The sequence below is a fragment of the Bos grunniens genome, chromosome 18 (assembly GCF_055505025.1).
Source record: "Bos grunniens cultivar Pamir isolate PY7600 chromosome 18, Bosgru_T2T1.0, whole genome shotgun sequence".
NCBI lineage: Eukaryota > Metazoa > Chordata > Mammalia > Artiodactyla > Bovidae > Bos > Bos grunniens.
The window spans coordinates 12696016-12984373 of NC_141182.1; the positions used below are offsets into that span (position 1 = coordinate 12696016).

General features: G+C 50.2%; 1 long non-coding RNA gene across 1 annotated transcript; it reads right to left on the reverse strand.

Annotated features, from left to right (window-relative positions):
- Positions 1-17510: 17510 nt before the first annotated feature.
- Positions 17511-216538, reverse strand: LOC147353061 (uncharacterized). The gene is made up of 8 exons (XR_015145341.1): positions 215769-216538; positions 165442-165578; positions 164762-164867; positions 162411-162520; positions 157236-157383; positions 156000-156155; positions 18049-18225; positions 17511-17733 (listed from the first exon to the last, which is right to left on the reverse strand). It is a non-coding gene; the product is annotated as an uncharacterized LOC147353061 (long non-coding RNA).
- Positions 216539-288358: the final 71820 nt, after the last annotated feature.

Sequence of the window (288358 nt, forward strand, 5' to 3'; positions counted from 1 at the left end):
GGAAAGAAGGAGCTGCATTTACAGAGACTTGGCAACCCTTTCGCGAGGAAGGGCTTTTGCCCTTTGCGCTGCACTGGGCAGGATGGACAGGCCGGCTCGCCTTGGTGACCACGGTGGTGACAAGTGCTCGGCCTCGCAGGTCAGTTCCTGGGAGCGAGGCATTCCCAGGTGCTTCAGGGATGGGGTGAGGGCTCAGCAAGGGGGCAGGGGTACAGTGGGGGAGAGCTCGGGGCTGCAGGCCCAGCTATCACAGATACCACAGCTGGCATGACGCTCAAGAATGATCTACTCCAAATACTTCTCAAATGCCCAGGGGGAAGCACCAAAGCCCAGGAGCTTAAGCATCTTGCCCGATATCACTATGGAATCTGGGGGCAACAAGCTGATTAGAAACCTGCTTTTCCACAGGAGCCTTGAGAATCTGATTCATCAGATGGACACATAGCTGGCATTCAGATTTTCCCATCTGAACTCATAGCCGGGGTACCTGAAGGCTGTCTGGAGATGTCCCCAGTCACCATTACATTCATGTTTTAAGGAGCCACTTTGGGGGCACTTTTACCATCATTAACGATGGCAACGACATTAGTAATACCAATGGGTCCTTCCATCCATGCCTTGCAGCTTGGGAATGCCTTTCCTGGGCATCCTTTCACACAGTTCTCACAAGAACACCCTCAGGTAGGCGAGGACAGGGCTACCACCCAGCGGTCTTACCTGGGGACATCGAGCCACACTGATGTCACCTCCTTGAGCATTACTGTTCTGCTTCACACTGGGCAAGGGCAGTCACAGGTGGTGGTTTGGAGTCTACTTTCTGTCTTTTCTGGCTGCAGAAGCTGGGACAAGAGATGAGACATCACGGAGCCTCAGCTCCCCAGTCTGTAAATCGGGTCCCCTAGCTGTGCCCCACCCCCTGGGTGCTCTGGATACTACATGCGAACCTGAAGATACAACCCAGGGCCGGCCCCAGAGAAAGTGCTCGGGAAATGAAGCTAAGGGACAGATCAGATGCCAAGTGCTACAGAGCCCTTAGATGCCCCGGGGTCCCACCCCCTGGGCTGGCTGCTTCTATGTGGGCTCAGGCGTGCCCAGGGGGCTATAACACATTGTGTCAGGACGTGTCTGGGAGGAGAGTCCAGGTGAGACCAGCACTTGACTCATGGACTGAATGAAGAGGCCAGCTTCGCCAAGGCGGGGGTGCCTTTCACCTGGTGAGGCCGGAGCAGGACACAAACAAGGAGGAGCGCAAATTCCATCTCTCTGTTCAACCTGCGATGTCCACTTCTCCTGCCCTCAGAGGTCTGACACTCCCTGTCCCCGGGCTTTTGGACTCTGGTGGTGTAATACACCATCAGCCTCCACCCTACAAACCCCCAATTCTCAGGCCTTCAGGCTCAGACTGAATCACACCCCTGGATTTCCTGGGTCCCCAGCTGGCAGGCAGCAGTAGACCAGAGGACCTCTCAGCCTCCATAACCAATTCTTAGGATTAACATACATAGGTGTACACATATATATTTTACATAAACTCTCCTACCAGTTCTGTTTCTCTGGAGAATGTACCACTCCACTGCAACTGTTACCTGATCCACGAGGTGAGCAAGCGTGGCCCCACCACTGCCTGTTGAATGAGTGAGTGTGTGGATGGGTGGGTGTGGGGCCGGCAATCCAGGGAGCCTGGCTTGGTTGTTCCTGCTCTTCCTACAAGCACTTTCAAGGGTGGTGATTTGGCAGGTTGTCAGCACGAATGCCTTTGGAATCAGGCAGGGGGCCCAGAGGAAAGAAACAGGAGGGACTCAGATGTCACTTTGTTCCCCACCAAGGACACAGGGAAGACTGGATGTTTGAAGTCACTGAGTAAAATACACCAGCAGGTCTTCCCAGAGGCCACCGGCCTGTGGCCTCCTGGGGACACCAGCCTGTTGGTGACAATTCTAAATGAGATCACTTCAGGTCCCCAGCCCCTGATTTGGAACCCTGGGGAAGATGCATGTAGAACTCAGCACCCTTATGGGTCTTAGGAAGGTTAATAGGGTGACTGTGCTCTACACCCTGTTATCTTCCCACAGGTTTGGGGCTGCCCTGTATCTTCAAACGGTTCTGCAGTGACTGACTAAGCTTTCACTTAAGGGCAGATTTTGTTGCCAGTGGAGGTTTTTCAAATTCAGGCTGTTGGGTTTTGGCATTGAATTGCAGGGGAGGCGTCCACGCAGAGGATCTGTGTGGCAGGGTTTTCAGTTTCTCAGGGGGTCCCAGGAAGCGTGCTACCACAAGTCGGTCTCCCTTGCCCAGCTGTGGCAGAGCCCCCGGCATCTCTCCAGGACCAGGCGCCTCCTCCGGTCTCCTCTCATCTCTGACCTTTCCCTCCAGGCTTCTGAGAGCTGTGGACAGCTTTTCCTGTCTGCATATCTCACAGCATCCAGAGCGCGAAGGCCATGCGGTTTTTGACTCGGAGTACCAGCGTCAGCTGAGCAAACTGGCTGCTGCTGCTGCTGCTGCTAAGTCGCTTCAGTCGTGTCTGACTCTGTGCATCCCCATAGATGGCAGCCCATCAGGCTCCCCCGTCCCTGGGATTCTCTAGGCAAGAACACTGGAGTGGGTTGCCATTTCCTTCTACAATGCATGAAAGTGAAAAGTGAAAGTGAAGTTGCTCAGTCGTGTCCGACTCTTAATGACCTCATGGACTGCAGCCTACCAGGCTCCTCCGTCCATGGGATTTTCCAGGCAAGAGTACTGGAGTGGGTTGCCATTGCCAGGTGGGCAAAGGCGGCCCATGGGCTCACCCAGCCAGCTGGGGAGAGCTGCGGCTAGAATCCCACCCTCCACCTCCTGCCTCTCTGTGCTCCCGTCCAAGGAAGGGAACAGCCCTGGGTGTCAGGCCGATGATAGGACAGGAGGCCGGTGGCCCTGGGCCACATCCATCTAAAAGCCTCTTGCCCTTGGCAATCGTTCCTCCTGAAAGTGAAAATCCCTTTTGTCTGTGGGAAAAAACCTCATAAAAAAAAAAGAAAGAAAGAAAAGCCCAACTGAAAGCACGTTGGTTTCTATTTATAATTGTGGGGAAGGAATTTCACACAGATTCAGCTCATATATGAAAAAAGAACCAATTACTCAGAGGCGGATGTGTTTCCCATTTCCTATGAGTGCTAATTTTTTAGGTCACCGCTCAGCTATTTGGAGATTGCTTCATTGGAAGATGATTTCCTTATCAAGGACGTTGGAAGGAGCTCTGCCTGCTAGACTTGGAGCATGCCTGTTCTCGGGGCCCCCTCTGCTCACATGTACAAGAACAGGCGCACACTCACCACCCACAGCCAAACAGCCACCTGCCAAGTCCACTCCCAGGAAACCTGTGTCCCCTCACAGGCAGCGCCCAACCTCAGAGTGGAGGGGACGGCTGGAAGCAGTGACTGTTTTCATCTCTTGCTCACAGATAGGAGGAGAGGAGAGAAAGAAGACGAGGGACCCATTTCCAGAGAGGCAGGAGTGGGAGGGCGGAGCTGGAATTTCCAGCCACTCTTTCTGCCTTGCCTCTCTGCAGCTGGCAAGTTATATGGAAAATGAAGATGCCTTTGAATGGATTTCACTCTGTGGTAAAATCCAATCTCAAGGCTGGAGGAATTCAGAGAGATTTGAAACTTTTGGCCCCTTGGCTAGGTCTCCTATCTGTCCAGCTATGTCTCCTATCTGTCCATGAGGAGGTCAGCCCAGGCTCCCAGTCTGCCAGTTGAAATCCAAGGATGGCCTGAGCACATCAATGGGGCTTGCATCCATCATCCATTGAGACCCCCAGAGCCGAATTAGCAGGATGGGTCAGCCTTTCTGCTCTAGTCTCTGTAGACCAGGGGGACCTGGTCTGTGCTTCATGAAACAGAAAGACAGTTTCTTTCTACAAAACCCAACCCAGCAACAGTGAGCATGCAAATGGTGAGCCTTTGCAGAGGCTGCAGGAAAGGACTTTTCTTTACATGAATTTTCTCAGTCAACTCATGGTTGAACTGAGTCTGTAAATATGTTGGGAGTCTTTGCCCTTTGCACCGATGACTGTGACCTTATTTGGAAAGGCATTTTTGCATATGATCAAGTTCAGATGGGGTTGCTAGGTGGGCCCCAGTTCAACCTGGCAGGGGTCCTTGTAAAAAGGAGAAATTTGGACTCATAGACAGGCATGGAGGAGATGCTGTATAGACAGGTTGAATACCACCACAAGACAGGACAGAGGCCTGGAACACACTCTCCCTCTCGAACCCAAAAGGACCTGCCCTGCTGACACCTGGGTCTCAGACTGTGGTCTCCAGAGCTGGGTGGGTGCCAGGGCTGGGCACCTCCACTATTTCTGTTTTACAAATGCTGGGCTGGAGAGAAGCTTTGGCGGTTGCAGAAACTAAAGAAGTTAAGTGGCTTCCCCATGTTCAAATAACAAGTGAATGACACAGTCACGATGTGACCTCAACTTTCTCTGACTGTGAAGCCTCAAGGGTGACAAGGAGGCCCAAAGAGGTCCCAAAACAGGTGCAAGGTCACTTGGTCCAATAGCAGCCAAGGGCATGTGAGGACCAGGTCGCTGCCAGGGCTTAGTCTCCAAGCCAGGCTGAATGCCACTCTGAACAAGGTGACAGGCACATTGGGGTCTGGAGTTGGAGTCATGCCAACAGAAGGTAGAGCGGGGTGTGGGGGCTTCACAGAGGACGTGTGTGCCCATGTGCCTGCCACACCCACCACTCTCACTTTGGCCCACATGGACAGATGGGGGGCAGGAGCTGTTGCAGATATTATTTTTATACTAAGGTAATAGTCATAAATGATCTTCTCAGTTAGAATTGTGTGCAGCTGCTGGTAATAAAGCCCTGAAATGAAAGTGACTTAAGTAGACAGAGGTTCTTCTTTCTTCACAAGAAGGAAGCCCAGGAGGTGTCCGGTGGCTCTGTGATACCGACATCCAGGCTTCTGAGCAGAAAGGAAAAGCTGGAAAGTGTGCACGCTTGTGCTGGTGGAGGAGGGTGGGGATGGAAGGAGGGCACTGGGGTGTGGGAACCTGTGGGCAAGTGTGGGGACTTGGGAGTGTCCTGCTGGGCTGGAGACAAGAGACCAAGGGGGTCACACAGGATGTTAGACTGAAGGGCGGGTTGAGGGTCCACCCTGGATGATGGCTGCCTAGAGGGGTGTCCCTGGGGAATGGAGCACAGGCAGGTGCTCTGCATACCCACACCCTCTTTTACAACTGGTGACAGAGAATCCAGGGTGGTCATTGCCCTCACCTGAGAGCTGCCCCCCAACACCCATCCCAAGAAGAGGGCTTCTGCACTCAGCTGGCCTCACCCCCAAAGAGGACCCTGACTTCCCAGACTGCCTCTTCAGTAATAAGAGCAAAGAGTGGCTGGCGGTTCTTGTCTCTGTTTTAGGAGAGAATCAGGGAGCGGTAGTGACATAGAGGGGACAGGAGGGAACAGCAAAAGGAGGTATAGGAATTGATTGAATAGGTCCAGGGATGCCCTTCTTGTGGTTGATAAGTGAGAGTTAGAACTTTGGGTTACTTGTGAATTTGTTCTAGTTGCTGGACTCAGCTTCTCTGATGACCGCCTGGCCTGAGACTGGACCATGTAGGTGACGGCTTTGTAGACAGCGTGCCCATGGGTCAACACGTAGCACGGGCTCACGTCTAAATCCAGTGATTTAGGTGAAACCGCAGTGGTCAGCAGGGCCCTCCAGGGTCATTTACCTCCCACTGGAATGGCAGGACCCAAGCCTTTGGGAGCTCAAAAATCTCAGCAGTAACTTCGTTGGTTTGTCTGGGTTTTGGCCACTGACTCCCTCTCCCTGGGGCTCATCTAGTTAAAACAGGAGGGAAGGAATTTAAAACAGGATTTCTTTTCAAGCACATCTAATCAAATTCTGGTCCGAAACCTGTCTGCCCGTGTGTGCACATGTGACTTCCCTGGACGTCCTTCATGGAGGAGGGTCACTCCTCCCTGCAGGGGGCGGCCCCCTCCCTATTCCAGACCCTCCGTCCAGGAGCCAAGGGCGACTTTTTCTTGTCTGCTCCATCAGACAGATGCACTGTTAAGAAGCCAGACCCTCTAAGCATTCCAGCCTTGGGGCCTGGCGACTACTCCACGCCATTCGTCTTTCTAAAGCGGGAACATCAAGGAGGCAAGAAAAGGAAAAGCCAGCGAGCAGCCAGCCAGGAGCGGGCTGCCAGAGGAGGCTGGGCCCCGATGGCAGGACTGCTGCTTGGAGGCTGGGCGGGGACCAGGCGGCAGGCACCCTCCGAGGGGTGGACGCGAACCTCACAAACGGCCCTTTGTCGCCCCGCCGGGATATGGGGCGTCCCGTGAGCTGCAGTGCACACACGCCCACTGGATTAAGAGCCGTCAGACTGGTTCCCAAAGCAAACACTGAGTTAATTTTTCCAGCATATTCCTTTCATGTCTGGGCTGCTTCAGGCTTCGCTGGGTCACTGGGCTCTTTGTTGCTGGCTTTGCTGAAGCCCCCCGGCCCCTCCGCCTCGCTGGCTCCTGGAGTCCTTGCCCCTCTACGCCCAAGCCCTCATACAGTATTCCATTTCACTTGGGCAAGAGGAGCCCCCGAAGAGATCAGCCTTTGAAATGTGCGGGCAGGGAGCAGCAGCTCCTGGAAGTCCCAGATCGCATTTCTCTGGGCCCCTGGCACGTGCTGGCCTGCAGAAGCCATGTCCTCATTTCAGGATGTGGCCTAGAGTCCACAGGGGCGTGCGAGTCCCATGCCTCCCCTCCTGGAGATGGTCTCCGCACACCACACCACCCTAATCCTTCCTATAGAGCACCAGAGGCCCCTGCTGCCCCGGTCACAGCCACGCCCCTCCATGTGGTTCTTGGGGCCCTGTGGATCCAGCCCAGCCTCACCCCTCACCCCCGGTAGCTCTGAACTTATTCCAGTTCCTTGGGTGTCCCCATCCTCTCTACTGCCAGGACACAAGAGGAAATAGATCTGCCATCAGCGTCACTTAGGGTCCAAGCAGGAGAGAAGCAGCAGCTCTGAATACCAAAGACAGAGAGAATTTAATACAGGGGATTGTCTGCACAAGTGAAGGGACTGGTACGAAGTCAACCAGGGAACGCTGAGGCCACCACAGATGAACAAGAGCAGGAGCCTCCAGTGTCACAAGGCTAGGGACGGAGGGATGGGGTGCCCAGCAGAAGCGGGGACAGTGAAGGAGGGACAGGAGCTGCTACCAGAGGCAGGGAGGGAGGAGGCAACACCCCCTGGCTTCCGCCTCCCTGTCTCTGATTGTCCCCCAGGGCCGTTGTTGGCTGAGCCAGCTGGGAGTCAGCCGGCAGATGCCGGCCAGCCCATAAGACAAGGCAGCAGAGACAGAGGTGGGCAGGGCATGAGCCCAAGGGCCACCAGACGGAAGATGGATGACGCATTCTACTCAGGAACCCTTCCCTCTGTTTCTGTACGTCTCTGCTTCTCATCAGCTGCATCTAGTTTTCAAAGTCCTATCGATCGCAAGTGGCAGAAACTTACCTAAAAAGGAAAGGAGCGTCGGTTTGCCTAACGGCAAACTCCAGATCTGAGATTCAGGTAGGGCTGGATCCAGGGACACAAACACAGGAAGTAGGCTCCCACTCAGAGCTTATCAGCTCTCAGCTCTGCTTTCCTCTGCGTGGGTTCCATTTTCAGGGTGAGCTGGGTGGTGGCTGCAGGCCCTAGACCCTTCTCAGACACTGTGGTGGACGAGGGACCTCTGTCAACAGCTCTAACTGCAGCCCTGGAACTGGGTCTCACTGGTCTGCTTGGACCTCTGGCCAGTATTTGCACCAATAACTACACCCCAAGTGGCAGAATGTTTTGATCGACCAGGCCTGGAGCCAGGAGGTGGGGATCAACCCACCCAAAGTCACAGACTGAAAGGGGAAGCAGAGTCAACGCCAGGACGGGAGGTAATCATTGCTGGGGGCACAGAGGGTCCTTTGCTTGCTTATGGCATGGCCACCCGACCAAAAGAATGGGGCAACTGGTTGTTTATCTCTCTGGTTACATCATCTGCATCTCCCTTCAGAGGTGAAGTTTATCTTCGAGAGGCCACACGTCCTAGGAGCATTTTATTCTGGTTCCCTTCTCGTGGGTCTGCTCCTCACACAGTTTTCCAAGCCTTCCACATCAGTTATCCCATTTGTTCATCCCAGTTACCCTGAGGACTAACCAGGAGGGAAGTTTACATCACCCCGCAGCAGGGGAGACTGAGGACTAGTGGGGTTGGGAGAGGTGCCCAGGGCCACTGCCTACTGAGCACCAAGCCTACGAGCAGCGCAGAAACACCAGGCTTCTTGCATCCTAACTCCCCTGGCCAGCAGCCCAGAGGGGCAGGCACCATTACCCACTGTCCTAGTGAAGAAATCAAGGCTCAGAGAAGTTATGGCACTTGTCTGAGGTCACATAGGTGGTTAGTGATGGTGCCAGGATTTCATATCAGGAACTCAGGCTCCGTAAAATGCAGGCTTTATGCCTCCCCCAGTTCATCTTTTCTTTGCCTAAGCATCCCCAGTTCCTTCAGCTCCGTCTGGTGGGTCCTGCTCGCCCTGGACAGCTCTGGTTCACACCCACGTCCCAGTGGAGTCATCACAAGCTCCTCTTCAGTCTGGACAATACATCACAGGGTCATTCCAGCCACAGTCAAAACCACAACTCCCTTCATTGTGCCGGTCCCCGCCCACTCCTGTACCTCCGCCCAGAGGATGGGGGCGCTGCCCTGGGCACCACCCAGCACCCCAGCTCCAGGATTCAGGGTCCAGGAGCGGAGGAGACCGGCAAGGCTCGGCTCAGCTGTTCCATCCCCAGCCACTCCTGAGAGCTCCACACCCAAGATGCTCCCGTTCTTTCTTTCATGTCTGACTTTTCCCATTAGACGTGCCAAACACAAGAGTGAGGCCCCAGTTTTAATTTCCGAAACACGGTTGAATAAACCATTTCTCTTCAGGGACTGGTGACCTGGGGTGCTCTCTCTCTTGGCTGGAGGCTGGGGAGGTGACTGATGGAATGCGCCCTGGTGGGCAGGGCCAGCACCTTGCTCTGCAGACATGCGGGGACTGGGCTCGGCGAGAGCGCAATGCAGGCAGGGGGGCCAGGCATCAGAGGGAGCCAAGGGGGTCCGCAGGCGTCCTTCCTGTCCTTCTCCGCGGGCTCACTGGCTCAGCAGGAGACAACTTTCTAAAGTCAGGGCGAGACTGGTCTTCGGATTTTCTGCCCAACTTCACTTTGTAGGCGCAGCAGGGCTGACCAGCAGAGGCTGGTCCAGGGGCCCCTCTCCCAGCAAGCAGCCCATCTCCCACCCTGCCTTCCTGCTCCTGGAAGAAGATGGATGCTGGGGCTCTGGCAGGAATCCTGGCACCAACAGCACATGGGAAGCAGTGAGAATCCATGCTTTTTTAAAGGAGCGTAGACTCAGAGGGCTGTGCTTCCCACTGGGATGCGAGAGAACACCTCCCACCGCGTGGCAGCACGGGGCTGATGGCCAACCTCCTTCTCTCACTGGGGGACAAAGAATTACAGCCCGATGCTCCAAAGGCAGCTCACTTCTAATTTCCGCGCTCCTCAGCTGACCTCGTTTCTTGTTCTCTGTCCTCCCTCCACTCGGCTCTGCTCAGGCTTCCCTGACGGCTCCGTGCGGCCTCAGGAGCTGACATTGAAGCCTGTTCCGTCCGCCAGAGCGAGCATGCTGGCCTTCTCCCTCACCATGTATCAGGACCCAGCTTAGAGTCTACCCTCTTTGGAAGTTTCCATGCCTGGCTCCAACTCCAGCGAGAAGGATCCTCTGCCTTCTGGTCTGTAGTGCCTGCATGTCCTCCGTTGTAGTCCCTGCCTGTGACCCACGCCTGTGACGCACGTCTGTCCACTCCAGTGGACTGCAAGTTGCTTGAGACCAGACAGATACACCTTTTTCTTTCGTTCCCACTGCCTCTGACACAGCATTTGGAAGAGAACAGGCACTTGGTAATTGTTGACTTAAAGCACGCTATGGACGCTCAGCAGACACTAATGTGGAGATGGAAACTGGTTGCCTGCTCTGTGCTAAGGAGCAGGGGCGAGGGTCCTAAGCCCTGGCTGCACCCGGAGGAGGGCAGCTTGCCAGGACCCCACCCAAGATTGCAGTATGGTCAGGGTTCCTCCAAAAACTAAAAATAGAACTACCACGTGACCCAGCAATTCCACTCCTAGGTAATTTATCTGAAGAAAAAAAAAACTAACTCAAAAAGATATGTGCACCCCAATGCATGTATTCACAGCATTGCTGTTTACAATAAAAATAAAAGGAAACTTCAGTGTGGCCCTATGGACAGATGAATGGATAAATAAGATGTGCTACATACACACAACCAAGTAGCACTCAGCCACAAAACAGAAGGAAAAGATGCCATTTGCAGCAACATGGATGCAACTAGCGATGATCACAGCAAGTCAGAAAGAGAACAACACATACCATTTGCTACCACTTGTATGTGAAATCTCAAAAAATAAAACAAACTAGTGAATATAACAAAAAAGAAACAAACTTGCATGTGGAGTCCGGCCCCAAGCCACAGTCGCGGAGCCCAGAACCAAGGTCACCAAAGCTGACTGAGCCCCTTCGTAACCATTGCCAACGCCCCCTTGATCATCACCAGCAGATTTCTTGAACCTAAATTAGGCAAAAAAAGCTCATTCCAGTAATCACCCTATAGTGCCCGAACCAATCACCTAATGCCAGCCTTGCAGCAGGACTTTTCTTTGTCTTGAGGCTATGAAAACTGGCTGCTAACCCACAAAAAGCACTGACTCTCCCTGGTCTGTCAGGAGGTCGGCCCACTGCTCTTAATAAACTCACTCCTCTCTGAAACGCACTGTGTCTGGAAATTCTTTCCCATCTCAGACTTGGATGGCCACGACATCGTGGATATAGAGAACAAACAAGGGATCACAAGCGGGGAGAGGTAAAGCAGAGGGGCAAGCTAGGGGGTGTGGACCAAGAGATAGACATGCCTACGTACAAAATAAATAAGCTAGAAGGACATGTTGTACAGGGAATACCATCAAGTTTTATAACTGTAAGTGGAGTATATTCGTAAGTATGGTGAATCACTATGTTGTACAATCTGAAACTCTAATATGGTATATCAAACGCATCTCAGTAAAGAGAAAAAGAACATCACTGGAATTTTCTAAAAGATCTCCAGGTGCATTTAATTAGCCAAGCGCGAGCCTGCTGTGCTGGGGAATAAAAGATGAGCAAGGCTTGGTTTCCTCTCCTTGGACCACTGACGTGACCAAGCTGAGTTTTTTTTCCCCCAAGACAGGAAAAGACTAGTTTTCAAAGTGGAGTCCCAGGAGCAGCAGCAGGGCCTCGCCAGGGAACTTGTTAGAGGAGGGGATTCTGGCGCTCCAGCCATGAACCGCACATCAGAAGCTGCAGGGAGGGTCTGGCAGCCTGGGCTCTAACACGACCTCCCTCAGGGATCCTGAGGGACGGGGGTCTGAGAACTACTGCTCTGGAACTTGTCTCCCACACGGTGACTCACTCACGGTCACATCAGAAAGGCCAGGTGTTGTGAATGGACTCCCGATCCCTTTCAGCGCAAATGACTCAGAGTCTTGGTGGGAGGTGCTCGTCTGTATAGAGAGCTGGGAGATGGGCACGCGCTCTATAAACTGTTTCCCAGGCGCTTCTCAAGCTCATGGAGGTGTGGTCACTGGTGCCTTGATACGACGGCAATTCAGATAAATGCCATCTGTCCCACCACACTGCCCTCTCAAAGCACGGGCTTGAGGAGTCAGGGGACATCAGTTCAGATAAATGCCATCTGTCCTACCTCCCTCCCCTCTCAAAGCTTGGGCTTGGAGAGTCAGGAAGTTGGGTCTGGCTGCTTTCTGTGTGTGCATCTTCCCATCTTCTCCTGGAACTCCAGGACTTAGGGCGACCCGGACCTAAGGGCGACCTTAGGACCTACACTTGGGTGTAGGGGGAGCTCAAGTGCCATCCCCACTGGCTCCTGGCCAATGTCTCCTCTGCACCCTCCTGCCTTGGGAGGGGCCTCTTCCTCCAGGCAGACGGGCAACACCACTGACAGACGAGGACAAGCGTGGAGCCACCACTTGGGACTCTGAGTCAACTTCTAGCTCCACGCCTGAGACCAAAGAGCTGCCAAACCTTCCGCCAACGCACATTTAATAATCATAAAACCCCTGCTCGTGAGCCGAGATTTCATTTTGTGCACATGTAAGCAAACCCATGAGCTTCTCAGCTGCTAGCGTGGCCAGTGTAATTATATCCCGCGTTCCATTTTGATTCCACTGGTGAAGCCCAGCCAGACCTGGAGGGAAGCGGGGACCTGTCCCACCCAGGACAGCAGGGGCTCCGGCTCCGTTTCCTGTTGATGCTCTCACGGTGAACACCGAGCCAAGCTGCCCTTCTGGACGCACCAGCAGAAAGCGCTCATCAGGCTCCGAGCAGCTGCCCACTCCGCTGTGCACAGCGCCTGCAGGGGCTTGTTAATAGGGAGAATTTTAGGCCTCAGCCTTCGTGGGTGGGCAAGAATGTGCCTGTTGGGGAGACCAGCCATTTCCAGATTTAAGAAAGAAAACATCTTGCTGTCAAAGCACCTGGTGAGCCCCACTGGGTACAGCGCATGCTGAATTCCATCCACTTCTCACCACCTCAGGACCACAAAGGATGACCAAAGTTGTATAAATAACCACACGGCTCACTGGAAGGACCCACAAGAGAGTGGCCAGGAAAACGGTTTTCAAACTGGGATCCAGGGAACCCTGAGGTGTCTCCAGGAGCCCATGAGAAGAAGCTGCAGTGTCTACCAATGGTTGGTTGGACACTCTTGAGCAAAGAATCCCCTTCTCTGACCTTTATTTTCCTCATCTATAAAACGGAGGTAACAGTGCCCACTTTGCTGCTTTGTAGAGTTATTTTGAGGATTGAATAAAGCACTGTCTAGGCATGATGACAGCTAGATGCCCTTGTTCTTCCTTTAACCCTGGAGTGTGATTCAGCAGAGAGGGTAAAGGACATTTCAGGAGAAAGGACGGCCAGGTGGCAGGTGTGTGCACGTTATGTGCTGGGAAAGATGCATCAACCTGATTGGATGGGGGGGCCCCACAGCTTCCAAGCCCTGGCATCTCCCATAGTTCCTGGGGCCCCAACTCCTTTCTGAAACAACCAGACTACTCTTTTCATTTGCTTCCTGGACTGCACTGATCGGGGTCAGGCAATAGGTTTCTCTTTAGCATCTTCCTCGATTTAAGGTGAGGACATACTCTTATCTGACTTGTAGAAACATTCAGACAGCAGATGAAGTTGCTTTGTTATCCATAATAGTGATAATAAGTCATGGTGATAAAAAGATATCATCACCACCGTCACCATCCGATCGTTGGATCTGCCCAGCACACCTGTGCTAGGAACTTCTACTCGGCAGACAGGAATCTCTGAAGCCCTGAGAGTAACCTGTCCTGAGTTCTGCCTCCTGGCTGCACTGAGATTGGAAGCAGACTTCACAGCCGACACCCTCAGCTGTGGGTGTGTCTACACTGGTTTCAGAGCCACATTAGCACCACCCACACTCCAGCCCTGAAGACTCAATGTTAGTGGAGGGGGTGGTGAAGGGAAGCTGGTCTTTTAGCTGGGCATCTTAAGTCCTCTTAAGAAGAAAGCAGGGAGGTAGTTGGGAGTTAGAACTCCTTGGATATTCAGAACATGACTTTGGTTTGCACTATCGTCATTATGACCCTACCTTCCCCACGGAAGGCCTTCATGAGCTGGGACACAGCCCCACAGTCCCTCTGGGGACCATGATATTAAAGCATGTATCTGGAGGGAAGCACAGGCATAAGGGAAGAGAGGTTGGGCCTTTTATGAAGGCAAGAAAAATCTCAGTCTTGTAATTCATTCCAAAACTGTGGCCTGAGTTCTTTTTCATGATTCACGTGATGCCTCCTGAAGCTCAGGTAGGGCTAGGGGTGTGGGAAAGACAGTTTCCATTCATTAGAACTCCTGGGGGGACCCATTCTCTCTCTAAACTCCCCCAGTGACATGGGTCCTCTAAGATATTTCCTCCAAGGAAATTCTCCAGCATGTCCTTGCCGAGGGAATACAGTCCACGTCACTTGAAAGATTTAACGAGCCAAGTTCAGTTTTGGAACCCACCAGACACACCAAGGAGACTGTTCTCAGGCCCCCTGGAGAGTCTTTCCGAGTAGATTGTAGAGCAGGGCCAGTGTGGTTCATCAGCTGGAGATGTGGCTGCAGCCAACTGTGTTCTTCCCTCCGCGCATCCCAGACCCCAAGTTCCTGTCATGTCACCTCCAGGACACACAGCACTCCATGCCTACCTTTCCAGGTTGCCATGGAGTCGGGTCCAGAGACTGCGCCAAAGGTGGAGCCCGAAAAGACAGGAGTTCCAGCCTAGTCATCGCTGAGCCCGGCAGGGAGGAAAATGCCACGAGAGCAACTCAGACCCCAGGCACATGTTCATCACCCCCTTCCCGCCCCTGGTCTCCTCAACATGGATGCAGACTGCAAACGCGACAGGAAAGGCTTCCCATGGTCCCTCGGAGCCCTGGTGTCCGTGGCTGTGCCTCCATTAGCAGGCAGCTCATCAGAAGGGGCTCCCACGGTCACAAGAGTGAATGCGAGAAAAACCACTCATCTCTTCCTAGAAATACAGGCTGGCTTCTCCACCTGGCTGTTCTCTCCACATGCAGGCCGGGGGAAGCTGCAGGTGGACCATTCCCTGAGGGAATACCACCCTTTGGCTGAGGTCATTCATCCACTGATTCTATAAATATACTGAGCATCTTCTACATACCACGCACTATCCAGGCAAGGCAGTGTGGCAGGGAACCAGGCAGACTAAGGCCCTGCCCTCACGAAGCTCACATCCAACAGCAAAGTGGAGTGTCGCCCATGACAAGGAGGGGCAGTGCTCTGGGGAGGGCATTCCCTCAGCTAGGCGCTGTGAGCAGGGCACACATAGGGACTTCAAGGCCTGTCCGTGCATACAACGTCACCGTCTTTACCACCAGAGAGAAGTGAGTCTGTTGTATGATTCCAAACAGTAGTTCTCCTAGACAGATTTAATGAGCAGGGTTCAGAGTGCTGACCACCAAAACGGTTAAATCCTCCTATGTTCATGATGCAGAAATGTGGTGCGTTCTAATCAGCCCCTGACTTTCACTACGGGGCCAGTGGGAGCCAAGGGATTAAGTATGAAATGAAAAGACCTGGTGTTATTTTTATTACAACATCTCTAGGGATGACAGATCAATTTCATCTCACCAGCTTCCAGCAATTGGTACTGAATCCCAGACATCCTGTGTCAAGAAGAAATGAGCTGCAGATTTTTTGTGAGAGTGTCACTGAGGCCTGCCCTTGGCCCAGGAGGAAGGGTAGCCCTGTGTATGGTGTGTGCCCTGGCCCAGGTCTAGACGGACAGTCCCAACCCTGACGCTGCAGATCTGACCTGCAGATCTCAAAGTATTAGCAGACTTGTCAAAAAAAAGTCTGTCTGTACAATTAACTAAAGTGTGTTGATTAAACAGCACACATCACACAGGCCTGCAGGGAGAGGAAGAGATAGGCTGGTGTCAGGTGCTAAAAATATCCGACAGACCCTCCTAATGCATCACCATTTTCCAAAGGGTGGAGCCCTGAGCTGATTAGCAACAGGAAGCGGAGTTGGGGTCGCACGTGTGCATGCTCCATTTGTAGAATCCAGAAGTCAGTTTCCTTGTTTGGGGGAAAGAGTGTTTAAAATAGATAAATCACAAGGAAAAAAGGAAAGAGTTCGATTAATGCTATCAAGGTTACGAGGCCCATGGAATTAACACTGTAGCGCTTTGATGTGGACACGTTCCACATGCTTTGGGCAGCCTATCTGCTGTTTCTGACTGGTGCCACCATCACCACCACCACCACCATCATCGCCATCATCACCATTAACAGCATCATCCCACCCTAGTCACCACCACCATGGTCATCCACCACCGCCATCATCATTATCATCACCACCATCATGAGCACCATCGTTACCACTATGGTGACCACTGTCAACAAGCAGCCCAGAGTAACTGTGAGACACCAGAGCTGCCTGAGCCAGGTCAGTGGGGTCAGACACGAGCGGGGAGCGGGGAGCCTCCTAAGCGGCGCCATCCTCTCTGGCTCCTCTATACACAGTTACAGGTAACCAGGAGTCCAGCATTTTATGCACCAGCTGTAGCATCACCTCTGTCCCCGAGTTCTACCCAGGGCCTGACCCCAAGAGTCAATTACAGCTGTTTTCATTGTGCTCATCGGCTTCCAGCATCCACCCGGCCCTGCTTTCAACAAAGGGTGGATTCCCATGAACTCGCGTCTTTATTGCCAGCTGGTTCCGATTAGAGATGAACCAGTAAGACGAGGGGTAATACAGTCGCAGCGTGTTCCTAAATGTAGCACTTTTCCATGTGTTTTGATTTACCGGGTGACCAATAAAACCCAGCCCTTCAACAAGGTGGATTCCATACCTCACATGTTTTGCTTATTTTGGTAAATGCAGCTTTTCAGAGATTGAAAAAAGATGGGGGGGTGACTTAGGCTGATAATATCTCTTGGAGTGTGTGTGTATAACAGCTTGGATAAGTGTGGGAGTGTGGGAGTGTGCATGATGGAGTAGTCAGAAGCTGGGTCTGTCTGGCAGGGTATTAGGCGTTGATTTCAGAACATCTAATATTTCTATGCAATATTGTCAGCACCCTTGGTGAAATGGACTACGAATCTAAGAAATCAATAACAGGGATGTTTCCTCCCTCGTTTTGTGAACAGGGCTCTTTCTTCCAAAACGTCTATCTTTTGTCTGCTTGTCGGCCCCCTCTGAAGGCAGTTGTGACTTAGCAATTTTCCTCCCCCTCGTGCTGGATGGAATTGTGGACGGTAGAGGCAGCGTGATTTTATCTGAAGCAGAGAAAGCCCCACCTAGTAGTTTCTGGCCTGGGAGATATTCTGTAGGGCTCCCGTTGAAGTGAAGGACAGTGTCTTAAACACAGAGATGGCCTGGGGAGATGAGTACCAGGATGGTTTGGGTCCCACTCACAAGACAGTCCCTCGGTCTAGAATAGGAGCCGGTGACGGGAGGGCAGTCCTAACCCACACTGCTCCGAGGGGCCCTCCCTCCCTGCACCTGGGCTCTGTCCCACAGGGGCGGCCTGTGTGTCGAGAGGACGCTGTTCACGCAGATCCTGCAGCCCAGCGTGGCACGCAGTGGCACTCCATGTATGTTGAGCATCACATGCAGGATCAGAGAGGGTGAGGGAGAGGTTATCTGAGGGAGGTGGATTTGAGTCTAGTACTATGGATTCTGTTCAGAAGGAGGGAAAAAAGAGGTTTTAAATGAGACACCTTAAATGGGACCTGAATGTTGGGATCACAAAACCAGAAGGGGACTTAGAGACTACCCAGCCTGGTCTCCTGTGATGCATGGAGCACTGTGCCTTTAAGAACGGGAGCATTTTACACTGTAACCTACCATGTCATTTATTCAGAAACAAAACTACAATGACAAATCCCTGCCCTCATGGGGTCTACACTCCAGGTGGGAAAACAGAAAATCAACAGGCAAACAAGCAGGAACAGCAGGTGACAAAACAGAGCGCCACACGGGCGATCAGGGAAGGTGTCTCCAGCAGTTCCTGACGAAGTCAAACCTCAGGGAAGAGACAGCACGAGCGTTCCTGCAACAGCGAGGGGAGTCGTGATGCACATGCACCCAGGCGGGTGCCACTACCCAGGGAATGGGGGGCATTCAGCGTGTCAGCCCCAAGAGTCGGCGTATCTGAGACCTGTACCCCAAAGTGTGCTCAGGCCTCTAGGTGTGAAGACAGTCGTGGCCATGGCAGACGTGGGTCTTTGGTTGGTTTGACCAAAGACCCACCATTATCCATTAAAACTTAATAATACAGTTTTTTTCCCCCTCTATTTCCCTTAAACTTAGCAAGTTTTTCTGGCATTCAAAGAAGGAAAAACAATCCAGGACAGATATTCCTTACTTGTATCTTTGCAAAAGACAATGTGCAGAGGAAATGTCCAGTTGCTTCCTCTTCCGGGGGTCACCGCAGAGGCTGAAGTCCATCTCTCATTTGATCACAGTGTCCCTGGCTTGTGGGGCCGCATCATCACTCTCAGGAGGAGAGTGGAAATAAGGTCAGTCTTCCCATTGGGCCAACCTGTGTGAAGAGGGCACTTTATTGTTTTCAAGTAGTTCAAAGGTGGTGGAAAAAAATCCCTATAAAAACAGGCAGGAGTTTATTAAAACTCTAATGAGCGTAAAGTTGCAGACACAGCGATTCACTAATGGGCATGGGTTCCTGAGTTAATATTTTTCTGTTCCCACATGGAGAGATGTTGCTGGGTGGAAGCACCAAGCTGACGGAGCCAGCCCAAGTTCTCCTGTGCCAGCCCTGCCTTACGCTCCCCACCAAAGGGGACCACACTCTGGAGGAGGTCTCTGTGTTATGTCTACCGTAGGCGTGGTTCAGTTTCCACCATCACTAGTAGGATCAGCTTTACACAAAGAGCTGGGGGTGGGGCTGATCAGCTTCCTGCTTGGTAGCCAATATTTAACACCAGCCTGCTATGGACAGGCTGGAGAAGATTCTGCCTGGAGAGATTCATGCTAGGGGAGCAGGAAACCATATCTGGGGAATGTGGCACCTGAGTTGGTGCCTTGTCACTGGTACTGTTCTACTTTTCATTACAAAAGTTGAGCTATTTCAAATCCTAAAAGATGATGCTGTGAAAGTGCTACACTCAATATATCAGCAAATTTGGAAAACTCAGCAGTGGTCACAGGACTAGAAAAGGTCAGTTTTTATTCCAACCCCAAAGAAAGGCAATACCAAAGAATGCTAAGACTACCCTACAATTGCACTCATCTCACATGTTAGCAAAGTAATGTTCAAGATTCTCCAAGCTAGGCTTCAACAGTATGTGAACTAAGAACTTCCAGATGTTCAAGCTGGATTTAGAAAAGGCAGAGGAACCAGAGACCAAATTGCCAACATCCACTGGATCACAGAAAAAGCAAGAAAATTCCAGAAAAAAAACATTTTCTTCTGCTTCACTGACTACACTAAAGCCTTTGACGGTGTGGATTACAACAAACTGTGGAAAATTCTTAAAGAGATGGGAATACCAGACCACCTTACCTGCCTCCTGAGAAACCTCTATGCAAGTCAAGAAGCAAGTTAGAAACAGACATGGAACAATGGACTGGTTCTAAATTGGGAAAGGAGTATGTCAAGGCTGTATATTTCCACCCTGTTTATTTAACTTATAAGAAAAGTACATCATATGAAATACCAGGCTGGATGAAGCACAAGCTGGAATCAAGATTGCTGGAAGAAAACAAAAGCCCAGGTCCAGACGGCTTCACAGCTGAATTCTACCAAAAATTTAGAGAAGAGCTAACACCTATCCTGCTCAAACTCTTCCAGAAAATTGCAGAGGAAGGTAAACTTCCAAACTCATTCTATGAGGCCACCATCACCCTAATACCAAAACCTGACAAAGACCCCACAAAAAAAGAAAACTACAGGCCAATATCACTGATGAACATAGATGCAAAAATCCTAAACAAAATTCTAGCAATCAGAATCCAACAACACATTAAAAAGATCATACACCATGACCAAGTGGGCTTTATCCCAGGGATGCAAGGATTCTTCAATATCTGCAAATCAATCAATGTAATACACCACATTAACAAATTGAAAAATAAAAACCATATGATTATCTCAATAGATGCAGAGAAAGCCTTTGACAAAATTCAACACCCATTTATGATAAAAACTCTCCAGAAAGCAGGAACAGAAGGAACATACCTCAACATAATAAAAGCTATATATGACAAACCCACAGCAAACATTATCCTCAATGGTGAAAAATTGAAAGCATTTCCTCTAAAGTCAGGAACAAGACAAGGGTGCCCACTTTCACCATTACTATTCAACATAGTTTTGGAAGTTTTGGCCACAGCAATCAGAGCAGAAAAAGAAATAAAAGGAATCCAAATTGGAAAAGAAGAAGTAAAACTCTCACTATTTGCAGATGACATGATCCTCTACATAGAAAACCCTAAAGACTACACCAGAAAATCACTAGAACTAATCAATGACTATAGTAAAGTTGCAGGATATAAAATCAACACACAGAAATCCCTTGCATTCCTATACACTAATAATGAGAAAACAGAAAGAGAAATTAAGGAAACAATTCCATTCACCATTGCAACGGAAAGAATAAAATACTTAGGAATATATCTACCTAAAGAAACTAAAGACCTATATATAGAAAACTATAAAACACTGGTGAAAGAAATCAAAGAGGACACTAATAGATGGAGAAATATACCACGTTCATGGATTGGAAGAATCAATATAGTGAAAATGAGTATACTACCCAAAGCAATTTATAGATTCAATGCAATCCCTATCAAGCTACCAACAGTATTCTTCACAGAGCTAGAATAAATAATTTCACAATTTGTATGGAAATACAAAAAACCTCGAATAGCCAAAGCGATCTTGAGAAAGAAGAATGGAACTGGAAGAATCAACCTACCTGACTTCAGGCTCTACTACAAAGCCACAGTTATCAAGACAGTATGGTACTGGCACAAAGACAGAAATATAGATCAATGGAACAAAATAGAAAGCCCAGAGATAAATCCACGCACATATGGACACCTTATCTTTGACAAAGGAGGCAAGAATATACAATGGATTAAAGACAATCTCTTTAACAAGTGGTGCTGGGAAATCTGGTCAACCACTTGTAAAAGAATGAAACTAGAACACTTTCTAACACCATACACAAAAATAAACTCAAAATGGATTAAAGATCTAAACGTAAGACCAGAAACTATAAAACTCCTAGAGGAGAACATAGGCAAAACACTCTCTGACATTCATCAGCAGGATCCTCTATGACCCACCTCCCAGAATATTGGAAATAAAAGCAAAAATAAACAAATGGGACCTAATTAACCTTAAAAGCTTCTGCACATCAAAGGAAACTATCAGCAAGGTGAAAAGACAGCCTTCAGAATGGGAGAAAATAATATCAAATGAAGCAACAGACAAACAACTAATCTCAAAAATATACAAGCAACTCCTACAGCTCAACTCCAGAAAAATAAATGACCCAATCAAAAAATGGGCCAGAGAACTAAATAGACATTTCTCCAAAGAAGACATACAGATGGCTAACAAACACATGAAAAGATGCTCAACATCACTCATTATCAGAGAAATGCAAATCAAAACCACTATGAGGTACCATTTTACACCAGTCAGAATGGCTGTGATCCAAAAGTCTACAAATAATAAATGCTGGAGAGGGTGTGGAGAAAAGGGAACCCTCTTACACTGTTGGTGGGAATGCAAACTAGTACAGCCACTATGGAGAACAGTGTGGAGATTCCTTAAAAAACTGGAAATAGAACTGCCTTATGATCCAGCAATCCCACTGCTGGGCATACACACTGAGGAAACCAGAAGGGAAAGAGACACGTGTACCCCAATGTTCATCACAGCACTGTTGATAATAGCCAGGACATGGAAGCAACCTGGATGTCCATCAGCAGATGAATGGATAAGAAAGCTATGGTACATATACACAATGGAGTATTACTCAGCCATTAAAAAGAATACATTTGAATCAGTTCTAATGAGGTGGATGAAACTGGAGCCTATTATACAGAGTGAAGTAAGCCAGAAGGAAAAACACCAATACAGTATACTAACGCATATATATGGAATTTAGAAAGATGGTAACAATAACCCTGTGTACGAGACAGCAAAAGAGACACTGATGTATAGAACAGTCTTATGGACTCTGTGGGAGAGGGAGAGGGTGGGAAGATTTGGGAGAAAGGCATTGAAACATGTAAAATATCATGTATGAAACGAGTTGCCAGTCCAGGTTCGATGCACGATACTGGATGCTTGGGGCTGGTGCGCTGGGACGACCCAGAGGGATGGTATGGGGAGGAAGGAGGGAGGAGGGTTCAGGATGGGGAACACATATATACCTGTGGTGGATTCATTTTGATATTTGGCAAAACTAATACAATTATGTAAAGTTTAAAAATAAAATAAAATTAATTAAAAAAAAAAAGATTGCTGGAAGACACATCAATAATCTCACCTATGCAGATGATACCACCCTTATGGAAGAAAGCAAAGAACAACTAAAGAGTCTCTTGATGAAAGTGAAAGAGGAGAGTGAAAAAGCTGGCTTAAAACTAAACATTCAAAAAATGAACACAAGGGCATCTGGTCCCATCACTTCATGGCAAATAGGGAAACAATGGAAACAGTGACAGACTTTATTTTCTTGGGCTCCAAAATCACTGCAGATGGTGACTGTAGCCATGAAATTAAAAGATGCTTGCTTCTTGGAAGAAAAGCTATGACAAACCTAGTTAGTATATTAAAAAGCAGAGACATTACTTTGCTAACAAAGGTCCATCTAGTCAAAGCTATGGTTTTTCCAGTGGTCATGTACGAATGTGAGAGTTGGACCATAAAGAAAGCTGAGTGCCAAAGGATTGATGCTTTTGAACTGTGGTGCTGGAGAAGACTCTTGAGAGTACCTTAGACTGCAAGGAGATTAAACCAGTTAATCCTTAAGGAACTCAATCCTGAACTGGAAGGACTGATGCTGAAACTGAAGTTCCTATATTTTGGCCACCTGATGCAAAGAGCTGACTCGTTAGAAAAGCTCCTGATGCTGGGAAAGACTGAAGGCAGGAGGAGAAGGGGCCAACAGAAGATGAGATCTTTGAGTGGTATCACTGATTCAACAGACATGAGTTTGAGCAAGCTTCAGGAGATAGTGAAGGACAGGGAAGTCTGGCGTGCTGCAGTCCATGGGGTTGCAAAGAGTTGTACATGACAGAGCGACTGAACAATGACAACAAAAGTTTCCTTTTGAAAGCTTAGAAAATAAAGATGAGCAAGAAGAAGATCAGAAACCACTAAAATGACAAAGATCATATACTTCATAACTGGGGCATCATGAATAATGACACTGGGGGGAAACCAGGCACAAGCTAGGGACCTGCAGGCAGCCTACTTCTAACGCTGCTCCCAAGGGTGACCCTGCCAACATTCTGGAGTATGTGCTTCTGCAGCCCTGGCAATGGTGGGTCAAGAAGACACATTCTGCCAATTCGTGAATTCTTGAGAACTACACAGTCAAGCAACTGCCTTTATGTCGCCTTCCTCACAGTAGTACTAGTACGGAGAATATTCAGAAAGGAGTCAAGCGCAGGGGTGTATGAAGTGTGTGGACATGTATGCCTGTGCCTCACTGGGGTGATAGAGAAACCGCAATATACTCATATTTCGGGTCTATGCTCAGCAGTCGAGCTGGCATCTCACTGGATGACCACTGTCTAACACCAATCAGAGGATGCTTTCCTGACACTTGTTTTCATTGCTTTCATCATATGAGGTTTGTAAGTGCCAATAACGATGATGGTGATGGTGGTGATGGTGATAATGTTTTGCTGGTGATGATGGTGATGTTTTGATGGTGATGATGGTGAAGATGGTGATAGTGATGAGGATTATGGTGTGATGATGGTTACGCTGATAGTGAATGCTGATTGTGGTGATGATGGTAACGACCTGATAGTGAGGGTGATGATAATAATATGGTGGTGGTGGTGGTGATGACTAACACTTATATGGATGTCACAGGTGCCACGCCCTGGTCTAAGCCCTCTGCATACATTAACCTCCTTAGTTCTCATAATTGTGCTGTGAATGAGGACTTATAATTTCCTCCATTCCACAGACGAGGAAACTAAGACCTAAGAGTAAAGTCCCTTGTTCAATCTCAAGAGTGACATTTTGGAAAAACTCACTGAGAGCAGTGGTACAGAGGAGTTAAAAGAGTTTTGTTTCTTTGGATGCAGTAACTATAACTATAAAAGCTTGTTTTTTAGCTCATTTGGAAACTGAAGGTTAGCAGGGTCTCTTTGCTCTTTCTTTTCTTTCTTCCCTTTTTAGGTATTTATTTTTAAACATATGAGCCTCTGTTTCACTGACAGTCTGTGAAAAATATTTGTCCCTTTTGAGGTGTTTATTCACCCTGGAAAACTGGCTGCCATCCAAACACTTTGTTTTCCAGCTATCAGTGTAAACTGAGGATTCGCATTCTCAGGACAGTTAGGTATTGTTCACTTGTTGAAAACACTTTAAACCTCACGCTGTTTACTTCATTGCTTTTACCTTGTTTATTGTATTAAAACACAGCACAAACACAAAATGGAAAACAGACAGGACAGACGGAGTGTGTTTAGGGTATTTCATGGGTCCTGACAGCTTCCCCTGATGTGGAAGCAAAGGGGAGATGGTGAAGAAAAGAGCCATTGCAGTCAGCGCACAGCACAGGGCACCTGAGAAACCGGGGTGTCCCCGGGGGAAGCAGGCGTCCACTTGGAGCAGCGGCCATCAGTCTTGACTAGGTCCTTCTCAAACTTTCACGCTCCTTCTGGGTCGGTGGGGGCGGGGGGCATGCTAGGTGTCCAAGGTAAAACTAGGGGAAAGCTGAAAGCCAGGGACCAGACGAACTTCAGTCTCGGGCAGGGAATGAGCAGACAATAACTCAGCAGTTACACATCGTGGGGAACATTCTATGATGGGCAACGGCAGAGGCCATTCTGTTGTATTAATATTTTCCTTTTCCTGAGCAACAAGAGGGGTTTGGATGATTCTCTCCGCCCCCACCCCCCCCGCCAGGTAGGCTGAGCCCAGGTGGTTAGTTCTGGCCAGTGGACCATGAGCAGTGATCTCTGGCACTCTGGGTCAGGACTGAGTTCCTGACACTCTCCTGGCTGAGCCCAGGGTGCAGCCACCATCCTCCCGGGGCCCTAACTGGCTATCTAGACAGGGCCCCAAGGAAACAGAGGTAAACCTTTATTGTGTGACATCACCAAGGTTCTTGGGTTAAGCTGTCACTGACCCATCTTGCTGATACAGAGGGGAGACCCCGCAGTGCCCTGGGGCATTGGGGAGGGTGGTGGGCAGAGACGGGGGTCAGTAGGCCATCCTCAGGCGCCTGAGGGGTAAACTGAGCCCAGAAGGAGCTGGGTGGCAAATGGAGGGAGAGCGTCCTGGCAGAGGGAGCAGCCTGCGGAAACGCCGACAGGAGAGAACTTGGTGCATCCAGGGAAACGCGCACGGTCCAGCAGGAAGGGAGAGGAGGCGCAGGTGTGGCTCATGGCGGGGGCCCTGAGGCCTGCAGACCATCCTGAGGTCATGGTCTTAGCTCAGGCTGCCATGACCAAAGACTGCAGACTGAGGGCTGCTCACGGTCTGGAGGTCGGGTCCTGGGGAGGTCTCTCGTCCTGGTTGACAGACAGTGGCCTCCCCTCTGTGTCCTCTTCCTCTTCTCCTGGGTCACTGATCCCATCGTGAGGGCCTCACCTGCTTACCTTGGAATTACTGGCAAATCCCACCACCGTGGGGGCAAGGCTTCAGCAGATGGAGGTGCGTGGGGTAGGGTGGGGGACACAATCTTAGGGCGCTGTGAAGACGGCAAGGATTACGAGGACGCTCTGGGCAGGGGGTACACGGCCACCCCACACAGCAGCCTGTGTGGCCTGGGCCCTAGGGAGGGAAAGGCTGGAGGGAAGGGAGGCCCTGTGAGCGCCTTCTCTCACCCACTCACACATCGCTCCGCAAATACACACTGAGGACCCACTGCATGCCAGGCACCATTCAGGCATGGAGGACACTGCAGGGAGCACACAGACCCAGAGCCCTGTCCTCATGGAGCTCTCATGCAGAGACACACGCGGGGCAGGGACACGGTGGGGAGTCTGGGTTCTCTTCTGCGCGAGTGTTGTGTGTCCACAAAGTGCTCAGCACACTCAAGCAGTCTGTATTCCAGACGAAGGTCTGGCAGTGCCCCCAGGGTGGATGGGGGGCGGAAGAGGACCACCTCCCTTGCCACCAGCCCTCTGACGGATTAACTGGTTTGTCCTTGTAATAATGCATTTTAAGAAAAAAATTACATAACCAACACAATTGTATTGTTTACGATGAAGGCGAGTAAAAAGGTAATGAGGAAGGTGTCAATTCAAAGTCGATTCCAAGAAATGTTCATCAAAAGAGTGATGGAAGGGACTTCCCTGGTGGTCAAGTGGTTAAGAATCCACCTGCCAATGCAGGGGATACACGGGTTTGAACCCTGGTCTGGCAAGATCCCACATGCCGTGGAATGGCTGAGCCCGCACACCCCAGAGCCCGTGCTTCGTAACAAGAGAAGCCACCACAAGAAGCCCACACACCACAGCAGCCCCCGCTCACCGCAACTGGAGAAAAGCCCGTGCAGCAGAAAAGAGCCAGCATGGCCAAAAAATAAATAAATGAAATTATTAAAAATAGAGATAAATTAGCTGATTTCTGCTCTGCATTTCCAGCCATCAGTTTCATGAATATAAAGCACGATTTAATTTTTTTTTTTTTTAAAGAAAGGAATCCTGGAAGACGTGACAGGAGGGTTAGTCCCTATGCAGTCGGGAGGGAGGTGGCGCCCGGCGTGCAGGAGGGAAGGGCCACTGCCGGCTCCCTGGTGCCAACCTTCCTAGGTCCCTTGAAGTGAAGTCACTCAGTTGTGTCTGACTCTTTGCGACCCAATGGACTTTAGCTTACCAGGCTCCTCAGTCCATGGGATTTTCCAGGCAAGAGTACTGGAGTAGGTTGCCATTTCCTTCTCCAGGGGATCTTCCTGACCCAGGGATCGAACCCGGGTCTCCCACATTGTAGGCAGACGCTTTACCGTCTGAGCTACCAGGTCCCTTGAAACTAGGACAAAGCTTCTCAACCACCAGGTGACCCTATGCATTCAGTGGCGCGGTGACTGCTTATCATCCAGACCGAAGTCAATTTCAAAACTCATCCTGCAGAGCGTCTGGGTGAGGAAAAAAGAAAAGAAAAAGAAAATGGGGAGATGCAGGCTGCCCCATGGGCTGGTTCTCAGACAAACAGACAGAAGCAGGTAATGGGCATCCCCCGGGAACTTGGAAGCCTTGGTGACAGGCGTGTAGTCTGCCCTGGGCCCAAGATCCAAGGTGCCCAGGGAGGGCAGTTTCTGGAAGCCACTTCTCGCTGCTGCAGGGACCCGCCAGTGCCCTGTTTGTGGGGTGTGGACACGGACCCTTCCCCCGATCGCACCCCATCCGGGCACCATGCCTGCAGATGGCATGGAGGTCATCAACTCTCAGCATTTGTTTTTGGCTTTTTCCACTGCACATGCAGTCAGCTATCGGGCCAGACATGTTTTGCTTTGTTAATTTGTCCTGGTCTGTGACTGCAGCCTTGAGATGGGATCTAAGGGCGGGCTCTATCTGCATTGACACAGGAGTGCCAACTGTGTCTCTTTGATGACAAGATAAAAGCAGTTTGCAAAAAAGGGGGAGAGCAAAGTGCATGCAAAGCAGAAGGCCCCGGGGAGGCGGCCACTGAGCCACATCTGCAGGAGATGGATGGACATCTCGTCTTCCCTCTCTCCATGAGACGCGTGGTGGGTGGCGGATGGCCGAGTCTCCGCTGTGTGAGCTGAAGAAGCGCAGCTCCCTGGAGGCCCACAGCACACTCGGCAGCCCACAGTCCTGGAGGGCTCCTGCCTCATCAGCCACGTCGGCCCAGTGAAACTACTCAGCAGAAACTGCTGCCACCTTGCATGTCCTCGTGTGTTCTGGGGACATAACGGAGGACAAGGTGAACCCACCCTGTCCCCACAGGGCGGCCCACAGATGGGAGCTCTCAGAACAAGAGTGGTCTTTTCTGTCCCCAGTGCTATCCTGGTTCCCTTCCTGCCCTCCAGCTTCCCTCCTGGGCTGCCGTGTCCACGCCTGACCCTGAAATAGCAGGGGCCCCCAGGGCCCGGCTGGCCCACTTCCTGCTCCATGGCTGGACCAGACTTCCTCATCCATCCCAGGATCCCCGAAAGCATCTGTCTGAGCCCAGCAGGGATCAGCCCTCTCCCGGACCACCCTCCAGCCGTGTCCCCTGGGATCCACCCTGCTCACCTGTCCACCACTGGGCAGCCTTGCATGGGGTGGGGGACACGGTCTCCACCTGAAAATCCAAGCTGACCCTCAGCCCAGGCCATGGTCACTGCAGGGCTGGACCCACCTGGCCCACTGGGCCCCCTGTGCCCCCTCCCTCTATCTGAGTCCAGTAACAGGAGTGGTCCTAAAAAACCCAAGGAGATCTGGACGCAAGAATTCCAGCCTTCTTGACCTATGAGCTTCCAGAGGCGCTGCCTCCCCTGCACGCCTGGCCTGCACTCGCACTTTCCTGGGCTCCTAAATCACTGTAGACGGTGACTGCACCATGAAATGAAAAGACGCTCGCTCCTTGGAAGGAAAGCTGTGACCAACCTAGACGGCATATTCAAAAGCAGAGACATCACTTTGCCAACAAAGGTCCGTCTGGTCAAGGCTATGGTTTTTCCAATAGTCATGTATGGATGTGAGAGTTGGACTGTGAAGAAAGCTGAGTGCCGAAGAATTGATGCTTTTGACCTGTGGTGCTGGAGAAGACTCTTGAGAGTCCCTTGGACTGCAAGGAGATCCAATCAGTCCATCCTAAAGGAGATCAGTCCTGGGTGTTCATTGGAAGGACTGATGTTGAAGCTGAAACTCCAATACTTTGGCCACCTGATGCAAAGAACAGACTCATTTGAAAAGACCCTGATGCTGGGAAAGATTAAGGTGGAAGGAGAAGGGGACAACAGAGGATGAGATGGTTGGATGGCATCACCAACTCAATGGACATGAGTTTGAGTAAACTCCAGGAGTTGGTGATGGACAGGGAAGCCTGGTGTGCTGCAGTCCATGGGGGCAAAGATTTGGACACGACTGAGCGACTGAACTGAACTGAAAGAGAACAAGGCTCTGCTCATGTCAGGCAGCGTGAACTCCAGGAGAGATGGCTGAGCGACAGAAGAAGAATGTGGGACTTGGGGAGAGCAGACCACCATCTGTATGAGAGGAAAGCAGGACGCCCCCCACCCCATCACGTCCCGTGTCCCTTGGATCTGGGGGCCATGCTGCCTCCTGAAGGGACTGCCGAGCTGGGAGTGGGCTCCATCCTAACAGCGAGGTGGACTTGCAATCCTGTTTTACTCAGAGGCCTCTCTGCTCTGAAACTGCTTCCGTCTCCCAGTTGCAGGTCTCATGGCTTCTCCTTACGGTAATGAATAAGTGGCTGGCCGTGAGCAACTGGACACAAGGCCTCCCATTCCCAGAGGGTATGCTCTGGTTTTCAAGATGCTCTGAAGCAGAGAGAAGCCATTTCACACGGAGGCCCAGCTAGGGTCCACGTTAGCCTCCGAGCCTTTCTTCCCACCCCTCCTCAAAGATTTGCAAATCGTATGGAAGAAATGAGGGAGGGTACTCATGACGCACGGTCATCTGTTTGTTCCTCACGTCCTCATGGTTTAACCGGCATTTACACTTGCTTGCTATGCTCTGCTTACTCCCCCATCTAAATGCCTGATGAGAGGTAAACTGTTTATTCAAAGCTGAGAACTTCAAAGAATGAATTGTTGTCATGAGTGAGGTTCTGAACACCCCCGAAGAGACTAACCTTCTCAAAATGGCATGGCCTCAAGGCCCAGCACACGAATCCTGGAGGTGAGGCCTTGCTCTTACACACACACACCCTTACACACACTAACCCCCTTGCACACGCTCACCCCCTTACAGCCAGACTCTCACACACTCACACTCTTACACTTGCATGCTCACAAACGCAGACAACAAAGGCTACTGTCTCTCCCTGTGATGGGTTTTCCCCTAATTCCCTAGAACATTCCCATTTATTTCCTGTCCTTGGGAAAGGGAAATTTCTAAATCCTTTTGGGGTTTCTCGTTAAGTCCTGACAAATGAGGGCGCGAGAAGAACTTGAAGCCCACCATATCACCAAATATGGGATAAAAATGTGCCCCTTCCCCTCCCTAGGCTCCCCAAGGCATGACCACAGGCTACCTTCACCCGGGAGGGCTGTTCCTCCCTCCTGTCTTCCCCAGCTCCCAGCAAATGCTAAACTGGCCGGGTGGCCACACAGCCGGTGAAACCCAGGATGCAAAAGGTTGCCCTTCAAAAACAATGTGGGGCTTTCTCTAAAGCCGCCTGACCCGTCCCTGTGCCCCGGCCTCTGTCCTGATTGACGGGGCCCCTGGGACCCGTGGGGTGAGGCCCCTGTTGGGCTGCGGCCTTTTCTGGGGGTTAGAGGCCCCCAGCAGATTGTCAGCATGGTCCCATGGGGACTCATCTTTCAGGTTCTCCTGTCAAAGTTTCCTGCCTCCTACTTGGATGCAGCAGAGGGGCCGACGGACGAAGGGGCTTGTCCATCGTGTGGCCCCCTCTGTCCTTCCGTCGAGCACGTGGACCACCCCCAGGAGTGCCCTTGTCTTCATCCCCAGGTTCCCAGTGGTGGAGACAGGTTGCGAGCCGTGGGTGGGACGTTGGCTGTGGCGCCCGACACTGAGCCATGACTGTCATCACAGATCTCCGTGAAAAATGAGCCCACAATTGTAGCCTCAAATTTCCCCGCAGCTGCTCCCCTTTCTGGACGGGTGCCCCCTGAGTGGCCTGAAGGCACGGGCCCAGCGCACGGCAGGGGAGTCGCTGTGGAGCTCCCTCCGGGCACCACAGTCAGGCTGGGAGGGGCGCCTAGCGCCATCCTACACGTGGGGACACCGAGGCCCCTGAGGAGCCCCGTTTCCCATAGAGACACTTAATCACGGCTACAGAGGAACTAAAGAGCCTCTGGATGAGGGTGAAAGAGGAGTGAAAAAGCTGGCTTAAAACTCAGCTTTAAAAAAACTAAGATCATGGCATCCGGTCCCATCACTTCATGGCAAAGAGATGGGGAAACAATGGAAATAGTGACAGACTTTATTCTCTTGGGCTCCAAAATCACTGCAGACAGTGACTGCAGCCATGAAATTAAAAGATGCCCGTTCCTTGGAAGAAAAGCTATGACAAACCTAGGCAACATATTTAAAAGCAGAGACATCACTTTGCCGACAAAGATCCATATACTCAGAGCTATAGTTTTTCCAGTAGTCATATACAGATGTGAGAGTTAGACCATAAAGAAGGCTGAGCATTGAAGAATTGATGCCTTTGACCTGTGGTGCTTGAGAAGACTCTTGAGAGTCCCCTGGACAGCAAGCAGATCAAGCCAGTCAATCCTAAAGGAAACCAACTCTGAATATTCTTTGGAATGACTGATGCTGTTGAAGCTCCAATACTTTGTCCACCTGGTGTGAAGAGCTGACTCCTTGGAAAAGATCCCGATACTGGGAAAGATTGAGGGCAGAAGGAGAAGGAGGCGAACAGGATGAGATGGTGGGATGGTATCACCAACTCAATGGACATGAGTTTGAGCAAACTCCGGGAGTTGGTGATGGACAGGGAAGCCTGGTATGCTGCAATCCATGGGGTCACAGAGTCGGACGCGACTGAACAACTGAACAGCAACAATAACAGAGTTGGACACACCCATGAAAAGGTCGGAAAGCTGCAAATTCAGAGGCACTCACTCTTCCGGCCCCACTCCAGGCCCACTGGCCTTCTTCTTGTCCTCAGACACATGAGGCCTGCCTGCCACAGCGCCTCTGCACGTGCTGGGCCACCTCTTAAGAGTGTGGGTGGCACATCCCATTCGCCCAGGTCTCTGCCAAGTGTCACTGCTCAGAGAGGCCTTCCCTGTCCACCCTGCCCACTGCCCTGCCCTGTCTCCTCACTCGCTGGATCTCCCTAGAGTGCTTGCCCCACCAACATTAATGAAAAGGCCTGTTAACGGGTCTATGGAGCCTTCCCTGTGCTAGGTTGCAGGCTTATGGGAGGTAGGAATGTCCGTATATTTTGTCCAGGCCCTAGAGCAGTGCCCTGCACATGGCAGGAACTCAGTAAGAATCGGACCAAAGAGTGGACCAAGGAAGGGGACGAGTGACCTGAGGGTGAGCTTCTCCCACTCATGGGCTGCTCCCTGTGACTGCCCTGTCACCCCGGTGCCCCCACCCCTGCCTCTGAAACATCTATACAGCGTGCCAACCCCCAAGTCAATGGGCCTGAATTTGAGCAAACTGGGAGATAGTGGAGGACAGGGAAGCCTGGCGTGCTGCAGGCCATGGGGTCGCAGAGTCCACAAATTAGCAACTGAACAACAGTATGTACACTGTCGTGAAAATGTCCCCAAGAAGCAGGGGAGATGGTCACTGAAGCAAACACACAGGAGAAGCGGGGGCCTCTGTGTTGGGTGTGCTTTACCACAACAGGAGCAGCATCCAGGCCTGCCCAGGCTCCGGGGAGGCTTCCTGGGGGTGACTGCGCCTTCTCCTGAAGCTCCTTTGTTCTGTCTTTTGGCAAACCTTTTATGAGCCAGCCTGAACCCTGAGCAATGCTTTCAGGACTTTACCTAAAGGAAAATGTCTAAGGAAGGCCCCCAGGGGCTTCCCTCATGTGTCCCGGTCAGCTGTCAAGGCCAAAGGGGACACTCTGCCAAGCGACTGTAGGCTTCGGGCTAAACCAGATCCCGAGGTGCCTGGGAAGCACCCCTCAGGTCACCCCAATGTGACCGGAACCCCTAGATCCGTGCCCAAAGCGGAAGCTTGAAGTACAAGAACTAGCTAACAACAAACAGCTATTTGGTTACTCTCTACGGACATTTGGACTGCGTTTTAGGCAGTTTTATGGGCAAATGCTACTCCGAGCGATCCCAAATTCCCAAACTGCTCAGGAAACATCTGCAGGGCGGACACCTGGAGTTTTACATGCAGCCCTTTGGCCTGTTCTCAGACATAAACCTGAACCTGAACAGAATCTGGATCTGAACCTGACAGTCCACAAGATGGGGCCTATGGAAGGGGTGGCCGGTGGCACAGAGGTGGAGGTCGTGGGTCTCCTGTGCTCATCGGAGACTCCAGCCTTCTGTGGGGCAGGCGAAGACCATGCCCGGCTCTCTCCTCCTTAATTTGGACCCGTTTGTCCCAGGTGGGCCCAGGTGGACAGACCACCATCACCTCCCTCCATGTCTGCGGCCTCTGCAAGGCACAGCAGGAAGGTTGTTATCAGACCCGCCTATGGCTTCTCAGGGACTGCAGCTGTGGAGTGGGGTGATCGGGCTCGTCAGCAGGACTCCCCAGGCTGACCTCTGCCCACCTACGCTCATCACATGTTCCCGGGTCAGAAACTCTCAATAGTAGACAGTTCACTGTTGGTGAGTAGACGGTTTTACATAAATTCACAAACAGCTGAGTGAATGAATGATGGTATCTGTCTGAGGCAGTAGATGAATGTGCGAAAGCCGGCTGGCCATAGGCCAGCACCCTGGCCTTCTGTCCTGGTAGCTCAGGACACGTCTGCAGACACCGACTGAGACAGGTCCCCATCACCCCCATCTATACTCCCTTTTCATTGACGCATCTCCTTTCAGCCTTCTCCCTTCTGTACACACACTATTTATGATTGCAGCTGAACATGTGTTTTCTGCCTTTTTACATTAATATTCCATCATTTACATGTTCCCAAGTTTCTACAGGCTCTTCATTTAGCTGTTAAATAGCCTATTGTATTCTATTGTTTCAGAATCGGATAACCATGATCTTTACCACAGAAGCTGCTACCTGATTTTGTAAATCAAGTTTCCTTGGAACGCAGTCAGGCTCGCTTGTCTATGTGTGGCCTGTGGCCACTTTTGTGCCACCCTGGCAGAATCGAGGAGCCGTGACAGACACCATAAGCGTGTGGCCTGGAGAGCCAAAAATATTCACTATCTGGCCTTTAAGAAAAAGCCCCTCCCCCCCGAACCCCTGTTCTAGGACATTCAGATATTTTCCAGATATTGGTACTTAGATAACCATGCAGACAACATCCTTGAACATTTGAGTTTAAAATTCTGATGCTACTTCCCTGTGGTATACAATCTTACTGATGGAATTAGTAGACTAGAGGAAACAAACAATCCTTGCAACGCTTGGTATTTCCCTGCATTTACCGTCATGTTGTGCAAAAGTCAGTGAATGCCCTAGTTTCAGGGCAATCAAATGAGCACTGAATGTCAGTGTGTAGAATGTCAGGGGTTAATGTGGGAAGCACAGAGCTGATACTTGAGGGCTTCTTTAATTTCGTTACGGTGAATATTTAGTGACCAGATTTATATTTTGGTGATGTTTTTACTTTCCCACAAGTCCAATGATGAAGTTATGCTTTAACGAGATCCCTGAACACCTTGGCTTATTGTGAAAATCTTCTTTTAGGGAAAAGGGATTCCTGGGAAGAGGAAAGGGGTTATTGTTCTAAGGGAACTGAATTTCCGTGGGGATCTCAATGTCAGAGGGGAGCTTCTCCCTGGCGTGGGTTAGCTTGTGGGGGGAAACTGCCGAGATTAGCATCTAGGAGCCAGCTGCTTTGGAAGTGTGGGGTTTCCCCCTCGCCTGTTTATTGTAACCCCCAGGGAAACTCATAAAGAAATTAACACAGCTCTGACCAAACCCCACCCCTGCCCCGCTGCAGCCTTCAGGTTGGGGCCCAAGGTTCCCAGAGAGCCCCGCTGGTCGACCAGGTGGCCGAGGGGTGGGCTGCTCTGTGCTGCTGGCTCCGGTGGGAGAAGGCTCTGGGCTGGAGCTCTGTGTGCCTTCTGTGTTCCCATGGCCTCTGAGAGCAGATAGACACTTTCTAAGAGGCTGACAATTCCGTGGCAGCCGACCAAGAGTCCTGAGGCGGAGGAGAAGCTAAGTTTCATGGTTTGTTTATGCTGCTTCTCAAGTTGACCAGGAGGACATTGTCGGATGTCACTCAGCCCTCAGCCCTCCACTCTGCCTGGACCCTGTGTGGCAGCCCCCTGCTTCCAGCCTGGATATGGGACAAAGGAAATTCCCTGGGAGTAGAGTTGTAAACAAAAGTGTATCTCAGGACAGACTAAGTCAGGAACCCTCATAACCATGGCCAGTGCAGCCCTTCATGATCTATCCTGGTGGATCTTCCCCTAGCCACACGTTAGAACCCCCTTGGGGACTTTTGAAAAAACACCGACATTTATTTGGGAGTCCTACCCCCACATGTTATAAGTTAATTGATCTGGGGTGGGACTGCATTACCTATTTTTCTCAAGGCTCCCCACAGACTTGATGAGCAGAGTAGAGACCATGGCCTCTGTGTAATTTTCCACCTCCTCCCCTCGGCCCCTCCACACCCACTGTATCCCCTCTTCCAGCCACATTGGTGTTCTCACCACCCCTTCCCACCTGACCCCCTCTTACTCACTCATGAGGACACACATCCAGTCAGATAACAGAAGTGAGTGTGGATTGAATGTGGCCTGGATTTCAGAGCCTGACATACCTGCATTCAGATCCTGACCCTAGCATTCAATGATCACCTGATTTGGGGCAAACTTCTGCATGCTTTCAACCTGTTTCCTTATCTGTATGCTGTTGTGAGCACTGTGGGTGATCTGTATAAGTCATGTTGGACTAAATATGAAGAATGTACTCTCAATAAATCATGGTTTTAAAAATATCTTTGATTATTATTACTAAAGTGTTGGGCCTTAAGAGGGAATCTAACCATTCGGACGGCTCTTTGAGTCCTCAGTGTACTTCTACAAAGAGTCTTTGAGCACTGCCAGCTTGTTGCCTCTTTAAAAATATTTATATGTGAACTCTATCCTTGATCATCTTTAGGGATATCAAATCTTTATTTTTAGAAGTTGGTTTGAATGTTAGAATAGCCAAAAATCTTTCAGAATCAGTTCTAAAAGAACTGAATCAGTGATTCACTGATTTAACAAGCATGAGTTGCATTCCAAGTGAAGAAACAAAACCAATTTCACAATTGGATTCTGCAATACCTGGGTGGATCTGAGTCTCAGATGTCAAGGACTAATCTAATGTTGATGGCGCCTTTGCAGACTGGGGATGTGCACCTATTGATTTGTTTAGTTAACAAGTGTCTCCCAATTTTTTGCAGAAGAAGGCTGGGGAGAGAGGGAAAGAGAGAGGGAGGAGGTGGGGATAGACACATACATAACAGAAAAAAACCTGATCTTATAAGGAACACATAGGACAATCAAAGGCATCACGAGAAGACTAACGACAATTAGCCTTAGGAATCAAAATGTGTTACGAGCCACTGTTTGGGACAGCAACCCTCAGTTAAATAAGCAAAGCTTTGAGCAGAGACTAGAGGTGATAGCTGACAACTGGCCCTCTCAGGTAAACCAAATAGTGACTCATCAGTGGGTGGACAGACTTAAGTTAGGACACAAACATGTAGATAGACCTGGTCAGCCCAGAGCCAATGTTAACCACCAGCATCTAACAATCATAGGTCATAAGACCATTTTATGTGTATTTCCTGGACTTTCTGCCTCAAGCCATGGGTCTCCTTCAAAGTTAGAGCATTAACCTTGCCATCAGATGAGCCTGTGATGAGTCTGACTCATCACAGTCTGGCTGTGTGGTCTGGGGCAAGACCCTTGAGCTCAGTATGTGACCTGATGGAAGAATCCCTGGCTTCAGTCCCAGCTCCCCATCCAGCATTCTTTTTTTTACACAGTAACTGCCCCTCTGTTTCTGCTATAGTCTGGTCTCTGCCCCATTTCAAACAACTGCTAACTATGCTTGCATAAAGGCCACGCAAGTGGGCCAGTTGTCCAGCTGTCATCTTAACTCAGCCAGGCGTGGCAGCCATTCCAGCTCTGTATGCCTGGGTCATTGTGATTGTCCTGCTGAGCAGGGCTTGTGCAGCTCCCCCAGGTCGGGGGAGGAAGAAACATGGCTCCATGGACAGCATTAGCCAGAACATCAAAGTCGGGAGGCCCTCTCAGGTCCAGTTGTGTGACCTTGAATGATCCACATAACCTCTCTGAGTATCAATTTATCCTTAACCATACGGATGTGACAATGTCTGCCCCAACCAGGGGACAGGTGCCTCTGAGGGTCAGATGACACCTGCTGTTCTCCGATGTCAGTGCTAGAACAGTGTACTCTTCTGCCTGTCAGATGCTTAGTAGGAGGGATGGGCCCCTTGAGGCAGAAAACATGTCCTGTCCATCTTCACAACCCCATTCATTTGGGACACCTGGGTCCAGAGTCTCTCCTGTTTCTTAACTTTCCTAAACCTCTTCTATTTTCATCAGAAAAGAGGGACAATAATGGTTCTAGGAGAATTAACCAAATATGTATGTATTATACTAGTATGGCACTCAGAGGTGTCAAGTATTCAGTGTACATTAATGGAATCATCACCACCATTATAACCATCATAATCACCATCATCATTACCCTTATCATCACCACCATCATCACCATCATCATCACCATTATCACTACCGTCATCACGATCAGCATCACCACTATCAGCATCATCTTCACTTTCACCACCATCACCATGATCATCACCATTATCAACATCACCACCATCACCACCATCAGCACCATTGTCTTCACCATCATCTTCACCACCATCATCATCTCCATTATCATCACCACCATCACCATGATCATCACCATTATCAGCATCACCACCATCGCCACCGTCACCTTCCCTAACTTCCACTATATATTCCCCATGTGCCAAGAACTGAACTAAGATTTTGTAAATAAGTGTAAAAACCACTTAGCCTCCCAACCCATACTGTGGGTACTGTGATCATTATTCCCTTTGTTCAGGGGAGCAAACTAGGGCACAGACAGAGTAACACTTGAGGCTGATCCAGGCAGAAAGTGGCAGAGGCAAGATTTGAACCAAGCATCTGGCCCCAGAGTCTGCATTCCAAACTCTCTTAACTAGGTTGAAAAGCTATTTAAAGCTAGTTGAAAACATGCCGTTGAATGCACTTAGGCATAAAAACTTTATTTACATGCCTGAATAAAATTAGAAGATTTCACACTTAATTTAGCACATTGGACCATTATGTTGGATAATCCAAATCAGCTCTTCTATTTGATCTTGCTTAAAACTCGTTGATGCTGTTATTACTATGACTAAAAATGAAGAGGAAACACTTCCTGTGTTGTCTTGTAGCCAGATCAGCTGACAGTTTTCTAATACCTATAATTATTAACTGGAAAATTAGTCCTAATCTCTGCAAAAGAAAGTTTCCAAGTAAGATCTTTATCAGCAAACACATTGTGGATAGGGTGATAAACAGCCTGGCTCACCCCAAATGCCTTTTGTGTTGTTTGCTTCTTAGGAACACTCACGATTTCCTCTGAAGTTGGGCATATTTGGTGGCTGGCACTCTTGGTTTTGTTTTCCCTTTCCACGGGTCAGCATTGCTTCCCTGGGCGAGAACGTGGGATTCAGAGCCACCGGGACATCTGGGGCCATGCCCTACCTATGAGGAGGCTGGTTTCTTCAGGCCCCGTGACCAGGCTCCCAGTGAAGATTCCAGAACAGTGACCACCATGCTGACTCATCTGCGGCCAGGTGCTTCCCCAGTAGGGTGTCCATCCTAAAGCCTTAAGTTGGAGATGGTCTGGGGAGAGGTGTCTTTTGCCCCCCTGTTGGGGGGTGGCAACCACAAATGCCAATGGCAGCGATATAGAATAGAAAGGATCTCTCCATCTTGCAATATTAAAAAATTATGAGTGGAAAGTTATTTACACAGAACTTGAAAATGCAGAGTGAGAAGACACTTTAGGCCCATGGAGTTTCAGATGGGATTGTGATCATTAATGAGAACACAGTCTCACAGGCCTCTGGGGGAGTGGGAACAGGAATCAGCCCATGAGTGGGGCATGTTTCTCCAAAGGTGACAGTCATCTAAGAAGGTGGAGAAACACTGCTGTGGGGACAAAGTCAGAGAGTTAGCGGAGAAGAAGAAAAACAGTTACTTTGCATTTATTCAATAAGTTATGTATTTTTGCCAAGTATACGAACATCACACCATGATGGTGTGATCACTCACCTAGAGTCAGACATCCTGGAGTGTGAAGTCAAGTAGGCTTTAGGAAGCAACAGGAAGAACAAAGCTAGTGGAAGTGATGGAATTCCAGCGGAGCTATTTCAAATCCTGAAAGATGATGCTATTAAAGTGCTGCACTCAATATGCCAGCAAATTTAGAAAACTCAGTAATAGCCACAGGACTAGAAAAGGTCAGCTTTCATTCCAATCCCAAAGAAGGGCAACGCCAAAGAATATTCAAACTACTGCACGATTGCACTCATTTCACATGCTAGCAAGGTAATGCTCAAAATCCTTCACACCAGGCTTCAAGAGTATGTGAACCGAGAACTTCCAGATATACAAGCCAGATTTAGAAAAGGCAGAGAGGAACCAGAGACCAAATTGCCAACATCTGCTGGATCATAGAAAAATCAAGAAAATTCCAAAAGAACATCTGCCTCATTGACTATGCTAAAGCCTTTGATTGTGTGGATCACAACAAATTGTGGAAAATTCTGAAAGAGACGGAAATACCAGACCACTTTACCTGCCTCCTGCGAAACCTGTATGCAGGTCAAGAAGCAACTGTTAGAACCAGACATGGAACAAAGGACTGGTTCAAAATTGGGAAAGAAGTATGTCAAGGCTGTATATTGTCACCCTGTTTATTTAACTTATATGCAGAATATATCACACAAAATGCCAGACTGAATGAAGCACAAGCTGGAATCAAGATTTCTGGGAGAAAAATCAATAACCTCAGCTATGCAGATGATACCAACCTTATGGCAGAAGGTGAAGAGGAACTAAAGATCTTCTTGCTGAAGGTGAAAGAGAAGAGTGAAAAAGCTGGCTTTAAACTCATTTCAAAAAACTAAGGTCATAGCATCTGGTCCCATCACTTCATGGCAAATAGATGGGGAAACAATGGAAACAGTGACAGACTTTGTTCTCTTGGGCTCCAAAATCACAGCAGATGGTGACTGCAGCCATGAAATTAAAAGATGCTTACCCCTTGGAAGGAAAGCTATGACAAACCTAGATAGCATATTAAAAAGCAGAGACATTGCTGACAAAGGTCCATATAGTCAAAGCTATGGTTTTCCCAGTAGTCATGCATGGATGTGAGAGCTAGACAATAAAAACTGCTGAGTGCCAAAGAATTGATGCTTTCAAACTGTGATGCTGGAGAAGACTCTTGAGAGTCCCTTGGACAGCAAGGAGATTAAACTAGTCCATCCTAAAGGAAAATTAACCCTGAATATTCACTGGAAGGACTGATGCTGAAGCTGAAGCTCCAGTACTTTGCCACCTGATGCGAAGATCTGACTCATTGGCAAGGACCTTGATGCTGGGAAAGAATGAAGGCAGGAGGAGAAGGGGACAACAGAGAACGAGATGGTTGACTGGCATCACCAACTTAACGGACACAAGTTTGAGCAAAGTCCGGGAAACAGTGAAGGACAGGGAAGCCTGGCATGCTGCAGTCCATGGGGTCGCAAAGAGTCAGACACGACTGAGAGAACAGCAATAACAAATACAAACATTGCACCCGCTGGTTGCTCAGCGCTGAGCATGAACTCGTCTGAACTCAGGGAACAACAGCTCTGATTTAGGAGGTGAGTTAGGATACTAGAAAGACATGGCTGGGGTGGGGGCCCATCTTAGCCAAGACCCACAGCTGCCCACGGAGGCCTGATCTTCCTTGAGACCGATGGTCCCATCACAAAGAGCTGTCAGCATCTGATTTCCTGAGAAAGATCATAGCTGCTGATGAACCCCTGATGGACAAGATACTTCTCAGAAGCAGCATTGCATCGCCTATCTCCTCTGCTGTTGCGCACATTCCCGCAGCATGCCAGCCACCCTTGCTTTTGGTGTGTCCTCTGCAAGGCTTTCCCCTCCAGCGATGGTGCATCTATTTATAGCTTTCCGTGGAGTAAGAGGGAAAGGAGCAATCTCCCGGGTTCTACCACTTGGGAGACATTTCCTCCGTTACTGTTCTCTGAGGTACATGGCAGTGAGGGGCACACCCACACGGTAGGGTCACACACACACAGCTTCTGCAACTAGACACTGTGGATGGACACCATGCCCTAGCATGCCATGTGGAATTTGGGCCCGGGGTTGCCAAATGTACTCATTTTTTAAAAGGTGAAGTATTTTTTGATAATGGAAAACTCTCCCATTTCTAAAACCCTTGTGTGTGCTTAGTCACTCAGCTGTGTCCATTGCCTTGTGGCTCCATGGGTTTGACTGTAGCCCGCCAGGCTCCTCTGTCCATGGGATTTTCCAGGCGAGAGCACTGGAGTGGGTTGTCATGCCCTCCTCCAGGGGATCTTCTCAACCCAGGGATCAAACCCAGGTCTCCCGCATTGCAGGCAGATTCTTTACCATCTGAGCCACCAGGGAAGCCCTCCTAAAACCCTTCAGTTTCCCAAAATGCATAAGCTCGGTTGAATTCTGTCTAAAAAAACGTGAGTAGAGGAGTAGCATACCAAAGGGCAGGTCTGCACAATGGTGAAGAAATGAAAGGCAAAGGCCGAGGCACACGCCAGATGAAAGGAGACTCAGGAGACCTCACCCTGAACGCACTGCGTGGTCCCAGGAGATCTGAACATGAAAGTTTCCTAAGGCTCTGTGACCACGTGGGTGTGTAGGATAATGTCCCTGTTCCTAAAGGACCAGTGTTGTGGCACTCAGGGGCAAAAAGGGACACAGCCACCACAAGTTACTTCCAAAGAGTTCAGCAAAAATAAACGAGTAACGATCATGATGTTGACCGTAAGAGAAGCGGTGAAACACCAAATTTGCTAAATATTGACAATGGGTGACAGGCATATGGAAGTTCACTGTAATATCTGGCAATTTTTCTATGGCTGGCCCCAACAATTTTTTTCAAAATAAAGACTTCAGTGGAAATAAACAGAAGAGGAAACACAAGGCTGAGTGAGCCACACCAAGCTCTCTCATGGTCTGCTTTTCATCATGGACCCCCAGACAGAGGCTCCCCCCCAGCAATAAAACACCCACTGTGATGAGGGGCTCAGGTCATTCAAGGCTGCGGAGGGCCAGCTGCACCATGGGAGGAGCAAGGTCCCTGCCCTCATGGGGTTTGTCCTGGATGCATTCAGGTAGCAACCTGCATAAAATGACAGACTGCGCTAACGCTGTGAAGAAAGCAAAGTGGCAGCCACATGATGAGAGGCTGTGCCTGAGCTTGACCCCCGAGGGCATGCCAGCTTTGGATGGGGAGGTCAGGGAGCTGGGGAGAAGCCCAGCCCTGAGGGAGCTTGGGAAGGGTGTTTCAGGCAGCAGGATGGACGATGGATGCGAGACAGTCCCGAGGTGGTGGCCAGCACAACATGGGGAGGAAGCCACGGCCCACACGCCCGGGCCAGTGAGCAGGATGAGGCCTGGGGGCCATGGGGACTGTATTCTGAGAGTGACTCCAGACCACTGAAGCGTGCGACGTGCCTGACTCTGACCCTCTCTCCTTCCACGGTGGTTTTGGGAGTCCATGGCTGATGATCAGAGTAGGAACAGGATGCTTTACATCTCATTGCTGTGTCAACACCGCGCTTGGCACTCTGCATCTCTCTGTCTCATCAACTGAATCCTCACATGGGCCCAATTAAGAAGGTGGGACTATTATCCCCATTTTACAGATGAGAAAACTGAGACATCAAAGCAAAAAGGGCCCCTGTGGAGACAAGCTCTGTTCTGCGTTGAACTGTGTCCCCTGGAAAGGTACATTCATGTCCTGACCCCCAGAAGCTGTGAGCGTGACTTTATCTGGAAATTGGACCAATGGCTGGTGTCCTGAAAAACGGGGCCATTTGGACGCAGACTTACGCATGGGGAAGATGCACACGTGAAGCAGAGGCAGAGAGAGACTGGAGCGATACAGTCACGAGCTGAGGAGTCCGAGGGTGCCAGTTGCACAGGAAGGCAGAGAGAGGGTCCACCTCTGGAGCCCTCAGAGGGGTTGCAGCCTGCCGACACCTTGACCCTGGGCTTCTGGCCTCCAGACTGAGAGACTAAACCTCTGTGAAGCCGGAGGTGTGGGGCACTTATTTAGGACAGCAACCTTACACCAGCTCGTAGGAAGAGTTAGACTCTGCATGGATGCACACCAGACAGGAGGCTGGTGGCATTGAAGGGGCGCCTGACCTCATTTCGGAAGCGATTGCACATTATCTGTGAGGCTTCCCAGTAGTCATCATCCCCCCCAGCCCCCAGAGCTGTCAGACGGATGTCCTCCGGACCCTCCTGTCCCACAGTGAGAAGGAACAGAGGCCTTGCGGTCACCAGGCCCTCCCTTCCTTCCTCTCCTTGGAGGCACAACTGCATGAATTCCAAGCTGGGGGCCACATCTGAGTTCCTCCAGCTGGACCTGTTCTGATAGACAGTCAGCCACAGCAGGGCTGCTTTGCAGACCCTGTGCCTGTGGGTTGGGGGTCGGGGGCAGCACCAGCCTCCCTAAGGTGAGGGCTGCAGCCCTGCCCCCATGCCAGAACAGATCAGCACTTCAGCGGTCCAAATCTTGGTCCTGAAACCCGATAACCCACCGGGGCAGCCAGAGGCCAGGAGAACTCCCGGCCTCATGAAATATGCATGGGAGAAACAAAGGAGACTCTCTGTGAAGGCCCGGCGCCTCCCTGGAGGAAGGGGCAAAGGGACAGAGGAGAAGGGCGGCCTCTGAGGCTGCATGGGAGACTGCGGACCCATGCCTTCGTTCCTGTCCCCTGATGGAGGACCCCGCTTCCAGAATCTGGGACTTCCAATGGGGAGCGTGTCTCTGTAAACAGGCCTGTGAACCCTCGAGCTTCTCTGCACGACCAGCCGGCCCCATGGGACCCTGAGCTTGGTGGTTTCTACTTGGGAGTAAATGAGCCCTTTGATTTCCCTCACGAGGTGTGCCAGGAGGAGAGATTTCAGTCCAACATCCAAGCCAGGGGATGGCCTGCTTTTTGTATAACAGTAGTGGCTGTTTAGAGAACGGAGCGGTAGTTCAACTTTCAAGTCTCAGCCAGAAATTACACATAAACAAACTGTCGTGACAGCACCAATGAGTCCCAGATGCAGCCAGGTAGAGGGTGGGGGTTCCTCCAGGCTGCCTGGGAACGGGGAACGGTGGACCAAGCCGTGGAGCAAGCAGTGGGCGCTCTGTCAACACAGGCCTGTGCGTGGACATCGCAGTCTTGGGACCTGAACCCAGGCCAGAACCCCGCTCTGGTGGGCATGTGGGGTCGCGGAGGGCCTCTGCAGCGAGTACGGAAGTCTTGTTGCTCGTGGACTAAGCATTAGACTAAATACGCTGTGGTCTGAGGTCTGCGGCCATCACCGGTGTGAAGGATGCATCCAGCCTGGATTCCGAGTCAGACAGAGACACAGAGAGCAACGCCGGTTACGATCAGAGGACAAGACAGTGCGGATCTGGCAGAAGGACGCGTCCCTTGCCCCTCAGCCCAGCGTCAGCCTATGGAGTGGTTGTAACACCCGTCAGCATCGGCAGCATGTCCCACGTGCCAGGAGCTAACCAATCTGCATCCAGTTTTCTAGTTACTTCTCCCAGCATCTCACCAGGTGGCCCTGTTGTTCCCGTTCTACCTCTGTGCTAGCTAAGGCGGATCGAGGTTCAGTAACTGGCAGAGTCCCACGGACGGAAGCAGAGGGACAGGGAGCAGGCCGCCCGGTGGCCTGACTCTCAGGCAGCTTGTCCTCTGTGCTGAACACTGATCTCTCTTAGTGGCCCTGTGCTTCCAATAACCAGTCTGCTCAGAGATTTCACTAAACATCGCAAAGTTATGCCTTGATCCGGTGGAGCACTTATTGAGTAGCTACTATCTGTAGGGTCTTCCCTTGTAGCTCAGTGATTAAGAACCTGCCTGCCAATGCAGAGGACACAGGTTTGGTCCTTCGTGCTGTGGGGCAACTAAACCCATGAGCCACAGCAAGAGAAGCCCCTGCAGTGAGAAGCCCGTGCACTGCAAGGAAGAGCAGACCCTGCCCCCGACAACTAGAGGAAGCCCACAGAAGGAAGACTCGGCACAGACAAAAATAAATAAATTTTAAAAAATAAATCTTAGCACGCTAGGAAAATAGCAACAGGATGGGGGTTCAGAGGGCTGGGGAGGGCATGCCTGTGGATCTATCCTGTGCCTGCTCTTTGCCTGAAGTTGAGGGCTAACGTGAACAGTGTGAGGGTCGTGCAGATAAGAAGTCACGGCTCTGCACAGGACCAGCATGGCACGCACAGCCATGGGGAGAGCTGCGAGGGAGGTGAGAACAGGGATGTGGCAGCAGGGGGTGTCCAGTCAGCTCCCAGGCAGTCTCGGGGGCTCAGCGTGGGACAGCCAGGCACACAGCTCCTGCTGCCATTGCCACGCCTCTGCTGTCTCCATGGCTTACCCTGGGTCAGCCCCTGCTCAAGGCCTCATGGGCTTAGTTCCTTGGATCATCAGGGCACCTCCAAGCTGAAGAAACAGAGGCTCAGAGAGGTCCAACCCCCTGCCTCGGGTCCCACGGGGAGTAAACGCCTGATGCCAGGTTCCTGCCCCATCCAATCCCCTGTTCTGAGACACTCCTGAGGGAAGAAACCACTGCTTTTCTGCTATCTGCTGTAGACCTAGCGTAGCTCTGTACACAGATCAGATGCTCACGAAACATGTGATGAGTGACTGGATGGGTTAGTGCATTTTACAGCTGTACGCTCTGTGCTTGTGTTCCACATCCATTTTCTCTCTGTGTTTTCTCTGCCCTGTGTCTCCCCCTGCTCTATCTACATGCTGGGAGACTGAGACGTTCAGAGACGCGCCCAGGTGGCAGATGTATGGCCAGCTCGACTTCCGCTGAAGGACAAGCTGCCTTTCCTCCCAGCTGCGTCCCTCGCCCTGCCTGACACGAGGGTGTTTGCAGCAACATGGCACCTGGGCTTCCTTCTTCTCTAGCCCCAAGCCACCCGCCCTCGGGACGCAAGCAGCTGGATCACCCACAGGCCCAAAGCCTTGGCTAGGCGGACGGTCAGGTCTCTTGCCAGCCCCAGGCTAGGTGGCCTCACCGTGCAATTCTTAGAGGCCGCAGAAAGACACCCAAACTCAAATCCAACTAGCGGCAGATTGCAAGTCCCTTCAGACTGGGAAGGCATGGAAAGGTGCGACCTTCACCAGAGGCTCTGAGGCCTGAGGCCTCGCCTGCCCTGGGGGCAGTCCTCCAGGCTGAGCCAGCTCTGAGTCCAGGGTGTCAGCGGGCTATCTGACACTTCTCCAGACCCCTCAAAGGGGAGGAGGCGCACTCCCTCCCCCAGTTTTCCAGAGAGACTCTGGCACCCTTCCCTCCATCCTGCCCAGAACCGCCGGAGCCAGCATCTTCACCTCCACAGCCTGGGCCTTCTCAGCTACACGCAGAGCTCCATTGACTTCAAGGCCAGAGCAGAGAGGACATGGCGCCCACTGACGTGGAAGCTGTCTGGGTGTGAGGCCGGCACTTGCAGCCCAACCCTGACAACAGGGCCAAGCATCCATCTCAGCTGGAGGTGGGGGAGGTGGAGTGGAGGGGACCCCTTGAAAATGAAAACCTGGTCGGGCTACCCTCGTGTGAAGGTGGGCTCCCAAAGTTCAGGGGAGCCCCAAGCAGGACCTCTTGGGTTCAGGAATTGTCTTCAGAGCGAGGATGCCCTGAGGGCTGAGGGTAGCAGGACCACCCAGGCCCGTCGAAGTCTAAGGAAACTGGGAGGACATCGCACGCCCCTGTGAGGACGAGTTCCTCTGCGGCAGCTGCTGCGGGGCCGGAAGTGCAGCTGGAGTGGACCGGACCCCAGAACTTGGGCCAGGGCTGCAAAGGGCTGGTTCCCTGCCTGGTGGCCTGAATATGGCGGAACCAGGGCTAGAAGGGGCAGCTTCTCTCCTTCTCCTTTTGTGAGCCACTTCCCCGGTAGGACCTAGCCATAGAGTCTCTCACTCACTCACACACTCAGCAAACGTGCCACGGCCTCCTTGTGGGCCAGCCCCGAGTCCACCCACAAGACAGAGGATTTACAGGATTTAGTCTGATGGGGGATACGGACCCGCAAACCAACAATCACGACATAAGGACAGCGAGTACTAACAACCCAAGGCACACGCCTGCGTTTAAAAAGCTCCTCAGACGATCTAAAGTAAAGGCAGGTGTGAGACCACATGACCCTGGCGAATCGTACTCCCACTCTGGCTCCCCAGTAAATGTCATCTCTGTGAATGCAGAAGATGTCACCTCTCTTCTGACCCTCATCTCCACTTAAAGTCCCCACACTTGGGATGGCTTTATCGAGACATGCTTCTGGAACCTGAATCTGCCTTCTGCCCTTGCACCCAGCACTACGGTTGTGGCCACGCCTATGCTAGTTCTCCAGTCCCCACCCCCTGCACCCCACCGCACTGAGGGGCTGATGCGCTGACGTCACCACTCTGGCCCGGCCGTGGGTCAGCGTGCTCCACCAGGTCCATCTTGACTCACCACAGAGCAGATCCTTGAGAGCGCCCACTTTGAATTAAGCGGTGACCGCACGCCACCCGAAGAGGGTGAGGTCTTTTTGTGTAAATTCAACTGAGGTTTCCAAAGGAAGCCCGATGGGGTGCTCAAGCTGGATCTTGGCCAGCACCCCGAGCTTCTCACACCCCTCACCCCTCTCCAGCCAGAGCTCACTGCCACCTGCGCTGCTTAATGTGAGCACCAGGATTCCCCTCCTGCACAGAAGCTCTGAGCGTCACTTAGGACTCCTTAGCCTGCCTTTCCAAACCAACACAGCTCAGCAAACGGTCGCAGCCTCTAGACGGCTTCCTTTCAGCCCCACGGTACATGTACTTCACATCCATCTCCACATGCCCTTTCTCTCGGCAGACTGGCTAGTCTCCTCCTTCACGGAGGAGATCCCAGGGAGCTAACCTGCCCACTTGGCCACCTCTTCTCCCTCCCTCCCGCCCTCTCGCCTCCTTCCTTCCCTTTCCTTTCTCTTTAGTCTTCTTTCTCCCTTTATTCTCAGCACAAGAAGCCAGATGGCTCCCCAGAATAAGGGTTCATTTTTGGAAGACTGTGGTCCTTGCAGGCTCCTCTGAGCACTCAGTGCCGGCTCACACTGGGCTGCACGCAACGCCTGGGGACTGGACGTGAAATGCCAGGTGGTTGAGTCCAAGGCTGGGGTGTGTGTGAGCAAGGGTTCTTTCCCATCAGCCACCTGTAACTCATAGGGTCTGTGTGGGGGTTTCCTGGTCAGGCTATTTATCATACAACCACCCAGCACACTCCAGTCTCAGGGATGGGACTGGAATTTTGCCACATCAAGGAACCTCCTATTTACTGTGGTGCTGACTGCTATTTTATCCGGGTCAATGCTGGGCCATGAGTCCTTTACATCCTTCAGCAAGAAGTCTTCCAGGATTAGTGCCATCATCCCCACTTGACAGATAGAGACTGGACACCAGAGAAGGCTGCTCAGGGACCACCTGCCCCCAACGCTCTTGCTTTGCAAACTGAGACCAGAAAGGCGTGGTGACTTGTCCTGAGTCCTAGGCGCCAGCAGACCTGGAAGCCGTTGAGTCAGACCTCCTTCCATCATCTTGCATCAGTTTCAACCTCCCCATCCTGGGATGGAGGCAGGGGACATGAAACTCCAAACTCCGGGGTTCAGAGGAGGGACTGAGTACCAGATGGACCAAGTACTGGTAGGGCTCCCGCGGTGGCTCTGCCAGCCCTCCCACAGCACGAGCATCAGATAGACCTGCAACCCCGAGCTGGGCCAGCAGAGCCCAGGCACAAACCACAATGCCTGACTGCCGGTCAGGAGTCCTTTCTTCATTTCTTGTACCCTCACAACCCATCTCTTTTCGCCTTTCAAGGATGCGTAAAGGATAAAATGAGAGACCCTGACACAGGATCACAGGTTCAAATGCCTACAGCAGCCAGGCATGTGCTTTAAATGACCAGAGTTTGGGCTGGGCACAAGACACCAGGGGGTGGTGGGGGCTGGGGCACGTAGACAAGCACAGACTCGTCCACAGGGCACGCATAGTCCCCCCAAACCCAGGCAATCGCTGCCACATCCAACTAGAGCTGGGTTTTCCAAATTGTCAAGAAAAGCCAGAGAGTTAGGTTTTCAAAAAAGATATTCTGTTTCTAAGCATTTATGAAGCAGTTTTCAAAGATTTAAATATGTCTACTAACAGATTCAGCCCTCAAGCTACTGCTTACACCCTCTGCTTCAGAGTATTAAAATCCCTCTGCACAGGTGTCACTGTGTCCCTGAGCCGTGTGCCAGGCCCAAGAGGCCTGCTCTATCATGGCCAAGAACAGCAGAAGGAGCCTCTGACCGAAACGACAACCAACATCAACTGCTAGAAACGAGGCATGTCTGTGCAACCTGCCGCCCGCCTTCACGTCTGCGCTCTGCAGGGCTATTAGCAGCTGGGCTTCAAAGCGTGATGAGGGCAGCAGGCAGAGGCCTGCACAGTGTCGCCGTTTTCATCCTGTCATTAATGAGAGTCGGTTTACATGAGCACCAAGTGCTGATAAGGGTGTCTGAGGCCCATCACTGTAACTGCTCCATAGAGCAGACAATTTATTGGACAGCCCAGGCCAGCCCATTAGTCATGGACTATTAGAAGATGTTTCAGATGTTTTCAAACCATCTTCTGAGCCCCGTCAGACATGAACTTCACACAGGTAATATCAGGGCGAGTGGGACCCGAGGGTCGCCCGGCAGCCACTGCAACCATTTCCATCCACCCACCTGCATGGGTTTTTCGAAGCTTGGTGCCTGGGGTCCGGAGACCTGTGGGTGCGTTCAGGACAATGTCTAACCAGCTGTGGAAGCGTGAGGAATTCCAGGGCCCCTCCAGGCTTCAGCACGTTTCTCTGTAGACAGGCGCATCATACAGGGGACTGTGGCAGCGAGGCTGAGGTGACCTGCATCTGGGCATGCTTGGGACTCTCCTGGTCTCATCACTGAAAGGCCCACGTCTCCGGAAACGTCGAGGTCCCAGGCACACCCACCTGGGTGTGAGGCTCAGCCGCCTCACCTGCAGCTCTGACTGTTAAACGCCCACCAGACCAAGGAACATGAGGGTCCCTCTCATTCTCACAGCTCAGCAGTAAACACACTTCAGGAGCAGCCTGGTCCTAACAGGTTAATGATGCTGGGTGTGGGGCCAGTATTTTGTCTTCCAATCTGTCCTTCGGCAACATGGTCAACTGAACGCAGATTTCTGGGTTCAAATCCCAGCTCCACCGCCAACTAGTTCTATGGCCCTGAGGAAGGGCTGAGCCCCACCCCCACCCCCCGCACCCCGGGCCTGTTTCCCCTCTGTGATATGGGGGCGGCACCACCCACCCTAGGGTTGGAGGGAGGGTCTGGGGAAGGGCTGCAGGACCTAAGGGGCCTAGGAACTAGAGGGGGAGCTGCAAGGACCCATGGCCAGAACAAACGTGGGGGGCTCAGACCCGTCCTTAACACCTGCTCAGGTACAGCAGGCACCCCCCCAACAACACACACACTATAACAAGCTCAACTGGGCCCCAGTCCTGTCTGAGAGGTGGGTGCCATCGCAGGGCTTTGCCCCCTCCTTGCTTCTGTCTGTCCCTCCACCACCTCCCCAGCCAGAGGGAGCAGGTGGTGCAGGAGCTGTAAAAGAAGGGGTGGTAGGGGGAAGCAACTTCTTGGTGAGCCCAAGCTCCAGCTACCAGCCTCCTCCTATGCAGGTCAGCCCCAGGCTCGGGCTCCATGGCAGCGTCCCTGGACCCAGACGGGCAGGGCGGGCCGCAGGTGAGCCCGAGGGGTCACCCCCACGACTGAGTGGTTTCTTACGACACCCCTGTGGGCCCCTCCCTGTAACATCACAGCGAGCCTTTGTGCAGAAGGAAAAACAAAACCAGGGGCTTGATTCAGCTCTGGGTATGCACACAGGTTGAGATTTTCTAAATGACAGCACCTGTTAATTGTCTGGTTAGGTATGACCTATTAAACATTTACCGCCCATTTCCTGTACACGTCTGGTGAGGCCGGCAGGAAATTTAGAACAAATTAAACAGCAGCTGCGATCCCTCATGCTTTAATGATCCGTCCATGACTCTGTGCGGTATTGTAAAATATTAGGGGCAGGTCTATTAGGGACAGGAGGGTTTCATCAAGGAAGCCTCCACCTCCTCATCCTCCTGCCAGCCAGGCCCCATAAAGTTAAATTGGCCAGGGCGCATCTCCACCTCCGCCCCCCCGCACCGCCAAACACGTTTCAGGGGAGGCTTTTTCATCTGCACGCCCCACTCGCCCGCCTCTCGGTCCCCCACCCCCTCCCAACCGTTCCCACACGGTTTCACATGTGGTCCGAGAGGGGCACTTCCTGCCGTTATAAAAAGCAAAACCAAGACCCCAGCAAAACAGGCTGTGCACAGAACACCCAAGTTGACAGTGTGAGAGAGAAGGCCTAATCCATTCCATATGACAAACAGCAGTGGCCCGCAGGGGAGGCCCAGCCCTGCGGAGAATTCACAACAGCCCCTCCTCCGCCCCTGCCTGCCTTCCCAACCCCAGTCCCCGACTCCTTCCTCAAGTGGACCCTTCAAACAGGAGAAAAATATTCGTCGGAGCACGCCCCTAACTTTAAACTGATCGTGTTTGGGTTTAATAGCCTACTATGCATTGTTCTTTCTTCACTTTGAAAATAAACTTTAGGAAGCATTAATGCAAATACAATATAAACACGCTCATTCCTAAATTTTCGCATCTCCCCAGTGTGTTTGGGCTTGCGCTTTAAGATCAAGGCTTAGCCTGATGTAAGAACCAGATGGATCTTTAAAGTGGAAGCTTTGCAACTCTCTCCATGTAAATAGACAGCTGTCCAGAGGATGTGAGGGGTGAAAGTGTCCCCAAGAATACGGGCATTAGCGACCACTTCCATTGTCCTTCTGGGAACAGTGGAACGGAAAGGGTCTGTCCAAGTTCTCTCTGGTCATTCTGCTGAAAAAGGACAGACATGGCTTCAGTTGTGGGAGAAGGTGTCGTTACAGAGGTTTGGGTTTTAAGCCTTAATTTAAAGAACAGGTTTCTGTGCCAGCTGAACTTTTCTCGATGCCTTCACATTTCTGCAGACAACCTTTGATGCTGGGTGGCGGACAAACTCGCTCAGTCCCACACCAGCAGCTCACCCAGTGTACCAAGCCTTAACCTGCTTATCAGCAGCCAAATAGAACATGTCTACTTCCTGTTTCCTACTTCCTGCTTCCTGCCCCTCAGTTCCATAAACGACTCTCCTTCAGAGGCGGTAAAAATGGAAAGGATGAGATGAAAGGGTCCGTCAAAAGATTTACGCCAGCCCATAAAAGTCTCCTCCGTGTTCCGTAGACTAAACTGTCAGTCCCGCTTTCACGGAAACTTTTATTGAGTAGTCAATCTGAATTTTGTCTATAATTCCATTAAAACCTACAAGGCCGTTTGTGGCTTGGTTGTTCTGGATGACTTGACAAATTAGTCTAGTAAATTTTGGGTGTCTTAAGTACTAAATTAGGTCATTTGTTTAATGAGCCAATCCACTGCCCAGAGTTTGACCCCGGCCCACGAGGGGGAGTTCACGTGGAGTTCCAAGGCGGGAGCGCAGGTCCCTCATTTGTCTTCTGCTTCTAGAGAAAGTGCTCCCAAGTCAGGGCTGGACAAGGAATTCCAATGATTAGTGAAGAAAACTCCTTTGCCCTGGCCCTTCTCCCTCCCACCCTCCTCCTCCAGGATTGCTGTCACCGCTGCCGTCACCACCTGCATCATCTCACCTGGCCCTCCCGATGACCCCACAATGGAGAGGGGGTGCCATTGCTGTCTCCTCTTTCAAATGAGAAAGGAAATCTCGGAAATGCTCCTTTCCCCAAGGGCGCATTCAATGTCTCACCCTCGATCAGCCCTTGAGTCTTTCAATAAGCACTAAGCACCCACGAGGTGGGGCTTCCCCACCGGCTCAGCAATGAAGAACCCACTTGCAATACAGGAGTTGCAGGAGATGCAGGTTCGACCCCTGGGTTGGGAAGATTCCCCTGCAGAAGGGCATGGCAACCCACTCCAGTATTTTTGTGGAGAATCCCATGGACAGAGGAGCCTGGTGGGCTATAGTCCTTGGGGTCGCAAAGAATTGGACACGACTAAAGTGACTTAGCGCACACACACATCTACCAGGTGACAAGCCTGGGCTTCCAGAACTGATTAAGTGATGGTCATGGCTTTCAAGAGCTTCATCATTTGGTTGAATAGTATGCATATCAATAAATGTAATATAATTCTAGAACTTATGGTTACCAGGGGAGAAGGACGGCAGGAAGGGATAGATTGGGAGTTTGGTACTGACGTGTACACACTGTTATATTCTAAATGGATAGCCAAAAAGGACTTACGGGATAGCATGGGAAACTCTGCTCAATGTTATGTGGCAGCCTGGGTAGGAAGGGAGTTCGGGGGAGAATGGATGCATGTACACGTATGGCTGAGTCCCTTTGCTGTGTCCACCTGAAACTATGACAACATTGTCAACAGCTATATTCCAATATAAAATAAAAAGTTTAAAAAATAAAATACATAAGTGCAATATAATTCTATAGTTTCCACAATTCAGGTGGACCGAAGGTGCCCATGGGGCACAAAGATGTTAGCCACTGCCTTTGTCTCTAAGACGTTTCCTGAATTATGCACACGGATTCCAGCCTCTTCAGTGGCATCCACCCACCAGCATGGCATCTGCTCACGAGTTCACGTGTGTGAACTTGTCACCTTCCAGCCACCAGGAGCTCCCTTAGCTGGTTCTGTGTGTATACCGTATGAAGAGACTAGTGTCCACAGTCATGACTCAGAAGGACATCCAAGCCCCAACTGCTGCGTCAGCTGGCCACCACGTCTTGCTGGGTAGGGGGACTGCGTCGCTGAGACATTTTAATACAACCGAGAGCTCCTTCAGGGCACAACTGGGACATTTTCATTCCTGACCAACAATGCTAAACATAGGACACAGAATGTAGCAGGTTCTCACTAAATGTGGATTTGAAAAGCTTTGATTTATCCGAGTTATCTCAACATTAGTTATCAATGTGGGTTCTATGCAGTAACTCTGACAACCAAACCATTTGATTTAGTGGAGTCATTTTTTCTTGTAGCCCAAATGGGATGACACAAGCTTGCTGTAGAGTTCTCCAGTGATGACCATCTTCCCTCAAGAATCAACCTTAGGTTTAGACACACATAGAACTTTCATTTAGCAAGACAAGAGTGTGGAGGCCACCTTCTGTTTTATTTTATCCAATATTCTCCCACACTTGACAGCTTTCCATTTCTTGTCTGCCTTGCTCTGAGCAGTTAAGGACTGGTCATCATGGGTCTGCCAAGTAATCAACCCACCACCCACACTTCTCTGTGGCAATATTTTATTATTTTGCAAAGGGCTTTTGAGATAGCTAACTGGGAAGAGGGGCTTCTGGGGGGGGAGTGGCATGCTCAGGACCCTTAGGAAGGGTTGTCACGTGTGTGTGACAACTGCAGTGTGACTGTCAAAGTGACAGCACCCAGTGTCTGCCTTCACAAACCCTCACCCCAGGACAGGTGGGAGTTCCCTCTTCTGCCCTCTGCCTAAATATACATGGACAGGGTCAGAGGCCAAACTGGAGGTTTAGGTGTTTAGGAGAAACAAGAACTGATGAATAATTGCCTCTCATCCTTAGATCATGGGTGGTAACAATGCCAATGAAATTGTTGGCTTCAACTTTTTGCATTTGGTGCAAGTATATAAAAGTTCAAATCAGACACACACATAAAGAGATGTTCACATGTGTGTGCATACACATGGACATGTACCTTGAAAATAACACCCGAAGGAGAGACAACCCTCAACCAGGGTCTAAAAGAGACTCTGAAGTTGTCTAACTCTGTCTTCGATGTCACCATTCTGCCCCAGCCCCGTCTCTACAGAGGCATCTCTTCTCTGCACTCCCTGGGGAGAACCGTCGCCCAAACCGGGCTGTAAGTGGGCTGAGGAAAAGGCCTGTGCTTTTTCCTGAATTTTAACTCAAGTGTTAAAAATATACAGTAAAGTGTGCAAACGCTGAATGAATTTTTAAGTAGGTAAACCCTCGTGTAGCTACCATCCAGATCAAGATACGGAGTATTGCCACAGCAGAAGGCTCTCCTGTGCTGCTTCCCCACCAACATCTCCAAAGGCGCCCCATGCACCATGGAGACTGTCAGTGCTGCCTGATCTGCAGGCTCAGGGGAGCGGAGCCCCACAGGGCGTATTCTTGTGTACTTCCTTCCCTGGTTGCTGGCTTGTGAGACCGCTCACATGTGTGCAGACTTCTGTTCTTTCCTACTGCTGTGGAATCATTTCTGTGGATGAGCTTTAGTTTATTAATCCGCAACTGAGGCACACTTGGTTTTTTCTCACTCACAGTTTTTCTGAATAAAGCTGCTGTAAGCATTCTTGTCCTGCGTGTGTCTTTGGTGGGTGCACAGATTCATTTCTCCTGGGAGTACGTGTCAGGTCATAGAATAGGCGGATGCTTAGTTTTAAAGGTACTGCCACCCAGTTTTCCAAGGTATCTGATGACAATGCATCCACAGCTGGTTTTAACCCTTTAGTCCCTTGGGTTTAAAGCCGCATCTTTCTTTTCAAAGGCTCCTTGATGCCTATTTGTAAACATCTGCTGAACATCCCAGGTGACCTCCATATGAGCCTCCCTCATCTCTGCCAGCCGCCCACTGAAATGAGCAGAACACAACGCTCTGGGAAAGTGGCTCCCTTCACAGCAGGGTGATATTTCAGATGCTCTGCTTCCCCTCAACCCTGCCTCTGCAGAGGGCAGCAGCCATCATGTCCTCTGCCCTCCAAGGTTGTCTTGGGATAAAACGTGGTGATGTCTGTACGGCAAGCAGCACAGTAAATGCCCCATACAAGCCAGTGTTGGTGTTGGCATGAAAACACCAGTAAAGCAGGTATTGCCAGCTTGATCGCTATCTGGCATGGCAAGTGCTCCGTAATGCTTACTACCCACCCCCTGAATTCTGGGCTCCATGTCGCTGCCCGGAGTCTCTTATTCTTGTCCAGCTCCGTGGATGCCGAGAGTTAGTGAGAACACTGCTCCTGTCCACGGCTGGGAGGAGCCATCGTGGGCCCCGTCACTCTTCTCCAAAGCCCAAGAGGAGCCCTGGGGAGCAGCCCAGGCCCAGAGCCCCCCACCCCCACCCCGATGCTGCCGGCTCAAATCTCAAGCCTGATTCTGAGGGCCAAGTTGAGTGCATAGAGGAGGATGTTTTCCTTCGGCAGGGGAAGGCCCCTCGCCATCACCTCTTCCCACCCCCTGAACAAAAGCACCGTTCTCCACACTGCACTCTGCCCCTGTGCAGGGGGGGCCTGGCTTCCTTTGCCACGAAGCCTGTCAGGTTTCCATTAGGCCAGGGAAACACCACAGGAAATGAGTCAAAGAAAGGAAGGCTGTGATTTTTTTTTTTTTAATTTCAAATACCAGATTTTTTTTTTTTTTTAAATGACGGTGTCCTGGCTGTGCCAGGTCGAGGAGGAATGTGGAAAATGTGCAGCTTGAAGTGTCTGAAGGGCAGCTGGATCCTCCAATTGTTTCTAATAAAAACCCATGGGAAGCTTTCCGCGGCCCCTGGGAAGACAGTGCACCCGCTGGAGGCCTTGGGCGCCAGGGGCCTGGGCAAGGTTTGGGCTTCTCCAACCTCCATCTCCTGGCCAGACCACGAGGTGCCAGCCACCCTCCCTGCCTCTGAAGGGCTGTCGTGGCTACTTAAATGCACTGACTTTTGCGAGCCTGTTTCCTCTTTCTGCAGAAAGCGCAGAATATACAGGTCGTTCAGACCCTTCCATGCACAACTGCCATCAGAACCACCTGCAAGTGGAGGCCGTGTGCACAGGGCTGGGGCCACAGATGCCGCGTCCCACACTGGCCCGGCCTTTCTGCGCTGCGGTGCCCCGGGTGGGTAATAGAACTTTTCCAGGCTCCATTTCTTCCTCGGCACAGCACGCGTTGCCAGTTACACCTGCTCTGTGCCAGCCAGTGTCACTGCCACCCATCAGGTGACTTAGCGCCTGTCTGAGGAGGCGGGCGCTCTTATCAGCCCCATGTTACAGATAAGGAAACTGAGGCAGAGAGCTTAGACAACATGCCCTAGACATCGCAGCCTTGCTGGGACTATATCTGTCTGCACTACACCAGAGGGAGACAGAGAAGAAGACACTTAGCTCAAGAACTGGCACAGCGATGGTTGGGCTGGCTGGACAAGTCCAGAAGCCCAGGGATGATCCCCAGGAAGGGCATCCGGAAGCTGGAATCATACAGGACGTATCCTTTTCAGATGGGCTCCTGTCCCTTAGCAGTATGCTAAGCGCTGTTCTATGCCTCAGCCCTTACAGCCCCTCCATGTCATTTCAGGCCCGGACAGCTCATTTCCATTCAGTGCTGAGTAACATTCCATCGTCTGGACGTGCCACTGTTTTACCCACTCACCTACGTGAGGGCATCTTGGCTGCTTCCAAGCTTTTTGGCGATTATCAAGAAAGCTGCTGCCAACATCTACGTGCAGGTTTTTGTGTGAACACAAGTTTTCGATCCTTTGGAGAAATACCAAGGAGAATGATTGCTGGATCACGTGGTAAGAGTATACTCAGCCTTGGAAGGAACTGCCAGGCTGTCCTCTGAACATCTCCACCATTTGCCTCCCCTCCCCACCGTCATTACTGTCAGTAATACCTCCTTCCAGGAAGGGCACAGCATGGGGTGGGTATACAGGTGGCACTCCACGCAGGTGAGCTACGATCATCCCCGCCCTACACAGGGGCCCCTCTGTGGGCATCTGTCTGCACGTCATTCCTGCCTGGGCATGGGCGTAGGGGGAGAAGTCAACCCCACCCCGATCTCTGCTCTCTCCGGCTGCACAGGCTGGCTGAGACACTCCTGGGGTAGATGGCGCTCTATGCCTCTGGGCAGCCGCCCCAGCAGACCCTCTTGCGACTGCAGCCCAGGTCACGGCCAATTCAGTGATTTGAGCCACTTCAGGCATCCGTGTCCTGCCGGCCTCCCAACGGGGGCAGGGGGTGGGGGTAGGGGCGGGAGGAGGCACTGAGGAAGAAATCATGCTGCTCTGGCTTGGGCGAGTGTTTCTTATTTTTCATTTGCAAATGAAAACAATCGGGCCATCCGAGGCCAGCAGACGGGGCCGCCTCCGGGCTGCTTGGATGGGCTGGCCCCTCCTGCACTGTACACTGTGACCCCTAGTGTAAGCAGGCCCCCTGGGGCCCAGGACACAGGGGCACCTGCCAATCCCAGGGTTCAGGCAGCCAGGTCCAGGGGAGGCCTGCCCCTGAGGGCTCAGGAGGTACTCTCCCGGTGGGGACAGACCTACAGAAGAGCAGCAGTGACAGCGGTCCTCACCCCCACTGGGCAAGCGTGTACTGAGTGTTCACGGCGTGCCTCACCTGGCCTGACCTGGCCTCACCTGGCCTCCGAGCTGCCGTGTGACGCGTGTGCTGTCACAGACGCGCAGCCTGAGGCTGGGAGGGCTCCTGTGACCGGCCTGGGATCATGGGCTGCGAAGGCCGGTTTAGACCTAGGTTTCTTTGACACTAGGGCTCACAACACACTGAAGCCCATGAACAACTGTTGAGTTCCTACTGCATACAGTACATTTATTCACCTTCTCGCATTTAGACTTAAAATCTTATAAGGCAGATGTCATTAACCCGACGTAAGTAGGTGGCAAATGAAGCCAGGGCACTTGAATTGTTGTTTAGTCACTCAGTTGTGTCCAACTCTTTTGCGACCCCATGGACTGTAGCCCACAAGGCTCCTCTGTCCGTGGGATTCTCCAGGCAAGAATACTGGAGTGGGTTGCCATTTCTTCCTCCAGGGGATCTTCCTGACGCAGGGATCGAACCTGTGTATCCTGCATTGACAGGTGGATTCTTTATGGCTGAGTCACCTGGGAAGTGGGGCACTTGAATAAGACCTGGTTATTAGCAGCCAGAATTGTTTCTACCTAGGAACGTGCATTTGGCACCAGTCAAGCTCCTACTCCAGGACCCCCTCGCCCGCCCCCATCTTCATTTTGCTGGTGAGTTAGTGACTTAGTGGTCTCATCAGTAGGCCAGCCCCAGGCCCGGGCACAAAGAGCCCAGAATATTAGAGTGGACAGAGGCCAGTTCCTCTGGCGGGACCCTCCTCAGTGGGAAGTGAGCTTTGTGAAGGCTGCCCTTTGCATTCCCCCCATGAGAAGCCCTTTTGCCCTCCCCTGCTGAACATCAAACACCTGTCAGCTGCCCAGTCCCAGAGCCAGGAGCCAGCTACCAGCCGAGGAAGAGTGAGCAGCACCAGAAGAATCCACGCTTATCCTCTGTCTGGACGGAACCCGTGGGACGTGCTGGGCAAGGAAGATGCTCAGCACATCGCAAGCTTCCGGCTCCCTGGGGGGTTCCATTTCTCATGAACATGGCTTAACTTTTAACCAGGTCATTAAAAGCGCTGGCCCAGTGTCTTGGGCCCGGACTCCCTCCCACCTCGCTGGACGACAATTTGCCCGTGTCCCCAGGAGGTGCTGAGCTCCTTTTTAAAGAGGTTCCAAACGGTCCCCTCATTGCGTCTTTCTTCCCTGAGACTTGGGCAATTTGGGTGTCATGGGGGCCTTTGTAGAGACGTCAATGGATTACTTCACGGGAAGAACACACCCCCCCTTTACACGAAAAGAACACACCCCCCCCCACCTTTACACCCCAACGTGGCTTCTGCTGTGGAGATGAAAGAGCCAGGGAGGCAGGTTGGAAAACAGATAATTCATGGGACTGTCAGAACACGATTTGAATTTCATTCACACCAGGCCTGGGGCGGGGTGGGGGCGCGGATCCTGCCCGCCTGGGGGGTTCTCGCTCCAGGGGGAAGCAGGCTGAGCTCTCAAGTGCTGAAGTGATAATCCAGCCCGCGGGGCCTGGACAAAGCTGGACATTTTGTCCTCACTGTCAGAACGCCACAAGCTCAGGAGCAGATGGAGTGGTGTCGGCAGTCGTAAAACGCCCCCGCCCCAACCGGGGACAGGCAGGTTAACAGAAGGGATTGGCGCCATGCGCGTCATAAAAGCCCTGCAGGCCTGTCATGTTCCGATAAATCTTGACTGTGTAGCGGAATAGCTCTGCGGTTCCCAGCCTTGGGTTTCACAGGTGAGCCGTGGGCTGATGGATGGTTTGGGAGCCAGTGGGGGAAGGGGGCAGAGGGAGCCTTACCCGCCCACCCCTTCTCGGCTCCCCAGCGCCAGGCAGGAAATCCAGCCCAGGAGGGGCCAGGGCGGCGTTTGTTCCCCCTCTCCACGCTGGAATGCTGGAAGGCAACCAGCTCCATCCTCATCCCCTGGCCCTCGTGCTGGTATCACACTGTAGGAGCTTAATAAGTGCTGTTGTCTTTTCTCAGCTAGGCTCCTGGGCTCGCCTACCCATTAGAGAGGAGCTGCTGGGGTGGGGGGTGCTACTCCGCACACACAAGCTCTGCTTGCCCTGCCCTGCACCCTGCGTCTGGCCCCCAGGGAGGGCGCACTTTTTCAGAATCCATCTACCCAGAGGGGACACCTTGGAACCATCTGTCCATTTATCACAAAGGTACTATCGGGCTGGCAGGTTCTCTAACACGTTTCAGTGTTGTAAAAGTGTTAGTTACTCAGTTGTATCTGACTCTTTGCAACCCCATGGATTGTCCACCCACCAGGCTCCTCTGTCCATGGGATTCTTCAGACAAGACTACTGGAGCGGGTAGCCATTCCCTTCTCCAGGGGATCTTCCCAACTCAGGGATCAAACCCAGGTCTCCTCCACTGGAGGCAGATTCTTTACCATCTGAGCCACCAGGGAAGCCCTAACACATTTAACCAGGTGTTAAATGTCTGCTCTAAACACTTTCAAATGAAGGACAGAGCTCTGGAGTTCTGAGCTCTCTGAGCCCAGAGTGACACAGCTGAGTGGGGCAGGCCAGGGGGAGAAAAGGCACCCTTGGCCTGGAGTCAGGGGCAAAAGGGAGTGTTGTGGGGACATGCCCACCAAGGGCACACACTCCAGTGGTTGCCAGGAGGGACTCAGCTCATTGAGAAGGAAGACAAATCTGGACTTCTCCTGATTTAGTAAGTATCAAGAAGTCATTGGAATGGATAAAAACTCATAGGATTTATCGAGAGGAGCAGGCAGGCCGCTCTGCCCTGACAGCTCTTCAGTAGGACCTAAGAGCACAGAGAAGCATGTTCTGTAACTGAGGGGCTCACAGGAAGCCCCTTCCCCTCTGAGCCCCAGGCCTCCCATTTCTGGTCCTGCCTCCAGGCCGCCTGCCTGCTTTCCTGACCTCCTCCCACCCTATCCCCAGTCCTGCTGGGCTTCACGCTGAGTTCCCTGCAGTTACCAAAGGGACTCTGTTCTCTGACCTCAGCCACTCCCCCTCCTGACCCTCTGCCCCCTCCACCGCTCTTGTGGACCCCAACTCCCACTTAACCTCAGGTTCCAGCTCAAACGTATGGTGTGTGCCTGTGGTCTGCCTGCTTCCTCACTGCCCACGGGCCCACGTCGCTCCTGTCCTCCCCACCTGCACTGGGCCGTAAGCCCCTGAGGGCCTCGGCCCCTTCCATCAGTTATCCCAGGGTCCCATCTGCCCTGCCACTAGTACCAGCCAGAATGCCAGCAAGAGTGGCCCCCAGGGCTCAGACACACACTCCACCTGGGCTAGCCAAGCACCCCAAGGGACTTTGGAAAGAGTGGTGACTCAGAACCAGGACCCGGAGGGCACACGAGGGTGGCAGCTGGGGTCTAGTCCACGGCTGTCTATTAACTGGAAGGAAACAAGGAGCAACTTGAGGGTTGTAGGTCTCAGGAAGGAGGGGCCTGGGGTTAAGGGTAGAGGGATGATTTTAGGTGATGAAATTGTCCTGAAATTTACTGGGGGAGGCTGCACACATCTGCAGATATTTGAAAAACCACTGAATTATACACTTCACACAGGTGACTTGTAATGCTGTGAATTATACCCCCATGAAGCTGTTTTTTAAAAAAAAGTCTTGAAAACAGAAACCCATGACCTGTCAGGATGGACGGCAGAAAAGAGCAGGACAGTCAGGTGCCCTGCTCGCTGATGGGGACCTGTTCCTCTCACCTCCCTGGACCCCCATTTCCTCGTGCAGGAAGGGTGATGAGCTGTACACTCCTTAGAGCATGCTGAGACAATCAAAACGCGAGGGAATGGAGGGAAGTACTTGACACAGGACCCTGGGGAATTCTCAAGCTTGAATAAGAAAACCAACAAGAAGAGAGTGACTGTCGTTGTCCCGGCATGCATCTGGACCAGCTGCCCCGCACATCAGCACTTGCTCCTGCGCCGATCGAGCGTGCTGAGCCACTCCATCAGCACCTGGCTCCCGGGGAGGGGTGGGCTTCCTTCCTGGAGGGGTGGTGATGGGGGAGCCGAGGGCACAGGCACTGCCCTTCCGTCGAGGCAGCTCTGGGCTCTCTCCCAGAGATAAGCGCCGCCTGCCCGGCAGCGTCCTAATCGGCAGGACTCGGGGCTCACAGGCTGCTGCTCCTGGCTGTCAGGAGGACTGAGGGCCGGGGGATGATTAATGAAAGAGAAGGAAGTGTAATAATGCACGGCTGGCCCGCCAGGAGCATAAATCTCTCTGGGGACTACAGAAAGCATGGATTCCTCCCTTTCTGGGCCTTGAGAAAGGGCATCCTCCAGGTTCACCAGAGTCTGAGAAACCACCGCAGGCGTTAAATCAAAGCTTACCTGCACTCGAACCACACAGGAACCCGCTGGCTCAAACGTGGGCCTGAAACAAGGGCAAAAGGGCCCTGGGTTAGGGACATGCTGGGCGAGAGGCCTGGCTGCAGTCGGCGATGGGTGAAGACCAGCCAGCGTGGGCTTGGGCTTGGGCTTGGGCTGGAATCCAGCTCTGAGACATTGGGTGAGGCCCTCAGTTTCTCTGCTTCAGTTGCTTTATCTGGACTGCCCCGCCCCCTGCAACCCCATCCCCAGCATGGTATTCTTGTGGGGATTGCCTGGGCCACCTGGACAAAGTGCTTTGTGGGGAGCCGGCTGCTACAAATGCATGTGGCCATGCATTTGACCAGCAGCATCTCAGATGGTCACTGTATACTCTCAAGAAAGAGGAATTATTATACGCCCATTTTACAGATGTGAAAACAGAGGCCCAGAGCACAGCCTCACTCCTCCAATGCTCCCCAGTGGGGATCACCCGCCCCTCACCACACTGCCTTCTGGTAGCCTGAACAGGAAATTAGAAATCCCGTGGCCTGTCTCTGCCTTCTCGAGGGCGGGTCCTAGGACCTCCCCCTCGGACTTCATGCTACCATTTGTTAGGAATGACTCCAGCCCTCAGTGGCAGGAACAAAGGTCCCCTCACACTCCCATGGCCCCCACAGCCTCACGTTCCAGGGGCCTCGCGTTTATCTCCGCAGGGGACTGTCCTCCCTTGTTCCTCTCCCCATCTGTCCCTCTGGACCACTGTCCCTCTTCATTTTACTCTTGAAAAGTCCATTTCGCCCCACTGAGGTCTGCACAGTGTATGGGCTGCTCCGAGGTCAGAAACCCGAGCCAGGCATAAGAAGGGACGGACCCCTTGATGGTTCTAGCAGCTGCTGAGGGAGGGAGGGGGCCCCAGGCAGCCCCCAGCTGCCCACCCGGAGATAACCCCTGACCCCTTGCCTGTCTCAGGGGCCATCAGAAAGTCTGAGCCCTGGGAAGGCCCATAAATCCTCAGTATCGCCCTCTCAGGATTCTGTCCCCTGCCTGAGAGAAGGCATTTTCTATGCCTGTGGGAGGCCACCTGGGCACTCGTGGAGCTGAGGGCACTGGCTTCTTTGCAGGTTCTGGGACCCCCGCGCTACAGAATTCCATCCTGTACCACAGCTGGGCAGTGCCACCCATGGGCGGGGTGGGAATGGGCATGCACTAGCACCCCTCACCAGAGCTCACTCTCACGGGCCAAAAATGCACCCCTCCTGTACCTCTGTAACACCCAGGTGAGAGATCAAGAGCCCTTGGGCACAAAGGGGAGTCGCTTATTATTCAAGAGACCACCTGAGTTTAGAGGACAGGATGGGGCTATTTTTTCTTTCTTTCTTTTTAAGGTCAGATAGTCACCTGATCAAAAATTCAAGATATAAGCAAGTATCTCCCTCCCAACATTTCCCACAGTCACCTTTCCAGGGCTACTAGTATCTAGAGATCTTTCAGAAATATAAATATATAATTATGTACATGTAAGACAATGGCACCCCACTCCAGTACTCTTGCCTGGAAAATCCCATGGATGGAGGAGCCTAGTAGGCTGCAGTCCATGGGGTCGCTGAGGGTAGGACACGACTGAGCGACTTCACTTTCACTTTTCACTTTCATGCATTGGAGAAGGAAATGGCAACCCACTCCAGTGTTCTTGCCTGGAGAATCCCAGGGACGGGGGAGCCTGGTGAGCTGCCGTCTGTGGGGTCGCACAGAGTCGGACACGACTGAAGCAACTTAGCAGCAGCAGCAGCAAGCATATGAATACATACACTTACACACGTAAGTACACACACACTCACGTAAAATCGAGCAGCTTTTCATTCAACTACTTTGGTGATCATTCCACATCGTTACATAAAGAGCCTTGCATTCCTTTTGATGGCTGCATACTATTCCACCAGGTGCCCCATTCATTGTCTGTTTATTTAACTAGCCCCCTACTGATAGCGCCTTAATGACAAACGTCACACTTCCCATGGACTCAGGTATTAGGCAGCTCCTCCGCTGTGGCCAGCTGGGACTCCTGGGCACTCTCAGTCTGGTCTTCCTTTTTCTTCCTCACAATCTCTGCAGCCGCCTTAGTGGGGTCCGCCTCCAGCTTGAGGCTATGTTCATGGCTGGGTGAGACTCAAGGGCCTTCTGCATCTTTAGACGCACTCTTCTTGCTGACTTTGACCTCCTTTCACACAGCATAGCTTTCTCTTACATCTGTAACAGGAGCATGGTAGGTGCGGGATCGTCCTCATGTAAAGGAGCACAGGAAAGCTAAGTCCCAGTGGAGTGACTCCCTCTCCACCTGCCCCACGGGTCATAAAAGAGCAACTGGTTTTGTAAGAAGGCACTGCACGTGGTGGGAAGGGGGGTGTCCAGGGGAGCCATAGAGGATTTGGGATCTAAAGGCTGTGGGTGGCCCCCCAGTCACCCCATTTATTAACCTGGGCCACCCTCAGCTGCCCGCACCTGCTCAGTGGAACAGGACACACGTGGTACATTCACATGAGGAGCAGCTGTTCAGTCCTGGGCTCTGAAGTCGCTCCAACTGAGCCAAACTCTACCTCTGCTTCTTACAGACTAGGGGACCTTGGGCAGGCACCTTCCATCTCTGAGCCTCATTTTGGACAATTACAACAGGACCCCCCCGTGGGCTTAGAGGCTTATATGATGATTCAAGAGATGACGTGCAAGCATTTAGCCACTCCACATAACCCTGCGAATGGCAACTGCTCAAGACATTTTCGCTTCTGTTGTTGTCATTGATGTTCTGTGGTTGTTGCCCCAGCGGTGGCGGCTGATCTCTGGACACACTGCGCTCTTCCCCACCAATGTCCCCCAACAGGTCCCAGTGCAGTTCTCCAAACCTCAAGGCACTGGCGGGGCTCGCAGACTTGGACAGCTGGCGGGGATTACCACGTCATCATTGCTCACAGGTGCTCACAGGCCTGTTTCCTCCCCAAGCCCCCACTTGCGGCCTTGCTTGCTAGAACACACACGACGACTCTTTGCTGGGAGAATCCTGCCTAGAGGCAGGGGAGTGAACCAGATGACCTTTTGACCTCACTCCCCACCCTGACTTCAGGGTTCAGGATCACCCAGCATGCTCTGGGGCCAATGAAACGAGCCATTCTTTCCGGAAATGGGAGGTTATGCAGCTTGAGCAGCGTTCCACAGCTCCCAGGGGTTTTCAGATAAGCCTTGCTCCGGGCTCTTTTCTCTCCAGGACTTGTGGAAATCTCTGGGTCTGTTTGACATCAACTTGTGTCCTCCTGATCCCACCAATGACCTTCCATTGACCTTTGGATGCTGGCGAGAAAACGTCATTTTTCCCCTAACCCGTTGAACTCTCAGAAATGACAGGGTGGCGGAGGCTGGCCTGGCTGTCCCCGCCGTCGCCGTGGCATAGAGAAGGCGCCCACACCCAGCCCCTCACACCGAAAATGAAGTGAGGTCTTCCTGAGAGGGTTTCTCCTGCGGGGCACGGGAAGAGCGAGCAGGAAGGCCGCGGGGCGGCCGATAGGACACCTAGAGGAAGGGGAGGAAATGGCCAGCGGAGTCTAGACGCGTTATCTTGCCCCCCGTGCGGGCACCGGCCCACGCTCGTCCATCGTTCCTGGAGCCGACTTCCTGCTGCAGGATTTACGCCAATGACTTCACCCTCTTGCTATCTCGGCAGTCCCGCTGCTGCCCGCTCCGGGCTCTCAGGAATTAGGGGCCAGATAACAAGTCTAGACAGCTCAGAAGTTTTAAATGGATTATTCTCCAGGGGGCGGAGGATGGCCAGTGACCGCTCTGGGGACCGGACCACTTTCCGACTCCCTCTGCCTGCTCCCCCACCCCCACTGCCCGGAGGTTGAAAGCAGGCACCGAAGAGTCACAGGCCGCAGGGTCCGCTCCTCCCGGCTGTCAGTGGGAGCTCCACACCCCGCCCCGGGTCCCGGTTCAGGGAGGATCCTAGGGGCTGCCTCGGCAGAGCTGGATGAAGCCCAAAGGGCACTCGAGTTCAAAAACCAAGGGCCCTGGTGAGGCCACACGATGCATGGAGCCCGTTCATTCCGACCTCAAGTGTCTCAGAAGAAGCGCTTGTGCCCTGCCCGGAGGGTGACCTCGGCACACACCTCCACCTGCCTGGGGGCTCCGCTGATCTAAATCAGATCCTCTCACACGCCGTGTGGCAGCCCCTTTGCCGTCTTCTCCCACCCTTTGCGTGCTGAACCGTGCCCTCCCCAAATCCCCATGTGGGAGTCCCAAAACCCAGCACCTCAGAATGTGCCCTTATTTGGAAATATGGTGTTAGTCAAGATGAGGTCACACTGGCGAGGGTGGGCCTCCCACTGATAAAAGGGGGGGCTGTGGGCACAGAGGGCACATGGGCGGAGATGGTGGGGACATGTCTACAGGGAGCACGGGGTGGCCAGGGAACCCCGAGCAGGTCCTGCTCCCAGCCCAGGTGCAGCAGCCCCACTCGCACCTTGGTCTCAGACGTGGGGCCTCCTGACTGCGGGAGACGACCTTGCGGCTGTCCAAGCCCCCAGATAGCGAACTAATACACAGCCGCCTTCCTGAAGGACAGGGCTGGGCGCAGGAGTGCCTGGGAACCTTAGGAAAGAGGTCACCCCTAAATTGTAAGTGGCTCCTCAGGCTCCCAGCAGCAGAGCTTCCGTGGAGTCGTCCAAGCCACGAAGCTGCCACGTCAGCAGCTCACAGCTGGTGGGGAGGTGAGGGGAGTGACTCCGTGGAGACCGGGGGTTCGTCAGCTCAGGACACGGCTGTAGCATCGCTGCTGGTGCCCGGCCTTGGCAGGCATCATCCTGGACACAGCCGTGGCTTCCTCTGGCGCCTGCAGCCTCTCGCGGGAGTGTTTTCTGCTGGGGGCACAAGCATGGCCTGAGCGCAGACAGGCAGGCCAGAACTGCCAGGAACCACTGTCCTTGGGAGCAGTTCTCAACCAGGGAGAGTTGAGAACCAGAGTTGAGAACCAGTTGAGAACCAGGGCAACGTCCTGGCGCCCTGGCTGAGCAGCTGAGAAACTCCAAGGGGTGATCCACGGTCCCCTCGAGCTCCCACCACGGTCACAGGGCCAAGAAGGCACTGGGCACTGGCCCTTTCTCTTCCCGCTCTCCTTTCCTGATGTCCCCTGAGGTCGCCTCTCAAACAGACCCCTCGCACCCAACCTTGACCCTGGTCTGCCTGGGGTAGGGGGTTGCGGATCCAAACCAAGACAATAGGAGGGTACAACCCACAGCACAGAGAGATGGGAGGAGGAGACACATCTTAGCAGAACACTGAAGGGCTGACCCTGGTAGGAGCTGACTTCTCTGGGCGCCTCAGATAGAACCTCGGTCTCCAGATTAAAACCAGCCTGACGGGCAGGTGTGAAGGCAGAAGTGGCTATTAATAGTGCTCACCAATATCCATTCTCCTCTCAGCTGATAATACTAACTGTAACTCCACCACCCTGGAGCCTGTTCTTACTAAAGGTGCAGAGTCTCAGGCAGGTGTGAGCCCACGGCTAGGTTCCGGCCAGCGGGGTGGGGGCCCAGTGACGTCCCGCCCCAGACAGGTGCCCGTGGGTGCCCTCCCCCCACCGTGTGGGTGAAGATGGGAGCAAGTCTCTTCCCATCATCACCTCCCCATCCTCCTCATCTCATACCAACACGGGGTGAAGGTTAAAAAACACTGCAGAGATTCTTTTATCAGTTTTCTTCCATCAAAACCCACTTTGAAGCTTCTGACCTGAGCAAACCTTTCATCCATTCTAGCAAGCCAAACACAGACTTCATTTACATTAATCCAAAAATAATAAAGTGAGATAAATAAATAAAGGTTGAGAAAGAATACTGGTGAATTCGGGAACCTGCAAATCCAGGAAGTGTTGGGAGAGCCCAGATCCTTCCAGGAAAGACCAGCTTGTTCTGATGACTTCTGGAAAGTGTGCCTCCCCAGGAGGTGAGGGGTGACCGGACACATGGCATGAGGGTCACCATGAGGCCCCTCTGCCCAAACCCACAGGAGCCCCCTTGGGAAGAATTTCCTAAAAGGACAATGAACAGGGACAATGGGTGAGTCAGGTCTTGGCCAGAATTGATCCTGATTTTCATAGCAATGCTGACGTGTTTAAAGGATCTGTGCTACATGGAGATAAACCGTGAGGCCCGGAGGCTGAGGAGCAGCCCAGACCAGTCAGGATGGGTGTCCTGCACCGTCCCTCCCAGAGGAGTGAGCAGGTGGATTCCTATCTAAGATTGCTGTGGGCCCAGCCCTGCCCTGCTTGGGGGGCACAACAGCCAGTTTGGGGGTCCTGGCTGGTCCACCTGCATCTCTGGGGCTAGAGGGAGGAGCTTGGGGTCTGCTGGGACCACTGTGCTGACCATGCCCCTCTTCCTAGGGACGAGAGCCTGGTTCTGCTGCTTCCCTCTGTATGCCCTTAGACAAGACACTCAGCCTCTCTGAGCTGCACTCAACACCTCTCTCAAGTGACGTCCGCACAGCACACCTCTCTTACTGGGTACCTGGGAAGGCTGGGTGAAGTCTTGTGATTGTCGGGCTACTGTCTGAGTCCCTCGGGATGCTATCACAAATGCCACAGACTGAGCAGCTGATAGACAACAGAAGTCCCTTTCTCACAGACCTGGAGGCCGGAAGTTCGGTTGAGTGAGAGCCTCCTTCCAGGTCACAGACTCTTGCAGGGAGGAGGGCTGTAGGGTCTCTTTTATGAGGGCACTAACCCCTTCACGAGTCTCCAGCCCTGTGACCTCTCACCTCCCAGAGGCCCCACCTCCCAACACCACCATCTTGGACATTTGGATTTCAGCATGTGACTCTTAGGGGGACACAGCAGGTAATGTCTAAATTTATCATGGATTTCCTGTGCAATCTCCTCCTTTATCATTTCCCTCCGAGAGACATGGACAGAGAACATGGGCTGATGTGGGCTTGGGGCAGAGGGAGGCCCATGTGGAGACAACAGGCTGTGCTGTGCGGCTGAGGCTGGGGTGCACGGGGTGCCCTGTGGTGTGTGAGGTGTGAGTGCCAGGAGAGCCCAGAGCCCCAGGCCGGGGGGTGGGGGTGCTGGTTGAGTTTTACAGTCGGCTCCATTGCTGTGGAGCAGGAGTGCACATTTCCTGTGGGAGCGGTGTGGGTACGCAGTGGACACGGGATGAGGAACCCCACTTCCTATGGGAGTGCTGCAGGACAGAGTGGACACATGAGGAGGGACCCTACTTCCTGCAGGAGGGGATGAGTACACAGTGGACACATGAGGAACCCACTTCCTGTAGGAGTGGAGCAGGTACAGAGTGGACACGGGAGGAGGAACCCACTTCCCACAGGGGAGGGATGGGGCGGGGGTGGCCTTTGGCTGCTTTTAAATGCACAACATGGACACGAGGACTGACCCTGAGAGGTGGTTTACCCAAAAGCCAGTAAGTGTCCAGAGAGAAGTCCGTCATGACTAACCACCCCTGCACCACTCCACACCGCCAGGTGCATGGACGCGGAGCTGGCAGAGAGGGTCAGGTGGCACCCCCACGCAGAGAGCTGCTTGGCAGCCTCCGGTACAGCGATCCCAGCCTGGGAGCTTGTGCACAGACACAGGCTCTGGGAAGGGCAGAGCAAGGTTAACCCGGGCAGCCTGCAAAGGCGACAGGGAGGTTAAGTTGTAACCTGAGGACTTTGGGGAGCTGAGGGTCATCACAGGTGGATTTGCTCTGGGTCACAGGTTATCAGAGACTGTGCTTAGAGTCAGGGGAGCAAGGAAGCAGGGTTTTATGCGGTGTCTATAAGCAAAGACAGGAAACGGCAGAGACTTTCTCAGACCAGGGAGGAGGGTGCGGGAACCACCCCCAAAGAGATGTGAACTTGGCAAATGTGTGAGTTCAGCTCCACACATGCCTGAGGGCCATTTCCGCACAAAAACTCAGAGAGAGAAGCTGTCGGCCAGTCCCCTGGTTTACCAAAGGTGTACCAAAGTGTGAGCCTCAGAACATCAGGCCCAGGCTATGTCCCTGCACCACACACATATGCACAAGCATGTGCTTATATACACACAAATGTCCACACACACACGCACAGACACATGCACTCACACACACATGTATACATATACACATACATGTACATATACACATACATATACATATACACATGTGTATGTATACCATGCATACACATGCTGATATACACATGTGTACACACATGTGCAGCTGCACACATGCCAACACACACACATCCATGCACAAACATAAGCATATTTATGTGTTTACACACATTCATGTGCTTGCATACACACATGCACACATACACACATGCACAGACACATGCACAACATGCCGATGCACACACATGTACAGGTGTATGCACACAAACACACATACATCCATGCACAAACATAGGTACATGTATGTGTTTATACGCATACATGTGTTTGCATACACACATGCACAGAAACGTGCGTGCACACATGTGCACACACATGCGGATATACACACGTGTACACACGTGCAGGCACACAATGCATCCATGCGTAAACACGGGCATATACGTGCGTTTATGCACATACATGTGTGCACACACATATCCACACACATGTGCACACGTACACAGCAGACGCACATGTGGACACACACACACATATCCATGCACACACATGTGGGCACACAGGCCATAGGCTGAGAGTGCGGGGAAGGCTGCTGACACCATCCTCTTGGGAAGTCTCACTGGACAAAAGTACTTGGTCTCAGGAACATCCACCCCTCCATCTTTTCAACACTTTTGTTGAGAAGTCATTCATACATCAGACCATCCACCCATTTAAAGTATACAATTCAATGGGTTTTAATCTATTCACAGAATTGGGCAACCATCACCACAATTGATTTTATAACATTTTTGTCACCCCCAAAGAAACTGAGTACCCGTTAGCCCCCACCCCTGAACCCCCATCTCCCCAAGCTGCTGGCCACCACTAGTCTGCTTTCTGCTCTGCAGATGGGCCTGCTAGTGGATTCGTCCAACACGTGGTCTTTGGCATCTGCCTTTCTTCACTCAGCATAGTGTTTCCAAGGTCCGTCCATGTGGTAATGGCTGTGTCAGCACTTCACTCCCTTCTTGGTGAGGAATATTGCACTGTGTGGATGGACCCTGTTTTATTCATCGTGTGCTGTTTCTCACTGGTGCACCGACTCTAGTCTTGAAGTGAGGGTATGGTCCTGAGTTTCAGGTATTCTGAGTGTTTTCACTGGGTGCGCTGTCCAGTCGGGTTCCAGAAGTTGACTTGTCTGAGAACTAGTGAAGGGACACAAGGCCTGCCTACGCTAATGATATTTTCCACACGGAGGCCCCAGCTGCCAACAGGTAGGCAGAGGAAGGTGCCCGCCCCCCAGTGTCCAGATGACAAGGGCCCTGCCTGATGGTGCTGCAGTGCTGGCCTCTCTCCCTCCGTGGACCCTGACAGCTCCCCTGTCAGTTCAGAGGTCATCCCTCTGTAGCACCCCAGGTGTCTGGCCATTTCCTCACTGCAATGTCGCAGGCACAGAGTCCAGGCTTGTGGTTCTGATGGACCCAACCTGAGCTCAGGTCCATTCCACAGCCTTCCTCTCCTGACACAGAGCTTCCCACCCCCCACCTTCAGCACCCCAGGGCATCACAGACACCAGAGTGGCTTCCACATTCCAGTTTCCCTGGGCTAAATGGTGTGGCTATGGCAGACTCTGACTTCACTCAATTCCCGGGCTCAAGTCAGTGCTCCAGCCTCGGTGTGCCCAGCACGGGCATGGAAGGGCCTTGTCACTTTGGGGACACAGTCATCCTCTTATCACTTATGCCTTCAAAGCAACCATATTTGGGAGCTAGATATTTTTCATAAATAAATAGGGTCAAAAGCTGATAAAAATCAATACATCTGAATCAACGCACGGTTCCTGGTACGGCGTTCCAGCGGATATCTTGTGGCCCGGCGGGTCCCTTTGAAATGTTCACAACAACAGAAAGGCTTGTTTTTCCATCCAAAGCAAATGGAAATACTCGCAGGAGGGCAAAAACAAATACTGTGCAGGGGCTGGAGCATTTCAGACAGCCCAACGGAACTTTGGGACCCAGGAGATTCACAGCGCTCTGCAGTGTCCATTTTCCCAAGGGGTGCGGGGGGGTGTCCCCTCTGTTCATGCAAAGACACGAGACTGTCTCGGGGCTGGAAGAATGTGTGAGAAAGAACTCAGAGCATGCAGAGAGGGGTTTCTGAGCCAGGCAAACCTGGGTCCCATTCCTGCTGCCCCCACTTATCTGGATTCCTTCCCTCTCAGAGCCTCAGTTTACCTGTCAGCCAAACGGGACAACAAGGGCTACCTTAGAGGGGTTACATGCACGGTTAAGTCAGTCCTCCAGTTGCCCATGTGATAAATGCATCTGCACCACAAACTAAAGAGCTACAGTTCAGTTCAGTCGCTCAGTCGTGTCCGACTCTTTGCGACCCCATGAATCGCAGCACGCCAGGCCTCCCTGTCCATCACCAACTCCCAGAGTTCACTCAAACTCATGTCCATCGAGTTGGTGATGCCATCCAGCCATCTCATCCTCTGTCATCCCCTTCTCCTCCTGCCCCCAATCCCTCCCAGCATCACAGTCTTTTCCAATGAGTCAACTCTTCGCGTGAGGTGGCCAAAGTACTGGAGTTTCAGCTTTAGCATCAGTCCTTCCAAAGAACACCCAGGACTGAGCTCCTTTAGAATGGACTGGCTGGATCTCCTTGCAGTCCAAGGGACTCTCAAGAGTCTTCTCCAACACCACAGTTCAAAACCATCAATTCTTTGGTGCTCAGCTTTCTTCACAGTCCAACTCTCACATCCATACATGACCACTGGAAAAACCATAGCCTTGATTAGACAAACCTTTGTTGGCAAAGTAATGTCTCTGCTTTTGAATATCCTATCTAGGTTGGTCATTACTTTCCTTCTAAGGAGTAAGCATCTTTTAATTTCATGGCTGCAATCACCATCTGTAATGATTTTGGAGCCCAAAAAAATAAAGTCTGACACTGTTTCCATTGTTTCCCCATCTATTTCCCATGAAGTGATGGGACCAGATGCCATGATCTTCATTTTCTGAATGTTGAGCTTTAAGTCCTTCTCAAATAGCTCATTTTCCATCTGCACCATAAAATCCAGCATGGATCCATTATACTGCTGTTTCATGTCATTTTCAGAACCAGTAAGTGGTAACCAAGTACCTTCCAAGGGTTAGGAAGGCTTTCCCTGTGGGAAAGCCTTGTCTCTCCAACTGCTTATAAGGCCCGGGACAGGGGCCATGCTGGGCTCTCCTCCTGGGGGATTGCATGAAGGAGGGACAGCTCATGGTCACAGTTACGATGAGCAGTCCCGCTGCCAGCACTGCCTGTGTCACAGCTCACTTCATCCTTGTGACAACTCTATCAGCCCTGCTTTATCAGCTGAGACAGAGGCTCGGGACGGCTCTGACTGCCCCAGTAGCATCCAGCTTGCATGCAGTGGGCCAGGATTCCAACCAAGACAAGCAGCGCCTCGGTGTCCACGTGGGCAGGGAAGCAGGGGCGGGGCAGGGAGGCCGGCCGGAGGACAGCTGGGGCCACGGGCCGGGGGCAATATCCGGAGTGGACACGCTTCGGAGAAACCAGGAGAGAAACACACACCAAAGGCGTGTAGCACAGGGCAGCCACAGTGGACAATGGGCTGCCAGCTCCTCAGAAGGTTCACACAGAATTAGCATGTGACCCGGCATGCCCACTCCGAGGTATGGCCCCTGCAGCGGAGAGCAGGTGGTCAACGACACGTACACAAATGTTCTTGCCTGCACCATTCACCGAACCCACGAAGGTATAAATGACCCCAATGCCCATCGATGGTGGATAAACACAGGTGTGGCCGCTCCATACAACGGAACACCGCTGAACCCCTGGAAGGGGTGAAGTCCTGACACACGTTACAACACGGAAGGACCTCAAGGGCACCACACTGAGTGAACAAAGCCCGTCAGAGAAGACCACATACTGATGAGTCCGTCTGTGAACTGTCCAGAACCTGCACATCCACAGAGACAGAGAGCAGACGGTGGTTTCCAGGGGTGGAGGAAGGCAGGAAGAGGTGATGTCACCATGGGTACCAAGGCTTCTTTCGGCTGACTAGAACATTCGGCCCAGTTAGAGGTGGTGATTGTAGAGCACACTAAATGCACTAAACGCAATCGTCTGCTTTACAGTTAATTTTATATTATGTGAACTTCATATCAACAAACAGAAAGAAAGAAAAGGGAAGAGGCAGCTACACAGAAAATGCTACAGAGATGCCAAGATCTATGTGCCACGGCACAGAGAAGGGCCCCAAGTAGGAATAGGCAGTGTCCACCCTGAGCAGGGACGTCCACCCAGGCCAGCCTAGAGGCAGAGTCAAGATGCTGCTGAGGCGCAAAGGGGAGGGTCCAGGCTTGTTCTTGCCAGTGTGCCCGGCGTGTGGGTGTGGACCACACAGCCCTGCTCCAAGGGGCAGGCACTGAAAGGCAGTGGTGTGAGAGTGCTGCCTGCTTCGCCAACAATGAGAGTCTTTCATTCCCTCATTCGTGAGACAGCACTAACTGAGCACCCGTTATATCCACGTGGCACCATTTAGTAGACACGGAAGACCCAATTCTTTCCCTTGTAGAAGTTGCGTTCTAAAAAGACACACAGATGATTAGCAATTGTGATGAGTGACCTGAAAATGGAGTAGGTGCCCCAGTGACTTTCAAAGACCCTTGACCTGGCTGGTGAGTCAGGGAAGGCTTCCTGGAGGAAGTGATATTAACCAAGGAAAGAGAGGAAAGGAAGAGTGTCCCATGAAGAGAGGGTGCCGTGAACCAGAGCCTGAGAGGGAGCACATCGAGCCTGAGGCATGAAAGGAGAGCAGATCTGACAGGAGCTCATAGAGGGAGGGGGCCCAGCAGGTGGTGACAGCAACAGCCAACGCTTACTGGATGTTTACCATGTGCTAGGCAGGAGGAGAAGGGACGACAGAGGACGAGACGGCTGGATGGCATCACCCACTCAATGGACCTGAGTTTCAGTGAACTCCGGGAGCTGGTGATGGACAGGGAGGCCTGGCGTGCTACAGTCCATGAAGTGGCGGAGTCGGACATGACTCAGTGACTGAGCTGAGCTGAACTGAGGCGTGGAGCTCAGACCACTACACACATGCAATCGTGTCATGCCCATGGCAGTCTGGGAGGTGGGCACTATTCTTGTTTGTATTTTCCAGGTGGGGATGCTCAAGCAGAGAGAGAGAAAGGAATTCACAGCCCTCGGCCTGGGAGAGAGGAGCAGGCTTGCACCCAGCCAAGGGGCTCTGAATGGCACACCCAACCCTCTCAAGGGTGGTGGCAGGGTCAGGCTTGCGTCGTGAGGGGAACACGAGAAGCTCATTCTCGTGAGCTGCCAGGCACGAGCGGCTGAGCAGGAAGACCAACAAGATGTGTTCCCATAAATTTTCACTGAAAGTCATGAAATTTTTCATGTTTAATGAAGGTTTATGTTCACATAAAAACTTGTGAGTGTGGCTTTATTCAAAGCAGAGAAGAGCTGACACAAGCCCAGTGTCTTTCCCAAGGTGAGCATCACACAGAGAGTGGTGCAAGGCTGGGGGGAAAACTACACAGCAGTGGAGAGCCGCAGACACGTCAGACGGCACGGATAAAGCACGAGAAAATGGCACTGAGCGAAAAAATCCTGTCCCAAAAGGTCACACACAGCAAGATTCTATCTGTATAACCCTGCGGATGTGACAAGCTGACAGAGGAGGAGAGCGGGCCAGTGTCTGCTGAGGAGTGGAGGGGAGAGATGGAGGCTACAGAATGGGGCACGAGGGACCCTTGGGGTGCGACGGAGCTGTCCTGCGTGCTGACTGGATGGGTGGACCTGTGTCACAAAACTGCACAGGACAAAGCACGCACACATACACGCACGAATGAGTGAACGCTGGTGAAGTCTGAACAGGCGGAGGGGTCGTGGCATGCTGGGTTTCCTGTCAGGGTTGCCACACCGTGGGGACGCAGGGGCTGCTATGGGGGACCTGGATGAGGGTACTGGGGGATCGTGCTGTATTACTTCTTACAACTGCATGTGAATCTACAGTTACCTCAATGTTAAAAGTTTTTTTTTTTTAAATAAAACTTAATTGAATATCATAAAAAATAAAAATAAATAAAATAAGAAAAGGGTGTCACCAAGTGAGAGATGGGGGGGGCGCCCTGGGTGGGGCAGCAGCAGGAAGACTGGGAGCCCGGGCAGTCATCACGCAGACGCACCCCTGATCACACACGGCTCTGAGCCACTACGACCTCCTCGTTCTCCCACCCAAGGGCGGGGCTGGCTGACGCAGGGCTTCTCAAACTGGCCGCCCATCAGCGCCATTGGGGATGAAGACTGAATGGGCCTCAGGTGAGTCTCCGGCACTGGCATTTTTTTTAAGCCTCCCCAAGTGTTGGGAGTGTGGGCAGCCGAGGTGAGAGGAGCCCACATCGCTAGGAGGCCCCCGCTCTTTAGGGTGGAAAAGGGGCTCTTTCTCAAACCAAAGGAATTCAAGGCCCGGGAAAACTCCCCACCCTCAGAGACGTGGTGAGGGTTGGTGCGGGCCGTTCTGGAAATTCTTTTTATTCTGCCTGTTCCCCCATCATTTTCTCGAGGGAAAAATAAATATCAACATCCCTTTTCGTGTCAAAGTGATGGGTGTGTATGCCATCAGCGTGAAAAGTTATGCCCTCAAGCCCAGCTAGACGACCAAACGAAACCTCCCTGTCAGTGAGTGGATGTGTCCAATATTTCAAGCAAGACGGTTGAAAGCTATTTTTGTAACGTGACTCTAAGTGGATAATGTAAGGCTATGGTGAAGCCCGGGGAATGAATACATTCTTGTTTGCAGTTTAAAAATCAACAGCAGACTCTAGGGCCTTCGAATGTTCCTGCACAAGACACTCGGTGTCCCCGGAGCCGGGCGGGGCGGTGGCTTGTGGTGGCTTGAGGCAGCCAGAGCAGGGACAGACCCCAAGCTCCCCCCGCCCAGTGCCAGCCTGGGGAGCAGAGGCCTGGCCTGGCCACCCAGTGTCACTGATGACCACTCGCGTGAGTGTCAGTGTCGTCCCCAGCTTCCAAAGCTCTTTCCAAATCTAAGCTGCAACCTGCAGTGAAGGTCCTGCCTGTGTCCCTGCTCCCCCAGCCTCCATGGGCCCCGTGTCCTGAGAAAGGCCTCTGCTCTCTCAGGCTCTTCCTGGAGCGAGTGGAAGCCCATCCCCAGCATCAAGGCTCAAGCACTCAGCTCCAACGTCCTCAGAATGTCCTGCCTGAGTTGTTATAAAACTCATCCAAGCTGAGTGATCACTGGGCCCACATCTGCTCTGTGGTTCTGTGAGCCTGCCTGCACCAGGTGCAGAATCCCACGCGGGAGTACACTCTCCTGCCGCCAAAATCTATCAGCTTCACCAGATTCTACAGGAATCCTGAAGCCTGACCTCACTGCCTTAAGCTGGCATGACTTCACGGCTCCCATCCACTGGCACAAGGCTCCGTGTCACGCCACTCTTAGGGCTTCCAAATATCTTTTTTCTTTATTGCAAAAGCCATGTGTCCACCTTCCAGAAAGATGAGGAAGTCCAGATAACATCGTGATGTCTGGATTCCAGACTCTGAAGCTAAAACTCGGATGTGAGGGTGTCTACTGCCTCCCACCCCAAACACCCATGGCGCCCAGCATTCCAGGGTGGAGCCCAAGTCTGGTGCTGCTGTGGGCCTACAGGCCCCTTGCTCCCCATCTAGCTCTAGACACCTCTGAGCTGCTGTAAGAAAGTCTGCACGACAAGTACATGGGCATTTCTAGACCAGCATCCAGCACTGTTGATACCAGTGCTGTCTTTGTCCAGTCCCCCCCACTAGCACACGTGGGGACAATGAGCTGTTTTGGAGGTACAAGCAGGAAGTGCCTGGAGGGGGTTGGGGGATGGGAACGAGAGGGAGAAACCAGCCTGGGGGCATAATGAGAAGGAGGGGTGGTGCTGGCCTGCTGGGGACACTTGGGCAGCCATGGAAGACACCTTGGAATCATTGCCCTGACGGACAGAAGGGCTGGGCGTTTGCCCACCTACTCCCACTTCTTAAACAAGAGGGGTGCACTCAGGGCACTGACCCCCTGCACGGCCCCACTCCAACTCCATGCCAAGAGAGCACACGGAGAAGAGAAGCAGGTGCTTACAGAGGGGAGGTCGGGACGATGCACTAGGGTGTAAGGCGACCTCTGGAGGGGACAACGGAAGGAACTAGTCACTAACCGAGCGGCCACTCTGTGCCAAACTCCTTGAGAGGGACCTGCATGCATTTCCCATTTTCTCACTAATCCTGAACACGGCACGCGGTGAGGAGCCCCCACGCTTACCCTCACTGTCAATAAGAGATGCCGGAGTCCAGGGAAGCAGAGGCGCTTGCCCGTGGTCGTCTGAGCAGCTGGTAAAGGCACATTTAAACCTGTTCTGCGGACGCCAAGTCCCATGACCTTGAGCTCCACGCTGGGCGCCTCCCTCCCTGAGGCAGAGAGCTGTATTCCTCCTCCTCGGGGGCAGGCGGGGAAGGTAGTAGCCATAGAGGAAACGCTGAGTCACAGCACCTGAAATTCTGCTGATCTGATGTGTCCCAACACTTTTAGGAAAAACAATGCACCCTCTTTGATCTGTGTCCAGGTCCACGACGGGCTCAGGTTCAAAATCAACACGTTCCCGAAGTGTGGAAGCCCTTGGGTTCTGGGAAAGCAGGGAGAACGGGGTTTCTTCTTCCTGGAGTTTGCTCAAGGTCTCCCCTCCCCGTGCCACACGAGCACCCACGATGGGTGGCACTGCCACTGACACCCGGGCACTGATGCTGCAGTATCACTCAGCCGGGGCCAGGCGGAGCCTCGAAAAGAAGCCTCGACAAGACGCGAGCCTGTCTCCCTGGACGTCAGCACCAAGTCCGGCTGCAGTCACGGGCCAGCGAGAGGGAGAAAGCACCCCGAGGCCCCCAGCGCCATCTCACCTCTGCTATCAACATGTGGGAAGACGTGTCATGGTCTGTGAAGCGCTGAGTCTCACGGGACCCAGACGTGGAATATGCATCTGAGTGTGACCAGGAGGACCTCGAAGCATGAGATAGAGAGGAGACACATACAGGGACATGTGTCCCATCCTTGCTGAGGCTTGTTGGTGACATCTGATCACAGCGATGTCCCCTGATCAGCACTCAGAGCCTCAGAGCCAACGGCCTCACTCTAGAGCCTGCTTCCTGCCACGAGCCAACTCTGCCCTCTCTGTTTTCTTCTCAGGAGGAGGAGTCTGGGGTTCCAGAGAGGACCTTGGAGGCCCACCATGCAACACCCTCCTCTGTTCTCAGGCCACCTGCCAACAGGGAAACTGAAGCACAGAACAAGGTAGGCGAAGTTTCTGAATCCAGTGGGTCATGTGAAGTGAAAGCCATTCAGTCATGTCTGACTCTTTGCGACCCCATGGACTATACAGTCCATGGAATTCTCCAGGCCAGAATACTGGAGTAGGTAGCCTTTCCCTTCTCCAGGGGATCTTCCCAACACAGGGATCGAACCCAGGTCTCCCACATTGTAGGTGGATTCTTTACCAGCTAAGCTACCAGGGAAGCCCAAGAATACTGGAGTGGATAGCCTCCCTTCTCCAGCGGACCTTCCCAACCCAGGAATCAAACCGGGGTCTCCTGAATTGCAGGCAGATTCTTTACCAACTGAGCTACAATGAGAACACCCTAAACCAGGGGTGTCTATGTCCTCTCCTTGGGAGCTGAAAGCCTCTCAGATTCTCTTCGGACCTGCAGAAGAAAGAAAGGCCCATGCAGGGGAGCAACCGCGATTTTTGGCTCCATTCTCGATGAAGAGGATGTCATGTAGGCGGTGGGGAGGTGAGGGCGGGCTCGATCAGCATGCCGGCACTCTCTCTCGGGAGGCGAGGGGCCAGCTCTAATGAGAATACATTTCCTGAGAACGTTCCACTCCCTCCGAAGCACTTCTAATTATGTCTGGAGTCTTTCCTTCCTATCCCACAGGATGAGCTGGGCTTTGCACTCAGGACTCTTATCTCTCGAGCGGCAGCCTGGAGTCGAGCCAGGAGCCTCAGAGTCGGAGCAGGAGGGGAATCCCGGCCCATCAGCAGTGACCCTGGAGCATGGCCCACCTGAGCTGCCCTTTCTCACCTGTGGTGTGCAGGTGTCATAGGATGGGCTCTACAGCAGGACGGTGGAAGCCCTCCGGCTTGCCGATGGCCCTCTGCCCCGAGCACTGACTCTTCCTGCCACAGTTTTGAGGGTGGAAGGCAAACGGCAGCTCCCCCGCCATTTTCTCTACTGCCTTCTCGTTCTTAAAACCAAATGCTTCTTTGAGAACAGATGGGCAGCTGGGCCAGCACATCCCTACTCAGTGTCACAACCCACCGGGGGGTCCCCAACCATCTAACAAGGCATTATGCAGTTCCCACATCAAAAAATAACTCAATTCTCTTTACATCAGTGATATTGTAATAAATCATAACCCTATAATGCCGGCGGGCTTCCCCGGTGGCTCTAGTGGTAAAGAACCCGCCTGCCAATGCAGGAGACGCAAGAGACATGGGTTCGATCCCTGGGTTGGGAAGATCCCAGGACGATGGCATGGCAGCCCACTCCAGTATTCTTGCCTGGAGAATCCCATGGGCAGAAGAGCCTAATGGGCTACAGTCCACGGGGTCACAGCGAACCAGACACGACTGAGCGACTTGGCGTGCACACCCGCATGACGCCTGTGTTTTCCATAAAATGAGGAGGTGGTGCTGGAGCAGGGACAACAGGTGCCCATGCACAAGGACCCAGGGGCAGCAAAGGCCCTGAGCCTTGTGCCCAGGCTGCGGGACAGGCCTCGGGGTCCTGGAATTACTGCCTTGGCCCTACCTCCTAGACCTGACCTTTCTGAGCATGTTTCTGGACCTGTCAGACGAGGGAAGGCCACCACCCGGATGCAGCTGACTTGTTCTGAAGCTTCCCGGGCACTGGTTCACTCTCACCTCTGATGACTCTAGGAGCAGTTATCTGTCAGTACCTGGGTACAGATGAAAGCGAGGAAACCGAGGCTAGGAGAGTGCAGTCTCCTGTCCAAAGTCCCGGGAGAGAAGGTTCTGGAATCCTGAGTCCCTAGAGCCCACATCACACAGGTCTATGCACACGCCTCCCAGGCTGGCAGTCAGGACTCTGTTTCTCTGTCTACAACTTCCAGTCCAGCAAACGCATCTCCCAACACACCCATGCTGGTGTCTCTTCCTCCCCTCTTCCCTGTGGGCCCCTGGCTCCCGTCATCTCCCAGCCACCCTCTGATATGGTGTGAGGAGACGCTGGGGGAAGGGCTGCCTCCGCCCTCTCCTCTCCACCCAAGATGCCGGTGTGTGCTCTCCGTCCTGGGGGTTGGTGCCCGGGATCTGACGGCCTTGGTGGATTCGATAGAGCAGTAGTCTGCCCCTTAGCCAGTCTCATTTCACCTCACCGGGACCACATGTTCCAGGTCTCACTTGCCTGCACCTTGCTGACCACAGCATCCGCAGGCTTTAGCAGTGCACTTGCCGTGGGGCCAGCACGTAGGACAGATGCATGTGGACTTTGGCATCAGACAGACCTGCTACTTCTGGACCTGGTCACCTGTCAGTGGGTGACCACAGGCAGCTTACTTCACTCCTCTGAGCCTCAGTTTCTTCATCTGGGTCACTGGGCTCTGAGGAGGATTAAATGGAATGTATATGGCACTTAGCATGGTGCTGGGCTGACAGCAAACACTCCAAAAATGACAGTTATCACCACCACCAATACCAACACCACCACCACCATCACCACCATCATCTCTATAATCACCATCAACACCATCATCACTTTCTCTGTGGACACTTTGCTGAGACAGATGTTTATCTCACGTCAGATTCTGCAGCTCAGCTTAGAGCCAGCTGGGAACCAACATGAAACACATCTGAAATTTGGCTTTCCCCAGTTTCCCAGCATGTTCGACTTAGCTAGTCCACTTTGTCAGTAGCATGACCAAGGCAGGAGGCCCAGAGAAGGGCCAGCACCTCACAGGCTCTGATTCCTGGGGGTCCTGCCATGCAATCTGGAGCAGGTGGGCAGATTTCCGTGACACCATTGCCCCATCTCTGCAACAGAGATCCCTACTGGCTGGTTGGCCAGGGTGTGGTGAGAATTACTCACTCTGTGGCCTCCCTCGGGATCTGCCCAGGAAGTGAAGAAGTCACTTTGGAGGCCCCCATCCAGAAATGGAACATTTTCTTCCCACTTGTGAGCTCAGTGTGTACTCAAGGAGCATGAGAAGTCACACCAACAGGCTGTGCCAAGGTGTCAGGAACGCTCGGATCCCTGGGTGGGGAAATGAGAAGCAGGGCTATGCCCGCGTTTCCGGTGACCAGCGGCCTTTGGGGAATGTCTCCATTAGCTAATGGTTTTCTAATCCCTGAGGAATGTGGGTGATGGGGGAGATGTTCTCAACCTGTTTCCCTCCCTCCAAAAGCCACCTTCAGCACAGAGCTTATGTCATTCCTGGCAGAGGACGTGGCGCGATTTTACGAGCGATTCCTTCCCAAGAAAGTGGTTGTCATACCTGCTTCTTTGAAAAGGAATCCAAGCCCAGATGCGCCAAGGCCATGCTGAGAGTTGGACAATGTTTCCAGGCCTCGATCCGATCTCTGTTCTGAAATATGTGCTGATGGCTTCATATATGTTACCATGTTTGCTCTCCATAACACCTCAACACATTAAAAACCGTCAGCACCTCCCGTTTGTGGATGAGGAGATCAAGGCCAAAAGATGTTATATAACTTACTCAAGGTCACTCAGGTTCGATGCCTGGGTTGGGAAGATCCCCTGACGTAGGGCATGGCAACCCATTCCAGTATTCTTGCCTGGAGAATCCCATGGACAGAGGACCCTGGAGGGCTACAGTCCATGGGATCATGAAGAGTCAGACAAGACTGAAGCCACTTAGCATAGCAAGGCCACTCAGCTAAGAAGTGGGAAGCTGGGGTTCAAGGCCAGGAAATCTCTTCCCAGAACCCCATCACCAGTTACCTGACCTTTGGTCTGGACTGGTTGGGATGGCCCCCTCCCACTTCTCCCTGCTCTGCAACTCAGAACTACATTTCCCAGGCTCCCTTGCTCTCAGACTCCTGGGTAAGCTCGGTCAGTGGGAGGCAACAGGTATAGCCGTGCAGGTAAAAAGCTGGAGTATTTCTCCTTCTTTCTCCCTCTGCTCCTCCCCTGTGGGAATGTCCCTCCTTCCGAGGTCCCTGTTCCCACCAACCTTCACCAGGTGGCCCTGGCTCCTGGGTTCCGTGACACCATCCCCTCCTCCAGCCCAGGAAGTGCTGGTGGCTTTCTGCTCTTGCTAATCCAGGTAAGCACCTCACTGTCCCTCCTTGAAGTCTCCACTCAACCACCACCTACTAACCCATGCCACTGGGTTAAATCCTATCTGTAAAACACCTGGAGAGGCTGCTGTTTGTGGAGGGGACGTGGTACTCACAAGAAGAACAGGCGGGAGGGAGGGTGGACGAGCGGTGTGTACAGACCATCTCCGTGGCATCTCCCTACATGCCTAGTGGGTGCCAGCTCACTTCACCCTCACAGGAAAACTCCAAAAGTGGGTGCCTTTATTAGCCCCATTTTACGAGGAGGGAAGTCGAGCACGTAAGGCTAAGCAGCTTGCTGGTCGGACGGAACAGAGATGTGATCCACACTAGACTCCAGAGCTGCCCCCAGTCCCGGCCCCACCCACCTCCCATTCATGCCCTGCAGGAAGAGCTCGGGCACCTGATGAAGGCCAGCCCCAACCACCCCCCACCCCCCGTGGGGAACGTCGCTCATGCCACCTTCTGTCCCTTGGACTCTGACCACTTCTGAGTCCCTGGGCCTCCTGTGGCCACACTGTGTGGCCTGGGCTGGTCGCCCTGGGCCTGGAGCCACTGTGGCAGGCCCAGATTTATGGCTTTGTTATTACCGTGTTTTGGAGTTTTTACAGCCCCGTGCTCCCTGGAGAACCCCAGTGCTTTCTCTAGGACGTATCAGTCAGACGGCAGAGGAAACATCCAAAATGCTGGGAACATCCTGTGTCACGGTGTCTCCCCGGCCCCCAGGTACCGGCGGCCTTTTGTTTGCAGCCAGGGGGAGGAGGAGACTGCTAAAGGGCAGGGGTTGGGGGGGGGCGCAGCCGGCACCTCTGTGCCCTGGCTTGTCCTCCCCTACGACAATGTCCCCAGCTTCCTGACCAAAACAGTCATCACCCTGGGCCCTCTGATGTGCGGCCAGCGCTCATGCAGGAGCGAGCCCTCTTAATTAGCCTCTCACTCACTCCTGGGGGCAGAATGCTGACTCCGCAAGGAGCCAATGCGCTCGCCAGTGGGGTCCGGCGGGGTTTTGGGCCCAGCACGGGAAACAAGGCACCATTGTCCTGCGGCCACCCCTCCCCCACTGCTGCCTCCCTCTCCCAGCATCCTCTGGGCCAAAGGCTCGCTCAGGGAAATTCGGTGAAATTCTGAGGAGGGGTCAGGGCAGGAGACGGGAGACAGGCCTGGGAATAGGCAGAAGGACGAGAAAGGGAGAGCACCAATCAGGGTTACAGTTTGTACCTGTTTAAGAAACACACATGACTAGTGAAAGAAATAATAATCAAAATACATAAAGGTCTGCAACCATAAATACTAAATGGTGAAAGAGCGGTGTTTTCAGATTGATGGCAACAGTTTGGTTTTTTTTTCCCTGTTCAGACTGTTCTGTACGATTTAAAAAATGTTTAATGAGCATCTACCACTTTTTTACGGCAAAACTGCTCTGATCTAAGAGGTGTAACACTCTCTGAAAAGTCTCCTGCCAGTGAAGCCAGGAGCAGAGGGGCCTTAGGGAGGAGTGGGTGTGCAGACCCAGCCGACCTGTCTCCCTGGCGTGTGGGTGGGACGGCTTCTGAGTCACTCCCTGTCTATGGGTTCTAGATGCTTCCTCACCTACTGGGAGGAGGAATAGCTCTTACGGGCCCCCTGCCATGGGGCAGTTACAGCCCTCATGGAGCCCCCAGACCAGGGGTGGCAAACATGAGACCAGAGAGGCCCCCGGTGCCCAGTAAGGGGCCAGGTGCTCTCAGGACGCCAGGGCCAGGCCTCAGGGAGAGCCCGAGCCTCGTCCACCAGCAGCCGCATCCACAGGTTGACCTCCCGGGTTTCGCAGTCACCGAGCAGGCCCTGGGTGGGCAGTGGTTGAACGAGGACAGACACCAGGACAACGGTTCAGCCTCCCACCTCCAAAAGACGGGCCACCCAGAGACTGGGCCTGGTGTACCGCCCTGAAACAAACGTGGCCAGTCCTCTGACCTCCAGCTCACTCTGATCTGCCCCAAATCCAGGCTCCCACGTCCCTGTCCAGGCAGCTGCAAGGCCTTGCTGTGCTTTCAAGCTCAGGCTTTCGGTTTCCCCAGCGCAGGCTGCCACTAAAAATACAACATTATTGACCGGCACCATGTGGAGGGCTGTTTTCGGTGTCAGCAAAGCACACTAGAGCCATTCATAATGCTGGTGTGAGGGGCAGAAGAAATGCCCAGTCTGGTGACAGATGTCCCCACATCCAGACTGCAGTCCGAGCAGGCCTCTGAGTCGGCACATGGCATGCCTGGTGATGAGCTGCGTGCAGAGCGGGATCCCTCGCAGCCTCTCAGAGCCCTGGGAGGGTGTGACATTTATGGTGGGGGAGCCCCCCAGTCCTTGTGTGGGGCCCTGCCTACACTTCACCTGCTTCATCTCCCATGCTCACCCAACAGCATCACCCATGAGGAATTACCATTTCCATTTCAGAGAAGGAAACGGAAGTGACACTTCCCAGCTTAGAGGTTTTGCAGCTGCTGTTCCTTCTGCCCAGAATCCTTTTCCACGTGATCATCACACAGTGGACCAGTGAGTCAGGCATGTGAAGCACTTAGGAGTCTGGCTGCCCTCAGGGACCACCCTGGAGGGACCGTGTAGGGAGAGGGGTGGCCAGGTAGCTCCAGCTACTGGGAGGAGAAAAGCCTTCAAGATGAGCCCAGGCCCAGCTCCCTGCAGTCGCGAGAGAAAGCCTGAGTGAGAACTTCAGAGAGAGCCCAGGTACCCCCAGACTCATGAGCCACGGCTTTGGAACAGTTTGTTACTCAGCATCAGCTCACTGCAGCAGACCTGCAAGGCCGACCCCACTGTGCCTTCTGGGCAGAGGGCATCTGATGCCAACAAGCTACCGTGAGGAGCTTCCACCCCAGCTGAGTCTCTTAGCAAAAGCCCGGGGACCGACTCACCTGGGCTGCGTCTCAGGAAAGCGCCGAGGCCAGGGCTGTGGGGAGGGTGATCACACTGACTGGGGGTCATGTGACTTTGCAGACAGAGACAACAAGGGAGGGAAATGGCAGCCCATGTCTCCACCCAAATCCACAAAAGCTTCTAAGAAGGAAACCAAGCAAGGAGGCCAGGAAGTCATGCCTGAGTTCTGCGGGTGTCGGGAATTTTCACATGGGTTTCCCTTCCATCCTCCCCACCGCCTCGTGATTTAGGTGACATCAACGGCCCTCTAGAGAGGAGATCAGAGACACAGAGCAAGGTGTCCATGGGCACAGCCACAGAGCTCGGATTCGGACCCGATTTGTCTGATTCCAACTTTCTCCATCAGTAAGCAAAGCACGTGAGAGGAAGGAGAGGGGAGATTGTCCTCCGTGCTGGGACCCACAACCACAGAACTACACAAGGCAAACACAACAGAGATTAGAATGCTGGGGTTTGTTCTCATGGGCCTCAATATCCGTTCTTCCACTGAAGAGAGGACCTCGTTCACAGCTGTGTCCCCGACATCTGGAACAAGACCTGGCCCCGAGCGGATGTGCAACCAGTATCTGCCCAAATGAAGGAATGCACAGGCCACAGGCCCAGCAGTTGATCTTGAGTTCTAAAGGAAGGGGCTGGGCCAGACAATGCCCGTCCCCGCCTCCACACTGAGGGGCTTCCTGACCAGTGACATCACCCTGCCTTCCCCCGCTGCCTCTGCCTCCTCAGCACTGTCTTAGGAAGGTCTGCTGCAGAACGCCGTTGAGATCAGGGTGCTGTCTGCATGCGATGCAAGGCCCTGCATCCAGGAATGCTAATCCCAGGTCCCGGATAAGAAGCCGCACCTGGACGTGAGGTGTGACAAGCAGACGGACTTTCCCCAGGGGAGTGGGTGTCCATCTTTAAACACTTAATGTACCTTATATTCATTGTAAAACAGCAAACACAGACTGAATGGACAAGGTCGGGAGACCATGGTGGTGGGGGAGCACGTGAATTCCATGGAATCCCAACACCCAGAAATGACACACGTTTTCAACATGCCAGTGTGATTTCAGATGTTTTGAGCAACAAACGCTTTTTGAACTTTTTACTGAATATGAACACAGGGGAAAACTCACCCTCATAAGTGTACACCGACTCAAGGGACATGAGTCTGAGAAAACTCCAGGAGGTGGTGAAGGACAGGGAAGCCTGGCGTGCCACAGTCCATGCGGTCACAGTCAGACACGACTGAGAGACTGAACAACAACACCACCAAAAGTGTAGAGTTCAGTGACCTTTGCCACGTCCAGGGGAGTATGAACACACAAGGTGGAGTGAGCTAATCCTGTTCTCTTTGTCCCACGTTCTCATGAACGTACTTTCCTTCTGTCCCCCCACAACAAGCCTGCTCCTGGTCACATCAGCCCACCTCCTTCACAGGGCAACCCCCCAACCAGAAGAGCCCAGGGGCATCGCAGGGGCTCCCACAGGCAGTCAAGGTTCTCCACAGTGTGCAAGACCAGTGTGTGTCTCCCAGCCGCGCTGCACGCCCCCCCAGAGCAGCACCCCCAGAACAGATCCTCCCCACATCCAGCTCTGCTCTGCAGCCCCAGCCCCAGCCCTGGGGTCCCACCCTGGAACATTGAGGCTCCTCCCGAGAGATTCTAGACAGGTAACATGGCTCTCCTGAGACCATGGGGGCCCCAGCACAGCGCCTGTCAGTTCCCCCATGGGCTCTGGGAGAAAACAGGAGCTTCCCCCAGCCCACTCGCTCCCACCAAGACTTCCCTGAGGCCCAGCAGCCAGGACGCGGAGAAGATTTCTCAGCCTCTTGGCTGATAAAGGTAAATGTAAATTTACAGAACGTAAAAAGCATTCTGTCTAAGAATTTAAAAAGCACGTCTCATACCGAGTGTTTAGAGAAGGAGCAGGGACATAGAACATGTCGGTCCCTCAGTGGTGTCTAGAAGCTGGGCATCGGGTCCTGATGGACAATTAGGGAGGCCTGCAGAGGCCCAGGGACTGGGCAGAGAGAAGCTCCTGCCTGCCCAGCATGGAGTGCCTGGACGGGAGGCCACAGGGCCTGGAGGGAAGCGGGGATGAATAGGGAGGAGAGGGAGAACCCAAGAGGAGCGGGTCTGAGACTGTCGCCGACAGAGCACCTGGCCAGATGGTCACACGCAGAGGTCACTGTGACTGGGGGCAGGGCACCACCGTAACGACGGACAACAGGTACGGGCCATCGCCTGGTGCTGAGCACTGTGCTAGGCCGAAATCTCACTTTATCCTTCACGAGATGGGTCCTCTAATGGTCATTTTTCAGAAAAGGAAAGTGGAAAACCAGACAGGGTAAGTGAACTAGCCAAGGTCACACAGCTGCTAGCTGTAACGACTATTCCGAACTCAAATCATTCCACACCCAGACTCCTGTGATATGAGGGACAAAATCTTTCCTTTTTGCCTGGGAGAGGGCTACACTGAAATGCTAAAAGCTGGACACACATTTTCTCTGGGAACCTCACAGCAGCCCCATCGGCAGGCCCTACGATGGGCTCCTTCTTACAGCAAGGTAACTGAGGCTTGGAGGAGTTGGTGACATACTCAGCGCCACTCGGAGTCAGTGTGGGGCAGAGCCCGGTTCAAACCCAGTCCTCACCCCAGGCTCTTGTTCTCTCAGCTGTGGCCTGCTCTGTCCGCTTCCCCCAGCACAGATGGAGAAACTGGGACTCAGAGGACACAGGACACGTCCAAGCCCCTGAGACACCAGTGGGGAGCTGTCAGGACTCAACCAGGCCCTGTTCCCACGCCCATCTGCTCTGCCCAGCACAGAACGTGGGGTTCTGCCCCAGGGCTTCATGGGACACTCCCCCCGGTCTGTCATAGTCACAGCTGGGAAGAGACTGGGGGTCACCCTCCCTTTTCTGATATCCCCCAGAGGGTTAACGAGGAGCGGCTCCCAGCCCTTCTGTCAGAGCCCACGGCCCACTCTTTACAAAGGGGCCCCAGCGCGGAGAATGACCACAGCCCACCAATCGCTCTGGCCCCAGGGAGAAGACGCTGCTTCAGTGACACGCCTGGAATCCTCCCTGCTGTCCTCGGCCGGAATCACCGGATGGCTGGTCCCCAGGAATCTGCCTGCTTGAACAAATCAAACCCACCGCTGTGCTGCCCACGCGCAGGACCCGGAGGGTCTCTGGGAATGAGGTTTACGAGGCAGCTTCTGGATTTGATTACAAGGCAATCTGCTCCCCGTCTCGACCCCTCCACTGCCCTCCACTGCAGGAAGGTGACGCTGGCTGATTTCTCAGCAACTCCCTCACCTCTTGCAGACACAGGCTGGGAGCCAACATCCCCCCTAGCCAGTGCACCTCATGGATTACAGCACGCCTGACGCACATGCGGACTTCTGAGCATCTGCTGGGGGAGGTATGAGTTTCCCGGGGCTGCTGCAAGAAGTTGTCTCAACAGAAATTGATTGCTTCACAGTCCTGGAGGCCAGAAGTCTGAAGTCAGGGTGTGGGCAGGGTCACAGTCTCTCTGGAGGGCCTCTGGGAGGATCCTTCCTGCCCCTTCCAGCTCCTGTGGCTCCAGGCACCCTTGGCTTGTGGCCTCGTCCCTCCAACCTCTGCCCCCATCTTTACACGGCCTTTCTCTGTGTGCTTCTCTCTTCTGTTATCTCGCATAAGAAATCTGTCATTGGATTCCACACCTGACCAGGCAATCTGGGCTGACCTCATGAGGCTCAGTCTAATCATGTCTGCAGAGATGCCATTTCTAAATAAGGTCACAGCCACAGGCTCTGAGGATTAGGACATGGCTGTATCTTCTGGGGGAGCAGGGGCCACTGTTCACCCCACTACAGTGAGTTTTCTTCTTTCTTCGGAGCAAGTGCACAAAGGCCCATCACCTCCTAGGGCTGTTCCTGAGAAGAACCGAGCTGGCGGGGGGCGGGGGGCCCATGCTGTGGCCTCGGGTCTGAGCCCTCGGGAGATCCTGGTGCGCCACCCTCCCTGTGCTCAGATCTGAGCACGCAGTACAGACCACAACCAACCAACACCTGGCCTCCTTCGAGCTTCAGGCCGGTGGAGGAGATAGACTGTGAACAAGCATGAGAATAAATGGATAAATAAACACATCATATGGTGATTAAAAACTACCAAAAAAAAAAAAAAATACACCAGGGTGAAGACGGAGAACGAAGAAACAAGAGGGCTTCTTTAGACAGAGGCTCACTGGAGGCCTTGATGACTGACAGCCGAGCTACAGAGGTGAGAAGGGAGTCCTGAGGATGTCCGGGGGCTTTGTAGGCAGAGGGCAGCGCCGTGCAAGGGCCCTGCAGGAGACCTGGAGTTGGTAGAGCAGCAGGGAGGCCCAGGGGTCAGGGGTCGACCAGGCAGGGGCTGAGGAGCCCTGGGAGGGCTTGTTAAATTTTCCCTAACTGCGCACAGAGGCTGCTGGAAGGTTTCCAGCAACAAGTGATAGAGGCAGATTTGCCTTCAACGGGGTCACTCTGGATGGTGATCAGATGGTAGTCCAAGGAGGAATAAGCAGGCGCTCAGGCGGGAGGCTCTGAGCAGGTAGGAGGAGTGGCTTGTGATTCCGCTCTGGCCAAAGCTCGCATCCTGCTTCTGGCCCTGGCACCCCATCTGGGCAGTGCGGATGGGGAGAGCCCACAGACCACACTCAGCTATTTGGGAATCACACAGAATCGTACACCCCCGTCCCTTCATCCACGAGGAGCAGCACAGCCCCTGAAGCAACCAGTGAACAGCCCCGTCTCAGAGCATCTTATGGGGAAGTCGGGCCAAGAACAGGGCTTCCCCACCTCGGCACCGCTGGCATTTGGGGCCGGATGATTCTTTGTGGGGGGCTGTCCTGTGCACTGAGGGATGCTGAGCAGTGCCGCTGGCCCCCACACTAAGCGCCAGGAGCACCCCTCCCCCAGTTATAACAATCATACTGTCTGCGGGGATTGCCGGGTCCCCCATGGGGTACAGTCACCCGTGGGAACCCCTGTCCTGGAGGATGGCCAGCACAGCCCAGCATAGCACAGGGAGCTGCTGTGTGGACAGGCACCTCCCACCCTGGACTCTCCACCCCGGAGCCCCACACACCCCCAGGTCCATCCCCAACATCCCCTCAGAGTCTGCAGCTGCTCTCCCAGAATGCTCAACACCCCTTCTGTGTCCAGCAGCCGAGGACGGTGGGTGCTAGGAGGCAGGAGGACTGTGTCTGGGCCATGTGACCAGCTGCACACCAGGATGGGTTCCCGGAACACCCGCTCCCTGGTGGGTGACAGGCTTTGATGGCCTGCCAGGGATGACAGCCAGGCCCTGTTTGCATCTCTTATCTGAGAGCTTTGCACCAATATTGCCTCCTGTCCCCTGTGCCCTACAGTGGTTATCAGCAGGCGGCCACAGCATCTGTTGTGAGGTGAGGCCCACGGTGACCTTTCCCACGCCCACCTGTCTGCACCCAAGATCAAGGCCCATCCCTTCACCCGGACCTTCCAGAGCGTCACCCCAAAAAGACGTGTCCTCTGTTAGAATTTAGCGCTGTCCCCAGAGTGCTCCAGAACCCTGTCACTTCCAAGAAAGAGCCCCAGGGATGTGAACGTTCATGAGTGAGGAGGAACCCTGCTGTTTTCTGTTTCCAAAAGGCAGCACATTGGAACCACCTGGTGAGTGTGTCCCTGGGCGGCTCAGACAAAGGACCACACGCCGGGCGGCCTGAACAACAGAAACGTCCTCTCCCGCAGCCTGGAGGCCCAGAGTCTGAGATCAGGGCCACTTCCTTCTGGGTCTTTGAGGACGCCCTGCCAGGCCTGTCCCCAGCATCACCCCGATCTGGCCTCCTTCTTACACAGCAGTGTCTCCCTGTGAGTGTCCCTTTCATAAGGACAGCTTCCTTGGTGGCTCAGAGGGTAAAGCGTCTGCCTGCAATGCAGGAGACACCGGTTTGATTCCTGGGTCAGGAAGATCCTCTGGAGAAGGAAATGGCAACCCACTCCAGTACCCTTGCCTGGAAAATCCCATGGATAGAGAAGCCTGGTAGGCTACAATCCATGGGATCACAAAGAGTCGGACACGACTGAGCGACTTCACTTCACTTCAAGCCTTAGAGGATTCAGCCCACTCTGATCTTAACTCAGTCTTAACTTGATCTTCATCTGCTGATGAAGATTCTGTTTGCGTTAAGGTCACGTTCACAGGTACTGACGGGGTGGATATTCAACACTGTTTGCAGGGACACAATTCAACCCCTAATTTAAACTAACACGTTAAAGCCCTGCCACACCTGGATCAAGGAAAACAGGATGTGTAAGGGGAGGCGGGGGATGGCAGGGCCGTCACACATGGGGAAGCTGAGGCTCCAAAGCAGGAGAGGGAGGCTCATGGTCACCTGCGGCCGCAGGCAGCCCGCGGCTGAGGTCTGCTCCTCCTGGTTCGTGCCCTGCCCTCAGCAACAGACTGTCTCTGCAAAGCTGGGTCGGGACCACCACGCTCAGTCTGCACCGTGGAGGATGGGCACCCAGGGCAGGGCCCAGAGCTGAGCTCTGAGGACGCGTTTTCCACTCTAGTACTCTGTGCTCTCTGGGCTTTCACCTCACGACCCCAAATGGTGTGTGGGCATATGGTCTAAGATTCAGAGAAGCAGCTTCACTTTCTCAGTGCCGCCCAGCCAAGCAGGGGAGGGGGGTGGGGGAAGATTCAAACCTAGGCTTGGTCAGCTCCACAGAGGCTCTGGTTCCCCAGACGACGCTGCCCGGGAAAGCCAGAGCTGCCAGTGCTGGTCTGTTACAGGCAGTTATGGGACATGCTTGACTGAATGAGAGCAACATTCCTGCAGTAGACTCGAGAATAGCTCAGGATGAGACAGACCCATGCTCTCAGCCCAGCTCTGCCACTCACAGCTAGGAAGTACCTTAGCCTCTCTGGGCCACAGTTCCTCCACGTGTAAAACAGGCACGAGAGCAGCACCTACCGCTGAGGATGCAGGGGCATGAAACACATGAACACGAACAACACGCTTCTCGCAGCGCCCAGAGCCGCGTTGGGTCTTGTCATTTCCGAGGGCAGCTCGAGGCTCCGCAGACCTGGGCCAGCTGTCCCCCAGCAGCTTCCCCCAAATTTATGTTTCAGATCAGCTCCCGCCCCGTCCCCACTTGCATCCCCCATGGACCATGACATCTCACTCCAAGGCCTGTCAGAGCCACTATTAAGGAAATAAATCTCCCGCCGGCCCTTGCCCGCCCTCCCTCCACCCTCCACGTGGAGACTGTGCTGTTATAAATGTGTCCAGCCTGTGAAACCTGACCTGCTGTGCCCCATGAAGGGGGTGCCTTATCTGATTGGAAGCCAATGCCCGTGCCACCATCCCCGCCAACCCTGGGCTCCAGGAGATGGTCTGACAATGAGGGACTTTGCTGCTGATTCTAACCTAGGTGCCCCACCCCCAGGGTGGGCAAGATTCCACAGAGGGTGGGCAGGTGCAAGCTACGTTAACCACAGGAGTTAGCAAAGTCGGGGGCAGAGGTCAGTGAACCCCAGCCCCACACCTGGGCCCCGACCCATGCTCTGAGATCTGTCGCCATGTGTTTTGAGCAATGACAACATTCTTATCTGTTCTTCCGCAAAAGAAACTTACTGGCTTATATATCAGAGCAGCCCAAGAGTAGTTTAGGAGTTTCAGGCAAGGCTTGCTCCAGGATTCAAACAACATCTCCAGAAATGAATCTCCTCTCTGTTTTGAGACTGCACTGCAGGTTCTAGGGACTTGGTGCAATGTCTTTTTTCAGGGCGAGGGGCATTTTTTCTGTATGTTACATGCACTCATGCAGAGTGCAAAACGTGCTTTGCCAGTGGCCCAAATAAAGTGGCTACCATTGCTAAGGACAAAAATTAATATTTGACTTTGGCCCTCTGGTTTATGAAGCCCTGTGCCTGGAAACTTTATTTAACAAATAAGTACTATATATGAAGTACTTACTATATGTGATCTACTTTAAGGCTCTCACCTCCTCTCCAAGGGGAAAAGCATCTACAAAACCATTTTTTTTGATGAGAAAAATTAAGCGAGTTATTTAATTTTGCCAAAGGTGGAGTAGAGATTAAGCCGAATGCCATCTGACTCCAGAACCTGTTTCCTTTTCAATACACTCTCCTGTTTCCTTTGTCTGAAAATTCGTCACTGGAAGATGAAGTAATTTCAGTGTGCATTAATAATCTGCGAACATGCCACACTGGGCTAGTCCTTTCCTGCGTTCACGGACTCAACAAATATTAAGGCATCTTTCCAGGTAGGCAGACACGGTAGTCATATAGAAAAGGAAAGACATTTTTCTCTGCCCTCAAGAAACATAAAACCTGATGATAAAATATGACTGCTGCAACCCATATAATCCACATGAAAACCTACAGGGCACAGAGAATAAGGTCTGCTCTGCTTGTGATGAGGACAGTAAAGGTCAAAGAGGCGCCTGGGCGTGAACAGCCGAGCCAGGGTTTGCCAGTCCCATACCTTCAGTTCAGGTCAGTTCAGTCGCTCAGTCGTGTCCAACTCTTTGTGAGCCCATGGACTGCAGCATGCCAGGCTTCCCTGTCCATCACCAGCTCCCAGAGCTTGCTCCAACTCATGTCCATCAAGTCAGATGGACAAGTCCCATATCTTGTCCCCTTTCAAGGACTGGTAGCTGTGTTCTTTTGCTAAAATGCTATGAATTTTTAAAATAATTTTATTCATTTATTTATTTTGGTTCTGGGCCTTTGTTGCTGCGTGGGCTTTTCTCAGGTACATCAGAGCCTTCGTAAGGGGCCTAGATGCTCTGCTCTACCAGCTCCTCTGCTGATGGCTGGGCAGTGAGACTGAGAGCAGCAGCTCACAAACCCAACTGAGTTTATTTGAAAGAATGACATCTTATGCAGACATGGAGAACAGATTTATGGACATGGGAGGGGGTGGGGGGCTGAAGGCAAGGGTAGGATGACTGGAGAGAGTAGTGTGGAAACATATACACGTGCAAACGTGGAACACATACATGTGCAAAACAGAGAGCCCGTGAGAATCTGCTGTATGATTCAGGGAACTCAGTCCGCTGCTCTGCGACAACCTGGAGGTGTGGGAAGGGGTGGGAGGTGGAGGGAGGTTCAAGAGGGAGGGGACATCTGCATAGGGTGCTTACTCACTCAGCCGGCTCCGACTCTTTGCGACCCCATGGACTGTAGCCTGCCAGGCTCCTCTCTCCATGGGACTTCCCAGGCAAGAATACTGGAGTGGGTTGCCATGGCCTCTTCCAGGGGATCTTCCCGACCCAGGGATTGAACCTGCATCTCCTGCATTGCAGGCAAATTCATGTTGATGTATGGCAGAAACCAACACAATATGTTATTGTAAAGCAATTATCCTTCCATTAAAAACAATTAAAAAAAAAAAAACACAGCGTCTTAGTCTGCTTGGGCTGATGCAGCAAAACACCAGAGACCCGCACTTTAAACAACAGACGTCACTTTATGATTCCAGAGGGAAGGCCGTGATCAGGGTGGCTCTTCTAGTGAGAGCCCTGCTCCTGGCTCGTGAATGGCTAGCTTCTCACCAGGTCTCTTCCTCTTCCTACAAGGACACACTAATCCCAGCAAGAGAGCCCTACCCTCGTGACCTTTCTAAGTCCTTCCCAAAGGCCCCGTCCCCAAACACCACCATGTTGGAGGTGACGGCTTCAGTATAAGAGTCTGGGGAGGAGACATCAGAAACTGTGCTAGAACAAGGGGTGAGAAGTTAATATTCTGCTGTTTAACAGAATAAACTCTATAATGATGATGATGGTACACGGGTAGCACACTGAAGCACACCTCAGGATGCCTTCTCTGTTAGAGGGACTTGCTCAGATGTCCTCTGAGGAGCCTGTTACATGGCTGACCCCACTGCAAATTGCTTTTCCACTTGGTACTCAACAGAGGAGACAACCAGACCTGGTAAATTACTTGGAGCCTCAAGACGGCCCAGTTGCAGTTGCCCTGTGTGAGCCCACAGGCAGCCTGGTGATTGACGGCTGGACACGTGGTGCGATCCATCACGAGGGCCTGACTCGGGAAAGACAGATCAGTGGTGGAGCTAAAACAGATGCCGGGGAGGGAGGGGCACCTAAGGAGCCTGGACAGTCAGCCCAGGGGCCTGGCTTTCTGGCTGCGCCAGGAGCTGGTCACCGTGTGCTTGGTGGCTCAGCAGAAGCAATTCTTCTCCATGGCCACATTCTTAGACGTTGCTCTCTTTAGAATAAGTAATTAAAAACTTAAATATTTAAGTATAACTTTCTGACATCCAGAGGGCTATAATAAACAAACTCTGTCCTTTTCATCATGGGGGACTGGAATGCAAAAATAGGAAGTCAAGAGACACCTGGAGTAACAGGCAAGTTTGGCGTTGGAGTTCAAAATGAAGCATGGCAAACGCTAACAGAGTTTTGCCAAGAGAACACCCTGGTCATAACAAACACCCTCTTTCAGCAATGCAAGAGACGACTCTACACATGGACATCACCAGATGGTCAATACCGAAATCAAATGGATTATATTCTTTGCAGCCAAAGATGGAGAAGCTCTATACAGCAAAAAAAAAAAAAAAAAAAAAAAAAGACCAGGAGCTGACTGTTGCTCAAATCATGAACTCCTTATTGCCAAATTCAGACTTAAACTGAAGAAAGTAGGGAGAATCACTAGACCATTCAGGTACGACCTAAATCAAATCCCTTACAATTATATGGGGGAAGTGACAAATAGATTCAAGGGATTAGATCTGACAGACAGAGAGCCTGAAGAACTATGGACAGAGAGGTTCATGACATTGTACGAAAGGCAGCGATCGAGATCATTCCCAAGAAAAAGAAATGCAAAAAGGCAAAATGGTTGTCTGAGGAGGCCTTACAAATAGCTGAAAAAAGAAGAGGAGCTAAAGGCAAAAGAAAAAGGAAAGATATATCCATCTGAATGCAGAGTTCCAAAGAACAGCAAGGAGAGATAAGAAAGCCTTCCTCAGTGATCAGTGCAAAGAAATAGAGGAAAACAATAGAATGGGAAAGACTAGAGATCTCTTCAAGAAAATTAGAGTTACCAAGGGAATATTTCACGCAAGTTCAGTTCAGTCGCTCAGTTGTGTTCAACCCTTTGTGACCCCATTGACTGCAGAGATGGGCACAATAAAGGACAAAAATGGCATGGATCTAACAGAAGTAGAAGATATTAAGAGGCGGTGTCAAGAATACACAGAAGAACTATACAAAAAAGATCATCATGACCCAGATAACCACGATGGTGTAATCACTCACCTAGAGTCAGACTTCCTGGAATGAGAAGTCAAGTGGGCCTTAGGAAGCATCACTATGAACAAAGCTAGTTGAGGTGATGGAATTCCAGTTGAGCTATTTCAAATTCTATTTGAATTAAAATCCTATTGAATCATAATTCAAATCCTATTGAATAGTTGAGCTATTTCAAATTCTAAAAGATGAGGCTGTTAATATGCCACTCATATCACCAGCAAATTTGGAAAACTCGGCAGTGGCCACAGGCCTGGAAAAGGTCTGTTTTCATTCCAGTCCCAAAGAAAGGCAATGCCAAAGAATGTTCAAACTACCGCACAATTGCATTCATCTCACACGCTAGCAAAGGAATGCTCAAAATTCTCCAAGCCAGGCTTCAACAGTATGTGAACCGTGGACTTCCAGATGTTCAAGCTGGATTTAGAAAGGGCAGAGGAGCCAGAGATCAAATTGCCAACATCCATTGGATCATAGAAAAAGCAAGAGAGTTTCAGAAAAAATCTACTTCTGCTTTATTAACTACACCAAAGCCTTTGACTGTGTGGATCACAACAAACTGTGGAAAATTCTTCAAGAGATGGGAATACCAGACCACCTTACCTGCCTCCTGAGAAACCTGTATGCAGGTCAAGAAGCAACAGTTAGAACCAGACATGGAACAATGGACTGGTTCCAAATTGGGAAAGGAGTATGTCAAAGCTGTATATTGTCACCCTGCTTATTTAACTTATATTCAGAGTATATCATGTGAAATGCCAGGCTGCATGAAGCACAAGCTGGAATCAAGATTGCCAGGAGACATATCAATAACCTCAGATACGTAGATGACACCACCCTTATGGCAGAAAGGAAAGAAGAACTAAAGAGCCTTTGAATCAAAGTGAAAGAGGAGAGTGAAAAAGTTGGGTTAAAACTCAACATTCAAAAACTAAGATCACGGCATCTGGTCCCATCACTTCATGGCAAATAGATGGGGAAACAATGGAAACAGTGACAGACTTTGTTTTCTTGGGGTCCAAAATCACTGCAGATGGTGACTGCAGCCATGAAATTAAAAGACACCTGCTCCTTGGAAGAAAAACTATGACCAACCTAGAGAGCATATTAAAAAGCAGAGACATTACTTTGCCGACAAAGGTCTGTCTAGTCAAGTTGTGGTTTTTCCAGTAGTCATGTATGGATGTGAGAGTTGGACTATAAAGAAAGCTGAGAGCCAAAGAATTGATGCTTTTGAACTGTGGTGATGGATAATACTCTTGAGAGTCCCTTGGACTGCAAGGAGATCAAACCAGTCAATCCTAAAGGAAATTAGTCCTGAATATCCATTGGAAGGACTGATGCTGAAGCTGAAACTCCAAAACTTTGGCCACCTGATGTGAAAAACGGACTCATTGGAAAAGACCTTGATGCTGGGAAAGATTGAAGGCAAGAGGAGAAGGAGATGACAGAGAATGAGATGGTTGGATAGCATCACCGTCTCAATGGACATGAGTTTGAGCAGGCTCCGGGAGTTGGTGATGGACAGGGAAGCCTGGCATGCTGCAGTCCATGGGGTTGCAAAGAGTTGGACAGGACTGAGCAACTGAACTGACTGACGGAATTTGTAGAAAAAATTAAAAATATACTTTTTCATTATTAGTATATTTGGGGCCAATTGCTGTCATCTTGCTGTAGGGCCCAATGCTATTCATACTTTGCGTAGCCATAGTGACATCACTTGCACACCCTATGAAGGATCTTTTGCCACAGAGAAGACCTCAGCCAAAGACTCTGCATAAATATCAGCACAGTAGTCACATTGTTTTAAGAAACATGTCTAATGTCTTGCCAATGGTTTCCATCTCAAACTGACTGAAATTTAAAGCAAATTTTGACTTTTTGGTTACATTAAAATTTCTTTGACATTGTGCTGGATGTGTGTGTTTCCTACTGAAATTCCAGCGTTTCTCTAAAGATTCTGGATTCAGGATACTGGACGGTCTGGATCCAGTTTCCAGGCTTGGGACTTATACCAACTGCTTGGTCTGTGTGAGAGAGATGCATGCCATGGAGTTCCAGGGTCTGAGCTTGAAAAGATTCCTGGGGGAGACCTGTATCGGAAGTTCTCCAACAGTGGTCCTCACACTGGATTCTCTGTAGTCGACTGGGAGACTCTCGCTCTTCCGGGGTGTACGATCAGCCCCACTCCTCCTGGAGCGCCAGAACTTCCTGACTTGGTAGATCTGGAGTGTGAGGGGCCAGGCATTTGTATTTTTCAAATGCTCTCAGAGGACTGGGATGGACATCCAGGGACATAGCCCTGAACCTGACCCAACGTCCTCATCTTAGAGACAGGGAGTGTGAGCGTCCACGAAGGGGGAGCCGATGGTCACAGTGGATCAGGATGACCTGTAAACTGGTTATGACAGGTGTCCCCTGAGGGCACCCAGAGCTGGGGGAGGCAGGGAGTTCCTCCGTGAGACCCTCCAGCAGGACACGGCCCTGACGCCTTGATTCCAGGCTCCAGCCTCCAGGACTGTGAGACAGTAAGTGTGTGTGGCTTCAAGCCCCCAGTGCGTGCAGCCCAGGACACCGCAGAACAAGTGACTCAGGGTCATCTGCACAGACAGGCCCACCCAGCCCAGAGGAGAGGGACGTGTCAACGTGGTGACTGGAGCCTGGCATGCAGCTGCCTCTTTAGAAACGTCTGTTAGACGTCCTTCCCCCAGACACAAAACTGTAAGCAGAGATGATGGCAGGGGAGGCCGCTGACTTGCCAGGGACAAGGCTAATTTGTGCCGGAGGCCTGGCTCTGAGGGAGCCCTTTTCCGGGAGGGCCGGGCAGGCACAGAACACTCCTGCCAAGCGCAGGCCTCTCTGCACCAACCTTCCCATCTCCATAGCCCCCGTGGGCTGGACAGTAACATACTTTCTCTGTAGCCAGGAGCCGACAGTGAGGGGCAGCAGGAGGAGGCCTGTCCCATCCAGCAGCACCGCAGGCACCCCCACCCCCCACCCACCGCCCCCCGTTGCCACACATCCACTCCCAGCGCCGGTTGTGCCGAGGAGCCTGGCTCCAGGAGGACTTGCTGCCTTCAGCAGGAGGCAAGGATTCATCAGGACCTGGCACCCATGAGACACGAGCCGTGGTGGGCTGGGCCCAAGGCCCCACCAAGGGGAGGAGCCAATATGGCACAATGGCCAAGGGCACATCAGGATGGCCCCGCCGCACTGGAGTGTGACCTCTGCCACTGACCAGGGGTGAGCTTGGGAAACTTACCTAACTCCTCGGAGCGAAACCTGTCTGTCTTCAAGAAGGGGGAAGTAATCTCATTTATCGCTAGCAGACAGTGCTGGGAATAACAGCCACAATCTTAGCACAGGAGACGCGCTTGGTGAATACGGCCATGGCTCCCAGCTTGATCCTGGCTCTGGCTGTCAGCAGCCACAGCCCAGCTGTTTGGCAGCCTCTGGGCAGTTTGGACTGAGGACAGAAGGCCTTTGGAAGCCCAGCGGAAGCAGGAAGCAGGCAAAAACCAGAGGCCTCGGAAGGGGGCCCTGGGCATGTGCGCTGCGTGGACAAGCCCAGCCAAGGAGGCAGGAACACCTGGAGCAACATCTGCTTCTGAGACGGAGGTGGGGGCAGGCAGGGAGCCGAGGTCAGGGAGCTCCACCGGAGCAGGCCCTGCTCACAGCACCCGCTGCTGCCTTCTCTGTGTGTTTCTGTCCTGTTTGTAAGAATAGCCAGGGTCAGTCTGGGCCCCATTCAGTACTCTAGGTCTGGCCTCCACTTACTCAACATCACTAGTCATCAGAGAAATACAAATCAAAACCACAATGAGACCACCTCATGCCTGTCAGAACGGCTATCGTCAGAAAGACAAGAAGCAATAAGTGTTGGTGGAGAAGAGAGAGCCCTGTGCACTGCTGGTGGGAGTGTAACTTGGTGCAGTCACTATGGAAAAAGAGTGGAATTTCCTCAAAAAGCTAAAAACAGAACTACTGTACGATCCAACAATTCTACTTCTGGGTATTTATCTGAAGAATATAAAAACAGATAATACCACTCTAATGGCAGAAAGCGAAGAGGAGCTAAAGAGCTTTTGATGATAGTGAAAGAAGAGAGTGAAAATGCTGGCTTAAAACTCAACATTCAAAAAACCAAGATCATGGCATCTGGTCCCATCACTTCATGGGAACTGGTAAGGGAAAAAGTGGGAACAGTGACAGATTTCATTTTCTTGTGTTCCAGAATCACTGTGGTGGTGACTGTAGCCATGAAATTAAAAGATACCTGCTCCATGGAAGGAAGGCTATGACAAACCTAGACAGTGTATTAAAAAGAGAAGATATCAGTTTGCTGACAAAGGTCCATATAGTCAAAGCTATGGTTTTTCCAGTAGTCACGTATGGATGTGAGAGTTGGACCATAAAGAAGGCTGAGCTTTGAAGAATCGATGCTTTTGAATTGTATGCTGCAGAAGACTCTTGAGAGTCCCTTGGAAAGCAAGGAAATCAACCCAGTTGATCCTAAAGGAAATCAATCCTGAATATTCTTTGGAAGGATTGAGGCTGAAGCTGAAGCTCTAGTACTTTGGCCACATGATGTGAAAAGCTGACTCACTGGGAAAGACCCTGATGGTAGGAAAGATTGAAGGCATAAGGAGAAGAGGGTGACAGGGGATGAGATAGCTGGATGGCATCACCGACTCAGTGGACGTGAGTTTGAGCAAACTCCCGGAGATGGTGAAGGACAGGGAAGCATGGTGAGCTGCAGTTCATGGGGTGGCCAAGAATCAGGCACAACTCAGTGACCGAACAACAATGAACAACAACAATTCAAAGAGATACCAGCACGTCAGTGTTCATTTCAGCATCCTTTACAATAGCCAAGATATGGAAAGAAGCTACGTGTGCACTGAAAATGAATGGATAAGAACATGTGATATAGATAGATAGACTGCTGCTGTTGTATAAAGAGACAAACAGTGAAATCGTATGCAGCCGTAAAAAAGAACGAAACCTTGCCTTTTGCAACAACATGGATGGGCCTGGAGGTTATTATGAGAAGTGAAATAAGTCAGATAGTGAAAGGCAAATACTGTATGTTTTCACTTGTATATGAAATCTAAAAACATAAGATAAATGAGCAAATATAAAAAAAATAGAAACAGACTCACAGATAAAGAGAAGAAACTACTGGCTGCCAGACAGGAGGGAAGTAGGGGGATGAGCGAAATAGGTGAAGGGAGTTAAGAGGTACCAACTACAAGCTATAAGACAAGTAAGTCACAGGGATGTAATGTATCACGGGGGATATATAATCAATAATACTGTAATAACATTTTATGGTGTATAATATACAAAAACATAGACACAACAGTGTACACATGAAGCTAAAGTAATATTTTAAGTCAAGTATGCTTCAACCTAAAAAGGAAGAAAATAGAAAGCTGAGGAGGAACACATGAAATTTGGGGGCCAGGAGAGTTGAAAATTCTATAGAGTGGACTGAGAAGGGCTTTCTGAGAAGATGATCTTTGTGTATAAACCTAAAAGCAGTGAGGGGGTGAGTCACATAGATGATTGGGTGGGAAACAGGAAGGATGGATGAATGGATGATGGGGGGAGGAAAGGGAGGGAGGGAGGGAAGGGAGGGAGAGGGAGGCTGGATGATGGAAGGATGGATGGATGGACTGAGTGAATGAACGAGTGAACACATGAATAGTCCTGATATATGCAGATGATTTAATTTATCTCCATCACTACTGCTGCTCTTTCTCATGCCTGGCTATCTGTATTCCACCTGTCCTTCAGTGTTAAAGTCAGAAGCCTCCTGTGGCTAGACTGCACCCATATTTTCCTGCACAGGATCCTTAAGAGTCTGTGCCCCCAGTTCGGGTGGACTCTGCACCCCCTCTTTCCTGGTGTGAAATCAAGCAAGAGAGCCTCAAGGCTCACTCGTGAAAAAGTTACCTGCAAAACTAATTTTTCTACAGTGAATTCCATTTTGCCTTGTTCATTTTCATCAGTTTCAATACTAACTCTTGTGAGGGAGAAGGGAGATAGTTTCAGGGTATTAAAGGTTAAGAACACCAAAAACATTAGGCAGATCAGTTAGTACCACATTCTATTACATTCATGCTGCTTGGCTGTTAATTGCAGTCTTACAGGAACAATTTTCCCAAATAAATCCCCCCCCCAAAAAAAAGAGAAAGAAAGATGGCAAGCCTTGACTTGCTCCCAGTGGTTCAGGAGCTTTCCCTTAATCATGAGGAGGTTCTCTTTATGTGGGATCTGAGGAGAATATCAAAAGGAGCCCTGCGCACAGCCTCCCAGCGTGTGGTTTATCTCTTTATCTGCTCACTCTAGGCTGCTCAGGGTCACACAGCTACTGGCTCGCTGAGCCAAAATCTGATCCCGGGTGTGTGTGCTAAAAATATTTTTTTCTCCTACAAAAGGGCTGTGTCCTTAGAGAGTGACCCCCTTCATGAGAGGAAGTTGTGAGTTTAAGATACGATCAAGGCTTTCAGAGTAAGAGTGACCCGGGTCTCCCCTTTGAGTGGGGCCAGTGAGTCTGTCCCAGCGAATCGAGGTGGTTAAAAGTTCAGCCCTGGAGTCTGGGATCTGACGGCCTGAGATGGAACCCTGCTCCTTGACTTATGAGAGTGAACCTGGGCCATGGCTTTCACCCGCCTGCGCCCCGGGGTCCTTGCGTGTAAACGACACCCAGTGACACGTGAAACCCTTCTCGGGGTTGGCAGGAGGATTCAGAGCAGTACCAAGTTCTAGTGACGCAGACCGTGTGCCCTGTGCCACAGTTCTACTCCGGGGTGCACCCCCACCAGACACGGCCCACATGTCCCAGATGTGCCCTGGCTGGGCCCCTCGATGCGCCTCCATGGTGGAGGCGGCAAGTCAGTCCTGTGGGGCTCACATAACAGACTCTACGGCAAGAATGTTCACAGCATTAGTCACAATAGCCAAGACCTAGAAGCAACCTAAATGTCCATCAACAGAGGAATGGATAAAGGTGTGATGCATATAGACAATGGAACACCACTCAGTCTAAGGAAGATGGAAATAATGCTGTTTGCAGCAACCTGGAAGGACCTAGAGGTTATTATACTAAGTGAAGTAAGTCGGAGAAAGATAAATACTATATGTTATCACGTGTATGTGGAGTCTTCTTTCAAAGACAAAAATGAACTTATTTCTAAAACAGAAATAGACCTACAGACATAGAAAATAAATTTATGGTTACCAAATAACCAACGAGGACCTACTGTACAGCACAGAGAATTAAACTCAGTGTTTTGTAATAACCCACAAGGGGAAAGAGCCTGGAAATATGTGTGTGTGTTTAACGGAATCATTGTGCTGTATACTTGAAACTAACACAACATCATAAATCAACTACACTTCAATAAAATATATATTGAAGAGAGTGGGGGAGAAGGGAGTGGGGGGGAGAAAGGGAAGGGAGAGGAAAGAACCAACACGGCTCGCACAGAGTGTGGAATCAGACGGTTTCCTCTCTGTGGAAGGGGGCTATATCGGCTGGAGCGGGCGTGGGGGGCGGGGGGCGCCTGCTGGGGGCTGGAAAAGTTCCGGACGTTGGTCTGGGTGGTGATTACGTGGTGTGCGCGTGCCAAAGAAAAATGCACTGAGGGGTACACTTAAATGTGTTCCCGTTACTGAATACACGTCGACCCCAACAAGAAGTAAGACAGCTCTATCCTACGATGCATGCTGGAGGACGATGGCTTTAGAGGACAGTTATAACTTCTAGAGGAAATTCATTTACGTAGCCCCGAATATACAAGATGGACGTTGGGAAGCTTCAACCCATCCTTACTTGCAGCCACATCCCTCCCTCGCTCCCTGCGAGGCCTGCCAGGTTCCAAATGCCTCCAGCGTGCATGGACCCTGCATGTTCTACACACCGTCTCCATCTAACAGATAACAAGGAAGAATGACTGAGAGCCTGCATCACCCCCTCTCACAGACACTGTGTCTCTCATCTCCCTTCTGCTCGCCGGGGCACTGAGACCCAGACGCAGTAAGTTTGCTCCAGGCCACGGAGCTGCCGGTGAGCTGTGCCCTCACCCCTAGGTCGCACGGTGCTGGACGAACAGCCGGGGACCTTGACCATAAAAGCAGCCGTGAATTATCTGGCGGCAGACCGATGGGGATACAGTTGGGAAGCAAAATCCATCTCTTTTACAACTGTCCTCCTGACATGTTTATGGATCCACGTATCCGATGGGTGGGGGCGGCGGGGAGGGGAGAGGCAGCTCGTAGCATTCTGGGCTCCCCACACCCCTGCTCTGTGCAAACCACTGCAGGAAAATGAGGGAAACCACCCATTCCGAACGATTTCTACAAAAGCAGGCTCCAGAGTTGATGTCTGCCACATGTACCACCCAGGTCCTGGCTGCCTTCAAAACATGGCCAGAAAACAGAGCAGGGCTGGCCGGGGGTAAGGCGGCTTCATCCCCACATGAAGCCAGACCTGGCCCAGGCCTCCTTGCTGCTGCTTCCAACGGCCCTCCTCCCACTCAGCACACAGGCAGTCAGAGAACGTGCCAGAAGGCTGACCGCCACCCCGAGTCACCTCCAGAGACAGGGGAGGTGTGGGGGACACTAGCTGTCCCTGCTTTTTCCTCTGGGGGATAATTCTCCAACAGGACTTCTTTGTGGGGTCGGCTGTGGACCCAGGGACGCTGTCCAGAGCCAGGCACCATGGTTTCTGCCCTTCTCCTAGCTCCAGAGAAAACACCCCGGAGGCAGCTGGAAAGGTAAACTGCTGATGCTGGGGAGCCAGAATTCAGGTGTGCCCTGTGCAGGGAGGAGGGGGAGGAGAAGACGGCACCGGCGTGTGGCCCCTGGTGCGGGCCCCGGGGAACGGCAGAGCTGTCCATCTCTGCGTCGGCGCCCAGACTGGGCGAGCTATTTATAGAACTGGAGGCCGGCTGGGTGGCTGCATCTGGAACCAATTGAGGAGGGCTGGAGTCGCTGTCAGAGCCTGGCACCCACTCGATGATCCCCCAGGCAGGACTTCACCCGAAAGTGTCAGAGAGACTGGGGACGGAGCCGCTTGCTCCCTCCCTCCAAGGGCCTCCGGAGTAGTTGAGCTAATTGGAAAAGACATTCTGAGCTGGTCAGTGGATGCTCGCGGTGTCAAGAGGCAATTACCTGCAATTATTATGCAAGCGTCTAATCACTGCACACTGGCTAATTAGTTACAAATTGCTCAGCAATAAATGCCTTGGGCAGAAAGACCTCCTTCCTTTGGAATGTAAGCGGGTTCCTGAGGGGTGAGCCTGGGAGGCAGCCTGGCTGGCCCATGGAGGCGATTGGTCACTCCAAGCCCTGAAGGCTTTCTGGAAAATCTCTGAAACCTCGGCCCACAGGACACACAGGCACCTCAGAGGGGCACACACGCTGCTTCAGGGTGTGGAGAAACAGGGTCTCCATGCTCTCAGGTCCTATGCTCAGACCAGACTTCAGGAAGCCTCCTCGAGGCCAGCGTGCCCTTGCCACCCTGGGGAGGACCTCCCCATGGACCAAGGTCAGGGGCGGGGGTGCTGTAGGTGTGGTCTGTGCACCAGCGGCACTGACAGCAAGGGGAAATGCAGACTCCCCACCCCGGCCACAGAAGGACGACCTGCGTCTTAATTAGACGAGCCCTGGGGATGCACATAAAGGACTGGACCCCCTCTAAGAACACCTCCCAGTGCTCTGCATGGGGCACCCCCACAACGAGGTCTCTGCACCCTGTGGAAGCAACAGGACCGGTCATTAAATCACAAGCTCCACAGGGCAGGGACCACTGGCTGTTGACTGCTATATCCCCAGGTTCTAGAACCGTGTCAGTGCACAGTAGGTGCCCAGCCGATGGTGACCAAGCATGAGCACTGACAGAGCTGCCTTGTGTTTCATTCTAAAGGCCTGAAGTGCGGCCCTGGTAAGTGTGCTCAGGGGGAACGGCAGACAGACGTGGCGAGCCAAGGTTACTTTCGGAATTTCACAGACAGAAAAGATCCTCGCGCCGTTTCAGTAGCTAACGTTTTGTGGAATGGCAGGAGGAGAATCGTCCTGATAGCCACCCCTGCTCCAGCCCTCTCTGAAAAGAGGCAGCGTCTGCAATTGTCAGAATCGGGGGCAGGGAGGGGGTCGGCCACAGCGGCTGCAGGGTCTGTGGCCTCTGTTTTGCCTTCTGGAGAGTGGCAGGCTTGAACTTTTGAACCTGAACTTTGCTGAGAAAGGCTCATGTTCCCAGGTTTTGGCCTGAGACACCCCCACCCCCAGGCTGGCTGGGCCTTCCCTTCTCTTTCTTGCCCTTCCTCCTGCTCACCCAGGGCCTTACCATTTTGTTGGCTGCTGAGGCCTCCAGGAACTCCGGTTCCAGGGGTCAAACCACCAGAAAGCTCCACTGTGGGGCCCGTGGGACATGTGCAGGCTGAGAGCAGGGCCCGGGAACCTGGAGGGTTTAAAGCATCACTTTGGCCTGATGATTGCTTTACCAGTCTAAACCTCAGTTTCCTCCTCTGGGAAGTGGGAATAAAGTAGTATAGAAGAAAGGCATGTGGGGGTAGAACGGTGCACCCCCAAATTCACGTGCTTCTGGAACCTCATGCTGCTGCTGCTAAGTCACTTCAGTCATGTCTGACTCTGTGCAACCCCATAGACGGCAGCCCACCAGGCTCCCCCGTCCCTGGGATTCTCCAGGCAAGAACACTGGAGTGGGTCTGGAACCTCATAGCATGACCTTATTTGGAACTAGGGTCTGTGAGCTGTAAGTAGTTAGAATGAGGTCACACTGGATGAGGGTGGCTCTAAACACAGAGACTGTGTCCTTACAGGACAAGGGGACACAGAAAGACACGGGGAAGCAGGCCATGGGAAGACAGGGGCCGAGCTTGGAGTGATGTGGCCGCAGGTCAAGGGATACCTAGAACCACCGGAAGCTGGAAGGCCAGGAAGGACCCTCCCCAGAGCCTCTGGAGGGCATGCAACCCCGACCTCCCCTTGGCCTCTGGACCTGGGAGAGGACACCTCTGCTGTTGCGAGTGTCTGGCATGTACACTGGCTGCCTCGGCCCCAGGACCCTGCACCGCACCTGAGCAGACCACCAGGGAGGGCTCTGACTTATGCCATCTCGACCCGTCAGCACACTGTGCCTGTCACCTCCCTGGCGGCATTCCCCCACCATCAGGAGAGGCAGCAACAGAGGTGGGCTTGTACCACCTTGGTGAGACACCCACAGTGCCAGGCGGAAGGACAGGGAGAGAGCCCCATGGTATGGGGCCGTCTTCCCTGCCCCTCACCCCCGGGCTTCCAGGCAGGGGCTCTGGGCAGAGTGCCCCGGCCAGCAGAGCAGACTGCGGTGCCAGGTCAACCGCTGCATTTGTCTGGCTATTCGGGAGCAGAACCTCGCTCACCCCCGTGGACCCAAATCCAGGTGTGTAGCAGTCAGAGGCCGGGCTAAATAGCTTAGGAACGCCTCGTACCCCCGACCAGACCCCTGATGGTCCTTGGGACCAAGATGCCCCCTGCTACTTTGAGCTCTGAGGGCCACGTGACTGGACCACAGCTTCAGCGTAGTGCAGGATGGCTGTGGGCAAAGCAGACAGCGGAGAAGGAGGGAGCTCGTGGGTGGGTGTCCAGAGAATGCCCACCCAGGCCTGCCTGAGGGCTGCAGGGCCAAGCAACAGCTGTGATCTTGTACTCGTCCTCTCCCGCTTACTCCTCACTGAAGCCCTGTGGGTGGGGCCTTGCTGGCCCACCTCAGAACCGGGGAAACCGAAGTAGAATGTGAAGAGGAGGCTCTATGCAAGGAGCTTCCAGACCCCTGGGCCATTGGAGACTTATGTCTGAGAATATCTGGGGGCTCAATGCCTGTAGAGTGGAAAAATACACATTTTGATGCACGGTTATAGAATGCACTACAGCAGCAGAGAGAGTTGGCTTCTCCAAAGAGGAGCTTCCAGGGCAGGTGGTTGAGGGGCAAAGAGGGGCCCCAGGTCCAAACCCCACTCCATCACTTCCACTGTGGTCCCAAGACAGGTGGCTTACTCACACCCAGCTGTCCGGGCTGTGAAATGGAGATTCCGTCCCCAGCAGTGGGGAGAATGCGGGCCACGGTGGCGGACCTAGCACAGCTCCTGGAGCCGCCACGCTCCACAGGGTGCGCTTGACACCCTGCGCCCCAGCCTGGCGCTGGAACACCCAGTGACAGAGGCAGAAGGCTGGCCTGCCGCCCAGAGATGGGCAGCCCACAAGGCCACAGCCGGGCAGCGAGGGGGACGGGCAGGCGTAGGCAGGGCCAGCCAGGTCAGCTCCAAGGCTGCCTCACCTCCACGCGGGGCCTGCAGCGGGGCTGTCAGCCGGGCCGCTGAGTGCAGGAAGACGGGCGTTTAATGGAGCTCTGATTACAAGGAGATAGGGCTCCGATGGCTTCCAGGGGCCCCTTTTGTGGGATTAGTATTTATTACGCCCTGAATTAGCTGGCAAGAGGGTCGGCTTCTGTGGAGACGTTCAGCAGTGCCTCGGAGCATAACGTTCCTTTTATTGCTCCATAAACACAGCCCTGCTCTCTCCCTCTTCTTCCTCCCGCTGCCCCCCTCACGCCTGTCTTTTTAAACCTTCTAAACCTTTAATTAGAGGACTCATTGGGCAGAATAATCACAAATCCCTTTCAGCTCTGCTCTTCCAGAGCCCTGGCCTGGAGGTAACCGAGATGGGGAGACCCAGAGAAGCCCTGTGGCGCCGAGTAGCCCTACAACCTCTCGCACACGCGATGAAATACAGAATTGCTCACAGCTCAGGTGAGCAAGTGGGACGAGGCTGTTAGCACTGCTGCTTATGTGTTGTACGCCTCCAGGGCGAGCCACTTCAACCTCACCTCTCTGAACGGAGCCGTGCAGTGCACACCCTGTGCAACCACACGAAGCATCCTATCACTACAGGTACCAGGTAAAACATAACGCAGACACACACTCAGTGTCAGCAGCGGCATATCAAGAAAAGTGACTTTTCTTGTGTGCTTCCTCTGCATTTTCTAATTGCTCTTCTGTAGTGGTAAGGCTGGCAGAAAACACGCCAGGCCCACTTCCAAAGGCTTGGTGTGTCCATTAATTCTGAACTGGCCACTCCTGACTTGGGGCTCCCCTTCACCAATGCTGAACTGCCTCCTGCTTTTCCATCCCCAAATGAATAAACTACACTTACTCTAACTGACTCAAGCAGACCCCACCTGCAGCCCTCGGGGGCAGGCCCGCCCCCCCACCCAGCCCCCTGCCATTGCCCCACTCGAACCCTCAGCTCCCCATCGCATGGCCTTCTGGCCAGATTTTTCTTTCTTGGGCATTTATACTCCAGCAAGAATTTTCAACAATGCATTTTCTCTCCTGGGGACTGAATTCCTCATTGAACAGTGAGATTCTTGAGAGATTTCAGTGAGTAAGCAGAGAGAATCTGGAATGGAAACAAGGAAGTATGCTAATAACTCAGAAATCAAACTGGTTAGGGACTGCTGAACATAGTCAGGACATCGTAACTTTTAGGAATAGGAAGAATGTTAGAGGTCAAGCCCACAACTTCAGATATGGAGAAAATGAGCCCCAGAAAGGAAAGTGGTTTATGCAAGACACACAGCAAGCCAATCTATGACCAAAACCTCCAGTGTAATTCAAATGTGATCGTCTACGAGAGAAGAGAAAATACAAGCACTCAAGCAAGAAATCCCTGCCCCAGAACGACTCAAGCCCCAAGACGTGAAAGCACACGCATGTGCTGCGGTATCAGAGGGGAAGAATCACAGGGCACACGTCTAACTCTCCCACGCCACAGGTGGGAAAGCTGAGGCCAGGGGAGAACTCGTGGTGCTGCTCTCATCCACTGAAGACTTGTGAGTTGCCCGGCACAGTGCTAACTGTGCACTTCATCACGGTCCCCAGCGTTACGACCTCACAAGGCTGGCAGAGGTTTGGGAAGTGCTGGCTTAAGGAAATTGATACAGGTTTCCATACTGTTTAACTGCAGGACTTTTCAGAGCCTTGAATATGCTTATGTGCATTGTGCATCTCCAAGAAAATAGAGGAGAGCTGGGTTTCCCCAGTTATTTGGGCATGGAAACATCTTTTTGTGAAGCATCTCCTGGGACACATTTCGGTTCTAGATTTGAACCACACACGGCATTCCAAGGGCTCTGCCAAGACAACATGTGTTTAAATGCCCGGTAAGTGGTTCCAGCTGTGTGGGCCCTGAATTCCAGAGACAGGGAGAGGTCACCTTGCAGTTACGCACCCCTGCATAAGTGGGTTGAGGGCGCCTTCTAGTGCAGGGCCGCGAGCTTTCTGCTGGAGCGGGGTGCAGGCAAGGGACAGGAGGTGGGTGTGCTAGACACCATAGGTTTTCATAGGAAAACTGCACTCCTCGGCCCCCCCGCCCCTGGGGAGGGCAGCCTGTGGGTTCTGGCAGGTCCATGAGCTGCAGTGACGTGGGTGACTCTCAGACCACATCAGTAAAGAGCAGGGTGAGAGGGGGTCCTTACCCAGCTGCTGTGTCCCCACTTCCCCTCCGCGGCAGATGGAAAGCCCCCGTTGGAAGGATGGGGCAATAAAATGGAATCAGCCTGGATCACTGAGTCACCGCGTGGAGGGCAGTTGCCCAGGAAGGTGCACTGGGTTCGGCAGGAGTGAGATCTGCTGAGCTATGTCACCAAGAGCCGGGAGCTACTTGTTACTGTGGCGTGGCAGAGCAGGTAGAGGACTGACCGAGGACTGACAAAGCAGACATGAGCGCTTCCCGGAGCACACGCAGCTTAGCAGGGAGACCAGACATGTGTGCGAGTAAGCAGAATGGGCAAGCTGAGCACCTTAAGGGCTGCAAATATCATTCTGTGGCAGCTCTGTGCTTTGCCAGATCTCAGTCGGCCTCAGAGAGGCCATGGTAGCCGAGTGGAGACTGGAAGGAAAACTTGAGCTGGGAGATTAAATGCTATTCCAGGTAGAAGGAACAGCATAAACAAAGGATCCGAGGCAAGAAATTAAGGAGAATGAAGCAGAGCCAGTTTTGTCAGAGTTAAGGACATGGGAAGGAGCTGATGAGACATTCAGACTAGAAGAGATCACTGCCCCATGAACATGAAGGGTTTTGGATTTGGTTCTTCTAACAGCACTTCTCCCAGGAAACTGCCCGTCCCCTGAGCTGCAGCTGTAAGGTGAGAGTTCTGCAATCAGGAAACTGTGGGAGAGCTTAATCACCTGCCTCCATCTTAACAAATCCCAGGCTCATGAATATGACCAAGGCTCTGAGAATTCCTACAGTAGAGAATCCAGTCTACATTTGCTTAACACAGCATTTCTCAGCCTTGTTGGGTCAAGCACTGCTATGAATGGGGGACCAGCAGATTTACGAGCAGGAGGGGACCCGACCAGAGCCCCGAGGCGATCGGCCCACAGAAGGGATGCCGCGCCTGTGCTGCTCAGCCCCTCCTCTGACAGCCCACGCCGGGTGGAGCATCCACACAGCCCCTTCCTGCTGACCCTTCCTGCTGACCACCTCGTGCCTCAGAGGCTGTAGGGCCTCACTCTGACATGGAGGCTGCAGAGGGGATCCGTCCAACCTCCTGGGGCTCTGTCTGGGAGTTAGGAGTTGACCAACGAGGGAAGGGGACCAATGAATATATACCCCTGCCCCCACTTGGGGGACAGACAGCTCTGGGAGGTGTTCTGTGAGCACCTTGGGATGTCCTAATGTCTTAGGAGCCCCCGCTGCCCCCAGGGACCTCAACCTGACACCCTCCCCTCCCCCACTCCATCACTCCTGCACCCTATTCCACCTCCCAAATCAATCACCAGATCCCAAGGGTGCAGCTTGGGGGACACCCAAGATAAGGCCAGGAATGTATGAGGGGCAAAAGGTTAGAGAGATTCAGGGAAAAGATCTCTGAAGGGTTTTGCAATTGACCCAGGAAATAAAACTTCTGAGCGAATGTTGCTCCACAGAGAAGCAGCAGCCATAGCAGCTCACTATGAAAGCCAAGTGTCACCAGGCTTTCTCAGGGCCACAACCTACCTAAGCCTCTTCCCTGCTGTTTCCAAGCCCTGCAGAGACTTTTACTACTGCCTGACTTCATGGTTTTGGAAACCGAGGCTCGAAGAGGCACACTTTCTCCAAACTGGGCGACTTCCCACCCTCACAATGTTCTGGTGGAAGAAGCTACAGGACTGGACGACCATTGGATATTGGGCAAAGAGGAGAGGAAAGCTGACTTTGAGGTCAGCATGCACCAAGAAGGCTTCCTGGAGGAGGTGGGTCCATCTCCAAACACGGACCCTTTATCAGAATCCAATGTAAATAGGCAACATCGTTATTATTATTACTAGTATGACTACCCACCGCCCCAGCGGAAAGCCTTGTGTCTGGTAGGTGTCTGTGAGCCCTAGTCAATTTCTGGCTCATCTGGAGTCTTTAAGTGCTCGTTTACTGAGGCGGGAGGATCCACAAGCCAGGTGCGTTGTCAAGTAGCCACCTTGCAGACCACAGCTCAGGCACCAGCTAGAAGAAGGTGAGCAGCCCGCACCACAGACATCTAGCGTGGACAAGCGTGTTCCCCCTGGGGCGTTTTCACACAGCAACTCCTGAGTCTCTCACAGAACAAGCCAGTGAGCAGCAGTGTCACTCAAGCCTTGTTGGGGGAGTAGGGGGTACTGGGGGGAGAACCACGTCCTGGCCCAGGTTCCAGCCGCTGGTCTGCCCCCAGCAGGGCTATGTAGACAAGGCAGGCTGGTCTGTCAGCTTTGAGCTGTCAGGCTCCACGTGCCCCTGCCCTGCTCATCCCGCAGCCCTCACAAGCCCCAGGGATGGATCATCAGAGATCGTTTTACTCCCAAAAGGACTTATAAATCAGTCCTTTTATGGGGATGGTTCCCACAGAATGTCTGCTTCACTGTCAGAGTAAAAAGGGAAAGAAACAAGGAGGGGAGACAGAGGCCTGGGCTCCAAGTGGGGAAGCAAGATGACAATATTTGTTCAGTGGGGCTGGAACGGAGGCCCCAAAAGAGCCCCACGTCTGGAGAGCCAGGCCTTTGAACTGTCCCACCTTTGTTATCCTAAGAGGCTTGACGATAAGCCCACCCAGCACAAAGATACTCTCAGTTCCAGGCATATGGACCCCATTAATCTGCCCTCGCACCTTTTAAGAACTTTGCAGCTCCTGCCGCCCCCGAGCTGAAAGCAGGGCGAGAGCTGAGGGTTAATTTTCTTAAATGGATTTTAGTCAGGCCCGGCCTGGCCTCTCTGGAGTGCACGAGGCTGACAGCTGGACCGCCGGCTGCGATTTGTCCTGGGGTAATGACCGCCCCGCGCTGACGTCTGTGGCGGATGCAGTGAGCACGGAACTTGCCTGTCATCCAGCCGAGATGTCCTGCTAGGCCCAGGTCCAAATCCCAGCGGCCAGCTGTGTGACCCTGGGCACCCTCCTCAGCATTGCTGGCCCTCAGTGTCCCCCTCGGCAAAGTGGCCGAGATAGTGACTGCCCGAGGCGCTGTCAGCTGGGCGACAGGAGCTCAAACACGGAAGCCACGTGACAAACGCTGCACAAACAGCAGCTCGCGGAGGGAGGCAAGGGACACAGCAAGGCTGAAAGCACAGTCGGCACGGCACTGAGGGCCTCAGAGGCAGGGTCTCCAGTGCCCCCACCCGGCCTCGGGGCCTCAGACTGTCCTTCAGGTAAGTGGCCCCGTCCAGAGGCTTGCGTCTACACTGGCCTCCACCTGCACTTCATCTGCACGCAGCTCTCATGGGAGATGCTGGATTCCAGACCTCTAAGTGGGGTGTGCCGTTGGCTTGCCTGCAGGACTCTTCAGAGCCTTGAGTGCACTCATGGACAGCTCTCTAAGCTGCATGGGCCTGATCAGGTCACTGAGTGCTCTGACCTCAGTTTGCCCATCTCTGTGGGAGGAGGATCAAACCACCTCCTCCTTGGGCTGCGCGCTTGTTGAGAGGGTCCCGTGAGATGGGGAGGGCCTGGGGGAAACACTCACAGAAAGCAGTTGTGCACCTTCGGCTCCATGGAGAAGACACGGGTGCCCAACTCGGAGACAAACTGCACGGATCAGAGCAATGGCCAGCTTCCACCCTGTCCCCCCTCCACAGCCTCAGGCTGGCCTGTCCCGAGTCTGTACCATCAGCGGTTCCAGGCTGACCGCTCCTCATACTCCAGGTGAACCCTCGGATTCTGTTCGTGAGCTGCTCACTCATCGGCCTCTCTGGACACGGCCCTCTCACTCCTGGAATTTAAGGGGGCAGCTCAGGCCACACGCTTCTAATTCGCCTTATTCTTATTTTCATCTGCTTGCTCATGTTCATTTTGAAAAAAAATTATATAACCCTTAAAATACATGTAAGGAGTCCAGTCCTGATGCCACAAGTCTGCAGTGAATTGCACAGAAAGTATCGATACCTCCCCTGGACAGCAAATGCAACTGATCAAAGCAATTCTCCACGAGCACACACCCCGAACAGAACCCACTACACGCAGAGTGATGAACCTCCAGGGGAAGTCAGAAGGGAGAGGTTCCAGGTCTGGCCAGAATCACCCACTGTCTGTTCTCTGGAGAGAACCAGCAGGGCAGACCAGAGTCCATAGGAGAATGGCTTCATATCTGACACTGAATTACTGACCTGGAATTCACTAGGCATTTCTGAATTCTGTTTTTCAATCCTTCCCTTTCCTTTTTTAAAATAAAAGCATATAAGAAACATGTAGGCAATTTCCCTAGGCAGACTGTTGCTTGACAAAGAACATGCTTAAGACTTAGCAGCACTTAAGTCTCTTTTTTCATTTAATTTATAAATGTGACTCTGAGATGGCTTGTGTATAACAACCGGCCTAGATGAATTTTATCCAGTTGTTCCCTGGGGGTTGGAAAAGCATTAACACGTAAAATGAACCCAGCATATACGTGCAAAGGAAATGAAATCAGGATCCTAGTCTGATACTGCACCCCATGTTCATAGCAGCCCAGTTCACAACAGGCAAGACGTGGAAACAGCCTGAGTCCATGGGTGGAGGGATGGATAAAGAAGATGTGGTAAGTATATACACAATGAAACACTACTAAGCCACAAAAAGAATGACATGATGTCCTTTGCAGCGACATGGATGGACTTGGAGGGTATTCTGCTAAGTGAAATAACAACGACAAATGCCGTATGATATCACACGTACATGGAATCTGAAAAAGCCAAATTCAGAGACATAAACAATGGAATGTGGTGTTCAGGGCTGGGGGGTGGGGGCATGGGGAGATGCTGGTCAAAGGGCACAAACTTCAGTTGGAAGGAGGTGAGTTCCGGGGTCCGACGCACAGCACGGTGCCTACAGTTGACATCACTGCATGATATACTCGAAAGTTGCTGAGACCGTACATCTTAAACGTTCCTGCCACAGGAAGGAAGCGGTAACCATGTAAGGAGACGGAGATGCTAACTAACCCTTATTGTGGTGATCACTGTGCAGTACACACGCGCACCAAATCACCACATCGTACACCTGGAGCTCACACAATGTTACGCGCCTATCAAGTGTGCAAAGCCAGAGAACGTGTAACAGACGTACCCGCTGATGAGGCCATCAGCACAGGGGCACCGAAGGAGGGGTCCAAACACACTCTGTACTCTCCACCAACTTTCTATAAACCTAAACTTCTCAAAAAAATAAATAAAGTCCACTCAAAACAAATGTAGTTTTTAAAAAGAAAAGATGAACCCCAGGTGTCTGGGTCTTACAATTACGGCTGACGTGGGGCATGGGTGAGAGGAGGCGGGTGTCCTGGTCTGACACTCTGCATGTCCAGAGAAGGCCTCCATGCCGTAACCACCCACCCCGACAGTGTGACGGCCCTGCTGCTGGAGGCCACAGTCCTGTGAGGTGGGGTCCCAGTTAGGTCACCAGGGGCTGTGGCCTTAACTCTGGACCTGTCCAGAAGTATCTAGAGGACCCAAATCCACACCTTCTGACCGAGCCTGGACTCGAGGGGCAGGGGGTGTCCTTCCACCTGACAGGGAATCGGCATCTGTTGTCAGCCCTCGCACAAAAACCACTTTATTTCTTGGACACCAAAGGAGTCCTTTTCCATGGCACCATCCCCTCCCCAAAGTGACATGTCGTCAGCGCCAGCGGTCTCCTTCCCGGCCCAGCCCTGTAACCACCTGAACACCCCCACCCAGGCTGCCAGGCCCTGACCCAGCAGGAGGGTGTTTGGCACCGGCCTTGCCCACACTGAGGGCCTGTGTGCCTGACGAGTCTGCTTCTCACCGCCCAGCTGCACTGGCTCTGGTTTCAGCCAGCCACCAGCTTCCTCTCCCCACAAATGGGCCTCAGAAAGTGCCCAGGCCAAGAATACTCCACCTTAGCGAGTGCATACGCTTTCCTGGCAGCTCCTCCCAGCGGCCAATGGGGTCCAGGGCTCAGCTGAGCTGAGCCAAGCCAGGCACTGACTTGCAGGCCCAGGAGAGACAAAAAAGAGACCTCTGGTGGGTCAGAAATCAGCTTCTCTTCCTCTCGGGGCAACGCAACCACCAAATGAGAGGGTGGTGATGCACAGGTGAGGGCTCCCACGCTAGGATAGGAACTGCACCCCCTCTTCTGGGCAGCGACTGAGCACCGGCAGGTGCCCGGCACGCATCATGGGCCCCACTCGGGGCTTCCAGCAGGCCTGGCTGTGAACTCTCCCGCCGGCTCAGGGTGGAGCTCAGCCTGCACATGGCTCTCCCTCCCTGGAGGCCTCTCATGCCCCTTCAGCGGCTGCCTAGAGAGGGACCCCTACACGCCTGGCCCCAGCTGGGCATCCATAAGGCAAGGGCAGGCCAGGCCTTGGGTGTCACAGATGTGCACACCCTTATCACGTTATTAGAAACTGCCGGCTCCACTTTCTCTGCCTCTGGAGAGAAGCCAGACCAGGCCCGAGCTTGCCCACGTCCTCTCTCGATTCCTGATGCTTGAGGCCCCCTGAGAAGCACCTGAGTGGGCACTGCTGTTCTTCACACGAGACCCCTGGCAGAGCCCTCTGGGGTCCTGCTCCATCTACCCTTGCCCAGAACAACTGCCTTGAGAGGCTCTGGGGGTGAAGCCTCTCACTTTTGGTTAGCTGAGGGTCCCGGTGTGGGGACTCATCCTAAAAGGCCTCTCCCTATCACCTCCCCCAGAAACCTATGTTGCTCCCTCCGTCACCCTCTTCACATCCTACCTTAAGGTGCGTCGTCTCTGGAGGCCTTCCTGACTACCCTACTTGAAATTGCAATTTCAGGGAAGTAAAGGTCTAAAAATAATTTGTTTCCCTTCCATTAACAAATGTTTGTTTAACATCCACCACAGGCCAAACCCTGCCTGAGGCCCAGGGATATGAGCGGAGGGCGACTCTTCACCTGCTGGCAAGAGTGGGCCCTGAGCGAGGCTCTGGGCATGAATCGACTCTCCTGAGGCCACTGGGGTTCTGCGTGAGAGTCAGGACCCTGCGCAGGGCTGAAGGAGGCCTGTGGCCAGGGCAGGAGGAGGCTGCAAGCCTTCCTTTAGGGAAAAAGGCCAAGCTAGTGATTTATCGCGGAGCAGTATCTCAGGAGACGTGAGCCAGAACGCAGTCAGGCAGGCGGTGATGGCTTTCGCAGCAGACAACGAGCCCCTGTTTGGACGGAAAGGTACCCAGACGGCTATAATTTAATTGTGTTTATGTGTTGCCACGTAATCCATTTTAAATATGGGCGGACAGGGGTGCTGGACAGAAGATCAGGAGTGAAATACGAAATGAAAAGTACTCAGGGAAGAGTGGGCCACCCTGCAGTCACCGGGGTGGGCTCATGACGGTCAGGAAGGCAGGGGCCTCGGACACGTCCTCTCTGTTTCTTCACGTACAGAGTGAGACATAGCGAGGTGACAAGATTCTAAATCAGCAGTGATCTCGACCTGCGCTAAGTCCACCTTGGAGCCCACAGGGCAGTGAGAACAGCCCACATGCGCCAAGGGGCGGTTGTGCGCTAGGCACCACTGTGCCTGGCGGCGGGAGGCTGGAACACAGAGAGGTTAGCAGCTTTCCCGAGGTCACACAGCCAGCAAATGATCGTGCCAGGATGCACACCCAGTCACTCCACCCGCCTCCTGAGGGTGGCAGGGGTACAGCCGGCAACCTCAGCGTGAATATTAGGCTGCAGGAGGAGAAGCCAATGACCAGGGGGAGACTGAGTGGTCACACCTCTCTCGGGTTCAACGGCAAAGGCCCAGGGGTGCACCATCAACAGGAAAGGAAATAGAAAGCATCCTGATTGGAAGGAAGAAGTAAAATTCACTTACTAATAGATGACAAGAATAAAACACTGAGGAATCATTTTTTTTAAGTACAAGACTCGGAGAGTGAAAACTATAAAACTACAGCAGGAGGTGAGAGACGGTCCAGGTTCACAGGTTAGGAGACTCACCACTATTCAAAAGAGTGTTCTCTCAAACTGCCTATCGAGTCAATGCAATTCCATCAAAATGCTAGGTTTTTTGTTCTGTTTTGTTTTTTAACAGACATTGACAAGCAGATTCTAAAATGTTTATGAAGGTACAGAAATATCTAAATGTTGTAAATTCACTATTTACTGTTCTAAATGTTCACCATTGGTGATGGCTGCGCCACATTTTTTAGTGAAGTTGCTAAAATCACTGAATCATACATCAGAAATGGTTGAACGGTATGTAAAATGGGTAACTGTAAAGTTGTGTTAAAGATTCTCAGGATGCCTGAGTTTAATAAGAAAGACTCAGGGTCTCATCCTCAACCCCATGGGCAACAAGAAACACTCTTCACGACCTTTCCTGCAGGGTCAGACCCAGAGAAGCTGAGCAACTCTGTTCTCTCTGGAAAGGAGGTTACGGGGTGGTCAGAGGTCAGAGACCCTGATAAGGGATCTTTTGAGTGTCATTTAATCCCAAGAGCCCATCTTACATTCAGATCCCCCTTGCCACCCTATAAGTTCTGTGACCTTAAGCAAGACACTTGCCCTCTCTGAGCCTCAATTATTTCAGCAACTAATTGGAAGTAACTGGCGCGTGGAATTCAGTGCCAGAGTGTGGCCTTGGAGCTTCTGACTTCCAGTCGAGTGTCTTTTCCATTGTGACCTGCACTCTGCACCCCTTTGGTCATCACAGAGTCTGTGAGTGTCTATAGCTATGCTAACCTGAGTCAGCAAATGAAATGCTGGTTCCACCAGAGAAAGAAGAACTTGGCTGCCTGCTGAGGCTGCCGATTCCTGCTGTCCTCATGCCCAGGGAATCCCAGCCTCCACTCCTGGGTGGATGCAACCACCCCAGCTCTGTCAACATGCCCCCAACCCCTCAGCCACCCCATATCTCCATGACGTCACGTCCTACCATCTCCTCACTCCCTCACATTCCCCCCATCCCAGTGACCCACCTCCAGGGCCTCACTGCCCAGCCTGGCCCTGCGGCCTCCCCTCCCAGAGCACCTAAAGCTGTCAGACTGTGAGACTCCAGCTGGAAATGCTGTTGGCTCTTGTTTCCTGGACTGTGGGCTTTCTCTCCCCATCTCCTCGGGAGAAAGGGTCACCATGGCTTATATTTCTTATTTTACATGACACGTCCGAGCTCCTGTGTGTCGGGATCGTGGTGGGTGGCTCGGCAGAGACAGCAGTCTGTGAACTGGCCAGCCAGAGGAGAAGCTGACCCTGCAGCCGGCCAGAAGCAGCATTCCTCTTGGCAGGGGAGGCACAGCGCAGAAGACTTCCAGAAAAGAGAGCATGAGAGAGGAAAATCCAGGAGGGCGCCAGGAACCCAGCCACTCCCCCACCCCCCGCCCCCCAGTGGCAGGTAAACCAAGGCACCAGCTCTGGGCAGCTGGCAGAGACCCTGGGAGGGCTGGGGTGAGCACATCCCTGAGCCAGGCTGTCTTCTCCCCCAGTGACAGCAATCACAGCCTCCTTCCCTAATATTTCATCCAAAGCAGGGAGAGAGGAGGAGTCCTCAGCCTGCTGAGCTGGAGCTGGAGGCCCAGAGCTCACAGGGCCTGGGAGAGGCTGGGATGAGCCCGTCCATTCCCCCACTGGTGGGTGGCCGACCTGCCCACACAGGCCAGTCTTCTGGGCCCTGCAGGCCAGTGGAGAGCAGAGGTGCTCAGGGTGGAACAAAATAGGGACAGCTCTCCTGGCGTTTCCCCCATGTTTCTTCCAGACAAAGCTGCACACATCACATATGAGAACAACTGAATGGAGCTGAGAGAACCTTCCAGGCAGCTCTTCAGGGCCCTCAGCAGGCGGAGGGGGCATGAATCCCGCTCCGGGTGCGCTCCTCTGGCCCTCTCCTCCTGCTCCTCCCCACCAACCTGCTCTCCGTCACTCCTCCTCCAGCCGGCCCTTGGGGCTAACACTGTCTCAGCAAGACAGGACCAGAGAGGCTGGAGAAAGGAGGCTGCCCCTCCTGGCCACGGGCCCTAGACCAGGGCCAGGAGGCATTTTCTGGAAAGCACCAGAGAGTAAACAGCTTAGACTCTGAGGGCCGTGGTCTCCACCGTTGCAGTGCAAAACCAATCATGGACACCAGATGAATGAATGGGTGCAGTTTTTATGGTTCCAATAAAGCTTTATTCACAAAAGCAAGTGGGGGCTTGCCTGCGGCCCACAGGCACTGGCTTGCCAGCCCTCCACTGGAGAGCGCCAAGTGGCTTCATGGATTTGAAAGGTGTCTGAGGTTCTCCCTAGAGAAGGAAATGGCAACCCACTCCAGTATTCTTGCCTGGAGAATCCCAAGGACAGAGAAGCATGGTGGGCTACAGTCCATGGCGTCACAAGATTGGACACAACTGAGCGACTAAACCACCACCACCTGAGGTCCTCAGTGAACAGGAAAGAGAGAGTAATAACTGCAGTATGATGAGGCTGATGATAAATGCCGAGGGCCAGTGCCCTGTTACAGCAGCCTCCTGACTACTGAACACTTACTGAGCTGGGAGAACAGTGACGGGCGAGACAGAGTGGTGCCTGCCCCGCAGAGCGGGAAGTCTGACGGGGAGTCCCGCACACCACATAAGGCAGGGGCCGTGCGTATCTGCATCTGACAGATGAGGGACCTGAGGTTTGGGGAGGTGACGTGATGCACCCACAGGGGCACACGTGATGAATCCCAGTGGTTCCTGACTCCTGTTTGACACACAGGTGGCCTCACAAGCTGTGTGGCCCAAGGGAGGGACAGTCCCCTGCCCTGAGCTCCCTCCAGGGTATGCCTCGAGGGGAGGCGAAGAGTATGGCACGGGGGCCACCTCCCTGGGCCACCACGTGGGGCGGTGAGCTTGCATTTCTCAAACGACACACGATGCTGCACAACACCAGCTCCAATGTTCCTTTTAAACAAAGACTCTATTCTCTTGCCAGTGTCCTCAGCTCAGGTGGGAAGAAGCTTTGATCTATCACTTACATTCCTGGGCTGTCAGGTGACAAGCGACCCCATCCCGACACCATGGGTGACGGACGTGCCTTTGACTACCAGAGTGTAAGAAACGAGGCCCCGCGGGCCAGCCGGCGCCCAGCGGGGGACAGGCTGCGGGCTGCACAGTGAGGCAGCGAGTCCCGGCCTGCCCAACGTGGGACCCTGCAGCAGCCCACCCGGAGGAGTCCCGGGCACGACCGTGGTGAGGTCCTGCAAAGTCTAATCCACTGAATGCATCCCATCAGTGACCCTGACATACCACGTGGGCCGCAGAACCACTGGGCACGCACAAAATAGTGAGAAACACAAGGTAGTTGTTCAAAGCCACTAAGCTGGGATGGCTTGTTAGGCAGCAGTGGGCAATCAACTGACGCCCACTACTCCCTGCAGCCTGGGGCACCTGCCTCTTCATCCACCTCTGCATCGGGAATCGTGACAGCCTGGCTGCAAATGCCATTGGCTCCGCTCCGGGCTGATTGCTTCAGAAAGGAACGCAGGAGTGAGGACAGCCAGACTCCAGCCACCTTCCACAGGAGCAGCCACCAAGAACCGACACCGTTGATGCTATTTGAGCTGCTAGAGCTCAACAGCCCCGTTATAGTCCTTATTTTCTATACCCCTGTCATCGGTGGTGGATCTCTGCCTGAGCTGCCCAGCCTGGGAGCGGCGATGTCGGGACCCAGTGGGACAGTTAATGACCAACCCAAAGTCAAGAACCCACACCAGCCACCCTTTCATAGGAGGAGTCACAGCGTCCGCTCCCCAGTGGCATCTGAACAGTAAGATTGCCGTTTTGCATGGTCCTTTCCTGCTGACAAGGCCCAGGTAGGGGACAGAGTAATCCAGCGGACAGAGTGGGTCTTGGGTGGGTCAAGAACCTGGGAGGGATCATCCCCATTAGGAAGGGGCTGCTGGACGTCCGTGAGTGTCTGCTGAATGCCAGGCGCTGTGCTAGGATGTTTACGGAAAGATAGCATGTTTTAAAAGGTCCTCCCACCTTTCTAAAGGGGGTGTTTAGGGAGGTGAAGCTGTCTGTATGACACTGGAAGTGGATAACCCGCAGAACACCCAGCACCAACAGTGAACCCTACAGACTTCTGTTAGTCATAACCTATCAGCGTTACTTTATCACCCGTTACAAATCGTCACGCAAATGCAAGATGTTAATGGCAGGGAAAACTGTGTATGAGAACTCCCTGTACTACTCAACTTTTTGCAGACTTAAAACTACACTAAAAATAAACTCTATTAATTTAAAAGGAAGAAATGGGTCCTGGGTGGGAAGGAGGAAGGGAGAGAGACAGAGACAGCTACACCACTGGAGAAGGCTGGGAACTTTGCAGGGTGGAGCAGACCCATCTGGTCACTGTTGGCGTCTCCCAGGTGTGAGGACTACAGGGTCTGATCCGGCAGGACCCGGCTGCTGGGGAAAGGGCAGGGCTGGGCGGTGGAGGGGCAGGTAGGAGGCCAGGAGGCTGTGACCAGGAGCGGGGTGTGAGGTGTCAGCGCACACCAGGGGAGCACACACCAGGGGCAGCCCTGGGGGTAAAGCCAGCATTCCTGGGGACTGCGGCAGGAACGTGAGGGGAGAGGAGGTACCCCCATCCTGTCCTGTCCTAACTGTGAGCTCTGGGGCGAGTCGTTCTTGCAAATTACATAAATATCAGTAAGTTTATATGTGTTCAAGTCGCATGAGTGGTGTTCCAAGAAATAACAATTTATGGAAGCAAAATAAGGCCTTAACTTGGTAACTCTGACATGATTCTGTGCAGAGCTGCTAATGTTTCTAGACGAGCTGGATTTGGCAGTATTTCTGGTGCATGGGTTTTCGCAGTAGGGCACCTATCTTTGTAAACACTTCAACAGAAGAAATGCAAGCAGAAGTGGGGGATGTCACTGCAGACACTCTAAGTGAAATCAGAAACTGACCTTCTATGACTGCGCTAAAGCCCATTGCAACAGCAAACCACATTCGGGCCAGAGGATAAGATTTTCTCAATGTTAAAAAAGGGAATTTAATTTGTATAAAGCAGCATGTCCTTAAGGCCCAGGCTGCAAGTGCTTTTGGATGCAGTCTCAGCCATTCAACGAACGCAGACACCAGATCAAGGAAAGCTTTCCAAGTCTGGATTATCTGTTTAAAAACGAACATCAAGATCTTCAAATAGGGCCATTAGTAGACTGTGTTTTTAAGATTTCAACATCAAGACCAATAAGTTTTAATTACTAAATATGTGTGGCACCACAATTGTTAAATGATTTTATTTGACATTTTATTGTGTGTTAATATGTCTTTCTTTTAATATTTTCTATTATCAGACATCTGAGTCAGGTGCAAATTAATCTGAAATTCAATTATTGAATACATAATATTGGCAAAATATATTGATTTAAAACAGTAATAAGCTATGATTTACCATTGCATTTTTTAATTTAAAAAAGCTTTGAATGAAACTTCTCATATAATCCAATTCCGGAAAATGATTTATTGTTTACTATTATGGTCTTTCATTGTTATTCAAGATGCTATAAGCGCCATAAAATGTAAAGTAATTTACAATTTCAGAAATTCTTGTATTTTCCCAGGAACTTTGACATGTTGTTCCTGAGTCCCAAAGATTAATATCTGCTGAGGATCTGGAAGTCCTAGCCTAACCTGAGGAGCAGGAGCCGATATGCGTGATAGAAGTGGACAGGATGAAGACACAGAGCAAAGTGGAGATGCACCTTGGAGACAGTGGCCAGCGCCAGCGGCCGAGGCATCTGGTGTTTGCACAGGGAATCGGGGCATTTAAGAGAATGGAGACAGAGCAGATATTTGGGCTGGAAGATGCACACTCTCCCTCAATCTGCCCTCCACTGCAAGTTCATACGTCCCTGTGGGAGGCAGCACCACAAGCTCCTGACCAGCCGCTGAGCAGGGACACGGTCTGGCGGGACCACTCAGGCCTCACAAGCGGCCGCTCCTCCACACGGACACGTGGGCTGCACCGGCACACTCCCCCACACAGGCAGGCCACAGGGGTTGGGGAGTGGGTGGGCTGATGCTCCACCCCCCGCAACACCCCGGTCCAATTTGGCCCCAGTCAGTTGGGCAGCAGGTTCCCAAGCCTTGTGGGCAGGGCCTCTGACCAGGCTGGATGTGAGGCTCTGGGTACACACACAGTGTTTTTCTTTGAGGCTTATGAGTGCTTATCCGTGTCATAAATTGTCACCTACTTCCCCTGAGGGATTCCAGGCTGGCGATCCAGGGAGGTCTCAACTTCACCAGGAGTAGGGAAGTGAGGCTTCCTGATTAGCCCACGGAGAGGTAAGAGTGACTCCCACCATGAGGATCCACAGCGATAACTCCTGGCCCTGGTTCATTCACGCCTTCACCCGCTCACCCTTCAACAACACTTGGCAAGTGCGCTCTGGACCAAGCCTGTGCTCCAGGTCTCAGATGAGAAAAGAACACAGTGCAGAGGGGCAGACAAACACTCAGAGATGCAGTCACCTTTCAGAGACACTGGAATATTTACCAATGATACGATAGGGTGTCTGGGCTTTGCTTCAAACGGAACCAAGAGAGAAGGAAGTGGTTGGACATGTGTGAGGGGCAGGACGGGCATGGGAGGAGGGTTTCTGGGGCTTGGGGAGGGCTTGATAAACACATTTATTATCCTGTTCTGTCTACCTTTGAGTAGACGTTTCATAAGGAATCATGACGCCAAATGATAATAGCCCCAGTGAAGAGGCACAGCCTGAGAATCAGGAGGATGAGGGCTCAGAGCCCGGCTCTGCCACTTTCCAAGGGGTGTGGCCCTGGGCGGGTGTCCTAACCTTTCTGCTGCTCGGCATGCTCATCCGTAAGGTGTGGACAACACCAGCACGGCCTCCCCATGCCATGGGATTAATGAGCCATCGTTGTCTGCAAGAGCTCAGGCGGGTCCCTGCTAGGCAAGCTCTCCCTACCTGGTGTGACTCTCTTCTTTTTTCAGATGAAGACACTAAGGGTCAGAGTGGCAGAGACACTTGCTTGAGGCCACACAGCTCAGGAAATGGCAGAGCCGTGGCTGAAAACCAAACCTGTGGTGCTCGAGTCCCTCCCAGTCCAGCGTGGGACTGGGTGGGTGGGCATGGTGCAGCAGGGCGGGAACCCTCATCTGCCAGCAGCAGGGAATGCCCGAAGACCTGATGCCCTGCCAGGGGGAGACCTCCCTCCATGGGGATGCCAAGACCTCCCCGGAGTGGGTCCTGCAGGGGGCCAAAAGTGGTCAGACTCCGGTGCCCTTGGCACTGGAGGGAGAGGCTTGGGCAGCCCAGAGGTCAGGGACAAACCTCTAGGGCTGGACGCTGTTGCCACCACCCCTGAGCTTCGTGGCCCACCCACACCACCTCCGGCCATGCCTGCTCTTCCCTCAGTCCTTAGACCTCACCTCCCCCAGGAAGCCCTCCCAGCCTCCACAGCCTAGACGTTCCTCAAAAAATCCAACACAGACTCAGCATATGACCCTTCAATTCCACTCCCAGGTACAGATCCAAGAGAGGTAAAAACAGGTTCTCAAGCAAAAGATTTGTACATGAATGTTCTTAGCAGCACTTTCCATAATAATCAAAAAGACAGAAACGGCACAAATGTCCACCAATAGATGAACGAATAAGCAACCTGTGGTCACAATACCGTGGAATACTATTCAGCCATAAAAAATAATTGAGACCAGATACATAGTACACGGCAGAGAACCCCAAAAACAGACTAAATGAAAGACGCCAGACACCAAAGGCCACGAATTGCAGGATCCCACTTACAGGAAGTTGGGAGGGGGGGCGGGGAGTGACAGCTGATGGGCACAGGGTCTCCTTTTGGGGTGATGGAAATATTTTAGAACGAGACAGAGGTGCTGATTGCGCTAAACACACTAAATTGCCACTGAACTGTTCACTTCAGAGGAGTTCATTCCATGTTATGGGAATTAACCTCCATTTTTTTTCAAGAAAGGGAGGATGCAATTTGGGACGACCCGAAGCCCTGGAAAGTCCATTATCCTACTCCTGACATTATATAAGTGCGAGGCTGGCGATGCAAGGGAGGTGGCGGGAGGCAGCTGCGCTGGCCAGGAACACAGGGTGCGGCTTGAAACGCTCGCGGTTTAGAGTAACAGGAAGCCTGACCGGCACCGTAAATCAGGATTTTTTGACTGGGCTGCTTGTACTGAGCAGAACAAAGTGGATTGAATGTCCTGAGTAGGTGCGAGTCCCCATTGCCAGGCCCTGCCGGGGGTGGGGGGGAGGCCTCTAATTTGACACTGGCCTGAAACTGAAAATCGCTCAGCGAAAGTGAGGTTTCAACATTTTAAGGAAAATCGAGCTGGAACCGGCATTAAACATGAGCCAGAGGATTTCAGTAACTGCAAGGAAAACAGACGGACAAATGTCTCGCGTGGCTGAAGCAGCTGGGGGAATGTTTCCTCTTCGGGGGCCCTTTAGGAGCTCAGCGCTGTGGCTGCCGGTGACGAGGCTGCGCCTGGGCTGGGCAGTGTCTGCCTGCTCATACCAGCTCCTCAAGCCTTGTTATCCATGCCACCCCCCACATCGTCCCCTGCTGGACTCTGTGGCTTTGGGGTGATGGCACTCAAAGACTGGACCCCAATACTTCTGGATCTGGGCTGGCTGGAAACAGATACATGGGATTCATGTAAAGCCCCAGAGTATCCTTCCTGCGCCTCTGAGGGTGTACAGTGCTGCCTGGGCCCGTGGGCAGCCTCTCTCGGAGACAGTCTTCCCCTCTGCATAATGCAGAACTGACACCACCACACTGTCTGTTCTGAGAATCAGACTGAGGTTTGCGCTCTGGTCTGTCTACCTGGCATGCTCCTTCTTCCCTTCTCTCACAGGCCAACTCCATCATCCTGTGAATCTTACCTTGAACCTGACTCTCAGGGCTGCCTGTCTGAGCCCTAGACTGGGATAAGCTCCTTGTTAGACCCTCTCCCCATGTCCCCTGCTGTCAATCCTGTGCTCCCTGGAATTATTTATCCACGCCCCCCCCTCCCGGATAATCCAGGGTGCTCTGCCATCTCAAGGTCCTTAACTTAATCACATCTGCAAAGGCCCTTCTGCCAGGTCAGGTCGCAGATCCACAGGTGCAGGGATTAGCACACGGACATCATGGGGGCCATTATTCTGTCCACCACCAGCAGGAAAGCTGCTCTTTCATCTTCGTCCAAAACAGACACAATTTATGGCCCAATGGAACTGGCAGCTTGGTAGGGGAGAAAGATAATAAAACAATTGCATGAATAATTGCTCTAAGGGTGCCTAACCTTTCTATCTCAGTGATGACAATGACAAAAATATATACAGCATTTACTGTATGCCAGGCTTTCTGTTAAATGCCCATAGACACTCCCACATTTCAAACAATTATGTTAGAGGGTGAGTCTTATTAGTCCCACATCACAGAAGTGAAAACTGAGGCTTGGGGAGGTTATGATAGGCCCGTGGATTCATAAGCTTATGTAGACCCAAAGCTGGGTCCAGAGTCATTGAATTGCAGTGCGTTGAAATTCACTACTTATATTTAACTCTGCAAGTTCATAATCATTTTTTAAAAATTCAAATTGATTACCTTTTGAGAATTGCAAGCAATCCTATTTATCAACTTGAGAACCAGGTAAACAAAATGAAAGACTAAATCATGTGTCCTCTCTCCTGTGTGAACCACATCGCTGGGTAACCAAATGGTAGACAAGGGGAAGCATCTCTGTATAAACCTACTCCAGCTAATAAATGAAAACAAAATAACGGAATCAGAACATCATTCTTGTGCAGCCCCTCACGAATTACTGGAACGGCATTAGGCACCAATGGTTGCTAAGATCAAAACAGAGTGGCAACAGAGAGAGAATCCAAGGAGAAAAAATCAAAAGTCCCTCCAGTGGCCAGGGAAAGGCCAGTTGTGGAAATACACAACAGTAATTTTAGTCCCAACAAGTATACATATGTGTGTATGTGAACACGCACCTGGACAGGTGTAAACGATATGTGGATACTTGATTGAGATAAATTAATTTTTCTCATGCTTTGGAAGCAGAACATTTCAATAAGCAAAAAGGAAATGAAAACCCTAACATTAATCTAAAAATCTCTTCTTTTTTTTTCATAATAGACCCATCGAGCATGGATTGCCCAGTTGCATTTAATACAGGCATTTTATTGCCAGGGCAATTCCATTGTCCTTTATATCTATTTTTGGTTTTGATCCTTGAGGCAACTAATATTCATTTTCAGGAAACAAACCTATGAAAATTATACCAGCTTTTGTGCAGCATGCAAAGTGAGTGCATGCAGGTTCTGCATTTCCAGGCAGCGAAGGGTACTCTGCACGGCTCTCCCTGAATTCCCAACATCTGTGGGTCGGCAGGAGAACTAATTCTTCAGGAAAGAGCCCCTACCCTAATTAGATTTCACTTGGCTTATTTGTAAATCTCATTCACTGACTTAATGAGAAACAAAAGTCATGTGATAAAAGAGTCACGAGCAATAAAATGTTAACTAAATTTATACAGCAGAGGGCCTGAAATTTTCCCCCCATATCAGCAAAACTGAAATCCACAGTGGAAACAGGAATTGCTATAAATGGCTCAGACCTAGGCATGGGGACCTTTTTATATTCAGGATGTAGCTTACTCCTGAGAAAGCACATACCATTTAGGCATTTAAAGTGCTAGACATGTCCAAATCTTTACTCATTGGGAGCAGTAATAAGAGCTAAGAGTTATCACTTACTTCCTACGTGCCAACCTATTCTAGTAGCTTTAAATGCATTAACTCATTTCATTTCATGAAGCCAGGCTATTAGTATTCGATTTTTACAGATGGGAAAACTGAGGCTCAAAAGGTAAAGGGAGTTATCCAAAGTTGCTCAGAAAATAATTGCCAATGATGAAGTCTAATCTCCAAGCCAAGAGAGTCAGATGCAAACACTTCCATTCCTCCTAACACTTAAAAGTCGAGGGAGGGTTCTCTGGTGGTCCAGAGGTTAAGAATCTGTCTGCCAGTGCAGGGGACATGGGGTCAGTCTCTGGTCTGGGAAGATCCCTCAGGCCACAAAGCGACTAAGCCCATGCACCACAACTACCGAGTCCACGCTCTAGGGCCTGAGGGCCGTAACTACTGAGCCCACGTGCTGTGACCACTGAAGCCCAGTGCCCTGGAGGCTGAGCTCTGCAACGAGAGAAGCTACTGAAGCGTGAAAAGTAGCCCCTGCTCGCCACAACCAGAGAAAGCCCACATGCAGCAACAAAGGCTCAGCACAGCCAAAAATAGATAATTGTTTTTAATTGAGAGAAGTATGTTTTCTTTTAGTCAAAAATTAGCTTTTCGAATTATTATAGAACAATTCAAGAAGGTGACTGCATGTTGGGATTCCCTTGGATGTCAGTTGTAGCTTGACTACAAAGACTCCTTCAGCCATATTTTTGGTTGGTTTCATCAGAGTATCTGAATTTCAGTTAATGTCACAGGAGAGACAGGTCTTCATGTTTGTCATAGGGGAGCCTGGGCTTCAGCACATCCGAACAGATGTGCTGAATAGCAGCACATCTTCCCCGACATGGCCTTACAGCCACTGTGGGGATGAGAGGAGGGATGTTCCCAAGGGGAATGCCTGCAGTTTGGGTGGAAACACGTACTTTCGAGGACAAGGCTTACCCCAAGTTAACAGCTTTACTGAGCCCTGATCTCACACAGTCACCCCAGGAGCCCTGAGAGGGTAGCACCATCATGGTCTCAGCTACTGGTTAGAAATATCCATTGTGGAAGGACACACAAGTCCATGATGGACCAGGAATGTCTGACCCCACTTTCCTTCTGCTGCAGGGTAGCCCCTCTGCTGGGCCTTTGAGCTAAAGCTTTCAAGGGTATTCAAGTCCAGACAGAGAGAAAATGGCCCTTGTGTTGTCTGCTGCTGTGTCCCGGGCTGCACGGGCACCTGGACGTGTGGTGCCCAGCCTCCTCTTCACCCTAGGACACCTCTCCCCTGGGGCCGGAGGTCCCTGGGGATCTGTCCATCCAGCTCCCCGGCTGCAGATTGGACCACTCAGGTGGTATCTTCCTGGAATTCTGTGTGCAAGTGGACATCACTGAAGCCAGCACACAGAAGCTTCCCGAGGCATCTGGAGTCCCTGGGTCCAGGTATGAAGATGCCCACTGCTGGCTGGTTCCTCCTTCCTAGAGTCTGAATGTTTAGTTCTTCTTCTGAGTCTCCAGCATCCTTCTGCTAAACCTTGCTCTTGTTTTTCACTCCTGTTTGGAAATTTAGCTGAACTCCTAGATGTCAATGCCGGAAATCCATCAACCAGCCTGACTCCAAAGGCCATTCACTGACCCGCCTAACTTTAGGAGGACTGACAGGGTGGGTCTGGCCTCAGTCACACCTGGACTGGAAGCTGCTGGGAGTCTGTCCCTTTCCTTCTTTGATACCAGTTATCTTGATCTTGTTCTTGAGTAAAAAGGAACCCCAGCAACATCAGGTCTTATTGGTCCATGAAATGGGGGTCCCTGAAAAGGGAGCCATGCCTCCCAACAGTGCTGGGAAAGGCCTGGGGAAGACGAGGGTTGGCTTGGGATGGCCCCATGTCCATCTCTGTAGCCCTTACTGTGGGAGAGGAGGGGCATAGAGTGCCCAGAGTGGTTGGGCCCAGGGCACACCCTGTCCAAGGGCCAGGAAGCAGGGCCAGGCTTACCTGAGATGCACAGATTACTGTGAAATAAAATGTCAACTCTGAAGGAAATGATGCCAGACATGCCCCCTCCCACATGCAAAAAACAAGATCACTCTCATTCCAACCAAAGGCCCCATCTGAGGCCACCGAATCCAGTGTGAATGGCAGAGGTTCTGAGATAAATCGGAGCCCAAGGATGGATGGAGTGCTCAAGGAGCTCCAGCAAAGACTGTCTGTGGGATCTGGAGGGCTTGCATGAGAAAGAGGACGACCTCCCAGGCACCATGAAGGATGGTGGGCCCTGCCGGGCATCTTGCAAAGGCCCACCTACCCTCCAGGCTGGAGGGCTTCCAGTGGGTGAGCAGCAGGAAGACGGTCCAGAAAGAGCAGTGCGTCCAGGTGACAGTCACCCCAGAGGGACGGGAAGACAGCCCTGTAGAACCAAGGAGCCAGATCCACCTGCTAAGCCAGATCTTCCCTGGGGAGGGACTGACTCCACACCTTTCAGGCAGAAAGTAGACACTAGTGTCCCCAGGAAGGACAGCAGCCCAGCCTGGGGGGCCCAAGGAGGCTCCAGTTGGGAGCCTCTGGCCAAAGGGGTGGACACTCATGGCATGAGTATGACTTCCCAGCATGGGGGCAGGTGTTCAAGGGCCTTGTACAGGGGTCCACTCTGCCCACCCACCCACCTGCTAGCCCCCGGCCTACCCTCCAGCACCTGAACTGGGACCTCTTCCTGTTGGGCAGTCTTTGCCATCTACACACCACAACCACACGCATAGGAACACGTCTCGTTTCCTTTGTTAAAACATTCACTTTTTAAACCTTAATGTGAGTTTGATCTGTGAGAAATGTTTTTACAATGCAAAAGCACGAGTCAGCCACATTAGAGCCTGAGGCAAAAAGGAAAAATCAGTAATACTGATCCTGCCTTCGTTTTGTTCACCATGCATTATTTTTTGCATTTTTATTTTTCAAGTGCTGCATTCAAGTCATATTTATCTTGATGACTGGCTTGTTTGGGGCCTCCTTAAATTTTGCACCCATGGCTCGTGCCTCCCCCACCTCCCCCAGCCCCTGCTCTCCATCATCATTTAAACAAAGCTTTAAGATCTGCAGGCATGTATCACCTAAGCTCCCCTCCATCCCGCATGGTTGGAAACACTCACTTCACCTGCCTAAAATAGAACCAGTGACACAGATGAGCTTTTGTGAGTCTGCTGGTCCAAATCCCTTGTGTCCAAGCCCAGGGCCCACAGCCATCTGAAAGCAATGCCAGCCAGGGCCCAGGTCTGCCGGGCACCACCCTCCACCCGGCCCCTCCATCGCCTGATGAATCGGGGATGAAAAAGGAAGTCAGGGCTGTGGTCTCAACTTTCTGCCAGCTTTGCTTCATTTCTGGAGGAGCCAACCATCTCTGGCCAAGGAGGGAATCATAAATTCCACTGGGAAGGAGCCTGGAGCTCCTGAGCCATGGCCAGGGCGGCCCCTGGGGAGCGCGAGCCTGGCGGGGAGAAGTCACAGCAAGTGCCCCTTCCGCCTCCCCACGCCTGCGCCTGGCATTTTTAGGCAGTGACATCACAGCATAGAGACCACCCCTGAAAGGAAAAACAAGTCACAAAGAGGGCAGGGGGTAGTGCGAGGGGAGGAGCCAGCCTTCCTTTGCCTTGGTGAACACAGTCAGCTCAAGAAGGAAGAATTCTCTAGGTTATAAGGGTGTTGCTTTAAGCTCAGGCCTGGGTGCCAGGCCCCAGCTGACCGTGAGACGCATCACCTCATTTAAGCCCTCCAAGGAAGGCGCTGTTTCATTCCCATTTTATACACATGGAGACTGAGGCTAAGAGAGGTTATGTAATTTGCCCAAAGTCTCTCCCTCAACAGAAAATGGAATCAGGATTCAGGCCCAGGTGGCCGCCTATACAGACACTCTGTGAACAGACTGGCAAGAACTCCAACCCTCTCTGCCTGTCGGAAGCCCCCAGCAATCTGGGCCAGAGGTCAGATGCATGTTCCCCAATCCCCTGACTCCAAGAGTCCCAACACCCCAAACCCCCATTCCTCCAAGCAGGGGCCCCTTCCCTCCATAGGCCTCCTGCTGCCCACTACCCACCTTCAGGCTCCCAGACCTCCCTCCTTCCCAGACTTTCTCTTTTACCAGATCACTTGAAATATCTGTGTGGCTGGGTCTGTGCCCCAAGCTTGCACCCCTCATGCCAGAAAGTAGTTGGCCCTGAGCGGATGAAACCCAAGATAGATCTGTCCACCCACGTGTGAGATTCCTGCAGAATTATGTGCATTTTTTGGTGGGGAGAGGGGGGCTTAAATATTTCTGATGGAACCGGACCAGGTCTGGCAGGAACCCTTCTCTGAATGGGCCCTCCACCCAGATGCTCCATCTCACAACTTATCAATTAACTGTCAATGAAGAACCCACATTCCTGCTCAGCCAAGAGATGTACCACCCCCAGAATGCATACAGTACTCCTTTCCAAAAGTAGGAAAAGAAGCTTTCCTACTGCAAAGCCCATTTCCTGCTCAGACCAGGTGGAAAATCTGCTAAACTCAAAAGGTCAAACCTAGTTTAATTTTATACCCTTTTGTTAAGAATGTTCCCTTAAAAAAAAAAAAACTCATGTTTCTTTCCAACTTTTCAAAAGTTAATTCATGTGGAAGAAAAAAAAAGATTAGGATAAAATTTCAAATATTAAATTCAAATGCAGGATTAATGACTTTTATTTCTAAGCCCAAGAGGTTGTCTGGAATTTAGGACATTTTTGGAGTAGTGGAGACCAGACATAACCAGATGCGGTTGTGTTTTGGACCAAGTCAGCACAAATTTCATACCTTGAAAGATTATATCCACGTCCATCTTAATACAAACAGTCCCCCCCTTTCACAAAACTCTCCATCCAAAATGAACCCAGAGCCATCGGCTTGAAGACAAAGACTAAACACTTTCTAAATGTAAGTGAAAGTAGCTGACGACTGCAAACCCGAATTAAATACCCACTACCCGCTGCAATTCAACCGTTCCTCCGCATCTCCCTTCATCCTCTCCTCAAATGCACAGGCACCTGAACACAGCCCAGTGGATGGGGGAAATGGCTAATCTGAATGAAGAAAAAGATAGCCTTTTCATAGTGTACAACTTCCCTGAGTTACTAAATACTGCAATAACATACCTGGTAAGGTATCTCAAGAGTCTGAAGGTATTGAACAGCCTCACATGTGGGCCCCTGGCTAATTTTCCAGCCAAAGCAGTTTGGATTACTTAGGATAAAGTCTACACTGAGGTTGAGATGATTTAGCCCAGTTCACAGATGAGCCTCATAAAACAATATCAGGACCTGAGTGCACAGAGTGGACAGGGAGCAGTGGGAAGGTGCTGGTTGGCTGAGGGTCCAGGGCTGGCTGCAGGAAGAGTGTGCTCTGAGGAACATGAACACTCCTTGAAAAAGAGCTCCGTGATCTAACGCGTTTGGAAAACACTTCACACTCTAAGACCAGAGCCAGCAAACTACAGCTCAAGGGCCAAGTCTGGCCTGCCACTTGTTTTCATAAATAAAGTTTTATGGGCGCAGGGCCATGCCCATTCATTTCCATATCATCTATGGTGCTCTTAGGTGACAACAGCAGAGCTGAATAGGTACAACAGAGACCGTGTGACCTGCAAAGCCTGAAATATTTACCAGCTGGTACTTTAGAGCTATGATTTGCTGACCCTGCTCTAAAGCCATCTCAGAGATTCACAAATCACATCAGCACACTAGACACTCCAAGAAATTCAGCAGCAAGGAAATCTATTCCACTTTGCTTAGCATAATATTTCATAAGCATATTTGATTAAAATAAAAACATTTTCCCCCCATGAGATACGCATCAATTCCTCTCATAGAATGTGCTTCACACGCATTTTGGAAAATACTGAGGGGTGTGTGTGTGTGTGTGTGTGTGTGCCAGAAGGAGACATGTTAACACAATCTTCTCTTTACAGGGGAAATGCTACACGTTTTCAGACACTTGGTGGTCAAACAGGCAGTGGACACAAGAACATTGTCAAAGTGGTTCTACAACCAGCTCTGGAGATGGATTTAACCCCACCAAGCCACACACCCAAATCAGTTCAGTTCAGTTCAGTCGCTCAGTTGTGTCCGATTCTTTATGACCCCATGAATTGCAACACACCCAAATAGAATGGCTCAATTTGTTTGGAGGGAGAGAAAAGATTTGATGTCAAACGATTTGACTGTTTCCAAGACAGACATCTCCCTGTTATTAAAACATCAGGGGAGCAGCTTCATGACATGTCCCCGTGGGGAGGAACAAAGAGGAAGCAGACGCTGGACTGTGTGCTCCCCAGATTCCTGTGCAGAGTCCTAACGCCAGCACCTCCAAATGTGGCTGTATTTGGAGACAGGTCTTTAGAGAGGTGATGGAGTCAAAATGCAGTCACTGGGGTGGGGCCTGATTCAACAGGACTGGTGTCCTTGTAAGAAGTGGAGATCAGGGCACAGGCACGCACAGACCAGGTGAGGACACAGGGAGATGACCCTGACCGCCAAGGAGCGAGGCTGCAGGAGGTACCACCCTGCCGACATGTGATCTCGGTCTTCCCTGCTCCAGAATTCAGAAAAAGTTGGCTTAAAGCTCAACATTCAGAAAACGAAGATCATGGCATCCGGTCCCACCACTTCATGGCAAATAGATGGGGAAACAGTGGAAACAGTGTCAAACTTTATTTTTCTGGGCTCCAAAATCACTACAGATGGTGACTGCAGCCATGAAATTAAAAGATGCTTACTTCTTGGAAGGAAAGTTATGACCAACCTAGATAGCATCTTGAAAAGCAGAGACATTACTTTGCCAACAAAGGTTCGTCTAGTCAAGGCTATGGTTTTTCCAGTGGTCATGTATGGATGTGAGAGTTGGACTGTGAAGAAGGCTGAGCACCAAAGAATTGATGCTTTTGAACTGTGGTGTTGGAGAAGACTCTTGAGAGTCCCTTGGACTGCAAGGAGATCCAACCAGTCCATTCTGAAGGAGATCAGCCCTGGGATTTCTTTGGAAGGACTGATGCTAAAGCTGAAACTCCAGTACTTTGGCCACCTCATGCGAAGAGTTGACTCATTGGAAAAGACTGTGATGCTGGGAGGGATTGGGGGCAGGAGGAGAAGGGGACAACAGAGGATGAGATGGCTGGATGGCATCACTGACTCGATGGATGTGAGTCTCAGTGAACTCCAGGAGTTGGTGATGGACAGGGAGGCCTGGCGTGCTGCGATTCATGGGGTCGCAAAGAGTCGGACATGACTGAGCGACTGATATGATCTGATCTGAAATGTCCTTTGAGCCACCCAGACTGTGGCGCTTCGTTGCGGTTGCTCAATCAGACCCATACAGCCAACAGGGCTTTTGAGCAGAGAGCTTATGCAAGGCACCTGACATCTCACAGCCGCCTGTTATGAGCAGTGCCCCAGAGCTAATCTTCACACAGTCAGCCTGCAGTGAGAGCCGAGTTCCAGCCAATGGACTTACTAGCTGTGAGAGTTTAGGCAAGCTGCTTACCCACTCTGACTCTATGCCTCTTACTCGGTCACATGGGAGCAGCGTCTTCCTCACCTGTGCACCTTCCCCAGGTGCTTGAGAAGGTGAAGTGAGGCTGTGCACTGGGAATCAGCACAGAGGAAGCGCTGGGTGAGCAGCAGCTCTCATGAGCACCGTACTCCTTGCATCCTGAGGCCACCTTGATGGGGATCCAGCACCAACTTATGAAGGGCTTTCATGGGAGGAAAGAGACCCTAGAATATATATAGTCATCAGTGATGAGACGCACACTGACTAGAGAAACACTCCGACAGGAGGGAAAACAGACATGTGTTTCTGAGCTTTGAGAAAAGATATTCCTCTTAGTTGTGTATCTGTGAGAGGCGCCCACATCACTGACTGTGGAAGTGACAGTAACACATCTGTGCCAGGCTCTGCTGGATGGCCTTGGATGGTGCACCCCAAGTCTTGGTCTAAGACATTACCCGGAAGCAGGTAACTGATTCAGCAGTAATTCCTGTGTGACTGCACTGCTCCAGGATGGAATCCAACGGGAGGCAATTAAATTATTGCATTATGTAATTTAAATTATATTAATATAATTATTTTATATTTATATTTTATTATTTTATATTAATATAATTATTTTATATTTATATTTTATTATTTTATATTAATATAATTATTGTATATTATGATATATAATAATTAAAAGAGCTATAGACACAGAAACGCCACAGGCTTTACTCCAGGCACAAACTGGGGGCTCTTCTTAGGCCAAGACAGGCAAAAATCATGTCCTTATGCACTGATTTATTAACCATTAAACAACTATGAAGTACCCACATGTTAACAGGCAGTGAGTCGTCAGTTGGGCAGCCATGGTCCTTGCCTTCCAGGGGCTTACAACCCACACGTGTGCCCAGTATGGTGAAATACAAAACAGTGACCAGACCCCATTCTGCAGGTCAGGGAAGTTGTCCCCGAGGAAGGGGTGTTCAGAGGGGATCCAAAGGATGAGCTCCAGAGGCAGTGTGGGCGAGGGAGGAGGGTGTGCCGAGCAGATGGAAAGTGCAAAGAACCTGAGGTAGAACAGAGCAGTCATCTGGCCAGGGGTCTAAGAGGAAGGCCCTGCCATCAGAGAACGAGCTGGGAGAGGTGGGCTGAGATGCTGGAGGGTAACCCCTGCTCCCCTTTCTTGACTCTCCAATAGGATCCACAAAGCCAAACGACACAGCCTCTCCAGCTGGGGGAGGGTCTCCAGCTCCTCCTCGCTTTGGCCCAGGGGCTGGGCGGAGTCCTCCCTGGGACGGGCTAGGAGTCTTGGCTCAGCAGACCCACTCACTTGGCTCATATCTGAGCCCAGCGTGGCGGGAGGAGCGCTCTGCTCCCCAGTCACTGGGCGCTTCCCTCTGTCTGGGACCTCTTCAGTGCATCACTGGCGCTGCAGGTCAGTCCACGGCCACAGCCAATCAACTCCAAGGGAGGCTGGGCTGTGGAGGCTGGGCTGTGGTGGTGGTGGTGTCTCCAGGCAGAAGAGTGGGGCTCTCTCTGCCTCTGAGATGGGAGGTGGGGAGGGCCTGCAGCTCACCTCTCTGCTGCGGAGGAAGCTCTGGCCATAGAAGGGCCAGCTCTGGGGAAGAACTTTTTGGGCAGGGGTCTTCCTGCCAATCACACCACAGGGGTCACAGGGAGCCTCTTCCTGCTCACAGGGAGCCCGTCTCCAGGCTGGCCAACCCTCTATGGGGGGGCAAGGTGCTCAGAGACCTCTTGGGTTTGACTCCTGAACACATCAAAAGTACCTACGAAAACAGCTCTGCACAAGTGAGCTCACCTCCCATGAAACAGGCACCATAAAGTGCTGAGACCAGCACCCACACAGAACAGCGCTGGATAAGCCTCAGATACATCATGAGATGGTTGATGGCATCACCAGCTCAATGGACTGGATTTGGGCAAACTCCGGAGATAGTGAGAGACAGGGAGGAGGCCTGGCGTGCTGCAGTCCAAGGGGTCACAAAGAGTTGGACACAACTTAGCAACTGAACAGCAACACATTGTGTAGTAGAATATAAATCCATAAATGTCATCTGATGGTCTTACTAGGGGATTAGTCATTTTACTCCCTTTTTCTTAAACCTAGAAGTCAGTCTCTGTGGTTTTTACCGTTTCATCCGTTGGCTCCAGGAAACTCCCTGGAGAATCTGCTCCAGCCTCTAGCGATAAGATCCATGTATGTTCTTGCCCCAAACACTGCTTAAGTGCCATGGACATAGTAAAGGTTACTGGTTAAAAGCATGAACTCCAGAGGGAGATTGACAAAATAAAATTCGAGCTCTGGACACTAACCAGCTGTGTCACCTTAGGCAAGTCACTCAACCCCTCTGACCCTCATTTCCTCATGTACAAAACAGGGATGACTGCAGTACCTACTTCACGGCTGTCGTTAGGATTTAAAGACTCACTCTACTAGGTTACTGGAACAGGCACATAGCTTGCAGGGTATGCTTTCTAATACTATCACTGCATGGCGCTTCTAGGGACCCTGCTCAGATAACGCACGTCTTACATACTGTACACAGACTGAGGCCCAGGAGCGAGCACCAGTGTCACGTTCATTACCGTCACAAGGGCCCCATTACCTGAACTGATCAGTTTCTGAGTCTGGACAGTGAGAGTGCCGACAGTGGATGCGAGTGTAGCGACTAGTCTGTTTCATGGCCCCTCTGATGACAAAGCGGCAGCAGCCATCCTTCCAGCTGGATCCGGGAGGGGCCAGGAGCCAGGACACCCGCCCCTGAGGCCCTCTCCTGTCTTGGGTGCTACAGGGAGAGGTGGGCCCCCACGTGGCTCGGCCAGGCAGGGGCTAGGCAGCTCCCCCCTCATCTGGATGGTGTGCTCCCTGGGGGCCCACAAGGCCCCCCCCAGCAGGCCCTCAGGGCAAGAGGAACAGGCCTGGGCTCCAGCAGGCTTGACATTCCCACAGGCGCCGCTGCCAGGACAGCCGGTGAGCCAGAGCCAGGGGGCCTGGAGTCAGGCCTGGCCGAGGCAGGGGAAGTATGCGACATGCCCATTTGTTCCCCTGCCTCGGGGTCACAGGAGCTGGAACAGGCCAGCTTGCCTCGAGCCATACGCCCTCAATCTGTCATGACATCCCAGGAAAAAATACAGTGAAATACTGTTTTTTCATCTCGTTTATTACCCTAACAAGACTTAACCCGGAAGCACCACTGGCACTGAGTGGCGAGGTGCTGCCATGCCCATGGCACCCAGCGTGCCTGTGGCACAAGAGCGCTGACTGCAGGGCCCCTGGTCGTGGTAGCCTGGCCCGCTCCAATGAGATGGTGGGCACGGGAGGAGCCCGGCCACAGGGGGACAACTGCCCTGCAACGGCCCCGCCCCCGCCCCACAAAGGCTGCCATCACAGTGACGTCAAGGGACTCCCTGGCGTGGCGTCACCGTGCTGGGTGGGGCCACCCGCTCGGGAACCCAGAACCAGAAGTCAGCTGCTTCTGGGCCAGTCTTCGGACTGGATGGATTCAAGGGGGGGCCGTCTGAAAGCTGTGCCCCTCTCCCACCAAGAGCTGGTGTCTGCACACTGCTGCGGTGGGAGCCCTGGACTGAGGATGCAGTGAGCAAACAGTCCATGAAGTCAGCATTGCCCTCTGAGTGTCTGTAGGTCCTGCCACTTCCTGGGTCCTCCAGGATCAGGTTGGAAGTGTTCCAGAAAGCCCAGTAAGTGCACCCTGGGGCCCATGCCTGAAAGGTGCTCTTGTGCTCCTTTTTTCCCTGTCCGCGGGCCACGGCTCTTAGGAGAAACAGCACAGAGTGCATTCCCACCCAGGAATGGTGCTGCATCACACGGGGTATTATTCCCCCATAGCTGAAGCTCCCTGGGCTGGAGTAGGGAAAAAAGGCAACTTAAGATAATGCATGGCTCACGTTATCTCCACCACTGGGGAGCAGGATGAGGGGCACAGTGGCCAGGAGTCATTCCCCAAATCACGCCGGGCAGTGGGGACGGGGGGGACCCCGGCAGCTGTGCCCCTCCATGAGAGCCTGCACCGCACTACAAGCTGGCTTCGTTGTACTGAACAGAAACCAGGACATCAGTATCTGAGATGAGCCATTTGTAGAATTTGGTTTTCTCCCACAAAGGGCTGAGTTCCGCCTCTCTGAAACCACCGGGCTCCCCTCTCTGCCATAAAGCGTGGGGTTCGTCCTTGTGAGTTGTGCTAGTGCATGCAGAGTGTCCAAGCCACGGGGATGACACAGAGAGGGTGGTGGACACGGCCCCTCCCCACAGGGACAGACACCGGGGGCTGTGTGTGCATCCTTCGGAGACTCCTGGACCCTGGGTATCATGGTTTACAGGAGAACAGGAGTCAGCTGACACCATGCATGGAATTGGGGAACGCCCCGCCCCTCCCAAGAGCACTTCCCGAGGGCCCTCTGTCCTAAAGGGATACAGAGCAGCTCAGGCTGGTTTCTGTCTCTGATTCCTGCCCCCACCCCTCAGCGCTGTACTACCTAGGAGTAAATACACTAGGCAGTTCATTTGTCTCTAACATAAAGTTTTTCAAGCACTCTCCATGTGCTAGGCACTGTTCTAAGGACTCTACAAGCATTAACTGCATCAATAACAACCTTAGAGGTAAGTACTCTTACTCGTTGCCTCTTACAGATGAGAAATCTGAGGCCCAGAGATGTCAGGGACTTGCCTGAAGAAACCCAGTGACGTAATGGTAGAGCCTAGATTCCAACTCAGGCATCCGGGCTCCAGAGCCTTGGCTGGTAGTTGCATAAACACAGGCTGATTGATTAGCATGTGAGGACCACGTTGGAAACATGGGAAGGTGGGAAGTGACAATAGGTCACTAGCTCCTGCTAAGCCAGCAAATTTTTTAAAAGATTTCCAACAGGTTCCAATCCACTTGGCCTGGGGTGGGGCCCAGGAATCAGTACTCTTTAAGACTTCCCAGATGACCCCACCATGCCGCCAGTTTGGAGAGCCTCTGCTCTTGGAAAGAGGCTCACCGCACATGTGCTATGCAACCCTGGGCCATGCGCTTAGCCTCTCGGCCTCAGCCTCCACATCTGGGGAATGGGAACGCTGTGGCTTTGGTGACTGCAAGGAGCCTCACGTGTGCACAGCGGCAGGGGCCTGCCACACACTGCCAGCTCCTATCACCAAGCACAGGAGCTCTTGGCACCCAGGCAGAGACGGGCGCACCAGTCTGCTCGGGCAGCCGTAACAAAGCACCACAGACTGGGGCTTAACACTGGATTGAGCCTCTAACAGTTCAGAGGCTAGAAGACTGAGATCAAGGAGTTGCAAGGCTGGTGTCTCCCGAGGCCTCCCTGGCGTGTAGACGGCCATCTTCACCCTGTGTCCTCACACGGCTGTCCCTCTGTGTGTCTGCGTCCCCTCTCCTTCTGAGGACACGAGTCACAGTGGATCAGAGCTCATGTTAACTCGGTACCTGTGCAGAGGCCCAGTCTCCAGATACAGTCAATCCTGAGGTCCCAGGGCTAGGGCTCCAATACATGAACTTTGGGAGGTGGGGAGGGTGTTACAATTCAGCTCAGAACGTGGACAGAACCTGTCCTGAGGTGCTTTCTTGGGTACACAGCTGAGAATCCAGAATCTCACACTGCGAGGTGGGTGGTTCTCACTTAAGAGAGCATTTGACAATCTCTGAGCCTGGGTTCCCGATCTGGGCTTTGCCCCTGCCAGCCCTCCGAGGGTTAATCCAAAGGTCTCTGGAGTTGGGGGGATTTACTGCCCCCGGACCTTTATCATCTCACCCTGACGTTGAGGGCTCACATTTCCCACTTAATTACTTGTCCTGCAATCAGAAGAGATAGCTGGCTCTGTGCTGAGTTGGCTGCAGCTGTGAACTGTTTATTTACTTTTCCTCAGCCTGAGAATGGCTATAATTTAAAGGTTCAGATCTCAGCTACCCTGCCTGGTGCAAACCCCGCTTAAACACTTCCATATTGCTCGGGTGGAATGCGCTGGAAGCTGCCCCCACTCCCCTCCCCGGACAGAGAGCACTGACGAGGCAGGTGTTCCTGGTTATGGAGGCCGCAGGGCTGGGGAGGGGGGAGGCTGCCCACCATGACTGCCGATTCAACCGTCCGCCCCAAGAGCTCGCAGGAAGCCTAGAAGCCAGAGTCGGTGTGAGGACTGCAAGACAGCAGAACGGACTGGCCCCAGACCACCCCACTCCCACCACAGTGGTCCCGGCCACAGTGGAAGCCACCGCTCTCACTAATTCCTGCGCCAAATGGTGTAATTACCACTGAAGTTGTCAAATGGTATCCAGATGGTCTCGCCTTTCACACCAGCGGTTTAATAAGCTTTTAGGCGTGACCTTGGCAGCTTGTGCTCCACCTGCACACCCCCTGGTTTGTGAAATCCGAGCGCACAATTAGATCAGATAATGAGTGCCCAGGCCACCAGCCTTGAACTCTGCAAGCCCTCTTCAAGGGGCGCCCAGAGAGTCACCCCATGCCACTGACAAATGGCATGTGTCCCACCACAAACGGAGGGCCCCTGTGCACGGCCCCCGGAGGCCTGCTGGGGAGATCACAGAGACCCTGAGGGGGCCAGCGGCACATGTTGGGGGCCAGGCAGCTCCCCAGCAAGCTGTTTCAAGAGCTGAGTTCTGGCAAACCAGAGGCTTGAGCCTGGCCATCTCCTCTGAAGACCCAGGCAGCCCATCAGGGAGGAAATGCTTCTAATGCTGCCACCCCATCAAGGGGGAACCCCAGCATGGGAGCCACCTGCTGCCACAGTGTTGCCCCTTCGAATACCTTGAGCCTGAGTAACTCCAGAGCGAAGCTTTCGGCGACCGTGCACTGAAGAGTCACATCTCACTGTCATTTTGAAAAGTCAGTTATTCTTCCCCAGTGTGGGGCACACTGCTCTGGTGTGCACACAGCTAACAGGCCTACAGCCAGCGCCAATCCCGGGGCTTCACACACAGTGACTCATCTAATCCTCAGACGACCTGGGTGCTGCCTTTATCCTCCATTTATAGATCAGAAAACTACAGGGAGGGAAAGTGACCTGCCCAAGGTCACACAGCTAGGGAGCAGCAGGAACCGGATTTGAACCCAGGTGAGGAAGCAGACATCACGAGTGCACACAACTATGATCCCATTTGCGTAAACAAATAATAGTTATCGTTTCATTGTTATGCCTGTAGGAAAACAAGCTACGTATTTTAAAGTTTCAGGATTTGTGCAGAGGTTTAGAAAATGACAAGCAGCCCAAGAAGAGCCCCCACACTGATCATCTCAGTGCTCTGCCAGACCCGAGAAAATGAGCAGATTGAAAGAAAAGAGCAAATCAGAAGTGTGTGCTGTGATGGGTTGGCGCAAAGGGCAACCGGAGAGGAGCCAGACACTTGAGCTCTTGGCCAGGGAGAGAGGTTTCTGTGGGACAATCTTGTCCCCAACCTTTGCCAGGTCTGGTTCCCGCAGACCTCAGAGAACTAGGGGAGGCCAAAGCACAAAGGGAAAATGCAAAATGTCTTTGTTCCGACTCCCTCATTGCATTTGACTCTTTCTAGGGCATCAGCATTCCCCTCACGGGCATCCTGGATTTTCATGGACCCATCTCAAGGTGGCATCGAAAACCTACTCTTAAGACTGTACTGTCATTCTAAGACGTGAATGACTGACATTTAGGAAAACGAGATTGCAGTTCAGGTTACCGCCTTAAGGTCAATTTGGCTTTTCAAATAAAGACACCTTGAGAAGACTCAAGACAAACATGATGCATGGAAAAGTCATCATTTTTGCTAAAATAATGGGAGGGACACAGTGGCTTCTTAAAATGCCTCTGCAAACAGCACAAAATGTAGAGCAAAGATGATGTGACTTGGGGTGAGCAGACACCCAAGGACCATGCCTGGCCAGGCTGGGTCCACACTGCTGGGAGGAGGAGTCTCTTCTGTTCAGGTTCTGGGACAGAAAATTCTAAGGAAGCCTACTTTATGTAAGTGGTTCATTCCAGGGGTGACGTCACCTGGCAGGTCACAAACTTACTCCAGCGTGAGCTGGGGGACTCCTGGCCACAACATTAGGACTCTGAAACCACCGCTATGAGACACATGCAAAAAGCCAATCTGTCTCAGAACCCTCCTGGCCCAACTAGGTGTTCACAAATGGGACATCAGTGGTGGACCCACCTCACCACCCAGGGTGTGTCTGCATGTGTGTGTGCCCCTCTGTGTATGTGTGCTGGTATGCACAGGTGTGCATGTGCATGGGTATGTGTGTGTTATGTGTCCAAGTGTGTGGATGTGATTGAATACGTGTATGTGAGTGTGTGTGTTCCTCTTCAAGAGAAAAAAAGTCTCAGGAAGACAGCATGAGACCATTTGGTCAGCCACCATATTTCACGTTTTATTGCACCCCTGCTTTGGGAAAACATAAGCCAATAAACGTGAAACCAGCTCAGAGCCTGCAGCTTCCTGCTTTGGGCAACAGAAACCCTGGGATGAGAGAGGACTGCGAGATTCTGACAACAAAGCAGAAGTTCATAAAAGACAAGAACCCGAACTCTGAGGGCTCCACTGGGCTCCCCTTCCTGCTGACTTTCAGAAAAGGGCATAGGAGCTGGACAGACAGGGAGCGAGCCTGTCCGAGGTGCCCCCCCTCCCCCATCACCCAAGAACCTGCTGACTGCTAGACAATCAAGCCACCGGCTCCGGCCTCTTCCACCAGCTCCATGCCTGTCTTTTCACAGACTGGATGGCGGTGTGGATCTCCCAAAGGCCCAAATTCAAATCCCAGCCCCACGAGGCATCACGAGGTCCTGGTGCAAGTGAGGAATCCCTCCCGGCCCCTGCAGCTTCTCTATCTGCGGAAAAGCTGGACCACCACCACTGTCACCAGCCCTGGTTCCGCCTGCGGGCCTCTGCATCGGACTGCACTTGCTCCTCGGGGACCGGTGACGTCGGGACTAGTGCCTGGCCTCACGCAGGAAGACCCGGGCACCAGAGGAATGTGGTGGGACCGTGTGGGGCTCGCCCCGGCACTTCCTCTGCTGCCACCCCCATTCCCAGGAGGGGCTCACTGCCCCCATCTAACGGGTTGCCTCTGACGGGTCTTGCAGGATTTCGTCCTCACTGCTGTAAGGTTTCCTCGTGAGAAACACGAGCATTTGCCTAGTCTCTTCTGAGTTGGACACGACCAAGTGTGACACTTCTCTCACACTTCACTCACTTTGTTAACTCACTATGTCCTAAGAAGGGCCAGTCTCTCTCGGGCCCTGACACATCAGCTCTGAGAATCCCAGGCTCACTCCACGTTTCTCGATTCAGGGTGCCAGAGAACAGCAAGGACTTGAGTCCCTTGTATTACTGTCGACATTTGGAAACTCCCAATGCAAAGAGCTCTGGCTTCTAAAATGAGGCCTCAGAAGGTGCTCAAAACAGCCCGTCTCAGCTTTTGACTTCAGCCCTCTGAGCTCAGCGTGGTCTGCCCCGTGTTTACGATTATCAGAAGCTTTGTGAGGAAGGTTCTGTCACAGAACATCACTATGGGCAGTGGGAATTAATCCTTTCCTGAACCCACTGTCTGTGCTGGCTGTGTGCAAAGCACCCTAGGATGTCTCCCGACTGCCCTGTAAGACTGATAACATCATCCCCAGTCAGTGGAGGAGACTGAGGTTCTGAGAGGCTCCAAGACTCAGGATGACCAGGACGGGTAGCAGTGGGGAGGAATCTCAGCCTGTCTGACTCCAGAGCCTGCCCAAGCTGCCAGGCCAGCCTTTCCCCAACTGTTCCAGGTCAGAAGAATTGCCTGGTGTAAACTGCGTATGATGGATCCCAGCCCACTTGAATGAGTCTGATTCTGAAACCTGCGGCCTGAGGTTCTGCATCTTCAAACAAACAGTACTGCCCAACTCCATCACAAAAGTAGATTAATTACCGCTTCCATGCACATTCTGTGGCTTGATAAGAGCATCTTTCAGATGTTAGCACTGATGGGAGGTGGGAGGACAAAAACCTAGCCCAGGCCAGGCAGGCAGGCCCTCGCCCAGCCCTGCATAGCGCCCCCAAGGGCCGTACGGGGCACTGCGACCCCCAGCCCCCTCGGCAGGGAACCCACCCGCTGCCCCTACAGAAAGAATGGGCGGAAACTGCAGCAGGCAGGAACTCACCCCTGCCATTTCACAGAGCTCTGCTGGGGAGGGCCCGCAGAGGAGCTGAAAAGGCCAGGGACGTGAGCCGGCCGCGCGCGGGGACCTGGCAAACAAAACACAGCCCCCCCAAAGCAATCGCCCGCCAAAATCTGCAAGCTCATCACGGTGCCTGGAAACCTCGGTGGGGACACAATACAGGACGCATCCTGCTCGGCAGAGATAAGAGAATTCCCAGGTTCTCACTGCCCAGCCTCTCCCTGGGGACAAAAGAGCTGGCAGGGAGCTTGGAGGAACGTGAGAAAGATGCCCGAGGCTAACACTGCCGGAAGCTCCACACGGCACTCTGCACCCTGCACCTCTCACCTCTCACCCTGTTCTTCTCATCTCTAACCTGTCACCCTGCACCTCTCACCCCTCACCTCTCACCCTGTTCCTCGCACCTCTCACCTTGCATCTCTCACCCTTTGCTCATCCCTGAAGTCAGCCCTCTGACTGACTAATCTTCAAGCACACCCTACCTCTGGCTGGTCGTGGGGCGCTGGGCAAGTGGCCTTGCCTCTCTGCTCCTCAGTTTCCCCACCTGCAAAATGGGGCTACAGGTGGGACCTACTGCCATTCCCTCCTCCAGGTTTTGGGGTGATCAATGTTGCGTTTACATCCTCAGCACTTTCCCGTGTCACCTGGTCCAGCCCTCAGCCAATCACAGCTCAGTTTAATCCAAATGCTGAGTGTTTGTTTGCGCAGGTCACAAATGATTAAAAAATAAAAAAAAAACCCACAAGCCTGAAAGCCAGTACTTACAGCACACTTCCCATACGATGCCCTGGGAGGGTGGTGCTGTCGTCTGACCCCCAACAGTCGAGGCCACTGACATTCAGAGAAGTCAAGCCATCTGTGCAGCGTCACCCAGCAGTCACCAGGGAAGCACGTGCCTCCCCAGTGCAGGGACCCAGCCCTCAGGACCTCTCCGGGAAGTCCCTTCCCCCGTTCCCCTGTGTCCCCAGAGGATGCCAGCAAGGCAACTAGTTGATGGGGGGTTAGAAAGCAAAAGTCTAATTGACTCAGATTTCATTTCCCAGGTGGTTCAGAGCATGTGGTATCCAGAACAGGCAGGATGCGGCTCCATGCTTGTCGAGGTCGAGCCTCCTGCCTCTTGAGGGACCCATGCTGCCCACAAGGTCTGCTTCCTTCCCGCCAGGTACACTGAATGAGCTGGGGGCAGAGCCAGTGTGTCTTGGGGGAACTCAACAATAAGGGGTGGGAGGCAGAGCCCAGCTAGGAACCCAGCACCTGTCCCTGCTCTCCAGGCAGAGTGGAGGTGCTGACACCCTCAGAACCCTAGTGGGGCCACCTGGTTCAAAGTGCACTGAGTCCTTTAGTCAGGACAGAGCTGACCCCGTGAAACAGAAGCCTGGGGTGGGCAGGGGGTGCAGGGGAGTCACACCTCCCTCTGCCAGGCTGATGCCCAAGAGTGCCTGCCTCTCTGACATGCTGCACATGCCCCAGGGCACTTGAGCTCTGAGAACCTCCAGGAGCCCCATGAGTTGCATATCCTCTCTTGTTCCCAAGTCTAGAAGGTTCTGGAACCCATGAAAACCAACTCCAAAGCCCAGAGCCTTCTCCACAATTTCAGGGGGAGATTTTAGGTCTCTGTTTAGAGCTCTGAGAGTTCCTGTGAACCACATCCCACTGGAAAGTTTAGAAGCCCTGCCCTGGAAGCCACCACTTCCTCCCTCCTGGTGCCCTCCCTGGGAGGAGCTGCTGAAATAAACAGGAGTGTGGGAAGGGGGCTGTGGCAGACCTTGTGGGTGTGCTTCCCACAGTCTCTGATGCCCACCTTCTCCCGACTGTGTACCTTACCAGCCTCCCTTGCAGCTAGACTCAGTCAGTGACCCACTTCTGACCCATGAGACGTCAAAAGAATCTGTTGGGACACTTCTGGGAAACCTTTTGCTTTTCTGATAAAAAGACTGAGACCCTGCTGGTGCAGTCCTGGAAACCTGTTCCACCCCTTCCCCTCAAATATAGATGTGATGTCTGGAGATACAGCAGTCATCTTCAGACTGTAACAGGACAGGCAATGGAAATGTGGCAGACAGAATGATACTGCCCCATCCCCCCACCCCCCGACAAGAAATGCTCACATCCTAATTCCCAGAACCTGCCAAAATGTCAGGCAATATGGCAGAAGGGAATTAAGGTTTCTAATCAGCTGACCTTGAAATGCAGAGGACATCCTGGACTTCCCCACATGAGCCCAGTGTAATAACAGGGTCCTTAACAGTGTGAAATGGAAGAAGAAGAAGTCAGAGAAGAGCTGTGATGAAGAAAGGGGGAGATGCAGAGCTGGTCTGGAGGTGCAGGCAGGAGCCAGGAGCCAAGGGGCACAGGAGTAGGCCAGGAAGTGGGCTCCAGGAGGAACAGAGCCCCGTGAGGTCCACGCCAGACTTCTGCCCCCTAGAACTCTGAGAGAAAACATCTGTGTTGGTTTAAGTGGCCAGGTCTACGGTCATTTGTCACAGCAGCCCCAGGACCCTGACACAAGCCATATGAGATGCTGGCTTGCCTTTGTCGAGCAAATGAACCAAGGCCAGCAGCTGCCTTCCTCCAGACGTCTTGTTGTGTGAGGAGAATGACTCCAGGCTGGCTTAAGGCACTTCAAGGTGGACTCTTTGTGATGTGGAGCTTAACACATTTCTAACTGGCATTTGTGTCAGCTAGGGAAGCTTTCATCTCAAAATTCCTTTTGTGAGAGGGAAACACCATTGCCAGCTAACAATATGACTTGAGCCCCAGGACAGCACCCCAAGGTCTGACAATGGACACTGGGCGGCCCGGGGACCTGTCCAGAGAAAGGAAGGCATAGTGAGGTCAGAGTTCCCTGAGCAACTCTCTTCAGAAAACTTTCCCTCCATATAACGCCCTAAAGCCTTCAACATTCTAAAATGAGAAATGGAACGTTAATTAAATGTTTGTTGAACCATAAAGTGGACCTAAGATGAAAAAGCTGACTGCAATAAACAGAAGAGTGACCTTGTCTGGGCAGTGTGGCCACACCATGGCAGGGTCCCCGTGTTCATAGTGGCCCCCCGAGAGGACTGCATGCCACTTCTCCAATTTAATGGCCGCTCGGGATAGGGCTCCTTGTGTCTTACTTCTATGGCAGACTGTTCATCATTGACGTGACCTCGCTGACAGCCCTTTTCAGAAATACAACTTTACTGTAATGTAATTTCTGAATTGCATTTTCCTAACCTATTTTATCACTCACTTTACAACTGGGTTTTGAGGAGTGGGCTGTGGGAAGATGCCATTGCTTATTTGTGACATGCAAAGAGCCTGCGAGTCAGGAAGGGGCATTTGTTGGGGACCCGCCCTCTCTGTGCTGGGTGCAGGGGAGCCAGGACTCAGGAGAGGGTCGCTCGGCGCCAGAGTGGGCAGACATTTGATACTCACTGCTCCCGCCCAGTGTGGCCTGACCCGGTTATGGATGAAAGAGACGTCCAGTGAAAGGTCTAGCAGAGGCCCGGCAGGTGACCAGCGCTCAGCAAACGTTAACTATTGAAATGCCTTTCTCTGCAGCACTCCTGGCAGCCCTTGAGGTAAGTCTAGAGAGCATTCCCACGCTCCAGGCCAGGAATCGGAGGCTGAGCAGGGTTCTGGGACAGCAGGAGAGTGACTGCTCTCCACCCCCACCAGATGCACCCGCCCACCGTGGTACCACCTTCCTCGTTGCCCCTCATGACAGCCCTGCAAAGGCCCTTGTGCTGCCCACCATTCTGAGATGCGTGGAGACAGGTGTGAACACAGACAGCCCGATGGCACTTTCTGGGCTCTGACCTGTGACCTCACAGCCCGCCGGCTGCAGCAGAGCCTTCCGTGGCCCCAGAGCGCAGCGAGGTCGAGGAGGCTGTCAGCCAGGAGCAGAGAGAAGCCCCTCCCAGGGCCCGGCTCTGAGCTCAGGGGCCCGACTCACAGACAATCCCAGATTGACCGGGAGCCCAAGAGAGGTGTGGAACAGAGAAAGGAAGCAGTGGGCAGCCCAAGACCCACCCCAAGGGCCTCCCAGGCTGTGACCACAGCGGCCAGGCTGCCCTCCCCCCAGGCTGGCCCACACACCACCTCTGCCCACCCTGGGGAGACCTTCCTGAAGCCCCAACAGCAGCCCTGAGCCGCGGGGCTGGGGTCCTGGAGCCTGGGGAGAGTCTTGCAGGTTGGACCCCTGTCTGGTTCTGACACCGTATGACTCTGGGCAAACCCCCAACCTCTCTGTGCCTCAAATTCCTTCCCTGTGAATTGAAAGTCATAAAAGAAGCCCCTCGCTTTTAAGGGAAGCGTTGGCCCCAAACAACAATCCTTTATTTTCCCGACTGGTAGAGACATATTAATTCACTTTATTTTGAAAGAGGCCATGAGTGAGATATCCAGAATGTGAAGAGATAAACATCTCATCAGAAGGGTTTCTGTACAGAAAAGTATCTCTTTCCGCTTCGCATCAGGAGAGCGTCACGTAATCGTCAGATGTGACCCGCGCCACCTCGGCCCTCTGCTGGTCGCCCAACCGCATCTGTTCCCCACCCCATTCCTCCCTGTTGACAGGATTCTGGTTTTGTTTGGCTTGGCAAGCGACCCGACTAAAAATATGCAGTTTCCCAGACTCCTTTGCAGTGAGTGGTCAGGTGACATGGTCCCAGCCGGGCGACGGAGGTGAGCTGCCCCGAGGGGGCCCCTTCCAGAGGACAAGACAGAGCAGCGTCTCCCTGGCCCTTTATCCTTCTTGGAATGCCAGAGTCTCAGAGGCGTGCCACTCACCTCAGACCTGAGCCCACAGGTCCAGAGCCCCGAAGATGGAGAGAACCAGGGTCCCTGCCCGGTCCGCCACCCCTGCCTCCCCCGCCGGGGACAACACCCCTCTGTTATCTGCAGCTGACCCACATGCACCTGAATACTAGGGCCTCATCATTGAGAGTAAACACAATAGAGGTTAGACAGGCCGTCTCCATGGAAATAACTCCCACCTCCCTGCTGTCTAGCAGAGAGGATTGACATCAATACTACTCAATCACAGCATTCTCTGTCTTCTTTGGAGCACTGAAAAGTTGGTGCCTCTATTCACTGACGTAAGTATTTGATTTATTTGGGCTTGTTTATCTATTAATTTTCTTAGTGAAACCAGCCTTCAGGTTTCCCAACGCACAATGTGACACAGATCGTGGCGCCCCTGAGCTGTTGCCTCCACCCGGGGTGCTGACAGAGGGAGCTGGCCACTCAGGATAGGGGCTCGGTGTCTCTGTCCGTGCAGCTGGGATGCCCAGATGGCGCCTGCTCGGCTCTGGGAATGTGGAGCTGAGCTGAAAGCAGCTACCTGCCCCGACCTCGGTGATCTGGCCAAGGCTATGGTCTCTGATCACGTGCCCTCTCGTCCACCCTCCCTGTTTCCCGTTCCGTCCTCATGCTCCCTTTGCCCAGGCCAGTGCTGGGGACGCCACTGCCCCGTCCCCACCACAGGCTGAGCCCCTCACATCTCCACTCAGAAGCTCATCTTAGGGCTTCCCCCAAACCCCTTACCTACACATCAGTGCCCCATGCAATGCTCCCCCAAAGCCCACAGCTGTCCAACACATGTCTGGCCTCCCCGTGGACTGAGGGCCAAGACAGAAACCACCTTGTCTGTTGTTCACAGCTGTAAACCCAGAACCACCCAAGTGCTGGGCAGAGTCGGGCTCCACAGACACTTCCTCCCCTGGAATGACTGCCTGCTGACCAAGAGGGGGGACACAGTCATTTCACAGTGGCTGCGGTGGAGGGCCGAGGGGTACAGCAAAGCCTCGTCTTACCAGGTCTGTGTTTTCTCTCCCACACGCCACACCCTTACACCTCCCGAGCTTGAGGAAAGGCTGAGGAGCATCTCATCACGTGGGCCCAGGTGTCGTGCTGGGAGAGATGCTCACCCCAGGTCACCTGGAACAGCCCAAAAGGACAGGAAGGAGAAGCGAAATACCCAGAATCCCCTGCACATAAGCCCTGAGGCAAGAAGGTGAGCCCCTCGTTGGAGGACAGGGAACCACATTGGAGGAGAGGGAAGAGCTGGTGCAAAGGCACTGAGGCCTTGGAGGAATGAGAGTTGTGGGTGTGTCAGGGAGCACAGCGAGGAGGACTGAGGCTAGACGGTAGTGGTGGTTGGTTTTTATAGCATGAGATTATCATTAACTCTGTTTATAATAATGACAATGTTTGTCCAGCACCAACTATGTTCCAGGCACTTTGCATCCACCATCTCAGTCCCTCCAACCCCCAGGAGGCAGGCCTTACAATTATCCCCATCTTTAGAAGACAAACCTGAGGCCCAGAAAATCAAACTGACTTTCACAGGACACCTGACAAGAAGGAGCAGAGCTAGAATCTCAGTCTAGGCTCCTGGCTCCGCAAACATCATTCCAAGGCCCATTTACACCACAACCCCTGCCCTTGGGCAAAGTGAAGAGAGCTGCTCAGTGTCCGGTGACACGGATCAGTCAGCACATCCTGCTGTGTAACAAAGGCACACAACCTGGGGCATTTCCACCCCGCGGCTGAAGTGGTCAGCTAGGCGTCCCTGCTGACGCTGGCTGGGCTACTTACTCGTCTGAAGTTCTGCTGGGGTGAACGAGCATCTCCTCTCCGTCCTCAGTCCAGGAGCTCAGGCCCTGCTCACACAGATGGCAGAGGTGCCCAAGGACTAGTGGAGGCAGGTAAGTGTGCCTCCAAGCTTCTGCCTGAGTGACGTCTGCCAGCACCCTATCGGCCAGAGCAAGTCACAGAGTGAAACCCAGCTTCCAGGGACAGGGAAATCTACCCACCACTTAATAGAAGGAGCTACAAAGCCCTCAGCAAAGGCTGAAGCCCTGAGGCCACTTATGCATGCATTCCACCTGCACAGGTAAGAAAAGCCCAGAGCAGGGCCAGAGGAGGCACTGGGGGTAGGGGGAGACAGGGGTCTCTCTGAGCCTGGGTCCTCCCCCAGGCAAAGAAGGAGTGACTTGTCCAGGGTCCAGCAGGAGGCAGTGGGGGAGCTGGAGCCTTTGTCCAAGCCCTCTGACTCCAAGACCCCTTCCCCTTGAGGTGTGAGCCTGGGTGGATCACTAGGTCCAACCAAGAAAAACAGAAACTTCGCTGAGTATTTAAAACAGAGAATTCAATATGTGGAACTGGTTGCTCTGATGATGGAAAACGGAGAAGCCAACCAGGGGAGCTGGGAGATATGCATCACATGGGCAGGAAGCTGCTGGCACCCTGGGGCTGGAAGGACAGAGAGGGGCCCCAGCTGGCAAGAGCCTGCCTCTGCAGCAGCACACTGCTGAGATGGGAGCCCGGGCAGGGGGCGGTGGGAGGCGGGGAGGGGGCGAGGAGGAAGGGGGGCACCCGGCTTCTCCCTTCTGCAACCCTCCCTCCCAGCTCTCACCAGCACCTCTCACCAGCCAGACCCAGCAGGGAGCCTGGGGACCCAGCAGGCAGCCAGGGGAATAATGTAGCCCTCAGCCCGAGCACAGAGCCAGCCAGGAAGGGCTGAGGGCACAGAGGGAGCCTCCTGGGAACAAGTTGCCTCAGTCTCCCTGGTCCCAAGCCAGCGCACACAAGCAGAGCCCTGGTTCGGACCCAGGAGGGCTGGGTGGGGGAGACTCTGCATGCCCAAAGCAGGCTCCTGGGGAGGCCCAGGCTGTTCCCAAGGCAGCACCCACGAGGAGCAAACGCCTACAGGGAGATGCCCAGAGGACACTCAGTCAGTGCCTACTATGGCTGGGCTTTCCCTTCTTCCAGCCTCTGAGGCAGGAATGGCAGCCGGAGGGAAAATCAACGCCAGCAATTTGAGAGACTCACCGGAGTCACCCGTTTCCAGGCGGCCCCTCTCTCTGCCGGTGTGCTCCTGGGCTCCGGGAACCAGCCCACAGACGGCCGTGACCCAGTCCTCCATCTCACACATGCTAGGGGTCCAGCCTTCTTATTCACAGTCTCGGATCCTCAGGACCTGAAAAAGAAAGATCACCAGCTCCATTTTATGTAGGAGGAAACCTAGACTCTGGAAACTTAAACACCTCACCAAGAGTCCCCAGGGAAGGAGAGCAGAGCCCTGCGGGAACCCAAACCTGCCTGAACGCTCTGCTCAGGCCCCAGCCCTGCCTCTCAGACTCAGCTGCCATCACTCTATAGTACTGAACTGGCAGGGCCCCTGGGGTCCTGCTTTGGAAGGCGGGGACTGTGATCCCCCCGCCTGGATTCAGACCTTACTTCTGCCAGCCCTGCACACACACTGGGCCTCCTGGGAACCCCACTCAGTTTCCTCGACTGTCAAGAAGGGACAAGGACATTCCCAATCGCATCATCACGTTGTGAGGCACCATCCAGTTATCCTGTGTGACCCCGGCATGTTCAAACTCCGGATAGATACGCAACGATCATGCCGTTTAGATTCCGGTGGGGAAACACAACTCGCAAATCATCAAAACTGGGAATCTGTCATCTGACTGCGTATGCAAGGTTAGAACTCCAAGAACGTGTGTGTGATGAAATGAACAGCAGCACCGACCGCACTATCCGAGAAGTTGCCCAGCCCCGTGGGACTGGGTGCCCAGGAGGCCTCCCGCTTGTGGACTGGTCTCAGCTACCCCAGACGAGAGCGTGTCCCGTCTCCTCACCAAGCCAGCCTCCACCGCGGGCTGGGAACAGACCTGGGGAGAGCAGCCTGGAATGTCTGGGGCCTCCCGTCACTCCTGCCTGGACACCTCCGTGCAGAGGCGGCGATGCGAGGCCACTGAAGAGTGGCCTCCAACATCATTTCTCCAAACCACACAGAAGACGCTGGGCAAGTTTGTTTCTGAGAAGACAGGCAGGGATTTGAGTTTCTGGCGCTTGTTTGCACAAAGGATTTCAGCCGTCTTTCTCTTGACACGCAGCTTAAACACGTTAGCTGACCCTTAAATGGAATCCCCATGATGCCCCGGCTCCCTCCAAGAAAATTTCAGGGCAGGGGGTGGGAGTGGGGATAAAATGCATTGTGTCCTGTGGGCTTATTCCTGGCACTGCCAGTTTAGGGTTGATGACTCCATGTCAACTGTGTCTCCTGCTTTATTTGGGTGTCTTTTTCTCTTCTCCTTTACCTTTTAACTAAAACACAAAATAAGCATTTTGATTGCCTTCAGCTGTTAAGAGGGAAGTACATCTCACCCCCGCCCCCCAGCCCCTGGCTGTTTGCTGGCAGAGATCAAACGTGAATTTCTCAAAAAACAAAAAGTGGAAAGTTTACAAATACAGGACTCAGAATCTGCAACAGTGCACCATCACTCCAAGTCAGGGATGTGTAGCCCAACATGCTTGCCGGCAACCAGGCTTCCCGTGCTCTTTCTGTAAACCCACATGCAAAGATGGTACCAGGGCCACTTTCTGCCCGTCTACCAGAAAAAAAAACAAAAAAGAAAGCCCAGAAGAGGCAATAATCTTTGCATCAGCTGAGGCCCCATCAGCCTGGCTGGCAAACTGAAACATAATATTTTAGGCTGAAGTTGATCACATAGGTTTGCTGAATTCATTTTCTGAAAGTCTTGCCCCGAACAAGTTTATTCATTTTCATGAAGTCTGAAAGTGCTTTTTCTTGTTGGGTGTCTGAAACCTGAAATATTTTCAACTAAATGAGAAAATGTTCGCTGTTGAATGACCTATTAGAGCTGTCACAAACGTGATTTCTGGAAATAAACAAGATCGTAAGAAGGTTGGCCGGAGCAGAAACGTAAGTCAGCGTTAATAGGTGGTGTAATTAAATTATCCCTTAAGCCAAGGTGCCAAGTGACACAGCTTTGTGTGTGTGAATTCTAATACAGTCACCTCCCTGGGCCTGCACAAATCTGAATGGACTTCTCTCCAGAATCACTAATTTTACTTTCTTCGGTTTCTACGTATCAAATAGCTCTCTCTGTTCTGCTAGCTAACCAAAGTTCTTGAGACAGACAAGCCCATATTTTCTCGTATCATTTTACAGAGGTTCACTTGATACAAACCTGGCTCCATAAACAATGTTTATTTTTTATGGTTTAGTATCTTGCTCAAGAAAATTAGAACTAAGTTTCATGAAGATTTATTTTCATTTTAACTATATTGTTCACTGGCCACTGCCACTCAATACTTAAATGACTTTCTCCCCAAAGGGCAACATCTTTAAAGCGGAACAGAGTTTATTTAAACAGCTGGTTTTTTGCACAATCATTTTATTAATACATAGATTGAAGTCATGAACAGTCAGTATCTTGCTCAGTTTGTAAATACATACAGGAATAAAAGCTGGCATATCATTCAATTAAATTCTTAAAGAGCAACACATGATTAATTGCTACCAGTAGGATGAAGTCATTGTACTCTGCTGCATCTACATATTCCTATGTCTTTAAATAGCATTTCACACTTGGAGTAAAATGAATTCCTGCCTATCTCCCCGCCAAGGACAAATGATAACATCATTTTTAGGAAAATAAATAAATCTTTTTGTTGCTATTGTTGAATTCCAATTTGTTTAAAATAATTATCAACATGCACCCTATTTCTTTTTAAATTAAAATAAGATATGGCAAATTATTATATAAATCAAATTAAGGAATCATGTTGTCCCATGAAGAACCAAAACACTGAAATTTCCAAAAAATATTTAAAAGTCATTTTAACGTTAAATATGTTAAAGGACATGCTCATCGTTATTGAGATTCTCTCTAGCAAAGAAGTGGGGAGAGAAAAATGTTTGCTTGTTTTTGGAATAAAGTAGAAACTTTTCCAGTGGGAGAAGAGTTTCATTCATGGGAGATGGAGGTTTAAAAGCTTTAAGAAGCTGGTGATACCATTTAGCAGGTGCTGATATAATAAAATACAATGTCCAGGGTGGGAGTCCCATGTGCATTCATCACTTTCAAAAGGAAAAGACTTTCTCGAGGTGAGACTCTGGTATCACTATCTGTACATGCCCGATTTTAACTGGTCATTTGTACACAAATAAGATTCTATGCAATACTGTAACAAGTGCATTCTTCATGAACATTACAGAAGAACCATGAGGAGATCTTCTACTTGACAAAACATAGATGGGCAACAGATAAAATATTGAAATAGCTGCTAACCATCTTCCATTTTCATTCTGAACATTTCCAGAAGGTGTTTGTGCTTTAGCTGGGTGCTGCCTCACACCATTTCGGGAAGGTAAGACACTTGGTAATTAACAGTTGCCTTAACACTTTAATACTCTCGGATGGTTTGGCACATTTCAGGCCAGGCCACAACAAAATTGTTCTTCTTGCTTTTAGAGATCACTGGATGGGCTCCGGAGAGGGGAAGGGGTTCCTGACACAACTGGGACTGAATTTTAGTCTCTATATTCCCCACCCCCACCCCATGGGTCACTCTAGAAGTAACATCGCCATCTGCTGGACACTAAAGGAACCTCCCTAAGAGGGGGAAGGTTTCTGTTTCGGCAATTCACATTAGACCACTTACAAAATGTATTTAACATGTACAAGGCCACCACTTCGGAGACAGGACAGCAAGAACAAAATAATCAAAAGTGCAGGAAAGTGGCAATATCCATTTTGCACAAATTGGTCTGTAGCAGTTTTGAAAACTGGTTCTCCTCAATCCCCCCTTCCCAGGCAACAACCCCCAGAGAAGGTGAAAAAAGAAAGACAACTGCCATTTTTAATTTCTAGGAGTTATGAATTTCTAGAATGAAAGGGGTTTTTTTGTTTGTTTGTTTGTTTGGTCACCAGTCAGCCCCCACCTTTTTCTCTCCACACTTTCTCAGGGCTGAACTGTGGGGGGAGGTGAGCATGCATGTGCACGCGTGCGCTTACAAACACACACACACACTGTTCCTTTGGAGTTCTTCAATCTAACAAGGCTTCGGGAACACAAGAGCACAAAAACTGGGATAACCCAAATATTATTCTAAACTCTTTTTTCAGGCACTTAAGCAAAACAACTACCATTTTTGAAGTTTATATAACTTTTCCTTATAAATACAATCACATTCTGATTATACATCTGCATGATGTCGATTTCTGGATTTCCTTACGCAAGTAACAGTCTTGCTTCCCCCCTTCTTCCTGCTCCTAACTGATCACTGGATTGGCCTTGAAATTTGAGCATTAATTGCTTTCTCTTGGTAATTAAAGTCAGGGTATTCTTTTCATGAGAAAACGACATTGTTTTACAATTTCCCATACTCCTTGGAATAGTTTTATGGAAAGGGAAGAAGTCAGTTGTGACCTAGAATATTAACATATGTTTTCTTTACAATCCTCCCAACATTTGACAAGATGTTCAGAAAAATAAATTTTTTAAAAGAACTTTTGTTAAATGAAAATTACAATTAAATTTGTTAAGTATCAAAATTCATCCATTTTAAAAGAAAAACATTTTTACTGAATTTTATTTTCCTTTATTATGCATCATAAAAAATTTTTTAAGTGTCCTAGGAGCCTTAAAGTCAGGCTTGCTATTGCATTACAGTCACAAATTACTTCATTTCATATATATGTATATATATATATATATTCATTTCATATATATATACACACCAAGGTATTTACATTTGTAACTTAATTTCTCACTCAATAGAGTTTGAAAGATCTGGATATTATAAAAGCGAACTCATTTTCTGCTGGAATGAAATGAGAAAATGAAAATTTAAAAAATTCGTTTTATTAGGTAAATTCAGCAGGGACTCCCTGTTAGCCCCTGAAATAAACCAGCCTGCTTCTGTTTACTTTCTCCATCTTTCGGAGCCTCAAAATGAAAATTGAAGTCACTGCCATCGGTAAGCACGCTCCCCCTCCCCTTCCTATCCGATGTTTGTGTAGAAATTGTAGAGTCTCTTTTCCTAAAAGTTGAGAATGGTGCTGAGGGCCGACAGAGCGGGTTCAGACGGGGAGCCCCGTAGAAAGTTAACCGCTAGAGAAAGAAAGGGGAGGCCTGACGGGAGGGGACGACCAGGGCCAGAGCCGCAGGACAGACTGGAATACTCACAATTTCCAGTGTCCGCTCCTCTGTCTGGGTCCCAGTGCTGGTTCCAGAAGGAAATGTGGCTCTTTGTGCAGAACTCGAGTGAACATCCAGGAAGTTGGCAAAATCACTAGCTAAACAATCAATAGAAGAAACACAACAAATTAAAGTACCAAATTTGGGTTTTTTCTCCAATAAAGGAAAAGAAAGTGAGCAGTTGAGGGGAAGGTGGGGGAAAAGGACATATTTAAATTTTTTCTCCTGTGACCTGAGCTGGGCCCCAGGTTAATCTCAGTGTGAACCTGGATACTGCTCTCCTGACCCGCGTAATATAAAGCATTATTCGACCGCCTGTAAAGGACACAGGCTTATCGCAAACCCTGAAATTCGCCGTGCGAAACGGCCCGAGTTCCTGCCGCAGACCTGAAATGAGTTTTCCTATGAAAATACACTTTAAAACTCAGCGACCCCCACCCCTAACGAAAGCCTTCGGTGACAGGAAATGTTAACCATTTTAAGCACTTTTTATTTGCATTTGCTCCGAAGCTGAGGGAGTGAGGGGAGAAATGTACTTCTAATGACTGGTGGTGAAAATCAGAAATCAGAGGGTGGCGTGAGCGTGGACCTGCGTGTTTCTGAGCTGGTGGGGGGTGAGGGGTGTGGAGTGTGCTGGGCCCTGAATTTGCCCATACAAGAGTGACCTCGCCTGAGTTCCCACAGAAGCTGGAAAGGGTTTGCATGGAGCAGCCGCGCCGCATTTCAAATTCTCTTGCTGTGTTGATAAGTTAAAGGCAGTCCCTTTCCACTCTTCAGCTGAGACACAGAAAAGGGCCCGACTTGCAATGTTTGTGGCTCTGAGATGTGTTTGTGTGTGTTTTCTCCCTGGGATCAAAAGGGAAAAAAAATTTTCCCCGAAATCAACTAAACACTGAAACTCAGAAACACACAGACTGTGTATAACATTGTCCTTCAGAAATCCATCTTGAATTAAAAAAAAAAAACTCTCTTTGATCAAAAGCCGACAGAGAATTACATTTTTCTCCATTCTGTTGCATTTAACACGGACTAACACAGGGTGAGTTTAAACAAACAGATGGCCTGGGCATGAATGCTCCTTTCAGTTTAGCTTGAGGTGGGTTGGATCCATGAGGTGGGTGGGGGTGGGCAGCAGTTGGGAGGATTAGTTAGAGGGTAGGAAAGCTGCAAAGTACAGGGGGGAGCCAAGAGAAGAATAAACCCTGATTGAAAAAAATTTTTAAACTACTTCTATGCTTTGAGACTGTGACCCTCCAGCAAGTATGCAGTGTAACTGTTGAAATTCTTCTGCCTAAAAGATAAATGGCCTACTTGATTCAAGAGTGTCAAGTAGGAAAAACAAAACAAAACAAAAACCCTTCAAAGTATATTTTCAGAAGATAATCTAATGCACAATGAGCGCCCGGTAAGAAGGGCGTGCGGGGGAGAAGGCCAGCTCCTCATGGGAAATCCTGCTTCAGAGCGGTGTTCAAGCAGCCTCGGGGTGGGTCGGGGGCCAACTGAGAAAGGCCAGTCCTGAGCTGAGGGTCTTCACGGGGCATGAACTGGACCCCAAGGCCCATTAGAATGGGCTGCTCACAGCCTCCCTCCCCTGTGGGTCCCTTAAGCCACGTGAGATTCTTCAGCCCATGGGGAATATGCGGGTGTGCAGGGCCGGGTGACTGAGGTCCCTGCTGAGAGCCATCTGATCTGCACTGTGTCTCCCCCACGTGGAGGGAGGGGGGTGCTGGCCGGTGCCACTCACCCGTGGGTGATCCAGCTATGGATGCCCACCCCCCACCCCGGCCCGGCCTCAGAGACCTTCCCGAATCCTCCTCCTCCATGGAAAGAGCCTGCAGACGAGGGACCGTCGTCCTCGCCTCCGCCCCACAGCCTGGGAGCATCACCTCTGCACATCCCAGGCACTGAAAGGAGTCCCCCACCCCAGCCAGCTCTGTGGACAGGCCTGCGCCCTGGCTTTGGGCGGTGGTGATAGAATGCCGGAGCCCGGTGAGGCCGCTCTCTAGCTCCCTCCCACCACCAGCAGAACAAGCTGAGCTCCCCTCCACACTCCTTCCTCCATGCTCAGGAAGCCACGGGAAGGAAGGAAGGGAAGAAAAAGCCACAGGTCATGCGGAGTCACTTCTTAGCAACCGTGCACGCCCCGCTGGAGTGTTTAGTTAGAGGCCGGGTGATATCTGGAGGCTCCGTCCAGAGAGGAGGAACCCAGACCCAGCCAGACTGCTATGTGGAAATTTGGGGGTCCTCTGGCCCCGGGGACCCTGCAACCCAGCCACCGCCCCACTCTCTCAACCTTTGCCAGGTCTCTCAGGTTCCCGGGCCCTGAGTGATACGTGTACCTCGAGTTCCTGGTGCCCAGATTCTAGCTTCCCCTCCGTGTTGGGGGCAGACGTCACCCAAGCCTGGAGCTCGCAGGGTCCCGACAACTTGGCAAAGGGAAATGAGCTGCAGGGGAAGGAAAGGCAAGAATGTTCTAGAAGGAGACAGAGCCACACACTGGGCCCAGGGGGCAAGCAACATCCACTTTTCCCCCTCACTGTTCTTACTCTAAAACACCAAAACACAAACCAGGGCCACATAAATGTATGTGTATAAAGAATTTAGTCAGTGCATGCACACACTCACACACAGGCCCATGCTTTATTTTTAATTTATTTATTTTAAACACCAGACTATTTCTTCTCACCAAAGGCCTTTTCTCACGCTGTTTTATCCCCGGCTTTCACAGAACTTCCCTCCTTCATGTAGAGGAAGGCATTTCCCACAGCCCTCTGGCTGGAATGTGCTAAAATGCTAGCATCGACACATTTCTATTTCACTTTATTGCAGAAGCGTTGTTTTATGGCGTGGGGTGTGTGGTGTGTGTGAAGAGCGGGCAGAGGAGGGCTGTTCTGCTGGGGAGGGGTGCTGCCCCGCGGTGCCGTCGGCCTCGTATAAATCCTGAAAAGTGACAGTTGAGCTGGTAGGAGAATTTGGGAAACCAACAGACAAAATATACAGAGCAGCCCGTAGGCCTCACCTTTACGAGGCAGAGAGAGCTCCTGGAATGGATGGGCCGGGACCTCCGAGGCCACTCATTAGGCACTTGATGAATTGGACATGGGGCCCACTGCCCTCCTGGGGCAGGGAAACGCTCGAAAACCAAGTTTTATTAACCTAATAAAATGAAAGGGAAAAAAAAATCAAGAAAATTTCAGCTGGAAGAATAAACGCAAGGAGTATAGCAAGTAACCTACTTTTCATGTATTTAGAACCGTTTTGGCAGCTGAGGGCAGTTCCCCCAAAGACCCCACATTCCTAACATCAGATCCCAGCCAACTGGCAATCCACTAGCCACGGCGCCTAGGACACCCAGGGATGCGTTGTCTCCACGGTCCTGAGAACCGAGAAGCCAGGAGTTTTTCATCACATTTAATGACAAAGCCTGGGAGGGAGAGAGGGAGAAAATGGCAATGAAATGTCTTTGGGGGCAAACAAGGGTTTCAGAGAAAGAAAGGGACATTGGCTGAGGTCTCAGGAATGCCGACGCACCCAAGGGCAGGGCTACGGCCTCTCAGGGGAGAGTTCCCGCAACAAACTGCAGAAGGTCTCGTGCAGGCAGATGTGACAGGGTCTATGTATCCACAAATGCCTCCAGGGACCCTCAACTTGGACATGGGAGGGTGAGGGTTCCTTCTCGGACAGAGGCCAGCGTAAGCCCAGGCTTCTGGTGCTTCTGGGGCCGCTCGGACCATCTCAGTGGACCTGAGAGCCTGCTCTATTCAGGGGCCTGGCCAAGCCGCTGCTTACTCCCAGGAAGCAAGGCGGCTTTACTACCCTGTGTCCTGGAGCCCCGGCTGCAGCTGGCCTGTGTTCTCCAGGCGCCCCTGCAGAGGGAGGATGTGTTTCAGCAGGAGATGCTTCAGCAGGACAGGGCAGAAGGGGAAAAGCCACCTCTTCCTGATTCCCCATTAGGCTCCAAGCCGGCCTTGCAAACAGGCAATGTGTCCATTGGCCAGAATCAACAAGCCCCTGCCCAAAACCCCATCTCCTAGTCCTACTCAGCGGGCCAACCCCCGCCTCCCCACGGCTCTTCCTCTTGTCTTAATAACACACATGCACACACTACCACCATTCTACGTGTCCCAGCCTCTGGGCCAGCCTCTAACACACACACACAGACACACACATCATCCCGGTCCTGTGCACAGATAGCAGGATCTCATTTACACATGCTCCCGCTATCCAACTCCTACGGTATTTGTGCAACTCTGAAAGTTGGGATCTCTGTTTTGTTTGTTTTTAAGTTGCTTTAACATTTCGTTACTTCTGGGGATTTCTAGGGCAGTTGAACTCTTCTGGACGATAGTGTAATGGTGGATACACGACATCACCATTTATGAAAATGCACAGAATGTACAGCACCAACTACAGATTAAGCGATATATCGATACTGCCCCATCAACTGCACCAAATGCACAGCACGCAGGCCAAACGTTAGCAGCGCGGGAAACTGAGATGGGGTGCAGGAGGGAGATGGGGACTGGTCTTCCTGCTTGGTTTTTCTGTAAACCTAAACCCACTCTAAAAAATGAAGTCTACTAATAAAAGAAACCTCATTGCTAAAGTAACATTAGGAATTTTCCTTTGCTGTTCTCTTCCCCGTGTGGTATTTCCTGGGAAAGGATGTTCAGAAAGTAGAAAAGTTCAAAATAGAACAGAAACCCTACCAGCGCACAGCTCTTCCATCCACCCCATTCGAGGCCATCCTGTACTTGGTCTAGTCTCAGAGGACGTTTTCCAAGACTGGTTTCCACAGAGAGAGGTGGCCTGCTGCCTCTGCGGTAGCGACAGCGATAAAAGCCAGGTTACTTGAACAATATTCTCATTTATTTTTTATTTTTATTCTAACGTCCCATGGCGCTGAGCGCAGTGACACGATCACTGTTAAATAAACTGGAATCTTGCTTTCATTTCGCAGCTGGTTCCATCCAATTTACAGTCAAATGTCAGCCCATCAACTAGGATTACCAAGGTCATTGTGCCCCTGTCCTTTGAGGCCAAAGAGAAAGGTTCTGAGCCTGCCTGTGAGCCCACAAGCCTGGCACGGGTTATGTAGGAGAAGCTGCCTTGGGGTGTAGACTCCCAGGAGGAAAGTTGACCTGGGGAGCTTCCTGCCCCAGTGGCGCCTCACTGCAGAGAAAGATGGGCCCTGTCCCTCCTGGAGAGAGACAGAGAAGAGGAGACAGAGACAGTGAGACAGAGAGGGAGCAGTGAGGGGAGGGAGCAGAGAGACAGACAGACTGGGACGAAAGAAACAGAGACAGAGAGAACCAGGGGGCTCTGTTAGCCAGAGACTGCCTCCACCCCTCCTCCTCACCGGGAGCTGGCTTCCGCAGCCCTGACCACTGTGAGCGTGGACGAGGGCCGTGCTGCATTTACACACTTACAAGGGGCCTGCACCCCCAGGCTGTCTGCCCAGATCCTCAGGCCCCCTGCAGAGGTGGCTCCATTCTGCAGCCACGGTGGCGCCACCAGGTGGCGAAAGCACAGACTTGAATTCCTGCCCTCTGCTCTGCTCAGAGCTGGTCTGCTCTGGACTTGTGGGTGGGCCCAGGAGTTCACACATTGTGTGTGCACGCACAGAGGGGAACACCGGAACCACCACTGGTTCCGTTCGGCCTGGAGTCGACTCCAGTGCAGCATGACCCCGACGATGACCCCGACGCACAGCCTAAATCCAGCCGGCAGAAGCACCAGGAGCAAACCTGATGTCTGGTGTCCTCAAAGGAGGGTGGCGACAAGGAGTCCAGAGCTGGGGGGCGGCAGCCCCAGCAGTGGGACCGCAGCCTCTCTCCTGCCCTCGGTGCGCTCAGAGCCCGTTTGCAAGCCTGAAAACCTGGCTTAAAGTTATACCTGCTTCACAGGGTTGGGAGGTGGGGAAAACAGACGATATCTACAAGCAGTACACTCCAGGAAAGAAGAGCCTCTTTAGCATTCGGTGAGGCTGTGAGCACTAGGGGGAGATAACCAGGCAAAGGTGGAAAGGGGAATGCCCAGGCGCGCCTGAGCCCCTCTCCCTCATCGCCATCCTTCCTCAGCATTCCTCTTTAGACCAAGCCACAGAGGTTTTCATGGCACTTCTTAACTGGTGGTTGGCACTGAAAATAAACTTCAGCGAGCACTACTCATAAACAAGCAGTAATTGTCAGAGCTAACATTTATAGGGTGCCTCCAACAGGCCAAGCTCAGAACCTGACACCTGTTGACAGGCTCCCCCAGGCCCTTCTGCAGAGGCGCTGCTGGCACACCCATTCCGCAGACCAGAAAGCAGAGTCACAGGAGCCGTGTCGCCACCAAGTGGCTGACCAGGCTCCAGAGCCCACAGCCAGGCCGTCTCTCCCGCCTGTGTCAATCCAGGTGGCGTGAGGGGCTGCCCGCACCAAGGCTGGTTATGAAAACTGGGAGGGAAGGAAACAGATTTCACTCCATTTGCTTCTCCATCGGAGCAGTTTTAGGAAACAGAAAGCCCAAGGAGAAGTGCTGGAACCAGAGGAGACTCTGATGAAAAGGGACTCAGCTGTGTGGGCACCAGGTGAAGCAGCCCTGTGTGGGCACCAGGCAGGATCAAGATAAGCCGGCTCCTAGGTGCACTTGCCTTGGGAGCCGTTCCTGGCATTGGCCATCCTGAGGAGCCTGGAAATGGCGGTCCTGTGACCCCTCCATGTGCATAATTCACCAGAGAATGGACGACTTTCCAGCAAACCAATGAGAAGTTGTGCAAAACAAGGCAGGGGTGAGCACACAGAACTTGGGTCAGAAGCGCCTGGTTTGGGTGTCTGAGCTCTTCCCCTTGCTTTGAGGTGAAGTGTTTGGCCTTGCAAGCCTCAACTCTTTCACCTGCAAAATGGGGATCATCACACCTGGTCTGTGGGTCCTCGTGTGCCATCCAGCATCAGGTGGGGGGAGTGCCCAGCAAGACCAGGTCACCAGCTCACGGTGCCCTTCACATGGCCTTAGCAATGAGCACCCACCCTGGGGTCTTGGCAACACCTCCCCTCCACAAGGTCCTACTGACCTATAGGGCTTTTATCCTGACTACTCAGCAGCCTGCAATGGACCATTCATATAATAAAACGCTGGCTGCACAAAACATATGCGAAATTTTGTAAAATATCCAAATGTTCAGACAAAGGCCAGGACACCAAAATGTCTAACTCTGCTTAGGTGATGATGTTTAGACGATAAGGTTACTAATAACTCTTTTTCAATCCATAATGTTTAATGTTTTAACTACTTGGGTAATAAATAAATGAAAAGGAAAAGATAAATTAGGAAAAGATAAAGCAATACAGCTTAGAGGAAAGTAGATGCCTTTTTCTCCTGAACGACACTCATTTCCCACATGGTCAGTGACAATCAAGGCCCCATGTACCACGTACAGAGCTCAGATCTCCCAGGGACCATCATCCTGCCCTGGGGAGAGCTGAGGCAGAGGTCTGGGTTAGGAGGAGGAATGCTCCACAGCCTCAGGCTGGTAGCCACCATCTGCCTCATCCAGACCCAGTCCACACTTCCCTTGCTGTGAAATATTCATGATTCACCAAGGTTTTTCTTTCTCCCTTTTTTGCCATTATAGACAACAATACAGCCGCTCTATTTGTCCACAAAGTGGCCTAGAGTTTTGGGTGAATGCGCAGGGGATAACATTCAAGCTGCACACAGCGACCTGTGTGAGCCACAGCCAGAGCCAGAGCGGGTCTGGGACCTCCATGTTGCATAGCTCTGTTTAAGCTTCTCTGGTCCTGAGGGTGGAGACAAGCATGCGCTGGCAGGCCTGGCTTCATGTTCCATCCCTCACGTGGCAGGGCCCCTGCTAGAATCATGGGACCAAAAATAACCACCACAAATTAACAAAAATCAAAACAAAACAGAAAAGCACCCCAGCATTGAAAGCAAATTCACAGACGCAAAACCCGAGGCCAGACACTGAGGATGAGACCACAATTGAATCAACTCCAAATTGCTGGGGAGGAAGCTGGGAGACACTGGCCCCTGGTTGAGCTCGGACTTTGCCTCTTGAACGATGGGGCAGGCGGACTGCCCACGTCTGCTGACACTGTGGGAGGAGGTCCCTGACTGCTCTGACCCCAGAGGGTTTGAGGGGACAGAATCGACACTCCTAGGGCCCCAGTCCTGCAGGACAAGGGGCAGACAACAGAGAATCAAAGTTTCTTTTCCCCTCAAATTATCAGCCAAATGAACGTGATCAGCAATAAAACAACTTCACTGGACTGTAACTGGATTCTTCTCCTTTTATAGGAATAAGCATTCCTTGCCTCTGCCCCACCTGCAGTACTTCTGTCTCTTCACTGATTCCACCTCCAGCCCCACTTCCTCTGACACTTCCCGTGCATCCAGATCTTGTGTTCCTTGTTTCAGAGGACTCAACAGCAGGCCACTGGGTCATGGAACCACCCACACGCGTGCTGCCTCGGTTCAGGTGGGGCTGCTCATGCGGCCCGTGTCAGGTCAGGTTTGGGATGTGCTTGTCTCTCCATGACCATGCCCCTTCAGTGATAAAGACCCTGTGGTCCTAGCACTCGGCCCCTACTAGGTCTTGGGTAACAACCCCCCAGAGTCAGCACATCTGCGTACCTCAGACCCTCCCAGTCGGGCCCCAGGGTCCAATCATATATGTGGTCCAGATTTCCAGAACAATCCCAGGGGTCCCACCTTCCCCAGCCTGCTGCCTCTGCAGAAGCAGCCCATGGTGACCCGACGGTGACCCCTGCAACAGGACAGCAGCAGGGGAGTCACCCATCTCTATGACTTTACATTGGAATCACCCCCAATGCACATCTTTCTCACAGCTGAGCCCAGAGGAAGCACATGTTGCTCCTCCTTGGACTAGCTGTGGTCCCAGCTCCTTTCAGGTCGCGTGTGGAGGAGCACAGTGGCCATCACAGGGCCCTTGGATAGGACCTTATGTTGGCCCACGTGTGTTTAGCTGTTTTCCATACCCCTCATTCCACAGGGACTTAAAGCAATTGGACTCATCTTCTGAGGCCCTTTCATCTCTCCAAACCCGCAAGTCCAACCATGAGTTGGCTCTGGCCACACCTGGGCCATTTGTCCTCAACAAAACCATTGCAGGTAATAGGACAGTAAGGGGCAAAACCCACCCACCACACACACAGGGGAGACATGACCTATGAATAAAGGTACGTGTGCACACACAGAGGAAAAATAATAAACTATGCCGTAAGTTAGTACTTCTCAAACAGGACTCCCGAAGATATGAATGTTATGCCTTAAATAAAATGCTCCTTAGCTACATTTGGGAAATGCTTCCTCCAGCACTCTCAGGGATTTGCGATGGCAGGGGCACTGAGACATCTCCCTGTGGAAGCATCTGCTAGCGGTGCTCCAGGCAGGACCCCGGCTTTGGGGCTCCTGGTTGGTGCCCATGTGTCTGCGTTACTGCTCCACACACCCATGTGCAAAAGCAGGCCCATCACCCAACCTCCTGGAGCTCTGTCCCGTGACAGACAGCCATCAGCCAAGCCAGCTCACAGAATAATGAACCTTAGGAAGTCAAGTAAGTGTTGTGAGCCTGCAGTAGAAATCCAGGGCGGCTCCCCAACTGGGAAATGATGCTGGCTGAGCAAGTGATGTCAAACGGGCAAATCAAAGGAGGAGATGGCAACTGTTCAACCTGTAAAGCACGTTAGAGCAAGGAGCCCATGAGAGCTCAGGAGGCAGGAGGGAGGGAACACGGCAGGTTTGAGGACCAAAGAAACCAGGGTGACAGAAGTAAAGGCAGTCATCACAAGGGTGGCTGGCGATGCGGCTGGAATTACATCATTAAAAAAAAAAGTGAAGTGTTAGTTGCTCAGTAGTATCCAACTCTTTGCAACCCATGGTCTGCAGCCCACCAGACTCCTCTGTCCATGGGATTCTCCAGGCAAGAATACTGGAGTGGGTAGCCATTCCCTTTTCCAGGGAATCTTCCTGACCCAGGGATGGAACTCAGGTCTCCTGCATTGCAGGCAGATTCTTTACAGTCAGAGCCACGATTACCCATTTTGTGCTTTATCATATTACATCCCCCGGCCCATGCTCACTAGACACATGGTTGCAGGCAACCAAGTCAGGTTTATTAGCTCACTGAGCAAGTAAGGAACCACAGCATCTCCAATTGCGAACTGAGGAAAGGGCACATTAGGTCCAAAAATTGTCTACCTGGATACGGTCATGTCAAAGTCATTGGTGAATTTGGCAAAAGCTGTTTGATGAGAACAATGGAAGTAGAAGCCAGATAATAATTGATAGAAGATATGAGAATGAAAACACTAAGTACAGACCACACTCCTGAGAAACAAGAGAAGAAAGGAGAGGACTGTAAGCAGGTGGCAGATGGAGGACCATGTGGGGCTGATGTGTGTTTGTCGTTTCTTAATGAGAGAGCCCTGGTCGTGTATAGACATATTTTGTAAAACTTTAGTAGTTACTCTGGGGTTTGTAAAATATATCTTTATTGGATCTGAGTTTACCTTGAAATAATACTACATGGATTCACATGTGGCACACTCCCAATTCCTCCCGCATATTGTGCTTCCTCTCATTATGCACGTTAGTTTTATTTACGCTATAAACACACAGCACATAGTGACTGTGGAGAGGAGCGGGAGGAAAAGATATGCTCTCCCCATAGTTTCCCTGATTGGTTTAAGAAACATAAAGACTCGGTGGAATTAAGTTTTCACATGTACTTTTTGAAGTAGGAGATACCTACCCCTATGCAGTCACCAAGGTAACTTTTTCTGTCTCATAACAGAGGGCAAGTTAGCCAGGTTACGCTCGGGGCAAACGCTGCTACTGCTGCTGTTAAGTCGCTTCAGTCACGTCCGACTCTTAGCAACCTCATGGACTCCCCTGTCCCTGGGGTTTTCCAGGCAACAGTACTGGAGTGGGGTGCCATTGCCTTCTCCATGGGGCAAATGGACATTGGGATATTCAGAGAGCTGAGGATTCTGTCCCCACTTGCATCTGACCTGCCCCAGTTTGGGGCTTGCTAGAAGGTTCCAAAGGCTGCTTTGGAACATTTTCCTTATAGCCAAATGCACTCTGTGCTCACTCAGTCCACGCCCTTTACATTTTGGGGTGCTGTGGTACCCAAGAGAAATTCATGCCAGGGTTCAATTCATTTCATTTAAATCTCTAGGCTCTTCAAGTCCTCCCCTTTGACCCAGGACATATTCTATGCCAGCTTCAAGTTGAATTCCATCCCCAGTTCTAAAGGATGGGATTCTGCTGAGAGCCCTGAAGCCTGGCCAGGTTCTGTGGGTTCAGCTGCTGGAAGAGGGTCCTGAGCTCCTTTCCGGGAGACTGAGCCACTCTTCCTCTTCCTACCAGTGCAAACGCTTCTGGCCAAGGGCTCAGTCAGTCTTTAATTTAGATAAAGGAAAAACTCTTGTTTTTCAGGGACAGCAAATGGTCATGTCAACAGCTGTGGAAGTCCGTATAACTCAGCAATGACTGGCCTCACAGGCCCACTCTGGGACCAAGCCAGGCAAGTGAGAAGTGGCTAAGCCATCACTTGTGGTCAGATACTGTGATCAGAAAGGAAGACCTTATCATGCCCATAAGCTTGTGTGTAACTGTCCCAGGAAACTGCTCCTTAGGAGGCCAGCACATACAAGCCTCTGAAAGAACATGTGTTTGCTCCCGTGGGCATGACCTGCATTTGACTTCAGAGCTCCTGATTCAGCTCAGCTCTAATGAAGGCTCCCAGGGCCAACACAGACCAAAACACAAGGGACTGCAGCCAACATGGAGCAGTCAAACTCCCCTGACTCCTCTCGAATAGTCAGACTTCCTCCCCTTCCCTGGACTGGGGAGGAGAGTCCACCAGTCTTCCCCACCCACTAAAACCACCATCCAGACCTTACCCGGGCATTAGCAAATGCCCTGCCCTCTAATATCTGAAAGCCAGTCAAGGGATCATCTCAAAATTCACATCTCTTACTGATCAAAGCCTTCTTAAGTGAACGATGCAAAGAAATAGAGGGAAACAATAGAATGGGAAGGACTAGAGATCTCTTCAAGAAAACTGGAGCTATCAAGGGAACACTTCATGCAAAGATGGGCACAATAAAGGACAGAAATGGCAAGGAGGACCTAACAGAAGCAGAAGAGATTAAGAAGAAGTGCCAACAAAGACAGAAATATAGATCAATGGAACAAAATAGAAAGCCCAGAGATAAATCCATGCACCTATGGACAGCTTATCTTTGACAAAGGAGGCAAGAATATACAATGGATTAAAGACAATCTCTTTAACAAGTGGTGCTAGGAAAACTGGTCAGCCACTTGTAAAAGAATGAAACTAGAACACTTTCTAACACCATACACAAAAATAAACTCAAAATGGATTAAATATCTAAACATAAGACCAGAAACTATAAAACTCCTAGAGGAGAACATAGGCAAAACACTCTCTGACATAAATCACAGCAAGATCCTCCATGACCCACCTCCCAGAATATTGGAAATAAAAGCAAAAATAAACAAATGGGACCTAATTAAAATTAAAAGCTTCTGCACAACAAATGAAACTATAAGCAAGGTGAAAACACAGCCTTCAGAATGGGAGAAAATAATAGCAAATGAAGCAACCGACAAACAACTAATCTCAAAAATATACAAGCAACTCCTACAGCTCAATTCCAGAAAAATAAATGACCCAATCAAAAAATGGGCCAAAGAACTAAACAGACATTTCTCCAAAGAAGACATACAGATGGCTAACAAACACATGCTTAACATCACTCATTATCAGAGAAATGCAAATCAAAACCACTATGAGGTACCATTTCATGCCAGTCAGAATGGCTGTGATGCAAAAGTCTACAAGCAATAAATGCTGGAGAGGGTGTGGCGAAAAGGGAACCCTCTTACACTGTTAGTGGGAATGCAAACTAGTACAGCCACTATGGAGAACAGTGTGAAAATTCCTTAAAAACCTGGAAATAGAACTGCCTTATGATCCAGCAATCCCACTGCTGGGCATACACACTGAGGAAACCAGAATTGAAAGAGACATGTGTACCCCAGTGTTCATCACAGCACTGTTTATAATAGCCAGGACATGGAAGCAACCTAGATGTCCATTGGCAGATGAATGGATAAGAAAGCTGTGGTACATATACACAATGGAGTATTACTCAGCCATTAAAAAGAATACATTTGAATCAGTTCTAATGAGGTGGATGAAACTGGAGCCTATTATAGAGAGTGAAGTAAGCCAGAAAGAAAAACACCAATACAGCATACTAATGCATATATATGGAATTTAGAAAGATGGTAACGATAACCCTGTATGTGAGACAGCAAAAGAGACACAGATGTATAGAACAGTCTTTTGGACTCTGTGGGAGAGGGAGAGGGTGAGATGATTTGGGGGAATGGCATGGAAACATGTATAATATCATATAAGAAACAGATCGCCAGTCCAGGTTCAATACAGGATCCTTGGGGCTGGTGCACTGGGATGACCCGGAGGTATGGTACGGAGGGAGGTGGGAGGGGTGTTCAGGATGGGGAACACGTGTACGCCCGTGGCGGATTCATAATGATGTGTGGCAGAACCAATACAATATTGTAAAGTAATTAGCTTCCAATTAAAATAGATAAATTTAAATTAAAAAAAAAAAGAGGTGCCAAGAATACACAGAAAAATTATACAAAAAAGGTCTTAATGACCAGATAACCACAATGGTGTGGTCACTCACCTAGAGCCAGACATCCTGGAGTGTGAAGTCAAGTGGGCCTTAGGAAGCATCGCCAGGAACAAAGTTAGTGGAGGTGATAGAATTCCAGGTGAGCTATTTAAAATCCTAAAAGATGATGCTGTGAAAGTTCTGCACTCAACATGCCAGCAAATTTAGAAAAGTCAGCAGTGGCCACAGGACTGGAAAAGTTCAGATTCATTCCAATCCCAAAGAAAGGCAATGACAAAGAATGTTCAACCTACTGCACAAATGTGCTTATTTCACCTACTAGCAAGGTAATGCTCAAAATCCTTCAAGCTAGGCTTCAGCAGTATGTGAACTGAGAACTTCCAGATGTTCAAGCTGGATTTAGAGAAGGCAGAGGAACCAGAGATAAACTGTCAACATTTGTTGGATCATAGAAAAAGCAAGAGAGTTCCAGAAAAACATCTACTGCTTTATTGACTACACCAAAGCCTTTGACTATGCAGATCGCAACAAACTGTGGAAAATTATTCAAGAGATGGGAATACCAGACTAACTTATCTGTCTCCTGAGAAAGCTGTATGCAGGTCAAGAAGCAACAGTTAGAACCAGACAGGGAACAACGGACTAGTTGCAAATTGGGAAAGGAGCATGTCAAGGCTGTAACGGAAAAGGCAATGGCAACCCACTCCAGTACTCTTGCCTGGGAAATCCCAGGGACAGCAGAGCATAGTGGGCTGCAGTCCATGGGGTCGCTAAGAGTCGGACACGACTGAGCGACTTCACTTTCACTTTTCACTTTCATGCATTGGAGAAGGAAATGGCAACCCACTCCAGTGTTCTTGCCTGGAGAATCCCAGGGACGGGGGAGCCTAGTGGGCTGCCATCTATGGGGTCGCACAGAGTCAGACATGATTGAAGCGACTTAGCAGCAGCAGCAGCAAGGCTGTATATTGTCACTCTGCTTATTTAACTTATATGCAGAGCACATCATGCGAAATGCCAGGCTGGATGAATCATAAGCTGGTATCAAGATTTCCAGGAGAAACATCAACAACCTTAGATATGCCCATGATACCACCCTAATGGCAGAAAGTGAAGAGAAACTAAAGAACCTCTTGATGAGGGTGAAAGAGGAGAGTGAAAAAGCTGGCTTAAAACTCAACATTCAAAAGAACTAAGATCATGACATCTGGTCCCATCACTTCATGGCAAATAGATGGGGAAACAATGGAAACAGTGACAGATATTACTTTCTTGGGCTCAAAAATCACTGCGGATGGTGACTGCAGCCATGAAATTAAAAGACACTTGCTCCTTGAAAGAAAAGCTATGACAAATCTAGACAGCATATATAAATGCAGAGATATCACTCTGCCAAAAATGGTCCATCTAGTCAAAGCTATGGTTTTGACTATGGTTTCTAACTAAGTTTTAACTAAGCTATGGTTTCCAGTAGTCATATACAGATGCAAGATTTGGACCATAAAGAAGGCTGAGCACTGAAGAATTCATGCTTTCAAACTGTGGTGCTGGAGAAGACTCTTAAGAGTCCCTTGAACAGTAAGGACATCAAACCAGTCAATCCTAAAGGAAATCAACCACAAGTATTCATTGGAAGGACAGATGCTGAAGCTGAAGCTCCAGTACTTTGGCCACCTGATATGAAGAACTGACTCAGTGGAAACGATCTTGATGCTGGGAAAGGTTGAGGGCAGGAAGAGAAGGGGATGACAGAGGATGAGATGGTTGGATGGCATCGCTGACTCAATGGACATAAGTTTGAGCAAACTCTGGGAGATGGTGAAGGACAGGCAAGCCTGGTGTGCTGCAGTCTATGGGCTTGCAAACAGTTGGACACAACTTAGTGACTGAATAACAATGACACAGCTGATCCTGACTAGATTCTGTTTCCCAGGACTACTATCCCGTAAAGGTGAGAAAACAGGAGTTACAACAGATCCCTAAATATGACATCAATTAGCTACAGAATAAGTCAATCACAGGCCACACGCCCACAATTCCTAGGCAACCAAGTTCTTAATCATGCAGTCCTCTTGGTCTTAACCTGACAGTCTGCACATCAAACACATTCTGAAGCAGGGAGCCATTTATCACTATCATGTGCCTAACTAGTCCTCCAACAAGGTAACCTAGTAGAGCAACTCATTCAGGCTCTGGGAGCAAGTCAGGTTTTATGAGAATGGGAAGTCAGTATACATGTGGAAAACTAGAAAGGGCCAGGCGCTGCTGCTACATAGGTGGGGTGAATGGCTTGTTAGGCTAAGAATGGATCTGAGTGAAGTCGGCATGAAACTGGCTTTCTTGGTTTGCATACTGATGTCTAATCCTCATGACTTTCTGAAATGAGGGAATATCCTTTTCCTTTTTGCAGAGGAAGAAATTGACCCTCTTTATGGGACTTGTTCAAAGTTTCACAGCTGATGGCGAGTGATACAGTTGGGATTCAAACCCAAAGAGCTTTCGGATCAAGACTATTCCCAAGAAAAAGCTATAATCATTCAGAATGAGTAAATTTTTATTAAAATGCTTGATAAACAATAATTAAGCTTAACATGTGACCAAGGTGGATTCTAAGAACATGAGAACTTAGAGGGGAAAGGAACTTGAGTCATTATTTAATTTTGCAAAGTTAATTCAATTTTTACAAAACAAATTCATTTTTAAGAATAATTCTATTTCCCACATTTTTCATCAACTCATTTTTCATCAATCCCTCTTCTTTAAGAATAGGTTATAGGTTAGATGTAAATTGGTGAAAATCATCTATAGAGCCATACAGAAATGTGTATCAAGAGCCTCAAAAGGATTCATGCCATTTGATTAGGGTGACCTTATAATTTATCATCCAAATCAGGACACTTGAGAGTAAAAGCAAGCACTATTACTAACCATATCAGAAGAAAACGGGCTAAGTGGGCCAACCAGAGATATGGACCATCTACTTTAGACAAAATAAGTCTACGCCCAAGACCCATCTAAAGAAATCCACTCATTCATCCATCATTAATTAATTCATAAATATTGAGCACCTACTATATTCCAAATACAACAATTGCATTAAAGGACCATCATAACAGAGTTGATTTTATGAATAATAATTGGGAAACCAGCTACAGGTCCATCATTAGTTAATCATATTCTGGAAGATCCAGGTGATGGGAGACTGTGTAGATGTTAAAAATCACGTTTTCCCATAGTGAATTAATAGAAAATATAAGAAAAATATTAAATAAGTATGAAACAACTGTATATTTACCATGATCACAATTTTATAAGGATATATAAGCACGTGTTTGTTTATGCTTCAAAGCAGACAAAAATTGCCATATATCAGAGGGGCAATGGTAGATTTCTCTGGATGGTAGCATGATGAAAGGTTTCTATTTTATTCCGTGTGGGGTTTTCTTTCTGTACTTTTGTGTTTTCCACAGGAGCATATGTTAGTGTAGCAGGGGAAACAGGACACAAGTATCACTGGGAGAGCCAAGAGAGCTACATTTTGGGGTGCCAGGTGCGGACACTCAACTTAGGAGTGGGGCCAAGGCAAGGGATGCTGGCCTTCTGGGTATAGACAGGAACAAGGCCCGTGCCTGCTCTGGGATCTGCGGGAAGAATGAATGAGCAGGACGAGTCACCTCCCTTCCCCAGCCTGTCCTCCCCCAGAGCCCCTATCTTGGTCCCTGGTTTTCTCAGACCCAGGCTTTTCATCTCAAAGAACAGTTGGTATCTGTGGGTCTGTAGCAAAACAACTACAATACCTTCCCATTGTCCCAAAGGTGACGGCTTTTGCCAGCATCACTGGGCTGTGGGAGCTCCAATCCTGGACCTTGCCAGGCATTCAGTGTCCTCAACAACAGTCACATATCAACAGATCTTTGCTGAGTGGACTTCCGGTTCAAATCCCAGCTATGCAAATCACAGGCTCTGGGACCTCAGAAGGGCTGCTTTACCTCTCTGTGCCTTGGGTTTCTTCTGAGCAGTTGCATGGGATAAAAGAGAATTGTGTGTAAACATGTAACCTGCACCTGGCCTGTAGCACCTGCGTAATCAGGGTCCACTCTCCGTGATGAGTGCTTCCTCTGCTCACTTGGGGTGCCCCCAACACCCTCCTTTTAAGTCTGAGGAACGCAGCTGCCTGCAGAGATACCAATAGCAAGCAAGTCCAAACCATGCACCTGTGAGTGGGAAATGCTCTTTTTCAGTCCCTGATGTGATTAAAGCTGTTCCTTTTCAATTGTCTTCAATTTCGTAAAATACACATGAAAATTGGTCACTAGTATAATTTAGTACAACTGAATCGCCACTACCTAATTATATCAGGCAATGATTACTTCGTCACCCGAAAGGAAACCTGTAACTCTTGCAATCACCCCAGTTCTTCTTCCCAGCTCCTGGCAACCACTGATCTGCTTTCTGTCTCTGAGGTAAGGGTGCACATATTCTGGACCTTTCCTATAAATGGGATGTTACGGTAAAGGCCTTTGGGGACTGGATTTTTAAACTCAGCACAATGTTTCCAAGGCTCAGCCACACTGCAGCATGCATCAGTGCATCCTTCCTTCTGAAGGCTGAATACTATTCCTGTATGAATAGGCCGTATCTGCTTATCCATTCATCTGTCAGTAGGTATTTGGCTTCTTTCCCTCTTTAGCCCATTACGAACAATGCTGCTACGAACGTTTGTGTACAAGTGTTTGTTTGAACACCCATTTTCATTCTTTTGGGCATAAATCCAGGAGTGGAATTGCTGGGTCAGGAGAAGGCAACGGCACCCCACTCCAGTACTCTTGCCTGGGAAACCCCATGGGCGGAGGAGCCTGAAAGGCGGCAGTCCATGGGGTCACGAACAGTCGGACACGACTGAGCCACTTCACTTTCACTTTTCACTTTCATGCATTGGAGAAGGAAATGGCAACCCACTCCAGTGTTCTTGCCTGGAGAATCCCAGGGATGGAGGAGCCTGGTGGGCTGCCGTCTATGGGGTCGCACAGAGTTGGACACGACTGAAGTGACTTAGCAGCAGCAGCAGCAGCAGGGTAGCTCTATGTTGAAGCTACTGAATGTGCAGCAGCTGCACCCTTTGACATTGCCACCAGCGATGTGTGAGCGCTCCGACTTCTCCATGTCCACATCCGGCATGTCTCTTGACCAGTTCCTTGCCGCAACTTAGGCTTTTGTCAGGCACAGGGTTAAGCCAGGCTCCTTCCAAAACGTCTGCTCTCCAGAGAGGTCCCCTGCCTTGGAGTGTGGCCAGCAGCACATACAAGAGCCAGGGAACAGTGTGCACTCTGTCTGCGTGAGGCTCTGCTCTGGCCTGCCTAGCGCTGCACGTGTGAGCAGGCGGCAAACCCCACAGGCACACAGGATGGCAGAGTCCCCAGCACCTGGGCCCCCAGGGGCAGCAGACACACAACTGGCCCGGGCACTTTGAAGACAGTCCCTGAGAACACATGTGGTTCCGATCAGGCCTGCCCTGTGCAGCATCCTGTCTGTGGACGGCTTATTATTACTGACAAAGTATCCTCCCTCCCAATCTCAGGGAGCGCTCATTTTTCCCGCCTATTAAACCTGATTGGAAAGTTGGGTTTGATTGGACTCGGCCTGGGGCCCTGTCATAAGCCGCAGCAGCTCTGTTTTGTGGTGAAATGCTTGAGGTGTGTGGAAATAGCGTCTCCCTCGGGGCCCTGGATTCCCCAGTGTTAGAAGCGGGTTTTGCCAAAAGAGAGTACACAGTGGTGCCACCAGCTGGGGGTGCAAGAAATGAGGAGATATTGGTCAAATGCACAGACTTCCATTTGGAAGATGAGCAAGTTCCGGGGGCTAATGCACAACGCTGCACTGTGTACTTGAAAGCTGCCGAGAGTAGACCTTAAAAGTTCTCACCAGATGTACCAAAAAAAAAAGGTAACTACGTGAAGTGGTGGAGGCGCTGACTAACCTTACCACGGTGATCATTTCACTATATGCACATATCAGATCATCGTGTGGTACACCTTAGACGACGCAGTGTCGTCTGTCCATTGTATCTCAGTGAAGCTAGGCAAAACGGAAGCGGTGGGTTGTACAACTCGCTGGTTCGCTGACCTCCCAAGCTGCACTGTATGTACCGGGTAAAGGGCGCCCAAAGCATTCCATTATGTCGATAAACAATTGCTTCAGAGTCATCGCATGGCAGGGGTCTTAGATCTTACTGATGTAAAACAAATTAGCTCCAAATTTAGCCATTTACAGTGATATACCATCCTGGGTCCCACAGGATCCTCAAATGTACCCCAGACAGTTGTGAAGTTTAAAATCTTATTCATAATTATATGAATCCACCTGAGTCTATGCATAAAAACAATGTTTTGATATGTTTTTAAGAATATAACCACTTGTTCAGAATTCTCAAAAGCAAAAAGAGGACGGCAAGCAAGATCAAGTCTGTGGAAGTTTACTCCTTTAAAACTACTATCCATATTCAAGTAATTTCTAGAAAGTCTCCATGTATTGCTGGAGAACAGGCGCTATCCTGCAACAGCCCGTCATGGGTGTGTGATAGTCCATCGTATGACGTCCCCCTGCTCCATGGGACACAGTGGGCCAGGCCACCAGGTCAGTTCAGCCCCCAGTTTGCAGAGGCCAGAGAAACCCTGCAGCTTGCACAGGGCACAGAGCAAAGGGCTAAGCTGATCCTAGGGAAACCCCAAGTCTGTTTCTCTCGGCAAACTCGACAGAGAAACAGAAGCCATTCTCCTGGTCGCAGACACCTCCAGTCCTAGCTTCTGCCATATCCTTCAGGTACAGCAGAGAGGCCGACGTAGGGTGAGCCTTTGCCCCAAACACAGCGGAAGCTGACTTCCCCAGTAGCACCACACCTGACTGCTCAGCAGGCCTCTCTACTGAAGAAGGGCTGGGGGAGGGATTCAGGGAAGCCAAGGAGGGAGGAGCAGAGGTTGGTGCACCTGGGGGAGGGCTTCTGGTGTGGACCCCAGCCCTCCCAGGCCTACATCCCTGGCAGCCTAGACCTCTCCCCTAAGGCACCTCCAAGCATGCGGCGGGGCCTGGGAGCTCACATGCAACCTGCTGGCTGCCTTGGGCTGGGCCGGTCTCACCGCCAGACTGGGGAGCAGAGAAGACCATCACTTGCGGGTGCTCACTGCTGAAGACACTGTGTCTGGGCTTTGTCCCAGGGCCCATGACACAGGTTTGGCCTGCTCTGGGACTGCCTGGCAGTCTCAGGTTGCAGGCTGTGGCCAGGATTTCTGCCTTTCACCAGAAACCCCTTGGACACTAAACAGACATCTCTAGGGGGCTGTTTATTCTGCTGGAGAAATAACAGTTTTGCCATCAGCAGGACAATGGGCACTTGGAGAGACTCTGACTGCAGGATGGCAAGGAGTAAACAGAACTCTCTAGTAAACCTCACCAGAGACAGGGAGAGGGGGACGGAGAAGAAAAGAACACAGAAAAGAATCGGGTCAGAGTGATTTGCAAGCTGCAAGAGTGGTGAAGGAGGAAGCTGAGACGTGTTTCCACGCACTCTGTTTACGAGAGGAACCTGCACGTTTATAGGCCCCCGTGCGATACTTGCTGCATCTCATGGTTTGCTTTATTTTCCAGCTAAATTATAAATGTGCTTTATTTGGTGGAATATAGGGGTGTGGTTTATTTGCTGATGGGCATGGCACCCTTGGATGTGAACGCTGGGGATTCCTAGGAGGTTTGTTCATTCCTTTTCCCCCAACCCCAGCCTGGGGAATGCTGTAACCGCCTCACACTGGCGTGTCACACCTACACTAATTACCAGCTATTTTCTTCCTTTTTAAAAAGATTTGATTTTGAAAAACATCAAACCTATAGAAAAATCACAAGTGAAGTGAGAAACTATCTGCCTTTCCCTAGATATACATGCCATCCCCCACTATCACACGCACACTCTCACGCACATTACTGTCACTGCTGAATCTTTGGATAGTAGACACACTTGAGTGTGTGTCTCCTAAAAGCCACCCAATTCTCTCACAGAACCGTGACACATCAATGAAGTTCAGGAAGGCGTCACTGACCCCTGCTGTCGTCAGATACAAACTGCCCATGCGTCCCAGGCACACTGCACCAGCTGCCCCGTGACCCGTCTCCCTACACCTGGGACGCCCCTCAGTCTCCTCCTGACACTGGCAATTTAGGAGGCACGGGCCAGGTGTCTTGAAGAATCTCCCTCGATTTGGGGTAGCCTGATGGTTCCTCATTGTTAGATTCAGATTATGCATTTGAGGGCAGGAATACCTGAGAGGTGATGCTGTGTCCTTCAGGGGTAGCCTGATGGTTCCTCATTGTTAGATTCAGATTATGCATTTGAGGGCAGGAATACCTGAGAGGTGATGCTGTGTCCTTCTGAAGGCATCATATCAGGGATCCATGACGTCATTTGTGGTCCACTAAAGACCATCCCCATGGAAAAGAAATGTAAAAAGGCAAAATGGCTGTCTGGGGAGGACTTACAAATAGCTGTGAAAAGAAGAGAAGAGAAAAGCAAAGGAGAAAAGGAAAGATATAAGCAACTGAATGCAGAGTTCCAAAGAATAGCAAGAAGAGATAAAAAAGCCTTCTTCAGCAATCAATGCAAAGAAATAGAGGAAAACAACAGAATGGGAAAGACTAGAGATCTCTTCAAGAAAATTAGAGATACCAAGGGAACATTTTATGCAAAGATGGGCTCAGTAAAGGACAGAAATGGTATGGACCTAACAGAAGCAGAAGATATTAAGAAGAGATGGCGAGAATACACAGAAGAACTATATAAAAAAGATCTTCACGACCTAGATAATCACGATGGTGTGATCACTGACCTAGAGCCAGACATCCTGGAATGTAAAGTCAAGTGGGCCTTAGAAAGCATCACTACAAACAAAGCTAGTGGAGGTGATGGAATTCCAGTTGAACTATTTCAAATTCTGAAAGATGATGCTGTGAAAGTGGTGCACTCAATATGCCAGCAAATTTGGAAAACTCAGCAGTGGCCACAGGACTGGAAAAGGTCAGTTTTCATTCCAATCCCAAAGAAAGCCAATGCCAAAGAATGCTCAAACTACTGCACAATTGCACTCATCTCACACGCTAGTCAAGTAATGCTCAAAATTCTTCAAGCCAGGCTTCAGCAATACGTGAACGGTGAACTTCCAGATGTTCAAGCTGGTTTTAGAAAAGGCAGAGGAACCAGAGATCAAATTGCCAACATCCGCTGGATCATCGAAAAAGCAAGAGAGTTCCAAAAAAACATCTATCTCTGCTTTATTGACTATGCCAAAGCCTTTGACTGTGTGGATCACAATAAACTGTGGAAAATTCTGAAAGAGATGGGAATACCAGACCACCTGATCTGCCTCTTGAGAAATTTGTATGCAGGTCAGGAAGCAACAGTTAGAACTGGACATGGAACAACAGACTGGTTCCAAATAGGAAAAGGAGTACGTCAAGGCTGTATATTGTCACCCTGCTTATTTAACTTATATGCAGAGTACATCATGAGAAATGCTGGGCTGGAAGAAGCATAAGCTGGAATCAAGATTGCCGGGAGAAATATCAATAACCTCAGATATGCAGATGACACCACCCGTATGGCAGAAAGTGAAGAGGAACTAAAAAGCCTCTTCATGAAAGTGAAAGTGGAGAGTGAAAAAGTTGGCTTAAAGCTCAACATTCAGAAAATGAAGATAATGGCATCTGGTCCCATCACTTCATGGCAAATAGATGGGGAAACAGTGGAAACAGTGTCAGACTTTATTTTTCTGGGCTCCAAAATCACTGCAGATGGTGACTGCAGCCATGAAATTAAAAGACGCTTACTCCTTGGAAGGAAAGTTATGACCAACCTAGATAGCATATTCAAAAGCAGAGACATTACTTTGCCAACAAAGGTTCGTCTAGTCAAGGCTATGGTTTTTTCCTGTGGTCATGTATGGATGTGAGAGTTGGACTGTGAAGAAGGCTGAGCGCCAAAGAATTGATGCTTTTGAACTGTGGTGTTGGAGAAGACTCTTGAGAGTCCCTTGGACTGCAAGGAGATCCAACCAGTCCATTCTAGAGGAGATCAGCCCTGGGATTTCTTTGGAAGGAATGATGCTAAAGCTGAAACTCCAGTACTTTGGCCACCTCATGCGAAGAGTTGACTCATTGGAAAAGAGTCTGATGCTGGGAGGGATTGGGGGCAGGAGGAGAAGGGGACGACAGAGGATGAGATGGCTGCATGGCATCACTGACTTCCTGGATGTGAGTCTGGGTGAACTCCGGGAGTTGGTGATGGACAGGGAGGCCTGGCATACTGCGATTCCTGGGATCGCAGAGTCGGACACGACTGAGCGACTGAACTGAACTGAACTGAACTGAATGATGAGGTAAATTTTGATCACTTGGGTAAAGGTGGGGTCTCCAGGGTTCCCCACCATAAATTCATCTTTTCTTTCCTTCATACTTAAAATGTAATCTGTGGGGACGTGGGCTGAGCAGTGCTTTAATATCCACCAATGATTTCTGCCTGAGTCACCTTGATGTTTTCTCTAAATAGACTCTGACGTTTTGCTTAATTGGTTATTTAAGAGGAAAATAAAACCCACACCATAAATAAAACACTAGTATCATTTTTTTCTTCAAAAACAAGAAAATATAAACAATGAAAAATGTTAGCTACAGTTGCCTTCTTAGGACTCTGAGCTGAGGCTTATTCTCTGTTAGAAAGCAGAAATTCTCACCTGTTGGAGAGCTGTTAAAAGAACCCAGTAGCCTCCAGCAAAGACCTTCTCCATGCTATCCTATGAGAACTAAAGCAAAGACCTTCTCCATGCTATCCTATGAGAACTAACCTTTGTAGCACCAAGAGGCAAAGGTAAGGGCGCTCTGTCCTACAACACCCTCCAAACACCATATGTGCCTATCAGTGAAGACTGACCTCCCAAACCTGTTAGGTGATGGTAGGTGATTCCTGGGGTGGAACACCCAGAAACGATTTTATAAAGACGCGTGTGTACCAGAATGCTTGCATTTTAAGTTCCATCAAACTCCTTTTTTCTTCCAAATGGAGTGATCCTGAGGAATAATTTCATAATCTAATCCCCCTCTTATAATACAATAGACTTCAGAAGTATTTGATCCCAGTGGATCCTGGCTACAAAGGCAGGCTCACACACAGTGAACTTCTGTAGCCCTTGTCAGCGCCAGGCTGGATGAAAAATGGACTCAATTTCCATTTTGTCTGCCCTGTTTCACTGCCTCTCAGTAACTTAGTCCTTGTAACATGATTATTCTCAAACTTCCGTGCCTTGGTGCTCATAAAACCTGTTAACCCTGCAGCCTCAGTCTATAACCCAGGAGTGGGTCACTTTCTTCCAATAAAATCTCTCCCAGGGTATGAAAGAGAACTTTACAACAGAGCTGCTCTGTCAGGTGGGCGAAGCCGTCAGCCTGCCTGCCCATCCCCCCATCCCCTCTGAGACGACCGCTTGTCACCACCACAGAACATGGAGCCCTGCAGGGGGGGACCCAGATAGAGAAGCGCTGTTGTAGAGCCCAGAGACAGCTGCATTCTAGAGCACCAGGGAGAATTCCAGCGTGCGGGAGAGTGTGTCCTGGAGCACAAGGGGGAAACACCCTGCGGTGTGAGGCCCAGCGTGCTCCATGCACAGAGGGGCCAATGCTCTCCCCCAAGGTCATTCATACCTCCTCTTGCAGACGTATTAACCACTGGAAGAAAAGGCACTGACGAAGCAGACATTCGCCACACGCCGGGCTCTTAGTGCACTACAGATCTCACTTCACTACCCCAACGGCTGCCACGCGGTGACAAGACGGTGGTCAGCCCCCCATTGCAGCTGAGGGTGCTGAGGTCCACAGATGTGAGTAGGTGTGCCAGGGTATCAGGCCACTCTGTGGCACAGCCAGATCCACAGCCAGGCGACTGACACCCCCCAGGGCCACCTCCCAGGCCCGGCAGGTGGAAGGAGGGACCCAGCTGAGCAGTGCCCCCTCTCCCCACCTTAGAGCCCCTGGGAAAGCTGTCAGGAGGAGCTTCTCCCGAGTTTAACCCACAGGAGGGAGAAGCAGGAACAATATGCAGGCTGCACCCCTCCCCCCCCAGCTCCATAGCTGTTTGGAGCTTGGTTCTTGCTTTTTGCTTTTGGCACACTCCCTGTGGTGATCTCTGGGGAATCTTCCAGGCACCCTGTCCCGGCATCGGCATCATGCGCCTGAGGGAGAGCCCAGGCTCGGCTGAGGCCCCAGGACGTCCCCCTTCAGGCTGCCCCAGAGCTTCGCCAGCAGCCAGTGTCACTTTCACCTTGGCGTCACTTTCACCTTCACAGTCAGGACAGACGGCAGGGCCCCTGCTGACCCAAACCATGACTTCACACTCATGTGACCACAGTTGGGCGGGCTGACGGCTCTGTGTCCCACAGCCCCAGCTGATGCCAGCACTTTCCCTTCCCCTGAGGCTCAAGTGGGGTGCACAGGACCTGGTGACAGCCATGCTACCCTTGCAGCTAGCTCCAAGAGCTGACATGTCAGGCTGACTTGGTTCGTCTCGGCTCTGCCAATAACAGGCTGGGTGAGCCTGGGCAAGTGACTATCCTCTCCGAGTCGCTGAGCTTGCTCCTTCTTGTTGTTGCTCAGTTGCTAAGTCAAGTCCGACTCTTTGTGACCCCATGGACCCCAGCAAACGAGGCTTCCCTGTCCTTCCCTGTCTCCCGGAGCTTGCTCAAACTCATGTCCATTGAGTTGGTGATGCCATCCAGCCATCTCATCCTCTGCCACCCCTTCTTTTGCCTTGAATCTTTCCCAGCATCAGGGTCTTTTCCAATGAGTTGGTGCTCCACATCAGGTGGCCAAAGTCTTAGAGCTTCGGCTTTAGCATCTGTCCTTCCAATAGTCAGGACTGATTTCCTTTAAGATTGATTTTTTTCATCTCCTTACAGTCCAAGGGACACTCAAGAGTATTCCCCAGAATTGCAATTCAAAAGCATCAATTATTTGGCACTCAGCTTTCTTTATGGTCCAATTCTCACATTCGTACATGACTACTGGAAAAAACAGCTTTGACTATACATATCTTTGTTGGCAAAATGATGTCTCTGCTTTTTAATATGCTGTCAAGGTTTGTCATAGCTTTTCTTCCAAGGAGCAAGTATCTTTCAATTTCATGGCTGCAGTCACTGTCCACAGTGATTTGAGCCCAAGAAAATAAAATTTAAAATAAAACTTCTATCTAACTTTTGACATAAGAAACAGTTTTCATACACATGCATTGAATATATATGTATAGATAGATAGATAGCCAGATTCAAATTATATTACTGAAGCCCCAGTCATCCTATGATGTAGGGAGAAGTGCACATGTGAGAGTGTGTGTGAGAGAGAGAGAGAGAGAGAGAGTGTGTGTGTGTGTGTGTGAGGAGGGATGTATACAAAATTTCTGTGTGTTCAGATATTATATTTTATCACTGATTCCTTCCCAAGCTGTCCTCTGTTCTAAGAAGTAGTTTCCATATATATTCATTGTATACATATGATCAGATACATATTGTATCACTAAATACCCCTCATATTAAAAGGCAGAGACCTTGCTTTACCAACAAAGGTCCATCTAGTCAAAGCTATGGTTTTTCCAGTAGTCATGTAAGGATGTGAGAGTTGAGCCATAAAGAAAGCTGAGCGCCAAAGAATTGACGCTTTTGAACTGTGATGTTGGAGAAGACTCGAGACAGCAAGGAGATCAAACTAGTCAATCCTAAAGGAAATCAGTCCAGAATATTCACTGGAAGGACTGATGCTGAAGCTGAAGCTCCAATACTTTGGCCACCCAATGTGAAGAACTGAGTCATTGGAAAAGACCCTGATGAAAGATTGAAGGTGGGAGGAAAAGGGGACAATAGAGAATGAGATGGTTGGATGGCATTACTGACTCCATGGACATGAGTTTGAGCAACCTCCAGGAGTTGGTGATGGACAGGGAAGCCTGGTGTGCTGTAATCCATGGGGTTGCAAAGAGTCAGACATGACTGAGCGACTGAACTGAACTAAACTTAAATAGCCCTCACATTATCCTATGGTCTAGAAGTTATTTTTCATATATGTACCTTCTTTGTTAACATTCAGGATATAGACACAGGATGCCTTTCCATTTATTTAGGTCTTTAATATATTCTGGCTTCCCTAGTAGCTCAGATGGTAAAGCATCTACACACAATGAGGGAGACCTGGGTTCGTATCCCTGGGTCGGGTAGATCCCCTGGAGAAGGAAATGGCAACCCACTCCAGTACCCTTGCCTGGAAAAATCCCATGGACAGAGGAGCCTGGTAAGCTATAGTCCATGGGGTCACAAAGAGTTGGACACAATTGAGCGACTTCACTTAATATATTCCAATAATGTTTATAGTTTTCATTATATAAGTTTTATACTTCCTTATTCCTAAGTATTTATTCTTTATGCTATTGTCAGTGGAACTGCTCTTCTAATTTCACGTTCAAATTTTTCATTGTTAGTATATAAACACACAACTGATTTCTGTAGATTGATCTTACATTCTGCAAACCTGCTGAACTCTTCTATTACAATAGCTGAGTTCAAGATCAAAGGAGCCTAACTTTCTCAAGGTGGAAAATGCCTGCTAAACCCATAATCAAGTGTTGCATGAACAAGAAAGAGACTCCTATTGTGTTAGGCACTGAGATCGGGGTTTACGTGGAAAGCAGCTGCCATCACCTTAACCAATACAACACTCAATTTAAATACCACTTCCTTTCTTGATCATTCCCTCCTAAATTACGACTCTTCCCTTGATTCTCTCTCTTATTTGTTTCCATCTTGTTAACCTTGTTAAAAATTGTAATTCTTTAACTATTTGTATCATTGATATAATGTCTTTCTTCTCCTAAAGGCAGAGACAGTAATGACCTCATGCGTCTCTCCATCGCCTGCTCAATACAGCAAAGACCACACCAGGCAGGTGCTCAGTACATCTTATCAAGTACATGAACACATATTCTTCCCTTTCTGTCTGCCCTTTGCTGCCATGCTCTGAGCGCTCACTTTGGGCCTGGCAGTGGCTGAGGCCATCACGTGCACTGAATCTCATTGAGCCTTCCCACCAGGCTTCTGAGAGGACTACAGAGGGCTCCCAGTCCACAGTGTGGGAGAGGCAACCTCAGGCAAGTAAGGCCACCTCCCCAGTGGCACTTAGCTGACAAGTAACAAAACCAGGATTTGAACCCAAGCCTGAACACACTCTTCTACAAGGTGTCTACTCAGTCATTCTGCAAATTAGACTTCCCGACCATTTTCACAAGATCTAGTCCTGAGGGCGGCCCTTAGCTCTTTCAGATCCTTCCAGGCAAAGCGCAGATCTGAGGGTCGGGGGTCCCCATGGCCGTTGAGACCCCACCAAGCACCACCTGGCAAGAAATACTGTGGCTGGGGTGTAGAAGGGGCGCCTGAGGGTTCTGGGGAAGTGTGCTCCTTTGCGTTCCTCCCTTTGGTTTAGCTTACACACGAGGAGACTGAGGCAAGGATGGTCTAAATAATATAGCCAAGGTGACAGGGCCAATAGGCGGCAGAGCTTGGACTGGAACCTGGCCTGACCTGACTTTCCTGTCCTCTGCCCATGGTCCAGCATGAATAGGCTGGCTGTGACACATCCCTTGGAGATAGAGGAGCAACCCCACCCAGAACGTCCTCAGGGTTTACTGGCGGCCAATCTGGAAAGATCCCTTGGAGAACGGAATGGCAATCCACTCCAGTATTCTTGCCCGGGGGAATCCCATGGACAGAGAAGCCTGGCAGGCTACAGTCCGTGGGGTCGCAAGGAGTCAGACACGACTGAGTGACTAACACACACACACAATCTGGAAAAGTGCCTCTGTATATATACACACATATATGCACATATATATATAAACTTTTGCACAAGAGCGGAATATAAAACATCCATATATAAATAGCTCCCTCTCTCCTCTCAGTCTCTAATGCCACATTCGACCTGATTTATAGAAGCATTTCCTTGCAACAGGATATGCTGGAAAGTTTGAGCCTGGCTCAAGAAAGAGCAGGGTATGTTAATTTCAAGGCAAATTAATTAAAATGCAATCCAAGCTCTTTGGAAATAACACAGAAACAGTATTCAATGTTCGGTGTCCCTCCAGACAGAAACATGGCCTCCTGCCTTTGGCCAGTATGGAGACAACCTTATTATGCCTCGTTTTCATCTTAAGACTTTCAATTTCATTATTCAAGGAGCTAAGCTTTGGGTATCACCTAGCACTTTTCTCATTAGTATTCCAATCTTTTCATCTTTTCAATAAATATTAAATATAGAAACTGCTGAGTCAGTTGGTGTTTCATTCAGAGCCCCAGCAAGAATCAGATGGTATGTTAAAAGCCGGTAACTTGAGAACAGTCTAACAAAGGGACTGCCAAGATGCAGGTGGAATTTAGGAAACCAACAAGGGGTACTACAGAAACCCCAGGTAGTAAAAGCAAGGGTGGTGCCACTGCAGGGCTGCCGAGGGAAGGGCAGTGGGCAGGTACCAGAACCCAGAGGATGGAGCAACAGAGTGGGGGCCCTGAGCAGAGCCATGGACCCGCCCTGTAGTCCCAGCCAGGCCTCCCACTGGCCAAACCCAAGCAAGAGATGGACAGTAAGGAAGCCATGAGTGCAGTCCGTGCACATCAGGCTCCTGAGGCCCAGACCAGGGCAGGAAGGCGGAGACAGGGTCCCCAGGGCAAGTGGGAGACACCCAGCACAGGGGGCTCATCTTTGTCTCTGACCAGCCGTATGCCCTTAACCTGGGGCTTAACCTCTCTGTGCCTCGGTCTCCTCCTCTGGTAAACGGAGATGACAGCGGTCCTGGCACTGGTAACTCTGCTGTGAGGACTCAGAGCGAGCCCTCAGCCAATCGAGGCTGCTGTCAACACCTGTCCTGGCCACGTGCAGGATCTCATGGAGGAGGACGAGACTTGGCTACCAAAGCAGAGTTCACGTCTCGGCCCCTACCACCCAACCATGCTCACCCAAACACACTTGGAGATCTCACATTCTGTGGGGATAACAATGACAAGATCATCAGTAACAGAACTACCTAAGAGGATCACTGCAAGAATTAAACAGCATGTGGACCAAGGTAAATGTGATTGACTGAGGAAAAAAAAAAAACAGTCCCAAGTTTTCACAGCGTCGGGAACAAGATGTGCTCACCCTTTATGAAGTGAAGTCTACTTCCCTGCCCTTAAATCTGGGTTGCTCTGTGACTTGCTTTGACCAATAGTACTAACATGATTGCACAACAATTCAGAATCCAAGAGGGGGTCTGGTCCTCTCCCCCTCCCTCTGGAACCCTGCATGGACATGTAGGCAAGCCCAGCCAGCCTCTGAAAGACAGGAGGCCACACAGGCAGTGATGAGGCACCCCATTAAGCAGACCCCCACCCAGGTCAGCTAGCCCAGCACTGGCCCAGCCAACAACCACAGGCACCTGAATGAGCTCCTCCAGGATCCAAAGAACCTCCCCACTGAGCCCAGCCCCGATTCTACATACAATCTTGAGTTAAACAACTGGTGGGATTTTAAGCTGCTGTGTTTCAGGATCATTAGTGACGCAGTAAGAGCTAACTCAGAGAAGGCAATGGCAACCCACTCTGGTACTCTTGCCTGGAAAAATCCCATGGATGGAGGAGCCTGGTAGGCTGCAGTCCATGGGGTCGCGAAGAGTCGGACATGACTGAGCGACTTCCCTTTTCCTTTTCACTTTCATGCATTGGAGAAGGAAATGGCAACCCACTCCAGTGTTCTTGCCTGGAGAATCCCAGGGACGGGGGAGCCTGGTGGGCTGCCGTCTGTGGGGTCACACAGAGTCGGACACGACTGAAGTGACTTAGCAGCGTAGCAGCAGTAGCAAGAGCTAACTTACTCTTACTCTAAGTGAAAAAGTTGGCTTAAAACTCAATATTCAGAAAACTAAGATCATGGCATCAGGTCCCATCACTTCATGGCAAATAGATGAAGAACAGTGGAAACGGTGACAGACTTTATTTTTGAGGGCTCCAAAATCACTACAGATGGTGACTGCAGCCATGAAATTAAAAGACACTTGCTCCTTGGAAGAAAAGCTATGACCAACCTAGACAGCATATTAAAAAGCAGAGACATTACTTTTACCAACAAAGGTTTGTCTAGTCAAAGCTATGGTTTTTCCAGTGGTCCTATATGGTTGTGAGAGTTGGATTGTAAAGAAAGCTGTATCCAAGAATTGATGCTTTTGAACTGTGGTGTTGGAGAAGACTCTTGAGAGTCCCTTGGACTGCAAGGAGATCCAACCAGTCCATCCTAAAGGAAAATAGTCCTGAATATTCATTGGAAGGACTGATGCTGAAGCTGAAACTCCAATACTCTGGCCACCTGATGGGAAGAACTGACTCACTGGAAAAGACCCCGATGCTGGGGAAGATCGAAGGTGGGAGGAGAAGGGAACGACGAGGATGAGACAGTTGGGTGGCATCACCGACGCGATGAACATGAGTTTGAGTAGGCTCTGGGAATTGGTGATGGACAGGGAAGCCTGGTGCTGCAGTCCATGGGATCACAAAGAGTCAGACATGACTGAGCAACTGAACTGAACTGAAGAGCTAACCGATACAGTAAAGATTCAGTAATTGGTAAGAGTCATTATTACTGCTGTCATTTTAGTAGAAGTAGTAATCTGACTAATAGTGTTCATCATCTCCTCCCCACACATATTTGCACAGCTTTCACAGCCATGAACTTTCCATGTATTATTATTCAATCCTAACAAGGACCGTTCTAGGTCATGCTGTGGTCTCCCTTTCACAGCTGAGGAAACAGCTCTGGCAAAGTGACTAGACCCTCACCTGGAAAAAGGAGAGCCAGACCTGGGGTCAGAGCCTAGGGCTGTCCCCTAGGGCTGTCCCATCTCAGCGTCCCCTGAGATGGCCACTGCACATTGCCTGGATCACATTGCCTGGATTTTCCCTGGGGCATGGCATTATCCAAACACTTTAAATCTTAATAACGCAGTTATTACAGGGTGGATGCTGACAGAATATCAGCACAGTGTTCCTCTTACTTTGGTCCAACTATTCAAGTCAAGCCCTGCATTGGCCTGGGCCCTTCCAGTGACAGAGGCTCAAATAACGTCATCAAGACTCCACCCTGGTGACACCCCCAATAACTCCAACAATAATGCTATAGCTGGCTCTGACTCAGGATCCTGGGCCGTCCTGTGTGTTCAGAGGGTGAACAGCAGTCATCAACAGGTCTTAAGAAAGTGTTCCAGCCTGATCTGGGAGGGCGAGGCCAGCCCAATCCAGCTACAAGGGAGGACTTTGGGGAAGAGGCTCTCCCCTGGGAAGACCAGGATGCCTTTACCAAACAAGAAGGAATGCCAGTGGGGCCCAAATGAGAGACCTATAATCCAGCTCTGAGCTTTGGACTTGCCCCAGGCCCAGGAGGGTCCTGAAACCCCCAGAAGAGGAACAAGCATTCACTCTGACCACGTCTCATTCTGATCCCTTCCACAAGATCTGGTTTCTAGTTTCACTTAAGTAAGACAGTCTTCTGCCGTATTTTGGTGCCTTCCTACCACACCATCCTAAAAACAGCTGCAGGTCCTTCAGGAAGTCACATAGCTTCTTTGAGTTCAGTTTTCTCATCCATAAACTGAAGATACTAATGTTGATACTCAAGAGAGACCATAAATATAAAATGTCCTGTCTAGCAATATCTTGGCTAAATTTTTCATTTCTCTTTTACTGATTTTTTTATATAGCATTTCACAAAATAGACTAAAATAGGACATTATTTAGGCTTATATTACTAAATGGGAATTTCACCCACACCTCAGCCTGCATGGTGCTGGCACCCAATTACTGCCACTTCTCAACACTCTTCCATCTCTGAAAGTGGGTGTTTCTTGGAGGACAATTTGACAGGTAGAAAGAGTGTTAAGGAGGTGGCTTTGGTTCATTTCTACAGATAAAAAGTAGTTCCAAGAATCAAATAGAAAAATGTTGATTCAAATGTCAGCCTCATGACTAGCCAGAAAACTCCAAGATAAAGGGTTGATCTGCTCATAGTGAGTCAAATCACTGTAGTGTATAATTTGAAAGGGTCCTCTCAAAAAAGACATGATTAAAAGTAGGTCACTGTTTCTGAAGTGAAGCCATGACAGAAATGACAACAACAGGTGGCATTTCTTGAACACTCAGCCCTTCATGTACCAACTCACCGATTCCAGCAAGCCTATGAGATGATGGTGTTACCTGATTCTAAAGGTGAGGAAACCAAGGCCTAGGGCCCAAAGAGGGGCCTGAGTTAGAAAGGAATGGGCAGGAAAAGCAAAAGGAGAGAGAAAAATAAGGAAGGAGAGACAAAGGGGAGAAAATAAATGGTTTCTAAGGTTTCGACAAAGAGTCTCACTTTCTTCCCTTTTAGAGGCTGAGGGTGCAGTCCACTGAGAAGGAAAGACGGACACCTCTATAGTTAAACGGGAATCTTTTCACGTATTTTACAGTCTTTAGCTCTAGAATTAAGGAACTTGGGGCTCTTACATGGCAAAGTTTTCTTCTCCTTTAAAAATGTCACTGGAGCAATCTTGGCCAGAGGGTGGGGGCTGCCATCTAAAAAGTGTCACTTTCCATAAGGTGGCAGCTCAAAGTTTCCTTCCTTCATTTCAGCGTAGCAATGTGATACAAAGAACACCGGCTTCCCCCTTCCAGCAAACGACCACATTAAAATTCATTCTCTCCTGTCGTCCTTTTACTGTTTATTTTACAAACAGAGACACAGTGTCTGAAAACTCCAGTAGCTCAAAGACACACTTTTCTAGTGAAACCTAACTACTTTCCACTTTTATATCTGAAAACGAAGCAAAGTCGTCCTTCAAAAGAATTTGCAACCAAATGGATCTACTTTCCAGGGGAGGTGGGAATCTCACCCACTCATCCAAAACCCATAAACCCACACCTCTTCTCCAAGGCCCCAGGGATGCAGAGCTCCCTCTGAGAAAGCGAAAGCTGGAAACTCGGAATGAGTGCTGGGGTCAGGGAATAAGTAAGCTATTCTAGTCCATGAATTCACATTGAACTCGCACCCTCAAGGAAAATGTGGAGGCGTTTGGGGGCCATTTCTTTAAAGATCAGTGGATAGATAGGATTTCTTAAACAGGACACACAAAAAGAGCACTGACCAAAAAGGGTAAATTGGACTTTGTCAACATTAAATACTTGTGTTCATCAAAAGATAACAATTTAGCATATCAAACGTACAGTGAGTTACCATCTCACTCCAGTAAGAAGGGCCATCATTAAAAAGTCTACAAATAACAAATGCTGGAGAGGGTGTGGAGAAAAGAGAGTCCTCCTACACTGTTGGTGGGAATGTAAATTGGTAACAGCCACTATGGAGAACAGTATAGAGAGTCCTCAGAAAACTAAAAACAGAATTACCATATGATCCAGCAATCCCTGTCCTGGGCATATACCAAGACAAAACTATAATTCAAAAAGATACATGTATCTGTATGTTCATATCAGCATCATTCACAATAGCTAAAACATGGAGACAACCTACATGTCCATCAACAGAGGAACGGACAAAGGAAGATGTGGTGCATATATACAGTGGAATGCTACTCAGCCATGAAAAGAACAAAATAATGCCACGTACAGCAACATGGATGCCACAAGACACTATCATACTAAGTGAAGTAAGTCAGCAAGAGAAAGGCAAATACCGTATATCACTTATATGTGGAATCTAAACTACGGCGCAAATGAACCTATCTACAAAACAGAAGCAGACTCACAGACACACGAGATCAGACTTGTGGTTGCCAAGGGGGAGATTTCACTGGGGAAATATGAACACTGAGATAACACAGTAACATGCCTCAGGAATGGCTGATGATGTCAACTGGGGCCACTGGATTCTCATACGCTGCCAGTGCACACAGGGCCATCAGTTTGGTCAATGCTTGTCATCTTCTATAAAGCAAAGTTTATAGCTGCCATGTGACCCAGCAATTCTCTTCGCAGGCATGCATGCATGAGAGATGAAGGCCTCCAAATTCTGTCTCAGGGTCTACTCTTGTGGGGACCCAAAGGAAGACCCTTCACTTCAGAAGAGACTAGCAGTTAGGGAGGGGAAAAGTTCTGGAGTCAGACAGACCTAAAACTAAATTCAAGTTCTTCCAATACCAGCTGTGTGATCTCAAACAAGGGATTTAGACTTGCGTTACTCCATCTGTAAAATGGGGATAATATTGGAGCCATCTCACCAGGGTTTTGAGGATGGAGTGAGCTAACGCGCACACAGCACTTTGCACAATGCTTGGCCTGGAGTCGGCAGGTCAAAGTGCACACTGTTATGCTCAGTGCTCAAAGGCTGGAAGCAAGTTATGTTCATCCTACAGCACAGAAAAGTCAAACTGTTTCTAACATCTTATATACACAGTTCTTCTGTTTTTTGAGAGTGCTTAAAGAAATTCATCAGTGGCTCTGCTTGGAACCTAAGATGTTGGGGAAGATAGTTTTGGGGACATCTGACTGCAGCAATAGCAGAAAATCAATGCTGAAAAACACTGGTTGAAAAGATTCCATTTCACTTATCTGTTTCTCCACGGAGACCACACACTGTGAGATACTTGTAAGATTAGGTTATTTTCTGGAAAAGCAAATTCACCTCATCTCTCTCAAGAAGACTGATTTATTCCACAAGTTTATCCCAGGTCAACTAAATTTAAGCAGACTAATTCAAAGCTACATTTGAGCAGAAGCTAGTTCCTTTCATGCACACTTTTCAGCTTTCCTGACGAGCACATTTTACGCTGGAGGTTGGTCACCTTGTCTTACTATGACATTCTTGCCTCCTCTATTTATTGGCATAAGGGAAAGATTGTAAACCTGCTGGACATTTTTTTCTTTTTATGTCTTTCATGTGTTATTTTCAGATCAAGAATGTGATCTGTCCATTTAGAAACTGCCTATCTGCAGGAAAGAAAAACTTACAACACTGACATTTTTTGTGCAGCCCCAAATAAACAGTAGGCAGCCCTCCTGGGGGTGCATAGCAGGCATGTCATTTGAGAAACAGCACATTGGGTCTTCTCTGTGTGTGTCTCTCTTTCTCTCTCTCCTCTTTTTAAGTTTCATGGGAGTCACTTGGAGAGGATCTATGCTGGGAGCATATAATGGCCTCATTACAAACCAAAGGCACACAGGGAGTTTGGGTCACAGAAGGATGGGCGGTCAGCTGTTAAGTTCTGTGCTCAGACTCGGGCTCCTACAACTCAACACCGTTCTGTTCTGAGTGACCCTGGACACATGACTTCACCCCTCCAAGCCACAGTTTTCCCTTCCCTTCCCTTGCAGAGGTAGTAACAATGTCTGCCTCACAGAGTGGTCAGGATGCTTAAATGAGGTGTTGCTGGTGAAATGCCACTAGACCTGTCACTGCAAGAAGCTGTCCCTGCTATGACTAACCAGTCTGATGTGGTTGATGCTTTGAGGTGAGAACACCACTTTCTAATTCAGTGGTAGTTTTCATTTATATTACATATTTTGGTTGTGGCATGAGTTCTTTTCCTTTGCGATAATGTGGAGTATATATCAGTTGGGCTTCCCTGGTGGTTCAGACAGTAAAGAATCTGCCTGCAATGCTGGAGACCTGGCTTCGATCCCTGGGTTGGGAAGATCCCCTGGAGAAGGGAATGGCAACCCATTCCAGTATTCTTGCCTGGAGAAATCCATGAACAGAGGAGCTTGGCAGGCTATAATTCATGGGGTCAGCAAAGAGTTGGACACGACCAAGCAACTAAGCACAGCACAGCACATGTATATCAGTTAGAGGGTAAGTTCCAGGGTAAGGAACTGAATGCTCAGCTAAGAATGGCATAGATGATAAAAATATACAGCTGTATCACATTTTTTGGAAGTCTAAGTAGGTGGTCCTGCAGTTAGCTTGGCAACTCAATCAAGTCATCTTTGCCCAGGCCCTTTCCATCGTTCTACTCTGCTCCTACTCTGTTCTACTCCTTAACTTTTCTCCCCTACGTTATGACCTCATGGTCCCAAGATGGTTGCTGCAGTGCCAGCCTCTTCAACCATATTCAGTAGCAGGAAGCAGAGCAAGGCCAGGACAGTAAAGAACAATTTCTTCATGTGACCCTTTACATGACTTCCTCTCCTTTATCAAGGAAGAAAATCCTTCCATAAAAGCTCTGCTGACTTCCCTCTGGCTTACTGACCAGAGCAGGGTCACTTGGCAAACTTGGCTTCAGGGGAGGCTGAGAAAGCACATATCCAGATCATCCAGGCCTTTGGAGCAAGAGAAAGGCATTGGCACAGGCTGTGGGCAGCTGACCAATAGTTTCTGCTATAGGGTGTCGGACTGTGGTGAGAAATTGGGACTCTCCAGTCCTATGCATCTGAATGAACTGGAAATTGAGGAGAAATGTGGCACAACCCAACTTCCCAGTTCCCCCAGCCTTCCCACTAACCTCCAGTGCAAGCCATAGCAAGCACCTCCCCCTCTGAGCACCCCCTAAACTAGGAGAGGCTTCAAGCAACCCCTCAAAGAAACAACAAAAGGTCATGCCATTCGTACTTTCCACCACATAAAGAAAAGAGTAAAGATTACTGGGCAGTGAAGTATGGATTTATCTCATTAATTAATGAGGAAGTGAGCCTGTTAAGACTTTCAGAAAGAGGGATTCTCTATAAAGCTGGGCAGGGGATGCAGAGTAAAGAATGCATTTGACACTTAAGAGATTTGAGCTATGTGTTAAAGGGTAGGTTGGTCTGGAATGGTCAAGAGAAGAAGGAATTGTCAGCAGAACAGGGTCAACAAAAATGTGGAGGTGGGAAATCCAGTGTTTACTTAGAGGTCTGTAAAGAGACAAACAACCTAAAGGCATGTTTTCATCAGCCTGTTCTACCCCCAGTCTAGTCACTCAAGATGTTACAGGAAGGACAGAGTTCTGAGGTATGTTACATTAGCAGACACCTTATACTCTAGCCCGATGCATCCAATGAAAATATTAATAATGTGAGCCACCTAAATAGTTTAAAAATTTGTAGTAGACATGTTAAAGAAGTAAAAAGAAAGAAAATGCATTTATTCAACTCAATATGCCCCAGATACCATCATTTCATTATATAATCAATATATATAATGAGACACTTTGCATTCTTCTTTTTCATAGTAAGTCTTTGAAAGCCAGTGTGTATTTCCTCCTAGGGACATCACAATCTGGACCAGCCATATTTCTAGTCAATGGCCACATGTGACTGGTGGCTCCTTTATTGGAGAGAGCAGCTCTGACTCCATGTGGAGACTGACATGACATGGCTTTTCCTTTGCCTTCTTTCTTTTTTTTTTTCTTAGCACTTCCTGCTGAGAACTAGTATTGTAGAGAGTTCCCAGCAGGACTGCCAGCTAGCACATTGCTTCTGGTGCTGCCTTCCCCCCAAACACCCTGCATGGCAGGGAAAGTGGGTTAGGACCCAGGAGTCCAAGCTAGGACCTTGGAGGGGGTGGAAGGGAGGTTTCTCACTCTTCACTCAAGCCAGTCTGACAGTGTGGAATTTCTTTTAAGTCCTCTGTTTTGCCATAAAAATTTATGGAGATTTTATGTTCTACTCCAAAATATAGACATGTTTGTTTGAATACTGAAATGTTTTGGATTACTTGGCATCTAGGAAAAATCAAAGTTCGCCATGTTTATGCTGTAACTCTCTCTCTGCTTGTTCCGTCTACACTTGGGGTTATGTATCCCTCAATTTAGGATGCACAGGATTACCTGAGCTCCAAGTTTCCTACCAGCTCTGGAAGCCCAAGACTTTTTAAAAAATTAAGTTAGATAGTTCCCTTGCACTTAAGCAATCCATGAGCCTGTGTAAAGTTGTTTTTTTTTTTTTTTTCTGTTTTTTTTTTCCCCTTAACCAGAAAAAAATAGATCTGATCTAGAATAATTCACTAGCTGGGAGGCTTTTGGTATCAGATCTTCTAATTGCTCCTTTTTCTCGGCTCATAACTCTTCCATTTTCTGCTGAAAATAAAGCCTATGTCTCCCAGAACTATCCCCAAAATGCTTCCTCCTGGAAGAGATTTGGCTGTTCCTGAAACCACTTGTGAAAAACCAAAGTTTAGACAGACACACCAATATGATTACGATTCTAATCTTTATGAGATGCACTATGTTGCCACTAAATAAAGTGGTAAACTTTGTAAATATTGCAAACATTTTATAGATAAATATACATTTATAAACATTATTATATTTATTGATATTATATATAAAATATAAAAAGAGTTGATATTCCTCCTATCCAATGGTGGGGTCTGTGTCCCCTCCTCTAGAACTTGGGGAGACTCTATGACTGTCTCAACCCATGAAGCTCTGGTGGAAGTGGCCGCTAAGATGAGACAAAGAACCCTGCCCCCACGCTGTGAGGAAGCCCGAGCGCCACAGGGAAGACTGAGCACAGAGGTTCCGGTGGAGGGGCCTGCTGGGTCCAGTTAACACCAGGCTCACCACCCCTTAAACACAGGTGAATGAACCAGCCTTCAGAGAGTTCCAGAACCCAGCCATCAGGTGTCCCCAGCCGCCACGCCTCTGCAGCCAACACCACACAGAACAGAGCAGAGCTGTCCCCAGAGTCCTGCCCAGACTGCATGTACATGAGCGAAAAATGAATAAATGCTGTTGTTTTAATCCACTAAGTTTGGGTGATTAGCTGTGAATAGGCTACAGAGTCCGAGAGACCCAACTCTGAGTCAGGGCTGCCCCTGCTCTACAATCTCACCCCACACACACCCCCGCAGTCACTCCGCATTACCCGACACACAGGACACACACATACACGGTTGCACACACGGCTGCACACAGTGCTGGGGGCATACAGTTGAACCTGCAGATGAGGGGGCACTTTTGGTGAGGCCCCCAGCTCACGTTTCAGTGAGAGCCGGTAAGCCACCAGCAGCACCAGAATCAGTAAGAGTAAGACTGTGATCATGGAGGGCGCTTCCCCATCTTCACCCAGAGCTGGCCCTGTCTGAGCGCTTCTCCTAGACAAACATCCAACCACAGTGTCCTGAAGCCCTGAGGATTCTGTTGTCCCACTTCCCAGGAGGGTGTGTTGCCCAAGGCCACGCAGGAGAGGAGGCAGGGGGACCCAGGCCTCTCATCACGTTTCCTCCCGAGGTTTGGCAGCGGAGCCAGCCCAGAACGGAGCTGTGAAAGGGGTGTGGCTACGTGCCCATACGGTTTGCTGTAGAAATTGCAGCAAGTTTCATGACCCAGTCTGCCCAGGATCCCTCGGGTCTGTTAATGATATACAACATAAGCACTGATTAAGTTCTGAAGTCTAACAAATTCTGAATTCTGAAACAGATCTGGCTCCCAGGGTCTGAGATAAGGATTCAGATAAGAGACCTATGAGACAGACTGTTGGGATCATGAGTCCCAGTTGTGAGCAATTAAGAACAATGAGCCCGCTCACATTCACGGGGCAATCCTGGCATTTCGCATGGATTATCTCATTACTGCTCACATCCACCCAGGGGTCAGCAAACAGGGCCCATACGGCCGCAGGAACTCTGTCCAACCTCCAACCATGCTCTGTTGCGGGGTCAGCAGGCTGACCAGCTGTGAGGGCTGGACACGTACTCACAGGCTTGGCACCGATCAGGTTTCCCAGGGCCAGCACCCTCCCTCGCTGGTGCCAACATCAGGCTCCACACTAAGCACCAGATGAGAGCTGTCTGTCACAAGATTTGCAGGGCTTTCCCCAGAACATCAGTATAGCTGTCGGGGGCTCCCTCGGGCAGTAAGCACACAACCAGGCTTAAGATTGGGGATAGACAGGATGCGGATGTTCCAGACCAACCCACCAAGAAACAGTGAAGAGGAACTAAAGAGCCTCTTGATGAAAGTGAAAGAGGAGAGTAAAAAAGCTGACTTAAAACTAAACATACAAAAACCTAAGATCGTGGCATCCAGTCCCATCACTTCATGGCAAATAGATGGAGAAACAATGGAAACAGTGAGAGACTTTATTTTCTTGGGCTCCAAAATCACTGCAGATGGTGAAACTGCAGCCACAAAACTAAAAGATACTTGCTCCTTGGAAGTAAAGTTATGAGCAACCTAGACAGCATATTAAAAAACAGAGATATTACTTTACCGACAAAGGTCCATGTAGTCAAAGCTATGGTTTTTCCAGTAGTCATGTATGGATGTGAGAGTTGGACCATAAAGAAAGCTGAGCACTGAAGAATTGATGCTTTTGAACTGTGGTGTTGGAGAAGACTCTTGAGAGTCCCTTGGACTGCAAGGAGGTCAAACCAGTCAATCCTAAAGGAAATCAACCCTGAATATTCATTGGAAGGACTGATGCTGAGGCTGAAGCTCCAATACTTTGGCCATCTGATGGGAAGAACTGACTCATTGGAAAAGACCCTGATGCTGGGAAAGATTGAAGGTGGGAGGAAAAGGGGATGACAGAGGATGAGATGGTTGCATGGCATCACCAACTTGATGGACATGAGTTTCAGCAAGCTCTGGGAGTTGGTGATGGACAGGGAAGCCTGGCATGCTGCAGTCCATGGGCTCACCAAGAGTCGGACACGACTGAGCAGGTGAACTGAACCGAGGATGGGGATGGAGGGCAGTTGAGCGGCTCTCTGCCAAAGAAGAGGAGGGTGGCCCTTGCCCCAGGCCATCTCCAGTGCTTCCACCCCTGGGCTTCTCTGCCACTTTGCTCCTGAAGTGCCTCGCCTCTTTCTAGGAGCTTGGATCTTGTTGGCATCTCAACCCTGGTCATTATTCTAGGACTTTGGACTCAGCACTAAAAGTCATGCCTCAGTTTCCCCATCTGTGAGGTGAGCACGTTACAACTGCAAGTACGGACACTATAACAAGTAAAGGGTGTGATTCTCAGATAGGAAGTTCAAGTTCCACAAAACTCGAAGTGATATAAGTCGGGATGGCAACAAGCTCGGGAGATGGGCATCAACCAGGAAGGAGGACGAGGGGACTCTGAGGGCTCTGCGAATGTTCTGTGTCTTGAGCTGGGTGGTGGGTGCACAGGGTGTGGGATGGGGACGCTGAGTAATGACTCATGGCTGCAACAAGGCCGGGCCTCAGGGAAGAAGAAAATAAGTGCAGCTTATCATGGGGCTCAGAAGACAGCAGCTCAGAAAGCATCTGTGTGCAATCTGGGTGCACAGGTACTTTGCATCAAGCAGCGAGCATACTGTGAGGGTCCTGCAATTTCATACCCTTGAGGCTGTGCCATTTTTCTTGACTAAGTAGGGTTCTCTCTGTTCAGTTTGGTCGTGCCTTCACTGTGATTAGGATCTTTTATTTATTTATTTATTTATTTATTTGAGGAACAGAGAGGTCAGGGAGTGAAGGGCAAGACAGAGGGGAGCAAGAGAGGTGGGACAGGGCCAGTGTAACCAGCTGCCTTCCAGGCCGGTGTCAGCGCACACCCTGGAACTTCTGTGTGCCCTTGGGCTTGATTCTTCCGTGAAGCCCCACATCCCAGGAGAGGACTGCAGACTCCCCAGTGCAGCTCCAGGCCAAGGGCTGCCTCCCGTTGCAAGACCATGGCAGGACCAAGATACCGTGGACAGTGGTTGTAATTTGTCCCAGGAATGGACTCAGCTCAGAATGAAGCCTGGAACCTCCCCTCCCTCTAAGCCAAAACATTTCCTGTGGAGTCTTTAAACACAGCAGTGTTTATCTAGCAGGGCCCTGAGGCTCTGCTGAGGCTGACGGTTTTGAATGGACTTAGGTTTCACCTCCCAAGAGAAGTCTCTGTCCCTCTCTGCAGGTGGCCTTGGCAAGGAGAAAGCAGGGGGACAGTGCTTTCTGGGGGACAATGGACTTGTTGCCCCCCACAGGACCTCACTAGCTGTCCGGGAGGGGTCTGGCCACCTGGACACGGCTGGCCACTTCAAGATCCTTAAGTGAATCATCTATGCAAAGTCCCTTTCACTCTGTAGGTTGACATGGTCATGGGTTCTTGGATCATTGTGCGTCTCTGGGGGAGTGAGATATCCTGCCTACCATACTGAGTGTGTGTGGACTCAATCTGCGCTAGTAGAAAGAACCAGCTTGACCCTCAGAAGGTTTGCGCCAGTTTACACTCCAGCCAGCAGAGCACGGGGGTTCCTGTTTTCCCACACTCCACCTTCCTTCCTTTCAAGCCCTCTGGCTTCCCCGCAAAGAACTGTGCTCAATCACATGGATCTACACCCTGAATATTAAATTGGACCCAAATTTATCATTGCTCCCCCACCCCAAAAAATGACATCAAAAGTAAAACAGCCCAGCGAACAATATCTCTTTCGAAAACACTGGTTTGTGAAAAACCAAAATATTAAGAAATAACTATTTTGCAATCATGGATTGAATCTTCTGGAGTCCCACTTTGAAAACTAAAATCTCAGATTCCATTTAATAGGCATTGGATTGAGTCTCCCCCTGGTTGGAGTGGATTCCAAAAATGACAGGTGTCTTAAGGATAAAACTTAAGAGAATACAACAGTGTTTTTAAAAGGCTTTTTGTCCACCCTGAATCTAATCCTGAACTATATATAAAATAACAGACATAAATTAGGATCAGCACAATCAGCAGGCAAAGTAACAATGAGCATGAAAAATTCAATACTGTGTGCTATGATATTTCACAGGCACATGCCTGTTAAAATTCACCAGACTTTAATGTACCTTCCATGAGTAAGGTACATTAAAATACATTAAAAAAAAATACAATGACATTCTATATTTGTCAAAAAAAAAAAAAAAAGAACCTTGCTTAGCTTGACATTACCTCTGTGTCAACGACCTGGGAGAGCCCAGTCTATTCATCTTGGAGGATAATCACCTGTGAGAGAAACAATTATCTTCTAAAACACAATAAAATACAATACCCAGTGCTAGAGAGGTTGTGATAAAACAACACCCTCATGCCCTGCCCATGGGAATAGAAAGCAAATTGGCAACCAGTCCCAAGAGCTTTGACCACACTTGGACACTGATTCTTTAATTTATTCTGGCCAATTGTCCTAGGGAAATAATTCTCAATACTTCATATGGGAAGTTGCTAAATAAATAGTCACTCAGTTGAATTGAGCTGGACCTCAAAGCAGCCAGGGAGCTGGAAGAGGAGGAGAAGAGTCAGAGGTGAGCTCTGGGTATGACTCACACACCCCTGAGGGACATAACCAAATGTGAGAGCCCACAGGCGGGAGAGGAGGTCCAGGGCTGAGGAGGGACATCCCTTCCTGCCTGGTGGGTGGCCACCCTGTCGTCAGTCTCTTCCTTCCATTGGAGCCCCTCCCAGGTCTCTTCTTCCCACCAGGTGGAAGGGTCACCACCACGACTTTCCTGCAGAGAGAGAGGGAGGAGGCGAGAGAGGCCTGCGTCAGAGAATGGGAGAGGGAAGAGAGGGTGCAGGGCAGTGTGGGGACGAGGGAGGGGAACCACGGCATTCAGAAGCTCGAGGCTGGAGCCGCAGCAGGAGTGCAGGCGGTCCTGAAGACAGCTGCTAACACGTGCGTTCAGATGCAGGGACCACACCAGACCCTGGTCCTCACTTGGCGGACTTGATCAAGGGTAACTGCTGTTTAATCGGAAAGTGCAGAGGGTGCCCCTGGCAGCGGAACAAGCCCATTTCCCTCCACCCTGTTGCCTGAACACAAACACGGTGGCCGTCCCACCCTGGTCCTCGGGCCACTCGCTTGGGTGGCAGAGAGGTGAGCGGGAAGGAGCCTTGAGCCCTGAAGACTCTGTGGAGCAGAGGTGCCCCCCTGCCCCAAACAGCCCACCTCAGGACCCCCGTTGCTGCTGCTAAGTCGCTTCAATCGTGTCTGACTCTGTGCGACCCCATAGACGGCAACCCACCAGGCTCCTCCATCCCTGGGATTCTCCAGGCAAGAACACTGGAGTGGGTTGCCATTTCCCTCTCCAATGCATGAAAGTGAAAAGTGAAAGTGAAGTCGTTCAGTTGTGTCTGACTCTTTGCGACCCCATGGACTGCAGCCCACCAGGCTCCTCCATCCATGGGATTTTCCAGGCAAGAGTACTGGAGTGGGGTGCCATTGCCTTCTCCGCCGGACTCCCATTACACGAGAGCAAAGTCAATGTCTATCATTTTTAAGCTGTTCTCTTTTTCCATTTTCACCACACATAGCCGAGTTTAATCCTAAGTAGCACAGTGACCAGTACATAACAAAGATATTACTCAGTGTCATAAACATCAGCATTCTAATTACTATTATGTTTAATGATGTACAGTTATAACATTATATCACTCTTAAACCTAGAACCTCACCTTGGAACCCACACCTCAGAGGGCCCCACAGTTTGGAGCACAGTCCTCAAATTTTTCTGAACTTCCTCTGTGTGACTGGAGTCAAACAGGTAGGCAGTACCATCCAGGTAGGACACCCCAATCCAGGATGGGGCCCATCTGAGCCTTGGTCCTCATTCCCCCCGAGTCTCCAAGAGGTCGGCTAGATGCTCTGAGTTTGGAGACCTGTTTCTGTGGGTCATCTGGGGTTCTGTGGCCATTGGTGTCAGTCTGGTACCAATGACTGATACAGTATATTTTATGCAGGGTTACATGAGCCTAGGCCACCAGAACAGACTCTGTTTTGGAGTCATTCAGATTGTTTATTAAGACAAGAGTCCTGCAAAAAATATCTGCCTGGAGCCCCACACATCGTAGGGACAGCCTTGTCATTATTATTATTAAATGCTAACAATTACTGCTAATAACAAATGCATGTGTGTGTGCTAAGTCGCTTCAGTCATGTCCGACTCTTTGCAACCCTATGGATTGTTGCCCATCAGGCTCCTCTGTCTATGGGATTCTCCAGGCAAGAATACTGGAGTGGGTTGCTCTGCCCTCCTCCAGAGGGTCTTCCCAACCCAGGGATCAAACCCACATCTCTCACGTCGCCTGCTTTGGCTTGCGGGTTCTTTTCCACCAGTGCCACCTGGGAAGCCCACTACTAACAAGCAGTCCCTGTCAGTCCAAATTCCATGGCAATAAAGCTAACCCCTTCCTGCAAAAGTTGAGGGAGTTTGGGACCACTTCCTATAGCCAAACAAGGGCCAACCCATCAGTGTCCCACAGGATTCCTCTCCTGGGGGAGTAGAAACCCGTGCCCCACCCTCCCTCCCAACCTGCCAGCCTGAAGGCTTCTCAAAAAGGCAAGCAGCTGCTTTTCTCTCACCTTCTCTCTCTATCTCTGTTTAAAATGGCTACTGGAGTCCTGCAAACACTGAGGAAGTGCACTTCCAGGAGCAACAAGGTTGACAGGGTGGCCGGGGCCCTGCCGGGCACTGAGGGCCGCGCACACGGACTCGTTTCGTCACGTGGCCACCCAGGGAGTTAGGCAGCCGCGTGTGCCCGATTTACAGGTAAAGAGGGGGGCACAGGGCCCACCCGGCGTTAGGACATGGACAAGCCCAGACTCAACCTGAGGTTGTGTCTGGATGCAGAGTCCCACGCGGAGGGCAAGGAGGGATGGAGGAAGAAGAAGGTGAAGCAGACAGTGCAGAGGGTGGGCAGAGTCACATTAAATTGTTACAATGTCTTCGTTACAGGGGAAAAGCTGAAATGCCCCCCAAACTCGGTGTGCCTTACAGTCATGGAGGGAGGCTCTTAGCCTGGCACCCTCAGACCCCAGCTTGAGAGAAACTCTGCCTGAGCAGATCGGGAGGGAGCCTGAGAACCAGTATCTTAACTCCTAGGTGATTCAGCCCTGCCATCAGGGTGAGGAAATACCAGATTAAATGATCTCTAAATGCACTCTCCCTTCCAGCATTCTGGCCCTTCCATCACCTCTGGGGAGGCAGGCCCCTCCCCGCCTCCTTAATGCAACACAGGCAAGCTTCTTGTACCTCGTTGTTATGTCGCAGACAAGGAGGCTGAGACCCAGAGCGGCAGAGTGCTGGGGCCACGGTCATCCCGTGGCTTACTGACAGAGCTCACTGCCCTCCGTTCCCTTCCTTCAGGCTCTTGGCTCCAGCCTGAACCCACTTGGCACTGTCTCCCTCTGCCATGGAGAGCAGCCTCTGCTACAAAAAGGAGAGTCAAGACATAAAAACAGATGAGAGGAAGAGTGCCCCACAAGGGTGCCCGTGTCCTCTCGTCATCAAGCCACCATGGTCCTCGCCAGCCTGACAGCTGGGGGCATCTTCTCAGGTGGGCACCTCCCAGGGAAGGTGACAGCCATAGTGCCCGTGGGGGATGGGGCTGGCCTGGGACACACTGGCCCATCCAGCAATCTGTTTCCAATTCCCTGACACAGGGGCGATTTATCCTCCTCACTGGCGGCCGCGGGCTCCACATGCCTCAAGGATTACACGCTGAGTGAACTCTGTCGGCAGCGAGTCAACGGGAGGCAGGACAACGCGTTCCATTGTTCCCACCCGCCTTCCCAGGGCCCTGATTGGCAAGAAAATGTCTCCGAGAGATGGATTGAAAGAAAACATTCCCCAGGCCGAGGTCTCCCTGCCAGACTGATTAGCTACCAGCACTCAGATGGCTCTTTGCGAGACTGGCGGACTCGAGTCTTTTCTGTTACCAAAAAGGCTCTCTTCTCCTTTGTCGATCCCTATTACCTGGGAAATTAACTTCAAAATGAGGGGGTCCCCGGGGACCACCCACCTGGACTTCCCAGGGCAGGCCAAACTGCAAATACTCCACCTATCACTAATTATTAGCGTAACTGTTACAGTTTATTGAGCATTTACTAGTGTCAAACATGGTACTGAGCTGCGTAACTGTCTCGACAGTAGAGGTATCAGACAGCATCAGGCACGCAGTATTCGTCTGCACGTGATGAGGCCTGCCTCCTCCTCAGTCCTGTCCACACAGCCTGGCTGGCTTACGGCGGCCCTGGCTCTCCCTCAGCAGGCGGCATAGTGAGGGGTCTGAGAAGGGATGCATGCAGCTGCGGGCTTACGACCACCCAGCGCAGGTCATTACAGTCACGTGTGTGTCATCGCATTGGATAAACAACATCACAGGCCAACAGGAGAGGGCCATGCAGAATGCCTTGCCTTTATCTGAAGGGCCTGGGCTGGTCACTGAGCAAAGGGGACTGGTGGAGGTCTCTAGGGGTGGGAAGGAGCTGGGAGCAGAACCGAAATCAAAGGAGGAAATGGGATACAAGAGATGGACATGTAGGGGGAAGACGTGTCAGGCCTGGGAAGAGCAGAGGCAGAATGAAGAGACTGGAAGGCCAAAGCAAGAGGTTGGGAAGCGGACTATTCCTTCTCCTGTTTCCTGAGTGCAGAGCTCTCCTGCGAAATCCACCGGCCCACTTTCCCAGCCTCAGAAAATGTTGCCAGAAGTTCACTGCAAGGGAGGCACTTGTACAAGTGAGAAAACGCCTTTCAAGGATGGCACCCGTTTGCCACTCATTCCTCTCACTCCATCCTGGTCAGACACCACTAGTCAACCACGGGGTCTCCAGAAAGTCTCTAGCAATTGATCAGAGTTTGTGCATGAAACAAAAGCCTTTTGCTATACATGCTTGGCTCAGGTGATTTTTACCTCCTTAACCCCCTCTTATGTTATTTGTGGCTATACCTTTCTGCCCTTTTGACCACCAAACATAGTCCCACGGCCTTGTGCAGCAGCCAAGCTCCAGCCCCTGCAGGAGCACTGCCCTGAGTGCAGGCTGTCTTCTCCAAATCATGCGAGAATACACATACCTGGCATGGCACCGCGAAGCATGGCTGTTTGAGGGGTTGACCTTGGGTTTTGGACCAAATGCTGCCTTCCTTGTGACCTATCTCTCTCTGTTAGAAAGGTACGCATATGACAACAATAAAACAGAAACCAAGCCAGGACTGTCTGAAGCCTGGAGAGGCCAGTGCCAGGGCCAGTGGACCCTTGGGCCAAACAGAACTGGCCAGGCAGATCCACTGACGTCAAGTCTTGCAACTTGGACCTTCCACCATCAGAGGTCCTCTCCCTATCTTCCAAGCAGTCCCAGTGAGATGGAACATTGCTACCTAGAAAAAAAAAACCTCTGAACACATTCATTCCTGCCTTCTCAAAGCTTTCTCTGTCTCCATAACAAAAATGCATGCAAGCTTCAGCTAGGAATACAAAAATAAAATAATGAAAATGAGCAAAGAGCAGAATGGTTATAAGAAAAGACGGAGGGGAGCTCAACGCATCCTGAACAGTGGCCTGGGGCCCCATGCTCGGAAGGGCCCCCGTGATTGTTCAATGCTCTGAAATTGAAAATCTTGAAATTCTGAATACTCTTGTTTTTTCACTAGCTCATTCCTGCTGGAGACCATGAGGAGACGGTGCAGGACCTGTCTCAGCCTAGCCCCAGCCCCCACAGGTGAGGAGTCTGGGGCACCCGTCCTCCACCTCTGTCCATCACGGACAGAGGACCCCGAGCATCTCTGCTCTACCAGTGTGGGCTGAGAGGAGCTGTCAGGGGACATCTGCGGCACCTGTGGAAGGTCATCCGCATGCACTTGGAAGGAGGGTGCCGAGGGCAGGAGGGCTGGGCAGTGGCAACTGCAGGCACTAAGAATCACAGACCTAGAGTATATGTAGCTGGAGGCCGGGGGTACCTAGACTAACACCAGGAGAAAACTGTACCTAGCCACAGCCTTCTAATTCTACACAGAGCTTAGTGCTAGTACAAGCTAGGAATCCCAGAAGCTCGCGGTCCACCCTTCCACAGCATCCCTCTCACAGCTCTCTGTCCTGGATTGTGACACAACCTACTTAAAACTTAGGACAAAATGCAAACTCACCCCCATGGCCTACAAGGCCGAGCACTCCATGGCCTGGTCCCTGACCCTTGCCCGCCCCTGTGCTGGCCTCTCCTCACACCAAGTCCCTTCTCACCTGTGGACCCTTCTAGAAGCTTTGAACCCTGACTGCCAATGTCCATCCAGCCTTCTCTCCTTCATGTTGGGACCTTTGTCATCCTTCAGGGGACAGCTCAGAAGTCACCTGCATAGAGAGGCCTTCCCAGACCAGCTAGCTTCCCCTTCCATTAGTTTCTAGCATAGCACCTGTCTGTTTCCTCTAGAGCAGTCATCACAGTCGGTTGTGAAGTTTTTATTTATTTCCTCTCCAATCATCTGTCTCCACACTAATTTTAAATCCCATGAGGCAGGTACCATGTCTGTTTTGCACACTGAAACAGTCCTAGAGCTTGGAACCATGCCAAGAGGCTCAATATTTAGCAACCGAACTAATGATTTTGACTTCCTGAAGTTCTCTGCCTTCAAGGGGAATATCCAGTGGTCACCAGGAAAATGGGAAACAGTTTAAGCATAACCACTGTCACATGTGGCAGCTGGACCCCAAGGACAACACAGGATTGGGGGTTTGATGCCCCCAAAGACATCCACCACTAATCCCTGGGAGCTGTGAGTATATCACCTCACAAGACAAAAGGGAATGAAAGTTGCAGACAGAAGTAAGTTTGCTAATCAGCTGACCTTCAAATGGGGAGGTCATCATGGATTCCCCTAGGTGGGTCCAGTGTAACCACAGGGACCTGAATGTGGGAGAGAAGGTGGAAGAGTCAGAAAAAAACCTGAGATGATGGAGGCAGGGTCAGAGAGATGCAACATTGCTGACTTTGAGGCTGGAGGAGGGGGCCACAGGCAAGGGATGTGGGCACCTCTGGAAGCTGGAAAAGGCCAGGAAACATTCTCCTCTGGGGCCTCCAAAAGGAACACAGCCCTGCAATGCTGACTTTAGCCTAGTGAGACCCACATCAGACTAGACTTCAGATTTCTAGAACGGTAAGAGAATTGGTTTGTGTTGTTCTCAGAAACCAAGTTGATGATCCTTAGTTACAGCAGTCACAGGACACTAACTCACTCTGGCAGTGCTTTCTCTATGAATACCATTTGATTCTTGTAGCAGCCCTGTACTTGGGAATATCAGTGTCCCCATTTTATGATGAGGAAACTGAGGCACAGAGAGACAAAGTTATTGACTGGTTCCATAGCTAATAGATGGCGGAGCAGGGCTGTGCACCAGGAGATGGAGCCCAGAGTCCATGCTGGTGCCCAGTGGCTGCCTCCACAGAGCGGCTCTGGTGACTGGATGAGACAACAGGTGTGAACACGTAGCACAGCCCTGGGGGATGAGAAACCCTTACCACCTAGACCTGGCTATGGTCAACAGCATGGGTCTGATTCCTGCTCAGAGGGCCAATGGCTATCATCTGAAATGATCCTTCATGGTTTTCCTTAGATCCCTTGACCACCAGGCTAGGCACTGGTATGTAGATTGGCTGATTCACTGCACATCAACAGCTATGCTATAATAAGGAAGCCCTGAGCTTGGGGCTAGTGATAGGAGGCCTGGGTTAGAATTTCCACTGGCACCAGTCAGCACACACCCTGTGTGGGGGTACACTGAAGACCACCAGGAAGGAGGGGCATGTGGCAGTGCCATGTCTGTCCCCCCATGCCTCTCTGACCCGCTGCCCTGTAAACCTGCAGAGCCCCCGAAGCTTCCTGCTCCCCCTGACCAGCTGCACAGAACTGGTCGAATCTCCTCCTGACTATGGGGGAGCCTGGGTTTTCTTCATCCCATCCATCTAGGAGTAGCTGCTCGTATGCTTCATCTAACTTGTGCTCCAGGGCAATAGGACATGTGGACGTGGAGATGGATCGTCTCCTGAAACGATCCCTCCGGGAGGGCAGGCCCAACGCTACAAAACCAGCTGTGTGCTCATCGAAGCAAAGGGCAGGCGGCCACGGAAAACAGCCCTGCCCAGTTCCCTCTGCAGCAGAGACATCCCAAAACCTTTGCTTCCTGCTGCCTCTCTCCCCCGGACCCTGGCGCCAGGTTTGCACTTAACCCTGAAAAATGAGAAAGGGCTCAGCTGGGAAGCCAGAGGCAGTGGAGCTCTGTAAAGGGGCCCTGAATTTTTAAAAAGTTAAAGATTAAAAGTAAATCATCAGTGACTTAGGAAAAAAAGCATTTCTCTCCAATCCAGAGGTTCTTAACCTTTAGAGGAACTTGGGCTCCCTTGGAAGTCTTAAGAAACTAACGAGCCCCTTCTTGGAATGTTCATAAATACATAAAAATTTGCAGGATTACCCAGGAAACAATTATATTGAAATACTGTAATCAAACTGTTTTTAATTGTATATAGTCAATATATGGGCTTTTTTAGAAACACAGATTTCACAGAAGTCTAACAGCTTCTTTGACTCATAGTAGCACTGAGCTCAAATTACATTTCAAAATAGTAGCTGTGACTGTACTATGATGGGGAACATCTATGATTTCCCTTGTGACAAAGTCACAGATTCTGTTAGTGCCACTGGCTTGCTGCCTTTGGCCATAACAGAAGGAGACGCTACATTTAGGTCAGACAAAATGAAGACGTATAATAATGTTTTTTCCTGTAGGTTTGTTAATCCCCTGAACCCTCTCCATGGACAGCTTGGTTAGGAATGAGGAACCCCGGTGACAGCCACGATGACAGTCATTCCTGGATGCCCCCTGGTACTCACCAAGAGAGTCAGCAAAGAGAAGACACCCGGGGCCAGCCTTCAGCACCCTCCAGCCAGCGTATGAATGTGTAAGACATTCTGAAGTTCATGCTGGGGAAAAAAGAACAACCTCAAACAGGGGGATAATTTTGAAAGTTTTGGTGGTTATGCCTAGGAACAGAATTTAGTCATTTTTTCCCCCTGAGTTTATCTGTCATATATATAATTTATATATAATTCAACTTGTAAAAGTAGACATTCACTGGGTAGAGATGACTGCAGAGAGCTTTCACATTAAATTCTGCACATGAGTACTGCTTATGTTTTCTACAATAGATGCACATTAGCTTTTAAATCAAAAGCTACCAAAAAAATCACTGAATTGTATGCTTTAAATGGGTGAATCATATAGTATATGAATTATACCTCAAAGCAGCTCAAAGTTTTTAATTAATTCACTAGTTTTGGGACAATTAACTTGGATACACAAGATTGATTTGAACAACTAGTTAATTAAAGCAAGTCAATCAAACTTAAAAAAAGAAAAAATATAAGCCACTTGGGAAATGTAAACATTGTTTGGATATTGATGATACTAAGTAAATATTATTAAATAGTTTGGTTGTGATAATAATGTTATGATTGTGTTTAAGAGAAATCATCCTTACTATGCTAGTCATTTCTTTGCATTTTTTCCTATCATGTGAGTAAATCTATAGCTATCTCAACATAAAAATTTTAATTTAAAAAATGAGTGAGATCCTGTCTATCAGAGATGCATACTGAATAATTGTAGATGAAAAGATACAGCATCAGGAATTTGCTTCAAATTAACCCTGACTTGGGGAGAGTGGGTAGAAACAAAGGAATTAAGATTGGTAAACTTATAAGTGTTAACGATGGGCGATGAGCATGTAGAGCTTTGTTTTACTTTGGGATTTTGTCTGAAATTTTCCATAAAACATTTTTTAAAACACTAACCTTAGGGGATTTCCGTGGTGGTCCAGTGGCTAAGACTCTGAGCTCCCAAGGCAGGGGGCATGGGTTCCATCCCTGCTCAGGGAACTAGATCCCATATGCTGCTGTCAAGAGTTTGGATGCCACAACGAAGACACAGCACAGCCAAATAAATTAATAAAAATAAATAAATAAAAATAAAAAGCTAACCTTAAAAAAAATTGGAAAAAAAAAACAACAAAAGTAATTCACAAATAAGGTGATAAAATAGAAAAAAATAGAAAAATATCTTTGTGTTTTAAAAACTGAAGAAAGAGTCGTCACTGTTTTCCTTCTGTTTCATCCGTTGAGGGGACTCTAAGTTACAAACCTGCTGCCCTTCCTCCTCCAGCAGCATACACCGCCCCGAACAGGAAGGTAGGCCTTGCCCAGCACCCCACTTGCAGGCAGTGGCTCTGGAGACACCCCGGGGTGGGCAAAGGAGCCCTGGAATCAACATCCAGACCCAAGGTCCCAGGCCTATCTCAGCGGCAGCCAATCCCTTCCCCACTCTGAGCCTCAGTCTCCCCACTGTCCAAGGGAGGAATTCTGCACCAGAAGAGTCTCTAGGCTTCCTTCCAGCTGGTGTGTTCTGTGATCCTCTGCGCTGTGTTTACTTGGGCTCTGGATGAGCAGGCTCTGACATGCCCCTAGCTGGGACCCAGGGAAGTCAGAGGCCCCTGCCGCTTCCCAAAACATGGGCGTTCCATACCCTGCTGTGGGCCCAGCATGCGAGGCTGGGCGGAGGGGTCCGCACATGTACTCATCCTGATGGCAGGGGGCCAGGCCAAGGGTGTTTACAGGGACCCTGCAGCGAGGGCAGAGGGTGTGAGCAGTCAGCCCCACTCTGGCCCGGCCCATGGACACCCCTTCCTTCCAGCCTCACCCTGCCCCTTCCAGCCTCACCCTGCCCCACCTTCCAGCACCCCCTGAGCACACAGTCATCTTGCCTGCCTCTCCCTGGCTGCAACCCGGGCAATTGCAAACACGTGGGACCAGGCTGTAGCCAAAAGTGACAAAGGCTCTGTGGGATCACTGGCTGGTAATGAGGCTAGATGAGGCATGGACCCCCTTGGAGCACCCTTGACTCTCATGTGGCCCAAATTCACACCCAAGCAGGCCCCACTTATAAGCTGACGTGTGGATAGTATGGCTTACCTTCTTAAAACCTACAGGGCTCCCCTGCCCTGCATTCGGGACCCTGGCCCTCCACCATTTGGGCTCTGGACACCCTGGCCCCAGACCACCATCTCAACCGGATCTCCAAACCTCTCCTGAAAGTGTCTTCCCTACGAATGAGTGTTCTCCAAAGTGGGTTCCATGGAAGTGCATCCTACGGGACACTTGCAGCCATCATGCCACTAAAAGGCTCAAAGAAGTCTGGCAAACACTGGGTTAAACTGATCTAACACAATTTGCACGTGTCCTTGGTGTCTTCCACAGGCCTTCTTGTGACTTTGCGATGAGCACTGTGAATGTGAACCAGAGGTTGCTGCATTTTCTCTGCTGATTTGGCCCCAGAAGTTGTATATTAATAGGCATTTGGGGACCAATCATCCAAGTACTTGAGGGAATTCTGCTTTAGACAGACTGATCTTCACTGGCATCGGTGTGATCAAGGATGTTTGTGATGTTCCAGCATCTTGCTATTCATTTGTGAGGAGCTGGCAGGTTTTTCCACAGTCAAGCCCATTCACCCTGATCTTATACCCTGGAAACTGATCTTTATATGTATTTGCTTGAACAGTTGTGCTGGTGACCCTCTAATGGTCACAGCTGGGCCCACACTTGTCCCTAGAGCATGTATTTTCTGATCTTCCAAACTTTCAGCCATTCAGGAAATGTCACTGAGCACCTAGGACATGCATCACAACACAGAGACATCCAGGGCTAGCGGGAAAGCAGCCTCTAGCGCTGGTTCCCACCTGCAACCAGCCAGACAGCGGCGATGCGGCAATGGTTCTGGAAATGACCAGAAGATGTTTCAAGGAAGTATGCAGTCGCACAAGTCCAAAACCAGGGCAAGCAAACAGAGGCAAGAGTAGGCAGCCACAGCATTCTCAGCGGGCAGGATGGCACCCTCCCCAGCACAGAGATAGAATGGTCAGAATCTGACCACCAAGTCATTTCTATTTAAGCCCCTGATTTGTCGTCATTGTCTCAGCAGCCCCAGGACACTCAGGTCCACCCCTGAAGCTGGCCACCAGAGAGCCCCCGATCCCTTGGCCTCACCTTGCCCTTCCACCTCAGGAGGGCTCAGCCTCTGCCCTGTCACGTGGTCTTCAGGATGGAGTCCCAGACACACCACGATAGCACATGGAGGCTCAGCTGCCCACTAGGAGCTGTTTCCTAAGTGTTTAATACTACCTCTCATGAAGGAATGAACCCCAAAGCCATGAGAGGCTGGGAAAGGTCAGTGGCCTTAGAAGCCATGTAGCCCAGTATTGCTACAAGAGTGGACCAAGGACCTACCTACGGCAGGGGGAAGAGGCCGGCAAATTCTACCTGGAAAAAGCAAGCATAACATTGATAACACTGTTAAAAGCAACAATGTCCCAACCAGGGATCAAACCTGCATCCCCTGCATTGCAAGGCAGATTCTTAACCACTGGACCACCAGAGAAGTCCCCCACGTACTTTTCAGAGCATCTAGAATTTAAAAAAATCACAGACCATCGCAAGCGCTAACAAAGCTGGTAGCAACAGCTTCTGTAAAACAGACGTTTATACAGCACTGGTAGTAATGCAGAATGGGGCAGCCTCTTGGGAGCAAGTTTGATGGATTTTTATAAATTAAGCATAAACTTATCATGTGATTCAGCAATCCTGCTCAATGTCATCTACACAAGTAAAATTTTAAAAATCTATATTCACACTGAAAAAAAAAAAAAGGAATATTAGGGCTCTGGAAATTGAACAGAGGCACCTAGCAGACTGGGAAGAGCCTATTCTTGAAAACAGCCTTGGGCTGGGGTACGGTTACTGAGACTCTGCAGTCTTTTCACCTGAAGCTGCCACCGCCCACCCCTCCCAACCCAGTGCCCTTGGTCAGCAAGAAATGTGGCTTTACCAGCATGGGGCTCACTTTGGAAACCAGCAGCTGGGCTGCCAGAGGACACACGCAACTTGGGGTGGGTCAGCTAACAGTGGTGCACTGGAGACATGCAGGGGAACGCCCGGCTCCCACGACTGGAGGCTGTAATCTCATAGGAAGAGCATCAAGGCAGCCAGAAGTTGACCTGGGATCCGGGAAATGAGAGCAGCACAGAAGGATAGGATAAGATCTGCCCTCATCTTTGTCTATCCAGGAAATGAAACCAAGAAGCCTACTAGACAACAAAAGCAAAGGAGGCTTGAGGACTGACTGAGCTATGACCATGCTCCTCAACCCCAGAGATGCACCCACGTACAATGGAAGCCTTCGGGTTCAAGGCTTTGTGCACAACCTCAGCCAGTCTCACTGGCTGAACACTGAGCTGTACAGACACTAGGGGACTACTAGGACGTAAGGCTGGAAAATGAAAGCAAGAATCAAGTGAGTCTGAGCAGAGCCATCGGGGGCTAACGCACTAGAGGGGAGATGGATTTCACAGTTCAAGTCCAAAAAGTTACTTCAAAGAAACCAAAACAAAACAACTCTCTGAAATACAATTCAGAATCCATATTTGCTGCAACATAGCAACCCACTCCAGTGTTCTTGCCTGGAGAATCCCAGGGAGAGGGGAGCCTGGTGGGCTGCCATCTATGGGGTCGCACAGTTGGACACGACTGAAGCGACTTAGCAGCAGCAGCAGCAGTATCTACAGTGCCCAGCATCACGGAGGGGAGAGGACTTGAGGCCTCTTACCTAAAGCCCAGTAAGGAGCCACCTTGGCACTGGATCCTTCAGTCCCAGCCAAGTCTTCAGATAAGACCGCAGCCCTACCGGCATCCTGATCACAGCCTCATGGGAGACGTGAGCCAGATCCCAGCCAAGCAGCTCCTGAACGCCTGACCTTCAGAAACCATGTGAGACAGTAAATGTTTATTGTTGTATTGAGTAGCTAGGTTTGGGGATACTCTGTTTCAGCAATAGATCACTAATACATCTGACTTCTATAGTGGGGATGTGAGCAGGGTAGAGGAAGGGCTATACTTTCCCCTTCAGTGCAGAAGATATGGAATCCTTGGAAGAAATTTAAATTCAGTTCCACAAGCATGCATTAGGCTCCTGGGCAAAGATGCCCTGGAGGAGGAAATGGCAACCCATTCACTCCAGAAATCTTGCCTGGAGAATCCCACGGACAGAGGAGACTGGGGAACTACAATCCACAGGGTCACAAAGAGTTGGACACGATTCAGTGACTGAGCGCACACACACACACACACACACACACACACAGAGAAACAATATGTAGGTGAGCATAATATTCTAAACACTAAAAAAAAAAAAAAAAGTCACCCATTGTATCTCAGTTTGCTCTTTCAAGTCGGAAGGATTTTTTTTTTCTTTCTACACAAAGCAACAATAGCAGGATTCCTTGGAATTCTCTTCCCCTGGATGGGAACAGTGAGGTTATGGATGTAAAGTGAGCTAAGGATTTATTCTTGGTGTCCATCAGCGAAAGGAACACTGTCAGCCCTGAAAAGATTCCATGCTTCAGTGGCCATAAGAAAATCAAATAAAGCCGCACGTGTTCCAAAGAGGGGGATGCCGTTAAAAATGCTGTGCTAATTAGCTCCCTTGTGGGATCATCCCAGGAGTGAGCAGGAAGGGAGGACAGGAGAATTGGGGCTCTACTAGGCAAATATTTAGAACATGTACAGAGCAGAGCTGTGAAGAAAGGAGAGAGATGCAATCAGAGTGGCTGAGTGAGCTGACAGCTGGGGAAGGAAGGTTTTCCTGGACAAAACCGTAAGCACGGCAGGAGGCCGACAGGACAGTGTGGTTTCAGAAAAGAGCATCGAGGCCAGAGGGCTGCTTCCCACACTGCATCCCTGTCCCACCGTGAGACCCAGGCGGCATTCGATTCAGACACCAGAGAGAAAGGATCCCTGCAGGGGCCTGGGAATGAGCATCTCAAAGATTCACTTGCCTAAAGTCACAAGGCTAGTGAGTCTATGAGAACCAGCATTCAAGCCTAGGTCAGTCTGACTCCACGGCCCCAAGTCTTAGCTACAGTGAGGCACCTTCTACAACAGTTAATGAATAATGTACCAGTAAGAATTCCCTCTATGAAATTTCAAAAGTACCAGCACCCAAAGTTCTAAGGCAAAGTCTTTAGCTGTTGGGTGTCACGTTGCAGCCCATTTAATAGTCCTTAGGGAAAAAGAGTCCTGGAGACTGTGCCATAAGGGAGAGATGAATAAGGGGTGATCTGTTTTTCTTTTTTTTTTCCCCTCTATTTTCCTATTTTTTTAAACCTAATTCCACTTAAGGGAAAACAGTTTGTCTTGAAAGGGAAAGTGGCTGATAGGGATCACAGCTTTTTGAGGATAATTGCTTTGTTTTTTTTACGGTTCTCCCCCAAAGTAATAGTTCATTCAATGCTCTTTACTTGATTTCTTTCACTTTATATTTTTTTGAATCAGTAAAAGTTTTATGTGACACAAAATGCAAAAGGAACATTCAAGTATCCAGTGAAAATTCCCTGCCCACCAATTCCCCAAATTCCTCAAGCACCCCCACTTGTCCCTCTTCTGGAGACATTATTCTGGAAAGTTCTTTCCTACCAAATGGTAGATTAGTCACTAATTCTACGTCGTGATTTCTTCACTTGACAACATATCGTGTTGCCACAAGTAAAGTGTGTTAACCCCACCCCCAGCACTTGGTGGGGACGCAGTGTTTGTTACTGCGATGCTCCCCTCATCATCACCATCACCATCTCCACTGCGGTCTCTGTCCCCATCTCGTCTCCATCAGGGATGTACTGTACATCACAGGGAATACAGCCAATATTTTGCAATAACTAGAAATGTAATCTTTTAAACTGTATAAAGTACGGTTGTATAAAAAGAAAATTTTAAGATATTTATGATTATATTCAGGGTCCACTCAGATAACTCAGGATCATCTCTGCATCTCAAGATCCTTAGCCTTAATCACACCTGCAGAGTCCCTTGTGCCAAATAAGATCACATCCATAGGTCTGGGAGATTTGGGGAGCCTACCATACCCTCCTTCACCACAGGCTTCAACTAGCTGTTCTGGAGAAAGGAGCCCATAAAAATCATTTTCTGGGGTGTTAAAGGCTTCCCAGGCTGGAGTCCATTCTATCATTAAGAGGCTCAAACGTTTTGGCCCAGAGCAAAGACTGAAGTCTGGTCAAGGTGCATGAAGTGTAGATGAAATGGGCGATACTCTGGGAAAATGTAAGTCACCAGCATTGGCTGAAGCAGATGCAGGTATGCACAGGCCCACAGGGATGTAATGTCTGCCTCCACACATGACCACCAACTCACCGAGCCCCAGGGCTGCTGTGAAGGAGAGAAAGACCACGTGCGGTCACAGCATGGATGGAAGAGCCGCATACCACGCAAAGGCTCCTACCCTGGAGCCCCCACATAGAGATCAGGGAGGGTTCGGGAAGCCCTGAAAGGTATGGTGCGAATTTAAGAGTGTGTTCACTTCCTATGGACACTGTAACAAATGACCAAAACCTCCGTGGCTCCTCTGAACCCCCTAGAGGATTCAGATTTCTAGAGACAGAAAGTAGAAAGGTGGGTATCAGGGCCGGGTTGAGGGGGATGGGGAGCTATTCTCTAATGCGGACAGTTCCGTTTTACATGCTGAAAAGAACTATGAAGATGGGTGGTGGTGATGGTCGCATAACACCGTGAATGTACTTAGTGCCACTGAAATGTACATTTAAAAATGGTTACAATGGCAAACATTATATGTAGTTCAGTTCAGTTCAGTTCAGTTCAGTTCAGTCGCTCAGTCGTGTCCGACTCTTTGCGACCCCATGAATCGCAGCACACCAGGCCTCCCTGTCCATCACCAACTCCCAGAGTTCACCCAGACTCACGTCCATAGAGTCAGTGATGCCATCCTGCCATCTCATCCTCTGTCGTCCCCTTCTCCTCCTGCCCCCAATCCCTCCCAGCATCAGTCTTTAAAGCAGAGGAACATGCAAGCCCTTCCCAGCCTATATTTCTTCTGTTCCCAATGAACCCCGACAAGAGTGTGGTAATCAAGAGCTGGTTTGTGGGGTCAGTAACCTGAGCTCACAGCTCACCTCTGCTACCAGCCAGCTGTGTGATCTCAGGCAGGTTACTTAACCTCCCTGAGTCTCATCTCTACCCATGTAAAAAGAGGATAAAACCACCAACTCTGTAGTATCATCATACCTGGTGCCCAATGGTGCTATTACTATTCACTGGCTCAACTGGTTGCTCTGTGTTTATAAATTGCCATCACACGGAGCAACAGACAGGAGTCCCAAATGCCCATCTCCATTCTACTTTCTTAACCCCTCCCTCTCCTGTTTTGACCTTGGGTTCGCCATTTCTACATTTGCTAATGTCCCTGGCAGCATATCGACACCATCCCGGGGTTTCTCTTTTGCTGAAGCAGCTAAAAGGGCCACATTTTCCTTGACTCCCAAGATGGGCAAACAAACCCAGCCTGACCCTTGGGAGCTCACTTGAAGCCTGTAATGAGCACAGTGATTATTCCAGAAACAGCCTGCCTGGCCACCCCCGCTGCTGAGCACAGCAAGCCCCGCCGGCGACGTGGGTCACAGTGGCGACATGGGTCACTCTAATTCCCGCTCAGCACAGACTCCAGGAACACATAGATCCTGTGCGAGGGCCAGAGCCCCTCTGGGATGCCGCCTGCCAATGCCAAAGGCACCTCATGCCCTCAGGGGCTGGGTAAGGCCGCCCCACCAGGCCCCAAGCTTCTCCCTGACAGACAGGCACTAATACCTCCTTGGGGGAGAGGAGTGGTTTGTTTTCTCCCTCTTCCAACGCGCCCTTCTGCTGCTCAGGCACTCAGAATTCAAAGGAAACCAGAGCTCCTGTCTCCTGGCCCATGTCACAAAACAATGTCACTTGGGATTTTTCCAGCAGGGCAATAAGGCTGGACCTCAGAGACAGATTTCCTGGAGGAGAAGAGGGCTGTGACATCTGTTTTTATTGCTTCTGAACCCTCTTGGTTACTCCCCCTCTTTGAGGGAATAACAACTTTAATTGAGCTGAGGCCGCCCTGGTGGTCTGGCCCTGGGGGGCCTGAGCCGCGCCCCTCTCTGGGCTGAGCCTAAATTGCAGGTTGGGTAAATTGACTGTCATGGGGCCTGTCTGAGAAGGCAGAAGCAGCTCAGGCTCTTTCCCATCGGTTAAAGCCACTGATCCACTGGGAGGGAGGGTGGGGAGTGTTTCCAGAAGGACAGAACTGTTGACCCTAGTCAAGAAGTGGAAACAGCCTAGATGTTCATCAACTGACAAATGGATAAGGAAAATGTGGGCAATCTACACAATGGAATATTATTCGTCCATAAAAAGGAATGATGTACTGATTATGCTACAGCATGGATGAAACTTGCAAATGCCACGTGGAGCAACAAAAGCCAGACCTAAGGACCACTTACTGTGAGACTCCATGTTTACCACAAGGAAGAACCGGTGACACATCCCCCATCAACAGAGGGGCAGTATATTTATGATCATTATAAATAATGAGGGCTTCCCTGGTGGCTCAGACGGTAAAGAATCTGCCTGCAATGCAGGAGACCTGAGTTCAGTCCCTGGATTGGGAAGATCCTCTGGAGAAGGGAATGGCAATCCATTTCAGTATTCTTGCCTGGAGAATTCCACGGACAGAGGAGCCTGGCCAGCTACAGTCAATGGGGTGCAAAGAGTCGGACACGACTGAGCGACTAACACCCACATAAACAATGAAGGGCAAAGTCAGTGCCAGTGGGCTTCGAGCGCTCGGTGTCCTTTTTATTAGCATGTTAAAATAATACACATTTTTATATGTTTGAGTACTGGGGAAAAAATTGAACTACCAAAGTATTAGCAGTACATAACTCTGGGAGGTGGAATTAAGGGAGATTCGTATTTTCCTTTTGTATGTCTCTATACTTTCCAAGGTTTTTTTTTTTCTGATGAGTTATTTTAGGAAACATTCTTTGTAGGTTCTAAAGATTTAAAGACATGCTCCTTGCCCTCAAGCAGCTAGAAACTACTAAGGAAGAAAATACTTTATAGAGCAAACCATTAGAAAAGGGCTTGCAGGTCATTACAGGAACTCAGAGGAGGAAGAAGCCCTGGTGGGGAGGGAGGCTTTTCAGGGTGGGGAAGTCAGCCTGGTAAGTAGAGCACCAAATAACAAAGGTTCTCTTTGCAGCCAGACAGTCCCAGTTCCCACACTTCCCAGGTCACGTATTAGCCTCAAAGCCAGATCCCCAACATGTTTGACTGCTAAGACAATTTCTAACTGCCAACAGCCCTCTTATATTTGGTGTCCTAGCCTCTGAAGCACAACCCCAGCCATTCTGAGTCTTTACTGTGGTCCCATTGGTGTGGTTATTTGATTTATTTTCAAATGCCAGTGATCAAGCCTATCACTCGGTACCAGAAACAGTGGCCACTCAGCAGCTGTCCTTCATATGGCAGGGGCTGGAAGATGGGAACTGCATTTGCCAGGATCCTTTGCCATCAAGATTGTTCTAGACTCCACCCATGAACAAGCCACCCAAGATCTGAGAAGTGGGAGAAAGCCTGAAAACATCGCTTCCCTGGCACCAGCAGGGTGTAAGATTTTGCAGCAGCTGCCTGGAGTCCCATCAAATGCTGTGATTTTCAGCAGGAGTTCCCTGCAGTTCCTGCGGCTTCCTGGTTCACCAAATTTTAGTGGCAAACCTGAGCACAAGTGGCAACGTTCCCTGACCCTGGTTCCCCTAGCTCTTCAAGAATTTTGAAAACACCTAAATGAAATCTCTTATTTTCTGAGGGATGTGTGAATGCTTCCATCTGATCCACAGATTGTCAAAGCAAACATTGATCAAACACCTCCACGTTGCGAGCAGTGTGAAGCTTTTTACCTGTATTATGCCACAAGATGAGATAGCTATGAGACTATTATTGCCCCTATTTTTGCTGTGTCCAGGCTCACAGAGAAAATAAGGGGCAGAGCTGAGACTTACACCCACCCTTACTCTAAAGTCAGGACCCATCTGAATGCTTTACTGAAGCTTCTACCCAAGTTCTCCATGCACTGGAGCTTCTCTATGAGCCCACAAAATGCAGATGATGCACGGGAGTCTCTGGAGACACGTCACTTGAAGTAAGGGTCCAGGAGGACCTGGGGTAAGATTGCATCCTTGGCTTGTTTCACTGGCACCTCTTTCCTGCCCTCGAGACCCAGAGACAGGTCTGCTGACAAAGCGCAATCCCCAATGTGTCAGTGTAGGCCTGTCAATGGAGGCATGTATTTCTAAGAATTTGAGAGTACTAGAATTTGGGAGATTCTTGGCCCATTTTTAAGACAGTAATTCCAAAAGAGCCACTTCCTAGACCCCCTGAAACTTTCCCTATTTGTGCCATCTCTAGAAGGATAAAACATTGGCAGGTATGTAGGTTTCAAGAGGATGTTGGGAATTTATGCACTTTTAAATGCAGCAAAACCTATGTTTTGAATCCAGTTCAAATGAAAGGTCAAAGGCTTCTCAAGCAAGTGGGTGGGGGTGGGTGGGGGTGGGTAGGGGAGCAGTAGGGAGCTTCGGGAGTTCTCTGTCCTCTGATTCTTTCAACCTACTTGGCTTCAGGAAGGAAGCAAACCAATTCAAGAAACAGACTAAAGTAGTTTCTGGTTTAGGTTTATTATTTTTTAAATTGTTGGAAAATATGTATATATTTATTTTGGGCCCATTAGAGTTTTGAAACTTTAATGTCTAAATTGCCAGGATTATATGAATTCCCTTTCAAAATCACTGTCATAAAAAAATCTGTAACGTGGTTTGGAACTGTCTCCTCACACCGTAAAGTGATATCATTGCTCGGTCCTTGATCCTTTTCCCTTTTCACCAAAGCAGATGTGTCCGTTCAGCTCCTCTGACTTTGAAAAGTCCCCGGGAAGACCTTCTGTCCTTCTTACCATGGGAACCGGTTGCTTCTGCTGACAGTAACCATTGATCCAGAGACCAGCTCAGGATCCCCTTTTCATGGAGATGGTTCAGGGAACGCTAGAACCACATGATTTATTATGCTAAACATTTCCTCTCTGTAAAAAAATAAATTGTGGTAAAGTAAGGTTTGGAGTGCCAAGCAGGTGGTTCTGAGCCCAGAGCAGGCATATCCAAGACCAGCCACGGAGGGAGGCCAAGCGGCCTTGGTTTCAAATGTCTTCAATTTTTCCAAACTGAGAACACAGCAAAGGTTTGAAAGTTCCCTCAAGAGTTGAGACTGGCTACATTGTGCCTCACTGGAGGTTCTGTAGGCCGACAGCAGCCTGCACATGCGACCCCAAAGCCCCAGAAGGTCCGCAGCTGGGCCACTGGGGCAAGTGGTGGGGATGAGCTCTGGGACCCCTGCCTGCTTCCCACATCTGCAGTCGCCTGGTCTGTTTTGATATCAGGTTCTGCAATGCATTTCAGCTGAAGAAAGTTATCTGAGACTACCTTCTCCAACATTCACATTTTTCAGATGAAGAAAATGAAGTCCAGAGAGGAGCAATGATTCTCCTAAGGTCAAGGCACTAGACCCACAGACCCTGACCTGGAATGACAACATTACATGTTCTATGCTGTGCTATCTATACTGACCCTGACAAGCTGTCCCCAGATTGTTCCCTTTTCCTCCTGAATACACAGACTATTTTCCATCTGTAGTTAGGTACACCCATATGACTGACTCTGGCCCATACGTGTACCCCTTCCTTTGTCTGCTGGCCAGATCCAGAGGACGCAGTGCAGCCTGATTCCCTGAGTGGAGGTGTTGAGCAGAGACCAGAAGCAGTACCCCACCAAGAAGGAAGAACACTGGAGGGTAGTGTGAGTGAGAAATAGACTTCCATTGATGAAGCCATTGAAATGTTGGTCATTTACTACAGCAGTTAGTCTGCCCAGACTAATTCAATACTGTGAAAGAACTGCCACCACTTACTTTATTTCATTTTGGCTTTCTGCACACCACAGCCCATCTCTCCTTTTGGTTACCATGTTTCTCTTTCCCTCCTCCCTCACAAGTTAATCCTAGTGCCAATCAAGATGCCCTCCCCTCCCCAGGCCTGGGGGTGGGTCCAGCACCCAACATCAGCCTATCAGAGTCTCTGTCCTGGGGCTTTGGCTCCTGAGCAGAGTAAATGGGGGAGAGAAAAGATCTTAGCTGACTCATTTCATTGGTGAACTCTGTTTCCTGATTCTCAAGTCACAAGAGATGGAGTTCCAATCCTTTCCAAAACCTAATTGTTAAGCTTTTCCTCCAGGCTCCCACCATATCCCTCCAAATTTAAATTTTCTGGTGTTTTTTCCCTTAAGTTGTCAGTTTAGTTTAGTTCAGTCGCTCAGTCGTGTTCAACTCTTTGCGACCCCATGAATCGCAGCACACCAGGCCTCCCTGTCCATCACCAACTCCCAGAGTCAACCCAAACCCATGTCCATCTAGTCGGTGATGCCATCCAGCCATCTCATCCTCTGTCGTCCCCTTCTCCTCCTGCCTCCAATCCCTCCCAGCATCAGAGTCTTTTCCAATGAGTCAACTCTTCACATGAGGTGGCCAAAATATTGGAGTTTCAGCTTTAGCATCATTCCTTCCAAAGAACACCCAGGACTGATCTCCTTTAGGATGGACTGGTTGGATCTCCTTGCAGTCCAAGGGACTCTCAAGACTCTTCTCCAACACCACAGTTCAAAAGCATCAATTCTTCGGCGCTCAGCCTTCTTCACAGTCCAACTCTCACATCCATACGTGACCACTGTAAAAACCATAGCCTTGACTAGATGGACCTTTGTTGGCAAAGTAATGTCTCTGCTTTTGAATATGCTGTCTAGGTTGGTCATGGCTTTCCTTCCAAGGAGTAAGTGCTCTTTTAATTTCATGGCTGCAGTCACCATCTGCAGTGATTTTGGAGCCCAGAAAAATGAAGTCAGACACTGTTTCCACTGTTTCCCCATCTATTCGCCATCAAGTGATGGGACCAGATGCCATGATCTTCGTTTTCTGAACGTTGAGTTTTAAGTCAGCTTTTTTACTCTCCTCTTTCACTTTCATCAAGAGGCTCTTTAGTTCTTCTTCACTTTCTGCCATAAGGGTGGTGTCATCTGCATATCTGAGGTTATTGATATTTCTCCCGGCAATCTTGATTCCAGCTTGTGTTTCTTCCAGTCCAGCGTTTCTCAGGATGTACTCTGCATAGAAGTTAAATAAGCAGGGTGACAGTATTACAGCCTTGACGTACTCCTTTTCCTATTTGGAACCAGTCTGTTGTTCCATGTCCAGTTCTAACTGTTGCTTCCTGACCTGCATACAGGTTTCTCAGGAGGCAGGTCAGGTGGTCTGGTGTTCCCATCTCTTGAAGAATTTTCCAGAGTTTATTGTGATCCACACAATCAAAGGCTTTGGCATAGTCAATAAAGCAGAAATAGATGTTTTTCTGGAACTCTCTTGCTTTTTTGATGATCCAGTGGATGTTGGCAATTTAATCTCTGGTTCCTCTGCCTTTTCTAAAACCAGCTTGAACATCTGGAAGTTCACAAATCCATTTCTATTCCTCACAACCAAAACAAAAAGAAACCAAACTGATACCTTGTAAAGATGAAATAATAATAAGATTGCTTAATATGGGGCAGTGTCATATCACACCTAATATTTTCAGAAAATATCACCTTATTTAAACCTCACACCTGCCCCAAGAGGAGATAATAACATCTTAATATCAGTGAGACTGAGAGCCCAAGAAATGTCACTTGCTCAAAATCACACACCTAGTGAATGGGGCAGCTGGAGTCAGAGTTAAAAGGCTTGGGTTCAACTCTAATATTGAAGATGACCTGATAGTCATCTTCACAGGATAAGACTGTATTTTTGTTATGTTTTTAATTTAAAAAATAATGCATGTATATTATTAAGACCTTCAGTTTCTCTAATTACCAGAACCACTTTTAATAGTTGCTTGTGTATCATTCAGAATGTTTCTATGCATATTCCAGCATAAATGTTCTTTTTTTCTACTCCAGGTGAGTGGGCATACACTCTTCTGCATCTTACTTTCATCCTTGTGCCCTGCAGGTGGTGCTGCACAGACACCACAGTTTATCTAGTTTTGCTTACAGGCAGGTACCATTATTTATTTATAACCATCGACTAACAGACATTTCAGAGGTTTTCAGCATTTCGATATATTTATTTGAGTCTTTCAAAAGAAATACAGTTGGTCCTTGAACAACAAGGGAGTTAGGGGCACCAACCCTCCAGCAGGGGGAAATCCTCATGTAACTTACAGCCAGCCCTCAGTACACACTGCTCCCCTACGTCCCCATCCGCAGTTCCATCTCCTTGGATTCAACCAATCACAGAATGTGCGGTACTGTGGCAAATAGTATTTACTATTGAAAAACATCTGTGTATAAGTGGACCCACACAGTTCAAACCCATGTTGCTCAAGGGTCACTGAATATTAATTTCAATCTTCATGAGCCTTTGGGCAGATGCCTGAGTTCAGCTGCAGGTTGGATTCTTAGATGTGAAATTGCTGGATTGAGAGGCACATGCATTTTAGATTTTGATACATGTGATTGACTTGTTCTCTCAAGAAGCACCCCTAATTCATATTCTATCCAAACACATCTTGAGAAAGTTGATAAGTGCCTTGAAATGTGAGATATCAGGACTTCCCTGGTGGTCCAGCGGCTAAGACTGTGCTCTCAGTGCAGGGGATCTGGGTTCACCCACAACTAGAAGACCCCACATGCTGCAATTAAGACCTGGCACAGCCATGATAAATACATAAATATTTCTAAAAAAGAATTTTCCCTTTAAGAGAAAAGAAATGTGAGTTACCATTGCAGACAACTGAACGGTCATCGTCGGTCCAGATTTGCTAGACTGAAACTGTAGCCCAAGGGTAGAACCCCTCCCGGCCTTTTGCCCACGAAATGCCAAGACTGCAGCTTTTGACCTTTGGTTAACGGCCAAAAGACATTTGTTCTGAATCAATAAAACACACAAATCCAAAGAACCGAGGCTCTCTCCACCCTCCACACCAGGAGGGGGTGGGGTGGGGTTTAACCCATCCCCTACCCTTCCCCAAGCCAGTTCTTCCTGTTCTGAAGCTCTCAGCTGAACACACAAGAGCTTCAGAAAAAGTTGCTGGTTTGGATTACCAGAAAAATAATGTGGGACTGTAAATAGGCCTTATGACTTTTTATGAGGAAGCCATGTGATGCTTTTACTGCCTTCACGGCAATAAATGTCGACATCAATTTAATTATTTGCTGCTTGCCTGACTGTCCCCTTTCCACAGAGGAAAAACCGTCACAGAGTGTTTTCACCTGGCCTACGGTCACACTAAGGACCACTGAAGCGGGGTGTGAGATGCTGCCTTAGGACAGAGAATCTGAACCACAGAACCTCCATCTGGAGCGAGGATTCAAGGGGTGACTTGCTGATCCAACGGTCCCCAGGGTTCACCCCTGGACAACCTCAGTATTTACTGCACATTACCATAAACTAAAACTACCATTCTCAACACACACAACAACGACTTTCTCATTTTAGTCTTATAATGATTCTGGGAAATGGGAATCATTAACCTCTCTGAGCCCCGTTTTCCTCATCTGTCAAAGGACCTGATGCCAGAGCTCTGTGTGGAGACAAGAGGTAGAACAGGATGTCCTGAGTTCAAGTGCAGCCATCGCCTGACTCTCAGAGATCTAAACAGTCTACAGCCCCTCACAAGTCTGCCCTCTGATAGTTCTCTGACCTTGCCTCCTACTACCCCCCCCATACCTCCAGCCACACTGACCTCTTTGTCATTCACTGAACAGTCCAGGTATGTTCCTACCTCAGGACCTTGGCACTGGCTGTTCACCCTGGCTGAGATCCTCTGCCCAGGTTTCCACATGGCTCCCTGTCATACCCCTTCCAAGACTTTTCTCAAATGCCACCTCCAAAGGGGTTTTGAACTCACCATCCTATTAAAGTCATATGAGCACCCCCACCTCCAATTCTCTCTCTCCAATTTCCATGCATCCTTTTTGCTCCATAGCATGTCACTAGCAGACACACATTTCATTAATTTATTTACTTTTCATGTCTAACCATCCCCTAACATCTATGAAAACAGGGTTTTTTTATTTTGTTTTTGCTCTTCTCTACTCTGTCACCAGAGCCTAGAACAGTGTCTGGCATAAAGTGTAAATGAATTACTGAAAAGTAAGTGAATCGGATGAGATGATGTGGCCAAGACCTTCAATGTGCTCTTCAAATCTTATTTCCCTTCCTGGACACACAAGAAGACTACATTTCCCAGCCTCCCTTGCAGGTAGGTGGGGCCATGTGGCTGATTTATGACCACTGGGATGTGGGCAGAAGTGCTCTAAGAAATGTCCTCCAGGAGGGCTTCCCTGGTGGTCCAGTGGAATCTGCCTGTCGATTCAGGAGACACAGGTTCAGTCCCTAGTCTGGGAAGATTCCACATACCATGGAGCAACTAAGCCCAGGCACCATGATCCCTGAGCCACACTCTAGAGCCCGTGAGCCACAACTACTGAACCTGTGTGCTACAACTATTGAAGCCCACTGGCTTGGCGCCTGTGCTCTGTAGCATGAGAAGCACTACAGCAGGAAGCCCGAGCATCGCAGTGAAGAGTAGCTCCCCCTCACCTCAGCTAGAGAAAGTCCACGTGCAGCAACAAAGCCCCAGCAGAAGCAAAAATAAATAAATAAATATTTAAAAAAGAAAAGAAATGTCCTCCAGGATCCTCCAGCTGTCTCGTCCACTTTGTCAGTGGCAATGGAGGTGACATGATGAGGGGGCAGGCCTACTTAAAGCAGCCTGGATCCCCCACTCACAGCACAGAGGCAGCCACCCAGGAGAGTCACCAAGCTGAACTGGACTTTATGTGAGAGAGAAGCAAATCCTTATGGTATGGAGCTGCTGAGATTTCAGGGTTTATTTGTTACTGCAGCAAAGCCTAGCTAATCCTAATACAGGTGGGAAACTACTGGACTAGTACTCAGGAGGCCTGTGTTATAAATACAGTCAATTCTTCTATTACATAACATACTGCTGCTCCTGCTAAGTCGCTTCGGTCATGTCCAACTCTGTGCGACCCCATAGACGGCAGCCCACCAGGTTCCTCCGTTCCTGGGATTCTCCAGGCAAGAATACTGGAGTGGGTTGCCATTTCCTTCTCCATTACATGACATGTATTCCTTAAAATCACTACCCTATGCAAAATTACACAATAAAAGCCACAGGGCTTATGAAAAGAAATAGGTTTAGGAGCACAGCACTCAAAAGCCAGTGACACATTAAAAAGCAAATAATGGGAAGCTAGATAAAATAGGAGGTACCTCAGTTTCACACATGTTAAATTGTTAATATATAAATACTACAGTGAACATGACACTTGACCTTAAAAAAGACCTGCAGTTTGCTGGAGAACGGGACTTCAGATGGGCTGCAGCTTATGAGTTATTATGAGTAGTGGAAGGAAGACTATCTGAATTCCTCATCTGGAAAGTTCTACCAGATGTGAGATCAACAAACTACTGCCCCTCAGCCAAATTTGGTCCACTATCTTTTTTGGTAAATAAAATTTTATTAGAACACAACCTCACATGTTCGTTTGCATATTAATTACCTCTGGTTGCTTTCATACTACAACAGCAGAGTCAGAGTAGCTGCAACCAAGGTCAGAAAAGCCTCAAACATTTACTATCTGCCCTTTACAAGGAGGGTTTCCCTGGTAGCTCAGCCGGTAAAGAATCCACCTGCAATGGAAGAGACCCGGGTTTGATCCCTGGATCTGGAAGATCCCCTGGAGAAGGGAATGCTACCACTCCAGTATTCTCGCCTGGAGAATCCCATGGACAGAGAAGCCTGGCGAGCCACCGTCCATGAGGTCACAAAGAGTCGGACATGGCTGAGCAACTGAGCACACTCGCATCCTTTACAAAGAACGTTTGCTAATTCCTATATGAGATGGTCTCTGGGGTCCCATGGGTGTGCCATTTTCCTTACCTCAATTTGCCAGAAGAGTGTAAATCCCTAGTTCTGCTCCCCTTCTACTCAAACAAGGAGAGAGGCGTGGACACGTGCACACGCACGTGCGCTCACACACACCATGGCCAGGCCTTATCTGAGTAAACCATCCAAGCCTGCATTCAGCCCTGCCACACCCTGGGCACTGTGCCCAAACCTGGGGGCAGCCATCCTCCTCACCCACTCACAAGTGCCCTCTGGTCAGCCCACACCCACCACAGGCTGAGGGCTGGGGTGAAACCTTCCATTTCCCCTTCCTCTCAGGGGACGCCTCAGAAAGCCTGTCTGTCTGGGCCACTGATGGGTTGGAGGGAAGGCCATGAGCTTGACCTAATGAGTCAAGTGCAGCATGCCCAGACTAAACATCCTTAATTAAGCTCCCACAAAGGTTAAATGGGCAATTACACTGCCCGAGGGAGGGTCAAATTAGACAGATTGACCCTTTACCCCCACAGGAGCAGCTGGAACTTCCCTCTGGAAGGGACTGCAAGGGACTCCACTGCAAGAGGGGAGGCCATGAACCTTCCCACCCCAGGCATAAACTCTGGTTTGCCATAGTCCATCCAACACATGGTTTCTCAACAAAGGGTGGAATCCCTGGCCTGTGGGAGTGAAAGTCTTCACAGTGACATCTGCTAAGCTCCCAGGCCACCAGCCTCAGAGGTCTGAGAATACAACGGGACAACGGCTCCAGATGGATCCTGCACATGTACAGGCGCCCCGGCACGTCCTGGCCAGCACCTTCCAAAGCCCATCTTACTTAGGATGAGTCTGAGAGCCAAAGCGAGGCTGACCAGGCCCTCAACGCCTCCTGCTGCCCAGCGTGCATCACATCACAGCCCCAGGGGCTGGTCCTGCCCAGCCCTACTGGCCTCTGGGCCTTTCAATCACTCTTCCTCTGTCTGGGATGCCCTTCTACAAGGTATCATCAGCCTGACTCAATCCCTCTCTTCTGGGTCATAAGCCATTGTATCACAGAGGCCCTCCCTGATCCCCTTGCACCCCGCCCCACCCTCTCCCTGGCCCAACTGCACAGTCACCATCTGAGGTATGTGACGAGCTGGTCCCTCGCGGCTGCTCGCACTGAGATGCCCACTCTGCTCCCGATGCACTCTCAGCACCTGGATTAGTGTCCAACAGTGTGGCTGGATTAAGAAGTCAGTCCGTGTGTCACATGCTTCCTGGTGCCAGGCAGAGAACCAACATGCCTTCTCTCCCAAAATTCCTTCTCTCCCAAAATTCCTTCTCTCCCAAAATTCCCCAGCAACTAACTAGACCCAATTTACAGAAGGGGAAACTGAGTCTCAGGGCCACTCAATGACTTGCCCAAGGAAACACAGCAGATTAAGTGACAGGGTTCAAGCCCAGGCCTGCCTGGCTCTCCCACCCAGGCTCTCAGTCACTGTGAAATGCAGGGAGTGCACATCAGTGCCAAGGGCAGGTCCCATGTGCTTCCATGCCCACTTACATGTAAGCCGGGGGCAGCTCTGGATAACTGGAGGAGCAGCAGCACTCTCATTCACCGGCTTTCTGGAGAGCTAACCTGGAAAGAAGAGACAGGTCTCTCCTTGAACTGGGCCGAGAAGCAAGGTGAGAATTCCTGCATTACCAGAGCATGATCAGAGGGGGCTGCCATTCACTTCTTTGTGGGTGCACTGAGGGCTATGCTGAGGGGCTAAGTTTAGGCTCCTCTTGACTCCCAGCTTCAAACAGAAAGCAAGGGCAAGGTCCCCTGAGATCCCTCCACATAGACTCCAGGCAGCTCCCTCCACCCCTGGCCCTCCCCTGCCCAAAACAGGGCTTTCCCCTTACCTCCTTCCTATCACACACACAGAATATGGTAACATCTGTGCGGCCCACAGGGACCATCTAGAAGGGGTTGGAGGTATCTATTTGGAATCTTGTGGGGAAAGCACCAAATTTTTCTTCATATGTTTTAAATGTGCTATGAAAACAATAAAATCGGGGGAAATGAGTAAATATTAAAAGATATTCTACTTACAAATAAAGGCAATTTCAGTTGTTTAAAATAACCAATTGATCCTGCTTCCATGAACATAATTTTACAGAATTTGGTTTATGCTTGAAATGGCTACATATCAACCCAGGTTCTCCCAGTTTTCTTTCTCCCAAAGCAGATCTGATGTGAAGGCCTAAAAGGAAGTAGTTTATGACAGAGGCTACCCCAGGAAGCACAGGTGAGAAAATAAGAACATGAGACAGATTCAGAAGACCATCCAGTAAAGGGTGCAGTGAAGATGGGGAGACCACTGTGGACACACGGAACTCAGTCCCACTGGGGACCTCTGAGAAACCACATGGAACACATTCAGAACTGCCCCACTGATACAGCAAGAAAACTGCAGACCAACACCCCTGATAAATATTGATGCAAAGTCCTCAACAATACTAGCAAGGATAATCTAATAGATTGTTAGATTACACAACCATTACCAAGTAAGGTTTATCCCAGGAATGCAAGGATGGTTCAACACATGAAACTCAATCAATATAATACTCTACATTACTAGACCATGGCAAGGGGGACTACATGTTCATCTCAACTGACACCTAAAAAGGCATTTGACAACATTCAAAGAGCACTCAGGAAACTAGGAACAGAAAGGAACTTCTTCAACATGATAAAGAATATTTATGAAAAACCCACAGCTAACATGCTCAATGGTGAAAGAATGAAAGTCTTCCCTTTGTTATCAAGGACAAAGATGCCCACTTTCACCACTGCTGTTCAATATTGTACTGCAAGTCCTGCTGCCGCTGCTGCTAAGTCGCTTCAGTTGTGTCTGACTCTGTGCGACCCCACAGACGGCAGCCCACCAGGCTCCTCCGTCCCTGGGATTCTCCAGGCAAGAACACTGGAGTGGATTGCCATTTCCTTCTCCAATGCGTGAAAGGGAAAAGGGAAAGTGACACGACTCTTAGTGACCCATGGACTGCAGCCTACTAGACTCCTCCGTCCATGGGATTTTCCAGGCAAGAGTACTGGACTGGGGTGCCAGTGCCTTCTCCAACTGCAAGTCTTAGCCAGAGCAATTAGATAAGAAAGAGAAATAAAAGGCATCTAACCTGGAAAGGAAGAAGTAAAATGATCTCTACTTGCAGATGACATGACCCCCTACACAGATTCCCCCCTTCCCCAGAAGGCAGGGAGTCAGGGGCATTTAGCTGCCCACATTCATCACTTTACCACCACCCCCACTTCTTTGCATAGAACGACCCACCTCATCACTTCCAGGATGCAAAGTGAGGTGAGAGTGAAGGAAGCTCTCAGGAGCCAGAGAAAATTCTGAAGCGAAACAGAAGAGGAACTCAGCTGCTTGAGGTGTGGGGCTGCCAGCTGCCCACAACTCATCTGCAAGAGCGGCAGGTGAACTGAGGGGCCAAGGGCACACAGAACAAGCCGTCTGCAGCATCCTCCACTGGGAAAGGCATTTTAGTGACGGCTTCAAGCTCTTAATAATCCCTGTTGGGACTTCTCTGCTGGTCCAGTGGTTAAGAATCCACCTTGCAATACAAGGGATGCACTTTCACTCCCTGGTCAGGGAACGAAGATCCCACATTTGGCAGAGCAGCTAAGCCTTGAGCCACAGCTAAGACCTGATGCAGCAAAACAAATAAATTGTTTTTAAATTATAATCACTGTCAAGGAGACATTTTGTTTGTACAAGAAGGTAATTTTAAAAAAATGTTTAATTTTCCTAATTATTTAAAAATGTAGAATAATTGAAACTATCTTAAAGACTTTCACTGCGCATCATTTTCTATTATGGGCAAATGCAGAAGAAATCATCCTTGAACTAAAAAAAAAAATGTTTCAATACATTTTGATACAGCTGAATTTTTCTGTATCCGATATTTCAAAATAAGGGTGACAGCTTTTCTAGAAATTTCATATAAATGGAATAGTGGCGTATGTGCAATTTTGTATCTGGCTTCTTTCACTCATCATGTTTTTCTGAGCTGAGGCTGGAAAATGTATGAGCAGCATACATACACTGCATGTATGCTGCTGCTGCTGCTAAGTCGCTTCAGTCGTGTCCGACTCTGTGCAACCCCATAGACAGCCTGGCAGCCCACCAGGCTCCTCTGTCCCTGGGATTCTCCAGGCAAGAACACTGGAGTGGGTTGCCATTCCTTCTCCAATGCATGAAAGTGAAAAGTGAAAGTGAAATCACTCAGTCCTGTCTGACTCTTCGTGACCCCATGGACTGTAGCCTACCAGGCTTCGCCATCCATGGGATTTTCCAGGCAAGAGTACTGGAGTGGGTTGCCATTGCCTTCTCCAGATTGCACGAATGGGTAACTGCTTAGTTGAATTTTGTTGTACATATAAAATGGGTGAGTTTCATGGTGTGTAAATTATACCTCAATACAGCTGTTTACAAATCAGTAAGAATGAAGCTCTAACTTACAGAGTGTGCAAGCACTGTTGATCCAACCACCTTGCCCCATTACAACCTCAAGCAGAACTTAATGTCTGTTCTGGTGATTCCCATTTCAGCCAGCTTGGGTGCATGCCATTCTCCCTGTGGTGAAAGGAACACAAACTCCTACAGCAGCTTCAGAGCCCTTTGTCCATGATGGACAGTGGCCCCCTCTGCAGTTGGACACTCACCTGGATGCCCAGGTGGAGGACACCTCCAAGGCTGCTAATGGGAAAATCACATGCTGAAAGCCACTCACAGTGAGGTTCACACTATCAGACACCAGGCTGCTGGCAGCCAAGGGAGGCTGGGGCCTCATGTCTCCCCCTGGAGTGAGGGGTGATACTGCTATGAGCCACAGGGTTGGGCGACTCTGGCCTCGAAAGACCAGCGTCTTGCAGTGGCCTGCAAGCCCCTCAATCCACCTCCTTTAGTGTACTAAACAGAAAACTAAACAATGTTTTGCTGATTAGTCCCAAGAGCTTGCACTCATCCCCATGAACACAGTAAGCTCTGTTTCACCCCAGGGCCTTTGCATGTGCTGTTCTCTCTGCTTATGCTGCCTCCCTCTGTTGTTTCTTAACCTCTCTTTATTCAGCAAGTCTCACTGCAAAGGCCATGTGCTCGGGAAAGTCCTGGCTCTCCCCTAGGCCAGGTCAGACATGCTCACAGCACTGTGTCACATGATGTGAGTTCCCTGTGCCATGCTGTTGAGCATCTGCCCTTGCTGGACTGAAAGTGTCTGGGATGGAGAGCACACTTGCCCTGCTCACCCTCTTGAGCAGGCTGGCATGCTCACGTGTACTGGCACCCTCATGTCCAGTACAGCGCCCAGTACACAGCACCACTTGTGAAATCCTGGGCGAAACCATGAATGAATAAACAAGCTCATGACAGCAGAGTTGGCCAGGTCACTCAGCCTCTTTGAACTTGGTGTCATATTTCCATAAGGGAATAAAATATCGTCCACGCTGGGGGAATTATTACAGTTCCAAGGGCTAAAGTGCATGGACACAGCCAGCCCCAGGCCTGGCACACATACCACAGGGACTATTCACTGAGCTCCCTCCATGGGCCTGGACCAGATGTGCGTCATAGCCCCGAGTCCTCCTCTCAGCAGCCCTTTGGGGTTTCAGCACTGTCACTGTTCCCATTTAACAGATGAAGAGACTGAAGTTTAGTGGTGCTTAGTAACTTGCCCAGGTCTGACCACTAAGTGCCATGCTCTTAGTCATCAAACTCTGCTGCCAAGTGAGAAAAGCAGGGATGAAATCGTTGGATAAGTCTCTTGCTGGTCTGTATCTGATCTAACAGTGGTCTCCACGAGGGGGGATGATAGGGTTTCACTCTACACTTGGCACGCCTGTTTTCCCACAAGGAGCAAGAATGATGGGTGTAAAAGGAAATACGGAAAACAAACGAAGGGGGGAATTGCTCACAGACTCCACCCTCCACGGCTGGGCAGCCTCAGGTCCCTAGGGACCTGACCCTCATGCAGGAACACCCAGTTAGATGCCCCCAAAGACCCCAGACCCTCCTCCAACAGCCGTGACCTTTCACCCAGCTGACCAAAGTGAAGACCACCAGGGAAGCCGAGGTCAGCCAGCGAGGGGTGGTCGCAGCAGGGTGAGGGCATTTTCAGGAGGGAAGCTTCTGGGGGGTCCATGGGCAAGAGGGGTGGGCTGAAGGACAGGAGAGAGGAGGCCGTCTGGGGTGGGGGTAGGGGGCTCTAGCAAGCAGGGAGGTCACAGAAAGGGGCGGGGTCTGCAGGGGACGTCCAGGGCCTTAGGCTGCCTTCTTTCCCAGGAATCCTTTCATTTGAGGGAAAACCAAGGGGGAGGGAGAAGGGAGAACGCAAGAAAAACAAAGAGAAATGGAGAGGAAAAAGAGAGCGGTGTAAAAAGAGAGCAAAAGAGCAGTAAAGAGCGGCTGAGATGGAAGCAAGGGTAGAGAGAAACCCAGGGGACCAAGATGACACAGCACACTGGTCACAGACTTGGGGAAACACAAGCAGGGACAGAGCCTAGAGGGCAGGGAGGGGAGATGGCAGGGTCTTAGCAGGCCCCTGAGCTGGAAGGGGCCACAGCTCCCTTCTCCTATAGCCAGACTTTCATAGAAAACCTCCACAAGGACTCCAAAGAGTACAAGATTCCAGCGAAGTCCAGAGCCAGCAAGGCATCCAGAGAATTCAAGTTGGGTCAGAAACAAAACAAAACCAAGAAAAGCACCAGAGCTGCCCCCTCCCCTCCTCCGCTCCTGGTCCTCACTCTCTCCCTCCCCTGACCTGAGGATGGGGACCTGAGGAGGTGGGGGCGGGGCAGGCAGCAGGTTTAGCTGCAGAGGCCTGCTCCTCATTAAGGCTGCTCGGCCTCTCGACACGGCACTAATTACAGTTGAGTATGTCATGTTATTTTGATTCATATTTCCTGCCTGGAAAACAGACTGGAGTGTTGGGCCCAGGCCAGGCCGGAGGACAGAGGGCAGGGGCAGGGACCTCCCCTTGCTGGCCAGAGCCCCCTGCAGGAAGGAAGAGCTTTCCAGGGGGCTGAGCTACAGCACTTGCTGCCCCCACCTCCCCGTCCCACTGCCTGCCCCCCATTGCTCACCAGGGGCGGGGAGGGGCAGGCAGTGCCGACCTCTGGCCTGTGGCCAATGCAAAGCCTGCCTTGGCTGCTCCTCCCAGCCTAAGCCTCACTGGTGTCATCTGTGAAATGGGAACATCAACACCACCGCTCTGCAGTGAGGCCCTCTTCACCATACTGGACACACAGCAGTCTCGTGTTTGCCGTCATCATTATTCTTGTCAAAGCTCAGAGAGCAGTGGCCCTGGAACCAGAGGCCCTGAAGGCTGTGCAGCTGGCAGACAGGAGGAAGGGCTCTGGGCTCTGCTGGGATCCTGTTTCCCTCCCTGTAAAATCGGCTCACACAACACCTTCCTCGTGGGTCAGGGTCAGGGGCAGGTGTCACAGGTTGGTTCCTGCACAGTGCTTAGGAGGGCACCTGGCACAAAGTTTGCTCCATGCAGAGCTACTGTCATTGCCCTCATCACCACTATGGTTATGACCCGGCCTAAGGCCACCACCCCAAGGGCTGCTCCTGCTCCATCCCTTACAGTTTCCAGCTCCTCCCAGGACTGACCCTGATCGCAGACAGTGAAAACCCATAGCATTGTAAAATTGGCTCCAAGGATGCCTGCCCACCTCACGTCCATTTTCAGGGAACCACCCGAGTCTGCAGCACAACCAGGCTGGGCGGCTGGGAGCAGGGTTGGGGGCTGCCATTGGAAGCAAGACCCTTGCTCCCTTCACTTGCCAAAGAAGCCAAGAGCCAGCACCAGAGAAAGCTCTCAGGGACACACGTAGGGGCTAGGGATCATTTTTCCTATAATCTGTAATAGACAAGCACAAGCCAGGCCATGTGCCAGGGTCCCGCCCTCCTGGGCTCACCATCTGCTTGGGGTAGACAAGACTGCCTGGGCATTGTGCTCATGACCAGAGAGATGCTGTGTGTCCAGCCCAGGAATCAGGACAGAGGACAGCTCACCAGGGACTGAGCCCATGGCTGGGGAATGCTGACCAACGATTGATAGAAATATCTCATGTGTACTGTTAAGTGAATCGAGCAAGACTACAGATACACACGTGTGTACATGCATACACATATGTACATGCACACACGTATCAATATGTGGGTACACAGATATGCACAGATACACACACGTATGTGTAGTCACGTGCTCATATATAAATACAAAAGTAATGCTATCTTTTGTACAAGAAAGTTTGTTGTTGTTTAGTCACTCGGTTGTGCCCAACTCTTTTGCGACCCCGTGGACTGTGTCCATGGAATTTTCTGGGCAAGGTTACTGGAGTGAGTTGTCATTTCCACCTCCAGGGGAATCTTTCCAACCCAGGAATCGAACCCATGTCTCCGTGCCTCCTGCATTGCAGGTGGATTCTTTACCGCTGAGACACCAGAGAAGCCACCTTTATAAGTAAGAGAAGGAAGTAAAAATCTGTCGCATGAAACCACCCAGTGTCCATCAACAGAAAAGTGGATAAACAAAATGAGGTCCAGCCCTACAATGGGCTATTATCCAGTCATATAAAGGAATGAGGCACTGATACATGCTACAGTATAATCCTCAAAGACATTATCAGTAAAAAATCCAGACAAAAAAGATCACATATTATATGATTCCACTTACATGAAATGTCACGAATGGGCAAATAGGCAGAAAGTGGATTCTGGTTGTCGGTGGCTGGGAGGTTAACTGCAGGTGGGTGTGAGGGAGCTGGCTGTGAGTGACAAAGTTCTAAAGCTGAGTTCATATAAACTTACTATAAAAACCATATAAAAACCTTCAATTGTACACCTAGCATGGGTGAGCTTTGTAACTGCAGAATATACCTCAATAAAGTGGTTTTGAAAAGTTTCTGTTCTGTGGCTGTCTGCAGGAGCACCAGGGGGTCAGAAGAGAAATGAACAAATGCCATCCTGGGGAGAAGGGAGGGGTCAGCTGAGGGTTGGGACAGGAGTGAAGCTGTTCAGCAACTCCTTACAGTTTGACTTTAGAGCCGTTGGAGTATTTGCTCCCTCAAATGTGTTCATTTAATATAAAAATAGTGTCCATTTGAGGGGTGTCACTGCGTAAGGCTGAGCATCCCCAGATGCCACCGCACTCCTGAGTGCGTGGACCCGTCTCCCGATGCCAGTTCTAAGCCCTTCCAGTGCTATGTCTGAATGACTAGGAAGTGATAAAATGACAGGGACCGAATGGGGTTCTTTGTTCCAGGAGACAGATAATCATTGCTGCTCCCACCACTGTTTTCTGATTCCCTGAGAGCGGGATCGTCCCTGCTCCCAGCGCCAGACAGCCCCTCTGGGGCAGCAGCATCATTATCAACATCCCCTCCTGAAAGAAAGGGAGACAGAGGCCCGAGCTCCTATGGGGCAGAGAAGAGAGATCTGAGCCAGACTGGCATCTCGTCTCACTAGTTACATTCTCAGCAGCTTCTGAAGGAAGCCCAGGGCATCACGGACCAGCTTCTGCAGCAGTCAAAGGCACTAGTAACTCTTGATTAGACCCCCACCCACCCACACACTGCTCCCCTCCATGAAAACAGCCTGCAGGCTCCTTTACTTAGTCCCAGTGAGAAACTGGGCTGTCCCCAGGCTGTCGCCCTACCCTCCACTGGGTGAGGACTGTGGACAGGACCCCTGCAGCCAGAGGCAACATTGCACCAGCTCCTGCCCCCATAGCAGTAAAAGCTCCAGCCCCTTTTATTATGTTGTGCTGCTTTCCCAGGGGGACCTCAGACTTACAGTATTATGTTTTAATCTCCTTGGCAAGTCTTGAAAAAATACCCTGGGCATATTCCACTAGCAAAAACAAAAGCCTTACAGTCCAAACAGTGCCCAGCAAAGACCAGGGGAAGAAGAGAGGGCAATGGGGCAGGAATCAGACTGAATTTTCTTAAATGGACTCTTATTTTTAACTGAGATAAAACACACATACCATAAACTTGTTTAAAGTATGCAATTCAATTATTTTCAGGATATTCACGAAATGTGCAGCCATCACTACTCTCTGACCGCAGAACATTTTCATCACCCCAAAGAGAAACCCACACCCACCAAGCAGCCACCTCCCGTCTCTCCCCTCTTTCCAGCCCTTGGGAGCCACCAAGTTACTTCCCATCTCTGTGGATCTGCCTACTCTGAACCTTTTCTATAAATAAAATTCATATAACATGTAACTTTTCACGTCTGGCTCCCTCCACCTGCTTAACATTTTGGAGGTACATGCACATGGTGACTCGTATCAGAATTTCATTCCTTTTCCAAGCTGCACAATATTCCACTGTATGGAGAGATGCCGGTTTGTTTATCCATTTATCAGTCTGTGCATATCTGACTTGCCTCTGCTTTTTAGCTTTTTAGAATAATGCAGCTAAGAATATCTGTGTAGTTTCCTGTGTGGACATGTGTTTCATTTCTCTCAATTCTAACCTAGGAGTGAAACTTCTGGAAGAAATGAAGTCCTGCCCTAAGGCTGCTGTTCTCCTTGAAAAAAGATGCTTTTCCACTGGCCCCTCAACCACAGGAAGGGGGGCCCACAGCAGACGTGGGCAAGAGGCACTCAGGAAGTGGTGGTGCTGGCGAGGGGAGCAGGGAGCAGCTCTAGGAGGTGAGAATCCGAGCAGTGCTCGGGAGTGGTGGGCTGTGGCTGAGCCTAGCCAGGTGTGGGGCACTGAGACAGCAGTCTAAGAAATCCAGCAGCTTCCTAGGAAGGAGGTATCAGATCAGATCAGTCGCTCAGTCGTGTCTTTGCGACCCCATGAATCGCAGCATGCCAGGCCTCCCTGTCCATCACCAACTCCCGGAGTTCACTCAGACTCAGGTCCATCAAGTCAGTGATGCCATCCAACCATCTCATCCTCTGTCATCCCCTTCACCTCCTGCCCTCAATCCCTCCCAGCATCAGAGTATTTTCCAATGAGTCAACTCTTCGCATGAGGTGGCCAAAGTACTGGAGTTTCAGCTTCAGCATCATTCCTTCCAAAGAAATCCCAGGGCTGATCTCCTTCAGAATGGACTGGTTGGATCTCCTTGCAGTCCAAGGGACTCTCAAGAGTCTTCTCCAACACCACAGTTCAAAAGCATCAATTCTTCGGTGCTCAGCCTTCTTCACAGTCCAACTCTCACATCCATACATGACCACAGGAAAAACCATAGCCTTGACTAGACAAACCTTTGTTGGCAAGGTAATGTCTCTGCTTTTCAAGATGCTATCCAGGTTGGTCATAACTTTCCTTCCAAGGAGTAAGAGTCTTTTAATTTCATGGCTGCAGTCACCATCTGCAGTGATTTTGGAGCCCAGAAAAATAAAGTCTGACACTGTTTCCACTGTTTCCCCATCTATTTCCCATGAAGTGGTGGGACTGGATGCCATGATCTTCGTTTTCTGAATGTTGAGCTTTAAGCCAACTTTTTCTCTCTCCACTTTCACTTTCATCAAGAGGCTTTTGAGTTCCTCTTCACTTTCTGCCATAAGGGTGGTATCATCTGCATATCTGAGGTCATTGATATTTCTCCTGGCAATCTTGATTCCAGTTTGTGTTTCTTCCAGTCCAGCGTTTCTCATGATGTACTCTGCATATAAGTTAAATAAACATGAGCCAAACCTCATGGTGGGTGTGTACACAGCCCCCAGACCACTGGCCAGTCTGTGTGGAGGGAGAGGCTCTCTCAGGTTATGAGCTGTGAGCATCGTTACATCATAAACCCTTCCCAGCCGTACTGCCTGATGTCTGTAGGGGTCTGCCCCTCAGAGTCTTGTGGCAAATCCAGGTAAAATCACTACAGATGAGATGCGCGGTTGAGAGGACCCCCAAAACATGCAAGAGCTTTATCTCTTGGGTATCCACGAGAATATTCTGGGCAGTAAAAACCCAGTCCAAAGATCAGGGTGATCCCCACAGATGTTCATTCGTCCAGTCATTCAACAAGTACTTCTGAGTCACGTGCTAGGTACTGAAGATGCACTAGTGAGTGAGAGACGAGAGTCCCTGCTCACAGTCTGATGGTGGAGCCAGATGTTAGATGTGATATTAAATATTAGATATTAGACTGTGATCCAAAGCATGATGGGTACTCACAAGGAAGTGAGCAGGAGGTAAAGCAGAGGGAGGCACTGAGAGGGGAAGGATCTGCCTGGACAGAGGGTCAGGAAAGGCGACCTGGAAGCCCACGGGTGAGGAAGGCTGGTGTACAGTGCATGGAGGGCCCCAGTGAGAAGGGGAACAGTGGAGAGGCTGGTGGGCAAGGTAGGGATATGGGGTGACCTCGGGAGACTCATGGGGCTTCTTGAAGGGAGAGAAGAAGCCGTGGAAAGACTCTGCCCAGGGAGTGACTGTAATAGGGTCATACGCCACACTCGGCCGCTCTGCTGACTGACGGGGAGTGGACCATACGTGGCCCAGGTCACAAACGCTGGTGGCTAGGCCCACATAGCCACACTGCAGGTCGAGCCAAAAGCGTGGACTCAAGGCCCACTGTGGAGCTAGAATGTGGGGATCGTGTGGAGAGGGGCAAAGGAGGCCAACAGGGTAACTGACAGGTGCTTCAAAGTGTCACCGGAACCCCTGCGTGGAAAAGCATGTCACCCTGCGGAAGGCGCAGAGCCGCTACGGGGAGGGCGGTGGGAGCTGGCCCCCAGGACCCTGAGGTAGACCAGGGAGGAGGCGGTCCCTGCTCCCCAGCATCTGGTCCCTGACCCCAGCAGCCAGAGGGCTCGGCCAGCGCACGGTCCTTACCCTCTGCCCACCCCAGCATGGAGAGTTCTGTTTCCCCCTGGAAACTTCCTCATGAATATTTTGCACAGAAATGAGAAGGCAAATTCCCGGCTCCGGACAGAGGGTCACAGATTTCAGAAAGTCATCTTTAGAAAACACTGGTTTCTATTTTCACCAAATCCCTGGGAGATGAGTTATGAAAGCCTGAGGCCTGGGAAAGGCTGAAGAACAAAACGCGTGGGGGGCTGTGGAGGAGGTGCAGGAAACTGGGGGGTAGGGAGGCAGTGAGGCCTGGGGGTGCTCTCACTTAGAGATGTAGGGGGACAGTAGATGGGGGTCCAGAGTGGGTGAGCTAAGGGTATTACACAGACACCACAGCTAAAGTTGGACAGTTCCTTTTTTTAATTACCTACTTGAAAAATGAAACCTGAGTATCTTTCTATACCAGAAAACTTAATTTTGAGCCAATGCTGGGAAGAAAACACTATACAATAAAGTCTGGAGAGTCATGCAGCTTGGATTACACTATTACTACTAAATAACGATGTCCATCATTAGAATTGTTAGTAAAATAATCATTACTAAACACCGATAATCCACATTATTAGCTAATGAGTAACTAATAATTACATGAGAGCTGCTCCACATGCTCCACCTTCCCTGTGCCTCAGTAAAGGATGCGCCTGCCGAAGCAGTGGACACAGGAGGCACAGGTTCAGTCCCTGGTCGGGAAGATCCCCTGGAGGAGGACATGACGACCCACTCCAGTGTTCTTGCCTGAGAAATCCCATGGACAGGGGAGCCTGGCGGGTACAGTCCACGGGGTCACAGAGAGTCGGACACAGCTGAGTGTGCACGTGGCACACACGTGCTCCACAGGCAGTCCTCGGCACAACCCCAGGAGGTGGGTGCAGCTTTTATCTCCTGAGCCCTAAGCCCCCAGCTTGCTTACATTCAACCATCTGTCCATCCATCCGTCTGTCCATCCATTCATTTGTTCTTTGAAGCCACAGTGACAAATTCAAAAGCAAATAAAGCATGTAAATAACTAAGTGTTAGGTCAGGCCGAACAAGCCACAGAGTTAGTTAAGGAACCAGCAGATGCCACAGCTGGGTGAATTTTGGAGTCAGGCAATCTGGGCTCAAATCCCCAGCTCCTGGGCCACCTGTGCAATCTTGAGCAAGCTGCCTGGTTTTACTGGGCTCCCGTTAATTGTGCCCCACAAGGCCATTCCCAGGATAAAGAGCTGGTGACACTGAGCAAGCAGCACACACCCTGGCGTGCAGAGAGCAGGCCTTCGTGGCAACATCAGCACGGCAGAACAAGGGCATAAACACGCCAACAAGGATGAGAGCAAGCAGAGCAGAACAGTGAAGACTTTAGCCTTAAGGTCACACATAACTTCTATTGTCTTAGAGATAATGTCTGGAACTGTCTAGATTTTCTACTATATAGATATACAGTTTTTACAGGAGAAAAATAAGTTATATTTTTTTTAAATCTAAGTTCATCACATCTGACAATCCTTACTCCCACTGGATGAGCCAGAGAGGATACAGTCAAGGACTTTGTGAGTTGGCAGGCACCCTCCGAGGCCCCCGGAGAAAACCAATGCACCCATGGTGCCAGCATCTCAAGTGAAAAGTCTTTCTTTCCATGACTCCCAGTAAACCCTGTGGGGTCTGCTGGGAAAGCTTGAAGGCCAAGGCCAAAAACCCATGTAAAGAGAGGGCTGGGCTTTGGCTGGCAGCTGGTGGGCCCACCTAAGATGGGCAGCTGACCGGAGGCCACAAAGGAGCTGGTAGCTGGTCATTGAAGACCACTTTCCTGCCGGGCTGCAATAGTGCCCAGACCAGGAGATGGGGACACCCCAACCTCTGACCACCTGGTTCCTCCTTAAAAATGTCCCGAGGTACCCAGTGAACACCGAGGGTGACTCTCCAAGGGCTGCCCAGGTCAAAGTTGCGGCCCTCATTATGAAAGCAGCAGAATGCTGAAAGCACTTTGTCTCTACACCTTTTATGAACCTCGAATCCCCTCCTCCCTGTAAGTCAGTGCAAAGATCCTTATTTCAGCTATAAATTGAATTAAAAACTCACATTTAATATTTAGTTATGGTGCGGTTAACGGCTTTATGGGCCAGGCCGCTGCCTTCCTATTTGCTTACAATGTTGTCCTTTATATTTGCCAAAACCAGGCTGCTCGAATGACGGGGTGGACGCCAAGTTATTAACAATTATTACCTTTTACAGTCATTTTTGGCCCCAGCATGCTTTTTTGGTGGTCTCATAATTTCAAAACAGAGACCTTTGAAACTGTACCCCAAGACCAAACGGGCCTGTGGAGGGCACTTCCTCTCTCCTGGCCGAGTCCGGCCCATTTCCCATTGTGAAATGTTTTTCCACCCCACATGAGCCCAGCATGAGCTGAAGCTATGGGTCTGCGGTGCAAACCATGTTCCTGGCGAAAAGGAGCCTCTGTGGGGCTGGGCCCCACCTCCCCCCACTCCCCCCAAGGGCACCTACAGTGCAGCACACATCACGCTGCTCCCTGGGACAGAGGGTGGCAGCAGGGTCGAGAGGGACAGACTCCAGCAGTGACGTGGGTGGTCTTCGCTGTCGTCACCCAGGCCACGGACTGGGGGCATGCAGAGGCCTCCCACAAAACCACTGGCCCCGTGACCCCACTGCCAGGAGGGCCCCCTCAGAGCCACCGTGAGGCTTTCGATTCTGGCCAGATCATTAGCTGCGTAATTATAACCCACACGTGTTAATCAGGCCTTGGGGTAGGGTCGATATGTGTGCTTGTGTGTGTGTGCACGTGTGTATGTTTGTGTGTATGACTGTATGTGAGCATGAGTGTGTGGGGAGGGTATGAGAGAGAGAGCACATTGAGATACCCTGGTTCTCAAAATAATTTTTATGAAATATATCTTCCTTAACGTCCTGATTGCTTTTAAAAAATGTGTGTGTATATGTGTGTATGTGTATAACATGTGTGTATGTATTTTTTGCCTGGAATTAGATATGATTGCGCAACACTATGCATCTATTTTAAAAAATCACTGAATTGTATACTGTAGACAGGTAAATTGTATGGTAGATGAATTTTATCTCAATAAAGCTGTTTAAAAAATAAAACATCTCCTCCTGCACCCCAAGCATCTCCAGCCCTGGCCAGAGCATCTCCTAAACTGGTGCCCAGATGGCCATCACCCTCCCACAGACATGTCTGAGTCCTGAGAGGCCCAAAGTGTGGCGGGTTTCTGTAGAGAGACGTGAGCTGGGCGTTCATTCTATCTCTACCTGGCTGGGCCCCCTGTGCAGCTGCCACTCTGCAGCAAGATTTGCTTTCACTGGGAACCAGACTGAGCCTGTGGGACAAAGGCAAACACCACCAGCTTGTGACACAGCCGTGCAGATACAAGCACTAGGCTATGCTTGGAAAGTAGGTGTGTGGGTTGCTTTTAACTCTGAGATAAAAGACTAGTCAGTCCCCTTCACCTGTGGTGACCCAGCCTCTAAATGGCCATACTGAGAAATATCAACCACATGCTATAGATGAAAATCTTAAACAAAAAAGGGCTGTGGATAATAGAAGATGGACCGTCTCTGCTCCTCCCCACTCCTCCTGAGTCTAGGCTAGGCCACTGGGATGCGGCAGGGTGATGGGTTAGGATGCTCAAGGCTGCTGCTGCTGCTGCTGCTGCTAAATCGCTTCAGTCGTGTCCAACTCTGTGCGATCCCATAGATAGCAGCCGCCCTAAAAAGCCTTCTGCTTTCATGTTTTCCTAGGACCACACATTCCAGGAGCCCTGAGCTGATGTGAGCACACAGGCACGGTCATGCAGGAAAGGCACCTGGACGTGACAGTTCTAGCTGAGCAAGCCTTCTAGCCACCCCTGCCGAGGTGCCTGCCACGTGAACAGGCCATCCACTAGCCGAATATCACCAAGTGACCTCCATCGATGGCATGTGGAGCAGAAGAATCACCCAGCTGAGCCCTGCCCAGCTCCTGGCCTCCATTTTTATGAGATAAAATAAAATGTTCTCATCTGAATTTCTGCTACTCAGTTCCTGGCACTGTGTAATTTTGAACTGGAAGCTCACCATGAGGCTAATGCTGCTGCCTAGAGGGTGTGTGGCAACTAAGGGCATATTTTGTTGAAACACTTGTAGGAGGAGGGTACAGCCAAGGGATAGTTGGCATCCTACAATGGACAAGAAAGCTTTGTTCAACCATGAAGTGCCCACACCCTGCATAACTTTTGATACTGACAGAGATCAAGGTTAATTTTGTAATTATCTGAGCCTGGAACATGACTCTTTTCTATGTACAGATACAAAGCATTTTAAAATAATTTTAACATACCCTGAATTTTCCAACTACCATGTAAATCAAAGGAAGACTACAATTTGCTTGGTTCAAAACCATATGAGAAACTGTTCAGTAAACACAGTGAGAGCTGAGAAGCACTCCTAGAGCCTGAGCCATCCATACAGCTCTCAGAGCACCCCTTCCAAGGCTGCCGCCCTCCCAAAGAGTGCATGAGTCTAGAAGCAAATATACTTAGTCTTGATTTCGAAATCTCAAATATGAGGAGAAGGGCTTGACAGCATGCCATGGGGAAGCATCTCCTTTAAAACCCAGATTCATTTATGATAAGGGGAGAGAAGCATCTGATGACATGATCAAGACCACTAGTACAGGCAAGGCTGAGCACTTGCATATTGAAACATATTTTAAGTAAAAAACTTCCTTACATTGCTTCTTTATGTAAGAATTATGGCACTGTTTTTGAAACTGTTCATATGAGGTTATGTGGCATGAATTCTCTCAAGATAAGAAAGGAGGTACTATGAAGTAGCTGTTATAAAAAGGAGGCACTGGATGTGACAAGGTTGAAAACCACTGTGTCACGTGGACTTGGGTTCCTGATGCCATCCAGGAAGGGTGGGAGTTTCCTGAAGGAGTCCAGAGACGACGATGCTTTGATCCTTTCTGTTTGCTCCTCCTAGAAAAGGACTGTAAAGACAGTGAGGACAATACTAAGAGATAATTAGAAGAGAGAGAAGAGCACTTAGCTGGATATTGAGAACAAGCAGAAGGAACCAGATCTATGCACAGGTCAAAATTAGTTGGCAAAATATGTCTTCAAATCCCAAGAGCAGACCTTGGCTGTAATGCCTGTTGCCTAATTCCTGTGTGACCCAGGGCAAGTAAGGCCCCGTCTCTGAGCTTCTTTTCTATCTGTAAGATGAAAGAACTGAATAAGGTGATTGAAAAATGCCACCAGGACACAGAGTCCCTTTGCCTGGAGAACCCCTGGAAGATGGTCTACCTGCCATGACCTTCCTTGGTCAAAGACTGGTCCTTTCACCCAGGGACCAGGAAGGAAAAGAATCCTCCAAATCAAAAAGCACCATTTCAAACTGACCAATATGAAAGATAAAGACAGAAAAGAAAAAAAAAAAAAATCCCACCACATAGTAATGGTTCAGAATACACATAGCAAGGTCATTTCTGGAGGAAAAAAAAAATAGGGCTTTTCAGCCTGTGAATAAAAAGTGTCCTTTAACAGGCGATAATTATATACAGGAAGGCAATTAAAGTTTTAATAATTTAATTACCTTCCTGCAAACCCATCAAGGTAAAATATGGAGTGAAAACATTTTTGAGGGCCAGCAGCCACGAGGAGAGGGATCAAAGGCCTCTGAGATAGCTCAGCTCTGAGGCAGTTGACACATTAATTTTTACGGGCTGACCGCCGTTATTAATAGAAGAAACTAGATGGAAGTATTTTTCCACGGTGGGGGGGACCACATCATCATTTGATGCCTGATGTTACAGCAAACATAGTTTTGGCTTCTCCCTGGAAATAAATCTTGTTTTCTTTGACCTTCGTTTGCTTGAGGCAGGGCCAACTTTCAAGACTGGACTTCATAGAGAGGGCTCCCTGCTCACGGCTGCCATGTCGGAACATCAACAAGAAACCGTGAAAGGAGATCAAAGGGGGTCTGGTCAGAAACCACAGGACAGGCCTGGCACGGCCAGGAACAGTGGGGCAAGCGCATCTCAAAGCCAGCGCACCCGCCAGAGACGGCCTGCGAGTCCCCCAGCCTCAGCGTTCTCACTACCAGGCACCAGCTGCACAGCTACTTACACACAACTTTGAACTCACCCCCTACTCTGTTGCTGGTGTTGTTTTGATGATTGTAAAATACATATGACATAAAATTCAACATTTTACCCTTGTGAAAGTGTAGAGTTTTCAGATGAATTAAGTACATTCATGATGTTACACAACCATCACCTCTATCTGGTTCCCAAGCTTTTTCCCACCCCAAAAAGGAAGCCCGTCAGCATCTTCCCCACTGCCCGGCCCCAGCTGGGCAACCGCAAACCTGCTTTCCGTCTCTGTGGGTTTGCCTGTCCTGGACACACCGTATAAGTGGAATCCTACGCTATGTGGCCCTTTGTGACTGCCTTCTTTAACCTATTACTTTTTAACTGAACGAAACATATCCCTAAAGGAAGCGTTGTGTTATTATCTATGATAGAAGACCTGTATCACTTGCCATAAATGAAAAATGACCATGCAAATTAACACACTGGAAACAAGGTCATGTCACCAAGTCTCTGTAGGACACAGCACACACCCCCAGAGGGTCCACGGTGAGGAATCATTTTACATCAGTATGTAAGCGTCTGCTGCATTCCACATTCCACTTCACAGCCAAGTAACAGCCCTTGTAGGACTAAACTAAACACTTCCTATTTTTCTTTAATATTTACTTATTTATTTGGCTGCGTCAAGCCTTAGCTGTAGCACACAGGATCTCTGTTGTGATGCACAGGCTCCCTCGTTGTGGCGCACAAACACAGGGATAGAACCCACGACCCCTACATTGCAAGGCGGATTCTTAACCACTGGACTGTCAGGGAAGTCCCATTGGTACACCTTCTATTGATAGACATTTATGCTGCTTCTGTTTTGTGTTTCAAACAATACTGAAATTGATATCTTTGCAACCATTCCGTGTCAGTATAATCTTGATATAAACTTCCAGAAAGCCTGGATCAAACAATATTCGCATTTTACATTTCAGTTGGTGTTTCCAAGTGTTTTCTTTAGAGATGGCCTCAATGCCTCCTCTCTGCAGGGACATGTGAATATACCCATTTCCGCACCTAAGCACTAACATGGTGAGTTACTAGTCTCTTTGTCTTCACTAATCTGATAGGTGAGAAATGCATAGACCTCACTGTGGTTTTCATTTGCAATTGAGATAAGAATTCCTATCTCCATTTTATAGATGAGGAAAAAGACTCAGAGATTTGCCCAACGTTACACAGCAAGTAAGTGCAAAACCAGGATATGAACGCTGGTCCACCAGACTCCAATTCCTGGGCTTGTCCCCCTACGTTTTTGCTGCCTCTCATGGCACATGATGGAGTCTGCCACTGTGGATGGCTTGTTCCACCAATGGAGAGGACACTCCTGTTAGCAGGTTCCATATCCCTTCCCCACCATGCCTGACTCGACACATAGGATGTGAGCACCCTGTAGACACTGCTGGTGGAACCACTGGACTGGATTATCACACCTGCACGCCCACAGTGCAACCTGGCTTTGAGGAGGCCACAAAAGGAAACGACAAGCTATGGGGACAAACAGCCAGAGTTGTCATCATGGGACACCTCTGTGACCTTACAGTTTCTGCCATGTTCCCAAGCTCACCAGAGGGATCACACTGGGCTGAAGGATGACTTATGCCAGTGCTCACAGGCACCTCCAGGGAAGGGCCAGTGGGGAGTGGAGGTGTTAATACCTAAATATATAGAACTGGGGAATTAACCAGGACCATCTTCCACCAGCTACATGCTCAGGGCTGGTGAGCTTCATATCCTACAGGTTCTGGCAAAAATGAAAATGACTTTTTCAGAGTGTCTGGTGTTTATTAGAACTCACTGCAAGTACTAATAGAGTCCCAGTAATCAGAGAGCCCGAAAGACCACTGAGTGGGACTTCCCACAGCCCTAAGGAAACAGATGCGGGCAGTCAGTGGGAGCCACTCACCTGCACTTGAAGGGCTCCTGACAGCCTTTCTCAGCACACATCCTTTTCTATTCTGTGTTTCACAGCAACTCTCTGAGGTCAGTGTTGCAGTCACCTTTCACAGATGAGAACATGGAGTCTCAGAGGGATGGTGCAGCTTGCTCGAGGGCCGGCAGTTGGTATTGGCAGATACAGAAGCAGCTTTGATTGGACTCAATACTCAACAAGGACTCGCCAAAGGCCCCCTTGCCGAAAGGCTCTCTGGGGGCCAGGGGTCCCCAGGCCTTGTTCTCTGGGGACAGCCCCAGGCCCTGATCTCTTGCTGCTTCTGCTGAGGAGAACATCTCCCACATCCTGGAATGCAGCTTGGTGGCAGGGGGCTCAGAGGCTGCCAGGACCTCTCTCAGCATGCTTGCTCCCCTCCTTGCACTGAGGTCTGACCGAACCATGGACATAGAAGCTGTGGGTGGGACTGCACGCCTCACCCTCCCCTCCTGGGCTCAGCAGGTACTGGGGTGTGGGCCTGATAGGATGGATTCTGAGAGAAGCTCCATCAGCCCCAGCCCTGACCACAGCCCAGCCAGGCAGGTCTGGGAGGAGGGGCCCCAGTCCCAGGCCTGGGCCCCATGTGCTCATGGATGTCTGGGCTGGGTGCCAATCTTCCCCGTTACAGTTTGCAAGGTCAGGCTGGAGTCTGAGTCTACACCCACGAGGCAGGGATGGGATGAGGTGGCCAGGAAGAGCCCCGCCCTTCCTCAGGCCCTTCTGACAAGATGAAGGGTCCATGAGAGCCACCAACAGGAGGTGGGTCCATGAGCTGAGCAAAACCCACCAGGGCTGGGGTGCCCTTAGCAGCCAAGCACCTCTTCTCCCCTTTCTTCCACCGACCACCCTTCCTTTGGGGAGCAGCACCCCCTGGACAGGTGATGGAGTTGCCAATCACAGGACTCTGCCCCCGGGCATCCTGATGGACTGAGGGACAAGGAACGGGCTCGTGATGAAAGGATCATGTATTCCCCGGGGTATTCCTCCTTCTCCATGAGGTCTGCAGAAGATGGTTCTGTGGTAACAAGGCTGCAGTCACACATTGTCCTGGGGGAATAAACCCCAGAAGCAGAGATGAGAGAATGTGAGAGAAAAGTGAGAGAAAGAGACGGTCCCAAAGGGCTGGCATCTCCCACTGCAGGTGCCTCTAGTCAGCTCCCACCTGCCCCTCCCAAGACCCAACAATTCCCCTTGTTCTGCCCTTGCTGTCTCAGTAGAATTCTTACAGCTCACACTTCCTGAGCACGTGCAGCATGGCGGGGGTCGGGGGGGTGGGGGCGCACACTGTTCTGAGTGTTGTACGTGGATTATCTCATTCCACCCCACAGGAGCCCTTCAGTGAGGAAACGAGGCATGCAGGTCAACAGCTTGCCGGCACAAAACCAATGGCAGGGCAAAGCCTGGATCCGAACCCAGACCTGTGAGCTACTTTGGCATTCAGCAGAGCTTCACAGATGGGCATCACTGCTCCCAACCGACAGCCAGAACTGCACTGACATCAGCTGTGGCCACAGGACCTGTGTCAGCTAAGAGGGGCGTGAAAGTGGCACTGCCCACCGTGGGTGGAGGTGCCCCACCCCTGCATGCTTCTGCCCTCCCTCACTCAGCCTTGGCATCGTGGACACATCCCACCCCTGCATGCTTCTGCCCTCCCTCACCCAGCCTTGGCATCATGGACGCATCCCACCCCTGCATGCTTCTGCCCTCCCTCACCCAGCCTTGGCATCGTGGACGCATGTGCTGAGCTGGAGTGCCTCTAGATCCAGGCAACCTGGACGCTGACCAACTTCATGGTGGGGGCAGTTGTCCTGGGAGCCATCTCCACCCACAGTCAACTCTGCACCAGCAAGAAACCAGCACGTGCCATCCTCAGTCACCGGCTGTTCAAGACTTTCTCCCTACAGCAGTGTGTGGCCTGTTCTGACCACAGAACGTTTGTCCAACTTGCAAACAAGAGTCTTGCCCAAACTCTGAGGCCAGCACCAACTCCTGTCTCTTCCCACCAAACTGGCATGCCCTGTCCTGTTCATTTCTGTTGATTAAATAGGTCTTTTAAAGGGAGGCCTCCTTCCTAGCTCTGCAGTTGAAGACAAAGCCCTTGAGAGCTTGACAGCAACCCTGTGCTATGGATCCCCTTTCAGACCCAAATGAAGGACCCCTGGTTTGTAATCCCTCCAAGACCATCAGCAACAGATGTGACTGAGGATGGTGCACTGGAAATGAAGCCCAATTACAGGTTCAATTACTACAGAGAACGGCCTCTTTGGAAGCCAAAGGGCCTTCAATTAGTGCAATTTCTGACAGAAAATTACTTCGTAAAACCTTGAGGTGAAAATGGGACAATAAGAAGGGGGGCTTGAAAATGATGAGATGGAGTTAAAATGCAGGGTTATTGACCATGGGAGACTCAGAAACACTGCACAGCATTCAACTTCAGCAAAGGACAGCCCAACCAGAAGGAACACACACTTCTTGCACACAGTAATAGGGGTTCCTGGGAGCCTGGAGCCTCATCCGTGGATCCACCTTACTAAAAGTTCATTCTCAGCAATAACCCTCTCAGAGCCCCCAGAGCAGCCCATCCAGCCTTCACAGCATCAGAACTCATCTCTCTAAACCACTCTGTCAGTCAGTACAGGCTCACCTCAGACATTCTGCAGGTTCAGGTCCAAACGACTGCAGTAAAGAGCAATCACAAGAAAGCGAGTCACACAGATTTTTTGGTTTCCCATGCATATAAAAGATGTATACACTACACTGTAGTCTATTAAATATGCAATAGCATTATGTCTTTAAAACGTGGACACCTTAATTACAAAATACTTTATTGCTAAAAAATGCTAACCATCCTCTGAGCCTTTAGCAAGACATATTTTTTTGGCATGGTAATTCAATGATCACTGATCACAGATTACTATAACAAAATATGATAATAGTGAAAAAGCTTGAAATATCATGAGATTTACAAAATGTGATTACGGAGACATGAAGTGAGCAAACACTGTTGGGAAAATGGTGCCCATAGACCTGTATGATGTAAAGTTGCCACAAATTTTCAATTTGTAAAAAATGCATTACCTGCAAAGCACATTAAAGTTAAGCACAGTAAAATGAGGTCTTCCTGTAATTACAGTTATTAAACACCTACTGTGTGCCAGGCATTACACCAAGCACCAGGGACACATCAGTGAATGGAGACCCAGTCCTCAAAGAATTCGCCATTTCATGAGGAAAGGGAGACAAAGGCGGGTCCACAAATAAGTAGGTTGGGTTGGTTAGCCCCATGGACGCAAATGAAATGGCACCCCACTTTCTGCATGTCTAGTGGTCCTTGGAATGATCAAGGAGGCTTCTCAGAGGAGGGGACTTCTGAATTGCAAACTGAATGAGAGAAGCATGCAGGGTGATGAGCAGAGCTGAGATGGAGAGGAAGACCCTGAGGGGTGCTAAAGCCATTCATGGTTGAGGCTCTGCATCTCCTGCTTCCCCTCAGGCTGAATCTGGGCTAAGACAGGTGTGGGAGAGACAATGAGTGGTCACTAAGGGTTCAGCCACCCAATCAGACAGCGGGGACATGAGTCTGAGCTGCCGTCTATTTGCTGAGTGCTCTTGGTCAGCTCATCTTCCCTAACCTCAGCTCCCTCACCTATAAGGGGGAAAGAATGATATTTGCCACTTGGGTCTGTGCACTCCGGGGCATTTATTCCAGAGGAATTCAAACAGGCTGGAGCACAAGTCTTTCCACACATGTCCACAGCAGCTTTATTTGCAATAGCCAAAAGGTAGAACCAGCCCTGGCATCCTCAAACTGGAGGATGGACAGCCAAACTGTGGTATGTCCTCGCTGTGGAATACCACTCAGCAAGCGAAAGGAATGAACAACACCTACATGAACCTCCACGGAATTTTTCTGTGTGAAAAAGAGTCAGCCCCAAGGATTACACCTGAAATGACAGAATTTAGAAATGGAGAACAGGTTGGTGGTTGCCAGGGGGTACAGAAGGGGCGGAGGATGGAGCAGGAGGGAGGTCAGCATGGTTAAAAGATCAACAGGAGGGACCTTTGTGGTGATGAAGCTGTTCAGTATCTTGTCCAGCTATAAAATTTGGACAGAACCTGTAGGTTCTGATATATATCCCCGGGGCTTAGGTAATGACAGCAGCCACAGCAGTGAGCCACAGCTCCTATTTGAGAGGGAGCAGAACCTCCCTCACTAATCAGAAAAGCTGTGGTCCTGGGCCCTTTTTACGTCTCTCTCCACCCAGACTGCGTACAGGCACAGATATCAACTATGCGCAGCAGAGCAGAGTCACGCAAGTCACTGTCACTTGGTTCTCTGAATGGAGGACCCACAGGGAGCCCAGGAAACCAGAAATCACTCAGGAGCCCACATAGTTGGGGGAGGTGGGAAAGGGGATCCTTTAAAGCTGCACACAAGTGCCTGGGCTCACCCCCAAGCTCTGTGCACATGCGTGTGCCTGACCCAAAACAGCATACCTAGGACTTTGAGAACTGAACACAGAATAAACCATCATCCAGAACCAAGACTGGCCACTGGGTGGTGCACACGCGGGGCAGCTCTGACCAGCATGGCAGAGGTTTTGGAAACTGGCCTGCCATCAGGACCACAGCTCACAGGAGACTGGTGGGAACTTGCTGCCTGGACAGGTCAATTGCCCAATCAACCAAAACTAGCAAAGTCCACCATGGCATTTAAACAAGACCTAGAGCCTCATAATACAATATTCTAAATGTCCAAGATACAGATGATAGTTACATATTTAGCATGAGCGTGCACACACACACACACACAAAAGGAAAATCTCAACTTTTACCATCAAAGGACCAGACCCCTATACCTATAAGGCACAGATCTTAGGATGATCAGAAAGACTTAAAGCAGCTATTATAAAAAATGCTTCAAGAAGTAAGGGCTGCTGCTCCTAAGTCGCTTCAGTCTCGTCTGACTCTGTGCGACCCCATAGACGGCAGCCCACTAGGCTCCCCCGTCCCTGGGATTCTCCAGGCAAGAACACTGGAGTGGGCTGCCATTTCCTTCCCCAATACATAAAAGTGAAAAGTGAAAGTGAAGACGCTCAGTCGTGCCTGACTCTCAGCGACCCCATGGACTGCAGCCCACCAGGCTCCTCCGTCCATGGGATCCTCCATGGGATCCTCCAGGCAAGAGTATTGGAGTGGGGTGCCACTGCCTTCTCCGAAGTAAGGGCAAACACTCTTAAACTGAATGAAAAGATAGGCAGTCTCAGCAAACAAAGAGAAGATACAAAGGAGAACCAAATTGAAATTTTAGAACTCAAAAGTACAATAACCAAAATGTTAAAGCTAAAATAAATTAAAATGTTAAATGTTAAAGCTCACTGGATGGGCTTAATAACAAAATTGAGATAGCAGAGGAATGAATCATTGAGTGTGCAGATAGATTAATAGAAAGTATTCAGTGTGAACAACCCAAAAAAGAATTTTAAGAATGGGGTGGGGGGGGAATGAACAGGGATTCAGGACCTGTACCAGAAGGTCTAACATTCATGTCCTAAAAAATCCCAGAAGGAAAGGAGAAAGAAAAAATGCAATGTAGGAAAATGTCTGAGGAAATAGTAGCTGAAAGCGTCTCAAATTTGTCAAAAAGCAAATTCAGATTTGCTTACAGACTCAAGAAACTCAGTGAATCCCCCAAAAGGAGAAATTCAAAGAAACTCGTGTCTAGATACATTATAATCAAAAGGATCAAAGCAAAAGACAAAGAAAAAATCTTGAATGAAACCAGAGAAAAAACAACCCATTACTTACAGGAAAACAATGAAGCAAAACCCTATAGAAGAACTAAAGGAGAAACAAAGCCACAATTACAGTTGGGGAACTCAACACTCCTCTCTTTGTTCAAGGGAACAAACAGGCTGGAAATCAGCAAGGATGTAGATGGACTGACCATCAAGCAGTTAGATCCAATTCATAAAGCACCATCCAAAGCAAAACGCCCTATCCTTTCAAATGCACACAGAACACAAAAATCAACAACCATTTCCTGGGTCATGAAACAAACCTTATCAAGCTTACACGAACTGAAATCATATGAAGTGCGTTCTCTGATAATAATGAAATCAAACTAGAAATCAATTTCAGAATAATAACAGGAAAATATCCAAAAACTAAAACATATCTAAATAATTGATAAGCCATAAAGGAGTTCTCAAGGGAAATTAGAAAATATCTTTAACGGAATGAGAACAAAACTACAACATAAAACTCATGGAGTCCAGCTAAAGTGGTGAAAGAGAAATTTATATCATCAAATGTTTATTTTAAAGAAGAAAGGGCTCAAATCAATGATCTAAGTTTCCACTATTAGAAACTAGAAGAGTAAAATAAACCAAAGTAAACAGAAGAAAATATACAATAAAGAATAGAAATAAATAAAGTTGAAAAAAGTATAGGAAAATCAATGAAATGAAAAGCTGGTTCTTCAAAGTAATAAAATTGATAAAACTCTAGCAAGAATGAGAAATAAAAATAGAAGACACAAGTTATTAATGCCAGGAACACAAGAGAACATATCATTACAGACCCTCAAATATCAACAGTACAATAAAGGAATACTATGAACAACTCTATGCCAATAAATTTGACAATTTAGATTAAGTGGGAAATTAAAAAAAAAAAGACTAGAAACTAACAAAATTCATACAAGATGAAATAGATAATATGAATAGTTTGCTAAACATTTTTAAAAATTGAATTCATAGTTTAAGATCTTTCAAAAAAGAGATCTCCAGGTCCAGGTAGTTAAACTGATGAATTCTAATACCAAGCATTTAAAGAAGAAATAACATCATTCTATACAACATTATTCTAAATAACATCTAATAATATCTAAATAACATCATTCTATATTATCTTCCAGAAAATAGGAAAGAAGGAAATGCTTACCAATTAATTTCATGGTGCTGGAGAAGACTCTTGCGAGTCCCTTGGACTGCAAGAAGACCCAACCAGTCCATCCTAAAGGAGATCAGTACTGGGTGTTCTTTGGAAGGACTGATGCTGAGGTTGAAACTCCAATACTTTGGCCACCTCATGCAAAGAGCTGACTCATTGGAAAAGACCCTGATGCTGGGAGGGATTGGGGGCAGGAGGAGAAGGGGAGGACAGAGAATGAGATGGCTGGATGGCATCACCGACTCAATGCACATGAGTTTGGGTGAACTCTGGGAGTTGGTGGTGGACAGGGAGGCCTGGCGTGCTGTGATTCATGGGTTCGCAAAGAGTCGGACACAACTGAGCGACTGAACTGAACTGAACTGAGTGTTACCCTGATATCAAAACCAAAGAGTACAAGTTAAAAATTTTTAAGAGCTATAGACTAATGTCTCTCAAGAACATAAGCGCAAAAGTCCTTAACAAAATACTAGGAAATTGAATCTATCAACACATAGAAGGAATGATGCACCACAACCCAGTATAATTTACCTGAGGAATGTGAGGCTGGTTCGCTATTCAAAAATTCATCAATACGGTCTATCATAGTAACAGTCTGAAGAAAACCCATATGACATGTGAATTGGTAAATAAAAATCATTTGACAAAATCCAATATCTACCTATGAATTTTAGAAACTAGAAATACAAAAGAACTTCCTCAATCTAATAAAGGGAATCTACCAAAAAAGAAAAAAAAAATCCCCACAGTCAACATTATACTTATGATGATGAAAGATTAAATACTGTTCTCCTAAGATTGGGATTTAGGCAAGAATATCTACTCTCAACACTCATGCTAAACATCAATCCTGGAGTGAGTCAAGACAAAGAAACAAAAGACATACAAATTGGGTAGAGAAAAAGGAACTCTTCTGCACTGTTGGTGGGAACGCAAGTTGGTACAGTCACTATCAGAACAGTATGGAGGTTCCTTAAAAATCTAAAAACAGAGTTACTATATGATCCAGCAATCCCACTCCCGGGCATATATCCAGATAAAACTATAATTTGAAAAGATACATGCACCCACAATGTTCAGTTCAGTCACTCAGTCATGTCTGACTCTTTGCGACCCCATGAATCGCAGCACGCAAGGCCTCCCTGTCCCTCACCAACTCCCGGAGTTCACTGAGACTCACGTCCATCGAGTCAGTGATGCCATCAAGCCATCTCATCCTCTGCTGTCCCCTTCTCCTCCTGCCCCCAATCCCTCCCAGCATCAGAGTCTTTTCCAATGAGTCAGCTCTTCGCATGAGGTGGCCAAAGTACTGGAGTTTCAGCTTTAGCATCATTCCTTCCAAAGAACACCCAGGGCTGATCCCCTTTGGAATAGACTGGTTGGATCTCCTTGCAGTCCAAGGGATTCTCAAGAGTCTTCTCCAACACCACAGTTCAAAAGCATCAATGTTCACTGCAGCACTATTTACAATAGCACATGGAAACAGCCTAAATGTTCACTGACAGATGAATGGATAAGGAAAATGTGTGTGTGTGTGTGTGTGCTAAGTCACTTCAGTCATGTCCGACTCTGTGCGACACCATAGATGTCAGCCCACCAGGTTCCCCCTTCCCTGGGATTCTCCAGGCAAGAACACTGGAGTGGGCTGCCATTTCCTTCTCCAATGCATGAAAGTGAAAAGTGAAAGTGAAGTCGCTCAGTTGTGTCCAACCCTTAGCGACCCCATGGACTCCAGCCTACCAGGCTCCTCCACCCATGGGATTCCCCAGGCAAGAGCACTGGAGTGCGGTGCCATTGCCCTCTCCATGTGTGTATAATGTATATATTATATACATAATGGAATATTACTCAGCCATAAAAACAAATGAAATAGTGCCATTTGCAGCAATGGATGGACCTAGAGATTATCATTCTAAGTGAAGTAAGCCAGATAGAGAAAGACAAACATTATATGATATTGCTTATATGTGGAATCTAAAAAAATGATACAATGAACTTATTTACAAAACAGAAATAGACCCACAGACATAGAAAACAAACTTATGGTTACCAAAGGGGAAAGGAGCAAATAAATTAGGAGTTTAGGATTAACACACTACTATATACAAAACAGATAACCAAAAAAGACCTGCTGTTTAGCACAGGCAACTATACTCAATATTTTGTAATAACCTATACATATATATATATAAGTAATCACTTTGCTGCACACCTGAAACTAACACAACGTAAGTCAACTATACTTCAACTTTTAAAAAGACATACAAATCGGAAAGAAAGAAATAAAACTCTCCCTATTCACAGCATGTCTAAAATAAGGTGTAACCAGACCGAGTACTGGTAAGAACATGGAGAAACTGGAACTCTCCTACACTGCTGGTAGGAACGTAAAATAACGCAACTACTGTGTTGAACAGTCTGGCAGTTTCTCAAAAATATAAACATTCACCTACTATACAAGCCAACCATACTCCCAGGCATTTACCTGAGAGAGAGGAAGACACGTGTTCATGCAAAGACATATACAAAAATGTTAAGCAATTTTATTGGTAATAGCCTCCAGCTGGAAACAACACACATTCATCAGTAGGTGAATGGAAAAACTGTAGTATAATCATATATTGGAATACTGTTGTTATTCAGTCGCTAAGTTGTAGTTAACTCTTTGAAAAGCCATAGACTGCAGCACACCTGGCACCCTGTCCTTCACCATCTCCCAGAGTTTGCTCAAACTCATGTCCATTGAGTCAGTGATGCTACTCACTGGCTACATTGGAATACTGCTGCTGCTGCTGCTGCTGCTGCTAAGTCAGTTCAGTCGTGTCCAACTCTGTGCGACCCCATAGACGGCAGCCCACCAGGCTCCCCCGTCCCTGGGATTCTCCAGGCAAGACACTGGAGTGGGTTGCCATTTCCTTCTCCAATGCATGAACGTGAAAAATGAAAGTGAAGTCGCTCAGTCGTGTCTGACCCTCAGCGACCCCATATGGACTTCAGCCTTCCAGGCTCCTCCATCCATGGGATTTTCCAGGCAAGAGTACTCAATGATAAAAAAAGAATTACTGATGCATGCTTCAACATGCACCAATCTTGAGATAATCACGCTGAGTGAAGTAAAACAGTCAAAAACAAATACATTAAAACAACTCTAGGAAATTCATACTGGCATGTGACAGAAAGCAGACCAGGAGCTGCTGAGAATAGGTAAGGGGAAGGTAAAGGAATCACAAAGGCTACTAGGAAACTTTAGGGGAGAGGAATTATCAATGACCTTTTCATTATTTAGAGTTTGGTGGAGGTTTCATAGTTGGATACATTAGGTCAAAACATCAGCTTCTATGATTTAAATGCATGCAATTTCTTGTTGTCAATTATACTCAGATTTTTTTTAACTCAACAGACAGAAAACAAACAACCCAATTAAAAAATGAATGAAAAGTTTTAAATGATACTTAGCCAAAGAGGGTATGTGTATGACAAATAAACATATGACAAGAAGTTTAATACAATTAGCCATTAGTGAATGCAAATCAAATCAAGATGAGATACCACTACACATTCACTGAAATAGTTAAAAATACTCACAGTGCCAAGTGCTGGTGAAGTCACAGGAAAATGGGAACTCTCAGTGGGACTGTACAGTGATGCATGCACTCTGGAAAACAGTTTGGCAGTTAGTTAAAAACTTAAATGCACAACTACCACATGATCCCACCGTCTCATTCCTGGTATTTACCCAACAGAAACAAAGACATGTTTATACAAAAACCTGCACACAAATGTTGATGGCAGCTTCAAAATCTGGAAACAATTCAAAAGTCCTTCAACCGGCAAATGATAAACAAATCTTGGTCCATCCAATAAAGGAATACTACTCAGAAAGAAAAAAGAGAAGCTGCTGATACATGCAACAGCTTGGCTGGATCTCAAAGGCATTGTGCTGAGTGAAGGAAGCCAGGCTCCAAGGTTCTGGTCTCTGGTTGCACTGACATGACTCTCTGGAGCAGACAGCATTATCGTGCTGGGCTCTGACCGGGAGTCTCCAGGGTCTAGTGATGAGGGGAGGGTGTGACCATGCAGGAGTGTGTGAGGGAGATTTTTGGAGTGGTGCAGCTGCCCTGTATCTCAATGGAGATGATGATGACACAAATCTACACGTGTGTTAACACTCATAGGACCATACAAGGAAGAGAAAGTCAGTTTTAATGTATGTTAACTTTAAAAAGGTATAAAGGAATGATGAGTGTTTGAGCTCTGTGCTAATGAAGAAAAATATCTCCCAAACCACATGACTCCAATCAGAGCAGTAGGATCCTGGCTCTGCACTGGCCCATGTCCAGGGAAGAGGGACAGAACTTCCCCATGTGAAATGGAGAAAATTCACATTTGCTGGAGCTCGCATAACCATGATTCTCCCACTCAGCCCATTTAGTCCTGAACCTAGAATGAGGTAATAATTATACAGCCCGAGGACTCTTAACAGCATGGAGGAGAAACCTAAGCAAAGCCAGTGAGGGGGAAGTTCTACCAGAAATGGGAAATTTGAGCCTGACCAGAGGTCTCAGGGCTGCGCTCCGTCCCGCGATGGTGAGCTCTCAGCCAGGGCACTGTTAACCCCAAGGTGGTTGCAAGCCTCCAAGTCTGCAGCAAATGTGCTTCAGAGACAGACCCTGGGGTGAGCCCCCATGCACTGATTCTCCTCAGCCCGCCATGGTGTAGGATGGTTCTCCACGTGCAGACTGACCACACGCGCAGCAAAACATCTGCATTCCTGGCCCCTCCCCATCACTGTCAGAGCCAAAACTTCCATCCTTGTGTATGTCCAAACAACCATTGGGTGATGCCTCTGCTTGAGTGTCCAGAAAAAGAAAAGCAGGTTGAGCTGGAAGCAACTGCTCCCTTCACCCTGATTGGAGAGTGCCCCCAGGGCCCAGGGGACAACGCAAGTTCATGCAATGAGATGAAAACTGTTCGTGTACAAACACCCTCAGTAGTTTTTGTCCCTAGTCTTTAAGAAAGAATGCCACTTCTGACCACATGTCTCCTCTCTTCTGTGATGCCCTCTGAGGAGAGACTCAAGCCCCATGAGACTCAAGCCTTCAGGTAGGGCTGCATCTGGACCACAGAACTGTAGTCCAGACCACCAGCAAGGCAGCCTGAGGTTGCACAGAATGCCTGAATTGGAAACAGAAAACCTAAGTCCAAGACTGGACCTCACCACCTCACCCCTCTGAGCCTTGGTGTCCTCATCTGTAAAATGGGGCTAACAGGACAAGCTCTTTCCCTTGTCACAGTGATTCACACATTCTGTTCCCTCTTCCAGGGGATGCTCTTCCCAGGCTCTCATAGCTGTTTCCTTCCTGTCCCAGAAGTCTGGCAAATGCCACCTCCTCAGAGGCACCTTATCATCCAAAGTAAACTCCCACCCCAGTCACTTTGTATCACAGCATCCTGTTGAATTCCACCAGGCAGGTGCCACCACTGGGATCGTCTCTGTCCTCTCTAGACCATCATCTCTTCCAGATGAGAATGCAAGCACCACAAAAGCAGGATCCTGGCCACCTCAGCTCCACTCTACACCAGGACCTGATACGCAGGACACGCACACTGTACTTTCGTTGGATGAGTGATGCTTCCCCAGCTCCCAGGGTTGCTTTAGGGTCGGGGAAGCCTGTGTGAGCAAGCAGTCTGCACCTCAAGAGTTGGTGGGTCTCACTAAGTAGACCTCAGATATACCCTCGTGTGCTCCCTAGGAAACCAAGAGCTGGAGTTTTGTGTAAAAAGCCTCAAATCATAAGATTTGGAATGCTGCACTTTGCCAGCTTGCCAGAGTACAATTTTGCTAGGAAATAAAAATATATAATACTGCCACAGAATTCAGAGCCAGTAAGAATCCCAGCTTATTAGCCAGACCAGATGCGTCTTCCCCTCCTTGTCAGTTATGTTCACCAAACATTTAGGAATCAACGTTCAAAGTGCTTTCAAAATGGGAACCCAGCCCAGGGCTCCACGCCGGAGCTCAAGTTACATTTGGATGCTAAGCTTAGCACCTAAAATAAAACTGAACTTCTCCATGGTGTCTCAACACCCCATCCTCCCAAGAGTGGTCCATCAGCTGACATTCAAGTTAGGAGAGCAGAGTCTGTACTTTGCAGCAGTCAGACCCCACCACCACCACCACTGACAGGGGCACCACCCACCCTCAGGGCCTCAAATTTCCTCATCAGTGAAATGGGGATAATACTTACTACATAAATAGCTACATGAAGACCAGTCCTTACAATAGTGTTAGCCATCAGCAGTCACTCAACAAACAATACTTGAGATCAGCAGTCCTTGCTGAGAGGCTTTGAGCTAGTCATTTCACTTTCTAGACTGCAAAGTGGGTACAGAAGTCCTTTCCTGCTTGCAAGCTTGCTGAGACAGTCAAATCAGTTCATGTTGGAGAATGTGCCAGTTCCCCAGGGATGCGTGGTCTCCCCTTGCTGACTGAGGGGAATCAGAGAGAGGCTAAAGAGGTTTTAAGAGCATTTCTCCTTTAAGCAAATCCATGGGGATGAAATCCTGTCCTGAACTTTTAATCAGAGCTCTGAACCAAGCTGGCTTAAAACTCAACATTCAAAAAACTAAGATCATGGCATCTAGTCCCATCACTTCATGGCAAATAGATGGGGGAAAGGCGAAAACAGTGACAGATTTTATTTTCTTGGACTTCAAAATTACTGCAGTGACTGTAGCCATGAAATTAAAAGATGCTTGCTCCTTGTGAGAAAAGCTATGACAAACCTAGAACAGTGTATTTTAAAAGCAGAGAGATTACTATGCCGACAAAGCTCCACATAGTCAAAGTTATGGTTTTCCCAGTAGTCATGTACAGATGTAAGAGGTGGACAATAAATAAGGCTGAGTGTCGAAGAACGGATGTTTTCAAACTGTGATGTTGGAGAAGACTCTTAAGAGTCCCCTGGACTGCAAGGAGATCAAATCAGTCCATCCTAAAGGAAATCGACCCTGAATATTCATTGGAAGGACTGATGCTGAAGCTGAAGCTCCAATACTTTGGCCACCTGATGCAAAGAGCTGACTCATTGGAAAAGACCCTAATGCTGGGAAAGATTGAAGGCAAGAGGAGAAGGGGGAGACAGATGATGAGAAGGTTAGATGTGAGTTTAAGCAAACTCTGGGAGATAGTGAAGGACAGGGTAAGCCTGGTATGCTGAAGTTCACAGGGTCACAGAGTCAAACACGACTCAGCAACTGAACAGCAACAGTGACCCACATGCCGGGGAAATACGGCGTGGGGTGGAGATGTGCTGTGACAGTCGTTGGCACGGGTGTATCAGAACAGCAAGATGGAGCTGTGGCTAAAGATGCAGTCTTCAGGCCAGCAGCTGCAACAGTGGGGAAAAGGGCAGTGCGGCTGGAGACCTAGAGGGCTCAGCACCACAGCGCCACAGCTAGCCCCAGATGGCACCCTGTGCAAATGTGAAAAAGACACCCCTTCCTCAAGACACTCTGCTCCCATTGTCTGCAAAATTGACAATAAGTATACAAATCTACAATGACTGATGTGTGAGTGGTGCCTGGGATTGGGCAGTGCACAATCTATACAACTGTACTTAGCAGCCCGAGGAGCCCATGAATTCAACAAGGTTTAAGGAAATCAGCTGAGCACAGATATGTGGATTTTAAATGGTTACAAACAGAACATGGAAAAGGACCTCAGCAGATGTGGAGAAATTGGAACCCTTATGCATTCCTGGTGGGAATGTAAAATGATTCAGTTACTGTGGAAAACACTCGGCAGTCCTTCAGAAAGTTAAACATAGAAGTACCACATAATCAGTAATTCAGTCCCAGATCTATCCCCAAAAAGAACTGAAACAAAAAGTTGTACACAAATGTTCATGGCAACACTATTCACAAACAGCTAAAAGGTGGCAACAGCCCAAATGTCCATTACCAGAATGGATACATAAAATTCATCTGCACAACAGAATAATAATCAGTCATAAAAAGGAATGAAGTACTGACACATGCTACTATGTGCATGACACTTGAAAATATGATGCTGACAGAAGCCCATCACAGATAGCAGTGTGATTCCATTTCTTGAACTGTTCAGAAGAGATAAATCCACAGACACAGAAAGCAGAGTAGTGATTGTCAGAGCTTGGGCAGAGGAGGAAACAGGGAGTGACTGCTTAAAGGTCCTGGGTCTGCTGGGGCGACAAAAACATTTCAAAACTAGAGAGAGGTGATGACTGCAGAACAGTGAATGAACAAAATTCCACTGAATGTAACACCTTAGGATGGTTAATTTTGTGTTATGTGACCGTCCTCTAATTTTCAAAATCCCTCAGCAGTTACATTTAGGAAAAGCCAACAAGGGCAGAGAAAGACACACAGACCAGGTGCCCGGCCCTCGATGCTGGAAGGACACATAAAGCCCGGCAGGAGCTTAGATCTCGCTGGGAAAGGGAAGAGAGGGATGGGGGAAACTGACTCTCCGTGACAGTCGTAAACTCAGCATGACCAGGTTTCTTGGAACCAGCAGGTTGGATCTTCCAGAGTTTGGTGGACACGGGATCTTAAGAGGTAAGTTTGATTATAGAGAAATAAGAAAAGGCACAGCTGTGCACAATTAATTTCGAAAATGTGGAAGTCAGTGTCTACACTCGGAGTAGAATCCTTTTATCATTCCCATCACATAGACAAGGTACACCAAGACCTGGGGAGGCTAAACCACCTGCCCAGGGGACACAGTAAAGCCTAGTACGTGAACTCAGGCAGCCTAACCCTAGAGCCCCAGTCCAGACACACTCCCTCTACTGCGTCCCACATGAAGGGAGGTCACCAGGCTAAGGAGGCTGCCAGAGCAAAGGAGCAGAGGGCTGAAAGAGAATGCGTGCTTCTGGGTGTATGCCAGCCTGAATCATGGAGCTGATGGTGGCGATGAGGTGGGTGAGGATGGCGATGAAGATGCTGATTATGGGGATGACAGTGATGGTGATGATAGAGATGGGAATCGTGTGCACAGAACGGGATAGCTCTAAGGGCTGATTCAGGAAAACTATTTAAAACCCTTTGCTTAATTCCTGGCATATAGTAAAGCCCTCAGTGAATGTTCACTACTGTGACTGTTATTGCTATTATTATAAACTTCTGGTTTTAAATCTGCTTCTAAGCAATTTTAAGTAGATTTGTATGTACGCCTCAACCTGTGACCTGTATTAATCAAGGTTCTTACAGTTAAATAAGGCCCATTTCCAGCTCATTCATTCCAATCAGGGAATTATTTGCTTCTCCCAACTAGATAGTCTGCTGTTGTTAATATGGACTAGAAGGCCCACGCGGTGTCTCCACTCCTGCTCTCCCTACTTCCCTCTGCTGTTTTCCTTGCTCCAGGGTTTCATTTGGGGTAGGTTCTCCCACAGGGATGGCAAGGAGCTTTAGGCAGCCTCACATCCAAACCCGCACAGCTTGGCAATCCCAGGGCAAAGGGAATGTCTCTTTTGCTGTGTTCCAGAAGAAGACTCCTGGAGGGCTCTGCCCACCAGGTCAGAGGGCAATCTTCCAATCAGTCACTGAGGTCACTGAGCCCAGGTCCCATGCTCGTACAGTCAAGTGAGCCAGGGGTAGAGGGAAGGTGATTCCTTAAGGGGAACAAAGGGGAGATGAGTGTGGAGTGGATGAAATCAGTAGATGGCCACTGCATGTCCGGGATGTTGAGAGGCCCAGAGGTGGACAGCCCGCCCCTTAGGGGAAGCATCTATTCAGCTGGCATCTACTGACGGCTTGCATGCACCGCTCAAGCTTACTGTGCGCGCAGCAGCCCGTTTCCTGTAGAGCTAGAGAACTTGGCCTCTTACCCACCCCCACGAGGGAGGCTGGGGCCACAGCTGTGGACCAGAGAAGACACTGCTTCTCTGCTTCTTCCATTACAAGAAAGGGTTAAAGTGTTGGGGAGGAGCCTCCCTATTTGGGCAGCCGAAGGGAGGGAGCCCACACACAGGCTTCCTGCAGGGGAGGGAAAGACTGGGTGGCCTGGGGCAAGGTATGCTGGGGTGGGCCTGCTTACTCAGAAAGCCCAGAGCCAGCAGGCCCTGGGTCAAAGTTTAGCCCCCCGAGAGCCTCTGGGTTGAGTTCATTCTTCTTAACTGATATCATGAGGCGTCTTCTGGAGGAGGAAGGAAATGATCTCCCAGGAATGCATGTAAAGATGGTCTGGGGGTGTTTCTGGGATTGAGCAGGTGACAGGAGCTGCGGGATTGAAAGTGGTACGTGTGGGAGAGAGAGTGAATGTGAGTGCAGTCTGTGCAAGTGCCTGTGTGTGCTGTTGTATGAGGAGACCTCCATCTGTCTCAGCCATTAATCCCCTAAACCAGTCAGGGTCACAGTAAACCTCCCCAGAGCACCTCCTGAGTGCTGGGCATGGAGCTGAGTGCCCTCCTCCTCCTCTGGGATGGCTGAGAGAGGTGAGGCATGGACTAACTCGGCCACTGTTTCTCAGAGATGCTCACTGACCGACATAGCCAGTGCTGCACCCTGGGACTCACCCAAACCTTCTGACTCCAAAGCCACCACCTTTCCACTGCAGCCCACGGCCTCCCTGATCCCTGACAAATGGCCATCTGTGTTTCCTTGTCCAGAATTGGGAAACTCACTGAATCTAAAGGCAACGATCCTCTGTGCCAGAGGGTGCAAACTAGGGACCCTTGGGATGGACTCACCCCTCATGTGGGTTTTGTTGGTCATCACTTTTTTTTTGTAAAACTGTAGATTTTATTATCCTCAGGCAGTTCATCATAGCTCACCATGCCATATTTCCTTACATCCCCAAACACCAATCATTTCTGTCATCTTCCCAGCTCCTCGAGGCATTTCAGGGAATTGGAATGAACGGCTATTGACACTGCTGTCAGACAACTCTTTGTCAAAGTGAGCTGTGACTTCAGCCCTCCTTGGCATAGTTCTACCTCTGTACACAGAAGGTGTCTAACTCATCTTCCCATTATGGTGAGGATGACGGCAGTGATGATGATACTAAAAAAAAAAAAAAAATTACCCAGGACCCTTATTAAAGTGGTGCTGTTGCTGTTTAGTCACTAAGTCAGTCTGACTCTGCGACCCCATGGACTGTAGCCCACCAGGCTCCTCTGTCCATGGGATTTCCCAGGCAAGAATACTGGAGTGGGTTGCCATTTCCTTCTCCAGGGGATCTTTCTGGCCCAAGGAGCAAACCCACATATCCTGATTAGCAGGCAGATTCTTTTCCACTGAGCCACCCTGTTAAAGTGGTAAGGTTGCCTTTATTCAGGACTATTGCAATAGATGTAGGGCCCAGTGAGACACTGCAGGAAGAAAGAGAGATTGGGTTCAACAAGGAAAAATGAGAACTTAATAGCTAGTGTCAGTGGATGGAAACACCAGGGATGAGGTGAATATGGCTAAGCTGACCAACAGGATTCATGCTGAAGGCAGGCCAGGTGGTCAGACACCACCAGGGGAGAGTGGGAAGGAGGCGCTGTGTTGTATGTTGAGGGTAGTCAGATATCAAAGGTGGGGGATTCTGGCTAAACTGACTAAGCAGACTTCGTGCTAAAATTGGGCTCCTGAGGACATGCCGAAGGATGAGACCTCATGGAAAAAGCACTCAGGGGAGCCTGACTAGAGTCTGGTCAAGGGAGAGTGGTTAAGTGGTGAGTGACTGGCCCCTAGCCCCACCCTCGACACGTCTGCTGTTGTGCACCCCAACACTGCTGGCATCAGTACATCAGGTCTGACAAAGGCAAAGACACCTTTTGATTATGGCTTCATTTCAGTTATAAAGACACATGTTTTGAATTTTGAAATCATTCATGGCCCTTATTTCTCACCTTCATAACTCCCAGGGTCCTAGAGCAGAGCTAGGAAATTCTGATCTAGAATAAAACTGTGCTCCAGTCCGCAGCAGTAGGGAGTCTGTCCCAGCTTCAGAGAGTCGCCCAGGCAAGCCAGCCTTCCCGGGGTCTTGGGTATAAGGACTGGGCATTTAGGCCAACTGACGGACACTCTGACCACAGTCCTTACCCCATGCACCCCTCTCAGACTGGCCCAGGCTCTACCAGGCCACATTGAAGTTCACCTTCTTCCTCTACCCATCCCATTTCCTCTGGTTCCTTTCAAAAGTATTCATCACCCAAAAGTCTTGCACCCAACCTGTCTCAGTATCTAGTTCCGGAGGCCCACCTGTGACAGATGCAGTGAAGAATTCAGGCCTTCCTCCCCTCACACAGTCTCAACCCTGGGGGTCATGGGTACATTTGCCTGACACCTCCAAATACATCTGAGAGCCTCAGTTATCCAAGTCAGAGCAGTGGGACTGATGATGAAGATGGGAGGGGGAGGAAGGGGAAGGAAACCAAAATCTCTGTAACCCTGCAGTTACCCTCCTGGCTGAACACACGGTGGGAAATCAGAGTATACAGTTCCTTTCCCCAAAAGAAAAGGAAGTGCCTTAAAGACAAGAAAAAGACGTTAACACAGGGTCTTCAACACGGTGCCTGGCAACCAGTCGGCCTTCAGCAAGGCGCAGTTTGCCTGTCCCACACCAGGGGCCCTCCAGATTCATTTCCGCTGCTCGGGAGAAACAGATCTGACTTGAAGTCTCATATCTGGAAATGGGGCACTGAGAGGGACTGGGTTCTGGCACAGATGGCGCTTTCTACCATGTGGGGGCAGGGAGGCCAGTCCCCTGTTGCAGGACTTGATTTTCCAAGTCCAAGTTGCTGCTCTAACAACAAATCCAATTTCATTTGGCAGTGAGGAAATGCTCATCCCTTCGACCTTGCTAATCTGCTCAGCAGAGGGTGAATGACATGGCCATTGTTAGCCCCAAAAAGAGTTCAGACAGGAACGGCCCAAGGCCCTGAGAACAAGGTGGAAAGGTGGGCGTGGTCCCTTTAACAAATAAGGGTCACTGAGAGCTGAAGGGGTCTTACAGGCCCTGAACTGTGTTCCCCACATTCCAAGGAGAGAAGCGTCCACGTGCACATTCCTCAAACAGGCCAGCAGTTCCACAGCCTCTCCTGGGCGTCTCCTTGAGCAGGGTGGTGCACACGCACACACACACACACACACGCCCAATTCACACCTGATCTTCTCTTCTGTGTCAGCGGGGAGGGTGGGTGGGAAGGTGACTTTTCAGGTTGGAGGGTCACTGACCCGAGAATGCACAAGCAAACATCCTAAAACACCACAGAGAGCCTCTGGAAACTGATTGGAACCAGTTGTGTGGTCGACAAGAATGAGGGCCGCAGAGGACTGGAAGGCCGGGACAATGTCTGCTCTGTTCTGAGGCAGGGAACAGATGCCAGCGTTCTTCTGACTTTACAGCTTTTTCTTGGCTTGTGTGGGTGAAAGAGGCTGATTAAAAATGGGGCCCGCGCTGGGTGCCGAGCAGCCTGCCAGAATGTGGCACAAGACACGGTGGGCCCGCTGGAACCCTCACTGCCCCCAGTTCCCACTGGACACATGCAGCAGGCAGCCCAGCCCCCAAGGCCAAGAGGCCCCAGGGATGCTCCTTCCCTGCCTCCCAGGCCTTCTTCTTGCCCCTGTGCTCGAGGCCAGGCCCAGGCTAAGAAGCAGAGCTGCACCAACACCCTCTGCCTTCCTCCGACTAATAAAACCTTTCAGAAATGGATGGAAAGACATTCATCCCCTCCAAACCCATTTCTTCCTGTAGCGGTGTCGTAGGTAAAACCGAGTAAGCCCAGGGCATTGAGTTTCACTGGGCGAGTCACTGTGTGGTCTGTTCTGAGAGCCAAGACTTTCCAACCATACATTTCAACGGCGGTTACTCAAGTTTGGGTAAGAAAACACTTACCCAATTTCCGAGCAGACAGTGAACCGCGGGGCCTGTAACAGATACGGAGAGAAGGAGCATACGTTTCCCGGCAGCGCCCGGCTCCCCGGCCTGCGCGCACGTCTACGGGGCTCCTACAGGATGCGGCCAGGCCTGCCAATTAGCCTCTGGCCCCTTCTACTGGAGATGGGGCAAGGGTCCCCGGTGTGTGATTCAGAGAATTTCACACGGTGCCCGCTCCTCTGCTAGAGGGGTCGAGGCTCACGGGAGGAAGCTGGAATGCGGATTGGAAAATGAAAATATTCTGTTAATGAGGAGCCAGAAAAGACTGGAAATGCCAGAGCTAGAAGGGGCCTTGGAGAGGGGCGAACTCAGGTCTTGGGGCCTCGGTGGCCTCGTCCATAAAATGAGGGAGTGGGGGTGGAGGGGGGCTGAGACCAGCGGTCCAAGGCCACCCAAGGTGTTAGCGGCTCAGCTGGGCTCAGACCCCTGACCCCAGTCCAGGGCTTTTCCCACCACGTCATGCTCCCCATCCAGAATAGAGCCCAGTGAATGCTCAGCGGGAGGCAGCTTCCATGGGAGTGTTTGCTCTGCTACACCCAGGAGGTGACTCTCCAGACCAGAGGAGGATCTGACCTTTCCTTTACACAGTCTTTTGTGATGGATCTGACCCCTGGAGCTACTTCTGACAGAGGTGCCTTCATTCATTCCACAGTGTGCTGAGTCGTTCCATTGGGGGGGGGGGTGTGTGTGTGTGTGTGTGTGTGTGTGTGCGCGCGCGCGCGTGCGCGCGCATGTGTGCACACTCACACATAATTGTATGCACGTGTGTGTGATATTGTGTGATATTTACTGAGCCCCCATCAACACCTCCATCCCAGCCAATGACATGCTGCTCCTATTCTGGGATCTAGGGATACAGTACAACCAAGGCATCACCCTCACCCTACAGGAGTTCCAGGCCAGCTGAGGGGGCAGATACTGAGCTGGACAGTGGTCCTTACCTTCCCACAGATGGGCAGTTCCCTAAGGATGGGACAGTACGTTCTCTCCACCCCAAAGCTCACTGATGACCAGATGACTGATAGCAAGCAACACATTACTGGTCGGCTGGTGACTGGTTGACTCATTATTGGTTGGTTATTATTGGTTAGGTGAAGGTTGCTAATAACTGGTTAGCTGGAGGACAGCCCTGGTGGTCCAGTGGCTAAGACTCCAACTCACAATGCAGGGAGCCAGAATTTGATCCCTAGTCAGGGAACTAGATCCCACATGCCGATCCCATGTGCCAAAAATAAGACCCAGCACAGTCCAATAAATAAATAAGATTATCTTTTTGAAACAATTTTTTGTTTGGGTGGGTGGGTGGTCAGTTGATGGACTATTTACTAGTGGTTGTTATTGGTTGGGTGGTGGTTGTTCACTAATTGGTTGGTTAGTTGATTGGTTCGCTGGCTAAAAACAAAAGCCATATCTAAACCAGCATCATGTCCTAAAAGGAACATGGACTTTGGGGTCAGAGAGCATGGATTTTACTCCAAGTTCTGATACTTCCAAACTTTACAACCTAGAGAAAGTCCCTTCTTATCAACACCAAGACACAAGACCCTCACCTGTAAAATAAGGATAATAGCACCTACTTTGCACTTAACATGGGTAAAGTGACTTGTATGTTAACAGTCCTCAGCAAATGGAAGCTGTTATCATTACTCCTACTCATTGTGGAAATGAGAATTAGAGTCTGTAACTTGTAGGGCACCCTCACACACCCTTAACATGATGTTACCTTGAGATTTGCACATGATCACATAGACCTGTCTATGCAATGAGTGATGGGTCCAGAAAGAAATAGGGCTCATCATAGCTGTTGCATAATAAGAGGCAACCTGTAACTTAGACAATGCATAGACCTCGTAAAGGAGCTCCAAATGGCACTGGCACTCAAGACTTCCTTCCCTTGACCACTGGGGAGTAAAAGCCAGCACCAAACACAAGCGTTGGATGGAGAGAAGTTCCCCACTTGAACATTCACAAGCATCTTTACAGTTTGAAAATCACATTCATATCTATTACATCATGTGACAGTTGGTACACTCCTAGAAGGCAGACAAAGTTCAATTAGTCTCCCCATTCTACAGATGAGGAAACTGAGGCTCAGAGAAGTAGAGTTGCTCACACAAGTCACACAGCATAGCCCAGAGGAAGTCCTATACCTTCGTCCTGAGGCACGTGTTTTATGGGTATTGAATAGGAATCCTTGGTCCCAAAACACCTCTGAAGTTGATATTCCAGTTTGAAATCCAAGGCAGGTACTTTTGTCAACGTGCTCTCTAAGGACAACCTGCTACTCAAACACAGAAATGTTCTAAGCCAATATTTTTTAAATTTTCCCATGAAAATTCCGAAGAGCTATAAATGAAAAATAAACATGAAGTTATTAATATTAAGCCAAACATCATACAATTCTGGAAAATACCAGGGTGACAAGATGCCAACTCAAATGACACTGGCTCAGCTCCCATCACATGTGTGGCAGGGACCCATTGTCCAACCTATCACTCCAGGACTGTGGGAAGTGGGCATGACATCCTTCTTCTTCCTAGTAATGTCTTGCTCCAAGCTCCTGTTTGCACTGAAGTTTTCAACTTACACATCATATCACTGTCCCACATGTGATTGTCCTTGTTCTATTTGCGTAGATTAGACCCAGTGAAAAAGAAAATCAATTAGAAGATAGAGCTAAATGATCACACAGAATGCAACATACAGAAATTAAGTGGTAGAAAACATGAAGAGAAATTAAGAGACATGGAAGACAGAATGAAAAGCTCCAACAAGTATTTAATAATATTCCTTAAGAAGAAAATAGAGAATGAGAGAGAAACATTTTTAGATGAAATAATAACCTAAAGTTTTTCCAAAATCAGACAAGGATATGAATATTCAGACCAAAGGAACATGATAACTCACAAGCAGTTTGGGATGGATGGATGGATAGATGGGTGGGTAGATGGATAATCTAGACTTGAATGGGAGAAGGCAGTGGCAACCCACTCCAGTACTCTTGCCTGGAAAATCCCATGGACAGAGGAGCCTGGTGGGCTGCAGTCCATGGGGTCGCAAAGAGTCAGACACGACTGAGCGACTTCACTTTCACTTTTCACTTTCATGCACTGGAGAAGGAAATAGCAACCCACTCCAATGTTCTTGCCTGGAGAATCCCAGGGACAGGGGAGCCTGGTGGGCTGCCGTCTATGGGGTCGCACAGAGTCGGACACAACTGAAGTGACTTAGCAGCAGCAGCAGCAGCAGACTTGAATAGTGACATATCTGTGAAAAGATCCCCTTAGCTTAAAACCAATAAAATAAAACTCTAAATCACCTTGCTGCCAAGTTCATCTCCCAGAGGACTGAAAGAGTTCTAAAACTCTGAACCTCACTCTGACCAACAAAAAAGAACTAAAGAACTTCTTGAAGATGTGGCAATACATGAACTCCTTTACAAAGTAATAAAAGTTAAATCCCTACCTCACCTCATAGATAAAAATAAACTCCAGAGGCACTAAACAGTTAAAGATGAAAAGCAAAATATTAAAACATTTGGAAGAAAATATAGAATAGCTTTATGAATTTTTAGAATTTTTTAATTGAGATAAAAATACAAAAATACATCATCATCATCATCAAAATCATCACTATCATCATCCTATTGCCAACAATTAACACACAATGAGCACTGACCATCTGCATTTAATCCGACACATTCCCTGTGCATCTGCTCATTTAACTCTCATGAAAACCCCCAGAGATATACATAGAATCATTGTTCCCATTTTATAGATGAGAAAGCTGAGGCTCAGAGAAGTTATAAGACCTGTGCCTTGAGCTGCAGCTGGGAAGTCACAGGTTTGATGCCACAGCTGGCCCAGGTCCGTGTCTCCTGTCTGCCACTTTAGGTCCTGGCTCATGCCTGCCATTCTTGAGTTCTCTACCAAATATCTATGACCTGCCACTTTGAAGTCCATCCTCTTCATGCAGGAGCCAAAATATATTCATCTACACATTTCACAGAGTTTGTTAGGACCTACTAGGTCCTGGGGGTTCTGCAAGACCCCAGAGAGGTTGAGTTCAATTTCACATGACTCATTTCATCAGACTGATGGGAAAAACCAGGGAAAACATTTTAAGTTTAGAAACACAAACAAACATACTGAATATTTTCCAAAGTTTCTATCATATAAGCATCAATAAGAGGGCTTTGAGCCTAATGTAAAGTGAAAGATCGACACTGGAGAGGGTGGGAGTGAATAAATCCTCTCCCCACCCCCAGGTTTGATGGAGAAAACTGTTTTTGCAGGTGGAAAATGACTACATTTCAATCAGGATCAAATTCCAAAGGCTTTGCCAGCATTCACAAGTGCCCACATGGTATAGAGCCCTGGCCTGGCCAACTTCCTACTCAATAACCTATTTCTACAGCTCTTTGGATATTAAAAAAGTTGAAATACAAGATAAACTCAGCTGAAACCCAAATGAATGGATTCATTCCCATTTTAATGCCATTTGAGGGTGTTTTATAGCCTGTACTGTGTATCTTTTACACATCTATTTTTAAATACTGCAAACTAAATGATCATGATAAAATATATAAACCCCTTTACGAAATTCCATCTACAAAATTACAGCAAGATCTAGAGGGTAAAAATGTGCAGTCAATGCTGTTAGGCGGTGATGGCAGGGCCTGAGTTGTACTGAATCAGTCCTTTGAACAGGGGCATAGCTAAAATACCTTGATCTCCTTTCTGAAGGTTGTCCCAATTGTAAACCCACCTCCTCCATGAAAATGCAGGAACTTACAAGTGATCAGATGCAGCTACATGACAGTCAAGTTATGAAAATGAGGGTCAGCTCCTATTCTCAAGACCACCCTTCTGTGAGCAAGGCGGTCAACCACTTTCATAAAATCAGCTAACGCTTATCACAAGGCTAGGTTTTTCCTACATGCTTACATATATAAATTCATTTAAGACTCGCCACAGCCCTGCGAGACAGGTTGTGTCATTGTCACTGTTTTACAGGTATGGAAACTGAGGCACCGAGAGGTTAAGCAAATTGTCCAAAGACACACAATTGGCTCTGATCCCCATTCTTAACCACCACATTCCCTGCCTCTTGTGGACGCCTGCTAACAAGGTCATATTTGATTATAGTATTTTGCTACCAGAAATAGAGATAAAATAAGACTCCTAGTTTCCCCTCATTATGATATGATTCCCTTCCTCCAGAGGAAGCAGGCAGTGACCCCATCAAATAACTGTGCCAGTACTAGGCCATACAGAACTCTGGTGTGAATTAGAAAAACGTACCCCTTTCTCAATCTGTCAGAAAATAGTCATAATATACTTTTTGTTGGAACAAATCACTTTATTACCATGTTTTATTATGAAAAGTGTCATAATAAGCCCCCATATCTATGATATCTGTGATGCAAACGGGGGCCTTAGATCACGCAGTGCACAACCTCAGCAACTGTACATAGGCAACTTGCCTCCATCCTCAGCCAAGTCAAAACAAATATGGTTTGAACAGTGTCTCCACAAAAGCAGAGTGCAATAAAGCAGAGACACTAGGAGTATGGTCCCTGGAGTCACATCTCATATGGTCATTGTTAGCATTCAGCAAAGTAATAAAGTGTTTCTATAAACTGCTCGACAGACATTAGTTATTGCTCTCATTGGTCCATTCAAAACACCACTTCCTCTTTCTCATCCTCAGTTGCAGTCCACAAATGTTAGAGAGGCTGGAAATTTCTCCTGTGGGGGGATTTCTACACTCAGATAATCAAAGCTTAAAAGAACTTGCTCCCCAAGGAGGTACTCAACCAAGTTTCCATACATATTTTGTTAAAACTTTATCAAAATGTTACTTCCCTTTTTCCCCTTCGTGGAAACGCTGGGTTGCTCACAGTTAACGTGGTCTGACAGCGGCTTTGACTCGTCACCCCGCTAGGTACCCTGGGTGTGCATGTAATTCTATTAACTCAAGGCAACCCTCTGAGGGAGGTATCTTTATGCCTGTTTTACAGATAAGAAAACTGAGGCTCAGCCTGAGGACATGAGGACCACAGCTGACAACTGCAACCTGAGGTATTTGGACTTCGTAGCTGTTGCTCTTAACAAGTGGTAATTCAGCCAAAATAAACCCATTTTGTAAATGTTATTTATAAAGCTGACAGCAGTCAACTACGCCCTGAAGCACGCACAGCAGATGAAGACAGCAGTCCTCCTTGGACAAGAATCACTTCTACTTTCCTTTGAAAGAAATAATGAGAAACAGAATAGGTGGTTGCTATTCACGGCATTTGGTTTCTCGTGGAAACAGAAGCTAGAACTCAAGGTGAATTTTAATACCTTCTCAACTCAAAGTGCCGCCAGGAGGGTCATCACATGTGAAGGGAAACGTACTTCCCCACTTAATGCTTCCTTTCCAGTTGGGCTCCAACACCCTTTTCCAAGTAACAGTGTTACTGAGATTTAATCCACCCTATGCTGGGCATATCTGTACCATATCAATCCAAGGCACCATTCCACTGCACAGACTTGAAAACTGAGGCTCAGAGAGGTCAGTGTTCCCCAGGCAACCCCGATATTTGCTCCTTGGCAAGAGTGGGATTTGAACCTGGATCTGTCTGGGTCCATTCTCCAAAGATCCTCACCCTCCTCCACAATCTCCACCAGAAGAGAAGGATGAGGCTGGAGGGTACAGTGGCAGCAGCCGCCCTCTCACCATTTCACTGTGGGACATTTCTAGAGACAGCTACAAAACGGCACTTTTATTTAATTTACATAAACTCAAACACATGCAATTTATCACTCCACCCATGCGTATCGTTGGCTGGAGATGTGCCCACATCTAGGGAACCCCCAGGAACAAGCATTACACAAATAAACTTTTTTTCCCAAATTCCTTCTGATTCCTGAAGCTACTAAGACGGCGTGCCAATATTTCTGTAATTTTTTAAATCCCACAGAAGAAAGTTAGTGTACAACAAAAGCCTCTGTGGTTCTCAGCTGCATCCTAACCAACCTCTTGCCAAGTTTCTGAATAGACGCCCTAGTGGCGGAGCCCGGGAGGGGACAGCCTGCCTGTGAACACTAGTTCTGATGTTTTACTCTGAAGTAGGGTATAAGCCAGAGCCAAGGAGTTGAAAACAAGGGAGACAGGAGCCCTCAACAAACATCCTTCCATCATGGACCTAAGATGCCAACCAACTGTGAGTAATACACTAACCATCGTTAAAGCCAAACAATTAAAACCAGCAAAATATCATTATTTTATAATAAATTATTTCAACACCTTAAAGCCAAGTAATTTATTTTAGAATAAATTACAGCCAATAAAATACAGCTGAAACCAAAACAAATTTATTGTCTTTGGCACAATTACAAGACAACCAGGGCTTCCCAGGTGGCTCTAGTGGTAAAGAACCTACCAGCCAAAGCAGGAGACATAAGAGACGTGGGTTAGATCCCTTTGTTGGGAAAATCCCCTGGGGGAGAAGATGGCAACCCACTCCAGTATTCTTGCCTGGAGAATCCCATGGACAGAGGAGCCTGGTGGGCTACAGTCCATAGAGTTGCAAAGAGTCGGACACGACTGAGGCGACTTTAGCCGGCAGGCACAGAATCTGATCTAAAGAGAGCATCTTCAAGTGACAAGATCACAGACCAGCGAGGTTAGGGCCCCAGGTCCCCATCCCAGACCCACTCATGTCTGGCAGGCCCTGGGTGACATGACCCATTCATCAGTTCTCTTGTGGTTAAATGGGGACACAGAGCATGATATGGTATGAGGCTGTGTAAATGGTGTGGCACTGGTGTGTGCTTCAGTTTGTCACTAGAGGATCCCTGTGTGATCATGGAGTCCAAAGACAGCAAAAGGGTTTCCACTCCAGTTTACTGACTGGAAATGGAGAACTGTGCTAAGAAGGATCCTGAGGCTAAATCTAAGGTCAATGGGATGGAACTCAGGGATCAGCCAGAAATGTCTGTCACATTTGAGGTCGGGGGTGGGGGAGGACACAGATTAAACAAACTATATACACTCCCCATAAAAAGAATTAAACAAAAAAACATGATCACCCTCCCCAAACTACGAGACTATTTTCTTTATAAAAATCTTCAAAAAGTGAGACCTTTGGGAATATATTGCAGGCATTAGACATTTTCCACAGGAAATGTTCTCTAAACAGGTTTAGTTCTTGTGAACTTTCCAAGGAATTTCCAAATTCCATCTTTCTCTACTCCAGACTTCATACCTTAATGGAGAGGGTGGTTTCCATTTTCTCAGGCCTCCTACTTTTCCAAACAGGACACACAGACGAGCAGTCTTCAAAGAATTTTTCATGTTCATACAAAAAGGAGATTTTCCCATCTGCCTGGAGGTTGCTTTTGGGCTGCGGCCATGGGAATCACAGAGAGCACCGCGACACTCGACATTCCGACGAGCTCCCCCGACAGAGCGACTTCAGCCCTGCCAGGGGAGGAGAGGCCCTGCTCGGCCCCCAGATACTAACCTCGAGGCCTGCAGCCCCTGCAGGCGGGCGGCTGCTCAGAAGGCCCACATCTGCCGCCCTGGCTAGGAGCGATCCGCGCTTCCCATCGCCAGGGGCTGGGGTGCCAGCCCCACGGCAAGAGCCGGATTGTGGTGGTCTGTCTGTTTGTTGAAATTGGGCCGGGAGGAACGGCCTCGAAGTCAAGATTGCCTGGAATGTGAGCCCTCGCGCTGTGCAGACGGCTCTGTCAGCAAGCTCAGGAAACAGGCTGGGAGGCTGGGACGAGGCCCAGGTCTGGGCCACGAGTCTCACCCTGGAGCACGCTGTTGGGGAGGGGAACCGAGGGATGCCTCCGGGACAGACGTCCCTTCTGTATAGATGCCGCCCTGCCTTCGCTCAGTGTGCAGCGTGAGGCCCTCATTTCCTTGACCAAGTGGAAAACCCAGTAGGAAGTGCTGATTTTCTTATTTGACAACTAGGGCTTTTTCCAGAAGGGAAGCTCAATCATGCTGACTTTCTGGAAAAGGCCAGCATTTCTTCTCATTCTCAAAGGCATAATCTCTGGGTCCCCTTCTTAAAATACATACAAGACAATATTAGCAGTCATGAAAGAAGTTCCCATTTATTGAGCACTTACTAGAGAGACTCTGTCCCTGGAGTGATGTTCAAAATATTTAACCACTGCTAAGCCACAGTCACCAGCTATGGAAGGCACTGGAACAAGTCTCAGAAGCCCCCACTCTGCTACATGTTGCTCTTTAGTCACTGGACCATGAGGAGGCTTGGAGGGGGTGGTGCAGGGGCATTGCAGGGGCAGCAGTAATTTATGAAGGAGTATTTAACCACAGCCATGCTCCCAATGCCTTGTCCCTGAATGTCAGCCCCGCTGAGAAGCACTTGTGAAAGGTGATCTCCAAACCACCCCCAACAGCTCTGCCACCTCGTAGGCGCAGGGCCCCCCTCCCAGGACTCGGCAGGGCCTATGACTGCTTGGCCTGCGGGAGTGACCTCTGGGTCGTCCAAGCCCAGGTAAAAAGAAGACCTGGTTCTTTGGACCCTTGAGTCTGCTCTCAGGAAATCCAGGCCTCCTTGTCAGAGAGAACATATAAAGAGACCTGGAGACTGAGACACTACGTGGAGAGGCCGTGGAATCAGGAGGCTCAATAGAAGGTTGCTGTCCTGAGCCTCCATTCATGCGAACAGTTCAGTGCATAGAACTCGACAACCAGACGGCACCTAACATACATCCCCTTCTGTATTATATTATTGCTGTGCAGTGGGCATTATCATAACCTATTTTACAGACCCAACAGATTAACACACTGCTCCAAAACTGCACTAAATCTGAAAATGCACTTTGACTTCCTAAACTGTCATAATTTATGGAAGAACCTGAGAGCTCTTCTCGGGCCCTCACTCACAGACCCTCACCCTTCGCCGAATCGCTCAGTGTCTCCAGAAAGCAGCTGTGCATCTGTGATTTCTGCTCATGATCTTGTCAACCTTCCCATTCTGCCCACTGGAGGCCCTGGCCCTGGCCGAGCATTCCGTGCACTGTTAGAACAGGCAAGCCCACGCTGTCCTGGGTGTAGCCTCCCCCCTCTCCCCCCGTCGGAGTCCCCGCACCGCCCCCTGCCTGCGCACCCTGTCCCAGGACAGCCGCCGGGCCACGTGATGAGCCGCGGGTATATTTAGCCGCTGGGAGACTTCTCAGGATGGCACTGTTGATCCTGGACCCCAATCCAGCCTGAGTGGGAGAGCCGTCATGTGGTTCTCTCACTGCCCACTCTTCATGTTTTACACACTCACTCCTCAAGTTCCTCTAAGGAATGGAGATGTTGTATAACATTTATGAGCTTTATTCCTGCCGGTGCTAATGGAACTGGAAAAAAAAATATCGCATTTTTTTCCCTGCTGGAAAGTACTTTTCCATACTTCCCTGTCTTTGTTATGAAATCTACTCAGCTATATTAGTTAATTATTCAAAACAAAAGTGCCCAGTGAGACTGAATTCATCCCACAGAGGGTCGAGCGTTTTTATTCCTGTTGTGTGGCAGTTCCTGCCCCCACCCAGCTCTCCCCTTGGCCCTCATTAGGGTGATAGATGCCCAGCGTGAGCCACAACAGGCTGAAGAGGGGAAGAGAAGCACACCATGCCTACCCGCCGTCCTTCATGCTCCTACCTGGCCCCATTTGCCTGCTTTCCTGAGTTCATCCTTCAAGGTTCGGTTCAACTGCCCCCTCTGCCAGGAAGTCCGCAGGGAGCACTCCTTCATTTTCTCCTTCCATATCCTCATTGGCACTCACCTCTCAACCCTGAGTTCATCTCTTTTTAAGGCTCATCTTCTCAGCTATATCCTATGCTCCAAACTCCAACCTCATGTTCTTGTAGACAGTGTCACTGTCGTCACACACCCCACTTTCAGACCCAGCGCTTCCTGGGGATTACATCGTTTCATAATAGATATACTGATACCCCCATTTTGTAGAGGAGAAACCAGGGCTCTAAAGATGCACCCCATAATGCGTAGCTGGCATGTGAGCCCAGGTAACCTGAGGTCAGGGTCTGTGCTGGTAATCACATTAGTAATTAACCCACAATCCTAATTGAGCATTTCTGGACAAAAGGAGAAAAAGCAGAAGAGCACAGTCTAACTTCTTCCTGTAAACAAGCAATAGAGAAAAAGACAGCTCTTCAGAGGAGACACCCCACACTAGATAAGACGTAACATCACTCGTGAGACTCAAAATACACACACACATCCTCGTATTTGTTTTGGAAGTATAGTATAAGAATCCCAAAATCACCCAAAAGCTTTTCTCTATGACTCCTGCTGTCTGAATCTCTCTTAAGGATATGAGCACAATGTGTATCAAGTTTTATACACAGTGACATTCACTGCATGGCTTCCAACAACAAAAACTTGGAAACAACCTAAATAAACAGCAACTGGAAGCGAACTTGGAAACACGGTGATTTTTACTTTCTTCTTTCATTTTTCTGCATTTTTCCAAATTCCTTCAAAATGCAAGTGTTGCCTACATGATCAGGGGGAAAAAATCAATAATGTTTCTAAGGCAGAGCAGGGACATAGGTCACGTCATTCCTGCTGGCAGAGAAGCAACTCTGTGGAGGGCGTTCTGGCAGCACATGTCCCAGTCTAGCAACTCTCCTTCTAGGAATGCACTTGATGTAGATCCTCACACGAATGCACCAAGAA